We start from the raw sequence: 274,647 nt of genomic DNA on the forward strand, positions 1-274,647 counted from the left end.
TTTCTATCCTGTATATTTTGCAACAAGTGGAGGAGCAGTATGTTCTCATCAGCCCCTGAAAAGAGCCTTTGTCTGGGTCTGAACACCTGGACAGAGTTATCTCAGTGGTTCAGATTCTCCCTCCCTCCCTCCCTCCCTCCCTCCCTCTCTCTCTGTTTCTCTCTCTCTCTCTTTTCTCTATCGTTCTATCTTTTTGATATGATTTGTTCTCTTTTTATACGCTGTCTGTGTGTCCAACAGCAACACTGTGAGTCAAAGCACGGCCAATAGCAGACAGGCATGGGAAAGTGCTGTAAGTCTAAACCAAAAGCAGCATGAGGTAACAAAGATATTTTCACTCAAGTTCAAGTCCTCCAGAGCTGGATCCAAGACCAGGACTAAAGATTCTCTGACAGGTCTAGAAAGAGAGATGACCGGGATCCTCTGTGGGTAATATATTTTCCATTGACAAGAACCTCATACAGCCACACAACTAAATTAACTTTAATTACATTAAATTAATGTGGTTTTTTTAAAACTATCCCTTTAAAGGCTTATCACGGTAACATGCAGCAGACCTTATACCCCTTTTCGACCAAGGCAGTTTCAGGGCTGGTTCAGAGCCGGCCCTCAATTGAGAGCGTGGATATACAACCAGTTTCACGTTGGTTGAAAAGAGATATTAGTGACAACTATTAGTGGTGAAAAATGAAGCCAATACAAAAGTGCATCCAACTGCAGTTTCTCTAATGTCCACTTGAGGCTGTCTCCTAAAGTGAGTCAGTGCCCATAGAGCCCCGTGTTTAAATGTCCAAGAGTAGAAATAAACATATTTACCGTCTGGTAATAAAACATTTTGGCTCTCTATAGCTTATTTCTCTATTCAGGACAACTGTAGATGCTGAATTTATATACAACTCACCTGTTTACATTACATTATGACTTGTGTTTAAGACTTTGAGTGACAGGTGGATACAACTGGCTCTCTGCTAGATACCTCTAAACCAGTTCAATCACTGAACTTAACCTCTGGGCCACTAGGTTTGTGAGGTTTATGCCACTAACTAGACATCCAGACGAAACCAGGAGTCTGTTGTTGTGGACAGTAGTGACAAGAAGAGCATTTTATTTAAGTTGCACAGTACATCAGTCATTCAATGTTCTTTCATCTGAAACTTGAAACCTGGATGAGCTGGCACTCTTTGGGAAACTTAATTTCAACTCTTTACCTTTTATTGTTTTCTTTAAACACATGTTTTATTGCTATAAGTGTGCATTGCATTGTGTTTTATATCTATGTCCCATAGTTTGTCAGTATTGTTATGCCCTGCATGCAAAAGCTGCTGAACGTATCCTTTGTTGCATGATGTCATAGCAACGCAACTCAGTGTGTACCAGGTCAACGTGATTTCATGCAACGTGACACAATAAAGGCACCTTTTTTTTAATGAAGCAGCGTGAAAAGGGTGCATGGTTAGTGAAAGGGGCAATGACCATTTTGTTGGAGAGATCATTGTTTCTTTGTTTTCACCCATGAAGTCGCTTCATGACATTTAATTAGTTTGAAGTGTTTAAAGGACCCTTGTTTCATTTGGGTCAGAGTTTCTTAAATAAGCTTGTGTAAGGCTGACCTTGCCTGCAGAGGTTGATAGTGGAGCTTCTGTTCTGTTGATTCAATATCTACACCTGTGCTCACCTGCTCCTACCCAGCCAACACTCTACTTCTAAAAAACTTTTAAAAATACATTGGCCAAATTTGAAACCAGCTCCAAAGTGAACATTTTTCACCAACTATTTGAAGAAGATTAAACATCTCTGTGTAGATCATACTTCAAGATTCATCACACATCCACACACATTTTAACTCAGAATTTCAGATTGAGTCTCATAAATAAATGCTGGCAAACACATTGATCATCCCAGCCGCTTCCCACTCAGCTGCAAACCACCCCAATACCTGCTGCAGGTCCCTGCCTGAAGAAGCCAACAGAACCACATCATCTGCAAAAGCAGAGATGGACCTATGAGGTCCCCAAACTGTAAACCCTCCTCCCGCCCTCAGCATCTTGAGGTCCTGTCCATAGGATAACAAACAGAATCAGTGACAAGGAGCAACCCTAAGTCATTTTTCAGCTATATGAAATCCTGTCTATGCAAAGATAGAATTAAACACAGCAGAAGAACAAAGAGGACTCAGGCTCCTGAGCTGGGTCTACCTGCAGGCAGAAAGAGCTGAGTAATATGTAACATCATTGCTTCCTTATGTCACTGTGGCTGATAGTGATGGGTGCTGGACTAGTTTTTGGCCATGGCGTGTTTGATTCAAGATTGTGAAGACATGTTTTTCAATGGTGAGTGGGAAGCCCTGCTCACCTTAAGAATCATTTAGCTGTCATGTGAGATAGAGATTTAAAATCTAAGTTAATATGTTTGTGGATATGTAATTATTATTGTATCAGAGGCTAATAAACATTTGATCATCCTCTACAAAGATGTCACTTTTGAACCATTTTAACACCTTTTAAACAGAGCTCATAGACGTTTTGTAAATGTTGCAATAGAAGAATGCTCACTGGGGATGGATAAATGACTATAAGAGATCAGTGGCACACACTGGTTGGGAAACCAGGAGGCATGGGTGAAAGTCAGGCTACTAAATGTAACCTTTTCAGCTAAAGTAAGTGAATGTGTGATGAATCTTGTGGCAGAAAAAGAGTTGTCAAAGAAAAAAGCTTTAAGCTTCAAACCAGTCTTGAACAAGGTCTTTTTTTTTAACTAAGTCAAGTCAAGTCAACTTTATTTATAAAGCACTTTTAAAACAACCAGTGTTGGCCAAAGTGCTTTACAAAGTAAAAAAATTCAAGAAGACAACAATAAACAATACATTTAAATAAAAATGCAAAAACAAGTCAAATCTGTCAGGATGTTAATGTTCTCATCTCGAGGAGAAGGCCAAAGAGAAGAGATGGGTCTTCAATAAGGAGTTAGGACATTCAGTAGTGGGGACTGATCATATCTAAAGTAGTAAGCTATTCCAGAGATTATGTCCATTCAATGGAAAAATGCCTGAAATGAGAGGTCTCTGTTCCATCTGCTCAGGTGCAACCTTACATACATAAAAGGCCAGGGCTGCCTGCTGTCAGAGCCCGGCTGATAACCATCACACTCCAGCTCAGTGACACTGTCAGTCAAATGACTGGCTGTCCACTCAATATCTTTGACTCTGAGTTGAAACCGGCAAATTGTCTTCTTATCCATCACGAGGATTTAAAGCGATGAGTGGACATCTAATCCCACTTACACTGTTCTCTCCACTTCATAATACAAATGCACCCTGCTTTCTGCATCTGCAATAAGCAGCAACCTCAGGTCTAAAAATATGAGTCCAATGCAGAAGTGTTAGAAACTGCAGTTCATCGAGGATCCACTTGAGGCTGGTTCTGGAAGTACCGGAAGTCACATACACATGAATGGGAAAAAGCTGATCTTTACAGCAGAAATAAACATGTTTACAGCCTGGTTCAAAAGATGAGTGTAGTCTGGATAGCTCATTTGTCTACACTGTAGGGCGAGTAAAAAAAAATTCTAACGTGGTACTTTTGAAGATATTGAGATTACAAGACTTCCAATGAGAGGCACAGCTGACTTGATTGACAGGTGAGAACACTGTAGCTGTTGGCGAGGAGGCTCAAAGCCCGCCTCTTTACGTCACACTCGCTCGACAGCAGCAATATGGTTCCTGCAGCCGATTGGTCTCAAAACAGCTCTTCAGAAACAAAAGGGTGACATCATGGATCCTACGTCCATATTCTATACAGTCTATGGTCTCCAAGTGTGAGCCCAACTGGTGAAATCTGCTGGTTCTCACCTTCAGACGCCTTAAGCCCTGCCAGACACTGAGTGGAGTGTCTGCTGTTGGACTGATGTTGGGGTTGAAAATATGAATTTGACTCAGAGGGATACAGGCAACAGGGGAGTTTCTTTTTTAAATATCCTAAACCACATCAGAGCCTGAAACCAGCTTCATCCAAGCAAACCTGTGAACTGTAAGGTGTCAGCAGCGTGTGGAGCTGTGTGAGGAGATGTTTAGTCTCCCTGTTGTATTTTTAATGCTAACCTCACTAGTGTCAGCTCCTGCCCTTGCATATCTTCTTCAGCTTCATTCATTTCATTTTCAGTTTCACTCAGCTGCTCATGAGTTTGGTATCAGTGAATCCAGATTACTCACTTCCTTCCTCCTTCTCCTCTTGACTGGCTCTCTTCTACTTTGTGTTTTCATAACTCTGCATCATCATTCCTGGTGTGGTTGCTCATATTTTGAGCCTCATTTCATCCAATAGTTTCTTCATTTTGTTCAATCAGACCAGATACTTCTTTTTAAAAGACCACCTGTTTTCTCTCTTAAAGTCTTTCCTTCTCATTTGGTGAAACTGCAGAGCCTCTGTTTGGTACTCAGACAAAGGACGGATAGCTTGTCCTTCCAAAAGAATATTTACTGAGGCCACGTTGATTTCTTATTTTCAGTTAATCCCACAAACTGTTTCAGCAATCAACTCATCTCCTCTAGAGCAGGCTCCTGCTTATTTGCATGGGTCTGGGCCCATGCTTTGCATTTCATATTATTTCCCCTGACTTATCCTGCCAAGGCCGAGCTACCACCCAACACTCCCACTCCCCCCTCCTTTCGGTCAATCCCTTTGAGTCTCTCTCTCACTCATTATGAAGTGTTAGAAAGTTGCTGAAGTGAGAAATGAGCCTGCAAAAGCTCGTTGTCCTAATTAAACTTTGACATAAAGAGTGACAAGAAGCGATGAAGGGGAAACAATAGCAGACTGTGCAAGAGTGCAAGTCCGGAGAAAGCAAGCAGCTTTGTCCCCAAGAACAAAAGGATTTGTTTGCATGTGTTCAACTCCATTCAACTTCACCAGGCCCAGGTGCAAAAACCAACTTTGGGAGGAACATCACAACTCATCACACCTTTGCATGGTTGATGAGCAGTCTGCAGTCGCTCTAAATAGGCAGACAGAAACAGATCAAAGCGGCAGTGTTGGGATGTAAATATTGTGCAACAGAATTAATTCAGTCTCATTACTTTCACTGCGCAGACTCAAAGACAGGCAGAGTATTCATTTGTAAAGTTTTACTCTCTCCACACACACACACACACACACACTCTCTCTCTCTCTGCTGCTCTCACACAAAGCTCTGTGAAGAATGCTCACCATCATTTCAACTCTTACAATAAAAATAAAAATGCACTGCTGTGTTTAACCCTGTGATGACTGCTGATAATGGTAACTGCCTCACAGTCCTGCTTGCTATCACAAAAGAAGGTAACAGAGACTGTCCCTTTGCCAGAGTCTCTCACATTGTCTCCAGGCATTCTTAATAAATGTAGCAGGTTGTTTTTAAAGTGCAGGAAGAACAAGACTCCTCTCAGATACGGGCCCTTGTTGACTGGGGCGGAGTTGGGCTCTCCTCTATGGTGAGTGGAGTGGAGGGAGGAACTCCACATTCTTATAAAAAGCCGGTGGCAGAGCTGACAGCGCGGAGAGCAGACGGAAAGGACGGACTGGACCTCTTTATTTAACCCAGAATGGCACAGAACGGAACAACAGAGAATGGAGTGGCCGACGACATGCCTTTCCCCCAGCCCGTCAAAGTCCAGGACATCAGACACACCAAGGTGAGGTGCACGTGGAGAGCTTTGTGAATGAGTGTGCCTTTACTTTCAGTGTGTTTTTAACACTGGTGACAGCACAGAACATCATGTTTCACCCTCCACAGATTTTCATAGACAATGAATGGCACACATCCAGCAGAGGAAAGACGTTTCCAACCTTCAACCCAGCGACAGGTGTCAAAATCTGTGATGTGGAAGAGGCAGACAAGGTAAGAGTGCTGCTGGCCTCAGTGGACTTCATTTAGAAGATACAAACTAAACAAACTGTACTACTAATGAAAACATTTTATACAATTAGTTTGGGCTTTCAGGCCTCTCTGAGACAACAAATTACGCAAATAAAAAAACAACATTTTAGACACACTGAGTCTAAAGATCTGTTCATATAATGCCAACAGACAGTTTTGATGAATAGAGGGAGGCCTGGGTTTAGAGCACAATATATTTGAAAGGCTAAGGTCTGTCTCATTAGACTGTGACTCACTGTGGTACACTGTGTTATCAGGCTGTAGTGTTCAAATGCTTTTAAGGGAGACCTGTGTCCTGACATTATTCCCTCTGCGTCATGTGTCGGCGCAGGAAGACGTGGATCAGGCGGTGAAAGCAGCGAAGTTGGCCGGGAAGAGAGGCTCTCCGTGGCGGAGGATGGACGCGTCGAGCCGGGGGAGACTGTTGCACAAACTGGCCGACCTGATGGAGAGGGACCGGCTCTTACTCGCGGTGGGTTTATTCCTTTGTACTGTGTGATGTTACACTAACTATCTTTAACTCTAAAAAGTCAAATATTATCCAGGGCCCTTGTCTTAAATTTTGTCCTTAGACTTTGTATAGTCCAAGTTCACGAGGATAGTCTACATATATAAATTATTTCAAGATAGGAAGCACAAAAAACATGCCAGAAGTACCTGGAACAAGCAGAAATATTTCAAATTGCAGAAGAAAAATTGAACGTCTCTCTTAAGAATGATTCAAGAGTCTCAGAATAATAATTACATTTTGATCACTGCACTGGTGGATATTTTTACTCAATCCAAGCAACCCAGGAATTATTTTAGCCCGTAAGATATTAAAATAAGAATAAGAATATCTGGACAAGTCAGGTACATTTCACTAATAACAAGTCCAATAAGATAATTGTGACTTGAATTAAGAAAAAACTGTAAAATCTGAGTTTTCTGCAGTGATGATCTCTGCAAGCAAGCTATATGATCAATGTGGTAAAATACACTTCATTTAAATAATTGTTTTAAGCCCACATGTTGTTCAATACCTCAGACCAGCACACTGAAAGATGAGATACAGTATACATTTTGCCTTGGAAGAATAATGATAACACACAGCTTATTAACAGCTTAACTGATGATTTTCAAAATAAGAGTGTAAGTGCAATCACAGGGCTTAAATCATGAGACCGATGTGACCATTATATTTATGTCAGACAAAGTGTCTACTATTCTAAAACTTTGAACAGAGTAGCGATATGACATGTTAAATGATTTAGGATCATTTGATTCGGTTAGTGTGATAACATTACTGCTGAGCAACACCATAATCTGCAGATTCAATGTTGAGGTCACCAGAGCAGAAGGCTGAGGGGGTCATAACGTATTAAGAAACAGAGCAACAGCCAACTTAATCACAAGTAATAGTATTGTATTAATATTTAGGTTAAGCTGAATAACAAGACACATGTATGTGTTTTATGTTCAGTGTAGGATGTGGATCAAATCTCTGGGATTATTGAGTGAAAGTAAAAGGTGACAATCCAGAGCAGTCTTTGAAAGTTGGTGTTTATGTACCTGCAGTACTTCAGTGAATGCTCTTAGTCACTTCAGATTCAGACCAGCACTGTGCTGATAGTTTCTCTAGGCTCGTTGGTGGTTCAGATTTTATTCAGAACATCCAAACAAACTTGCAGGATTTTCTGCAGCTGAAACACGTCCATGTGCTGTCATGATACAGACTTATTCATATCAGGGATTGGCCCGTATTGTTGCCTGACATCATGTCGCTGTGACTCCACCCCGGCCTCTCTTTGTCTCTGCAGTGATTGCTGGATGTTACGTTCAGACTTTTCTTGGACTGAACCCTCTGTTTGTGCTCTGTTTAGCTGCCAGCTCGCATTAAGACTTCGATCCGTAAATGAGCCCTCGCAGATGTGAGTAATGGAGGCAGATTGCATGTGACTGCTAATTGCAAACATGCTGTGGAGTGGTAGTGTGCCGGGTATGGCTAATCACCCCAAACTCCCAGCTATGTTTGGGTAAATAAGGACCAGATTCAGAGCACTTAAATGTACAGTGAAGCTGTGTGGTGGTTTTAGTGTCTGCTCGAGCTGTGGAGCCTCACTTTGGCTTATTTTTCCTTCGATAAGTGACTCCAGTACACATGCTTGAGATGTTGAGAACGGGTAGTGTGTGCAGTACAGTGTGGCCACATGCTGGGCTCAGTGTCTCGTATTAATCTGCACACTGTATATAACAGTGGACCACTGTGGCTGCTCCACCCTTGGCTCCACATAGAAACTACCTTGCCAGCTGTATTAGCCTCATATAACTCACTGCCTTTGTTAGGCCCCAGATTAATTCAGCATCATTACAGTAATTGTTGTTATTATATCTGGAACCAATAAGTAGGACATCACATTAAAATCTTGGTACGTTGAACAACACAGGAATAAAGCAGTTAAGAGATGGCCAGTGGTTACTTTTTGTGCAAGAAGAGGGAGATTACTCTGCAGTCTGCAGCCTGTACTTTAAAACAACTGATACTAACACTGATCTAATGCTAACGCTACAGGTGACGAATAATCCCAGGTGTATATTTCTAGCCCTGTTTCATTGATCAGAGTCATGTGATCTGGCCTGGGTAGAAGCTTTTATAAAACATGAACAAATAAGAAAGTAAACGAATCACGTCAGCAGATTTATTTCATAGCTCATGTTATGTTATATCCCCAGCTCGCCCTGTGCTGCAGTGTTTTTAACATTTCATGATAAATAACCTGAAATCTAAGGATGCACAAATTGACAAAAACTGTGCCAACGCTGATTTTAATAACTGATCCTGATACTATGTCTTTTCTTTTCATTGTTGCTTATTTTGTTTTTACCCGTCTGATCCAGGGGCCCAGATTCATCATCACCATAAAAACATGAGAGAGGATTGTTTAAGTCATTCAGGCCTTTGTTGTGGTACCCTCAAATTCACTGAACAACCTTTAATTGCATCTTTTTTCACTTGACAATTTTATTTCTTTTGAGAAAAAAAAATGCCATCAAAGCCTCTTCCTCTGCTTTTTACAACGGGGGATTAAGGTCATATCAAGGACGGTCAAAAAAAGGAGATTTCAGGAATAAATTCTTAGTATTACAAGAATAAGGTCAGGTCATAAGTTTAGTTTAGTTTAGAAAACTTTAATTTCCTCCAAGAGGCAATTTGTGGTACAGCACAGCTTTAAAAAACACAACAACATGAAAGGTACATCAGACACACACAACAAAATGATCCAAACAACCCATAGTAGCTGTTTCACGGTCAGTGCTGGCCCAATGTGAACAACAATCACACTTTAAATACAAATAATAAAATAACATTGGTGTACTTGTAGACAACCTTAATTAGATCACTTGTGTGTAAAGTCCTAATGTTACCAGAATCAAGATGTCATTTCATGAGAAAAAAGTCATGATTACAGTCGATGGTTTTCTGTATGAAAGCTGAACTATCATATAGGATGACATCAGAAGAACAGCCAGCCTCCTGCACTGAAATCAGGAGTGTAGATCATCTTATAAAGTTGAAATTAACACTTGAGGACAAACAGCAGTTGCAGAGACAACACAAGCTGCCTGTTGGCTCGCCTATCTTAACAACAGACTCAGTTTGTTGTATGATGGATTCAGAATCCTGATACTTTGACACTGTGGTGCCGTGTGCTGCTCTTTTGATCTGTCCCTTTAATTAGCTTAAAGGCTAACCATAGCTTAAAATGATGACTTCTTTCTCATCTAATTTATGACTTTATTCTTGTCATGTTACAACTTTAATCTCAAAATCTTGATTTTATTTTCCTTACTGTGGCCCTGATCCTCTGTTGTAGCTTTACGACTATTCAAACTTAGTGCGAGTACATTTTCAGTTTACACACAGACCAACAAGGTTAAAGCTATATGAACAAGTCATTAGAGAGGCAGTGAAATAAAGACAATGTGAAATATGAATACTGAGTAATCATCAGACATAAACAGGACTATCTTTCAGCTTTGGTGTTTTTACATACTGATATGTTGCTGGTTTCCATAAAGGCTTTCAGTAGAGCGATGGGTCTTAAGAGCTTTTCATCACTGATATGATGCAGCATGACAGATATTTTTCAGCTACTGGAATCAGTCGATGACATGTTCTATGCTGATATCTGTCAACAGAGCTGAGTATATCAAAGATAGTCAGCAGATATGTTGGTCAGGGTTCCCACGCGTCCTGGAAAAACTGGAAAACCTGGAAAACAGTTGACCAGTTTTCCAGCACTGGAAAACACCTGGAAAATGGGAGAAAAAGTAAAATGTCCTGGAAAATCACAGATTGTCCTGGAAAATTATTCCAACATGACTGTGTGTGATCTAACAAGGTTAAAAAAAACACATCCCTATTCAACATTTGTGGCCATTTTTGTCATTCAGTTCTATTTAGGTCAACTTATGCACTGATCCTCTGATTATTATTATTATTATTTATTTCAGTAAGGCAGCTTCCAGAGTCCTTTGCTGGCTCTTTTGTTTTTTACTTAGCTCATTTTGTATTTTTTGAGAAAAGAGAAAGCTGAGATGAGAATTGCCCACCATTGTTACTTGGTTGCACTAATATAGTGCTGTACATCTGTGGTTGAATTGTTCTATAATCAATTTGCCATAATTTTTCAGCGTGTAAGAGATGATTTCATGGATAGCCATAGACTGCATATCTTTCAATGTAGACTTCCACTGAGAGGAACATATTAGACTATTTAGGAACTAAATTTAGACGGTCATACCAGCTTGATCATCATTGAAAATGTCCTTGAAATGTCCTGGAAAATGATCTCTGGAAAAGAGTGGGAACCCTGGTTGGTGCACTGCTGGAGTTTACGGGAGCATATATCATTCACTTAAAAAATAAAATCTGCTCCACTTACATGTTTTTGTTTTGTTCATATGTAAGTCACATTTCCTGGCAACAAATCTCATCCTGTTCTCCTTTATCAATCAATCAATCAATCAATCAATCAATCAATCAATCAATCAATCAATCAATCAATCAATCAATCAATCAGACTTTATCTATAAAGTGCTTTTCATACAATGACATTGTAACACAAAGTGCTGTACATAAAAAAAACTTCAAATAGAATAAATTAAGAAAAAGATCCCACCCCCAAGCCCGACCCAAAACCCACCCCACATTCCTGAGGTTAAGAACACAATATATGCAACAATAGTAATAAAAACAATACAAATAAGATAAATAAATAAATAAAATAAAAAAGAAGTTGCTGAACAAACTGAGGAAACGCTTTCATGATATCTTAATGAGGAAAGGCTGGAGGAAACATAAGATGTTAGAACTCAACACAGAAAATTAAACTCACCAAAATAAAATAAATAAATAAGATAATAAAACACTAAAATGTTAAACCATTAAAAGAAAATAAGATGCTTTACTTAAAAACTAAAATAAATAAATACATAAATAAATAAAATAGAACAAAAGTGACTAAAATTTGAACTAGATAATAAATAAATAAATAAATAAATAAATAAATAAATGAATAAATAAATAAATAAATAAATAAATAAATAAATAAATAAATAAATAAATAAATAAAACTGTTATAAGAATGGAACTCAGTTAAAAGTGAGAATAAAAAAGGTTGGTCATGAGTTTGCTTTTAAAGATGTTGATGCTCTGTGCAGCCCTCAGATCTCAGATTATTAATGAAATTCATCACTCACTGTTAATATCTGCTGGGGGAAAATGAAAAGACTGTTTCTGTCAGTCACTGGCTCTGACACCTTCCCCCTTACAGCGGCTACAGGCATTCAAAATGACAGTATAAAAATAGTACAGCCAATTGTTGATAGTTCTGTTTACTTTTATAGGTAATAAAGTCACATCCCTGTTAATATCACTGTCTTTCATAACCACACAAAAACTATAAAGATCTTTGATATTTTTCTAGACTCTGGAGAGTCTGGACACAGGGAAGCCCTTCCTGCAGTCCTTCTTCATCGACCTGGACGGCAGCATCAAAACCCTTCGATACTACGCAGGCTGGACCGACAAGATCCACGGGAAGAGTCTACCTGTAGGTCAGTGTGTGTGCCATCTTCTTACAACTGTCAAGAGTTAAAGACAAATACACACCATGGTGACAAAGATTGATATAAACAACATTGAGGCTTCTGTTATTCAGGGGGTGATGGAAACATGAGTCCAGAGTCTGATTAAAAAGTTGCTTCATCGGTGTCTGGCTCCTCAGCACTCGGTTACAGATCAACTTCTGTCATGCCTTTTCTTTTTCTTATGTTACATCCAGTTTATATTCAACTTGTGTTCAAAATTATTTTAAGGATGATACTGTGTGTGTGTGTGTGTGTGTGTGTGTGTGTGTGTGTGTGTGTGTGTGTGTGTGTGTGTGTGTGTGTGTGTGTGTGTGTGTGTTTTACATGCATGTTGGTATATCTGTATATTGTAAATATGTCTGATTTTCAGACTCAAGTAAAGCCATTATGTAGCAAGGTCAGTAGTGTGGTTCATGTTTCTACAGTCAGGGTTGTTTTTTATGTTTATGGCAGAATTCAGTACACATGACTTCTTAAAAAAGGAACATGAGAAAAAGACATCACTAGAAGCAAACATACCACCACAGATACCCACAGACCATTTGAAATGGGTCGTCACATACAGTTAACAACATCAAATAAGCTTTCAAATTGAAAAATAAGGTATAACCACCAGCTGACTTAATATTACCCTGCTTATTACCTGGCTACCAACCAAAGACAGAGAAGAGCTGACAAAAAATAAAGAGGATTTTAGTGATTCAAAAATAATTTATTTATACAGATGAAAAATCCAGCCCCCTCTGATTGCTGGCTGGTATCACTTCCATTGCAGCAGATTCTTCTCAGCTTCCTTGTGAGATGAATTTACATCAAAATGAACATTTAAGTTCACAGTAAAGTTCAAACCTGATTCTGCTAACTTGTAGTAATTCACATTAAAGTGAACATTTCCATTGAAAGTAACGTTCTGAATTCGATCCCAGTAACACATGTCAAAACATATGGGACAGGAGCATGTTTACCATTTTGTTTCATCAACTAGATATACATCTATACATCTATACTTCTATGTAACCTTGGTTACATTAGACAAGGTGAACAGGAACCAGATGATGCTACACTTTTCAAGAGCAACCTCAGACAGACACTAACGTTTTAGGCAGAGGGGGAATGTGAAGCACTACTTTCTGTGGATTGGTTTGATATGTGTGATCAGGTTGTTCCTGGCGTTGCTTTCGCAGTTGAGTTTTAATCATGGCTGTTGAGGAGTTTTGACCAATCAGAATATTGAGCACAGCCAGGTAGTTAGTTAGAAAGGAAGAAAGGGTAATAACAGTCTATATTTGTCATTGTTACAAATTATGTTCAGCAGCAGATCATATTAAATGTTAAATGATGGGAAACCTTGAAATACTACTAAATATATGTTCTGACTTTAGGTGTACAAAAACATCTGCTTTGAAATCATAATCGATTTAGCTACTTCAGTTGATAGGTTGTGCCCACATTTGAATAGTTTGCGCCATTTTGAATTTTTTCCAGTGCAAATCAGAAACACTGGCTAACTTTTGTTGCATATGTCCCTTCAGTGCAGTTAATTACCAGAGCACCAGTGACTCGGCCTGTCTCAGGATTGTCTTAGACCTGGGTGGTATCTCATCCAGCTCTGAATACTTCCCCCTCTTGTCAGATCCTACTTTGTGTCTCCTAGGCCTCTGCAAGACAGCAGATAGACAAAACACGGCTGCCTTTTTCCTCTCGATTAGATCCCAAAAGAGTGCTGATGGAGGAAAGCAGCGCCGGACAAAGGGAAGAGGAAAAGGCTGAGATAGTAATCAGTGAGGTGCAACAGTCTGAGAGGATTAACCCGTCAGTGTTGGCTCATTGCCCCACCAAGCAGACAGCCTCTCCACCTGTGATCCTCACTTATACGCAGACACAGGCCCGCTACCAGCATGTGTCGACTTATTCACTTCCAGTAGTGCATTTTCAAAGTTAACATTAGGATGACACAGCTCTGCTACATGTCCACAGTGTGTAGAAATTGGAATTGTAAGGATATCTGGCAGTCAGACTATAGATTGAAACGCTCCCTTGCTCACCCCTCCTGGCACTCCGGGACAAGAAGCTGCTGTGATGCATCATAAATATGACCCTCCATGTTAAGTTTTATCCATCGACTGTATAAAACATGGATGTAGTCTCTGTGACGTCCACTATTTGTTTCTGAAACAGAGTTTTGAAGCCTATTGACGACTGTTGCCATGTTGGAAATACTGACTCAAGCTAACTTTCAGTCGATCTAAGAGGTGGAGTTACAGCAGGCCTTTAGCCCTTTCACGAACAGTTACTGTTCGCCTGCCTGTCGGTCAAGTCAGCCACACCCCTAATTATGCAAAGCCTTAATAAATAAGAAGTTATAAAAAAGTTCACCACATACAGTGTGTTAATGTTAGAGAAATTAGCTATTCAGACCAAAAGTGCTTTTTTGAACCGAGCTGTAAACATGTTTATTTCTGCTGTTATGATCAGCTTTTTAGAATTGCTGTGTATGTGGTGTCCAGTGCTTTCGGAGCCAGCCTCAAGTGGACACTTGAGGAACTGCAGTTTTTAGCATTGTCTTCATAAGGTGCATTTCGACCAAGAGCTCCGGGGTCTATTAGCCCCCAGAACTACTTTCCCAGTAACTAAAAGGTTCCTGTGCCCCCATTGTTGTCTGCGTTTCGACCGCGGGCTGAAGTCCCGGGTAGATTGTGTAAATCAGGCCAGTGACGTATGGAGAAATAAAAAGTAAATGCACGACACCAACAGACCAGTAGAGGGCAGTAAAACAAAGAGGAATGCCATTCATCACAGATGACACCATAGAAGCAGATGGACAGGCAGGTATTATTATGAGCAACACAACAGTTAGCCTGTTAGCATGAAGAGACTCAGCTGGCTCTGTTTTAGATGGTGCTATATTTCATCACAGATGGATTCACTGAATCAACACGTGAGAGGAGATAAGCGCGAGTAGCAAAGACGTTTCAACACACCTTTAAAATCCTTTTGAACTCAAAAAGCCGTGACAGAGATCGGACAGTGTTTTGGTTTAAACAGCGACCCTGTTAACTGGAGACTCTCAGCCGGATGCATCCCTCATAAACGTCTTTAGACGATCATTAAATATCTGATGAGGATATTTAGAAATCTTAATAAAAACTAAACTAGTTTGCATTCCCAGGAACTCCCTCTGTGTTTCAACAGCTGTGTGAACTCCACAAACACTGACACGTTCAGCTGAAGGTCTCCAGTTTACAGGGTCACTTTTAAAACCTTAACACCGGGAGAGACGCATTCACGGTGGGCTGAGAGAAGACTACTGTTACAAGCTGCTAAATCAAGAGAATCACAGCTTCTTCTTTTGAAAAGTACACACACATACAAAAAAGATAGAACAAATAAAAACTAATGAAAGAAAGAGAAATCAAGTGAATCACAGATGTGTGTGATGTTATTGTGGACGAAGGGAGGAATAAAAACTACCAATCAGACAAGTTCAGCATTACAGGCCCTGCCCCCCAAAAGTCCCAGGACCTTTGAAAAGTACTACCCCCCTAGCAGGGGCTTTTTAGGGGGGAGATTATCTACCCCTGAACTAAATTTAGACCCTGGGTCCACCGGTCTAAACGCACGTAGTTCCGTGGTAAAGTTCCTCTGGTTGAAAAACGCCTATATATCAAGACCAGAGGTCTGACATACAAAGACCGTTTCCTCAAACATTACCAATTAGCTCTCTCTACAACCTACCAAACATGAAACACCAAAACTAGTTCTCTGCCTTGTTGTACAGCATCTGTGACACAAGACTGCCCTCTTTGTTTTATAAATGGAACTAACTGTGCAAAAAATAATTGAGTGTTAAAGAATGTCATTATGATCTGGGATGAAGATTCAAATAAAAAGAACTGCATCGACAATATTAAATCTCTCAGGATGAAAGCTGATTGTACTTCCTCTGTTTGTTTTTTCCAGATGACACCTTTGTGTGTTTAACCAAACACGAGCCCGTAGGAGTCTGTGGAGCCATCATCCCAGTAAGTCCTGAGGGTTCTGTTGTTAATCTGTAAGCAATGATGTATTTCATGGACTTTCTACTGCTCATATTACTTTGGCTTGGTGTGAAAAAGACTGCTGCAAAAGTTAAACATGGTAAACAGTGAGGCATTTCAGAACAACAAAGAAAAGAGGGTCTGATCAGTAGGTAATGGCATCATCTGCATCCAAATGGAACCCAACATTTGATCTCTATCAGTTGAAGTAGACGCAATGCGCTCATGGAGATAGCCCACATGACGTGTGGTAGGCTATGTCCCTTCAGCTTATCTTGATGTTGTGTTGTAGGAAGAAAGGGAGGGGCTGGAGTAACCAGGTGAACAATGTTATTTATGGATCCTGCAACAGAACAAACTGTTGTGTTTTGCATTATTGGAGTAAGCTTGGAGAGAACCAGGAGGGGTTCATACAGGAAGCAAAGAAAACCCCCAAAAACAGACACAGACCAAAGAAACTGCAACCCGTGACTGTCATAAGCAACACCACAGAAGAACCTGTGCTACCCTAAAGTAGCTTGAATAAGCAGACTTGGCAACACTGTCCGTTAAATTAACATCACTTTTGAAAGGAAGAGTGTACGTACATACACCCCTTATGAACAGCTGAGATGTTAGCTGACAGAACCAACTCAAGCTCAACTCGGTCAAGGCAGATGTGTGTCTAACATGAGTCTGGTTCTGCTCGAGGTTTCTGCCTGTTAAAGGAAGCTTGTCCTCGCCGCTGTAACTAACTAAATACAGCGAGGTGCAATGCTCATGGTGGATTAAGATAAGATCAGATCTGATCCTGTCTTGGTGTTGGGTCTCTGTTCATAATTTGACATAGAGTGGTCTAGACCTGCTCTGTTTGTAAAAGCGTCTTGAGATAACGTTTGTTGTGATTTGGCGCTATACAAATAAAGATTGATTGATTGATTGATTGATTGATTGATTGATTGATTGATTGATTGATTGATTGATTGAAGGCAGGTCCAGATACTATGACATTTTCTTCTAGCACCACACTCTGACTCTGTTATATTTACATCAAACTCAGAGAAATAATTTTCCTTGCCTTGGTTAACTGTTTGAAACATTCGATCAGAACAGACTTTGTCTGAAATGGTTTTGGTCCCTCAAAGTTCAACAGAGGATAACAGGCGAAGTCTGCACTGCCACTGTTGGCCTGTGGGAAAAATGGCAGTTACAGTTTTTACCAACTGAAAGTGATCCATTCCCCCGCTGACACTCGCCGACTCACCCACCTCCACTGGTCACATTGAATCAGAGATATCTCCCTACGAGGTTTATTTTTCAGACTGTATATCACTGTTATCTCCCTATGTACAGTTTTGACATCATGAGGGATAGAAGCTGCACAGGTATGAGAAAGTCCCAGTGAATGTGAATGAGATTTTATATTTACTGAGGACACAAACATGGAAGTGACATCATTCAACTGTCTGACTTTGCATGAGCACATTCATGCTCCCCCCCAGGAAGTTGTTTCTTTTATTCTTTTGTCTGCAGTGAGGCCTGAAGAACCAAATTACGCTTACTTTTCATATAAGCACTGATTATGAACGTCAAGCTGCACTGACTTAAAAGCTGTGTGTAGTTATGGGGGTTGAAATGAAACCTCAGTAAGTGTAACCTTATCTTGTTCTTTCCTCTCTCTCTAAACAAAACCTCCTCTCTGCAAATCCCTCTGGGGGTTTTCTTTCAAGAATACATGCCTCCAGTCCTGTTCTGTTTGGATTTACTTCCACACATTAGAATATATGTAGTTTTCCTTTGATGGTACATTTATCAGTGTGAGGGTGGGGCAGTGAAAGGTGTATTGCTGTATTGTATTGCACACAGTCAGATCCTGACAGACACATGAGTATTGTTCAGAGATCCTGTCAGAATACACACATTCAGGTTTCATCTTTTTGAGCAGGAGTCTGTAACCTCTAATGTTGCTTTGGCAACAAAGGAACAAAACGCCTGTTGTTTGACACGAGAGATTATATCATAAAGTGAAATTTATACTGAAGGACGTTGTGTAATTACTGAAAGCACTGCTGGCGCTCAAACAGTATGAGTCATTGTCAGAGGAAAACAGAAACCTTTCTCCAGACTTGTGATCCCGAGATCCCTGAGTGTTTCCAAAGTGTTGTAAAAGTTAACAAGGCCTGAACAATAAACGGGCACCACTCACATGTATTGCTGTCTAATTTGGGTTTGAGTGCCTAATTATTAGTCTACCAGCTTCCAACACAGGGAGAACAGAGAACTTTGTTTACTCATATTCAGTCCTGATGATTTAGATCTCCTTTACAGTCGTCTCCAGATCAAGAGATAGACAGATGAAGTGGTTTTCTATCTGGGTAAACTGTGGTGTGATGATGATGTGTGTGTTGTTTTGATTAACAGCCCCAGTGCAACGCAGCTTTGATCATTTACTGTGGAGACAGCTCCAATAATAGAAGTGAGTCATCAGTAATCTGCTGTTTACATCAGTTCAATGTGTAAAGCCATAAGACAGTTCTTTGTAGACCCCTGTGAGCTCTCTATGAGCAAACAGAAAGATGTTAATCTCTTACAGTCAGACCACAAGAACAGCTGAAGATCGGCCTGCTCATTGATCTGGTTTGCAGCAAAGGTTGGATTACAAACCAAAGTGGGCACATTTTCAGCTGCCATCTCTGTGCCCTCTGCAGAGACTGTAGTTTACATAAAACAGTGGAAATTAATAAGAAAAAAAAATAGAGCATGACTTACATAAGGTGATTTTAGGTATATGACAAAGAGCTAACACAATCAATTCTGCACAGTTTTTGTAATCACACAATTATGTCACCTTCTCAAACTCCTCATAGATAATATTAAAACGACAGGAAATTATTTCAGAGTCTAAAGCCACATGTCTCTTGTGCTTCTACATCCAGATGAGTTTTAAATATATATCCTTTCTATGTTTTTTCAGGAAATTACAAACAAGTTAAATGTTTGTATTTTCTTTTCTTTTGGCACATTTTCAACATTGACAGCAAAAGCCATTTAATTCATGGTGTTCAGATTTTAGAGGTTTTACACATTAGACGATATCCAACAAAAGTTAAAACTAGAAACAAACCTGTGTATGCTGGATTACATGTATACAGTGGATATCAAAAGTCTCCACCCCCCTGTTAAAATGCAGGTTTTGTGATGTAAAAAAATTAGACCAAGATAAATCATGTCAGAACTTTTTCCACCTTCAATGTGTCCTATAACATGAACAATTCAACTGAAAATTAAAAAAAATCTTTTATGGGGAAGAAAAAAATAATACTAATAATGTGGTTTCATAAGTGTACACACCCTTTAACTGATAATTGTTTGAAGCACCTTTTGATTTTATCACAGCACACGTTTTTTTTGTAGGAGTCTATTAGCATGACACATCTTGACGTGGTGATATTTGCCCATTCTTCTTTATAAAAAAGCTCCAAATCCATCAGATAGTGAGGACATCTCCTGTGCACAGTCCTCTTCAGATCCCCCCACAGATATTCAACTGGATTCAGGTCTGGACTCTGGCTGGGCCATTCCAAAACTTGAATCTTCTTCTGGTGAAGCCATGCTGTTGTTGATTTGGATGTATGCTTTGGTTTGTTGTCGTGTTGAAAGGTGAAATTCCTCTTCATCTTCATCTTTCTAATGGAGGTCTGGAGGTTTTGTGTTAAACTGACTGGTGTTTGTAACTGTTCATACTTCCCTCCACCTTGACTAAGGCCCTGGTTCCAGCTGAAGAAAAACAGGCCCAAAGCATGATGCTGCCCCCACCATGCTTCTCTGTGGGTCTGGTGTTCTTTATGTGATGTGCAGTGTTGTTTTTATGACAAACATACCTTTTGGAATTATGGCCAAAAAGTTCAGCCTTGGTTTCATCAGACCATAAAACATTTGATGCTTTTGGGAGACTTCATGTGTGTTTTTGAAACATGTTGCCGGGCTTGGATGTTTTTCTTCATAAGAAAAGTCTTGCCACCCTACCCATAGCTGAAACATATGAAGAATAGGAGAGATGTTGTCACATGTAGTAAACATATGAAGAATAGGAGAGATGTTGTCACATGTAGTACACATATGAAGAATAGGAGAGATGTTGTCACATGTAGTACACAGACAGTACTAGTCAGAAATCCCTGCAGCTCCTTTAATGTTGCTGAAGGCCTCATGGAAGCCTCCCTGAACAGTTTTCTTCTGGTCTTTTCATCAGTTTTGGAGGGATGTTCAGTTCTTGGTAATGTCACTGTTGTTCCATATTTTCTCCACTTGATGATGACGGTCTTCACTGTGGTCCATGGTATATCTAATGCCTTGGAACATGTTTGTTCCCTTCTCCTGACTGATACCTTTCAACAATGAGATCCCTCTGCTGCTTTGGAAGCTCTCTGTGGACCATGGCTTTTGCTGTAAGATGAACTGAGGACATGTGATGAAAATCCTCCTAGAACAGCTGATCTTTATTTGGATTAATCAAAGTCACTTTAAATTATGACAGGTGTATACTGACTACTACTTAACACGAGTTTGAATGTGATTGGTTAATTCTGAACACAGCCACATCCCCAGTTATAAGAGGGTGTGTACACTTATGCAACCACATTATTATTATGATTATTATTAGGGCCCGAGCACTGCTGGTGGCGAAGGCCCTATTGTAACCCTAAGGGTTTCATATTATAGGAGTTTGCAGTTTTGGACCCCTGAACGTTAATGAAAGTGCGAGTATTTTTGCACACTCATCGGGCCTGGTGAAAATTGCAAGTTATTATAGGTCTCGTAAAAAAAATGTCTGTAGCGCCCCCTAGAGGTAAAAATAACACCCTACGCATCAAGTTTTTTGAGCTACATGCATGAAAAATCTTACACATATTTATGGCATCAGGACGCACAAAAAAGTCAGTGGCACCCATATTCAAAACTCAACAGGAAGAGCGCCACCTAGCTTTGAACATGAAAAAATGGGCCAAAATGGGTCTGTGCAAGGGTGCATACTTTTGCTAATTTCTCCTAGAGCTTTTCTCCGATTCAGTCCAAACTCGGCACATTCTATAGTAAACCCATTGACGATTAATACAAAGTAAAGGCATTCCGTTCAGACGAAAGATGTGGGCGTGTCGGACTTTGGGGCGGGGCATAAAAAAAAAACGACGGAAAATTGATTTTTGTGACTTTAAAATGCACGTAGTCTCACCTCATCCAACACACTCGTCAGTCCTGGGAAAAATTGCGACATTTTATGGGTTTCGCAAAAAAGGCGAAAAAATGTGCTCACCAGCGCCCCCTAGAGTTTTCAAAAACCCCTCCCCATAGGGGTTATTTTGAGCTACATGCTTGAAAAATTGTACGCATATTCATGGCATCAGGACGCACATAAAAGCCTCTTGCACTCATATCCCAAACTCAACAGGAAGAGCGCCACCTAGCTTTGAACATGAAAAACTGGGTCACAAAATAAGGGTGCATACTTTCGTTATCTTCTCCAAAGGCATTTCTCCGATCCATTCCAAACCAAGGGCAACCTATAGTAGACACCTTGACGAGAAAAAAATTATCAGAAAAAAATTTGATCAGACAAAAATTGTGGGCGTGGCATGTGTTGAGGCGGGGCATCAAACGCACATACAGCTTTGAATGTGAAGAATGACGCCTAAATAAGGGTGCATACTTTTGAGAGCTCCTCCTAGAGTTTTTCTCCAATTCAGTCCAAACAAGACACATTCTATAACCGACATATTGACGATTAAATTAGTGCTAAAGGAATTCTGTTCTGACCAAAATTGTGGGCGTGGCATGTGTTGAGGCGGGGCATCAAATGCACATACAGCTTTTAATGTGAATAATGTACATGTGCATGTACATTGTGGTTCATTGTTCCCCCACACACTGAAACACTTTTGAATCAACCTTCAGAGCCTGGTTCTGAAATTACTCTTAACAAAAAAAAGACCTAATGGTAGTGTTATGCTTTATTCATGTAGGTTAAGGATTTTAAATTCATACCTATCTGACAACAGTATAATAATTAACTTGACTGTATGAAGACTCATGACACACATTTGTAAATTAGGAAAAACTTATACTTTTTCTCTGTAATAAAAGAGATACTTTAAAAATCCACATTTGTTTGTTTAGTTGTTGTTTTTTATTTAATTGTTTGTTGTATTTGTTTGATTAGTGGGGGAAACCGGAGTTACCCGGGGGAAACCCACTAAGACAGAAAAGGGTGAAGAGGGTGAAGATGGGGGTGAGGAAATGGGGGAGGAAGGTTAGTTAGGGGTCAGAGGGATGGGGCTGAGGAGTTATTGTAGGCTCTTTCTTCTTCTTCTTCTTCCAGGACTTTGGCTTCCTCAATCCAATAAAATGTCGAAACCTTTTCCAGGATGAAGGTTTGACTTGAGGCGCTATCTCAGTGACTCCAGTCAAATCTTGGGGCTCTTCCTGGGGGGTGAGGGTTGTTGCACTTGATTCAGAAGTCTCAGCACTGGTGATCTCTGAGTCCTCAGGCCCCTCCTGGAGTTGGAAAGCTGGTCCCTCAGTGATAGATGACTCCTGCTTGGGGATCTGCTCCTCTGAGTCCTCAGCCTCCTCTTGGACTTTGACAGCTTCAGTAATCTCTCTATCTTCTTCCTCCTTCTCACTCATACTCTTAATCAGGTCTTCCTTCTCAGCTGTCAGGTTCATCTGGTCTTGTTGGTCGTCCATTGCCTTGTGGCTCTTGTGTTCTTTTTGGAGAAGCATATATTTCTGTTTTTCTAGCTGAAGCTCAGCGTCAAACTTCTCCTTTGTGGTTTTTTGTTCCTCTTTCAGCTCCTCATGTTCTTTCAGAAGTTGTTTGTGAGAGTTGAGCTGAATTCTCAACTCCTCTATCTCTCTCATGTGATCTTTCTCCTTGTCCAGGGTGTTTTGCAGGGAGATGTTGGTTTCTGCCATTTTTCTATGGTGGGCGTTCAGTTCCACTTGTAAGTTCTTGATGAATTGCTGGTCTCCCACCATCCTGTCTGCATTTGCCTGGACTTCCCTCTCCAGCTCACTATTAAGTATCTCAGCCTGATGTCTGAAAGTGGCGACCTCTGTTTGATACCTCTCACTGAACTCTTGGTTTGAGACTCTAAGGGTGCCCTGAACCTCTTGGATGAGCTTGTTTTTGAACTCCTCCTGGATGTTTTCGAGTGTGTTCTTCAGCACCGGGTTCTCTTGGGAAGGACATTCCTGGGGGCTGAGTTTCTGTTTCAGCTCATCCACCTCCTCCAAGAGTTTCTCCTGCTTCTTGATGGCCTCTCCCTTCTGGATGTTGATCTCTTTCATTTTCTTTTTGAGGGTATCCCGTTCAGCCGTTAGGTTGACAATAACTTGCTGGCCTTGGATATCAGCGTCAAAAGCTTCCAGCTTCCCCTTGGTGATGATATAGTCCTTCATCAGCTCCAGATACTCCTCTTGAAGTAGCTTTTTTGGCATTCTCTTGATGGACTCAATCAACTCAGCGTCTAGGACAGGAGTTTCATCACCAGTGGAATTACACGGCTCCTCTTGGTCCCCTTGGTCCTGTGGATTTCGTGCAGTGAACTCCTTTTCATTCTTCAACTCTTCCGTGAGTATGGGTCTCTTGTTCTTCTTTTTGGGAGAGATTTCCCGCTCTGCATTCAAGACTTCATCATGTTTTTTTAAGTCCAGATGAAGTGTTGAAACATCGATGGGTTCCTCCTGATGTCTTGGTTTGCGTTTAGCAGCCTTGGTGGTTTTCTGCGATTGTTTCGGCATTTTGATCGTTTGGTTGAGTGTGGACGTCTCACTAATCTCACCTACAACAGATTCAAAATGATCAGACTGAGGAAAAGCTGCTGGTTTACATAGTGCCCTTTGTGACATCAGAGTACATCATTTTCTTTACAATGCGTACTCATTCCATTCCGTTTGCCTCTGACTCACTTCAAGAATTACATGTTTTTTTTTGTGTTTTTTTAAAAATGTTATAGAACAAAAAAAAAAGCAAAATATGCCAAATTCAAACAATAACAACATAACACATGAGAACTGTATAAAATGTGGTATCAAACCTCACACATATAATATGCAAAGTGCATAGAGTGCAAGAGTGAGAATCAAGGACTGAGAGGGAAAAATGAATGAAGTCAAATAAAGTTAACTTCATTATAAAACACATTTTAAAAACAGCAACAGCTGACCAAGGTGCTGGCTCAGTGGATTCAAACCTGAGGATGTGGCGCCCCCTTATGGTTAGTTGTTACTCATCGGGCCTGGTGAAAATTGCAAGTTATTATAGGTCTTGTAAAAAAAAATGTCTGTAGCGCCCCCTAGAGGTAAAAATAACACCCTATGCATCGAGTTTTTTGAGCTACATGCTTGAAAAATTGTACGCATATTCATGGCATCAGGACGCACATAAAAGCCTCTTGCACCCATATCCCAAACTCAACAGGAAGAGCGCCACCTAGCTTTGAACAGGAAAAACGGGGTCACAAAATAAGGGTGCATACTTTCGTTATCTTCTCCAAAGGCATTTCTCCGATCCTTTCCAAACCAAGGGCAACCTATAGTAGACACCTTGACGAGAAAAAAATTATCAGAACAAATTTTGATCAGACAAAAATTGTGGGCGTGGCATGTGTTAAGGCGGGGCATCAAACGCACATACAGCTTTGAATGTGAAGAATGACGCCTAAATAAGGGTGCATACTTTTGAGAGCTCCTCCTAGAGTTTTTCTCCGATTCAGTCCAAACAAGACACATTCTATAGCAGACATATTGACGATTAAATTAGTGTTAAAGGAATTCTGTTCTGACCAAAATTGTGGGCGTGGCATGTGTTGAGGCGGGGCATCAAATGCACATACAGCTTTTAATGTGAATAATATGTATTTTACATTCTATTGACCAGGACAGTAAAAACAAACTTCCAAACACTAACATCAAACCGCCGAAACACTTCTCCAAATAACTTTGCATTCAAATTAAAGCAAAAGTCTCTGCATAAACCAAAGAAATGTTTTTTTAAGACTTTCAAATGCCAAATTCTCCAAAAAGCATCAGGCAGTGGCCAGAACAGGCGATGCTGACTATCAGGCAGTGCATCAAAATACATACAGATTTCAATGTGAAAATGTAAAAATGATAAAAGCAATTCTGTTCAGACTAAAATTGTGGGCGTGGCACACTGTCAAGTTTTGAGATTTTCTTGGCAATCTGCCAAAAACTTGGAACATTTGCATCACCTAAGGCTGCATATGCTCTCAGATCTTGCTTTCGCATCATGTGATGGCAAATATCAGGCAGCGGTTTACATGTGGCGGCGGCTCGCGTAGGCGGTGGCTGCAGGTGTGCGAGGGCCCGTTCATCGCAGCTTGCGGCTTTAATTATTATTTGTATTCTTCCCCCTAAAAGATTTCATTTTGTTTCAGTTGAATTGTTCATGTTATAGGTCACATTAAAGGTGTAAAAAGTTCTGACATGATTTATCTTGGTCTCATTGTTTTATATAAAAAAACCTGGCATTTTAACAGGGGGGTGTAGGCTTTTGATAGCCACTGTATGCATTGCAGGGGATTGGTTGAATTATTTACCTTGCAGAGAGTTTGATGGATTATATGCATTGCAGGACGTATGCTGGATTATTTATTTTGAAGAGAGTATGCTGGATTATTTATTTTGAAGAGAGTATGCTGGATTATTTCTCTTGCAGAGAGTTTGCTGGATAATTTCTTATGTTCTTGTGAATATTTTGTGGTCCAGTTTTGTCCAATCCGAGTTTTGTTTTCCTTTAAGACTTGTGGTTGTTACGCTCAGAGCGTGGATAGTCAGCCTCTAACTATCTGGTGATATCATAGGACCTGTGGGCACTGGATCACAATGCTCCATGTCAGCCTGACTGTCCTAAAGCAAACCTTTTTCAAGGTTTGATTATTTGGGCTTAGTCTCTCCAATTGAGCCTCAGCTGTGTCAGTGGATGTGTTCAGGAGCTACAGAGGAGCTTTCAGGGTAATAGACAGGTGAGCCTGATCTCAGGGTAAAAATATTTAATACCATGAACACAGCTCATATGTCATGATCTTTATAGTCAAATATCACAGGGATTTGTAAAACACATCCTGTTATCCCTGTGGTCATTTCAAAGTCTATCACAGATCTATCTTGTAGGTTGATCTTGTGTAAGTGGTTGTTTAAGAGTAATACAGGTCACACCCAGTCCAAACATTAAAGCATAGAGGCTTAATGTAGACAGGCTTTGAGCAGGTGAACCTGTGTAATGTGTATACATGTGTTTTGTGCCATATCAGACCAATGACAGTCCTCCTATCACCCTGATAGAAAGGATAAACCAAGTTTAAGTGCATGGCTGTGATTGAGGTTGTTTCTTTGTGACAGTTTGCTTTAACATGATGAAACATTCAGCTAACATCTGCTCTTGTCTCTGCTAGTGGAACTTCCCTCTGCTGATGTTCATGTGGAAGATAGCTCCGGCCCTGAGCTGTGGGAACACTGTGGTCATAAAGCCAGCGGAGCAGACCCCCCTCACCGCACTGCACGTCGGATCGCTTATCAAAGAGGTCTGAGGTTTGACATGTTGATATGAAGCGATCCAAGCCCAGGGCTGAGGATCACAATGTCTCTGACTGTCCTCTTAATCCTGAGATGAACCAGCTCTGATTTCATTCTGTTTTTACCTGACCGTCCTCAGACACACAGATCTTTATCCTTCACTAAAACATAACCTCACTTTCACTAATGTTTGTATCAGACTGCCAGGGCCACGCTCACTGTGATATACTTCTTTATATGGCACAGAAAAAACAAACATTTAGTCTGAGGAGATTCTCCTTTGCTTTACAGCCTCATTCATTTGACACAATGAAACCAAATGCAGCTTTAAACAACAAGGAATTTATTATAAGTCAGAACTGATATTAACTCCAGGATATCAAAAGTGATTTATTCAACACTTCACACCGTGTATATCATTATCTGCATGAAATAAAAGAGTAGAAAGTAAAGATCTACCAGAACAAATCACAACTCCCCCCAAAGATTTTCAAGTATTTGAGACAGAATAAAGATTATATGATGATTAGAAAGTTACTTATCTGCCTCATCCAGTCACTGCTTACACTATCATCTTGAACATAATAGACTATCATCTAGTCTATTATGTTTTTATGACAAAAAGGTGAAGTAATTCTGTCATCCTGGAGGAAAATGTGCTTTTATTTAACATCCAGTGTCACGGTGGGGGAAAGACTGAAGGAGGACCAAAGTGCAGATTTAAAATAAAAAGGTTTTAATAAACAGAAGAACAAAAAGGTACAAACAAAACTACTGAAAAGTCAAAAAAACTAAATCCAAAATAACAGAGAACACAAGGAAGACTGACACAGAGAGAACACAGGAAAGACATACAAGGATCCAACACAGGACAAGAGAAACAAAGCAACTAAACACACAGAGTAATTAACACAGGTGTGAACACAATCAATCAATCAATAAATAAATCAATCAATCAATAAATAAATCAAGTTTTATTTATATAGAACCTTTCGTACAAGTCAAATGCAACCCAAAGTGCTTTACAGCGATTGAAAAACAAGAAAGAAGCAGAAATAAAATAATGGCAAGACATATTTTTTAAAAAAAGGATTTTAAATAGAGACTAATGCACACCAAGAACAATAAAATATGCGTAATTAAAATAAGTTAAAGCGTCAAATTAATATTAAGAATATAAATAGTTGAAATAAATAACTTTAAAAAGGGTAAGTACAACAGTTGAAAATAAAATTAAGGTTAAAAATACCAATAAAACTGAGTAGATTAATAAAAATAAATAAATGAATGAATAAATAAATACAAATTTAATTATATAAAGTTAAAATTAGTAAAATAATAAAGCAACATTTAAATCAACAGTAAAAAGTAAGTAATAAAATTGTTAAACCATACATAAAAGCCAGACTGAATAAATACGTTTCTAGTTTATTTTTAAAAGTCTGAATATCTCCATCAGCTCCTCTCAGATCCTCCAGCAGGCTGTTCCATAGTTTAGGAGCGTGGTGGCTGAGAGCAGCGTCACCAAATGTTTCTGTTCTCCTCTGAGGAACAGCTGAAAGAGAGGAGCCGGAGGATCTGAGAGGCCTTCCTGGTTTATACACTAAAAGCAGGACACAGGTGAAACTAATCAGGTTAATCAAAAAGGAGGGAGTCACACAAGGACAGGAAGTAACACTAACCTGGAAAAAGGGATTCAGAACTACTAAATAAAACAGGAAACAAGACTAAACTAAGAAACACAAGAAAATACACAAAGGACTACCACACAAGACATGGAGCACTAAACACAAGGAAGACAGAGGATAACAACAGAATAAACAAGGGGAGGAACCAAGGCATGAAACACAAGGACAAATCAAAACTAAACATCAACTCATGACATCCAGCAAAACCATCATTTAGTCAAATAAACGTACCTGTGATCTAAATATATGATTCTATTTCTGAGTGCCTTGAGGTTATTGAAAAGTCAGAGCTGTGATGGGTTTGTCTGATTGACACATAAACAGTGCCTGATCATCTTCTCTTCTTTACATGTGAAGAGACAAAGAAATACAATCTTTGATAAGATAAGTTTAATACTCGATGATGATCAAAACTTTATAGTTCTATTACTTTAATGTTCAAGTATTGAGAAGCACCAACCCTGCCTCGGTGAAACCTTATAACGTGATAAAGATGTTTGAGGACAAAAAGATTGAAACAGATACATCAACACGAGAACTGCCCGATGAGATGAAGCATCGACCTAATGTTGCCTTTCTAAAGATGTTTAGTTTACTCAGATTTTCACAGTTTACAGTAAACACTGTATATGCTGTTTGAAAGCATGAACACTAATGTCATGGCTTTATTATCTTTTAGAGGTTGTAAAATTAGAATAACTTAAGTCTGAATTTAGCAGACGTCCTTACTCCTACAGGAGAAATTTAGCAAAAGAAATAACTATCTGCAAAATGACTGAGATACAAGAACTGTGAACATATGCCAGATACTGATTATATACAGAGATGATCAGAGAAATATTGAGTTTAACCCAGACCCACCCTGAACTAGTAAAAAATACAGGATCCCATTATGATTTGGGCTTAAAGGTGACATATCACGCTTTTTTCATCAATATATATTGGTCTGAGAGGTCCCCAAAACATGTCTTTAAAGTTTATGCTCAAAAAAACACTTTGAAATCAGATTTTGGCATGCCTGAAAAGTCCTTTTCTTCAGCCCTCCTCAGAACAGTCTGTTTTCTCTCTGACCACGCCCCCTCAGGAAGTGGATGTGCCTCGGCTCTCCAGCACGTTGATCTAATGTTTACATGTTGGCTGAATATACACGGCTGCTCACAGACCCGCGTTACTTCAACCCTCTGAATCTGATCCTGACGGAGAGGCGCCTGTAGCAGGACCTTTCTGAACGATTGATCACAGATTTAATGTTTCTTGTTGTTTTATTTATCAGTATGTAGACGTGTGTCTTGGTACACAGCTACGAACATGTAGCTATGTGGCTATGCTAACTAGCGCTAGCACTTATCCATGATAAATAAAAATCATCCACTAGATCTTCAAATCTGCAGACGTGGGGAGTAAAACCGACCTTTGTGTTTATTAAGACAGCCTACAACTAGCATGCCTCCCTCCTAAGCTCCTTGTTAGCACACATTTGTGCAGGTAATGAAAAACGGAGGAGGGATTCGGTATTATTTCCTACAGTCTATGGGCTGAACAAGCTCCGAGCTCTGACTTCGTGACAGACCGGATATTGTTGTTACGTAACAAAAACACTGAAGTCTGAAACGGCTGGTTTCACACACATTTACAGAAAGGTGGAGAAATCAGAACAGGGGCAGAATGGATTTTTTTCATTCTCGGGGGGTTTGTAGACATGCCAGGGAAACATATTTCAGGTAGAGAACCATTAAAAAGTCCATTTTGCATGATATGTCACCTTTAAGTGTTTCACTCTCTCTCTCTCCACTCTGCCTCTCAGGCTGGGTTTCCTCCTGGAGTTGTGAACATTGTGCCGGGGTTCGGTCCTACAGCAGGAGCAGCGATCGCCGATCACATGGATGTGGATAAATTGGCGTTTACCGGCTCTACAGAGGTGTGTGAGCAGAAGCTTTAACACAGAGCTTAAAACCAGTCATTTAAAACAGTTTTACTGTGAACGTGGTGAAAACAGCAGAAAGAGAATGTTTGAATACATCTGTTTATTGCTCCTTTCAATAGATTGTCTTCAGTTTCATTGTATGTGAATGAGCTCTATCTGTCAGCATTACCCACAATGCACTGTGATATGCCTCTTCATATGTGTATGCTGTTACCTGTGCAGGTGGGTCAGCTGATCAAAGAAGCGGCCGCCAAAAGTAACCTGAAGAGAGTGACTCTGGAGCTCGGGGGGAAGAACCCGTGCATCGTGTTTGCAGATTGTGACTGTGAGTGAAGCTGCACTGAGCTCAGACCCTGTGACTGTAATGTTAAACTCCTTAAATGACCTGTCTTCAGACCTGTGTATGACTGCTCAGAGTCAGAGGTGAGAAACATACATAATGTTTCTGTTCAGCATCAGAGAGGACATAACTTGCTCTGTTCATAATTTGATATAGAGTGGTCTAGACCTGCTCTGTTTGTAAAAGAGTCTTGAGATAACGTTTGTTGGGATTTGGTGCTATACAAATAAAGATTGATTGATTGATTGATTGATTGATTGATTGATTGATTGATTGATTGATTGATTGATTGATTGATTGATTGATTGATTGATTGATTGATTGATTGATTGTAATGTTGGGTGTGTGTTTGAGTCTCTCTGTGTGTGTTTCTCCACAGTGCAGCTAGCTGTGGAGGAGACCCAAAAGGGAGCTTTTTATAACCAGGGTCAGTGCTGCACGGCTGCATCTCGTGTGTTTGTGGAGGAGAGTATCTATGAAGAGTTTGTACGTCGCAGCGTAGAAAAAACCAAAAAGATTGTCATCGGAGACCCGCTGGACCCCCGAACATCACATGGGCCTCAGGTAGGTTCAGAGTTATTATTCAGGGCTCAGATAAGCAGCACAAACAGGCTGTGGTGGGTGTAACATAATCATTCAAGGGATCATCTGAAGATGTTAGACGTTTCTATTTAGACCAGTGGTGTCCAAACTTTTTTCAAAGAGGGCCACATATGATGTTGTCAGAATACCTCAGGGCCAGTGGCTCCTACTGAGACTTTGGAATCCTAAAAGCTATATATGAAATCTATATTTAATAATACTTATTTTAATTTTTTTTTTACAATAAAACAGTAACTAGGAAGTCCTCAGTTCTCCACAAACCATGTAAACATTAGCAAACGTTATCTTCTTCTAGCAGACAACATTTTAAGAACAAAATAATTATTTTCCTGGCTTTTGAAAATTTTTTAGGCACCAAATTTTGCCTTTTCTGTACAATTTCATAATTTTGATCTTGTCTTGTGTCCTCTTTTGTGTCCTCTGACCTTTTGTGTTCATCAAGAACATTTTCACATCATGATGAAAACATTAATTTGAAAACCTGTCAGCTTTAAGAGTTCTTGTGTTTCTTCTTTATTGCCGTCTTGAAGAATTCCCAGAGTACCATATGAAGCTTTTTGAGACGTTTCTGGATTGACTTTAGTTTTGTTTTTGCGCTTGAAAGAAACTGCAAATGTACAGATGATTTAGATGAATTATTCACTGATTAATTTCTTTGCTATGAATAACACAATTTAAGATGGAAGCTTGGGGCCATAAATAAATGGCCTCCGGGCCGTACTTTGGACATGCCTGATTTAGACCATATTTCACACGAAGATGTATACCACACATTCACAAACATTATCAGGGAAGTCCCATCTCATATATTACAGTGCATCACATTCACCAATGAAAACAATTTAAAGGCCAGAGCTGAACTCAATCTCACCACCTCAGGGGCAGCTGTAGCTCGGTGGCAGAGAGGTTGTCTCTTAATCAGAAGGTTGGGGGTATCGATCCCAGCTTCTGCAGTCACTGAACCTCAAATTGCTCTTTGTAGCACAGCCTGAGGTGTGTACATGTGTGAGTGGGATTACTTAATACTGCAGCACCCTCTGCTGTCAGTGTGTGAATGTTTGTTTGAACACTAGGCTGATATGACATGATTTATTATTTACCAGAGGCCCACTGATCCCCAATGTGAGCCTCAAGTGTTTCCAGTGTTATAGTTTGGTCAGGTGTTCATCAGAATCCAGGAGTCTCTCTGCTGTCATAGTCAGAGCTGCACAGCTGAGAGCCTGCACATGCTTTGTCCTCGTGTGACCTTAAACTGCTTCCTCTATGATGTCTCTGAGCCTTGTTAGCATCACAACACATAACGTGTCTTGCTGTATTTGTAATTTTGGCATGAAAAAAAACATGGCGACATTAAACCTGTGCTGGACAGAATTTAACTAGAGCTGGAAAACTACTGCAACAACCTGAGCCTGTCAGGGGACTACGGATGGCACACTGTGGGTCTAAGCATTTTGCCCCTTTACAGCCTGATGAGAAGATACACATTGTTCCCGATATCTGGGATTGCTGTCACATTTTTTCAGTGTCCTTTCCTTCATGCCTGTCTCTGATTGCTTCCTCAGATTGACCGTCAGCAGTTTGACAAGATCATGGATCTGATCGCAAGCGGGAAGAAGGAGGGAGCCAGGCTGGAGCACGGAGGAGCAGCCGTGGACGAGAAGGGCATCTTCATTCAACCCACCATTTTCTCAGGGGTTAGAGACCACATGCGCATCGCCCAAGAAGAGGTTTGTTTCCCTTCTTTCATGAATGAGTGTGGGGATGTGAAAGTAAAGCCTGACACCCTGTGGAACAAAGATGTCAGCGCAGGCAGTGCTGAGAAAAACACAGATGAGGGGTCAGACAAAAAACATGGGTACAGTTTTTTCTTATTGTGCTGAATTGTATTATATGGCTTTACACAGAAAATGATTCCAGTTTAATCAGTTTTAAATAATACAAGATGCCCTGATCAGCTCTGGTACCATGCTCAAGCTCAGGTACTCACCCTTTGGATGCTGTGATAAGGAGATAGCACCATCAGCTGGTGTAGATTCAAACATATTATCAAAACCAGACTGTATAAGTGAACTCAAGACCTACCTTTTTAGTCTAACTGAATTTCATTCTTATAACAGTTTTATTTATTTATTTATTTATTTATTTATTTATTTATTTATTTATTTATTTATTTATTATCTAGTTCAAGTTTGAGTCACTATTATTTATTTATTTATTTATTTATGTATTTATTTATTTTATTTTGTAAGTAAAGCATCTTATTTTCATTTAATGGTTTCATATTTTAGTGTTTTATTATCTTATTAATATATTTTATTTTGGTGAGTTGAATTTCCTGTGCTGAGTTTTAACATCTTATGTTTCCTCCAGCCTTTCCTCATTAAGATATCATGAGAGTGTTTCCTCAGTTCATTCAGCAACTTCTTTTTTATTTTATTGATGTATTATATTTGTATTGTTTTTATTACTATTGTTGCATATATTGTGTTCTTAACTTTAGTATTGTGGGGTGTGTTTGGAGTCGGGGCTGGGGGTGGGATCATTTCTTAATTTATTCTATTTGAAGTTGTTTTTCTGTACAGCACTTTGTGTTACAATGTCATAGTTTGAAAAGTGCTTTATAGATAAAGTCTGATTGATTGATTGATAGTACAGAAATGAGATGATCTCCGTGAGTGATAATGTACACTGAATGGGTTAGGAGGACCCTTGGACTTCCTCGGTGGATGTGGTTGCCTTGGACTTGTTCCGTTCCTTATTCTCTGAGGAAAGAAAGTATGTGTAGAATACTGTGCCCACAGAATGCAAATCAATGGGCTGAGATTATGAATCTGTCACTCTATAATCTGGCACTGATCATGAACTGTGCGCCTGGATTGTAAACTGAGAGTAAAGACTTATACACAGCTCTTCTTTTATCAGCTGACACCAGGGTAGCTTTGATTACAGTGTCACCATCTTTACCTTGACGTCACATCACTGTGTGTCATTATTGTCATTATGCATTGCCTTCACTAACAGAGCTGTATCTTTCTGTCCTAAATGTGGTATTAATGTTATATCTGTGTCCTCCTGTCAGATCTTTGGTCCTGTTCAGTGTATATTCAGCTTTAAGAGCCAGCAGGAGGTCATAGAGAGAGCAAACAGCTCAAAGTATGGCCTGGTGTCCGCAGTCTTCACAACCAGCATGGACAGAGCTCTGTCTGTGTCTGCAGCCCTGGAGACTGGCACTGTCTGGTGAGTCCCTGACACAGCACTGACAGCAGACAGAGGGGGAGAAACGGGCACACATGTGTTTTCTGTTTTCATTATTCCTTAAAAAAGATGGATAGGTTTTTTTTCTAACAACATTATTGAACAAACGCAAAGGATAATACTCTATCCCTGATGCTAATCCAGCCAACTCCTGGGATTTTCTGCTGAGTTTAAACCTAATTGGACTTGGAATGAAAAAACTCCAGTAGTTCTTGCTGATGTGTTTGGGTCATGTCTATTTTCTCAGATCACCTCAAAGAATACAGAATACAGAATTTAATCACCAAAGTTACAAAACAGAACAAACAAAACAATCGAGGCAGCTGCTAACAACATTCTTTTAACAAAGTCTGAGGGCTTAGTTTGCAGAGAGTGATTTCATGTATGTTTATGGATTTAAAAAAATCCTCTCTGTCTCTGTGGAAGCCAATCTCCACTGGTCAAGGAAAAAAAGTGTTTTTTTTTAATTTTTTTTTATATAATTTATTTTATTGAGTGAGCAGGTCCAAATACATCAGTACATCCTGTGATTCAAATAATTAATCATCTTGATTCCAAATAATTAAAAATAAAATAAAAATAAAACCACAACAAACAAGCAAAAGACAAAAATAAAACAAAGAAACCAAATTTCATTTAATAGATTCTGTGTTGTTCATTCACATTACAGTTATGTTAATTTGATCTCACAGGTAGTGGGTATACCTTACACCCACTCTGACATGTTTACACTTGTCCACCATACACCTTCACCAACATATAGACTCACACCAACACCAACACCAACACCAACACCAATACCCACCCCACACACACACACACACACACACACACACACTTGCGCTAATACAACAAGTTTGAGGGGGGTTCCTTAATGTTTATAATACTCAGGTGACTTTGTGGCTTTTCTCGTCTACAGAGATTCATAAATCTTGCTCCACATACTGTCAAATAGTTTTCCTTTATTTCTGTCCTCCGATATGGTCCTTTCAATACTCAAATAATATTTCATCAGTGTTTTCCACTGGTCAAGAAAAAAAGTGACAACTAAATCTGTATGGAAAAAAAACAAGCAAACAAACAAACAAACAAACAAATATATAAAGTCCAGTTGATATCTTGAGAATTCAGAACCATGTGATAAAAAAGAAACAATAATGAGATTAAAATTTAACTATCAGATAAAAATAAAAAGGATGGAATAAAAAAGTCAACATTCTGTACAAAAAGTAACAAATATAAAAAAAAATTTTTTAAAGTTGAGACTTGTAATTATGACATAATAAAAGTACAAATATGAGATGAGAGTCATCATAATATCATGATATCGTATATATATATATATGTGTATGTATATATATATATATATATATATATATATAAGTTGATTAAAAGTTATAATGTTGAGACAAAATGAAATAAAAAGTCTAAAAAGTCATACCAATGAGTGATGAGATAGTACCTCAAAATTAAAGGCAAAAAGTTATTACATTGAAGTCCTCATTACTATCATAAAAAAGTCATAGTTATAGGATATCATTTAAATGATTAGAATAAAAAGTCATAATTATGTGATAGTGAGCCATAGTTATGAAATAACAATTTGAATTGATAAGTGATAAGTCATTTTTGTCTTTATTTTTTGACTTCTTATCTCATCATTTCAACCTCTTTATTTTATTTCCTCTTGTTTCTATTCAGTATCTCACATTTATGGCTTCCTGTCTTATCATTATGACTTGCAACTTCATGGCTTTGATTTTTATCTTAAATATATATATTTTGTCTTTTCTTATTTTTATATTAGTAATCATAATGATCTCATAATTGTGACTTATCTCACAAATATGACCACTTTTATTGGATTTGCCTTTTTTGTCTCATATTTATGACTTAATATCTTGTGGTTTTGGTTTTATAATTATGACTCAAAGTATCATTTCATAGTTTTGAGTTTTACTCTCATGAATATTTTTCATATTCATATTTTTTATTTTTTTATTTAAGCTGAGCCTTTTATGATTGATCTCTTTTTCCTGGTGTAAATTCAGCAGGGCTCCTTTCTGTGATGTTGTCAGATGTTTAGAATAAAGACTTGATGAATAAAAAGTTGTCCATCTGTGGCAAAGAGGAAAACTACAAGTCAATCGGCTCTGATCCAGCGTGATAGCATATGCTTTAAGTTGTAGTTGATTGAAAAACTCCTGATGCGTTACAAAAAAGTTCAGAAACTATGACTCATTTAGACCCCAGCTATATTTAAAACATCCTGCATGTTTGAAAGTATCAGAGTTATTCCTCTAACAGATAACTGATCTGATAATCAATGAACCCACACACTGATCCCCGTTTGTGTCTCCCTCTCTGTGCAGGATAAACTGCTACAACGCTCTTCATGCTCAGACTCCTTTTGGAGGATATAAGATGTCAGGAAACGGACGTGAGCTGTAAGAACCTTCACTCTCTCTTCAGATATGATATTCTGCTGTGTTTCCTGCTGGCTGTGTATCCCCTGACCCTCCTCCTGTGCTGTCTCTTTGCTTTTAGGGGGGAGTACGCTCTGGCCGAGTACTCGGAGGTGAAAGCAGTGACCATCAAACTCAGTGAAACTCTGTGAGACAGTCCAGTGAAACAAAAGGACAACACACATCTTCACCCCTCACACACTGTCCTCTGTCCTCAGTCCTGCTCATGTTGTCCAGATCAGCGTGAGGACGATCTTTAGAGTGTAGACCACGTGAGACGATCACTCACTTGTGACAAAGGTGTCATTACATAGTGTCTTATATTTGCTGTCTTTGGTTGAAGGTTGTAACCCTGTCTCTGTATAAAGATGTACTCTCTTGTAGATGTAAACGTCCTCTTCTTCTGGTGTTCAGTGACCTTTGACCTCTGCCAGGTGATGCTGGGAACAGTATTGGTCAGTCTCTTATCCGAGGCTCACTGTCTGCTGGGTTGTGCCCTATGTTCTGTCATTTGTCTTGTTCTGAAGTGTTAAAATCAGATCCTTGAACCTGTTTTTAACTCCCCTTTTTGATCTCCTTACTTGTTTGTGTTTCCTGTATAGTGTGTTTTTTTTTCATTTTGCTCTAAGTCACATGGCTGACAAGAGCAAACGCAAGCATAGGGAGCAAACTCAGAAATGATGACGATTCAAAAGTGCATGCAAAAAAGTCTGACGCGACTTCTGCAGCTCCTTGTCCCTCGGGGCTTCACCTAAAAAAACCCTGCTCAGGTCTCTGTGTCAGAGCATAGGTCATGTTTGCTGCATATCTCCTGGGGACTGCAGTTTTAACGTTATCCCCTGTGGTCATGTAAGCAACAGGTTCCCTGCCTCGTCCTTGTCACTGTGCAGTCGATCTTAACACAGCTTTTACTAAGGTTTGTTATTTGCAGTCTTTTCTTGTTGCATTTTTTTGTACTTTTGCATGTTATATTTTTTGATTTGCATCATTTCTGAATTTGTGGTCTGTTTCTCTTTGTGGGAACTGTCTTGCCGAGAGTCCCTGTTGGCCTGTAAGTGACTAAAATAAATGTTCTTCACACAGACATGTTTAAACCTCCTCTCCAATACAAGCACCTACGACAACCGCACCATCTCCAAAATGATTGAAGAAACGTTCTACACAAAGACAGAAATTAGAGTTCAAGTGATTACATTTTGAGAGTGAAGTTCTAAAACTTCAGCAGTGTCATGTTTGTAAAACTGGAAGTAATGCTGAAAGTTTCAGTTTCATTTTAACATTTTCCTCTCGGATTCAACTTTTGACATTTTCACTTTTTTTTTAAATTCAACTTTGATACCAATATTTAAACTTGCTGATTTTATTTTTGACTTTAACATTTTTTTTTCATTTTCTCAAGTTTTTAAGAGGTTGGAAATTTGGCCTCATTATAGATGTAATGACATTTTAACAACACTCATATTTCTAATATTTTCACATTTCCCGAAGAATTTCAACATTTCAGCCTTAAAATCAACATTTTTACATTTCACCTTTATCCTCATCATTTGGACTTTTTTTTTTTTCTTGACATTTTTATTATATTCATGACATTTGGACTTTTCAAATGCTCAAAAGTATGAATAAACTCCTACCAGTTCTCATACAGGTCTAACATTTTTCCTGAAGGTCACCTTCTTTTATTGTGCTTTAATGATGACTGAACTACTGTATCTTTTCTTTCTACCAGAAAGTCTGTCAGATTAACCTCAGAGACCAGGGTCTAAATATTTTTTACTAAACAGGACTAGCAGGTGAAGAAGAAGTTGTTTTTCTGTCACGTGGATGATCCATGGTGTCCCTCAGCATGAGAGCATTCATTAGAGTAATAGGCTTAAAACATGCTAATTAATCAGCACTGATAGGATTTAACATGTGAGGGTTAGACTGTCACTTTCTTGATAAATTCAGATACACTTAATTTAACCTTTCAACATACTGACAGGACCTGTGTCTACTGTCTCTGATGAGGTAACATTCACCTGGATGTTAGCATTTTAGTGCTGGACCAGCAGCAGTGGTGCAATGTTGCATGGATAAGATAAGATATTACTTTATTTTATATAGAGTCAACGTGATCTTTTTTGTTATCACTGTCATTTTTTACCAATTTGTTTTGGTGTTTTTTATCATCACACATGGACAAAAGATCTGTCTGCTTTTTCTCACATTAGTTTGTATTTAAACAGAAACTCTGAATAAAAATATTAAAGTCACTTAGTCTGCGTGTCTCTCTCTCTCTCTGTGTGTGTGTGTGTGTGTGTGTGTGTGTGTGTGTGTGTGTGTGTGATATCTCTGTGCATGGTGAACAGGGATTCGTCTTTTTCACCACAAAGTTTCTCAGTGAGTGTTTCCAGCACACTGACAGCTGAAGTGTTGGGGGAGAGGTGGAACACAATGAGATAGATAGTGTACATAGTGTAGACCACTGCTAATCCAGGTGAGTTTTCACATTTAGAGCTAAAAGCATCAAATTAAAGAAAAATGTTAAATTGTAAGAGTGTTTTTTTCTGCGATTCAAGTTTTTCCTCACGTTTGTACTGTTGGATAAAGATTTGAAATGACAATGCAATAATATTTTTTTCTCATTTCATAGATAATGTTGGCACTCAGTGATGTCATTAAAGCTCCTATAAGGAACTTGTGGCTTGGTTTCATTTTGCAATCCTGTGGACAAAGCAGCACCTATCTTTTCCTGAATCTGTTCTGGACGTGTAATTAAGCAAACAATCTCTTCATGGTTTATATAAAAAGTCACATGTATTGAACAATGAGAATCTTTATCATGGAAAATGCAGAAAAGGCTGTTTTTCAAGGGTGCAGTAGATCATGTCATCTGACTCTTACCCTGCAGCGATTGTTTCAGGAATAAACAATGACAATGTAGTAACTGTCGGTCTTGTTGCTGATAGCCTCTTCTGCTTTATAAAGAGACATCAGTATTAATTTCAGTTGGTTTCATGACCAGATAAAAACTCCTCACAGGAGCTTTAACATGATTATTATCATAATGAATGAAAACAGTGGTGCAGGGGTTAGGGCTGTGGACTTACAGCAGGCTCCTTTTTTGGGTTTCAGCTGTGGCCTCCTTGTGGTACCCACAGTCCAAAAAACATGCTCCTCTAAATTACCCAGGGTCTGAATTTGATGGATGTTTCTCTCTGTCTCAACTCTGTGATTGGCTGGTGACCAAGGTAAGCAAAAGCTGCAGTTTAGCAGAGAAATGAAGTTTGAAACAAAGACTAATGTCAACATGGGCTGTGATCCTCTTACAAACAATTCATCTGGGACTTCATCAGACAGTCCAATTTTTATCATAAAAATCTAGTTTCCTCTGTCTTGTTTCTCTAAAATTGCCCCATTTTTAAACAATCTGTCATCTCACAAAAGACTAATGGACTAAGGGCAAAAAAGAAGAGGGATTGGTTCCAGATGTACAAGGAGTTTAAAAACTGATGAAAAAAACAATAACTCAAACTCTTTTTTGGACATGTTGACTTTATTCTAAAATGCTAACATATTTATTCAGATGGTTCTCAAAAAGAGAACTTATTCTCAATTCAACTTAATTTATGAAGCACCGTTCATACATACAAGCATGCAGCCAAAAGTGCTTCACCGAGAATGAAAACAACAGAAATTGTAAAATAATAAAAGACATGATCATAAATAAAATACTTAAAAATAATGTAAAATCAAATACAGTAAAATTAATAAAATGGGTAAGAGTGGAAAGAAAAGGTTTAGAATAAGTTAGAGTTAAAAAGATCAGACAAGTACAAAAAATAAATAGATATATAAATAATTAAGATAAATACTGAAGCGTATTGCATTCACATGAGAAAAAAAAATCTGCTCTGTTTTTCTGAATTAACGAGTTAATTATCTCAGAATTATGAGAAAGTGTTCTGTTTTTCTGAATAAAAAAAAAATCTGCTCTGTTTTCTCAGAACGGGCCTTATGTCTAAACAGCCGCAGTCCTCAGGTGCCTGTGCAACATTGTCAAGGTAATCACAATACCATCTATGTTACTTAGAGACACTACTATCTCCCAATGTCTTAAACACAGAGCAAAATAAAACTGCATTAAACTGAACAACCAGGGCATGTTTACTTCCTTGTGTGGCCTTGACGTGCTGTTGGGATTTTACTATAGAGGTATGTCGTTAATTCAGAAAAACAGAGCAGATATTTTTTTTATTTACAAAAACTTTTCTCATAATTCCAAGATAATTAACTCACTAATTCCAAGCGGCAACCTCCGGTCTATAAATATGAGTCCTATGAGGAAGTGCTAAAAACTGCAGTTCATCAAGGATCCACTTGAGACTGGCTCCGGAAGTACAGGAAACCACATACACACCAATTCAAAAAAGACGATCTTTACAGCAGAAATAAACATGTTTACAGCCTGGTTCAAAAATCAAGTGTAGACTGGATAGCTTATTTCTCCATTGGCACACACTGTATGGGGGTGAATTTAGATCACAAGTCTTCCAATGAGAGGCACAGCTGACTTGATTGACAGGCGGGAACACTGTAGCTGTTGGCTAGGAGGCTCAAAGCCCGCCTCTTTACGTCACAATCGCTCGACAACAGCAATATGGCTGCCGCCGCCGATTGGCCTCAAAACAGCTCTTCAGAAACAGATGGGTGACGTCACGGATACTACGTCCATATTTTATACTGTCTATGGTTAATTCAGAAAAACAGAGGAATTTTTTTTAATTCATAAAAACAGAACAGATTTTTTTTTTTCTCATGTGAACGCTACACGCTTCAGTAGATAAACAAATGTATGGAGAGAATATTGTGTCTTTAATATGCAATCAAAAATAATGGATTTGAGAACAAAAAACAATTTTGTAAACAAAATTATGATTTGAAAAATATGAAATAATGCTATGAATAAAGGAAATATATTTGTGATTAAAAATGTATCTTTATAAATCCACTCTTTTTTTGTTACAAACAAAATTATTATTCTCACGAACCACAGATTCGTTTGCGTTTCCAGTTTTTGCATTTGCGTTTCTACATAACTGTCATGGGCGGGACCTCCGCCAATCAGGAGGCTTCTTGCATCTCTCAGGGGAGGTCCCGCCCATGACAGTTATGTAGAAACGCAAATGCAAAAACTGGAAACGCAAACGCAAAAACTGGAAACGCAAACGAATCTGTGGTTCGTGAGAATAATAATTTTGTTTGTAACAAAAAAAGAGTGGATTTATAAAGATACATTTTTAATCACAAATATATTTCCTTTATTCATAGCATTATTTCATATTTTTCAAATCATAATTTTGTTTGCAAAATTGTTTTTTGTTCTCAAATCCATTATTTTTGATTGCATATTAAAGACACAATATTCTCTCCATACAAATGTAGCTAAAACAATGATTATAATAATGCAGCCCAAATTAAAGCCAGATTTAAAAAGTTTAAAGTTAACTTTTAATAAAGTATCTTCCTTGATTGTACAGCTTTAGATCTCTTTAGAGTTGTGTTGTATCCTCCCCAAACAGTGATTTTTTGATTGTATCTACCTCTTCAGTCTTGATTTGATTTCCTCGTCTCTCAGTTGTGTTGTTGTTGTTGTTGAAAGGTCTTCCTCATTTTGTACTGCTACATTTTATTTTGAAATCCGTATCTTTGGTATTGAGGAGGCGTTGAAGACTTAACTCTATTTTGAAAGTTTGTACCGGAAGTACACCTGCTGCCCACTCTTAACTTGACGTCGCGTGCGGCTGGTGCGTCCTGAATTGGAAAGTTTTTGTCTCGTGGAATCAGGAAGTCCTCCAGTGAAACGTTAGACCGTGTCCTGTGTCTACTTCTGTGGAGGATTTAAAGCCGTGAAACGTGTCGTGAGGCCCTCAGGACTCCTCGAGCAATGTGGTGAGCTGGACAAACAATCCCTGTGCTGTGATAATGTTTCTATAGTCTGCTGTTTGGACCCGAACCAAGAGCGCAACAAGCGTCCTTACGCGGCACAGAGCAGATCTGCTGCGTGGACGCTGTCAGCAGAGGAAAACAAACCGATCCCTCTGCATCCACTGAGCACATCCAGCTTATTCCTCTGAAACAGGCGTGAACTGTGAAGAAGTCAGTGTTTTCACTTTGCCCTGGTGAACCTCATTCCGCTGCTGTTCTCTCCAGACAGAGGCACTGATTTTTCAAAACAAGTCTGTGCGCTGCAGCCCGCTCACTGCTGTCTGCCGTTTCTGCAGCCAGAATAACTTTCAGTGAGTCACTGCTTTACTGTATTGCCATTTGTCATACCATCTTCTGATGTTGGTACAGACACACACACACACACACACACACACACACACACACACACACACACATACACACACACACACACACATACATGAATCTGTGTGCCAGGATAAAAAAACAAACAGATAACGCAGCAGTGTGTTCAGAAAGAAAACAAACAGGTTGAACTCGCTCTGAAAAAGAGAACACTTCTGTTTTCATGGACTATTTATTTGCACTTGAACTCTGTTGCGTACAGTTTTCTTCCATCCTCAGTGCCCTCAGTGTGATGTTGCACTCACTGCATGACCTTTCAGAGAGGTAGTGATGAATCATCATCATCAGCTAAATGCTCAACTTTCCACTTTCACCACAGTCTGGCTCATGTAATTCAAACCTGCACAGCTTCCATTGTAACGCATGACAATGATTGTCCAGCTGTGATGGAGGGTTGGCTTGCACACCCACTGTTTGTGATAGTGTTTTATTGTGTTATCTGATTTCAAAACTAGGGCACATGATAACAATTACAATACACGTTCTATATATGAATATTAGGGATGGAAGGATACACTCAACCCACGATTCGATTCGTTTTGAATCCTGATTTTTGGTTCACGATACGATTCACTCACGATTCTCTAACGATTTTCAAGAAAACTGGATTGAACTCAAAATTTAAATAACTTATTTTATTTTAATTCTCAGATATGGACAGTTGGGATATATATTTGTTCTTTTATATTTCTTTGTAAACAAAGTCATCCTTTTTCATTTTGAAGGTGTGTTGTATCTCAAATAAAACCACTGCACACTTTTTTTCAGCACCTTGAAAATAAAAATAAAATCACCGTTCAAAAATACCTTGTTGGAAAATTTCAGAACAATTATAGAGAAATGGAAAGTGAACAATTCCCAAATTAAAGTATTAAATATTAAAACAAATAAGGTCAATCTCTTTAAATTAGGGATGTGAATCTCAAGTATTTTCAGTGATCGATCTTTGGAAATGTTAACGATCAATTATCGTTTAATCATTAAAAAAAAAAAAAATGTTTTTCATGTCAAAAATAATGACAAATATGTTTTTTCCCCTAAATCAAATGTTCCTTCCTGACACAGTGAATATTACTGACAGTATTAAACAGCTACGATTATATTGAGGTGTTCAAAATGTTAACACACTGAACATCAACGTGAGGAGCAGCTTATAAATAATCTCTGTGGACTCATGGTCATAGAGTGAAGACTCAGACTACAACATGTGGATTTACTGCAACAGGACAACTGAACAGGATCAGATTTTGGACTCAGTGTCCAGTTTTCTCCTTCTTATTGAGAAAAAGAAGCATGTGAACGCGGTCAGGTGTCAGCCGGGAGCGCCACTGGGTCAGAATCAGTCCGGCGTTGGAGACAAAAAGCGCTCGTGGAGACCTGTCACTCAGCTGCAGCCCCCAGCTGAGCGTCTCCACTGTGATCAACACCTTCAGTCAGCTGATTCTGAAACATGCTTTAAAGTTGCAACACCTCCACTCAGCGAGTGACGAGAGAGCAGCAAGAGACTTCATGATGTTGAACAAGCCGAGTATAATACAGAAAGCGCCCTCTACTGTTTAAAAATAATATCCAGATACAAATGTTGTTGAATGGATTTTAATCCACCCTTATTTGTATCATTTTTGACCTTCTTGTGATATATCCTTACATCCCTAATGAATATGCACCTTTTATTACAAAGATTATTTTGGGCTTGCAGTGCCTTTATTGAGGGGATAGTAGTGGGTGGAGTGGGAAACGTGGAAAGCGTTTTTTTGGAGAGAGCGAGTTCCAGAGAGTTGGACAGTGATGTCAAAGGTTCTGTCCCCCAAGGTGCCGGGCTTGGTCTTGGTGATGTGGGTCAGGAAGTTGGCATCCAATGATCTGAGGCGGCGAGATGGAGAGTGGCGTTTGAGGAGGTTGGTCAGGTATGAGGGGGCGAGGTCATTAAGGGCTTTGTAGGTGAGGAGCAGGATTTTGAAGTAGCTTTGGGGATTTGGTGGAGGTGCTGAAGGATGGGTGTGATGTGGGCTCTAGAGCAGGGATGGGTGAGTAGCTGGGCAGCTGAGCATATGGTCATTTTTGGAGGTCAGTACAGTAGAGGGAAGGCTGTAAAGGATGCTGTTGCAGTAGTCCAGTTTGGAGGTTATGAAGGCGTGGATGAGTCAAGTGATGTTACGGAGGCGGAAGGATGTTTTGGATATGTTTTTGATGTGCAGTTTGAAGGAGAGAGTGGGGTCGAGGATGATGCTGAGGTTACAGACTACTGGGGAGGGTGTGACTGTGTGACTATCTATGCTCAGTGAGAAGTTCTGGGTGGAGGGGAGGAAAGTTTTGGGGCCAATGAGGATGATTTCAGATTTATTGCAGTTAAGTTTGAGGAAGTTGCTGTTTGCAGTATTTTATGTCAGTAAGGCAGAATGTGAGGGTGGAAAGAATGACAGGAGTGGTGGTTTTTGTGGAGATGTAGAGCTGGGTATCATCGGCATAGATGGGCAGTACATGGGGAGTGTGCGATGAGGGATATTTGAGACTGCCACCCATTTGCAGGGGTCAAAATTATTACTGTGAGTTTAGTACTAAGAGTAAAAATTGACCTTTAGAAAGCAACTAAACAAACACTATGCAGAGGCACTCAGAGAACAGACAGTGCTGAAAGGATTGTGAAATGTTCTGTTAGAGTGCCCTCTGCTGGTTTTCATGATCATGCCTTCCTCATCATCACAACCATTGTTTCCTACATTAGATGTGATGATATTTTCCATAGGTAAACATAGTTATCAATACTGATCTACCTGTATTGGAGACAGAGCTCCTCCTCTGTAACTCAGAGTATACATATGATTTTTTCTGAATGGTAGAACGTATTTATGTGCTGCTCCAGTGAGCCATGACAGTCAGTTGACTGATGCTTGCTCTCTGTGCAGGATGACTGCAGAGTCCACGCCTCCTCTTTGTGCTGGATCTCTGCTCTGACTGCCTTTCACCAGTGACTCCAGGAGGAATGTCCTCCTGGTTTGTAGGCCTTCCTCAGAACTCTGGAGACACTAACAGCAACATGGAGCAGCAAAAAGGTGAGTCATCTCCCCAATTCTCATCTTACTCTCCTTTTCACTTTTCAACCCCTGACATATTCTTGATCAATAGGTCCTGATAGTTTTGAGGAATTGCTTGTAAAGCATGCACATCACAGCAGAGATGATAGAATACTCTAGTTTAGGTAGGATTTGTGTGTATATGAATGGTGGTGCTAGGGGTTGTTGGACTTAGTAGAGCAATCAGGAGGAGTAGTCAGTACTGGTGGTGGTTTTAACTTCACTTCAGTATGCTTAACAGGATCTTCTTAACAGGTTTAAACTAAAAATTCATTCATGTGTGGGGTGACTGCAGCGCTGCCCAAATTTAGCATAAAGAGAAGTGAAACCATGATTGTTTGAGAACCACAAAGCTCATCTGCTGTTGTCCACTGTCTGTATGAAACAGACTGAGCTCGCTCCACACAGGAAGAAAGTTTTGTTTCATATAACACTCACAACTCACCCCTCACACTTCTGTCTTTGCAGAATAATGTTGTAGCACAGTTGTATCAAACATAATGAAATAGTTTAAAGGAGGATCAAGACTGTGGTAGAGTTTGTTAGACTAAGTCAGAACAGGTCGACCTGTTTTAGCTGCCTTTCTCTGACTGTGTGTCTATAAGAAGTGCACACTTTCATGTTCTGCTTCTGGTGCCTGTCTTTTAATATGTGTTTAAACAGGGATTACAGTGTGCCATTATAAGTTTAATAATAATAATAATAATAATAATAATAATAATAATAATAATACATTTTATTTATAGGTGTCTTTCTGGACACTCAAGGTTAGTGCTGGGCGATAATTCGATAACAATAATTATCACGATATAGTTATTCTCAATATAAATATGACAAACGTTCAATACAAATTTGATATAAATAAACCTGTAATTACACCCCCCAGCCACTGGAAGGGGGGCGCTAATGATCCTTAAACATTAGTTGCCACCTAACATTAGACAGAAGAAGAAGACAGCATTGAACAGCCAATCATGTTGCGGGATGAGAGGTAGGCGGGGCTTAAAGACGTTTGGAGCAGAATGTAAACACAGCTGAAACGAGCAACAGCAACACTGAAGAAAACTCAAAACCTAGCAGCTCAAAGCAGAGTCGTTAGTCTGACACTGAGTCAACTCTGAGTTAACTATTAACTTCATACACTTCATTAAATCTACTTCCAGGATGTGGGTAAAGGAAGAGCACAGAGACAACTTCTGCTGTGAACACGTTTAATGTCCAACACGACCGTAGGATAATAAACGTGATGCATTCACTACACTGTGGGAAACATCACTCTGTAACCCTTAGTAATCTTAAAGGGGAGAGCACAACTCAAAACAATACTCTATAAACTGATACACAGGAGACAATTTGATATATATTTGTTGTAAATTTAAATCAAATTATGGAAATAAGCTTAATTTGAGAAAAATAAGAATCTACAAACTGAAACTTCACAAAAATCTCATCTGACATTAAAGACCTGCTTCCTGTTAACACCGTCAGAAATGATGGATTCAAGAAGTTCATCAGAAACTAAATCCAGATACAAACTAACAAACTGTCTTCTTCAACTTTCACTCAGGAGCAAAAATCTGACTTTACATTTAAAGGGGACATATCACACTTTTCTCATCAATATATATTGGTCTAAGAGGTCCCAAAACATCTTTTAAAGTTTATGCTTCAAAAAACACTTTGAAATCAGATTTTGGTCTGCCTGAAAAACCCTCTTCTTCAGCCCTGCTCAGAACACTCTGTTTTCTCTCTGACCACGCCCCCTCAGGAAGTGGATGTGGCCTCGGCTGTCCAGCACGTTGATCTAATGTTTACATGTTGGCTGAATATACACGGCTGCTCACAGACTCGCATTACTTCAACCCTCTGAATCTGATCCAGAATCTGATCCGCCCGCAGCAGGACCTTTCTGAAGGATTGGTCACAGATTTAGTGTTTCTTGTTGTTTTATTTGTCAGTATGTAGACGTGTGTCTTGGTACACAGCTACGAACATGTAGCTATGTGGCTATGCAAACTAGCGCTAGCACTTATCCATGATAAATAAAAATCATCCACTAGATCTTCAAATCTGCAGACGTGGGGAGTAAAACCGACCTTTGTGTTTATTAAGACAGCCTACAACTAGCATGCCTCCCTCCTAAGCTCCTTGTTAGCACACATGTGTGCAGGGAATGAAAAACAGAGGAGGGGTTGAGTTGTATTTTATACAGTCTATGGGCTGAACAAGCTCCGAGCTCTGACTCCGTGACAGACGGATATTGTTGTTACGTATGAAAAACAGTAAAAACTGAAACGGCTGGTTTCAGCACACATTTACAGAAAGGTGGAGAAATCAGAACAGGGGCAGAATGGATTTTTTTTCATTCTCGGGGGGTTTGTTACAGAGCCCTAAAGTGACATGTGCAGACATTTTTTTTTGGAAAGTATCTCGTGCGCACCAGATACTTTCTCGTGAGCACCAGATACTTTCTCGTGAGCACCAGATACTTTCTTGTGAGCACCAGATACTTTCTCGTGAGCACCAGATACTTTATCGTGAGCACCAGATACTTTTTCGTGCGCACGAGAAAGTATCAGCCAATCATAGTGTAGATTCTAGGGTATGTGGTTGTGAAGCGATCCCTTTAGCCATGCCCGAGACCAGAGCGCACCGGGACCAGAACGCACCGAGACCAGAGCGCACCGAGACCAAGACTAGTCGATATCATCCCGCATTTAGGCAGTTATTTAATGAGGACTATGTTTGGTCCTTTGTTACAATGGGTAGCCTATCTGCAAACGTTTTATCCTCACCCTGTTACTGTATTATTGATCAGTCTGACGTTCGTTTACCTGCATATGAAAAGTGCTTTAATTCCTTTAACCCATTATGTTAACACCATGATGATGTTTTATGCTTGGTCCAGATTTGCTGAAGTCCGTTTTACACTGCTGGTATATCAAAGCTAATAGAACACTGATTAGGAAATCGCTCAATGTATTTGTAAAGCACTGGAGTGCGCAGGTGTCTTCTTGCTGTGGAGAATAAGCAAAGCTTGAGTCAGTCTCTACTCTTTAGACTTTGACATATTTATTGAGGCCGTACAGGAGGTTTCATCATTAATATCCTGGCATAAAACATATTCTCCTGCTCTCCTCTTCATTAACATAACAGGGCGCAAATACTGTGTGATGACGTACCATCTGCACGCACAGTGTAACCTTTGACAGAACAGTACAATACAAAGAGCAAGGGCGCCATCTAGTGACAACATTTAACAGTATTATTACCACAGATAATATCTGATCAATAAAAATAAGTTCACTTTGATTTGCCAAAGAGAAGACTACCAAAGACTACCAAAGCTACCAAAGCTAAATCAGTTCTTGAGTATAATGTTCAAATTAAAGGAATTAAAGCACTTTTCATATGCAGGTAAACGAACGTCAGACTGATCAATAATACAGTAACAGGCTGAGGATAAAACGTTTGCAGATAGGCTACCCATTGTAACAAAGGATCAAACATAGTCCTCATTAAATAACTGCCTAAATGCGGGATGATATCGACTAGTCTTGGTCTCGGTGCGCTCTGGTCTCGGTACGCTCTGGTCTCGGTGCGCTCTGGTCTCGGTGCGCTCTGGTCTCGGTGCGTTCTGGTCTCGGTGCGCTCTGGTCTCGGTGCGCTCTGGTCTCAGTGCGCTCTGGTCTCGGGCATGGCTGAAGGGATCGCTTCACAACCACATACCCTGGAATCTACACTATGATTGGCTGCATAGGAGTGAGACATCTGATTGGTTACAGACATTGCCCTGCAGTCTCAAAAATTCCATTCACAAATGCAGTGAGGTTCACAAATTACAAACAGTTCATAAATGCAGACTGAACAGTCCGTATATAAATGTAACAAGATACAAGGCAGCCCAAGGTTGAAATAAAGCTCAACTAACTGCTGTACTGTCATTTTTAGATCCAAACTGGTTGATCTCCAGTGCTAACTTGGTATCTCGTGCGCACGTGAAACTTTCTCATGCTCACGTGAAACTTTCTCGTGCTCACGTGAAAGCATCTGGTGCTCATGAGAAAGTATCTGGTGCTCATGAGAAAGTATCTGGTGCTCATGAGAAAGTATCTGGTGCGCACGAGAAAGTATCTGGTGCTCATGAGAAAGTATCTGGTGCTCATGAGAAAGTATCTGGTGCGCACGAGAAAGTATCTGGTGCTCATGAGAAAGTATCTGGTGCGCACGAGAAAGTATCTGGTGCTCATGAGAAAGTATCTGGTGCGCACGAGAAAGTATCTGGTGCTCATGAGAAAGTATCTGGTGCTCACGAGAAAGTATCTGGTGCTCATGAGAAAGTATCTGGTGCTCATGAGAAAGTATCTGGTGCTCATGAGAAAGTATCTGGTGCTCATGAGAAAGTATCTGGTGCTCATGAGAAAGTATCTGGTGCGCACGAGAAAGTATCTGGTGCTCATGAGAAAGTATCTGGTGCTCACGAGAAAGTATCTGGTGCTCATGAGAAAGTATCTGGTGCTCATGAGAAAGTATCTGGTGCTCATGAGAAAGTATCTGGTGCTCATGAGAAAGTATCTGGTGCTCATGAGAAAGTATCTGGTGCTCACGAGAAAGTATCTGGTGCTCATGAGAAAGTATCTGGTGCTCATGAGAAAGTATCTGGTGCTCATGAGAAAGTATCTGGTGCTCATGAGAAAGTATCTGGTGCTCATGAGAAAGTATCTGGTGCTCATGAGAAAGTATCTGGTGCTCACGAGATACTTTCCAAAAAAAAAATTCTGCACATGTCACTTTAGGGGCTCCGTAGTTTGTAGACATGCCAGGGACACATATTTCAGGTAGAGAACCATTAAAAAGTCGATTTTGCATGATATGTCACCTTTAAATGAAATAATGATTTGATATTTATTGTGATAATTATCGATAGACTTATATGAAATATTTTATCGTGATATCATCATTTTCAATATCGCCCAGCACTACTCAAGGTGACCTTATAATTAACCAGATAGTAAAAACAACACTCAACAATAAACAAATACAACAGAATAACAATACAATACTAATACAATGAAAGAGGAGGGGAAGTCATTCCAGTCCCATGAAGACAGATTAAAGTGAGTACGTTTAAAGCTTTGTGGGGAGAGCACACCTCCCCTCTCTTTCATGTCCATATATGAAAAGCCAAGGCAGGGAGAGCAGCAGCACAGACAGGTGAAATCAGACACAGCAGAAAAGGAGGAGCTGGGATGGTCCTGATAGGTGCTGGTGTTAAGAGCAGCTGATGTTCTCTGGGCAGAGCTTGACTTCGTGGCCTGCCTGAACTAACGCTATGCTCACTTTTCTCATCAGGTTTAAATCATTTGAACACTTTTTAATCTTCATCACTCTCCAATTGATACTAAACTTGATTTGTCTTTATTCCAATATGTTAAAAAACAAAATCAAACATCAGTTAGAAAAAGAGCAAAAAGCAAAAAACAAATCAATCTAAAATACTTAACATATTTAACCCTATCCCTTTGTTTTGTAGTTATTTATTGTCAATAATTTGAAAGCATTCATAACATTACACTGTAATAAAAAATTTTTTAAAAATGGCAAATGACTGGCAGCTATGGCTGCCAAACAAAAACCGGAAAATTAAAGTAAAATATCCTAATTCAAATGAAGTGCAAATACATTATTTTTACAGAAATTTTCATTTAGAGTTCTGCAGAAAAGTACCATTATTTTACTGATTTTTCCCAAATTGTTACGATCAAGCACCTTCAATAAACTGACAATGCAAAGAGTTCTACAGAAAAATGTCTTTATTTTACAGATGTATTAACTGAATTGTTACGATCAAACACCTTCAATAAACTTTAAATACTACTGTTACGAGTCTGCAAGCCGCATGACATGAAGGTCAGAGGTCATGGACAGGGACACTAACAAAAAGGAACTTAAAACCCTCAAATACAAACAGATGTAAGGCCTTTGGGGTCTAAAAGGTGGAGTGGAGGTGTAAAGCTCCACAGCCACCCACTAAAACTACAAAGCGTAGACAAACTAAGGAACAGGCCTAAACCAACTGTAATCTGAAAAGAACTCTCCTGAGAGATCAATCCTCTTTTTAATTATCCTTGTGCCACCCTCATTCCCTCCAAAATACATCCACAAACATACACACTTTCTCACAACACACTCTTCAAACAAAACCCAGAGAAAACAACTGAAGGTGTTATGTACTCTGTTGGACACACCTAACTGAGGGAAAGGAGCTCCTTTTATTGAGCAGCCAGGCTGATGAGCTCAAGCTGTTTGCAATGAGGGCAGGTGCTCTCAATGATGGGCTCGTTAGGAGCCCTGGAGGTCACAGACTACCTCCATCTGTAACAACCACCTTTTAAAAAAATGGTCAAATGACTGGCAGCAAAGGCTGCCAAACAAAAACTGTAGTAATAAAGTAAAATATCCTAAATTAAACTGAAAACATACACAAGAAATTCTGGATAGATACATCTAAATATTTTCACTGTTTCAATTAAACTGGGGTGGGAAACTTAATTAAAAATACAATGAACACCACTATTAATTCTAAAATTCTTATTTATTGTATTCAGGTGTAAATTTACAATATCAAATATTTATTCAAAAACAGTTCTTCAGGGGTACCAGATGTCAATCTTGTCTGTTGTGGTGCGTTCACACCAAATGCGAACGATTGCGCTATTTGCGCGAATATGGATGTGAGAATGTTTTGTGTTTACGTGCTCTATTCACGCAAATAGAGCGATGCAAGATTTTCTGACTTTTCTAGTTTTACATTTATCAGATTCTTTAGCATGTATGTTCTACTCAATGTGACATCACTGATTGGCTGGCCAGAGGTGAAATGCCTGAAAGTTTCAACCTCAAGAGCATAGCAGATTTGGGTATACACTCTTTATTTTAATTTTTAAATTGCGTCATGTTTGATGTAATGAAAAAAGTTTACTAAATTTGTTTACAGAATTAGTTTGAATGTAAAAGCACACATAAATAGATTTAGTTTGAATGTTAAGGCACACATAGATAGATTTAGTTTGAATGTAAAAGTACACATAGATAGATTTAGTTTGAATGTAAAAGCACACATAGATAGAATTAGTTTGAATGTAAAAGCACACATAGTTAGAATTAGTTTGAATGTAAAAGCACACATAAATAGATTTAGAATGTAAAAGGACACATAGATAGATTTAGTTTGAATGTTAAAGCACACATAAATAGATTAGTTTGAATGTAAAAGTACATATAGTTAGAATTAGTTTGAATGTAAAAGTACATATAGATAGATTTAGTTTGAATGTAAAAGTACACATAGATAGATTTAGTTTGAATGTAAAAGCACACATAAATATAAAACTAATGAGATTAACCTTCAAATTACAGAGAAAAATGTTGTAAACCTTTATATAATGAGCTACATATTTAGTTACAGATAATTATTGTCTTTTTACATAAATTTGACTTTAATTTAAGAGAGCAGAAAAGATCATGTATAAAAATACAGTAATATTTCTATAAAGAAACGAGAAATAAACAGTTTGCATTATTGGCATAATACTTAAAAAAAAAAAAAAAGGTTGTTAATTTACAGATAATGTCTTTAATTTTACAGTTTTGTATACTATATTCTAACAACAGAAAAACTACTGTAAAATGTTGGGGTTATTAACCGTAAAATTAGGATTCTTTTTTACAGTATACGTTTGTTCCTCTAAGCACCCCCTGGCTTGGAGCACCCCCTGGCTTGGAGCACATCTGTTGCCATGCCTTGATTTGCAGCATTTTTCCTTAGTATGTGTTCGTTGTGCATTTCTGGATTTGTGTAATTTGTATATCTGCAGTGAGTTTGTTGCAGCTTGTTTAAATTGCAGCATGTTTCATTGCACTTTTTTTTTTTTTTTTTTACTTTTGCTGGGGTTTAGTAATATGCATAATTTCTCAATCATTCTATTGCAGATCAGCTGAACAGTCAAATGCTGATTTGTAAAAATGTTTGTAAAATAATCACACTGTATCAGGTTTATCTGCACTACAAAACACATACATTTTAGATGCTTCTTTTCAGTGACCTTACGACGTTAGGACAAACTCGACCCTGATAAGCTGTCAGAACATCGCATCATGTAAATTTGAGAAAAAGAAAATCAAGCAAAGGATGAGCATTTGTCTATTCTTGTTGTTGCTTTGACTTTAAGTTATGCTGCTGTGCAAACACAAAAAATCCTTGGTCTGAACAAACCTTTAGTCAGAGATATGATGTCAGTCTCCCCACGCCAGGCCCTCGCTTTAGGGTGTAGTGTTTATTATGGTCTGTGGTAATGATGACTCAGCGCCACAGTGGCTCTGTAGAGATGTCCAGCCATGTGTGAGTGCCACTAAATGTTCCTCTGCTCTGTTTTTAGGGTGTTTTAGTTACGTTAGCATGGAAAGATTTACATGAAATCATACATAAATATTGGTTAGTAGAAGAAGGTAGTTGTGCACTGACAGGGGTACAGGTACCACTGCTTGGAATGAACCCCAGGTGATGAACAAGATTTTTGCTTCTGTGTAACCTCAGCATGTCCTGGGCTGGAGAGGAAAGACTGAATTACCTGGTTGTTACATTTCTGGATTAACTGACAGAGCCAACATTTGTTTTATTCATTCATGGGACCACTCCTCCAATGTCTCTGCCTCTCCTGCTTGCATCAGAGTTAACTGATGCTCTCTGACTCTGTGACTGGACACAACAAGACATTGGATGGCAAACAGTGTCGGATATTTTTCTCCAGAAACCGAAAGATCGATCTAATCCAGTTTCTGGATTACAGCAGATTACAGCTGAGACGGTGTGAGGGGGAGAGAGAGGCAGGAAGCTGTGAAACAAAAGAGCATCACTCCCCGCCACGTCTCCCTGCTCCCCCCTCCTCCTGTTCCCCTACCTCTCCCCGGTCTCCCCTCCTCCCCCTCCCTGCCTCCCATCCTCCCTCCCCCCTTAGTCTGGGTGAAAGAGGACGCAGATCAGATAACACATCCAGGATGAGTGAGGATGCTGTGCAGACACCACACGACGGCTGAGGGGAAGCTTTAGATGTGATGATGTGATGGAGGCAGGAGGAGGAAGAGGAGGATTCTCTGCTTCAGTATGAGCAGGTTAGTAGTAGAGAGGAAGGAGACGTAGTGTAGCTGAGGGTTGTTTATATGCTGCACATGTAGACTGACCGAAGCTTACTGCTGCTGTACTGAGCTCTGAGTGAGCAGCTTACTGACATCTGATCAGTGCTGTGTGCACTTCCATGTGATGGATCTGATCACACATCTGCAGCAGTGGATGTTCAGGACGTTCCACTAACCTGAGTCTGATGTCACATGCTAAAAATACTTCACTCAAGAATGCACGGACGTCTCAGACTATGTTTGAATTGATTGTTTCTGTAGGACAATGTTCTTAAAGTTGCAGCTTTGGGGATAACTTTCATGTTTTAGAGAGAGGTGATGACGCTTGTCCTGTTTACCACATCTGCAGGTTTTTATTTCAAGGACATAGTTATGCAGAATGGTTTGTTTTTACCCTCTTGCATGGCTGGATAGTTTCTTTGCTTCAGGGATGAATTACAACAAAGCACAATTTCACATCCGTTAGTTTAGTTTCTGTCACTATGGTTGCCAACTGTCCCGTATTAGCCGGGACATCCCGTATGTTGGGCGAAATTGGTTTGTTTCATACGGGACCTCAATTGTCCCGTATATTGAGTATTAACTCTTGTAAATACAGCAGACTGCACTCTACAGATCCTACATCAGATAAAACGGCAGTGGCAGATCATGTGCCAATCACACCGCCTTTCATCCAATCACAGGCCCCCTCACGCGCATCAGTTGTATACAGCTTAAATGCACCAAGTCCTGCAAAAAAGTGTGGAGAGGATTTGTCAGAGAAATCATCTGTGCATGTGATTGAGGAATAGCACAGATATTCAACTGCACTTGCATGGAATCTGCTTGTTTTAGTCAGGATTATGCTAAAATATATTTTCCACAACTTAAGCTCTCTGGTTTATTCTCGTTTATTCCCATGGAAAGTTTCCAACTTTGAAAATTCCCGGAATTTTGCAACCCTATACGGTATAAATAATGGACAGAAGTTCTGGGTGTGCAAAACGTTTCCTTTCTTGCTACAATCAAGATTTGATCCCAGTGACAGCCTCTATCCCCCCTTTGCTACCAACCGCCCTCTGAAACCTCACCATGTACCTGAATGGAGCCAGTTTTGTCCCACAGGATGTAACAGATCAATATTCTCTTCTCATGTCTTGACACAGGACTTACATCAATGCCTTGCTGTTAAAATTCAACCCTGGGTTAATTTCTTAAAGCATTTCATACCCCTCAACATTGAACGACCTCAGACAGAATGTTTTGTGAGGATATAAATCTTTATAATTGAATGTTGTGATTTAATCCAAACCTAGTTATTAACCCTACATAGATCCTTGCATGTTGTTTAATTCTGCAGTGCTGAAGTATCTCTGGACCAGAGGTTTGTACATTCATTAAAACTATGTGAACAGGTGCCATAAGCACATTGAAAGTGGACTGAAGCCAAGACCATCATGCCACATGACCTTGAACTATCAAGAAAAAATATCACTGAAATATGTGTGTGCGTGTGTAGTGTATATGTTGTCTGATGCAAATCACATGACTGAAACATGCACGACACATTCATTAAACATTACATATTCATTTAATATTACATATTCAGAGACTTGCATGCAGAAAGTTAAAACTTTTCTAGTTTTTGACATATTTTTATGCAGAGAGAGAAAGAGAGCTTCAATCAAAATCTGTTTCAATTATCAAATCAATCAATCAATCTTTATTTGTACAGCGCCCAATCACAACAAACGTTATCTCAAGATGCTTTTAAAAACATAGGGGGTCTAGACCACTCTGTCAAATTATGAACAGAGACCCAACACCAAGACAGGATAAGACTCAGTCTGACCCCACCTTAATCCATCATGAGCATTGCACCTCACAGTATTTAGCTAGTTACAGTGGAGAGGAAAAACTTCCCTTAACAGGCAGAAACCTCGAGCAGGACCAGACTCATGTTAGACACACATCTGCCCTGACCCAGTTGGGTCTGGAAAGAGGGATAGAGGAGAATAAGAGAGAGAGGGAGCGGTGATAGTGATGAGACGTGTAGTAGTAGCTGTTGCCGCTGGAGTCCAGTACGTCCGTATCAGCTGGAGTCTGGAACGTCCACAACAGGAGGACGTCTACGGCAGCTCAGAGGAACCTACGAGACAAGGGAGCTCAGGGACTCCAGAAAGGTCTATGGTTAGTAACTTTAATGGGACAGGGAGAGATAAAGTAAGTGATGAGGGGGTTGAGGGGAAGGGGGTGAGATAGGATCCCAGTGTGTCAGTGCGCCAGTTCCCCCGGCAGTCTAAGCCTATAGCAGCATAACTAAAGCCCAAGATCCACAGGATGCGTCGCGTTACGTTACGGCTGCGCCGCGCACGTCGCAGCAAATAGGTTCCCATTCAAGTCAATGCTCTAGAGTCCACAGGGCGCGCTGCGGCGCGTCTCAGCTCCGTCTCTGGAGCGTTCCGCCGCGCCGCTCTGCCAGAGATACGCGGGGAGTCTATTTTCGCCGCTCCTCCCGTGCCCAGCACGCGTCAATCGACACAGAAATGATCGAACTATCCCGGAAGTCAGGCACGAGGATCGTATGCAACATCCGCTCACTTTCAAAATAAACACCATGTGCAAACACAAGATCGTAAATTTCACCACTTCTTCAACATTACGTCATAACCTGTGGCATCGGGCCAGACGTCAGTCTCAAAAGATATCCGACACCATGGACGAGGAAAAGTTTATACTGTGTTGTTCTCGCGCGTTTTGGAGTTCTCGAGGGATCTTGAGTTTCCTGCTCCGGAGTGCGAGCTGCTCCAAACACGCATCCTATGGACCAGGGCGAAAGCCCCGGGACGGAGCAGAGCCGTGTCGCAGCCGTAACGCGGCGCACACGCATCCTGTGGACTCCCCGAGTAAGCCTATAGCAGCATAACTAAGGGCTGGTCCGAGCCTGATCCAGCTCTAACTATAAGCTCCAATTATGAGATCAACCAATCAGCTTGACTAACCTGCAATAGTGCAGGTCAGCCTTTTTGAGAGCCTTGTCTTGAAATCTTTCAGCGTGTGTAAACAAATATCCTCTTTTTACAGAAGTTGTTTTCCCGTGAACTGCAGGCTCTCAGAAACAGGAAGCCTGTGGTGAGGCTGTCTGTGTGCCGTCAGGATCACTGGGTCACCGAGCACCAATAGAAACCTATAAAAGAGACACAAAGCAATCAGCATTAAAATGTTTTGTGTTTACATGTTCAGCTTCATTAAATTTGATCAGATATCGGCTGTAAATTCTCTCGTATACCTGGTTTATTGTGTTTTCTGGACTCAAGTCCTCAAAAGTGCAAAAGTGCATAGCCTGCATGGCGTGAGTACGGTTGTGTGTTAGATCGGTACAGATGGGCAGCCTAGCACATAGCAGCCTCTGCCATTAGTGTGTCAATGTGTGTGTACATGTGCAGTCCATTTACCTTTTCCTTTAGGTGTTAATTGAAAACAGCAGCCTTGTAGTACAGCCTCTGAACATTGTTGTAGTGGCTTTAATAAGATATCTGTAGCGCCTGAACGATTGGTCGTCCATTGATTGTGACAGTGGATGTAGTTTGGTTTGTGCCGCACTAAGTTTTCACAGATTGTGCCTGTGATAATTGAATCCTGATCACAGAGGTTATGTGAGGTCGCTTCCTTGTGGTCCAAACACTGCCAGAGGGAAAGTGAAACAGTCTGAGGATGAAGGTGGAAATTCCCCTGAGAGCCCCACACTGACACTGACCTGCACTCCATGAACCCCTGCTCAGATGTGGTGTGTGTTTTAACACTCCCAACCTGACAAAGTATGGAAAATAATAGAAATGCACCTGGATCTGCAAATAGGAGGATGAAATCTGAGTATCTGAGTACAGTTAAAACACAAACAGCATGGCATGAAACTAAGACTGTCCAAACAAATGATAGTCATCATTCGTATATGTGTTGATCATGACATTCAGAGCAGAGCCTAAGTCTCCTCTACTGGGTGGATTTGACAGTTAAAGGAGCAGAAGGCTCAGTTTGATCACTTCATATGTAGGAAGTGTCTCTGCAGAGACCAATGTGACCTGGATCAAAGATATCAGACCCCATGGACAAAAACTATAGTTGAAGTCAGGAAGAATGAATAGTGAGCGGCTGGTCATGCAAATTAAAATCCAGACAAGGTGATCAAGATCCCATCCGTAAGAGGAGGTTGGCTACCAAATGAAGACATCAACAAGTTGACCCAAAATATTAATTTCAAGATGATTTTATTGATTTAAAATGATGTATTCATAGTTAAAGTCGTCCTTCAGACACCATAGTCTGTTAGGCTTCCATTGAAGCAGATTCTTCTCGGTCCAATCAAGCGGCAACCTCCAGTCTAAAAATATGAGTCCAATGCGGAAGTGTTAAAAACTGCAGTTCATCGAGGATCCTCTTGAGTCTGGCTCTGGAAGTACCTGAAACCACATCCACACTAATTCAAAGAAGCTGATCTTTACAGCAGAAATAAACATGTTTACAGCCTGGTTCAAAAGACCAATGTAGTCTGGATAGCTCATTTCTTGATCAGCACACACTGTATGGGGGGTGAATTTTTTTCTAATGCGGCAATTTTAAAGATATTGAGAAAATGAGTCTTCCAATTAGAGGCACAGCTGACTTGATTGACAGGCGGGAACACTAGCTGTTGGCTAGGAGGCTCAAAGCCCGCCTCTCTACGTCACACTCGCTCCACAGCAGCAGTATGGCTGCCGCCAACGATTGGCCTCAAAACAGCTCTTCAGAAACTGATGGGTGATGTCACGGATACTACGTCCATATTTTATACAGTCTATGGTCAAACCTGATCCTGCTTATCTATTATAATTCACATAGAAGTGAACATTTCGATTGAAGGTAACGTTAGACATGACTTCTGTCATGTCTGTCCTCATTCAGCTCTCCTTCCTCTGATAGCTGTGTTGATGACAAACCTGTATGTGTGAGGCAAATGTCACAGTTTAGAGCACTGCTGCTATCACTTCCTCTTATGGTTTAAGTGACTTTTTAAAGATGAGCAGCATAGATATGCTCTCACCAGCTCTGGATTACAGGACAGGATGTTGCTCCACTTTTCCCTATCAGAGATGGTTGGGGTCCAGTAGCTTCTCACGCTGCTCTCACATCTATGCCTACTAACTGTTATTATGTCCACACTCTCAAGACCAGCCTGAGACAGATAACGTTTTTACCACAGTGTCAACAAGCAGAGGGGGAATGTGCTGGACTACTGTCTGTGGAGTGATCGGCTCAATCTGATGTGAGTCTCTGCTGATCTGAAGCAGACTCTCCTGGTTATGGAAAGTCCAATGGCTCTTATGTCAGTGTTTGTTACGTGTCCTGTCCCTGTTCTTCCTCTACTCTGATAATCCAGTGCACACAGCACTGTAGGAGCCTCATTGGTCAACAGAGCTGTCAATCACTGATCATTTTACAGCATCAAATATCTAATTCAGACTAAACGTGTCAGAGAAATGAACACTGTGACACAAATCAGAATGATAAGAACTGATAGTGACAGAAACGTTTATTTGACCTGTATTTGGATTTTGGAGTTTGACCCATGTTCCATCTGTTAACATGTAGGAGGCGGTCGTGGAGAACTATACCAAGCAGCTCTAAATCTTTTTGCTTCACATTTGGTGAGCTGTTGTATCGTCCATCTTTTATACAGTCCAAGCTGAGGGTTAAGATGACAGGCTGCAGCGCTGTGCACTTGGGTTGTGTATGAAGCAGGATTGTGCTTTTCCTTTGATTCCTGGGATGGGTAACTGGAGGGAGGGAATTCAGTGATGGAGGAGGTATCTAATATCATTCCTGCTCTCTCCTGTAAGCCGTCTCTGATAGGTCATTTTAGGCTGTGACGAGGGAGTATTGATGGTGGAGGGGAGGCACATGTGGGTCTAATGGTTACACTCCCTCAGGCTTTCTCAGCAGGCTCAGCAGGCATGCAGTCAGACTCTCTGTGTCTTAATTATTCATAGAGTAGCCTCAGTGGGCAGCTGCACATGCAGCTCAGACGCAGCAGAAAGAGGAAACAAGTGTTTACTGGTGAAACGACAAACAGGAGACTATTAACAGCCCTCTTCTTTCTGATGTAGCAGTATGAGGGCAGGTTTCATTACATGTTCAGATTTGTCTGCTTGAGTTACCAGCAGAAGCTTCTGGCCTCACTCCTGAGGATTTATATTACCTGAACTTTAGGCTCTTATCAGTTTTTCTGCACTGTTTGTAGCTCACAGTGTGTCAGAGGGTAAAGTTAGTGAAAGGGTTGTGAGGGAAGACTGTTGTCTGATTCAGGCCCTGACATGTTGGAGTGCAATCTGTGAAAAATGTCAGTCCCTTATCCAGGGGTGTTCAGACTTTTTGACTCGGGTTGCCCAACTAGGACACTGACTAAATCCTGCTTATACTTGTGTTGACTCTACAGCTACATAGCGTGAGCACCACACACTTGTGCTTAGGAGTGTCCATGTTGCTCAGCAGTACTCCCCCTAAACGCTTGATGGCAGTGCATTTTCTTTGATAGACATATTTCCAGTAGTTAGAGCTGATAAATGTTGAACAGCAGCAGATCATACTGCAACTATTGGAAAGGAGAAAAGAGAGGAGATGGAATGAATGGTCACTGAATCAGTTAAGGCAGTGGACGATGGTGGCAGTAGCTCAGTCCATAGGGACTTGGCTTGGGAACCGAAGGGTTGCTGGTTCGAGTCCCAGTATGGACGAAGTTTGGCAAGTGGACTGGTGGCTGGAGAGGTGCTGGTTCACTTGCCTGGGCACTGCCGACGTGCCCTCGAGCAAGGCACCGAACCCCCAACTGCTCGGGGTGCGCTGGTTGACGGCAGTATCCTCACTCTGACATCTCTCCCTAAGCATGTTCACTGTATGTGTGTGCATTTGTATGTATATACCAAAAAACTGTATGTGTAGCATGTCCAAAATAGCATGAGTGAAAAAATTGAATTTCCCCCCTGGGGATCAATAAAGTACCTTTCTTCTTCTTCTTCTTCTTCTTCTTCTTCTTCTTCTTCAATACCAGAAAGGTTGTAAAAGCAGGAATACGATTACGCTACCCAGCAACGTGTAGTTACATTTTTGGGGAGGTGCATGACTATGTGCGTATATGCTTCTGTGGGGGTACAGGCTACATGAACCAACAGTGTATGTTATGCAGAAGTGTAAACCGGGCTACATGGAAATCAAATCGAATCTGCTCTGATTCCTCTAATTGAAGTATCATAACCGTGTCCTCTATGATTTCCCTAAACTTGAAAGACACACAGCAGAATCCAACAGTAAAAATCTCCAGCTTCATTCTGTCCTGACTCCAAAAGAAGATGTCACAGTTTTTAAGTATCCTTCATTAAGAGCTGTAAACACACTGTCTCTACTAGCAGCTGGTTGCAATGCAGTCCAAACTGTTGATTTGAGCATTGTAAAACTGCAGTTGGTAGCACCAGCTTGTATTTCGTTTGAGCTGCCTTTATTTTGGACAGGCGTCAATAGGAGGCAGTCTCTCATTATTTTTGAACCAAACTTTTGCCCGTCTCAGACGGACTTGTCTTTGTTATTTCAGCCTTTTCTCCATCTTAAAAGCCAACACAAGCAGTAAGGTCCTCCCTGTCCCTCCTGTCACTCATAGCCATGGGATATGAATTTCTTCAGCCTTCTTCCTGGTAAACTCGTGGAAGTCTGTTACACTAATTGAGGATGTGCTAGTGCAATGTGGATTCCCTTCTATTGTTGACCTCCCGCAGCCCGTGTTGGGTTTCAGTAAAAGTAAAATCCAATGTGGCTCTTCATTGCACAGACTTCGAGATGAGACCAGCCTTTATTTGTCAAAACTTGCAGCCACACCCTGCTACTAAAAGGGACCCTACCTTTGATTGGGACAGGCTTCTATTGGGAGCTTTACGGTAAATCTGACATGGACAACAGCCAATCATATATTTTGTGGTGGACATCAATCAGATTTCAAGGGGAACCAGTGTCATTCCTGGCCGACCCACTAGACACGCCTCTTCCCTTATCAAGAAGGACTTTCCAAAGTGGTAAGATCAACTCCTCACCACTGTTCACTGTTTTTATAGTTTAGGTTTCAGCTTCGTCATTATGCAAAATAGTGAGAACACGTTGAAGCATTATAAGTGTCATTGTGTTCAGTCTGAGGTGACCTTTTTATCAGCAAACAGAGCTGATAATCTTATCTGAGTTGTATTAATAGATGCAGCCGTTGAGAGGAGAAAATCTCAAGCTTTTCAGATCAACAACTTCTGCTGGGCTCAGACTGATGAGTTTAAAACCCTGATAGATTAAACACTCAGGCTGCTTCACAAACCCCAGGCACTCTGCTATCCTCTTTGAGCTTAATGCACACACCCAAAGTCAAAACAACAGAGCATTAGACACTACTAGCACACCTCCTCATGTAGTGAGGCTCGGGTTGGCAACTGAGCAGCAGTCAAACAAACAAACAAACAAACAAACAAACAAACAAACAAACAAACAAACAAACAAACAAACAAACAAACAAACAAACAAACAAACAAACAGGAAGAAGGCTCAAAGAAGGTCTGGATAAACATGTACAGGCAACTTTGGTCGACACAGGATATCTAGTGTACAGCAAAAACTGAGACATTTGTTTAGGTCAAGCCGTCAGGACATTAATGTGTACATAGGATGTTTTTATAGAACTGTATTTTATTATATTTTATTGTATTTTATATTTAAATTTTAGATATTCAAAAGCTGGAAGAGAGAAACAGCATCTGGTTTTTCCTGTATGTCTCGTATATACAGTGAAAATTGACAATAAAAACTTTTGAATCTTGAATCTTTGAATCTTAATTTAAAAAGCTCATCTCAGTATTTAGATGGACTTGTTTTGCCAAGAAAGCAGAGTGACATGTCTTTAATAAAGGATAGTTGGAAGATCTGTTTGATGGGAACATCTTTACCCCTTTGACACCTGCTGTCTGAAGACAAAGCACCAATCCCCAAACTATGACGGGGTTAAACTCACATGGGAAAAGAACTATGAACATCTTTTCATAGAGAGGTGTGGGGAAAAGTGGTACAGTCATGGTACTCTCCTTCAGAAATATCACAGCTGGGGCTCAGGAAGGATGGTAGTGTAGAACTGGACAGGTTGATACATATGCTGTATGAATGTAAAATAGTGCAGGACCTTTGTTGAGTGTAGTAACAACAGACAGAAAACAGAGTTCACCAGGAGTTTCCAGCTGTATGCATGTTGGGTTTCTTACCAGTGAAGCTGACTAAAGCCTGGTTTATGCTTCTGCGTTGACCCTAAGCAGCAGTAGCAGACACAGACGTGAGAACTACATACTTATGCAGCGATGTGCCGTGTAGCTCTGCAGTACTACGCCGAAATGCTTGAGGGCAGTGTGGTCTCTATGATAGCCAGGTCGCCTGTTTCCTGTCCCACTACGATTTCTACTTACTTTTTCACAGCAATTCAGAACGTATTATGTTAATTTATTATATATTTTTTTATACTTTATTGTGTCAATATTAGGGATGTACATTTTTAAGTATTTTCCGGGATCGATTTTTTAAAATGTTAACGATCAATTATCAATTAATCAATTAAAAAAACATTATTATTCTCATGTCAAAGACACATAACTTTACATTTGTTCATATCCTGTCCTTGCATTGAAAGACACCCATCTTTTTCTAGAAGTTATTTTTTCCATCAAGTAAAAGTTCTCTACTGTTCCTAACCACTTGTATACATTTGGAGATTCCTTTTTTCCCAGTTTCTTGTGATTTGCTTGAGTGCTGTTATTTTCAATACACAGAAGAGGCATAACTCACTTTTTAGTCCTTTAGGACGTGCTCCCAGGAGTATATATTTTGTTTTCTGACGTTGCTCTTTTTGCCTAGCATCTGTTCGATTTCACCACTGTCAGTACACCTGACCAGTAACTTTGAATTTTTCTGCATGTCAAAAATATGTGTTTGTGGTCTGCATTATTTCCCCCACATTCTCTCCAGCAACTGCCACTATTTTGTGCATATCTTGATATGATAGATGGTGCTCTAAAATACCTTACATTTATTTTCCATGCATATTCCTGCTAATAGGGTGAGCGATAAATGTCCTCAAAACTCTGGTTCCACTCTTCTTCAGGTACAATGCTGTCCAGCTCCTTTTCCCATTTCTCTTTAATATTGTTTAAGTTTTCAAAGCTACTTTCCTGGAGAATTTTGTAAACTTGTCTGACTACATTTTTGTAGCTGTGGCTTTGGTGTGTCTTTACCATGTATACCAGAAGGGGATGTAGATCTCCCAGAGTTCTAATTTGAACTTTGTCTCTTAAATAGCTCCTCACTTGCAGGTATCAATATTAATAGTTGCTGGTCAATCCAAATTGTATTGTGATGTTTTCAAAAGTTTTAAGTCCTTCTTCATTATACATTTGGTAAAATGTCTTTTAGAGTCCCATATCTTGAAAGCATTGTCTAAAGCAGGCGTGTCCAAAGTACGGCCCGGGGGCCAATCGCGGCCCAAGGTCCATTTATTTGTGGCCCCAAGCATCTTAAAATGTGTTATTTATAGCACAGATATTGATCACATGCTTTTGGGGTACTAGCATCAAACCCCTGTTGACTAAAACATTTCAATATTTGTCATCACAAGGCAAACTGTCTGCTCACAGCTTTCACAGTGACAACCACAGACTGACCAGTCTGCTGGTCAGGAGCTCAGGGACCCCCAGAAAGGTCTAGTTTGTAACTTTAATGGGACAGGAAGACTTAAAGCAGGCATGTCCAAAGTACGGCCCGGGGGGCAATTGCGGCCCAAGGTCCATTTATTTATGGCCCAAAACTTCCATCTTGAATTGTGTTATTTATAGCACAGAAATTAATCACATTCTGAATCATCTGTACATTTGCATTTTCTTTCAAATGCACAAACAAAACTAAAGTCAATCCAGAAACATCTCAAAAAGCTTCATATGGACTAACTGTCTAAAGCCAAAGCTCTGGGAATTCTGCAAGATGGCAATAAAGAAGAAACACAAGAACTCTTAAAGCTGACAGGTTTTCAATTCAATGTTTTCATCATGATGTGAAAATGTTCTTGATGAACACTAAAAGTTCAGAAGACACAAAAGAGGACATAAGACAAGATCAAAATTATGAAATTGTGCAGAAAAGGCAAAATTTGGTGAATAAAAAATGTTCAGAATGCAACAATAATTATTTTGTTCTAAAACTGTTGTCTGCTGGTCAGAAAAGTCTCAAAAACAACATGAAAAAGAAGTGTGATGACATCCAGATCGTGATCCTGCCATAGAAAAACAATGATACAATATTTTTCCCACATGACCCGAACCCTTTTCCTCCAGAAGAAGATAAAGTTTGCTCATGTATACGTGGCTTGTGGAGAACTGAGGAATATCTAGTTACAGATTTATTGAGAAAAAAAGTAAAATAATTGTTATTAAATAGAAATTTCATATATAACTTTTATGATTCCTAAGTCTCAGTAGGAGCCACTGGCCCTGAGGTATTCAGACAACAGCAAATGTGAACCCTCTTTGAAAAAAGTTTGGACACCACTGGTCTAAAGTGTTTGGGGTAAAGTCTGGGTCCCACGCTATTTCTCTTAGGCAGGTCATCTGTTGTTCACTGACCTGTAGTGTTTTACATAGTTTTCTCCAGATTTTGAATTCTTTATATTATTTATAGAGTAATTATATCATTTTAGCTGGATTTTTTTTAATCTGAGAAAACTAATGTACTAAGTGGAATCGCCTGTTCAGTCTCAATGAGTTTCCATTTAGGGTTTAGGTCTTTATCCATCCACACCAGGATTGATTTTATTTGTGCTGCATAGTAATAATGAGTTAAGCTAGGTAATGCAAGTCCCCTTTTTGCTTTCTTTTGCTGTAGTATTTTGAGTTTTACTCTTGGTTTCTTTTCATCCCATATGAATTTTCTCTGTAGCCCCTCCTATACATTGAAACATGTGTGGCAGGTTCTGAAATAGAAAGAGGAAACAAGGTAAAATATTCATTTTAATAACATACATTTTTCTAGTAGAGTAAGTGGTAATATTTTCCACCTACTCAGATCTTTCACCACTGAACTTTCTAATTTTCCATAATTGCAATGATGTAAGTTATTCAAATAGTTAGGTGTATTAACCCCTAGGTATCTCACTTTATTTTGGTCCCATTTGAAATCATTACTTTTTTAAAGTCTTCTTTCAAATAGCTCCCAACTTCCATAGCTTCAGTTTTGTTTATAGCCAGATCGAGCGCCATCATTTTTAATTTCTTCTTATAGAGCTGGTAAAGATTTAGGCAAGGCAAGGCAAGGCAGCTTTATTTGTATAGCGCATTTCATACACGAGGGCAACTCAATGTGCTTTACATTAACACATTAAAAGCATTGTAGACATTCAGACAAGCATAAAAGAACATAATTAAAATGACAAATATGATAAAACAGAAAAGAAAAGGAAAATTAGAAATATATTAAAAATTACATTAAAATTTTAATTTAAAGTGGGTTAAAATAATCTAAGATAGGAAGGCAGAGGTAAATAAAAAAGTCTTAATCTTTGATTTAAAAGAGGTGAGAGTTTGAGCAGACCTACAGCTTTCAGGGAGCTTGTTCCAGATATGTGGTGCATAATGACTAAACGCTGCTTCACCATGTTTCGTTCTGACTCTAGGAACTGAAAGCAGACCAGTACCTGATGACCTCAGAGGTCGAGGTGGTTCATAAAGTAGTAGCAGATCAGCAATGTATTTTGGGCCTAAACCATTCAGTGCTTTATAAACCATCAGCAGGATTTTAAAGTCTATTCTCTGACAGACAGGAAGCCAGTGTAGAGATCTAAGAACTGGAGTAATGTGGTCTAATTTTTTGGTCCTTGTTAGGACTCGAGCAGCAGCATTCTGTATGAGCTGCAGCCGTCTGATGGACTTTTTAGGGAGTCCTGTAAAGACCCCGTTACAGTAGTCTAGTCTGCTAAAGATAAATGCATGGAGGAGTTTTTCTGCATCCTGCTGAGACATGAGTCCTTTAATCCTTGATATATTCTTAAGGTGATAGTAGGCTGACTTTGTAATTGTCTTAATGTGGCTGCTGAAATTAAGGTCTGAGTCTATGACTACACCAAGGTTTCTGGCTTGGTTTGAACATTTCATCATTGCAGATTGGAGCTGAGCAGTAACCTTTAACCTTTCTTCCTCCAAAAACAATCATTTCAGTTTTTTCTTTGTTTAACTGAAGAAAGTTCTGGCTCATCCAGTCATTGATTTGTTCAATGCATTTACTCAGTGTTTGTATGGGACTATAATCCCCTGGTGATATGGTGATGTAAATGTGTGTGTCATCTGCATAGCTATGGTATTTTATTTGGTTGTTTCTTATTATCTGACCTAAGGGGAGCATGTAGATGTTGAATAGTAGAGGCCCCAGAATGGATCCTTGAGGTACTCCACATACGATTTTCATCCGCTCAGATGTGTATTTACCTATAGACACAAAATAGTCCCGGTCATTTAAATAGGACTTAAGCCAATTTAGTACTGCACCAGAGATTCCCACCCAGTTTTCAAGTCTGTCCAGTAGTATCTTGTGGTCAACTGTGTCAAAAGCAGCACTGAGATCAAGTGATACCAAAACTGAAATTTTGCCGTTGTCTGTGTTTAAATGAATATCATTGAGGACCTTGACTAGAGCGGTCTCTGTGCTGTGATGTGATCGGAATCCTGATTGGAAGACATCAAAACAGTCATTTATCATTAGATAATTGTTCAGTTGTTGAAAAACAGCTTTTTCAATAATTTTACTTAAAAAAGGGAGGTTTGATATCGGCCTATAGTTGTTCATTTCTGATGCATCTAAATTGTTCTTCTTCAGGAGGGGTTTAATTACTGCTGTTTTCATGGCCTGGGGGAAGACACCTGTAAGAAGAGACATGTTGACAATTTGAAGCAGATCCGAGGTCATGCAGTCTGAAACCTTTTTGAAAAATGGTGATGGTAGAATGTCAAGGCAGCAGGATGAGGATTTCAAATGCTGTATTATATCTTGTAGATTTTTGTAATTTATTGGATTAAATTGTGTCATAGTGATTGAGTTGTTTTTTGGTGGACACACAGATAACACATTCCCAGTACCTCGTACAGTAGTGCTGACTGCTTGTCTGATTTTCTGAATTTTGGCAGTGAAGAAGAATGCAAATTCATTGCAGGCCTTGGTAGATAAATGTTCAGAGGCCACTGGCACAGGGGGGTTTGTTAGCCTGTCGACTGTAGCAAACAGGGCGCGTGCATTATCTTTGTTTTTGGAGATAATGTCTGAGAAGAAGGTCTGCCTTGACTTTTTCAGTTCTAGATTAAACATGTGAAGTCTTTCTTTATAAATGTCATAATGAACCTGAAGCTTTGTTTTACGCCACCTGCGCTCAGCTTTTCGACATTCCTTTTTTTCATGTTTGACCTGCATGGTATTCCTCCAAGGCGATTTTTTCTTATTGGAGACCACTTTTAATTTAGCTGGTGCAATGGAATCAATAATGTTTGTAATTTTTAAAGTGAAATCTTCTACAAGTTAATTTGCAGAGAACCTAGAGAGGGGGGTTATGGAAGAGAAAGCCTGAATAAATATATCACTGGTACTTTCAGTAATGTAACGTTTTGAGATAACCTCAGTTTGAACATTAGTGTTCACAGATAAATCACTTTCAAAGAAAACACAGCAGTGATCAGAGAGAGCAACATCAGATACCAGAACCTTGGAAATGTTTAGACCCTTGGAGATAACCAAGTCTAGGATGTGGCCCCTGTTGTGTGTGGGCTGCGTCACATGCTGAGTGAGTCCAAAGTTGTCAAGGACATAACACAGTTCTTCAGTCACTCTGTCCTCAGGTTTGTCAACATGGATGTTAAAATCACCAACAATTAAAACAGAATCAAAGTCAGTGCAGATAAGAGACAGTAGTTCAACAAGGTTATCAAAGAAATCAGTACAGTATTTAGGTGGTCTGTAAATATTAAGAAATATAGACCGAGAGGATGTATTTAACTGAAGAGCCACATATTCAAAAGAAGTGAAATTTCCATAAAACACCAGCTTGCATTTGAATAACTCATTAAAGATTATACTAACACCTCCTCCTTTTTTATGCGTTCTAGTCTCACTCACAAAAGAGAAGTTTGGAGGGCATGATTCAATGTGTACAGCTGCACTGTTATCTTGGTCTAACCAAGTCTCTGTTAAAAACATAAAATTAAGATTGTGTTTAATAATAAAATCATTTATTAAAAAAGATTTGCCTCCCAGAGACCTGATATTTAATAAAGCTAAGTTTAGTGAGTTAAAACCAGTTGTGTTATTTTTTACAGCTGTTTGTGGCTGACGAGGAAGTGGAGCTAAATTTAATAAGTTGGCAGATTTAGTCGAGTATCTTCTGTTTCTTAGCAGATTTACCCTTTTTCTATTTCCTGCCAACAGAGGAATTGAGGAGGCTACCTGAATTCCACAGGGCCCCGGCTTTTCCTGGTTGAAAACATTAATGATATCAGCTTTGAAGCCTGGACCCGGCCCATATCAGTTAGAATTGTTATGATGATGATGATTCTGAGGAGGTGAAGGGGCTTTGTGAAGTTTCTGTGATGGTGGTTTCGGGCACGGTGGTGGGCTGGGGGCTGGGCGATGGGGTAGATTTAGGGGAGAGAATATGGGATTTGGACGGGGTGTAAGCTTGATTCCAACATTGACAAGCTTTTTCATCTCATCCGTAAAATCCAGGAGGGGGGAGGAGGGAGAGAGAGTCAAAAGTGTGGAAACACCTTCTCATTCAAGGGTTTGTATTTATTGTAATGATTGTAAACACTGTAGATTAATACTGAAGCCATCAAAACTATGAAAGAACATATATGGAATTATTGAATTTTAAAAAAGTGTTAAACAAAGCAGAATCTGTTTTATATGTTAGATTCTGTAAAGTAGCCCCCTTTTTCCTTCATGACAGCTTTGCACACTCTTGGTATTCTCTCAGTCTGCTTCATGAAGTGGTCTCCTGGAATGGTTTCTAATTAACATGAGCCTTGTCAAGAGTTCATTTGTAGAATGACTTGCCTTCTTAATGTGTTTGAGACCATCAGTTGTGTTGTTCAGAGGTAGGGTTAGTACACAATGGAGAGCCCTATTTGACTACTGTTGTAATCCAGATTATGGCAAAACCAGATTATTTCATAGTTTTGATGTCTTCAGTATTAATCTACAATGTTTAAAACGAATAAGTGCTTGCAGTCCAAGTCGTTTCAACTTTTTGGAGGAGGTGCACAAGAGGCTAAGCGCATAGGTTGGTGCGTCGAAAAAGAGCTATGCAGACCTACGGCGTGACTACGTTGATTCGACTCAGAAGTATAAACCAGGCTTTACGGGGAGCAGGACCGTGCTGAGGCCCTGGAAGTCAGATCAGCCTCAGGACATGGAGAGATGATGGGATAGCTCTGTTTGAACAGTGGATTTACTGAATAACAAAGCACTGTATAACAGATACAGGTTGGGACCCACATTACAGACACTAACAGGGCAAAGATGAAGATTTGTAAACACTTTTTTAATGTGATTTTAACTTGAAAAGGTTGACAGATGAGAGGGCATTCCCAAAATTCCAAGAGTTGTGTAAGAGTTCTGATTCCTTAGGTTCTTTCTTTGAATCGAGACTGGTTAGTGTCCTGGAGCTAGGCATTTCGTTATGAGGAGAAGTTGCACAGAGATCTGGGCTCAGGGAGGGACAAAGTTCGATTGATGAAAAAGATCAAAAACACTTTGAAAATAGACCTGAGCTGAATACCATGTTTGGCAGAGGGATGATCTGGAAATGAGGGAAAGACTGCAGACAGAGTAGGTGACTTGATTGCATATGAGCAGACTCCAGGTGAAGAGAGATGACAAACAAGACACAGAAAAACACAGGGGAAGGGAAAAGGGGAGGGAAGAAAACTAGGAACCTCTCAAACACCAAGGGGTTAAGATCTCTCCGGGGTCCCTCCTTGGACAAGACTAGAGAAGATGATCAGGATGATTTTGATGGACATCATGAACCAACATGTGCTCAGTATCATGACAAGTAATATCCAGATAGAACAAACTTTGCTGACTCATTAGTTTTGACATTTCATTAAAATGCTGGAGAAAAAAAACAATAAAAAGTTGAATCCCCCAAAATAAAAGGACATGAGTCAGACCAACAGAGGGCGCCAGTATTATCAGTTGTTAGAGTAGGCGTCCCATGTATGAAGTAGGGATGCACCGAAATGGAAATTCTTGTCTGAAACCGAAAATGGAAAACGAGGAAACCAAGCCCGAAAACCGAAACACCGACAGAAATGATTATGCCAATTGTTAGTACCATTGCATTTCTGGCTCTGACTGTGTACTAACCTCACTAAAGTCAAGGATCTGATTGAATATATCAGACAATGAGGGTGCATGCCCCTCATCTGGTTCAGAGAGACCAGTCCTTTTTTCTGCGCTCTGTTCTTCTTCTCCTGCGCTGTGCGCTTCTCCGTCTCCATGATTTGGTGCATGTCACTTGTTGAGTTGGTGTCCACAAAACGTTGTGGGCTTCAGAGATAAGTGGAAGTTGTTTTGGGCCTAGTCTGGTCTGATTAGCAGAGACAGCATACATGCTACTTTGGATGGTGCAGCTGGTTTAACAGGAAATCTGGCTGATTTTATTTAAAACTGAAAACCCAGAGTGGAGACCAGGAAGCAGGGATGCAGTCCCACACGCTCCTCTGTGCTTCCTTTAGAGCTGTGTCCCAAACACTTTTAAATAGAGACTGTCTGTCCCCCAAACCTAGACCCTTTGTCTTAAACAATCCAAATGTTAGAGGATTAAAACCTCTAATGCAGCTTATTCAACTAATATTATAATGAAGTGTGATGATGTCTGAGTCCACAGCAAGCTGAAAACTGTAACTGAGACGAAACTCAGTATGTAAACCTTTTTATAAATTCAATGACTGATGAGTGACATTTATTAACCACACACCATCCCAGAGGAAAATGTTCCTGCTCAAAGCTTTCTCTTCTAAGTCTCCGGAGACCAAATTGAGATTCTCACTTCAGCCTCATTTACGTTTCAAATTGTTCTCATTAGTTTCTCCTAAAATTCACGAGGAGAAATAGTTGAGACCACGACATGAGTCATTTAGAGTATTTGAGACTTAAATGAGAGATCTCATTAATGGCTCATTTTCTTCTCTTTTTTAAAATATGGCCTTTTTGCCTTTATTTGACAGGACAGCTGAAGAGAGACAGGAAATGTGGGGAATAGTGAGGAAATAGTTGACCGGCCAGGAATCGAACCGGCAACCCCTGCGACGAGGACTGTAGCCTCTGTATGTGAGCCACTTAGACCACTAGGCGACCAGCGCTTCTGCCAATCAATCTCTTGAATTGTAACACTCTGGATAAATCTGGTCGGCCCTTTTTGCGGCCCATATTTTAAATAAATGGTCTGTCATACCTGGAGATATGAAATCTCTATCTTTTGCAGTTTCTCTCAAATCCACTAAATCTTTGTGAAGTGGTTTTGTTCCAAACAGACTTGTATGTAAAGGAAGGACCATACTGTGAAGTCAAAGAAGAGATCATCTGACATCTAAATAGCTGATCTTGAAGTGGTTCTAATGTTTTAATGAGAATTGTAACTTTGTGGACAATTACATTGAAATGTTAATTTTGCAGGGCACTATAAATGTTCATGGAAAGATGAGGTCAGGCTCTTTCTTTGCTCCATCTGAGCTCAACTTGAGACTCAAAAAGTCTGACAAAAACAAATGGATGAGGTTAGATTGAGAGAGCTCCCTGATTTCTCCACCTGAGCTCTAAAGGAGTCACAACACTTGAGAAATACCCGAGAATCATTTCAGATTCTGACCAGATCTCCTTTTGAACTGAAAGGGAGACTAAGCTGAGACTTTTTACAACTTTTTTTCTGGAGGCAAGAATGAGAAACAGGAGACATAAGCTATAGTCTCATTCTGCTTTCAAACAGATCTCATTGTTGTCTAGGAGACAGAAATGAAACACTTTAGAGATCTCCTCTCTACATTTATTTTCCTACGGGATAAACTCCATAAGCTACAAATCCTGCAAAAGAACCCTCCGCTGATCTGTGTAAGGTTCAGCTAATGTGAGAGCCTTCAGGGAAATCCTGCTCTCACTAAGGCTCTAAGTTTGGGTCGTGCAGGGTTAAGTGAACAGAAGCACTTTATCTCTTGAGAAGGCTTTTATTGTGAAATATTCGCTGTAATTGTTGTGGAAAATTCAGTGGTTTGCACAGTGACAATCACACTTTACAGGAGTAATCCAGAACAATGAGGTGTTGAAATAATAACACGGTTATGGAGCTGGACTGTGTCGTGTTTTACTACCACACTGGGACCAGCCTTAAACCTTCAGTGACAGTCATACTTGGCTTCACCTGAGACCTAACTTTATCTGACTGCAGGCTGTGATCTGAGAAATCAACAGAGAAGCTGGTTTGCGCAGCATTCCTTAAGAAACACAAACATTCAGTCCCTTTACTTCAGCTCAGAGTGTTTGTATCTGCTCTTAAAAACCATATCAGTGTGATTTGAGTTCATTGTCAGGATTTTATTCCACCTGCCACCAGACGCTGTTTCACGGTTCACACTAATCCACTCAGCTGTACCAGTGAGAGAATTCTTTAATAGGGTGACCTAGTTCTGGGCATATGCTGCTATCAAGACTACAGTAACACAATGTGTTCAACCTGCAGCCTGATCCCGTCTCTCTGCACAAATGCTCTTTTTTTAACTCCTGTTTGACGACGGTTCTCCCCCCTGTGTCCGTCCTCTGTGCTGGCAGGGCCGGGGGAAGAAATGGGGGCCAAGGAATCGCTGATGAAGAGTCCGGTGCACTGCTCTCCGCTGGTTCCTTCTCTCACTCTGGAGAACATCCAAGAAGCATATGAAGAAGGAGAGGAGGAGGCTGCCAGGGAGTTGATCCAACAAGCCTGCTGCGTGGAGTGCAGTGGGGGGGTGCCCCACATCGATGGGGTGAGTAGAGACAAAACATACATGACTGTGGAACTGTTGACTGCTGTGTTCTGCTGCTGTGTCTGCATAGTGCGCACGACACTCGCCATAGAAATGATACAAAGAGAATCAGAAACGGCTGCATGAAGCATGTTGGTGAACTCTGGTGACATGACGTGTCCTAGAAGTCTTGTTGTCAAGTAATCATTCATCCAACATAGATGAGATGATCAAGTTGAATTGTCACATCATTGATGGTAGTTTGTTGAGCTACACAGGTTTTCTCTCACAAAAGTTGTATCTGTTTTTGGAGCAGGCAGAAAATATTACAACATAACCTGTTATGATTTGTATATTCACTAAAAATCCACACTTCATGCTGAGTGTTACAAACAATCAGAGACTGTCCTGAAATGAACTTTTGTATTCATAAGAAGTTCTGATTAGCTGCTGATTTTTACAGCTGTGGAAAGCTGGACAAGTTGCCATAAGACCTGCTTACCTGTTGACCTTGTTGTTGAGAGTTTCCTCTATCTCACACAGTTTCAGTGTTAGGTTTTGAACAGTTTTGGTGTCCGGTGTTGTTCCTCTTTACTCCACTATAGAAAGTAAAAAGCACTGATTTCAGGTCTGCTGATTTTCTTCAGTGTCCTTTTTTGACCAAGAACTGTTTCCATTAGAACCTCAGCTAACTAATGTCGTAGTAGTCGACTTGTAATCGATTACTGAAGCGTTATTCAACTAACGGGATAATGATCTGTGCAATAACTTAATGATTCTTATTCAGTGATCAGCTTTTTAGTTCAGCATTTCTCTCTTGAATTCTTGTGTTAACTGTTAGAAGGTTAAGATTTGAAGTTGAGGGACTAAGAATGTAAAACTCACTCAGTGTGGCTTTAACTTTGGACTGTTGGTCACTGTGCTCTCTCTTCAAACGCTCGCTCATACTGATGTTCTCCCAAGATGGTGCAGCTCTTTTCATTCCGTTGAGGGTGAAATGCTCCCTGACTGTTACTCCCTCCAGTCAAGACACGGACACAAGGCGTTCCTTTTCTTTACGGGCATTTATTTCACACATCTGTGATAAAAAATCATATTATCAGCTTAATAAAGCTGAAACAAATCAACTCAATATACATAGAAACTATATGCTTTTTAACTTATAATCACATCAAAGAAAATAATTTGACCATACAAACAAACTTTAAAGGTGACATATCATGCAAAATGGACTTTTTAATGGTTCTCTACGTGAAATATGTTTCCCTGGCATGTCTACAAACCCCCCGAGAATGAAAAAAATCCATTCTGCCCCTGTTCTGATTTCTCCACCTTTCTGTAAATGTGTGTGAAACGAGCTGTTTCAGACTTCTGTGTTTTTGTTACGTCACAACAATATCCGGTCTGTCACGGAGTCAGAGCTCGGAGCTTGTTCAGCCCATAGACTGTATAAAATAATACTGAATCCCTCCTCTGTTTTTTATTACCTGCACAAATGTGTGCTAACAAGGAGCTTAGGAGGGAGGCATGCTAGTTGTAGGCTGTCTTAATAAACACAAAGGTCGGTTTTACTCCCCACGTCTGCAGATTTGAAGATCTAGTGGATGATTTTTATTTTTCATGGATAAGTGCTAGCGCTAGTTAGCATAGCTACATGTCGTAGCTGTAGCTGTGTACCAAGACACACGTCAACATACTGACAAATAAAACAACAAGAAACACAGAATCTGTGACCAATCCTTCAGAAAAGGTCCTGCTGCCTTTCTGGCAGAGGTCGGTTTTACTCCCCACGTCTGCAGATTTGAAGATCTAGTAGATGATTTTTATTTATCATGGATAAGTGCTAGCACTAATAAACATAGCCACATAGCTACATGTTCATAGCTGTAGCTGTAGCTGTGTACCAAGACACTCGTCAACATACTGACACATAAAACAACAAGAAACACTAAATCTGTGACCAATCCTTCAGAAAAGGTCCCGCTGCCTTTCTGGTAGAGGTCGGTTTTACTCCACATGTCTGCAGATTTGAAGATCTAGTGGATCATTTTCATTTATCATGGATAAGTGCTAGCGCTAGTTAGCATAGCCACATAGCTACATGTTCGTAGCTGTGTACCAAGACACACGTCGACATACTGATAAATAAAACAACAAGAAACACTAAATCTGTGACCAATCGTTCAGAAAGGTCCTGCTGCAGGCACCTCTCCGTCAGGATCAGATTCTGGATCAGATTCAGAGGGTTGAAGTAACGTGATCTCTGAGCAGCCGTGTATATTCAGCCAACATGTAAACATTAGATCAACGTGCTGGAGAGCCGCGGCACATCCACTTCCTGAGGGGGCGTGGTCAGAGAGAAAACAGAGTGTTCTGAGGAGGACTGAAGAAGAGGGTTTTTCAGGCAGACCAAAATCTGATTTCAAAGTGTTTTTTTGAGCATAAACTTTAAAGACATGTTTTGGGGACCTCTTAGACCAATATATGTTGATGAAAAAAGCGTGATATGTCACCTTTAACACATACCTCATTGGCCCTCATGAACTGAAAGGGAGTAAATAATGAATGTCAGGATTCCCATGTCTTTCAATGTGCAGCAGCTTCCTCCTCTCTGCCATCAGCCTTGCTGGATGCAAGGATGAGGTGCATCTTGCTAAGCCCCGCCCCCTTTCTCATGTTCTGGAAGCTTCTCTCTGCTCTGAATACTTTCACTTTCTATTAAGAACAAATTCTTAATGACTTACATACCAAACTGCTAAATATTTTAATCTTAAATTATTCTAGTCTTTAACTTAAATTATTATATGAATTGAAATGAATTCAATTAATAAACTTTAATCACTGGCAGCTACACGGACTGTTGCAACATGATGGTGTTGTGTAGGCCGCTGCCATGTTGCATTGTTTTGATGCGCATGCTGCGTGCTGGTGGCTGTTTCAGATGCACCATTCTCAGTTCAGATCGCATGCATGACGTCTCACTCCTCAAACAATATAACTATAATAATAATGTCAGCGCACAGCATGAAAACGTGATGATGTCACCAAAAGTTCATGGACTATTGATTGTTTGCTATGCACACAGTACTGTTAATGTTACATCAACTACACTTGTAGTATGGTCTGTTTTTGATATATCATTTTGTTCTATTTTGTTCAAATTCTACAAAGATGATCTTAATTGCAATTTAACACAACTGATAATGATAATAACACTGAATATCATTATAGTACTCCTGCTACTACACACGCCACATCTCATGACATTAGTTATAATACATTCAAAACAACCGTATCAGTAAAATATACATTTGGCCTTTCTTCCATTTCTACCTTCAAAAGCTGCAGAGAGGAGCATGCATTTACTTGACCATGTCCTGGCAGTGGATCAGGTGAAGGAGAGTTTGAGGCAGCATCTTGGATAGGAGTTATCTACAGTATATTTGTTTATATCTGTGGTTGCAGCTGTGCTTGTTCTTCCTCTCTGTATGTAATGGTGGGCCCTATACTGCCAGCCCCTGTGTCTGAATGTGTGGGCCTGTTAATAAGTAATAGAGAGCAACTTTGATCTGTTGTTTCTACCTGATAAAGTTTAATTACCAGACTTTAACAGGCTGATAAGCTATCATCTCTGTCCCTAGCTGAACTGATAGAGAAGGGGATTTTTCTCATTTTAAAGCATGAGCTATATTTTCACCTCCCTGTAACGACATTAGAAACATCCAAATCAAAATAACTTCATGAGACGGAGCAGAGAAAACATCCAATGATAGGAAGGGACCACTTAACGTCATGATTCCCCTGATACCTGAGACCAGGCAGTCTTCAGTGCAGACCAGGATGCGTTCAAGTGCGTTCACCAATTAAATAATGTAGCAACCTTTGTCCCAGACCAGCTCTGAATGTGGACCGAGCGCTGGAATCTCAGTGCACCTTGACTATGTTCACACCTGAACTCAGAGCTGACTGCGTATGATCAGATCACTAACACAGTCTGTCAAAACAAGATGCAAACAAGACCTAAAACCCTTGAAAAATGTTGTCTAGGAAAAAAGCTTCATGTGGATTTAGTGATTCTTCTTCCGGTCTTTAACAGTCACTTTCTTGTTGTGTGTGTGTGTGTGTGCATTGTAGGTTAGCCTCCTGTGTGTAGCCACTCAGCATGATGATGTGCAGAGTGTGTGCTACCTCCTAAAAGAGGCCCGAGTCTCTGTGCCTGTACAGCCGACCAACAACAACCCAGCAATCTTGGCAGCATACTACGGCCACACGAGCTTAGTCAAAGAGCTGCTGGACTCCATACCAGGTAAGACAGAGACACACAGCATCACCTGAAACAGAACGTTAGACCAGACAGGCTGACAAACCCGAGGATGTCACATTCAAGCTCTTTACTAGAGAACAGTAATGGTAATCTTTGGGTTTGAAGATGGTGTTTTAACGCATGAACCCAGCATGCAATGGGGAACAGTGCCCTCTCAGAACCTACATCTATCAACACTCATGTCCCTCAGGGTCTAGTCTGCTCCTCTGCACACTGTGTACTGATGAGTGCACCAGAATCTACTCTTAGATAAAGAGATGAGCACACTAATGTGGTACTAACTCTAAGTACTAATGATCCCAGTGGAGTTGATGGCCAGTGGTCATCCACCAGGATGTAAGGATATATCGCAAGACGGTAAAAAATGATACAAATAAGGGTGGATTAAAATCGATTCAACAACATTTGTATCTGGATATTATTTTTAAACAGTAGAGGGCACTATCTGTATTATACTCTGCTTGTTCAACATCATGAAGTCTCTTGCTGCTCTCTCGTCACTCTCTGAGTGGAGGTGTTTTAACTATTAAAGCATGTTTCAGAATCAGCTGACTGAAGGTGTTGCTCACAGTGGAGACGCTCAGCTCGGGGCTGCAGCTGAGTGACAGGTCTCCACGAGCGCTTTTTATCTCCACCGCCGGACTGATTCTGACCCGGTTGAGCCCCCTGCTGACACCTGACCGCATTTAAATGCTTATTTTTCTCAATAAGAAGGAGAAAACTGTCTGAGTTGAGCAAAGTTCTCCCTGATTCTGTCTGAAATCTGATCCTGTTCAGTTGTCCTGTTGCAGTAAATCCACATGTTGTAGTCTGAGTCTTCACTCTATGACCATGAGTCCACAGAGATTATTTATAGACTCAAGAATCGTGAGTGAATCGTATCGTGAACCAAAAATCGGGATTCGAATAGAATCGTGGGTTGAGTGTATCCTTACATCCCTATCATCCACAGTGAATCCATCCCCCAGGTTTGCACCTCAGGGTTCAAACTGACACCACATTCAGCCAGAGGACCCACACTGAGAGTCTCTGCTCTTGACTGCTACAGTGAATGTGTTTTTGTAGAGACTGAGGGTCTCTGGCTTTGAGCAGAAGTTTATGTTATTAATTAACGTTGCTATTTTGGATATGATGTATCATCCTCGTATGGTCACTTGTCTATTCAGCTGAAGTCACAGATAACCCACTTTGTACTGATGGCTATGAAAATCAGGGGATTCATAAAAAAACGTCTGTTCTCAGACAGACACAGGAAATAACGTCTGATCCGACCTACATTCCTCACTCAGAGTTTCAGCTTTCACCCTGAGTGAGAAGATTCAAGGTCCCGCAGAGTGGCTGAATCATACTTCCATTATTTCATCCCAGCATTTCTTTTTTTCTTTTTTGGTCAATGAATTATCAGTGGGTGATAAAGCAATTTTACATCAGCTTTATGATGTCCATGGATTCATTGCAGGAACTGCTCCTGCACATGTTTGAGAAGTAACCATGATGATGTCATTCTGATGCCATCAATATTTTCTCAGCCCTGACCTGAGGACTAAAAATCTGCTTTACTAAATTCTGCTGATTTTACCAGAGAAGGCTTTATTTAGACAGAGGGTGAATTTGAAGATAAGAATGAATGAGCACCCCTAAAGCCCCCCTTTGTTTATTGCATAATTATCTTTGTGGCTGTTTCTAATCTGCTTTCTCGGCTGTAATGGTTGCCAAGCACAGAATCAGGGAGAACTTTGCTCAAGGTGTAGGCACTGACGCAATGTCATTGTTCCCTCAGTCTGAAGGTTGAGCCCTCATAATGTTGGAATATTTTTACCATATTCAAACTAAATGTGAACATAAACACATCATTTCAACAGAGATTAAATGTTCGAGGATTATACAAACTACAGATTGCAACAGTGCTTTTGTTGTTCTTGTTTTGTCTTCCACCTGCAAAAGTAGACCACAATGTTATCAGTATCTTATCTTAGATTGTGCCTCATGCACATACCCTCATAAAAATATTTCTTTCTAGAGTTCCAGTTGTCAAAGGATCTTCATTTATAACAGACATGTAACAGATGTACTCAATGTTTCTGTAGAAAAGCGGCTTCCAAAGAATGCTGATTAATTTTTTAACCTCTTCATCAACACTAAGAAAAACACAATAAGAAAAAAATTTCTCTGACAGATCAGTTTTGAGACACTGATAGCACCAAGGGCTGTGCATCATCTGCTCCAGCTGTCTGCTAAGGTCCAACTCAAACGCATATTGCATTAACAATAATTGGGAGCAAAAAAAAACCCTCAGAGTTTTGTAGCTCTGTGCAGTTTGCTCTTGTTTTGGGTCTGATCATGGAGATAAGCCATCAGCATCTGCACTCTCTGCTACTCTTCTCACCAGTTAATTGTGGAGTCAACACATGAGCAATGTGACACAGCTTTCACCATTTACATCCAGATTTCTTCCTGGAGCAAGCTAGCAAGAGCAGATAAAAACAGAAGAATCCCTCCCTTGACCACAGCACAGCCTGTATGTGAGTGTTTTAGCCACTGACTTCTCTAGACTGATCTGATGACAATAATGTCTAGGGAAAGTTAACAGACTTTATATATTATTACTAGAATTATATTATTTGAGGTCATCCACAGGTGTAATTTTTCTCACCATCACTGAAAAGTTTGAAGTCTTTAAAAAAAACTCAGACTCTGTCACCAGCAAGTGGTATAATGTTCAGTTTTGCTTGGCTATCAGTGCTGGTGTTTGTGAATTTGAATGTTTTTTTTGCAGTGAGGATCATTTGTATTGAGAGGGGCAAATCTTTTCCCATGATTAATATTTTATGTCTTATATGTGCAAGTGACACAGAGCACATTTAGCACTGCAGTACAGTTTGTAGTGCTTTTAACCCTTTGCACTAAACAGAGTTAGGCCCTCAGGTTTTCTTCAGAAGGATTCTTCTGCATTTTTAACCATTTTTTACTTTTTCTTCTTACAAATTTTAGGGTCTAAAGGGCTGGGGTTTAGATGGCTCCTGTTGATGGCTCAGGCTGGGGATCCTTTCTGTAATTTGTCTGTACTCTGAGACTGTCAGAGGCAAAAACAAGAACTGTGCCCTGAAAGGACTAGGTCGCTGCCATCACTGCCTGTATCATGGCTGGAGGCCAAAGCACTTCCATAACTCCATACCTATCTGTCATTTGCATAAATATGTGTATATTTAAAATAGGATTTCACCTCTATGCACAAAAGAAGCAAATGCTTATATTTCTCTGCCAAGAAAAACAACTGCCTGCTTGGTCCGTAGACTGAAGAGGTCTTTAGCTGCCTGGTTGTTGTTTGGAGCTGATTTTCGTGAGTGCCGATTTCATCTCTGGTTCCCTCCTAGGTCCCTGTCTGCGTGCAGACTTATTGAACTGGATGCTGGCCACGTCCTGCCAGCAGGGTCACCTGGATGTGGTCCAGCTGCTGGTCCAAGGCTACGGTGCTGATGCCAGAGACTGTGCTATCCACAGCAATGAGTTTGCTGTCATCACCGGGCTGCCGCTGTATGCTGCTGCACGAGCAGGTAGGGAGACATGCAGAGGAATACTGTCCTTAAATAACCCGTCATCATGTCACACTAGACTATCACACAGGCTTTGTTTACATTTTTTGCATACAATCACAAAGGGTCATAGAAGCAGGGTGAATTTTATCAGACAACATGGTTTCTACAAGATGAAGGTACTGCTGCTTTGTCTCCAGGGGTCACCAAAACCCAAACAAACTGAAGGTTCCTCACAGTCACTTAACCAAACTGGTGTTACAACAATGAGACCATGTTTTGGATTTGCTGCAGTATCTATACAGAGTGTCGCACATCACACATGATCAGCGGCAGCTTTGATTTATAATTCAGTGGATTTTATGACGCCAGTGTAAGCTGCCTTTTGGCAAGTGTGTTTGTCCGCTACTGTCTTTTACTCTCAGTGCCACACAGTGCTGTGTGTGTGTGTGTGTGTGTGTGTGTGTGTGTGTGTGTGTGTGTGTGTGTGTGTGTGTGTGTGTGTGTGTGTGTGTGTGTGTGTGTGTGTGTGTGTGTGTGTGTGTGTGTGTGTGTGTGTGTGTGTGTGTGTGTGTGAGGCTGATTAAATGACTCATGCTTCCCTTTGATCCAAAGGCTTCAGGGTACTTTCACTCTTACATGTTTTTCTTTTAAATTGCATTTAACCCCCATCCATAAGAACACTCAGAAAGCATGAGAACTCCTCTGCACTGGGCGTGTGCATGCAGGTGGAAACATGCTCACATGGAATTGGTTCACTCTTTTAAAACAGCAGCACTTTGTGTGGGGAAAATAATGCTGCTGGACAACTTGATACAGAAACTGCAGAGATTCCAGGAATGAAGCAGACCATCAACCTTATTAGTGTTATGCTATTTGTAAGCAGTGCAGATGAGATGGGAATTAAAAAAAACATATCCTATACTTCATTTCATCCCTACAGAGGGACTTAAGGCAGCAGGACTCATACCATGATAATTATGCTGTCCCTGCTGTTTGCATAGGCATCATGAAATAAAAGTCAAGTCCATAACACCTGACGGTCCACTGTGTCTTCATTGATCACATGCCACAACACCTGGATGCTGCAGAATGGTTGAAATAAAGAAACCATCAGGTGTCAGATTGCAGCAGTATCTGTCCAGCCTGACCGTCTTCACTCTCCTTCCATTACAGTAGTCTTACTAAAAGACAGCGGTCCCTGCTCCTGACTGAGTCCTGTACTGAGTGATGATCATGTATAGTAATGTAGATTCCGTACATCAGCTTTAAGGCATCAAGACGCAGGAGGCTCTTACACATTTAAGTTTGTGGCATGATGTCACGCCTTGTCTGCAATGTGTGATGCTTGGAGGCGGAATGCGGCGTAGATAGTTGCGGTGGGTAGCATCAGAGTCTGCAGGGTGGAACATCGCCATGTGTACTCATCTGAGTGTGTGTGTGTGTGTGTGTGCGGAGCTCTCTTCTACCAAAACTACACCACTCCAGACTTAAACGTCTCAGTACAAAGGCGTGAAGTTGGGGGATGTTGCTGTTGTGGAGCTGCCTCGGGTAACAGCTTGTGTTTCACATCCTCTGATAGTTAAGTGACATCTTCACCAAACACACCCAGAACTCCTAGTCCCAGGAACTATTTGAACATACTAAAGAGTTCCTCTAGGCTGTTGTAATCTTTGTCTGCACCAAAGATCCACAGAGCTGGGGTTGAGCTGATAGGCCTGCTGACATGTCATAAAGAGCATGCTGTTTTCATGCGGTTTCTGTCCTCAGCATGAACGCTTCAGTGCCTTTCCTCTGTTCATCTATCTGCCTGTCTGTCTGTTAAAACTCCACCCATGAGTGCCAGCATGTTAAATTGAAACCAAACACACTGGTTGGTAAAACAGATTCTTTTTTTACAAATGGAGGCTGAAATGAAAATTCAAGAAATATTCGACTTATCTTTGCTGAAAACCTATACCCCAAATATTCCTCAACTTCTAGACAGGACTACCCGACTAGTACAGACTTGTTGCCAGGTGAAATAACATCCCTAGAGCCTAATGTACATCCTGCTCTCTGCAGTGGGAACACGTTTAGTGCTTCCAATGGTTCCTGGTACCAAGCAAAGCCCCTACAGTGAAGAACTCTGCTCCTCACTGAATCCAAAAAGAGCACATTATACACTAACTCTACTTCAAACTTGATGTACTTTAAAGTGTTATGTATACATTGTATTGCTTTGTATAGCATTGTGCTGAGGAATCAGTCAAAGTGTACTAAACTCCTGATGTGAGCGTTCATTCAGCATGCTCTCACTTTGAACAAAGCTTACTGGCATCAGTGTTTAAATCCTCTGATCCTAAAGGAGTTACTGCAGCAGCTTATCAGGAAACCAAACAAGCAGCTTCACAACATCATACAACACATACAGCACATGCGGGATGATCACAGTGTTAACCTCATAAGATGACAGGACAACAACAAAGCACTTTAATGATAAACTCACGTGGAACAATTGTAAGGTAGAAGCACTGCACTGGTACACACAGATTTACACTGTGTATAAGTATCACTGTGAAAGAGTCTGTGCTGGAGAACAGGAGTAAGCTGTGTGTTTTGTGTTGCAGAAAATGAAGAGATCGCTCAGTTCCTGCTGCAGAACGGTGCAGGATTCTCCTCGTACACCCTGATGGACCATCCAGCCTTCAGCAAACATCTCCTCCGACTCCGACTGCAGGAAACCACCAACCCAGAGGGAGAGCTGGTCTGTACCCTGGAAATAGAGGGAGATTTGTAATTTGTAAAGAAATACAAGTCCTTTAGTGCTATTATCTTCAAAGCACTGATTGATGTGATGTATATGCAGAGCTTAGGTGTGTGACATGTTAAATGGGCTGCAGACAGGTGCAGTTTGGATGCTGAGGAGTCAAAGAGATGAACAAAAACCTGATAATGTTAGGGTCAGATACCAGTAAACGAGGTATGCTGGTTTTTATATCCTGACACATTTTAAACCAGTCCAGTGAAACCAGCTGATCTGTTTTTATGTCAATGATGCTTCTGTGTTGGGTAAATAGATCTGTGCTGTTTTTAACCTGGATGTTGAACCTGTGGATATCAGGAAAAAATGACAAACAGGATTTAAAAAAAAAAAGGGGTGTAGACCAATCACAAACGAAAATAAATACGCTTTTGGGGTACTAGCATCAAACCCCTGTTGACTAAAACATTTCAATATTTGTCATCACAAGGCAAACTGTCTGCTCACAGCTTTCACAGTGACAACCACAGACTGACCAGTCTGCTGGTCAGGAGCTCAGGGACTCCCAGAAAGGTCTAGTTTGTAACTTTAATGGGACAGGAAGACTTAAAGCAGGCATGTCCAAAGTACGGCCCGGGGGCCAATCGCGGCCCAAGGTCCATTTATTTATGGCCCAAAACTTCCATCTTGAATTGTGTTATTTATAGCACAGAAATTAATCACATTCTGAATCATCTGTACATTTGCAGTTTCTTTCAAGCGCACAAACAAAACTAAAGTCAATCCAGAAACATCTCAAAAAGCTTCATATGGACTACCTGTCTAAAACCAAAGCTCTGGGAATTCTTCAAGACGGCAATAAAGAAGAAACACAAGAACTCTTAAAGCTGACAGGTTTTCAAAATAATGTTTTTATAATGATTTGAATTTTTTTTTTATGGACACTAAAAGTTCAGAAGACACAAGACAAGATCAAAATTATGAAATGGTACAGAAAAGGCCAAATTTTATGCATAAAAATTGTTCAGAACACAGGAAAGGAATGATTTAGTTCTTAAAATGTTGTCTGCTGGTCAGAACAGTCTTAAAAACAACATGAAAAAGAAGTGTGATGAAATCCAGATCATGATCCTGCCATAGGAAAATAATAATACAATATTTTTTCCACATTGCCCGACCCTAATGGAAAACATTTTCCTCCAGAAGAAGATAAAGTTTTCTAATGTTTAAGTGGTTTGTGGAGAACTGAGGACTACCTAGTTACTGTTTTATTGAGAAAAAATGTAAAATAATTGTCATTAAATAGATATTTCATATATAACTTTTAGGATTCCTAAGTCTCAGTTGGAGCCACTGGCCCTGAGGTAATCTGACACATCAAATGTGGCCCTCTTTGAAAAAAGTTTGGACACCACTGACTTAAAGTAAGTGACAGAGGAGAGAGAGGGAAAGACAGGATCCCATAGTGTCAGCTCCCCTGGCATTCTAAGCCTATAGTAGAATAACTAAGAGCTGGTCCAAGCCTGATCCAGCTCTTACTATAAGCTTTAAAAAAAGGAAAGTTTGAAGCCTACTCTTAAAAGTAGAGAGGGTGTCTGCCTCCCGGACCCTGACTGGTAGATGATTCCAAAGGAGAGGGGCCTGATAACTGAAGGTTCTACCTCCCATACTACTTTTAGAGACTTTAGGTACGACCAATAGGCCTGCATGTTGTGAGCGTAGTGTTCTAGAGGGGTAATAGGGCACTATGAGCTCTTTAAGATACAAATGTGCTTGACCATTAAGAGCTTTGTAGATCAGAAGAAGGATTTTAAATTCTGTTCTAGATTTTACAGGGAGCCAGTGTAGAGAAGCTAACACAGAGATGTGCTCTCTCTTCCTAGTTCTAATCAGTACTCGAGCTGTTATTAGCACTTCCTTAGTTTGGATGTTAAACCAAGCATTGAAAAAGTTCTTCTAGTCCTTGTGGAATCTGTTCTTGTTCTCTTCTCTCATGATACCCCTCCTTCCCTGTGCATGGTTGTCCATGTGTGTGTGCAGGCTGTCAGTGTGTGTTGGAGTGATCTGCAGATGCCCTGGCTGGAGCTGGACTGGTTCATGGATGTCTCCTCCAGTATCACCCACCTGGATCTGTCCTCCAACAGCCTGGCTGCTCTTCCCTCTGTGGTGCCCTGGGGTCTCCTCCACCTCCAGACTCTGGACCTTTCTAACAACCTGCTCAAAGAGCTGCCAGCGGCCCACAGCTCGCAGGAGGTCATCTGCTCCAGGTACACACGGCATGAGGCTCCTGGCTTTAATGCAACATGTATTTCACATCACACCTCCACAGCAGGCTGTCAGTAGGCGTGACCACTTTTTATGCCTGAGGTGGCGCAACGGGGGGTCTGACTCATGTAGGTGTGGCATGAAGTATATGTGCACACAAACAAACCTACTCATATCCACTCTAATCAGCGGTGTGTGAATGTGAACGAATGAGATTAACACTGATGGTCCCTTACTGTAGCAGCCTCTACCATCAGTGAGTGAATGGGTATGAATGGGTGAATGTGACGAGTAGTGTCAAAGTGCTTTGAGTGGTCAGGAAAACGCTATACAAGTACAAGTCCATTTACTATTTACCATGTGATATTTTCTGTTTCTGTTTGTGTGTGCACTAAGTCCTTACTGAACTGTCCTTGAGTTAGTCCTGTCACTCCACTCAAAGAGACCAAAATAACATTGTTCCTCTTCCTCATAGAAGAGGCAAATTGGGGAACAAATGATTTGTCAGATTTCAGTGTTTATACTTCAGAGAGAGAGAGAAGGCTGGCAGAGTCGGTCATCTCTCAGTCGGTAGGTTGGCATCTCAGCTCCAACCATAATGTCCTTGGGCAAGACGGTGACCCCCTGATCCTCCAGTGGCACAGCCAGCAGCGTGTTAATGGGAACAGTTAATACTGATGGGCACATTTAACAGCGCCATCTGCTGTCAGTGTATCAATGTGCTGTGAATGGCTGAATGTGGCGTGTAGTGTTAAGGTACTGTGAGGGCTCAGAGGACTAGTTAAGTGTTTTATACAGCTGTTTCAATCAGCACAGTTCATTGAGGATCTGGATGAATCAGTGAGCCTCTCTCTGTCCTGTTTTAGTTTACGACAGGTCAATCTCTCCCAGAACAAACTCACCGGATTACCACCTGGACTTCTCCATCTGACCCACATCCAGAGTCTTTCTGCTGCCAAGAACCAGCTCACAGTACTATTCGACGTCCCGCCAGGTATCCTCTAAATCATGTTGTATTTATGCATTCTGTATGTGTGCAGAGAGAACATTTGATTAAGAATGAGAACATCCTCATTTTTCATTATTTATTAACCTCAGCTGTAGAGCCAGGCCTTCATCACTTCAGTTTAAAATGTTCAGATTAGTGTGTAGCTAAACTGAAGCATGTATTTCTTAATGAGGCTTTTATTGTGAAACATCAGCTGCAGGAACTTGTTCTGGAACCTCAGGTAAGTTTCTCTGTTCATGCACTGAACTTAAAAAGTAGCTTCTGCCATCTTCTGGCCCGTCTGAGTCTCTACATTATTCCAACCACATTAATCAATTCTCCACTGCTGTTATTAGATCTTTAGGAACCCTGTATGTGTGATCACTGAGGTTAGGATGATGAATCTGAAGACAGATTGTGAAGTGACTTTGATGTGTGCACAGGTCTGATTTGGACTTTAATTGTGTCTTCATTTCCTTCCTGTCAGCTACGAACTGGATCGGTCTTCGTAAGCTGGTGGAGCTGGATGTGTCTGATAATTGTCTGACCGCTCTGCCTGCTGCGGTCATGCACTCCCTGAAGTCTCTGAGCATCCTCAATGTGTGCAAGAACAAACTGAGCAGCTTCCCCGACGCCTGGGCCTGTCCGCTGGTAAGAAACCGTGGCAACCAGAAATTTGATCAAATCCATCTCCTGTAAATCACATATTTGAATCCATGTGGAGCAGACATGTCTAATAACCTGCTTATGGCTGTTTGTGCCTTACTTTATGAATACAGTGTGGCTTGTTAGACTAACTTTTGACTGTTTCTCAGTGATGCATCAGGCTTTGACTGCCGTTTGAGGAGCCTTGTATTCATGACAAAGATCACATTTTAGGGGGGACATTTATTTTTAAGCCTTTTTATCCTGTCACCTGACTTACAGGCATTTGTTTGGTGGTCATTTTGTCGTCCTCTCAGCCTTCTCCAGTGTGATTACTTTACTGTATGACACATTTATTAATAATAATAATATTATTTTTTTTTCCGATATTTGCAGTTGAGGAATTTTGTCAGGAAAGACACCTCAATACTCCAGTGTCAAAACATTTCAAACTGTGAGAGGCAGCTGTTCTTAAAAAACACTAGCTCTACTAGCTCCTTTTATACTATACTTAAAGAAAATGACACTAAAAGTACGTCATATTTAAAAAGCATATGGGAAAGAGAACTCAATGTTAATATCACAGATGATAACTGGAAGGATGCTTGGAAGAATGCAAAAACACTGAGTGTATGTAACAGAGTGAAGGCAGTTCAATTAATGATATTGCACAGAGCTCATATATCTCCTTTCCACCGCCATAAATTTAACCCAAACTCATCTCCACAATGTCAAAAATGTAAGACAGAAACCGGTAGTCTCACACACTGCCTATGGTCATGTAGAAAAATCCAGCGGTTCTGGCAGATCATAGAACAAGAAATGAACAAGATCCTACATATTGATACAGAAGGTGGACCATTGTCATTACTTCTAGGTATACCTAATGTTACTGTTACTGATAAATATAAGAGGAAACTTTATAAGATGTTAACTTTCTGTGCCAGAAAATGTATTCTTTTAAACTGGATCACAGATAGGGTCCCTTCTAAAGTACAATGGCACAGAGTTATACTTGAATATGTCCCGCTGGACTACCTAACATGTAAATTACATTCCAGAGACGATGCTTTCCATAGAACATGGGAACCCGTCCTGATATATATTGGGCTAAATGTTTCCACTATTCTTACAAGAGGCTTTGTGCTATAGACACAACTTTTTAACATCATCACTATTATTATTATTATTTTTTATTCTATTTATTCCCTTATTATTATTATATTTCTTTTTCCTCTATCTTTGCACTTCTGCAATATACATTGTGAACCCTGTTTCTGACGCCTGTATTAACTTAACCTGAATGCTAACCATGATATATATATGTGAGCCAAATGTATATGATTTGTTTGTTTAAAAAATCTAATAAATATATTTATAAAAAAAAATAATAATAATAATAATAATAATAATAATAATAATAATAACTTTATTTATATAGCACTTTTCAAAACAAATTACAAAGCACTTTAAAAACAATTTAAAAAGCAGTAGGCAGTAATTAAGAACATATCATTACCCAGCAGTAGAATTAAAACAAGGATCAAAGCAATGAACCATAAAATCAATAAAAAGCCAGTCTAATATAGTGAGTTTTTAAAGCGACTTAAAAGACAACAGTGTGTTAGCTTCCCTGATATCCTCCAGCAGGTCATTCCACAGCTCAGAGGCCCGGACAGTAAACACTCCATCCCCTTTTGTTTTTTCTGTTTGAGCGTGGAATAGTTAGTAAAGACCTACTGGAGGATCTGAGGTTACATGAAGGCTCGTAGGGAGTCAAGAGGTCAGCAATGTAGTCTGGAGTTGACCCCCTACGAGCTTTTAAAGTCAACATCATCATTTTAGAATCAATTCTAAAATGGACTGGGAGAACAGTGAAGTGATTTTAAAATGGTTGTGGTGTGTTCTCTCCTGCTGGACCTGGTTATGAGTCTGGCCGCGGCGTTCTGGATCAGCTGAAGTTTGTTGAGGTTATTTGTGAGAGACAGGAGTAAAGTGAATCACAGAAGTCTAACCTGGATGAAATAAAAGCACGAGTTACTGTTTCGAGGTTTTTGATTGATAACAATAACCACATTTTTGACAGTTTTCTTAATTGAAAAAAGCACATTGAAGTCATCAGCTTGTAACAATCTTTAAAGCTAAGGATCTTCATTTGCTAAATTACAGTTTTTTAACAACAAGATATCAAAGGATTCAAAGGCCTTGTGAAATGTGTGTCTTCTTTTGTTGCACTGGATTATATTTTTGTTACTGACACAGCTGCTAAAGCTTGTTCCACTCCAAACCTCCACCCTGTGCTGCATGTCCTCTCTCCCACATTTATTGTTTCTCTGGAGGAGGGACAGGAAACTCCTTTACTCTGAAATATTCCAAAACTTAAATCATTACAGCTGTTAACAGCATTGGAACACCAATGTTATTGACATCAGCTTCAATGTACATCATCAATCCTATGGCAGAATAAGCCTAACACATGGTTTTGAATCACACTGGGGACATTTGAACATTACACAGATGTATCTCAGTCCGTCTGTTCTTCAGACTTCATCATCATTCACCCCATGAGTTTTCACTGTGTAGTATTATGGCGGTCATGACGTTCACTTCACACGTTAACACCTATGTCTCTGAGGCATCAGTAGCTCAGTCTGTAGGCACTGTGCTCAGGAACCAGAGGGTTACCAGTTCTGCAGACCAAACATGGGAGCTGGGACTGTTTTCTGGAGAGGCTCAGTAGTGAGGACTAGTTGTTGGGGGTGCTCTTGAGCAAGGCACGACCCCCTGACAGCTTTGGGCTGACTGCACACTCTGACAGCTCTCCATCAGTATATGTCCATAGGATCCTGTTTGTGCACATGTGTGTAATTCCAGCCAATGTGTGTGATGCATGATCAATTAAATAATACATATAATATGATTAATAATAATCATAATTAGTGACATAATAGCTGGTTAATGTAGCTGAATTTGAATCCTAAAGTAAAGTACAGACATGTAAAAGTTTGAATAAATGAGTTTCATTCATAGAGGTTCTGATCTTCTATGAGAGATGAATGACTCAGCAGTGATGGCAGTCCTCTCTCCATGATCTATGTTTTTTAATGATGAGTGCATACGTGGACACAGTTTGATGCTCTCTCTTTCCTCCACCACAGAAACAATGTAAAGCCTTCTCCAACGTGATCAAAAGTCTTCCAGACACCTTCTCCATCTTCTGGAGGACTCAGCTGCAAGAGGTGGACTTCTCTGAGAACAGCCTGACGGAGCTGCCGTCACACATCTTTGAACTGGAGGTAGGAACCATCACATTGATCTGTGAAGTGGTTCAAAGTAGTCAGTGAGTCCCATGTGTGATCTGATAGTAGCCTCCAGATGGCGCTGACGCTCTTCAGAAGGCTCCATCTTTGCAGCCTAGGAGCAGCAGGACAAGGATGGAGAATCAGATTTTAAAGTCATTCACAGAGGGGCAGAAGTTCAACATAAGTGGGTGATGTAAAGGAGTTTTAGGGTTTCGAGACTTACAGGGATGAAAGGTTTTAAAAGGCTGGACAGGCTGCCGGAGACCCTCTGAGGGAAATGTGCCAGATTGATGTGCCTGCACTTAAAATGCTTCTCACTGACCCCCTCTGACATTGCTTCCTTAAAGTCAACACTCTATGGACAGAAACTGTTTCATTTTGGACACATGGGATTTACCTGTCTACTGCTTTGTTTGTACAACACACTCACTTCAGCTGTTTTTTGATCTTGAAGTGTCAAAATAACAGAAAAAATAATCCATTTACAAAATGGTTTCTTAAAACACACCAATACTGAAGTTTTTACCCTGTGTGGTTAGGATGCATTGATTAAAGAGCACTCAACGTCGATGAACTCAAAGCTGATCTAGCTCTCAGCTCCTGCTTTTAGAGGATAAAATGGTTGTTTTTGTGTTTGATTGCTTCTCAAAGAGTTCTGTTGGGATGGCTAACGGCTCACTCACACTGTGCCAAAAGTCCGGTTTGTTTGACTTGTGTGAGTGTTCCATGCTGTGCTCCAGCACTTCCTTGGCCTTGATACAGTTGGAGGAGGTGAGCTTCGGTACGGTTGCTCATGCATGAGTATGAGCACGGATATGCAACGTTGACTTTCTGTGTATTCAATGTGACCGTTCTTCTAAATGTGATTAAACAATGGTAGCTAATCACTGCCATGTACAACAGAGAAATCCAGGAGTGTCAGAAGGCCGTATCTGACCAGTTAACCAGCAACCAGGCCCAGTGTGAGCGCACCCTAAGTGAGAGTTATAAGTCATCTTCCCCTGTAACACAAAGCTCCATCTCTGCAGGATCCTCTCTGTAATGTTTTCAGACACTTAGAGGAACACTCTGAGGCTGTCCGGGACAAAAACAAGAACTTTAAGTCAATAAACTTTGTTTATGCTGCTGGATGAAGGAAGCAACCCACTGGAGGAAGTCCAAAACTTTCAGGAACGACTCGTAATTTAAAAAAAGAAATGTAAAAGAAGGGATTGAAAATATATGATTCAAAGATTTAAGCTCGTATAACTTTGGAGCTGTCTGTTCTCATGGCTGCTCAGTGGCAGAGACAGATCATTGTCTGGATTCCTCGTAGAGTAAATAGTGAGTGTGTGGTTTACAGTATCTCACCCATCCTCCCCCTCACTCCTCCTCCTCCTCCCTCCAGGCGCTGGTCTCTCTGAGGTTATGTGGGAACCATATTGCGACACTCCCAGCCCCCAGTAAATGGAAATGCTCTCAGCTCAGGACCCTCGACTTTTCCAGGAACCAGCTGGGCAAGTAGGTCCACAGAGACACACAGTGTGTGTGTGTGTGTGTGTGTGTGTGTGTGTGTGTGTGTGTGTGTGTGTGTGTGTGTGTGTGTGTGTGTGTGTGTGTGTGTGTGAGTGTGAGTGTGTGAGTGAGTGTGTCAGATGAGGTCAGCTGTTAACATAAAGCTCAGCGTCCACCGTGACCTTAAATAACACAGTGTGAAGAACATAATGCACATCACTGTTTCTGTGTCTGTATCAGCTTTGGAGAGAATCTGTAACAACAAACAGAGTTATGGTTCATCAACTTAAAGTTATGTTAAATAAGCATAGTTAATGATAGCTATATTTTCACATTAAGGACACTGATCCAGCCTGCTAACTCTGCTCACCTCAGATTTCACATACTTCATGTATTACTCACAGAGGATCCCGGTCAGTTTGGCCTCTTTGTTGAGAAACAGGAACAGAAGCTAGACTATTGACCTTGGCAGATGGGGTCAGTGCTACCACCTCATTTTAGGGAAAGTTTTTTACTTGACATGGTCAGAAAGAACTTTTTGTCTGCACTATTCTCTGACATAGACACATCCATGTTCTTCTGCCTGCAGAGCACTAAAGTTTGTTAGAATGATCTAAACGACGTGGTAGTGCTACCCCCGTCCGCAGAACAAAGGGGACCAGGATCACCTGTGGGTTAAACACCTACTACTGACAAAAACCTCATACAACCACACCTCAAACACAATGCACTCTCCCTTAAACTGTGTTCTAATAGGCTTCTCGCAGTGTTCTGTCAGCACAGTTTGGAGGGAGACTGACCGGTAACTGTGTTCAAACTGTTTCTTTAGGACAGAAGAAGGGCCCAAATCCAGGAGGCTGGCCTTCCTGACTACGTGGAACAAGAGGGACCCCGACCCAGGTAGATCTGCTTCACTTTCAGATAACCATAATCCACATGAAGATGTCAGCACTGTGTGCCTGCTGGCTTCTTCTTATATGGACGTTGTAGATTCAGTCAGGGCTGTCGGGTCAGAATAACAAAATGAGTCTGCTTGTTTCACTTCATGAGTTCGTACATTCACCAGCTTACTTATTTTAAAAGTTGCAGTTCTTTCCTGATCAATCAAGGCGTTAAAATATGGACTGCGTGCCTCCACCTGAAGAAATGAAGCCAATATACTACTTCACATGTGTTATCATGTATAATAATAAGAATAATAATACATTTTATTTAGAAGCGCCTTTCAAAGCACTCAAGGTCGCTTTACAGACAGATAAAAACACAATAAATAAAAGAACACGATAAGATAAATAAAAACAACAAGCAAAGTAACACCAAGTTAAAGATGAAGCAGTGGAAATTAAGCAGGGAATGCAGTTTGAAACAGATGGGTTTTGAGTTTTGATTTGAAGAGGGGTAGTGAGTCAGAGATGTATGGTGACATAATGTGAACTCAAGGCATGCGCAGACATGATCATGTCAAACAAGCAGATCATGCGCAGACATGATCTGCTTGTTTGAGCCCTATGACCAGTGTCACACCTTTTCAGCTAAACAAAACACACATCAACCCCGTGGATACAAAGTCATAGCTCCCTCAGGTGGGTCCAGTCAACAGCAGAACAGGTTCCTGTGTGGGTTTGAAGCAGATCCTCTCGGTTATGGAAAGTTCAATTCAATGACTGTTGTGTTAGTGTTTGTTACGCTTCCTCTCACCGTTCCTCCTCTACTCTGATAATCCAGTGTGCACAGTGCTGCATGTTTCAAACAGCCCATTGGTGCAAAAGACTATAACACTTTTTTTGTCATCTAAAAAGTGAGCTGAGTCCTTTGCACGAGTGTGACCAATGTAACTGTACAAAAAGCAGACAGAGGTATTTCATGTGTTACGGTATTTTACCCTGATGATGGCACTCGAAAAAGCAAATGAGTGCTTCAGTTCTCAAAGCATGCTGGACACAGAGCAAGGCGGACCAGTTTTTAACGCTTATCTCCCTCATTAAGTCATAATCATACATTTACAAAAAACATTACACCATTAAGTAAATAAATCCTGTGGGGTTTGAATGGAAATACCTGAAACACCTGACCAGCAGAGGTGGTGGCGTGAGTCCTTTCATACCTCACGACTATCGACTCTACCTTAGGCTGTGCTCGACCAGCGTACAGGTCCATAACAGAGGATTTTTGAAAAAACTACATATCTGCATGGAAACTGCACATTGCTGAAAGCAAAGTAAGTCTACATGCAGTGAAACAGGTAAACCTTTCCCCCTCTTATGTACCAGTGCAACTTATATTTGACCTTTATTTTGACCTCATAGATTGACCCATCCTGTCTGGTTAGATCAAGGAGGTGAGCTTTATCCTCCTGAGACCCAGGGGGGGAAAAGTGTTCACAGTGAAAAGTGTTTCTTTATAAATTAAGTGTTGGGGTGGTAAAGAACACACTTCAAAGATGATTTTTTTTTAACTTTACTTTAAATAACATTTTACAGAATGTGCACTGTAGGGCACAGCCAGACTTCATTGATGTCCAGTCTCCACGGCTCATAGGGTACCATCATCTGCAATTCTGTATTCTTCCAACACAGGCATCAACCTAAGAGAAAGACAAAACACACTTATTTCATCAAATGAATTAATGAACATGTGTTGTTTATTCATTTTAAAAATAGCTTTGATTTAAAACACTATGTGTTGGTTTTGGCCCATAATGGACGACGGCACACTTCAGCAGGCGCTGCATCTTGGTCAAATTCATCTTGCTCCTCATCTGCATCATCCTCTCCTGTATCAGCTACTCTCGCTTCACTCTCATCTTCTGAAAGGTCTATGTCTGAATCTCCCTCAATGATTCTATTAAGAATCCTCTCACACTCTGTCATAGACCTGGCTACTGAATAATGTGAAACAAGCATAGAGTAAGTCCTGATGTGCACGACAGTATACATGAATCAATTAGTTGTTTTTCCACTGAAGATAAATTAAGTCAGCTCTGGAAACTCACTTTAAATGCTCCTTAGATGTTAGCTTACTAAAAACAATCAAAGTATAACATTGAAAAACATTTTAAATATGAATATCATACTTACCTTTTCTTTTACCATAAAATGTGCTTGTTGAGATGGCAGCCATTTTCAAAAGATTAGTAAAGGCTACTTATCATTGCCACACCCCAAACATGATATATCATTGGAAAGCTACGGTTGTCCTCTGTAAGGCACATCAGGACTCAATAGAGTCACATGTAAAGTATCAGAGGAATTAAGCCAAAACTAATGTGTACTACAGTGTATAAAATGATACTATACTACAGCCAGTCAGCAGGGGGAGCTCTAAATGTTTTGGCTTCCCTCTGGGGGAGTATCTTGTGCTGTCCATGTATTATACTGTCTGCAGAGAAGTCTTTCGTGTCTGTAAAGGATGTTCCCCTGTAATGTTTTTTAATCTTTTAATGTGAACATCATTAATGGCAGTTTTAAAATCAAGAGCTGAAAGCTTCTTTGCTTTTGTGTCAGTTTTGAAACCCCACTGGAGGAAAAAGTGACCTCTTATTTATTTGCTGATTTTGTAAGTATTATTTTTGACTCCTACATTCCTTTAAGGGTCAAATGTATCACTGGTGGAAAATATTTGTTGGAAAAAATACAAAAATAAATCAAGGCAGCAATGTGCTGTAAATCCTCCCGCTTGGCACACTCCCCCTGTTTGTCTTTCTCATCTTCTCCCCTAACTCTCATTTTTGCAATAAAAATATAAAGATTTAAGACACAACAAACTCTAAACCTTAATATAATCTGTAACAATTCCTAATTCCCCACAAGAACTGACCTAAAGTAACTTTATGATGTATGAAGGTAGCAAACACAGGAGAGGAGAGGAAGAGCTACCTCTGAGGTTTCATTCAGGCTGAAGTCTCCTTAGCTGCCCCTCATCCTGATGAACTACCTGTCAGCTACCTTACACTGATAATCTTCACTTTCAAGAGATTTCGCTCACCCCATTAGTTCTGGCAACATGTTTCTGTAATGGCTGGGTTTATTTTCATCAGTCTTTTCTGTCGTATCAGTGTGTAAAAATATTTTTGATACTCTGCCAGTAAAATGCTTTCTGCCAAGAATCCACTTCTGTGGAAACCTAGTTCTTCTTCATGTGAGATGTTTGGCTCAGACGTATCAAACACAGGTCAGTCAGTCAGTTACTGTGTTAGTAACTTTGGTTGCCTCTGACAGGAGAGGTCTGTAGTCATAAAAACAAACTCACCTCACAAGTAACATCCTGATAACCTTACATCCTAAATACGTCACTCCCAATGCCACGTCCTCTCCAGAGGCTCAAAGAGACAAAGAGGCTGATTTTAATCAGTAACTTGAAGTATAGGACACATATAAGGTTCCTGATGATGTTCCTAAATCCTTGGGTGCTGTTGTGAATCAGGAGCTCTATTCACACATGAACTCCTGACAGTTTTTGTAGTCATTTCAGGCTATCCAGGGTCTGATGCTGTAACTGTGGCGGGAGAGGTGGCGACGGGTGGAGTTGGGGAGGTTTGGTGTCTAAAGACATCACAGCATTTATCACAGCTGTCAGTAATTGTAGGCCAATTCACTCGCTGTGGATCATCTTATATTTCCTTATGCGTTCACACATGCAGCCCACCTTTACAAACAAATGACAAGTCTGGATAAGGAGGGTTACAATATTCTGCCATTTGCATTCACACATGCAGCCCACCTTGATAACATCAGGACATTTCTGGGGTTTTGTGCATGTGTGAAAGATGCTTGATTGTAAAGATCAATCATCAATCTTTATTTGTATAGCGCCAAATCACAACAAACGTTATCTCAAGATTCTTTTACAAACAGAGCAGGTCTAGACCAATCTATGTTAAATTATGAACAGAGACCCAACACCAAGACAGGATACGGTCCAGTCCCCTCTTACTGACAGGACTGGATCTTATGTCAACCTAATCCACCATGAGCATTGCACCTCGCAGTATTTAGCTAGTTACAGCGGAGAGGACAAACTTCCTTTTAACAGGCAGAAACCTCCAGCAGAACCAGACTCATGTTAGACAGACATCTGCCTCAACCGAGTTGGGTCTGGAAAGAGGGATACAGGAGAATAAGAGAGACAGTTGATAGTACTAAGGTGCATGCTGGGAGCAGGGCAGTGTGAGTACATCAGTAACACAGGACACATTCACAGTCCAACATGAAACCAAGGTCAGCTCTGTCTTTTTATTTTAGTCCACATACTTTTTTCAAAATCAAGAAGTAACCACAATGGATCCTCCTACAGCTGTTCAAACTCTCACAACAGTTTTCACATTTTTTGTTTGTTCTCCTTTTTTTTCTCTGGCACAGTGAACATGAAAATGTCTGTCTGGTGAGGTTCAGACTAAAAACAGAACACACAATAAACTCTGCTCTTCACTGGGCTCTCTGCCTGAAAGTCCTGCATTGTTCGTTGGTCCTTCTGTAATGTGAGGTAATTGCAGGACGGCGAAGCAGTGATGATCTGCGTGTACGAAGATCCTTAGTGAGTTAGAACCCGGGGCATCTGGAGGCAGCTCTGTTATCTACCCTGTGACACGCTGTATGTTGTGGTTGCTGTGTGTGTGTGTGTGTGTGTGTCCATCCTTTAACTCTGTGTGTGTGTGTGTGTGTGTGTGTCCATCCTTTAACTCTCTGCACGGCTCTGTCCCCATAGTGAGTCCCATAGAGTTTCCCATGATTCTGCGAGAGTCCCTGGAAGTGCTTTACTTGAATGACAACCAGCTGGAGTGTGTCCCCCAATCTGTGTGTGGTCTGCACAGCCTCACTGAGCTCTACCTCTCCAAGTGAGTCCCTCCAACTATCTCTCCGTCTGTCTGTCTTTCTCTCCTGCACGTGTTCCTCTCAGTCTTTTGTCCGTCACACTGATGATGTGAAGGATGTGAAGATTTGATCACAGATCTGTGTTTCTTCATCTGTTACTTACTGACAAATGTTTGTTTTGCACACACACATGCACTCAGGGGCGGGGCTGACGCAGACAGACATGTTTCTCACGCTCATATTGATTTGAAGTGGAGCTAATTTGGCTGTGGGCTGTTTGGGTGACAGCCAGTGTGCATGGAAAACCCTTCATTAAGACACAATATGATTTTAAAGACCCATAGAGACACTGTTTGTACATCAACGTATCAGTGCTTTCTGTACGGACCACTTATGTACCTGTACCTATCATGCAGCTTCTCTATACCCGTCCCTTATAATTGTCAGTCTGTGGATGGTTTATGAGGTATGTTGTTACAAGTAATGTGAGTTTGCATGAATACAACAAAATAAATCACACATGATGAACAACACTCACCAGGCCATGAAGTCTGTCCTGCAGGTTAGGAGCTGCCAAAGTTACCCATTGTGTTAAAACCTGAAGAACTGTGAAGACATAAGTAAGCATGAAGTAGGGGTGAAGTAGGGGTGAGTTAGACTTTAGAAAAGATCGAGTAAAGTGAAGATTAATCACACTTCTTTGGCCAGCCTCTGAAATCCTCCATCTCCTGGGATTCTCTGCTTACTATGAGCTCAGCCCTGCTGCACATCTTTGCAGCTGGTTTCTAACAAGCAGTACATCGCTGCACTCTGACATACATCCCAGTGTTACTGGATTAACGGAAGTCATGGATCCACTGTGTCCTGCTGCTGCCAAGAATGACTTAAGATTTATGTCCACCTGACAGTCTGTGAAAAGAGGGTCCACAGGGCCTGACAGGCTCTTTCAATGAGAGCCTGTTAGACTGAAACAGTTTGAGTTACGTGACTTAACAATAACTGTGGTCTTCTTTTAATGTGATGTTGTCTCTCCTGCTCTGGGGTCAGTAATCCTGGGATCCGGGAGCTTCCAGCAGAGCTCGGTCAGCTCTCCAACCTGTGGCAGCTGGACATTGAAGACCTCAACATCACAAATGTGCCCCAGGATGTGAGAAAAGAAGGTACATTCAAAAAAAACAAAAAACACACAACTGACTTTCCAAAAGAAGCAAGTCTTAAAAATGTTACCTGCTTTACCTCAAATTGTAACACTTAAAAGGTTGCTGATGTCTACTTCAGTACATAATACACCAACATGAAGCACTTTCTCCTCTACCACTTCTACACCTAAAGAGAAAATCTGATATATTTAGGCCCTCATGTTTTACACATTTTGAGTTGCACATTACTAAAAGGGACAAAAAGTTTAAACATTCAAATGTTCAAAATTTCAAGTGCAGAAGTCAGATAAGTGTCATTTAAAAGAGTCAAAGTGTGCATTCTCATTATGTGTGCTCGTTGTATTCAGTTAGGGGTTCATTGATGTCAACCTAACATTGACGTTGTCTCTGGTTCTCAGGTCCCGGATCTGTCCTAGCTTTCCTCCGGGCGCAGCTTCGAAAAGCAGAACCTTTCAGACTGCTGAAGATGCTTGTGATTGGCCCGCCCAGGCAAGGGAAGACCACCCTGCTGGAGGCTCTGCAGTTTGGCAGGACCTCCCCCTTCACCCCCGCAGACTGCAGCATCTCTACCTTTACATGGGAGCTGGACAAGCCCAACGGAGGGAAGAGCAGTGTAAGGAAAAGACAGACAGCTCATGCATACACACACACTCACTGTACCATCAGTTGTAGGATGGGTTTTTGTCCAAGAACGCAACAGAAACAAAGAAACCAAAAGTTCTTCTTTGAAGTTTTCCGTCCTGAAGTAAGAAAGGACCGTTGGATTTGATGAGCTGTTTGATTTCTGACTCTTTGATTCCTCGTCTTATGAGCAGCTCCTGAGCAGCTAGGCAGCCAGGGCGGCTGGGTGACTGTCAGAGGGAAGAACAGCCAGAGGCAGAAAGGGCCCGAGGTTTACTAACAACCTGTTCATGATTCCCAGAGATACCCCACCTACCAACCCACCCACTCACTAGCAAACCCCTGAGATCCACTCTCATGATTCATAGCTCCACAGAATGACACACAAAGTTATCAACACTCTAGACTCTAGAGTTGGATGTATTTTTGAATCCAGTCTGAACGCCAACGCCATAGGAACACTTTATCGTTCCTAACAGCACAGTCTAGTTTCCTCTGCACCTCCTCTGCCCCATGATCTTTAGAAAGATCTGCACCCCTAAAGTCGTCCATGGGGCACCACACTTTGTTCCTTTGACCATAGATTGTGTAATACCTGGTCGTCGTCTCTGTGACGTCACCTAATTGTTTCCAAATCTGAGTTTTGAAGCCTTTCGTCAGCTGTTGCCAAACTTAAAATGCTGGCTCAACTTACTTTTGGTGGACCTTACAACAGCTACATTGTGCCTGCATGTCAGCCAAGTTAGCCACACCCCTAATTATGCAAAAGGTGTTTTTTTTTTTTATTTAACCTTTATTTAACCAGATAAGTCCCATTGAGATCAAGACCTCATTTTCAAGGGCGACCTGGCCAAGAGGTCAGCAGCACACGTCAGAATAAATGGCACAACTCAACAACATGGAACATATATGCAGACAGTATGTAGAAGCAAACAATAATAATTTAAAAAGTGCAACTTATTTTCAAGTAAAGTGCAGTTTGTGAATATAAAACAGCATTTTAAAAACACAGGCACTGTTCTGGGGTCTTTCTTTCATTTAAGATAGACTTAAAGGTGTCCAGAGAGATGAGATCCGACAGATTCAAGTCCTTCTGGAGTTTATTCCAAGCAGTAGGAGCAGCAAAACTGAACGCTCTCTTACCGAACTCTGTCCGAACACGGGGAACACACATCCGCAAGGTGTCGCAGGAGCGCAAGGCATAGTGACTTCCTGATCTCTGAAGATAAACACATAAATACATTGGGACCAAGCCAAGTAGACATTTGTAAATTAGGTGAAGCCAATGTGTTTGCCTGCGCACACTCAGGGATGGCCAGTCGGCTCTGACATAAAGCTCACAGTGGTGAGTGAGGCGTTTGCAACCCGTGACAAACCTCAGCGCGCAGTGATATACACTATTTAAAGACAACAAACATTTAGCCGAGGCTCCCAAGTACAAGACATCACCATAATCAATAAGAGGCAAGAATGTTGCAGACACTAAAAGTTTCCTCGCTCTAAGGGAGAAACAGGATTTATTCCTGTACAGGAAACCTAGTTTCACCCTAAGTTTGTGATTTTAATATCTTCAAAACTAATGAGTTATAAAGAAATTCACCATTGGTTTTTACTACACAAACAAATGAATACCCATAACATACTATAAGTATCCCCTCTTATTGTAAAAGTGCTCAGTTTCACCTTCAGCCTCTTAGAAATGTGATAACTTTTTGTGCAGAGTAATAATCCCTGCAGCCTTAAGAGTGTCTACATGTGTCGGTGCTCTGGGCATTATTTCCACAGCAGCCTCTGTAATAACTGTTTCATATTTTTAGTCTCCTCAGGCTGTTTTTTTAATTCCTGATTTTTCCCTTTAGTTTCTTCAGAGTTCACTCAGCTCTGGTTTGACCCCGCAGAAGGACTCGGTGGCGTTTAACGTCTGGGACATCGGAGGTCAGGCCAGCATGTCCACAGTAAACCAGTGTTTCTTCACTGATAAGGCCTTGTACCTGGTGGTCTGGAACCTGGCTTTGGGAGAGGAGGCTGTGGCCAACCTGCAGACATGGCTGCTCAACATAGAGGTGAAGATAACCTCACAGACACACACACACACACACACACACACACATGCCTGCTGAGTGTATGAGTGTGAGAAGCAGAGAGGGGCTGATGGTGTTTGTGTTTCCAGTGAGGAAGGGAGGAGTGTCCTGATTTAAAGGAACATTAATTGCTTTCAGACCACATGAACCAAAAACTGTCCGCTGGATGTGACGAAATTGAAATATATTGCAACAACTTGCGTCCTTTGACATCAGAAACCTTATTACTAACAGACAGCAAATAATTCCCTCAAGCCCTCATTAGTGCTTGGTTAAAACTGCATTATAGGGAAATTCCTGTGATTCAGACTGAGGGCCTTATATTTTAATATTTGTTTTTAAATGTTAAATAGGTACAAAAGCAGCTGGTGGAGCTGTAATAGCTGCATCATAATTCTTGTAGGGAAATGGGCCCATTTAAAGTTCTTGTTTTTGTCCCTGACAGGCTCAGCAGCTTGGTTTCATACTGGTTTTAACAGATGAGATCACATCACCCTGATCTTAGCCTCTCTCCTCTGGCTCCCTGTTAGTTTTAGTATTGATTTTAAGATTTTACTGATCATTTTTAAAGCATGTATGGTTGCATCACGCAGCGTCACGCAGCGTCAGAACCTCCTTCCAAAGTCGAGGCTGACTGTGTTTTTGCCGTCAGGGCCCCTCGACTTCGGAATGACCTGCCTGAGATAAGGCTCCTCAGATTCAGTTACATCTTTTAAATCTCTTCTTAGAAACTTACTTTTATAGACTTGCTTTTTTGTGATGTCGCCTTTTATCCTTTTATCCTCATTTAGTCCATCTGACCTGATTTCTCAATATTCCCTTGGCTGCTTCTCCCCAAAAACCCTCGACCTTTTATTCATTCATTTAATTGCTTTCAGAGCTTTTAATTCATTGCTTTGTTTATTCTTTTTTTCCTCTTCTTCGTCGTCTTCTTTTTCTTGACCCTGCCTTTATTGCTTTTTAATGCTCATATCTGCTTTATTGTTCTTATATCCTTTTGTGCTTCTCTGCCTTTTGTTTATTTTATCATCTTAATTTGTTCTCTTGTGCTTATCTCTTTTTATATCTCTTTTTTTATTGTCTACATGATTTCATGTCTTCGGTCCTCTTGGTCTTGGTTCTTGTTGTCAGGTTCTCATGTTTCTCTGGTTCTGATGCTGTCTTGGTTAATCATGGGGGATTTTCTCGTTGTTTGAGGTCGTATACAGACCTGATCAAACTCTTAAGACCAGTTGAAAAATTGCTAGAATTTGCATTTTGCACATTTGGATCTTAATGAAGTTTTAAGTAGAGCTACAATATGTAAAAGCAAGAAGGGGGAGTGAGACAAAAAGCACTTTGAAAAAGTAATTTATTGAAAACAACAATTAAAGTGAAATAGGCTGTTTATCAGCTGATCAAAAGTTTAAGACCATCGCTCAAAAAATAACAAAAAACTCTCCAAACCAGAACAAAAAATGTTCTCAGTAGGACTCAGTAATGAGGAGCTCCACCGTTCTTGTTAATCACTTCAAAAATTCGTTTGGGCATGCTTGATGCGAGTGTTTCCAGGAGGCTAGTGGGAACATTGCTCCAAGTGGTGAAGATGGCTTCACGAAGGGCATCAACTGTCTGGAACTGATGGCCATTTTTATAAACTTCCCTTGCCATCCATCCCCAAATGTTCTCTATGGGATTTAAATCAGGGGAACATGCAGGATGGTCCAAAAGAGTGATGTTATTCTCCCTGAAGAAGTCCTTCATCAAGCGAGCATTGTGAACTGCAGCGTTGTCCTGTTGAAAAACCCAGCTGTTACAACACAGACGAGGGCCCTCAGTCATGAGGGATGCCCGCTGCAACATCTGCACGTAACCAGCCGCCGTTTGACGACCCTGCACCACCTGAAGCTCCGGTGTTCCACTGAACTGCACCCCAGATCATGATGGATCCCCCTCCACTGTGCCGGGTAGAAAACATCTCAGGTGGGATCTCCTTGTCATGCCAGTAACGTTGGAAGCCATCAGGACCGTCAAGGTTACATTTTTTCTCATCAGAGAATAAAACTTTTGTCCACCTTTCAGTGTCCCATGTTTGATGCTCCCTGGCAAAGTCTAAACGAGCAGTTTTGTGGCGTTGAAGGAGACGAGGTCTTTGAATCAGTTTTTTGTTTTTGAAACCCTTTTCCCACAGATGTCGTCTGATGGTTATTGCGCTGCAGTCGGCACCAGTAAGGGCCTTCATTTGGGTCGAGGACCGCCCTGTGTCTTGACGGACAGCCAATCGGATCCTCCGGCTCAGCGCTGGTGTAATTTTTTGGGGTCTACCACTTGACTTTTTTTGTTCCATAATACTCAGGATCTTTCAAACAATTTAGAATGACTGTCTTACTGCGTCCAACCTCAGCAGCAATGGCACGCTGCGAGAGGCCTTGCTTATGCGGCTCGACAATCCGACCACGTTCAAAAAGAGAAAGCTTCTTAGCTTTAGCCATCAGGAGGGCATGACAGTGTGAATGCCTGACAGAAAATGAAAATTTGGAGCAGATTTTGGCTTTTATAGCCTGTGGTCTTAAACTTTTGATCAGCTGATAAACAGCCTATTTCACTTTAATTGTTGTTTTCAATAAATAACTTTTTCAAAGTGCTTTAAGTGTTTTACATATTGTAGCTCTACTTAAAACCTCATGAAGATCCAAATGTGCAAAATGCAAATTCTAGCAATTTTTCAACTGGTCTTAAGATTTTGATCAGATCTGTACGTGTGATCAACTTCATCTCTTGTTTTTTGTTCAGCTGGCTAATCCATTTTTTATTTGTTTACTTGTTTGTAAAACTCCCTGGCCCATGTTAAAGATATAGTGAGTGTTTCGTTATGCCTTTGGTTATATTTTTGTCTGTAATATAAACTCACATTAGCTGTGTGTTGTGATCCACAGGCACGAGCACCCAACTCTGCCGTGCTGGTAGTGGGAACTCATTTAGACCTCATTGACACCAAGTTTCGCACGGAGAGACTGGCCACGCTGAGGGCGTACATTCTGGCTCTCTGTCGGTCTCCATCAGGGGCGCGGGCCTCAGGCTTCCCTGACATCACCTGGAAACACCTGCAGTAAGAGCACCTGTCACATTTTAGAGTTTGTTTGTATTCATAACTGAACATCTTATGAGCTTCATACCAGATGAGTGTGAATGATGTGTGTCTGTGTGGTCAGTGAAGTGTCCTGTAAGACCCAGGAGGGCTTGAATGGGCTGAAGAAGCTGATCCAGAAGGTGGCTCTGACCATGAAGGACAGCGGCAGCACGGTGGGGGGCAACAGACTGCTGGGCAGACTGGTGAGTGAGGCGGTGTGTTCGCTGAGGTTCATACGGTGTGTCTGTAAAGAGGAAGCTTCACAGTTTGATCCAACAGAGAGAAACTATGTTCTTACTCAATACAAACAGTACGTACAGACATATCTGTTTTCAGTCATGATTAAGTCCTAACTGCACTCCATCATGTCCCCCCCAGATCCCCAGGAGCTACCTGACCCTCCAGGAGGCCGTGATCGCAGAGAAAAAGAGGCGAGAGGGGGAAGGAGAGGTCCAGTACCTGACCGACACCCAGCTGGACTGCATCATTGAACAAAACCCAGGAAGTGACATCCGAGACTACGAGGACTTGAAGACTGGTACTTTGATTTGTTCAGCAGTCAACCCTGTGAAAATGATTCCTGTGATGAAATGATCTGTAAGGTCAAAGTTAGTTGAATTTTCTGAATGCTGAAGAAGCTTTTCTCTTTTCTTCCTGCGTCCACATCCAGCCCTCAGCTTCTTGATAGAAACAGGGACTCTGCTGCACTTCCCGGACACCAGCCATGGCCTGTGCACCCTCTACTTCCTGTGTCCTGTGTGGCTGTCAGAGTGCCTGGAGAGGATCCTGCACCTCAAGTCCTCCCGCTCTGTCGCCAGGAACGGAGTGATCCGAGCTGAAGACCTCAGGGTGAGCCTCAGGAACCAGTTAGTGTGTCTCTGCAGACTCTGAGTCTAGTTTTTGTGATCTCCATAAAGATTTGTATGATTTAAGTAACAAGCTATAGACACACCAGGCTGTGAACATATTTACTTCTATTGTGAGTGAAAACGGACACATGGGCATGGCATGACATGTGGACTAAAGAGCCTTCCTTAGCATTTGCAGACAGCCTCAAGTGGACACTCAGGGTACTGCAGTTTTTTGCACTTCTGCATTGGCTTCATTTTTCAACACCAGAGGTTGCTGCTTGATCTTCAAAGTCTTCTTTATTGTCAAAAAACTGCAGTATGCACCAGACATACTGAGGATTTGATATTACGTTTCACTCTCAGACCCTAGCAATGACAACAACAGATAAACATAGGAAAGCTAGAAAAAGATGAGAAGTAAGCTAATAAAAATAATGAAATACTGTTTAAAACTGTGCAAAAACTTGGCTATAGTGCAATTTAAAATCAATCCAAGTTATTATGCAGGTATCAGTTTTGTGAATATTTAAAAAAACATGTTAACAGTCGTTTACAAATTTATGAAGAATTCAGATAGTGAATATATTTCTTCAACTGTGTGGTTAAAATGATGCTTTTCAAAGTACGTCGGCTGTATTTTTAAATAAATGCAGAATCTGCAGAAATGAGTGTGACAAATTATTATGCAAGTTGGTGATAAGAGCATAGAACTTGTGAAAATTAAAAACTAGGCACCATTTTAAACATTCTATTGACTGGAAATACTAATATTTACTACAACTGTATTCAAACTTCAACAAAAACAACAGTTTTCTTTACATTTGTTACAAAACAAAACTGTTAATGTCTTTGAAACATTTCAAATCTAAAGTGTTTCTCTAATGTCCAATATAACCTCCTTTTCTTTCAGTGAGGGTCAGAGGTCACTGTAAACTGATTTAGTTTCTGATGACTTCTCTGCTGACTCTGTGAGCTGTACCTTGTATGGCTTTCCAAAGATGCTCTTTGAGCTGTATTTCTCACCATCACTGTGAATTATCTTCTTTATTATTGACCACAAGTTCTCAGTCAGTCTGAGATTTTTACACCGTCCTGAACCTCTTGGTCCTTTTTGGGTTCATGAAGATGTAAAAGTTTCCTTCCATGGAGGAAAAGACATTCAGCTACAGTGAAAAAGACGCTGGTGTTCACGTATGACAATGCACCGTCACATGCCTCATGTTATTCCCAGGACAGGACGGCTTCTCAGGGCTTTAAAGAGGATCGCCTCATGAACTGGTCTGCCTGCTCACCTGATTTCAACCCGACTGAGAACTTGTGGTCAATAATAAAGAAGATAATTTACAGTGATGGTGAGAAGTACAGCTCAAAGAGCATCTTTGGAAAGACATAGAAGGTACAGCTCACAGAGTCATCAGAGAAGTCATCAGAAACTAAATCAGTTTACAGTGACCTCTGACCCTCACTGAAAGAAAAGGAGGTTATATTGGACATTTGAGAAACATGTCAGATTTGAAATGTTTCAAAGACATTAACACTTTTATTTTGTAACAAATGTAAAGAAAACTGTTGTTTTTGTTGAAGTTTGAATACAGTTGTAGTAAATATTATTATTTCCAGTCAATAGAATGTTTAAAATGGTGCCTAGTTTTTAATTTTCACAAGTTATATGCTCTTATCACCAACTTGCATAATAATTTGTCACGCTCATTTCTGCAGATTCTGCATTCATTTAAAAATACAGCCGATGTAATTTGAAAAGCATCATTTTAACCACACAGTTGAAGAAATATATTCACTATCTGAATTCTTCATAAATTTGAAAATGACTGTTAACATGTTTTTTTTAAATATTCACAAAACTGCAACTTGCATAATAATTTGGAACACGGTGTAGATGACTGTTAACCACTATGCCAAAGTCAACCCAAACATATAAGAGCACACGAACCAAGAGGCAGGAAATGAACCAAGGAGTATCTCACAATCTGCTGAGTCAGCTCAGAGTCTTATCAAAAACAAGGTTTACCAAACGATAAAGAAATAGTATTCTAACCACGGCACAGGCAGGGAGAAGTGTCTTTGATGGCACAGAGTAAATCTTCTGGCTCTCTGAGTTGTTTCTGTGTGCAGATGTTGATACTGGCTTCCTGTGGTGATGTTCTCTAATACAGATGCTGTTGGTAGGAACAGGCTTCACCCAGCAGACGGAGGAACAGTATTTCCAGTTTCTTGCCAAGTTTGAGATCGCTCTGCCGGTGGCCAACAACAGGTAACGCATGCTTTATGCTTGTTAATAAATTATTTGAAATGCAAAGCCTGTGCCTGCTTATGTTACAAACTGAATGCTACTGGTGCTAGAAACACCAAATCAACCATCCCCAACATGTTAGCAGCAAACTACAAACACTGATGTCATAAACACCGGGCTACCAGCTCACCATGGTCCTGCTAACATCTGCAGCCCGGTTTGGCAGCCGTTAAGCACCCATCTGTAAACGAGAGATTAATCAGCACACCAACAAACAGCCTTTTAACAACCTAACAACACCTTAACAGTTACATGGAAAGCTGTTAGCACCATTAAACATCTGCACCCATCTTGTATCCTCTAATTACTGCAGAGGAAACACTTCGACCTTCTTCTCTTTAAGTAGCAGAGAGTAAAATCTGCCACTAGTGCCAAGCCACAAGCACGCCCTCTGTCCCCTGACACCTTCATCACTTCATCACTGTGTTCCTCTTGCTGTAGTTACCTGCTGCCCCACCTCCTCCCCCCAAAACCAGCCATGGACATCCACAGCTTCCGACAGCAGACCAACAACACCCTGCAGCGCCTCATCAGGATGAGCTTTGTTCCTGCTGGATTTTGGGAGCGCTTCATTGCCAGGATGCTCATGAGCCTCACAGAGATGGACCTGCAGGTACTGGAAACAGCAGCTTATCATCACTTACCTCTTCTACTTTTAGGCTCTTGTGTTCATGACCTGTTATTCTGTGTTTGTGCAGTCATTCGAACCAAAGAGGAACACCAGGTGTAAGAGCAGCAGGAACTCTGTGATCCATAGTTTTGCTGGAAACCAGCAGAGGAACCGCTGCAGCACCTTCAGAGTCCGACGCAGCAAGACCATCTACTGGAAGGAGGGGCTGATGGTCACCTTTGATGGAGGTTACCTCAGGTCAGAGCTGGGGCAGGAATCATATAAGACAAATGATTAAGAGAGGATGTGAAGAGTTTAAGAACAAGGCTTAGATGCCAGAAGAAGCCATTCAGGCCAGACATCTCTTGAGTCAAAGGACCTTCCTGCGGTGGAAGATGCCATATTGGTTGTTTACAAAAAAGGCTGAAGAGACACTCTTGTGATTGGTTGGGTTTATCTGAGATCAGAGAGAAATAATTTAGGATGAAGACAGATCTAGTTCCACCTGAAAATGAGTACGAGTATGAGCTGGCTGAAAACTCAAAATCTTACCAAGTGAAATTGTCTCATTTTTAGTCAAACTTTCTTCTCCCACTTGATTTAAGATACATTTACTTAACAAGTAACATTTGAGCAAGATAGAGGGACTTGTTTTAAGACATCTTAAATATCTTGTTCAGTCAAACAATCTTGAAATGATCTTGTTTTGAGTTGTAATTTAGAAGAAACAAGGTTTATTTAAAATTTCAGACATTTTTCAAGCTGAGATCTTATTTGTAGAAGATGGATAATCTTGATTTAAGACAAACACTTTACTTGATTTAAGTAAATGCATTTTATTGGAGAATCTATCAGAAAACAGCTCCATTGATAAAAGAAAGAAAGAAAGAAAGAAAGAAAGAAAGAAAGAAAGAAAGAAAGAAAGAAAGAAAGAAAGAAAGAAAGAAAAGTAGTTGTTTTTAAGGGTGGGTTTCAGTTTTCAGACACTGTTTCTTTAAATCAGATCAAAATATTCATCCTCAAACTACATGCACACAATGAAACACCTACTTTAGAGCATAGCTGTCTTATCCTAAAAAACAACATGACTGAATATAAGTATATCCAGCTCACTATGAGAAGACATTATATCTCAAAATGAGACAATTAAACTTTGTCATCTTAATTCAAGTACAAGATGGTCTTAAACCTAGAGAAGTACTGCTATAATACAACTCAAATGAAGGTGAATATATCTCAAATGAAGAAGTTGACATGAAATGTATTAGTGCAGAAATCTTTTTTTGAGTGAAAAAAATACTAATTGTTATCATTCCTGTCTTATTCTGAGACACTAAGCTTTAAAATACTGGTACAATATTGATTCAAATAAGTTTTCCCTGCTAATTTTAAGATCACAGTTTCTAAATATTTCGTCTTATTTTAAGAAATCTTACCAAGCACATTTTCACTTCTTCTATTGGCAGATTTTGTTTCTTATTTCAGGTAAAAGTACCTTGTTTTTTTTTTTTTTTGGAGGGGCATTTTTTCCAGTGTGATGACGTCAGGCTAGAATAACTTAAGTATACATAAGTATTTAACAAGTTGCATTATTTTTCAGCCAATGCAAAAAAAAAACAGTGGGACAGTGGTGCTCTTTTAGTTTCATCACAGCACCATCTGCAGTATAATCTACCAGCTAAGCCTGAGCACACTGTTAGACTGAGGTCAGTTTTGAAGGAGTAAGTTAAGTTGTGAAAGGTGATTCAGTGAAATTAGTCAGTGTTTGTGCCCCTGCAGTGTGGATTCTTCAGATGTCAACTGGAAGAGGAAAAAGAGTGGAGGCATAAAGATCGTCTGCCAATCAGAGACCAGAGATTTCTCTGCCATGGCGTTCATCACTGATCACGTCAACTCCCTGATGGAGCAGTGGTTCCCCGGTCAGTCCCCGGCTCTTCATTCATGTGCTTAAAGTGACTGTTGATTTTCAGCTCTGAATGCTTGTTCATATATGTTCAGTTCAAAAGGAAAGCAGGTTTCTCTCCTTGGGGAGAACATATGAGGTCAATGCAAAATCACAAATAGTGTTGTTTGACACTAGGTGGAGGAATCACGCAATGTGACTCACAAATGTGCAAGTTGGCCGCCCTTTGAGTGATTTTCCTGTTTACTGTTGCAGTGTCTTTGTTTCCCTTTAGAACGTTCTGCAGTTCCTCTTAAACTGGATTTATTTACCTAGACTGAAACTTGCCCAACATTGTATTGTCTGTTTAGCATCAGAACGGCTGTCAGCCCTCAGAGTAACAGTCCACGCTTATATTTGCTGTCTTTTTGTCCTCTGTTGTAGCTCTGACAGCCAGCGAGAGTGATGGGAGTCTCCTCATAGAGCAGTACGCAGCCTGTCCCCTCTGTGCCTCACTGGGCCAACAGCAGCAGGGCGAGCAGGGTGAGCGTCCAGTCCGCTGGCCCCATGAAGACAGAGAGAGAGGAGGACATGAAGGAGGAGACAGAGACGGAAGCACAGAGGTTCATTACTTTAACATGGAGGACTGTGTGCTAGCTGCAGTGGACAAGGAGCACATCATCTGTCCTCAGCACCCTGAGCAGCCGGTCCCTCTGCAGGAGCTGGTCCCTGAACTCTTCATGACAGACTTTCCTTCACGGTAGGTCCCCTCTCCTTAAAGTTGGCTACAAGGTGTAAGGGGTGTGCTGAAGACTGAAGGCAGAACGAGGACAGGTGTAGTGGTGAGAGGTGGCGCTCTGTCACAATGATCGTCATCGTGATGAACCAATAACAGTGTCTACGTCTACTGTTACTGTTAGATCAAATGTTTCACCGTAAAGACTTTAAAGTGGGAAGATGAAAAACATTTCAACCTGTGAAGCAAATCTGGAGAATTTGGAGAGACTTCACTTCCAGACTTCAAACTGCAGTGTGCAAACATATACAAACAGACAATACATGAGCAGCTCAGAGAAAGAACATGACATTTGAGATAATAATAATCCATTTTATTTTTAGGCGCCTTTCTTGACACTCAAGATCACCTTACATCATTAAACAAACACAGAGTTTAAGTAAACAACAATAATAAAATACAATGGTTTTAAAAGAATGGACAGTGGAGTTGTGGTCAGTCTAAGTCAGTCTAAACAGATGAGTTTTGAGTTTGGATTTAAAATGTGGGAGTGAGTCAGTATTACGGAGGTCAGGTGGGTTCCAGAGCGGCTGAAGGCTCTGCTCCCCATGGTAACAAGGCGAGCAGGGGGGACAGTGAAGTGGATGGAGGAGGAGGATCTGAGGGTGGGGACGGGTGTGGCAGTATGGAGGAGGTCAGAGAGATATGAAGGGGCGAGGTTGTGTATGGATTTGAAGGTGAGGAGAAGTATTTTGTAGTTGATCCGGTGTGTGATGGGGAGCCAGTGGAGCTGTTGCAGGATGGGTGTGATGTGGTGGATGGAGGCGGCGCGTGTGATGATACGGGCGGCTGAGTTTTGAACCAATTGTAGTTTATGGAAGGTTTTGTGGGGGAGGCCAAACAGAAGGGAGTTGTCCAAACCGAAGGTAATGAGGCTGTGAACAAGAATGGCCGTGGAGTGGGGAGTGAGTGAAGGACGGAGACGGTTAATATTCCGTAGGTGGAAATAGGCGGACAGGGTGACGTGGTTGACATGGGAGGTGAAGGAGAGGGTGCTGTCGAGGATGACACCCAGACTCTTAACCTGAGGGGAGGGGAAGAGGGACGAGTTGTCGATGGGAATAGAGAAATTATGGAGTTTGTTTAATGTAGATTTTGTGCCAATTAAAAGAAGGTCAGTCTTATTGCTGTTTAATTTGAGGAAGTTTGAGGTGAACCAGGATTTTATTTCTAGGAGACAATTAGTTAGGGAAGAAGGTGGAAGTGAGGAGTCAGGTTTGGTGGAGAGGTAGAGCTGGGTGTCATCCACGTAGCAGTGGAAGTGAATATGATGTTTGTGGAAGATGAGACCAAGCCGAAGGAGGTAAATGATGAACAGCAGGGGCCCCAGGACAGAGCCCTGGGACACACCTGTGGTGACGGGGACTGAATGGGAGGTGAATGATTTAAATTGAATGAACTGAGTACGGTCTGAAAGGTATGAATGAAACCAGTTAAGTTAATAAGAGGTACACATCCTCAAATGAATGTCACATGAACATCACTTGCTGCAGAAGATAAAGCACAGCTAAATATTGAATATGACTTATCACAAAGATGACTGTCTTAGTGATATATTTGAGGGTAAGATGTGGTATTTCTAGACTTCCTACACATGATATATTTACAGAAGGCCTGTTTGTAAAGCTTAGCTGATGTTTCAATGCCTTTTCTGCAGTAGCTGCTCTTTCAGGCTGATATCACAGTGATTTACATTTCTTTGAAGCTGATTGATTTATGCTCGATCTGATTCACATGACTAGGGTCCATTTCAGAAAACCAAGAGTTTGTTAACCCTGAATTGAGGGAAACATGGGAAGCAGCCAGCTAGCTTGCTCTGTCTTTGATTAGTCAGAGTCTGTTCAACAGATAACTTGTCCAATTGATCTCTCAGGGGTTTCTACAGGGGAGACTCCAGTCTGATCAGGGCTGGAGAGTTAGTTGTTGAAACCACATGTAGCCACAGTAACAGACCCAATCAAGAACTCTGTGTTTTACGTCAGGGGTGATGCTCTGCTGTCTCTCACACACTGAGCTCCTTACGTCAGTCCTCTCTTCAGACTCATTCCAGAGGAGCTGGGTCATTTATTGCAGCTGCTCCACACTCACACTGTCACAGACCAACAACATGTCCCTGGGCTCTGGCTGCGTAATGAGTTGCAGCTTACTTGTTGCCAGCTGCTGCATCTGTTAATTTACAGTCAGGGCTCACTCCTTCAATGATTGGATAAATATCAGTGTGTCTCTGTGTCCTGCAGGCTGGGTCTGTTGTGAAAGCATATCTCTTTCACACCCACAGGAATGTTTGTTACGACAGTTAAACAGCCCCTCCAAATATTAGCACAATGCAGTTTGATGTTTTGGAGTGGAGCTCCTGAGAAATGGAAGATGGACGTTTAATAGCTGGGTGTACACATTAAAGCTTTATTATTCTATTAGCTGTGACAATATTGATCCACTGTTTGTGTGAGTCGCCCGTGCACTGCTGGGCTGTGTGGCTCAAGCTTGTATGAGCTCACAATTATGTGGTTGAAGCAGCACATAAAAGGCTGTAGGTGGAGAAGTAAGCAATCACAGTCACACAACTGTAAGACAATAAGGTTGAAGATAAGAATGACACAAATATGACACAACACCAAAGACACAATACGAAAGACACAAAATAAAAGACACAAAATAAAAGACACAACACTAAAGACAAGATACAAAAGACACAACACGAAAGACACAATAGGAAAGACACAACACCAGACACGATACGAAAGACACAACACGAAAGACACAATAGGAAGGACACAACACCAAAGACACAACACGAAAGACACAATAGGAAAGACACAACACCAGACAAGATACAAAAGACACAACACGAAAGACACAATAGGAAGGACACAACACCAGACACGATACGAAAGACACAAAATAAGACACAACACGAAAGACCCGATACGAAAGACACAATGCAAAGACACGATACAAAAGACACAATACAAAGACACAACACGAAAGACCCGATACGAAAGACACAATGCAAAGACACGATACAAAAGACACAATACAAAGACACAACACGAAAGACACAACACGAAAGACACAATATGAAAGACAACACGAAAGAACAACGCGAAAGACAGAACACAATACGAAAGACAACACGTAAGAACAACACACAAAAAAACCCACGAAAGAACAATATGAAAGAACAACACGAAAGAACAACACGAAAGAACAACGCGAAAGACACAATACGAAAGAACAACACGAAAGAACAACACGAAAGAACAACACGAAAGACAACACGAAAGACACAATACGAAAGAACAACACGAAAGAACAACACGAAAGAACAACACGAAAGACACAATACGAAAGAACAACACGAAAGAACAACACGAAAGAACAACACGAAAGACACAACACGAAAGACACAATACGAAAGACAACACGAAAGAACAACGCGAAAGACAGAACACAACACGAAAGAACAACACAAAAGAAACAACATGAAAGAAACAACACGAAAGAACAATGCGAAAGACTGAACACAAAAGACACAACACGAAGGACACAAAACGAAAGACAACACAAAAGAACAATTCGAATGACAGAACACGAAAGACAAAACGAAAGTCACAATACAAAAGACACAATAAAAATGACACAACATGAAAGACACAATACGAAAGACACAATATGAACAAAACAATACGAAAGGCACAATACGAAAGACAGTACAAAATACACAATACGAAAGACAGTACGAAATACACATTACGAAAAACAATACGAAACACGACACAATATGATGAGACTACAGCAGGTCAGATTTGAAGCAAGAGGATGATCTACAAACTGTTAACAAACTGTGTGTGTGTGTGTGTATGTGTGTGTGTGTGTGTATGTGCACGTGTGCGTGTTAGGCTCTTTCTGGAGAGGGAAGACCTTGAGTACTGTGAGGAAGAGAACAACATCATCGGTCAAGGAGGCAGCGGGACGGTCATCTACAGAGCTCGATATCGTGATCAGCCCGTGGCCGTCAAACGCTTCCACTTCAAGAAGTGTCGACAGCAGACCATCACCAGTGACACGGGTACACAGTCACATTCATCTTTCTGATTTATCAATCAATGAATACTAGGTCACTGCAGAACAGAAAGCATCTCTATACTTCCCTATCTAAACAGTCACTGGGTAAGTACATTAAGACTCAGATCATGACCTCATGGGGTATGACGTACAGCTTTCCATTACAACAATGAGGAGCCAAAACACCACAACAACAGAGAAGGTTTTACTGAACCGTCACAAACCAACACTAGAGTTTAACCTGGAATTATCATGAAGTCACTTTACTTTAGAGATATGTTAAAACCAGTTTAAGGAAGAGCACTTCCTAAGAAACTATGTTTAGTGTGTCCTGTCCTCTCCTTCCTTCCTTCCTTCCTTCCTTCCTTCCTTCCTTCCTTCCTTCCTTCCTTCCTTCCTTCCTTCCTTCCTTCCTTCCTTCCTCTCCTCAGACACCATGATGAAACACCTGCAGTCTGCTGATACCTGGAGAAGCTTCTCGGAGTTTCGACAGGAGGCCAGCATGTTGCACTCTCTACAGCATCCCTGCATCGTGGCTCTGGTGGGCATCAGCATCCACCCACTGTGCTTCGCCCTGCAGCTCGCCCCTCTGGGAAGCCTCAACACTGTGCTGGAGGAGAAGCAAAAAAGCAAAGGTAGAGAGACAAGAGGAGAACTGACCACCAAGTGCTCCAGACAGGCGTGTGCCTGGGTGTGAGGTCTAATCCCACTCAGAGCTGGAAGTCATGCTGAGGTCCTGTTTGTGCTGCACGCAGGTGTTTGTTTAGAAAATTGGTTTACTGACCAAACATACAGAAAATAATGGCCACATACATGACGGCAACGCGCCTTGTTTACAGGATGATACATGAAATGGCATTGAGAGAGGAGAGAGAGTCATCTTTGGTTGGAACAACCCTCAGGAGTAAACTCAGACATAGGGATGTAAGGACACACTCAACCCACGATTCGATTCGAATCCTGATTTTTGGTTCACGATACGATTCACTCATGAATCTATAACGATTTTCAAGAAAACTGGATTGAACTCAAAATTTAAATAACTATTATTTTATTTCAATTCTCAGATATGGACAGTTACAATATATATTTGTTCTCTTGAATTTCTTTGTAAACAAAGTCATCCTTTTTCATTTTAAGGTGTGTTGTAACTCAAATAAAACCACTGCACACTTTTTTTCAGCACCTTGAAAAAAACTAAAATCACCGTACAAAAATACCTTGTTGGAAAATTTCAGAACAATTATAGAGAAATGGAAAGTGAACAATTCCCAAATGAAAGTATTAAATATTAAAACAAATAAGGTCAATCCCTTTAAATAAGGGATCTAAATTTCAAGTATTTTCCATGATCTTTGGAAATGTTAACGATCAATTATCGTATCATTAAAAAAACATGAATGTTTTCCATGTCAAAAATAATGACAAATGTGTTTTTTCCCACTAAATCAAATGTTCCTTCACGACACAGTGTATATTACTGACAGTATTAAACAGCTACGATCATATTGAGATGTTCAAAATGTTAACACACTGAATATCAACGTGAGGAGCAGGCTTATAACCGGGTCAGAATCAGTCTGGCGGTGGAGATAAAAAGCGCTCGTGGAGACCTGTCACTCAGCTGCAGCCCCCAGCTGAGCGTCTCCGCTGTGATCAACACCTTCAGTCAGCTGATTCTGAAACATGCTTTAAAGTTAAAACACCTCCACTCAGAGAGTGACGAGAGAGCAGCAAGAGACTTCATGATGTTGAACAAGCCGAGTATAATACAGATAGCGCCCTCTACTGTTTAAAAATAATATCCAGATGCAAGTTTTGTTGAATCGATTTTAATCCACCCTTATTTGTATTGATGTTTTACTGTCTTGCTATATATCCTTACATCCCTACTCAGACATTGAGCTGTTTCATTTTGACTTCAGAATGTATCAGACTGAAACACTTCACTGCCTCCTTACAGGGGGCTTACAGCTCTAAGTTTAATGTTAAGGTCCAAATCCTCTCGCTCAACACTCCTAAAACTGGAAGCTTCTTAGTAAAACTAAACATGCAGCGTCATTTAAACTTTAAAGATATAATGATGGATTTAGCTGTTAATAGGAGCAGCATAGGGTTAGATTTTCAGAGTAAAGCTGTTAAAGGTGAAATATCATGCAAAATGGACTTTTTAATGGTTCTTTACCTGAAATATGTGCCCCTGGCATGTCTAAAAAACCCCCCGAGAATGAAAAAAATCCATTCTGCCCCTGTTCTGATTTCTCCACCTTTCTGTAAATGTGTGTGAAACGAGCCGTTTCAGACTTCAGACTTTTTGTTACGTCACAACAATATCCGGTCTGTCACGGAGTCAGAGCTCGGAGCTTGTTCAGCCCATAGACTGTATAAAATAATACTGAATCCCTCCTCTGTTTTTCATTACCTGCACACATGTGTGCTAACAAGGAGCTTAGGAGGGAGGCATGCTAGTTGTAGGCTGTCTTAATAAACACAAAGGTCGGTTTTACTCCCCACGTCTGCAGATTTGAAGATCTAGTGGATGATTTTTATTTATCATGGATAAGTGCTAGCACTAGTTAGCATAGCTACATAGCTAAATGTTCATAGCTGTAGCTGTGTACCAAGACACACGTCTACATACTGACAAATAAAACAACAAGAAACACAGAATCTGGAAGGTCCTGCTGCCTTTCTGGCAGAGGTCGGTTTTACTCCCCACGTCTGCAGATTTGAAGATCTAGCGGATGATTTTTATTTATCATGGATAAGTGCTAGCGCTAATTGGCATAGCCACAGAGCTACATGTTCATAGCTGTAGCTGTAGCTGTAGCTGTGTACCAAGACACACGTCGACATACTGACAAATAAAACAACAAGAAACACTAAATCTGTGACCAATCCTTCAGAAAGGTCCCGCTGCCTTTCTGGCAGAGGTCGGTTTTACTCCCCACGTCTGCAGATTTGAAGATCTAGTGGATGATTTTTATTTATCATGGATAAGTGCTAGCGCTAGTTAGCATAGCCACATAGCTACATGTTCGTAGCTGTGTACCAAGACACACGTCGACATACTGATAAATAAAACAACAAGAAACACTAAATCTGTGACCAATGGTTCAGAAAGGTCCTGCTGCAGGCGCCTCTCCGTCAGGATCAGATTCTGGATCAGATTCAGAGGGTTGAAGTAACGCGATCTCTGAGCAGCCGTGTATATTCAGCCAACATGTAAACATTAGATCAACGTGCTGGAGAGCCGAGGCACATCCACTTCCTGAGGGGGCGTGGTCAGAGGGAAAACAGAGTGTTCTGAGGAGGACTGAAGAAGAGGGTTTTTCAGGCAGACCAAAATCTGATTTCAAAGTGTTTTTTTGAGCATAAACTTTAAAGACATGTTTTGGAGACCTCTTAGACCAATATATATTGATGAAAAAAGCGTGATATGTCCCCTTTAAGGTAGTGGTTATAAAAAGGCTAAGTCTTGTCAGACTTTTAAAATAAAGCTTTTTTATAAAAACAGGTGTTGAAGGATTTATTTCAGCAACAAACAAGACTTGGTCGAGGTTGTGATGCAATCGAGTTTAGGTGAGGTTCAGGCAACAGAAGTCAGGTTCAGAAAATAGATGTTTGTATATAGGTTATTTATCTGAGGTAAGTGGATTACATGTATTTAAAAAAGGAACCCTTTACCCACACCAGTTCTGTGATCCAAAAAACTGTTTTCCTAAGGTTTTGGGGAAGAATGTGAAAGATAATTAAAGTGTCACTTTTTTATCACTGGTTTTGTAGTCTTTCAATAGTTCTGTTCGTAGTACATCACCTGACTTTGACAAACCATCAGACAAAAAGATGTCGCATGGTGCCAAACATGCCACCATGGGAGGACTTTTCACTGTCCAAGCTGTGAGACCAGGCTGACGTGTTGTGTCTTGTCTTTGTAGGCTCCAGGTACATGCCTCTTGGTCACATGCTAACCTTCAGAGTAGCCTATCAGATCGCAGCAGGACTGGCGTACCTTCACAGGAAGAGGATCATCTTCTGTGACCTTAAATCTGACAACATCCTGGTGTGGTCGCTGGAGGTCTGTACGAGGATCACTTATTTTAGTTTAATTCAGTTTTCATATATGTTCATTTTTAATCCCTGGTTTATGTGTCTTCTTCCAGGTGAGGGATCAGATCAACATCAAACTGTCTGACTACGGCATTTCTCGACAGTCCTTCCATGAGGGGGCGCTGGGGGTCGAGGGCACACCGGGGTACCAGGCTCCTGAGATCAGACCCGGCATTGTGTATGACGCCAAGGTAACTAAAACCACCTCTAACCCAGACTGCATCACGTGAGGTATTCATCTGGTGTCTCTGTGAGGCTCAAACTGCAGCACTTTTTTATGCACAAAACAGTGACATGTTTGAGAGGGCTTTCCAGATATTAATGACATACTTGATGTTTAAAGTGGAACTGTTACAGCAGCAGATCTGCAGAGATAAAGACACACTCTGGAGAAGAGCTCTCTCAGAGGCGGTCGTTACAAAAATACCAGGACCATGTTTGAGCTCAAGCTCACAGTGCTCAGGAGCACAGCAGAGACTAAAGGTGATAACGTGTCCTGTACAACAAGGTGCTGGAAAGATAGTTAAGTGTATAAAGAGGGGCGCCGGTTTGGCCTTGTAGATTGTAGTCCTCAAGTGGGCAGCCTGAGTTCAAGTCCAACCCCTCTCTTGCTGTCAGTCCCTGCTCTCTCTCCTAGTTTCCTGCTCTCTCCTTTGTTCTATCCTCTTAAAACAAAAATACAACTTAAAAAACTTGATGTATAAATGCAAATCTTTTGAAGATTACATTCACGGTCAGTGCAAAGTGGGAGTTTGTAGCCGGCGACTCTAATCAGGGGTATCACATGATGTTTGTATGCATCATATGGTTATTGGTGGTTATAGAATTTTTTCCATGTGTGCAAGAAATTCATGTGACACAGTTAAACTGAAGCCTGTCAGCCGTGATGTGCTGCTCATATCCTGAGGATGCATCAGAAACAATCTTTCTGAGCTCCATGCAGAGAGGAAACATGACGTTTGTGTGGTCGTGGAGACTGACCTGAAACAGCAAGACTTATTGTGTCTGCAAAAATTGACATTGCATTAATTTTTTTGTACTTAAAAGTGTACATTAGTACTTTATTGAGGATCCCTTTGGCCCATTTAGTGATTAAAATCACTGCATTACTGTTTATGTTGGGCTCACTCTACTTTAGCCAGGGTGCAGCAAGCAGGCGTCTTCACGCAGATCTGTTTATCCTCCTTCTATTCGAGCTCCTGCCTCTGAATTTATTCTACCTGACACCCCAGAGTATTTTCAGTGAGCAGGCTGGTTGTTTTGACTGGCTGCTTCCTCTCTGCAGCATGTTTGGAGGAGCGTGTGCTTGTTTTACACACAGGAAAAACAAAGATGCTCTTCTTGCAGCTTTTATCACTGTTGTGCAGCAGGTTACCTCTGCATCCACATCACATCTGACTACTGTCCACGATGTATTTTTTATCTTTTTAAAGCTGGGGTTGGTAATCAGATCTAGATCCACTTTTTGTTATACTGGTTAAAATTATCTTTCTGTCCCGATGGTAATCAATACATAATGTGTTCTTAAAAAAGAGGTAAAAAAAAGCTGCTATCTACAGCCGGAGTAAACCTGGGAAAACACCAACCAATCCCTGCCATCAGGAGCCAAATCATGAAACCTGTCCCCTCTGACCCGATGAGGTGCTTTGTTCAGGACTGTATTCCAGATCAGAGTCTAAGAAGCTCTCACCACGGGGGCTCTGACAAGCATTTAGTAAGTCCTACAGAAAATATAGATGTATTATATTATAGCTTTTCTCCTGATACCGTGTCACCGGTACAACTGGATTATGCTAGCATGACAGTTGTGAGTGCTAACAGCAGCCATGTTTGTTTGTGTTTTTAACTTTCACTATGAGAATGTTTTGGTGTTTTCTTACCGCTGAGTGAGACATGAGTTGATGTAGTGCAAAACACAAACAATGTGCTGAGGACCGGTTTTGAATCAGTCACCATCATATGGTCGCAAATCAGAGGCACTCGTGCATGTGAGCGGGGGCGTGGTTTTAGAGGAGCTATGAGGGGAGGGGGGGAGGGATTAGAAGGAGTCCTGAGGAAATGCTACATTCAAATTCGTGCTAGTTTTCCCTGTTACCAACCCTAGCTTTAATAATAACGTCATCACTACTAATAGGAAAACTTTTCCAGTACCCTACTGTGAGAGTTTGAAAGATGTTCTACAAACCTTTGTTTCACTGAACACTGAAGACAAGCTGTCTAAACACAAGAATGAAATACAACATTAATACGTGAACAGAACATGTTTACTCTACATCCACTTTCCAGTCCTTTTTTTTAAAATCTATTCTTTGCGGTCTTTGTTGATAGGACAGCTGCAGAGAGACAGGAAAATATAGGGAGTAGAGAGCAGGGGAAGACATGCAGCAAAGAGTTGTGGCTGGGAGTGGAACCAGCAACCACTGCAACAAGGGCTACAGCCTCTGTTCATGGGGCTTAAACCTCCAGGCCAAGCTGCATCCCTGTGTCCAGTCATTGTCACTAAAATAACTGAGTTCAGATATCTAACCCTGTGTGGATAAAAGCTCAGATGTGGGAAAGTTTGTTTAAAAAACAGAGTTAACTGCCGGCCAGATCCCAACTTATCAGCATGAGGTCAGAGTCGATCCGCACCACCACTAAAGAAATGTCAACACAGTTCTCTGCAGGGAGCATCACGTAGGAACCAGTTCAGCATAAAAACATATTACAATAAAGATCAGCTGGGATTCTAGGAATTGTAGTTCTGTGTGATGTTGGAGTGCTGAAATCCCTGACATGTCTGAATGTGAGGAGCGTCTCAGCGCTGTTCCATAGGCAGCTCGGCTGTTACATCTTTAGTTATTCACTTTTGAAACTGCAGCTTGGTTGGTTTTTCCTTATTTGGCGATGCTGTGATTGCTGACTATTGAAGAGTGAAATATTTCACACGCTCTTGGTCTTAAAAAAACATGAGCACAGGTAGAATAGTGAATTAAAGTAGCCACATTAGCATGCGAGCTTGACTCAGTGATGATGATGATGATGATGATGATGATGATGATGATGATGATGATGATGATGATGATGATGTGGACTGTCTTGGGCTAGAACCAGAGTATGTTTTAGTAAACGTGTTCATGTTCTCTCTGCTGACTTGCAGAAGGTGTGGTGGTCTGTTTACAGCTCCTCCTCTCCTCAGGGAGTCTGGCTTCTTGTGGGCGCCCTCTTTTACAGGCGCCCGCCTCTGTAAGCTGTAACAGAAGCCCCCCCACTAACCCTCCACCACAGAGTGTGCTGACCTCAGCCAACCAAACACCTCTTCTCCTCTGCAGGGCGCTATCGTCCTGTTCTGATGTGGTTTCTCTGTTTAATGAGATGCAGACTGGGCTGGATGGAGGAATTAAAGTGTATGAATTTAAGCTTCCAGGTGTGCATGCTGTGGATATTATGCACATATGAGCTTTTTGTCGATAGTATAATATCTGCACCTTTAAGTTAGGATTCCCAATCATGAACTGTTTTGTAGACTAAGAGTATGAATAAATGAATGAATGAATGAATGAATGAGAAGTGTTGTGAAGAACAGCTGTGACTCAGATTTGTCAGCTGATAGTTCTTTCTCTGCAGCTTCATTCATTCGGGGCATGAAATTCTGCACCGCAGTCTTTAAATCTGCTTTAAGTGCTTCATGCTGACAGGATGTCACAGAGATTCAGTGTGTCGACCCCCTGACAGCACAGGGTTTTGATTTTTAATCCATCTTAATTACAAACTGTAACGCCCAAAGCTTTTATTTCTTTCTGCATCAGAGAGCTACAACTGTGTCTTCTCCTCCTTTACGCCAAACTCTCAGCAGGACGTCATCACATTAAGTTACGCCTGTTTTGAAACATGAGGCAGAAGGGGAGGACAACATTCAGACCCAGGAGCTGATTGTTTGTGAAATCATGTTTAAAGTTATTTAAAATAGAAACAGAACAACTCAGACATGATTTCTAAAACATGTGGAAATACAAATTCTAGCTACTTGATGCATTTTAGGACACTTCAAAATGACATGACAGGAATCAAAGAGACCAAAGGCAATAGTTAAAACAGATAGTTGATGAATCTGATAAGTTTCACCTGTGTCCACCCCTGTGTTGATTACCCTGTGTATTTAGTTCCTCTGTTTCCCCTGCAGTGTTGGATCATTGTACGTCTTTCTTGTGTTCACTGTGTGTTGCTTTATCTCAGTGTTTCCTTATGTTTACCGTGTTTTCTTTTGGATCTAGTTCTTGGACATTTTGGTAAAAAATGTTTATACCTTTAGTTCTTTTATAATTGAAATATTAAATTATTATTCTAACTTTATTTTTTCTGGGTTGTCCTCCATTATTCCCCATCGTGACAGAATGGCTGTTTTCAAAACCGCCTGCTACATACTACCTACAAATGCAGTATACAGTATGTAGTGCATGCCACAAACTCCGTTTGAAGGTAGTATGTCTGTTCTGTTGGATCTGATCTGCAGTACGCTGGGCCAGGCGTTGCTTGATTTCCGGTTTTGGAAAGCAGAAGTAAAAAATGGCCAAGCTGATAGAGAAACTGCTTCTGCCCACATAGCAAAATTGGTCTGACCTGGTTCTGGCCCACAATACACTTAGACTTGGCCAACATACCGCAAAGAATGATGGCCTTTAAGTGTCCCAGATATAGTTTGCCAGAGACGGCCCACACATGGGTCGGTCGAGGCATGATGTCTGTCTAACATGAGTCTGGTTCTGCTCGAGGTTTCTGCCTGTTAAAAGGAAGTTTGTCCTCTCCACTGTAACTAGCTAAATACTGCGATGTGCAATGCTCATGATGGATTAAGGTGGGGTCAGACTGAGTCTTGCCCTGTCTTGAAGTTGGGTCTCTGTTCATAATTTGACATAGAGTGGTCTAGACCTGCTCTGTTTGTAAAAGCGTCTTGAGATAACGTTTGTTGTGATTTGGCGCTATACAAATAAAGATTGATTGATTGATTGATTGACATGGGCCAGCTTAATCACAAGCTCAACCAGATGCGGCATGGACAGATCTGAGCCCCATAAACCAAGCCACAATCGGGCCAGATGTGGCATGCCATCATATACAATGCCATCATTGCCAGACCTGGCCCACATCACTTATGACATACCACTTGCCATGCCAGCAGTCAGCCAGCAGTGCCGGTTTGACGCCAGATCTGACCCAGACCTATCTGCTATGTAGCACTGTGCTTTGTGGATTTTGCTCTTGTTCACATACTACATACTGAGATCCAACACAGGACAGGGGAAACAGAATGACACATGAGACTAGACTAAGGAACACAAGAAAATACACTCAAAGGAGTACAACATAAGTCATGGATCCCTAATAACACAATGATAACTAATGTAGAAAATAGACAGGGAGGAAACAAGGCATGAAACACAACTATAGATCAACTCATGACAGTAACAGCTAGTAATGTCACTTAGTGTTGTAATGTTGTCAGACATAATAATACGAAGAGTTGAGTCTATGAGCGACTGAAACAAGGACTTTTATGGGAGTGCATTTATCTCAACCATTCTGTTGCAGCAGCTACAGCCTGCTGAGAGCTCTTCCAGGGTCATTCTAAAACTTTATGTACCTTGTCGTCGTTTAGATCCTAACTTTGTAAAATAGGTCCCAGTTTTCCTCTTTAATAGAAACTCTTCTGTCTCTTAAGCCGCCTGACAGCTTTACTCTCCACTTGAATTTCAGATGATGGTGATAGTCTCTCTGGTAAAAAGGAGGTTTAAGAGGACTACTTTGTCTAGATATGTCACAGTTGTCCACACCTGTGTGATACGACGCCACAACATACCACAGATCTTATGCATATTAGGAAGTGACATCACCAACACAGTGGTAGTCGAGTGCTTTTGGCGTTGCACCATTGTTTGTCTCTGCAGTTATTCTGGGAAGTCTCCCCACAGTCCTCCAGTCTTTATCAGTGACCACTCCAGGACAGGAATCCACTTTGCTATTTTGGACCTATGATATGGTTTTCAAGGATGAGATTACAGAGTAAGAATCCAAATTAAGTGCAGTGTTTTTTTAACCACACTTAATGGACAAAGGTGCTCTGTGGAGCGGACGGTTGGGCTGAGGACGCTCTGGATCATGAGCTCTTATCAGGATGAAATCATCCGGTCTGTTCTCATTCAGCTGCCTCTTTGACCACAGGCTGATCACAGATGTCTTGATCCTGGATGAAGTCTCCATTAGACTTGTTTTTTGATCCTACAGCAACATCTTTTAATACTCCCTGAACTCATAACTTCACATAAGGGGTTGGATCCTGTGGGCAAAATGTTAGAAGTCTAAGGATGGATGTTAGCACAGCTGAGAGGTAGCTGTTCTGTTTTCATGATTCTACAGAGGGATGATTTGTTTTAATGCATATGTTTAGAGCTTCCATCAGCTTGCCATGATGTTTCCCACAGTGTGTGTCACTGATGTCCTGATGTCCCTCCTCTCTTCATGCTGCCTTCAGGTGGACATGTTCTCCTATGGCATGGTGCTGTACGAGCTGCTGTCTGGTCAGAGGCCAGCTCTGGGACACCACCAGCTCCAGATCGCTAAAAAACTCTCCAAAGGCATCCGTCCTGTGCTGGGCAGTCCAGAGGAGGTTCAGTTCTACTGCCTGCAGAGCATGCTGACTGAATGCTGGGACACCAAGCCTGAGAAGGTGGGCCTCACATGTTTACATACTTGATCTTGGCCGTTGAAAAACACACACGTTTCTATGTTTGTTCAGATTAACAGCTTGTAGGACACAGACTGAGTAGCTGTGCTGCTAACCACAAAGACCCGCGCCTGTATGATCCTCTGAGAAACAGAGAGCACTGCACTGGATTGGGTTTCAGGAAAAAACAGGGGTTGGGCTAAATTATGAATACAGTGTCTACAGCTCACCTGAGACATGACCAGCAGTCTCCTGAGTGACTGTCCTGTGTTAAAATATAATTATGTGTATTGGGTATGAACTAGGTGTGCACGATATGGTCTATAAGCAGCAGATTAAAGTTCTCCTCTGTGTGTTTCTGTGTGTGTGTTTCTGTGTGTGTGCGTGCAGAGGCCAGTGGCAGCACAGTGTCTGAGGCAGATGCAGGAGCCCAGCTTTCCGTGCCTCCGGTTTATTCTGTCCTGTGACAGCCACGCACAGCTCTTCCTGTCCCAGCTGCAGGGATACAGCGCTGTGTTCTGGAGCGGAGACAAGGACGAGCGGTTTGTTCAACTCTTTGCTCTACTACACACTCCTTTGACTGAAGCATCAAATCTTCTTTCTCTTTTCTTATATGTTTTGACCATAGACGAGCAGAAGAGACCAGAAAAAGCATCCAGCAAATCAATGACTGTTTGTGGTATTGAAATAAATAATCTTAATTCTGTCCCTGTCTGTGGAAATGTCAGACACTAAGACATCTCTGAACAACCTAAACCTGTTGGACACTTTCAGTGGAGGCATTCTGAGACTCATAATCCTTAAGGGCCTAAACAAAAGCTCCAGGCTACCCTTTAACAAATGAGTTTGTTTTAGTTCAAATTTTGAACGTAGTATAAATCTTATAGCGCTCTGTAATCAAAGTCAAAAACCTGGCTGAGAGGAGTGTGTGTGTTTGATGAAACAGATGCATTGTGCTGTCTGTGTGGCAACAGGACTGCTCAGTGATCTCCGTTCAATAAAAGCAGCTTTGATCCCGTCGTACAGGTGGTGTTAATGACGGCTGTCCATGTTTCCTGTCGTTAACTCCTGCCCTGTGTCAGGACCCCGTTACCTTCGCTCACCTGGCCTGAAACAATGTCCATTCTGCTCTTACTTTAACCCCAACTTTCAACGCAGTACCAAATCATGGGAACTGAGAGAAGGGGGACAGGAGAGAAACAACCACACATCAGTCATGATGCTGAAGCTCTCCACGTGTCACAGTTATCTGCATCAATGTAGACTAGGCCTACAGGTGTGTTTGTAATCAGGACTAGTATGTAACTTGAGAAATAGTAAGTACAGTATAAAGGCAAGGCAAGGTTATTTATAGAAGACACTTTGACTACAAGGCGATTCAGAGTGCTTCCCAGAAGACCTAAAAAGAATCATTGCATCTGGACTGGACTGATGTGATCCCCTTTCTTGGTCTTAGTGAGGACTAGAGCAGCAGCGTTCTGGATCAGCAGCATGTGTTTGACTGATTTTCTGGGAGACCTGTAAAGACTCAGTTACAGTAATCAAGTCAGCTGAGGATAAATGCATGGACCCGTTTTTTCCAGGTCCTGCTGGGACATACAGTGGTGGTCAAAATGATTAGAACACCTGACAGATCTGAATAACTTGACCTTTTTTTGCCTCTAAAACATGATTTAATTTCATAATGTTCATGAGACATGCAGATGGTTGCTCTGAGCACAACATGTATCAGATGAAGTGAGTCCTAGTGTTTTTATCCACTATTAGTTTTAATATATGGTATGTCCACCTTTTGCAGCAAATACAGCAGCACATGTCTCTGGCATATTTCCTGAGAACTTCAACACTAATGTTATCTCATGCCTTCTGCAACTCACGCCAATGGCTTTCCTTTAAAAAAAAGGGCCTTTATTCCAACCTGTTGCTCACTCGTTAGCTTCTTCTTCACCTTAGCCATGTTCAATGAGCAACATGTATTCAAGACTTCTTCTAGAAGCTTTGAATTTATACCAATTGATGGTGTGGCTTCAGTGACAAACCCTGATGTTACCAAGCACTTAATAGTAGTAGTAATAGTAATAGTAAACTTTATTTAGTATAGGACCTTTCACAGAGCATAGCCAAAAAGTGCTTCACAGAGTTTCAATATCAACAAGACAAATACAATGTGCAATAAATAAGACAACAATGCAAGCAGACAAAATAACAACACATTACATAAGATGGTCAGACGCCATGAAGGTCTCAGTGGAGACAGCACAGCGCACTTGGGGCAGAAGATTGTTCCACAGAGTCAGAGCCACATGCTCAAAGGCACGGTCACCTTTAGTCTTCAGTCTCACATGAGGCACAGCAAGCAGACCCTGGTCTGAGGATCTGAGGGGTCTACTGGGGATGTAAGGGTGAAGCAGGTCGGAGATATATGCGGGTGCTTGATGATGGATTGCTTTATATGTTAACATGAGGGTCTTACACTGTACTCTGAATTTGATTGGTAGTCAGTGTAAAGAGAATAGGATGGGGTGATGTGGGATGCTTTACTGGACCTGGTTAACAGTCTTGCAGCAGCGTTTTGGATTAATTGTAGTCGGTGAAGAGAGGATTTATTGAGGCTGGTGAAAAGAGAATTGCAATAGTCGAGCCGTGAGGAAAGCATGAACCAGCATTTCTAACTCTGTGTGACACCAGGGATTTAATTTTAGCGATGTTTCTTAGGTGGAAGAAGCATGACCGGGTTATTGATTTAATGTGTTGTCCGAAAAGCAATCCATGATCAAAGGTAACACTGAGATTTCTGAGAGATTTTTTTACAGAGGTAGAAAGAGAGCCCAAGTAATCGCTAACCCAAATGAGCAGGATAGGCCTTGGACTTTAAAAAGAATCACACAGCTGTGTCCTAAGACTCTTACATCCCTTTCAAAGAAATTTGGCTTCTTCTGTGAGGGAACATGATTGTGTGACAGTGACAGTGAAATAGGCCTAGCTTGTTTTTTGTAAGGAAAATAACCTAAATCTCCTTATGTTGGATCTGTTGTATGGTTAATAGAGCATGACTTTTAGATATTTCATTTGTTTTATGGGTATCTTAATTGCCAATTTAACAAAAACTACTGAAACCTTTTGATATGCCAAGTGTTCTAATCATTTTGGCCACCACTGTAAATCCTTCACCATCTTGATGTGGTTTTTAAAACTCAGGTCTGAGCCCATGACTTCTCCCAGGTCTCTGGGTTGGTCGGTGGTTTTCACCTGTAACATTTGAAGCTGCTCACTGACTTTAATCTCTCCTCTTTGTTTTGTTATTGTTTACTGAAGGAAATTAAAACACATCCCCTCATTGATTTGTCCAAGGCACTTCCTTTGAGCTTTCAATCTCAACACAGCCGAGAAAATAATGAGATGAGATTTGACTGTGCAGCCATTTATGATTGGATTTTATCAAAGCAGCTGGAGTCAAGCGAGTGTGTGTGTGTGTGTGTGTGTGTGTGTGTGTGTGTGTGTGTGTGTATATGTGTGTGTGTGTGGTGCAGGAACTACAGTGTGGTGAACATTGAAAAGGGCCAGGTGGAGGTGAAGAGGATGTCGTGTCAAGGCAGCAAGATCAGCTGTCAGATGAAGATGGGGAACACTCTGTGGATGGCCACTGAGGTACACACCACCCACGCAACACCACCTGAACACACACACACACACACGCACACACACATGTACACACACACACATGCACACATGCACACACAGACACATGCACACATGCACACACACATACACACACATATAGGCATGCACGAACACGCACACACACACACACACATGCACACACACACACACACACACATGCGCACACACACACATATGCACACACACGCATGCACACACACACACACACACAGGCATGCACGAACGCACGCACACACACATGCACACATGCACAAACACGCATGCACACACACACACACAGAAATGCACGAACGCACAAACACACATATACACACATGCACACGCACACACGCATGCACACACACACACATATACACACACGCATGCACACACGCACACACGCATGCACACACACACACACACACATACACACACAGGCATGCACGAACGCACGCACACACACATGCACACACACACACACGCACACATGCACACACACGCATGCACACACACATTCATACACACAGGCATGCACGAACACACACACACACACACATATGCACACATGCACACACACGCATGCACACACAAGCATGCACGAACACAAGCACGCACACACACACACACACACACACACACACACACACACACACAAACACACACCAGACAGCCAGAATAATCACCACACAGGAGCGTTTGCCAAACCTTGAAAATCAACAATCTTCATTTCAGCCTCCAAGAACAACAGAATTCAAACAGTTGAAGAGAAGAAGAAAATGAATTTCTGACAGTCTGTCAGTATGATACTGATGAACTGTTTAATGAGCTGTGAAAAAGTCAGAATAGTGTATTACCCACGGGATCCCGCTCAGCTTGACCCGTTAGTTTAGAAACCTGAGAACACGAGTGTTCCATTAATGCGTGACATTGTTTGATACAATTTAAAATTTTGCACAGACTGCACTGTTCAAAGTCTAAATTGCACAGAATATTCCCAGAAATGTCACCACACTGGGATAAATGCAATTCAACAGAATCAAATTTAACACACAGTTATGTCCTGTGTCCCAGCTTGCAGAACTTCTGGATTGGAATCTTTAATTTTCTTTCACAAGTTCTAGGGGTTGAGATTAAACCTGATCCCATATTGATCATCTTCGGGGTGTTGGAGAGGCTCAGGAACCTCCAAGTCTCTGAACCCTGTCTTTTATCTTATGGGTTGCTTACTGCTAAGAAACTGATCCTCCTATTTTGGAAGAAGAAAGACGCACCTACTCTCAAATTATGGTTAACGGAGATTACAGACACATTTCACTTGGAGAGAATTAGATTTGGCGCCCACTGATCTCCTTTTTGCAGAACTGAAATTATCAACTTTGTGTACACTGTCAGGTAGCACTCCTTGGGAGGGTTGAGGGAGGGGGAGGGTGGGATAGTTATAGTTATAGTTCTACTGTCTACTCTATGAGGAAGACAGCTTTGCCTGATAATAAGGAATGAATAATCTGAATTAGTGATGATGTAATGTCTGTAAGACCAGGCCTTTGATTTACACTGTTACATGAAAATCGAATGTCGATGTGGATGCTTTGTGGAGATCCTGTTTTTCATTAATAAACATATTGAAACAAAAAAAAAAAGAAAGGTGAGAACAGATATTAGACTCTCTCAACCTCAGCAGACGAGGTCAGCTCCACCACGTCATTTCAATCATTTTAACAAACTCCAACCAAATACACTCACATACTTGTTCTTCTGCTAGCAGCACACAGATCAGCTTATCAGGTCTATGATGTACGAGTTGACTTGACTTTTGCTTGGTGCACTGATAGATTGTGAATATTTTTATTTATGCATCTCAGCAAGAAAAATGAGCTGAACATTTCCCAACTGGCACATTGAAGTCTGTAGAGTTTGTGATTTGCAGCAGGTTAATAAGTTGGTGGGGATATATTTCACTGTGAACAAAGACAGTTCTACTGCTTCCCTCTATCTGTTGTCTTTATGCTAAGCTAAGCTAAGCTCTCCACCTTCGGACTACAGTTCCATTCATGACACAAAAACTTCAGATTGAGGACAGATCTGTGACCCTGAGAGAAGCTAAAAACAGGATCACTCCCTGACATGTTGTGTGCTCTGGACTTTTACACCAGGTGTTCATACTGACTCAGTTTACATGTGTCTGTGTGATAGGAGCAGGATGTCTTCATCTACAGCCTGAAGGACATGTGTCCTCTCAGTCAACCCCAGAGACAGCTCTCCTGTCCAGCCATCATCACCTGCCTGTTCCCGGTTCCAGCCAGAGAGCAGGTGAGTTTGCCAACAGAGAGATACTCTGTGTCGACGGTCCTCCCAGTTACTCGGAGCTCAGCAGCTGCTTGGATACGTGCTGTCTTTATTTACTGCACAAGTCATTATTTACAACTTCAAATATCATTGCTGCTTCTGCTGAGTACAACTTTTGACTTTCACAATGATTGCACATCATCAAAGAGCCTCCATCAGTAACTATACATGCAACACCTACTCACCCTGTCAGGACCAACTTCACATTAACACCCACTCACCATACATTATCCTGCTCATTACACTGTGTACTGTATGACTTAAGAGTGACACCCGGTCAACAACAGAGTTCAGGCCGAGTGGTGTCAGAAGTATATTTACGTGTTGGTAAAACATCCAGCTTCTTTTACAAGCTGCAGCCGTTTCTCATCCAGAACAATGAACTCAAGAACCTCTTCTGTCATCTTTCCCACTTTCAAACCATCACTGGGAAGTTTCTCACATCTTAACACTACAGCTGAAGAAATTAACTGTTTCACTTTTTGTTCCTTTATAGTGGTTTTGATGTTCTTCAGAGGTCTGATTATATTGGTTGTGTTATATGTTGCTGTTGCGGCTCACTTCTCTCCTTTGCACTTGTTGCCTGTATAAAGTCTACACCCTCTTTTTCTCTTCTTTCTTGTACTTCATTTTTATTTATTTTCATTTTAGAAAACAGTTATAGAACAGTGCATGCACATACATGAACATTTTCAGGGGCATTTTTAGTATGTGTGTCCTCCCTCTTAGTAACTTCAAGACAGTTCAGTTACTTGTTGTTCTCACTTTCTGTGTATGTGGTCCATTTCCTCCAGTTCTTGTCGTGGGCATGTCCTCTGAGCTTTAGTTGGTATGTCAGCTTTTCCATGTTATAGATATCCTGAATGATTGCAAACCAGTGCTCTTTCCTCGGGGGTTCCACTTTGTACCAGTTTCTGGTGATAGCTTTTTTTACTGGCTATGAGTACAATTTGAATCAGATACCTGTCTTTTCCTTGAACAGTCTCTTCAATGTTTCCCAAGTACATGACGACACAACTGTTGGAATCTCATAACCTGTAATGTCCTTTATAGTCCTATTTACAACATCCCAGAAGGGTTTTATCTTAGAGCAGTTCCAGAAAACGTGTGTGTGGTTGGCCTCTTGGGGTGTTTGTAGCTGCCTACGCTTCATCTGGGGGGTTATAAAAAACCTAGTGACGTTTTTCCAGCCAAACTCTCTCCATACCTGTGAGCTAGTGGTGGTGCATTGTGTCATACACATTCTATACCAATCATCCTCTGAGATTACAATATCCAACTCTGATTCCATTTGTGCTTTATGTAAAGTGTTGAGTTGACCCTGTTTACCTCCAAAGCTTAATAAAAGGCTGAGATGACTTGAGATTTACCCTGGTGTTAAGCCTCTATTATAAATTTAATTATGCCATTAACTCGGTTTTAGGGTCAATTTTAACATTTTTTTGTAATGTAATCTTAAAAAATCCTGCTTCTCTAGTCCAAATGTTTCCTTTACTTCTTAAAAACCCATTCACTTCCCTTCCTTAAGGATGGTACAGAGTGCAGTAATGTCAAAAATTGTTTTCCTTTGAGGTCGAGAAACTTGGTCAGAGTCTGTTCCCCGTCTGTTATCAGACCAGCACCTGTCTTCTTAGTCTCAGTGTTAATTTGCACAAATAAAGTCCTTTTATACAGCATGTCAGCCAACAAGACTTCAAACAAGTGAACTCACAGTCTCTGGTCTGTGTTTGATTCTTTGACCCTAGTCTTCATAAAGAGAAGGCCCCAGGACTCAAACAGGCAGGCTGTTCGTGGTTTTAATAGTGAGTGCTAATAGCTTACCTGCCTGTTGTAATAGCCCTCTAACATCTAACTGGTTGTAATACTTCTGTGAGAGACAAGCTCCAAACAATAACACTGTGGGAAAAGTCGTTTTATGGCCTGTAGTGCTGCTGCCCCCTGACCTCAGACCTGCTGCCCTGGTACAACTCCTCACATTAGAGCTGCAGCGCTGTAGGGGAGGTTGGTGAGATCCAGGTGCTAGCAGGGTACAATCTCTTCAAACAGAGAGGGGGTGTAATCAATGGTCAGACCTAATCCACCCACAATGCTGCTCCTGCACACACTCACTTCATCATGAATTGACACTCTGCAGTTGGATTTCTTGTTGGTTTTGCCTCCTGGTGCCAAATCACATCCAATGATAATTCAAGACGCTTTTCTAACAGAGCAGGTCTAGACCGTACTCTGTTATATTATTGTATTATTAACAAAGATCCAACATCAAGACAGGATAAGCATATCATCTTAATCCACCATGAGCAGAGCACTTTGCAGCATTTAGCAAGTTACAGTGGCAAGGACAAACTTCCTTTTCAAATCTCTGAACTTGTGTTTTCCTAGCACTGTTCTGGTTTTGGAGCAGCTGCATTGTGGGTCCTAAACATCAGAGAGACTGAAATGATAGTCAGCTGACTGTGATAGAGGATAGAGATGGAAACAGAGCAGCATTCTTTAGGCCTCTCTGACTTCTCATTCACAGCAGCTGTACAGGGAAGATGCCTCGCTGTGTTGGGATTATGAAACTGATAATAAGGAGCACACACACTTTAACAGTCTCAGAGTGTGTGTAGAAATCTGATGTTCCACAACAGAGATGATGGATGATGACTGAAAAGGAGCTGCATGGAGAATGAAGCTGCTGAAGCTGTGAGAGCTGATCAGGATTGATGTAATGTTGTGTTTTTTATGAGGCTGTTGGTGAAACCTATTTTATATACAAATAAAACCCAGAGCATTAACATGCAGCCTCAGCCCACCTGACGCCGGTAGCTTCTCATGTGATGCATGAATAGTGTCCAGCCACACTGGGCTCTGATTGTATTCAATAATGTTGCAAAAGTACAAACAGTAGCACTGTTCATCCCAGAGCTGATCAGGACTCTAGTACACACCAGTCATGAACTGGTACAAGCTAAGTAGCAGCCAAAAATGGACTCCAGGGTAAATAAAGGGATTATTCTCTCTCTTCTCCACCCATGCAGAGCCTGGCCCAAGTGTTTGCGGGGATGTCGGATGGTCTTGTGGCTGTGTACAGCTTAGTGGAGGACCTTCCTCTGGATGGGGAGACGTACCTGTGTTCACACACCCTCAACAAGACTGTGTTTGGTCTGAATGACTCAGATCCCCGGCAGAGACTCTACCCGGTCAGGAGCATGGCTCTGGTGGGCAGCGGCTCCCAGGTGAGCATACAATCAGTCAGAAATGACTTTGGTACACACCTGTGTTTGATAACTTGCTAAGAGGGCTCCCAAAGAAAAATAAAGTGTTGATGCATGGTTAACATTTCATTAAAGATAGTTTATAAACCCAGATCCTTTTGATTGTCAGGGTCAAAATGTCCTAAAGGGGCAAAGATGTTTGGAGCTGTTCCATTAGGCTGCTGCAGTCTGCTGCCTTTTAACAGGCTGTAATGTTTCCAGCTTATTATTCAGACAACATTTTAGAAAATATCCCTCCTTTTTGTTGAACTAAGATCCTTCTTTAAACCAAAAGCAGAACTTGTTTCAAAAACAAGAACTGAAGTGGTCCCAGAGCCACGTCTTCACTGAAAGTCTTCCAGGTGGTGAGAGCGTCTCTCATCCCCCGTCTGAAGCAATCTCAAGGAGCATTTCAAACAATGTTGGACTTCTACGCTCTCAGGTTGAAACTATTAGAGTTAGCCCTCAACATTTTCCCTGCTTTTTCTCCGTCCTGGGCTCATCAGATATGGTTCTCCAACGGTCCGGGTGTGCTGGTCATTGACTGTCAGAGTCTTCAGGCAGTTCAAAGAGTGGAGACCTACGGCCCCTTGTCCTCCATTGTATCCATGACCACCAGCTTCAGCCTGTGGGGGGAGGAGGCGGTCTGGACTCTGGATGACCACACCAACACCCTGCTGCTGTACCACGCCGCATCCTACCAGCTTTGTGCCAAGTACTGGTGAGTGGATCTGGACTCATAATGAATGTCTCAGAATGCCCACACATCAGTCTATGACAAAAGTATAAAGCCGTGGTATTGCACTAATCATATGTTTGAACAACTCTAATCCTGAAAGTAGTGAGCTTCGTCAACCTTCTGTTTGTCTATTTACCCACAATCACCCTGATACAGCTCTTTCAAAGACTAGATATAACTTCTAAGGCGGGGATGGATTTATTTTTGTTCCAGTTGTGGAGACAGCCATCCTCTTCGGGACATCTTCAGTGTGACGCGTCCAACAGCGGTGTCAACCCCTGACCTGGAGACCACAGAGCAAAAGGAGCAGCAGGACTGGACTAACGGAGAGGTTACTCTGATCTACAGCGAGGAGGCGGGCACTCAGATCATCCAGCATCAGGACTCGCTCACAGACTACTGTTCCATTTCATCCAGCTGCTCCACGGAGCTGCCGAGGTCGGACAGTACGAGCTCAGCAGGCCTGGGTTGGGTCGCCAGCAGTGTTTTGCAACCGCTTACAGACCAGGAGGAGCCAAGCAGGGACCAGGACCAGGACCAGGACCAGCAGGCATCCACCTGTCCTGTGTGGGACTCTGTAGAAACCTTGACCCCCACACCACCAAACCTTCAGGCGTTCACTGTGCTGTCAGTGAACGGTACTCTGTGGATCCCAAGGTACACAATGCTCCATGCACAGACACAAGCTGGGGGAAAGAGTCAGTGAGGGATCACAAATATGACATAGACTGATCAACAACAGAAGAAAGAATTTTACCCAACATATCGAACATACAGCAGCTATCCAGAGGAACCTACGAGACAAGGGAGCTCAGGGACTACCAGAAAGATCTATGGTTAGTAACTTTAATGGGACAGGAAGACAGAGAAGAAAGGGAAAGACAGGATCCCAGTGTGTCACTTTCCCCCTGTGGATTAGGCCTATAGCAGCATAACTAAGAGCTGGTCCAAGCCTGAGCTAGTTCCAAGGTAATGGGTCAGAAAATGTAAATGTTAAAGGAAGTTTTTCCTCGCCGCTGTAACTAGCTAAGGTTGATTGATTAAAAATGTTAACCTGAGTCATACAGTCTGATTTCCAAAACAGAACCAGTTACATTGAAACCACATTTGAGCTGTCAAACCAGCATCAGAACACACCTCACTCACAATCAATGAAAAGAGAAAACCATTGTTATTACATGCTCACTCTGTGTGTGTGTGTGTGTGTGTGTGTGTGTGTGTGTGTGCGTGTGCGTGCGTGTGTGTGTTGTTTTGCAGGCGTGGAGGAGATGTCATGGTCATTGAGATGCAGACACACGCTGGTCAGCTGAAGGGGCGTGTTGTTGCCGTCCTTAGTCCTCCTGGATGCCAGTCTTTAGGGTGAGCTGAACACCTATTTTTTAAAGCGCTTTTATTTATGACATTCAATATTTTCATATTTTATTGATAAAAAAAAGTCTCACATTGTACTCCACCCAAAAAGTCAATCTCCTCCGCTTTGCACAGTGCAGATCATTCAGATTTGGGGGCAGCAGTAGCTCAATCCCTGGGGACTTGGCCCTCAACGGACTATGTCTGTAACCTGAGCTGGTAGCTGGAGAGGTGCCAGTTCACTTCCTGAGTAATACCAAGGCGCCCCTGAGCAAGGCACCAAACCCTTTACTACACTTGTTCATGTGCATTCCCCTCACTCTGACATCTCCCCATCAGTGCATGTCTAAAGGATCCTGTTTGTTCATGTGTTCGTTTTCTAAGTGAGACTCCTCTAATGAATTGATGAAGTATGTTCCTCCTCCTCCTTCCTCTTCCTCTCCTCCGTCCAGACCATTATAGGTTGTACAGTAAATCCAGCCATGGTTTAAACTTAAGTGATTCTAATATGACCAGATAGATTAAGAATTCTTTTTTTGTCATCTGCATTTTGAAGCTTTGACGTGGCCTTGTCTAATGTTAGTAATTAAATGATGCAGCTTGTTGGTTTTTCTACCACTGAATGGTTTTAGTGTGGTTTCTTCCTCATCTCATGCATGGAGCTTTTTTCAGCTGTGCTTGAAACCTTTTAGAACTGGAGCAGAGAAGCAGAAAAGAAGTGGACATTAATGCAGCAATGCAGCCTCACTAAAGCTTAGCAGGATCCTTCATCATGTTCTTATGGTGCTTCGCTGAGTCCATAATTATTTCTTGAAAGGAACCAGCAGCTGGTCTTTTGCAGAAAAAGCTTCTGTGTGAACCTCTGCTCAGGGGCCTGGCCTGTTAGCAGCAGGCAATAAAAGGGCCACCCAAAGCAGGGTCCTTAATAAGCAGCTATTACATGGAGCACCTGTAACATAGGCAGCACATGGGGAGGTCACGGCTCAGGTCAGGCCTGTAGGGCTCTGTAGCTACTGCTTTCTGTAGCTGCCTGCTTCACCTGCTTCGCCTGCTTCACTGGGTGGACAATGTTTCCCTATCACTCATGACCCTGAGTGAGTGCTGGGAATCTGACATTTCTCAACCGTTGGAAGTGTTTTGATATATTTTACTCAGAATGACAGAAAGGTACAGAAAGTGTAGCATTATTGCAGTAGACTTTTAACTTCTAACCAGCAGATGGGACACGATTGATTGACTGCGTTAGATCGTTAACTAAAGGAGCTGGAGATGGACATTTTAGTTCAAATCTCTGCAAGTCTCTATAAGCAAAACCAGTAATGTTCCTGCACCTACTCCAACTCCAGTGTCTGGCAGAGATGTTTATTAGGGCTATCAAATTATAGATTTTTCAAATGTTAAATTAACCTCTGAATTTCAGTAGTTACCCTTAATTAATTGCATTTTTAATCAAGTTTAAAATTCCATTGTTTTGTATTTCAACACAGTTTTTAAAGCTGTGGTTGGTAGTCAGATTTAGATCCACTTTTTGTTATACTGGTTAAAATGATCTTTAATAAGCTGCTATCTACAGCCGGAGTAAACCTGGGAAAACACCAACCAATCCCTGCCATCAGGAGCCAAATCATGAAACCAATCAAATCCTGTCCTGTCGTTCTGCCCGCCTCCTGCAGAGCGTACATTTCATGTTTGTTTGTGTTTTTAACTTTCACTATGAGAATGTTTTGGTGTTTTCTTACCGCTGAGTGAGACATGAGTTGACGTAGTTCAAAAGACAAACCATGTGCTGAGGACCGGTTTGAATCAGTCACCATCATATGGTCGTGAATCAGCCGCGCTCGTTCATGTGAGCGGGGGCGTCACTTTGGAGGAGCTCCAAGGGGAGGGGGGAGGGGTTAGACGCAGTCTTGAGGAAATGCTACATTCAAATTCACACTAGTTTTCCGTGGCTACCAACCCTAGCTTTGAGTCCATAAGTTTAAGTCCATTGGTGTAGTTCCATCCTCATGTCTGTAATGATTCTCTCTCCTAGATAGAGTCTGTCACTTTTGTGATGCGGTTGCTGACATCAATCTGATCAGCTGCACCTGTATGCTTAGCTCATAGGTGGTAGCTCAAACTCAAAGTCCTTTTTTAAAACTTTGTTTGACTCAGAGTGTGTATTACTTTTGACTTTTTAACTGAGCCGTCTGGGTGTTTTTTGTGTACGGTTGCTCACAAGGGCAGAGGATGTGCAATGGCCTGAATGATCCTGTTAAAGAGAAACCTGCTGCAAATACTCTGACAATGGAAATTCAAAAACATATGCAAATTCCAAAGCAAACGCAACGGTGGAAAACAACTGCATCCCAACGACACGCTGCTAATTTAAAATCCTCTGCTATGTCAGCCATCATAGTGGATGGGGTAAAGGTGCTATGGAGTTGTTGTTCTTAATCACAGTGGTAACAGGAAGAGGCTGCAGCAGCTGAGCTTTGGTGTGCCCAAAGGGTTAAATAGCACAAGGTTTTTTTGAATAATGCATTGATTTTAAACCCAAATCACATTAGGATTGGTGACAAGGGGCCAACATATCCTGTTTTCTGCAAAGTAAGATGTCTTTATGTTTTCATTGAGTCCCTGCAGAGAGCAATGTAACTGTTCCTGGAGAATAAAGCACCCTCTTCCTTAAATAGAAGGTCTCTAGATTGCAGACATCGTGGTCTGTTTGAAACAATGTGATGTGGTTATTCCACAACTTTTTGTAACTTCAGCTCATTTGAACCAAAAATACTCTCCAGGTTTTAAAAATGTGTCCTGCAGCTCATTTGTGCCTCCTCAGAGCACAGCCTCACCTGTTCCTGCAGTCATGCGGCTGTAGATCATCAAACAGGATAATGACACACCTCAGAAAGATGAAACAACAATAAGAAGAAGATAATTCAGGGTTGTTCAGTGTGATACATGGGTGCTGGGTCACCAAAAGCCCTCCTTCCTCCCAGAATGCTTTGGGTCACAGCCTCCATAAATTACAGTCAGCTTTAAAGGAGATTGTATTCTTGAATATTGTTATTTTCAGAGGAGCGTCTGAGGGCAGATATGGAGCTTTGGTTCACTTTACCAGCATATGGACAAACAGTTACTTCTGTGTTATGGTACATGCAGAATCCTCAGTTGCTGCTTCCTAGAACTGCGCACTAACTTCTAAGAAGAGCTAATTACAGTGCTCAGAGATGCCACCAACTTTAGCTCCTCCCCCGCACTGCATCCTCACAGATCGCTCTTGCTCTTTCTCACTTTTTCTCTCTCTCTCTCTCTCTCTCTCTCTCTCTCTCTCTATCTCTCCTTCTCTCAGGATCCTGGAGGAGGCAGCACTAGTAGCAAAGGACACAGTTGTGTGTGGCTTTCATAAGGAAAACATGGAGTGGTGCCTGTGTGTCTGGAGGGGCTGGGGCAACCACGAGCTGGAAGTCTTCTTCCAGTCCTACGAGGAGCTGGGCCGCTTGGAGACCAGCATGAGGAAAAGAAGGTAGCTGTTGTGCTGCAGCTTCTGACTGCAGAATCACAGCTCTGTATGGAGGGCGAGCGAAGGGAACACGCAGCCACAGACTGCCAGTGTTCAGAGCGGGGGGGACGGCCCAGCGCTGACATCAGGTCAACGTAAGAGGAGGGGGAGGCCTGAGCCTCCAGCTGTGCACAGCTGTTTGTCCCTCACCACATACTTCAGTAACAAACAGAATTGAACACACATATAAAGAGAGGAGAAGCCTGAATGTTGAGTCACAGCTGGAAGAGTCCTGAAGTAAACTATCTACTTCTGCTGAGAGGTTTTTAAAGATGTCTGATGTTTGATCATTTTGGTGCTGTATGCATTATCTGGTCCCTGTCAGAGGTTGGTTATGACGGGGATTCACATGCTCCAGATGTAGGAGACTATTTGTGTCTGACTCCAGCTGCTGCCTCTCACAGTTTATTCTTTGTCTCTTCTGTTTCCCTTTATTTGACTCTTGAGCTCTGCAGCTCTCTGGACGGAGACATTCTTGAGGGACGAGTAATGACTGTTTTTAAATGGACTGGACTGAAGCTGGTAATGCAAGGGAAACAGCTGAGATTGGCACATGGCAGTGTCAGCGACTCTTTCACACACTCCATCTCTTTTCCTGTATATTTTTGAATCTGCATGCAGGCTGCTGCTCCCTCTGTTTCCAGAGAAGCCTGGAAGCACCAAACCAACATCTGTGTCCTGTGAAACATTACACAACAGATCTTTCTGTAACCCAATCCTGCTGCTTTTGGCAGATAAAAGCCACCAAACCTGCTCCTGGAGGTAAAAAATCTCTGTTGATTAGTAAAGTCGTTTTCATGGTCACTGCTCAGGCCTCCCCTTCACAGGGTTCATGCTGCTTTCACATGCACGGTGGACCTGCAGGAAAGAAGCAGCCAGCTTTGCACAGACCCAGGAGCTGAAACATGAGGGACCACATGGTTGGACAGTGGTTCATTAGTCCTCTTCATTAAAACAACATGTGCTCAGCTGCTTCCTGTTAGGTTGTCTGCTCAGGGAGTGTTCACAGCCCACACTGGTTGAACGTTATTTAAAACTGAACTCCGGGAATTGTATTATTTAAGAGGGATCAGGCTCTCTGCAAGAAAGGGAAGCAAACAGATTTTAAAAAGAGGACACATGAACACGAGGAATGAGATGCTGAATCACGTGACCAGTGCTCATACTCACTCGTCTCCCATTCCCCTTGGTTTTACATCGTTCAATCATTTTATCTTTACTCATTGTTTTTTTTAATAAGTCTGCACTTTTGCACTCCTACAGGTGCCAGTAATGAACTGTATATTGTCAATAAAGACTTGTGGTTGTGCAGAGGTTATTTATTTAAGAGAATGTATAATGATTGTGTTGTTGTGTACATAAACACTGTACGATATGATACTGAATAAAGTTCTTATTATAAGTCTGTTTCCCCATGTGTTAATCACTGACACAGATGAAATTGTCAGCTGTGCTCTCAAAATATCTGTCCTGTATTCATACACAGCAAACCATTAGAGAGAGGGAGAGGAACCCTCTTCTGATGAAGTGATGATGACAGATAGAAGAAGGAAGCTCATAACAAGGCTCCTGTTTGGTATGAGGAACTGAGGAGGCTGCCTCTGAAGCTTTGTGGTGGCTGCTCTGACATGTTCCTGACTGCACTGGTACGGCTCACAGAATCATGTGTTCATTTTACAACAGTAAATCTGACAGCAGCAGTTTACTGAATCAAGAATACATTTTAAAGTCAATGGTTTAGGATTCAGGTCCAAAGAAAGGTAGAGGGGTTTGTCAGCCCCAATTCTTTTATTGGCAGCTCAAGAATGAACACCGGTGAATTTGTTCAGGTCTCAGAAAACATTTATTGTGGTCACAGGTAAAGAAGTACAGCGCTGGTCTCAAAATGACAGAGCTCCCGCAGGAATTCAGCAAAATGAGCCCAGAGTCCAGGATATGATAATCTTATATACAGTATCATCTTGAGAGGCATTCAGTGGGGGGGTCACTATGCAGCCGTCTCCTATTGGCCCTAATTTCTAACGCGTATGTACCAAATGATACACGTCTTCAGACAAACCACCTATTGTTCACTAGTGTTCATTAGAAATATGATGTGTGTGTATGTCGCTTCTCAGCACTCAGCTGTCCTTGAAGCAGAGCTGATAATAAGTTTCTTCCTCTTATCATCTGACTGTAACAGTCCTCTCAGCTGACCTACTTACAGTACACTTTGAGGTGACATTATACAATGAAGCCTTTACTGGCCATAATATCTCTATAAAGTACTGTTAAAAACATAAAGGGAACACTTAAAAATTACAATGTAACTCCAAATCAATCACACGGCTGAGAGCAGGTTCACACTGAGCACATGTGACAGACGTGACAGATGTGACAGACGTGACAGAGTCTGGAGACGCCGTGGAGAATGTTCTACTGCCTGCAACATCCTCCAGCATGACCGGTTTGGCGGTGGGTCAGTGATGGTTTGGGGAGGCATATCCTTGGATGGCCGCACAGACCTCCATGTGCTAGCCAGAGGTACCCTGACTGCCATTAAGTACCGGGATGAGATCCTCAGACCCATTGTAAGACCATATGCTGGTGCAGTGGGTCCTGGGTTCCTTCTGATGCATGACAATGCCCGACCTCATGTGGCTGGAGTGTGTCAGCAGTTCCTGCATGATGAAGGCATTGATGTTATGGACTGGCCTGCCCATTCTCCAGACCTGAATCCAATAGAGCACCTCTGGACATCATGTCTCGTTCCATCCACCGATGCCACGTCGCACCACAGACTGTCCAGAAGTTGATTGATGCCCTGATCCAGGTCTGGGAGGAGATCCCTCAGGAGAACATCCGTTGTCTCATCAGGAGCATGCCCAGACATTGTAGGGAGTGTATACAGGCACGTGGAGGCCACACACACTACTGAGCCTCATTTTGAATTGTCTTGAGGAATTTCCACAGAAGTTGGATCAGCCTGTGATCTGATTTTCCACTTTGATTTTGAGTTTGATTCTGAATCCAGACCTCCATGAGTTAATGATTTTGATTTCCATTGAACCTTTTTATGTTATTTGATTCTCAACACATTCCACTTTGTAATGAATAAAGATTTTCAACTGGAATATTCATTAATCAAGATCTAGGATGGGTTGTTTAAGTGTTCCCTTTATTTTCTTGAGCAGTGTATATAACTATCTCTATAGGCTATAAGATATTAACAAATTGGTCAAATGAAGTCAAATTGTCACAGGTTTGAAGAGACACAAGGCTGGACCTCAGCAACACGACAGATGTTAGTGTCCGAAAAAACCCTCCCTGTTCGCAACTAGTCTTCCCAACTGAAATACATAAAGTGCTAAACAATAACTTCCTTGATGACTAGGCATTACATCAAATAACCAATCTATGTCTACCTATCAGCTCAGCAGGACGTAAATTGACACCAACCCCTATCAGTTGACAGTTTGGCTGTTTCTTTGACATAAATCAGTCTATGAACTCTGCTGTATCCAGTGGCATTCCTATGTGTGAAATATTGGTGGGGCAGCACCCTCTTATATTGATATGCTACATACCAGATAAACTACAGTACTCTCGCTACTGAGGGTTTTTCCTTGTCAGGGGGTCACTCATGTCTCCAGATTACACTGCAGAGCAGCTTGCTTTAACACATCTTGTGCTGCACACACTCAAGCACGTGCAAGCACACACAAACACACGCGCAAACACAGTTACTTCTTCTGCTACATGCCAATGTTATTATTCCAATATTCCATCCTTATGAACCAACAAACACAACTAAGATGCAAACAAATAAAGCCATGATGGCATCACAACAGCCAACAGCAAAATAAATCCACACTACTGACCACAAAGAAGCACCCAGACCTCTTTAAGGGGTCCAGATCCTTTTTATGACACAGTCAACACAAGCAGACTCTGGTCCCATTCTACTGTATGTCAATCAGTCCAGCAAGCTGTCCAGTTCTAGTTTAATTAACTGATTAGTTTCCTCTGGCTTCATTGATAAGCATAACTGAAGTATTTCCTCATGAAGTTACACAGACTCCCCCTCTCATCTAAATGAGTGTTCACCAGTTCTTGCATGAAGTGTATGGATGGAACACCTTGGTAACAGGTTAAAAGATGGTGGTGAATATGGTTTGAAGGGTTAGTTTCTGCAACAAGTGGACTTTGTAATGATAAACTATTACGCTGGATTTTATGATGTCTATACTGGTTGGAGAAACAGTATCTGTGAATATATTCAAATGTTAAACGCACATCCATGCCTCGGCAATAAGAAGGCTAAGCTAACGTGTTTTTGCATGGCAACAGAGACTGTAGCACTGTTAAAAGTTCTAACCAGCTGCAGGTCAACTGTGCAGGTTAGCCTGAATCCTGAGTTTAATCCCTAATCATATTTGTTTTTAATACAAAACATAGACTGTATAAAATATGGACGTAGTATCCGTGACGTCACCCATCTGTTTCTGAAGAGCTGTTTTGAGGCCAATCGTCGGCAGCAGCCATATTGCTGCTGTGGAGCGATTGTGACGTAAAGAGGCGGGCTTTGAGCCTCCTAGCCAACAGCTACAGTGTTCCCGCTAATCAAGTCAATCTGTGCCTCTCATTGGAAGACTAGTAATCTTAATATATCTGTTATTGCAGTGTTAGAAAATAATTCACCCTCGCACAGTGTGTGCCGATAGAGAAATGAGCTATCCAGACTACACTCATTCTTTGAACCAGGCTGTAAACATGTTTATTTCTGCTGTAAAGATCAGCTTCTTTGAATTGGTGTGTATGTGGTTTCTGGTACTTCCGGAGCCAGACTCAAGAGGATCCTTGATGAACTGCAGTTTTTAACACTTCTGCATTGGACTCATATTTTTAGACCGGAGGTTGCCGCTTGATACAAACACAATATTTGTGAGCATGTTTTATTGTAAGTAAACAATGTCTGATTAGAGAATTCATGTTTGAGGTGTGACTGTGACTCAGGATACATGTAACCCCAAATGATCCTGAGAAGACAAGAAGCTACAGAGATTTTCTTGGAAGTACCTGCGGCCTTCAGTAAACACGATGACAGTTGGTGCCAGGAGTTTACTCAGAGGCCAGCGTGGTGGCACTGCACATATCATGAATGATGCTCTTGTCATTCAGGAAGACTTGGCCTTCTGTTGCACTGATATGAATAAATCAAGCAGTCCCCAGGTGCTCCGGTTTAACCTCTGCAGGTTGGTGCTAGGCTCTAGCAGACGCTTGCTCTGAAGCAGCTCAGCTCATTAGCACAGACAGGAATCACAAATGTATCTGTTGTGAGCTAAACCGCTGTCAAAGCTTGTAATGTAGATTGATGGCCTTTATCATCCTTAAACCTTGGGGGCAGTAGAGGGCAGTAGAGAGAGGACTGGATGATTCATCTGTTCTGAGCTACTGCAGGTTTCTATCATATCGCCTCTTCTTATTCTGTTTTGGCAAACTTCTTGTTCAGGATATGATGTCAGCGTGATCGATGAAATAAACTCATGGTTGTCTTTTGTCGAGTCTTTATTGTCAACACTCTTTGCAAAGAGGGAGAAAACAGTGATCTCTCATTCGAGGTCAGGCTTCTTCCGCCAAAGTGCACGAAAACAGAGTATATGAACCAGTGAAAACACGTGTGATATATGACAGGAAGCTCTTCCAAAAAAGGTCAAATCCTCTAGTCTAACAGATCATTGGATGAGAAAAATACAGGATGTGTGAAAAAGCAAGGATGGGAATACAGGAAACCTTACTTCTTATCAAACAAAAGGCTTCTGTCTGCAACCTTGGAGAAACTGCACCTGCAACAGTTTGTATCACAGTTTTACACAAGCATGAAGAACTCAGTCATTTTCCACCACAATTCACTCACCACTTTTAAACTTCACACGTTGATAAAGCTTTTATCAGCAGTGCTGCTTTGAACCCATACTTTGGAGAGGTTTCCCATGATGCACTGAGCTCCTGTCCCCTCTTCATCTGTACATGTTTTTTTCCCTCTATGATCATAACTACACACCTTTGCCCTCAGGTAGTTCATCTCTCCTTCTTCTCTTCTTCTTTGTGTGTAACATGTGAAACTTGTTAATGAACTATATTTTTGGTTCAGGGTTGTTCTAATGAAATGCCTCTCTGTCGTCCTGTCATTTGTTGAATTATTATTCCTAACATGCGTATCCTGCCTGTGAAGCAGACAGATCCGGTCAATGACAGTTTGATGTTTGTGCTTCTCTTTTTTTCTAGATTTCAAGAACATATAATTAGAAACTTTGTGAGTTCAGACTGTTTCTGATTTCCACCCAGCCCACTTTTATTTTCATTCATTCAGTGTGTTCAGGATTTAAAGATAGAAACCTCAGTGAAGAGGAGGAACCACGAGTCTGAGACACATCCTCACTGAACGTTTCTCATTCCTTTATGACAGACTTGCTGTCTTCTTATTTTTATAGAAACAATTAAATTTTATTTGTTTGTTTGTCAAATGTGCATAAAGTTGAGTTGTAATTAGAGTTGGTTTTTGAAGATTCACTCACCAAACTGCTTGTTTTATGTTAGGGATAATGTATGGTTAGCATAGCTGGTAGTTATGGGAAATAGAATCCCGAGACAAGGGTGAGACAAGACCAGTTACCTAAAGTTTCACTCACCTGCTCTGCTGCCGTTGCTAATATTGATGGACAGGATCCAATACGAAAATGTCCCTACACAGCTGATTTAGCATGCTAACCCAAACTGACGTTTTAGCCACATTGTTTTGATGCGAAAGGAAACTAACGGTTAAGATAAGATAAGATACAAGAATCCTTTACTCGTCCCACACGGGGAAATTCAAGTGTCACAGTAACAGAGGAGACAAAGGGCAAAAGAAATATATAAAGCAAACAAGAGCCTATAAATGAACAATTATTAAAAAGTTATTAGCAATTAAAATTAAAATCAAAATTAAAGAGGTAAAAGATAAGCATATCTTAAAATCACACACACACACACACACACACACACACACACACACACACACACATATATATATAGTATTGGTTATAGAGTCTGACCACTGCAGGAAGAAAAGACCTGTGGTATCTCTCTGTGAGACACCGCGGCTGAAGAAGTCTGTCACTGAACGAGCTCCTTAGTGTTGTTATGGTCTCCTGGAGGGGGGGTGACGTGTTGTCCATCAGAGAAGATAGTTTTGCTATCATCCTCCTGTCAGCCACCACCTCCACAGGGTCCAGTGGGCAGCCCAGGACAGAGCTGGCCTTCTTCACCAGTCTGTTCAGCTTCTTCCTGTCAGCAGCAGAGATGCTACTTCCCCAGCAGACCACTCCAAAGAAGATGGCTGATGCCACCACAGAGTCAGAGAAGGACTTCAGAAGAGCCCCCTCCACACCAAAAGACCTGAGTCTCCTGAGGAGAAAGAGTCTGCTTTGTCCCTTCTTGTACAGCGCATTTGAGTTGTCTGACCAGTCCAGTTTATTGTTCAGGTGAACACCCAGGTACTTGTAAGGTTTCACAATCTCAGTGTCCGTTCCCTGGATGTTCACTGGTGTGGGAGGAGGGGGCTTGCGTCTTCTGAAATCCACCACCAGCTGGTCTTTCCTGCGTTGAGCTGGAGGTGGTTTCTCTGGCACCAGACTGCAAAATCCTGCGTCAGTTCTCTGTACTCCCTGCCGTCCCCATTGGTGATTAGGCCAACAATGGCGGAGTCGTCAGAGAACTTTTGCAGGTAGCAGCTCGCTGTGTTGTGGGTGAAGTCTGCAGTGTAGAGGGTGAACAGGAACAGAGCCAGAACTGTTCCCTGGGGGGCCCCTGTGCTGCAGACGATGGTCTCGGACTGACACCTCTGGGCCCTCACATACTGCGGACAATTGGTGAGGTAGTCCAGAATCCAGGCCGTGAGGAGGTGATCCCCTCCAGAGTGCTCCAACTTGTCCCTCAGAAGCAACGGCTGAATGGTGTTGAAGGCACTGGAGAAATAAAAAAACATGACCCTCACAGTGGCCCCAGCCGTGTCCAGGTGAGAGAGGGCTCTCTGAAGGAGGTAGATGACAGCGTCATCCACCCCGGTGCCAGGTTGGTAGGCAAACTGCAGCGGGTCCATCAATGGTTTTACCAGGGTTCTTAGGTGACCAAGGACCAGTCTCTCCAGGGTCTTCATCAGCTGTGATGTCAGCGCCACCGGCCTGTAGCTGTTGAAGTCTTTTGGGTGAGGGGTCTTTGGCACCGGTACCAAGCAGGATGTCTTCCACAGCTCTGGTACCTTCCCTAGTTTCAGGCTCAAGTTGAAAATGTGCCCCACAATCCCACACAGTTTGTCACAGCCACAGTAGGCAATGGGTGTTGCAGCAGTGGGATCTGGGCAGGAGGAGGGGTGGGTGACTGATCAAATCACCCACTTTAGATCCCCCTCAGTCTGGGTGTCAGGTTCCTTGTACCCAGAGGTTTTACCTCATCTTACGGTCTATGGCAGGGGCGTCAAACTCCTTTCAGTTCAGGGGCCACATACATCTCAAGTGGGCCAGACCAGTAAAATTATAACATAATGACCTATAAATAACCACAACTCTAAATGTTCCTCTTTGTTTTAGTGCAAAAAAGTAGATTCTGAAAATGTTCACATTTAATGAACTATCTTTCTACAAAAACAGCTGGTGTATTTTTCACCATGATGAGTCTCATAGTGGGGCCGAATATTTTATGAACACACCGAGCACACAGGTTTCCCATTCACCTGACACACAGAGTGTAATGTTTACAACAAAAGAACAGGTAGATTAAGAGCATACCGCATCAAGTGAGGACATTGAGATATGCTGTATGAGTGAAACCACAGTTCATAAATGCATATAAAATATGTATTATATATAATATGTAATGAATATATATGTAATGAATATAATATGTAATGAGTATATATGTAATGAATATATATGTAATGAATATATATGTAATGAATATATATGTAATGAATATAATATGTAATGAATATAATATGTAATGAATATATATGTAATGAATATATATGTAATATATATAATATGTAATGAATATAATATGTAATGAGTATATATGTAATGAATATATATGAAATGAATATATATGTAATGAATATATATGTAATGAATATAATATGTAATGAATATATATGAAACGAATATATATGTAAAGAATATAATATGTAATGAATATATATGTAATGAATATATATGTAATGAATATCTATATGTAATGAATATAATATGTAATGAATATATATGTAATGAATATAATATGTAATGAATATATATGTAATGAATATATATGTAATGAATATAATATGTAATGAATATATATGTAATGAATATAATATGTAATGAATATATATGAAATGAATATATATGTAATATAGATAATATGTAATGAATATATATGTAATATAGATAATATGTAATGAATATATATGTAATGAATATATATGTAATGAATATATATGAAATGAATATATATGTAATATAGATAATATGTAATTAATATATATGTAATGAATATATATATGTAATGAATATATATGTAATGAATATAATATGTAATGAATATATATGTAATGAATATAATATGTAATGAATATATATGTAATGAATATAATATGTAATGAATATATATGTAATGAATATATATGTAATGAATATATATGTAATGAATATATATGTAATGAATATATATGTAATGAATATATATGTAATGAATATATATGTAATGAATATATATGTAGTGAATATATATGTAATGAATATATATGTAATGAATATATATGTAATGAATATATATGTAATGAATATCTATATGTAATGAATATAATATGTAATGAATATATATGTAATGAATATATATGAAATGAATATATATGTAATATAGATAATATGTAATGAATATATATGTAATGAATATATATATGTAATGAATATATATGTAATGAATATCTATATGTAATGAATATAATATGTAATGAATATATATGTAATGAATATAATATGTAATGAATATATATGTAATGAATATATATGTAATGAATATAATATGTAATGAATATATATGTAATGAATATAATATGTAATGAATATATATGAAATGAATATATATGTAATATAGATAATATGTAATGAATATATATGTAATATAGATAATATGTAATGAATATATATGTAATGAATATATATGTAATGAATATATATGAAATGAATATATATGTAATATAGATAATATGTAATTAATATATATGTAATGAATATATATATGTAATGAATATATATGTAATGAATATCTATATGTAATGAATATAATATGTAATGAATATATATGTAATGAATATAATATGTAATGAATATATATGTAATGAATATAATATGTAATGAATATATATGTAATGAATATAATATGTAATGAATATATATGTAATGAATATAATATGTAATGAATATATATGTAATGAATATATATGTAATGAATATATATGAAATGAATATATATGTAATATAGATAATATGTAATGAATATATATGTAATGAATATATATATGTAATGAATATATATGTAATGAATATCTATATGTAATGAATATAATATGTAATGAATATATATGTAATGAATATATATGAAATGAATATATATGTAATATAGATAATATGTAATGAATATATATGTAATGAATATATATATGTAATGAATATAATATGTAATGAATATATATGTAATGAATATAATATGTAATGAATATATATGTAATGAATATATATGTAATGAATATAATATGTAATGAATATATATGTAATGAATATAATATGTAATGAATATATATGAAATGAATATATATGTAATATAGATAATATGTAATGAATATATATGTAATATAGATAATATGTAATGAATATATATGTAATGAATATATATGTAATGAATATATATGAAATGAATATATATGTAATATAGATAATATGTAATTAATATATATGTAATGAATATATATATGTAATGAATATATATGTAATGAATATCTATATGTAATGAATATAATATGTAATGAATATATATGTAATGAATATAATATGTAATGAATATATATGTAATGAATATCTATATGTAATGAATATAATATGTAATGAATATATATGTAATGAATATAATATGTAATTAATATATATGTAATGTATATATATGTAATGAATATATATGTAATGAATATATATGTAATGAATATAATATGTAATGAATATATATGTAATGAATATATATGTAATGAATATATATGAAATGAATATATATGTAATATAGATAATATGTAATGAATATATATGTAATATAGATAATATGTAATGAATATATATGTAATATAGATAATATGTAATGAATATATATGTAATGAATATATATGTAATGAATATATATGAAATGAATATATATGTAATATAGATAATATGTAATGAATATATATGTAATGAATATATATGAAATGAATATATATGTAATATAGATAATATGTAATGAATATATATGTAATTAATATAATATATAATGAATATATATGTAATATATATAATATGTAATGAATATATATGTAATGAATATATATGTAATGAATCTATATGTAATGATTATAATATATAATGAATATATATGTAATGTATGTGTATGAATCTTATGTGCTTTAGCAACAACATGTGTTTTTTCATGCCAATAAAGCAAATTGAATTAAAAATGTATTACAATAATGATAAGGTAAGGTTGACTATTGTGGACCCCTCCAGCATGAACAGTGTGCTTGCTGGACAGTGTTGTATTAAGGGCTGTAGTGCTAATGTTAATAGTGATGGAGCGCTTTTGTAAAGCACCCACATGTATTGTAAGCACATGCACGATATGAGGCTCCTTCTGAAAATAGTACATCCACCGCTTCTACATATTCCTTAACCTTTAGTGTTGATTGGATCTTGAAGTGTTCTAAAAAGTCTATGAAATTCAACCAGATTATGCAAACTGCAAATATTCTTTTTCCTCACTTTGAGAAAAAAAGTCCTGGAGCGCCGTTCAGGTGCACTCCTGTCAGCCATTTGATTGAATGCTCCCCCCAGAGGACAAATTTGAGTTAGTAATTACTTTTATTGAAGTAAATGTCTTCTCATCCTACACAACCGGAAGATCAGTAAGAGAGCCGGGTAATAAAAATAAACAACGATTCAGTCGAGTTATATATCTCTCCATGTGTGTCGACGGTCTTTGGTTTACTGAATAAGGAAGCCTGAAGTTACCACATTATTCCTAGTTTCATCCTCAAATTGAAGAATACAGGTTAATTTAATATATAGAACTGGATCAGCTTAGTATCGCCCTGGTATGAGTATCAGGACTCGTGATGGCATCCTCTGTGGTTCTGTTGCTTCTCTGACTCTTTAAGTGCAACATCAGGATGTGTGAGAGAGGCACATTTATTAAAGAGGGTTGAAAATTTGCGATCAAAGTTTCAGAGTGTGACAACAGAGAATAAGAGAGAGGAGAGAGGGAGAGAAGGGGTGAGGGAGAGAAGGGGTGAGGGAGGCCAGCTGGTTGATTTATGAAATAAATGCCCCCCCTCTCCCAGAAAAGCAGGACAATGCCTCTGTTGTTTTCCTCTGAGGTTCAATGTCTCAAGAAGGAGATTACACTTACACAACACTGATCACTTCCACACCTTTGTGTGTGTGTGTGTGTGTGTGTGTGTGTGTGTGTGTGTGTATGTGTGTGTGTGTGTGTGTGTGTGTGTGTGTGTGTGTGAACTTGTGACTTTGTATTTTGTTTAAAAGAGGAGATCTCTCTGTATGCTGAAAATCAAGTTTCATCTTCTGTGTTTAATGACTCAGACATTCTTTAAAAAAACAAACCTGTTTCCTTGTTTCCTTCAGGAAAGTGTGTGAGGACAGAATCATGTGTACAGACCAGTGTGTGCTGATCAATCCAGCACTGAGTATTGTGTAACCTCAGACAAAGTAATTTGAGCCTCATGCTGCTCAGATGAAAAAGTCATTTCACATCATCAAACTGATCTGGATTATCTAAGGGTTTGAAGTTAATGCACAATAAAACTCTTGCTGCAGTGTTTAATATGCACATTTTGAACACATGAAACTTCTGAAAGAGACACTGCATCCCTTTTTTTGTGTTGTAGTGAAAGTGTTTGTGTTTTAAAGAGTTAGTATGGATCAAACACAGCAGAAGAATACACCTACAGTCATCATCAATCGACAACAGCTGTAGACCAGCAGCTGTTGTCTCATCCAGAAAGACACCCGCAGACACACAGAGCATCCTAATGTTTTTCACACCTGGCTCTGACAGATAAAGATAAAGTATATAAGAGCTCATTAGTCGTTCAAATAACGTCATTAGCTGTAAACAAAAGAAAAGAGACGGCCGTCATTATCAGTCTGCAGCGGCTTAACAGGAGGGGGGCATCACTGTGTGTCTGAGCACTTCCACATCCTGCTGTGTTCCCATCATGATAAATCACAGTGGATGTGGAGGCTCCTCACTTCTTCAGAGATCTGTTCAAATCTCTTGGGATTCATTTGTGATAGGAATGTCTGCTGGTCAGGTCTGTGGTCAGAAGTGCATGCTGTTGTGACAGAGATCTTTTCTCCCCTCATCTTCTTCTGTTTGCATTTCCGCCAGTAAGGCTCAGAGGAAAACAACCTCCCCACCTGTTAGTGTCTAAAGAATGATACCTCTTTAGGGGAAGGAGAGAGCCAGCATGCTCCCTGTAAGAGTCCTGGCTTCAGCAGTAGCTGGACACACTAAACCTTAAGAGAGAAGCTGGTTACCCATACTGCTGAAATATCTCCAGGATATTTATGCCGATGTTAAGCCTGTACTGTACTGCACAGAGATGATTGGGTGAAGTTGTTCTGTTGATGATCTGCCATCAGAGATTGTAACAGAGACTACTCTGTGTGTCAGTATGTTGGGCTACCACTGTGTTTACACCATTCCTTAATGTCCCTAAAATTATTGGAAATAATTGAGGATTAGGAATGTTAAGATTCACCAATTTGAATTAGTTATCAGCCATAGGCAAGGCAAGGCAGCTTTATTTGTATAGCGCATTTCATTCACGAGGGCAACTCATGTGGAACTCAATGTACTTTACATTAAAATATTAAAAGCATTGGAAACATTCAGACAAGCATAAAAGAACATAATTAAAATGACAAATATAATAAAACATAGAAAGAAAAGGAGAATTAGAAATATATTAAAGTCAATTTAAAATTTAAAGTGAGTTCAAATAAGCTAAGATATTGTAAGGCAGCTCACTATAGTTATGGTGATGCTCTGTAATGTTGTTATATGTTGTTATATGTTGTTATATGTTGTGTGTGTGCGTACTGCTGAGTGTGGCGAGTGATTGGTTGTTGCGTGTCACGTGGGCGTGTGTGAGGATGTGGCGAGATTCTCTGGTTTTGATGTTCAGTTTGTGTTATGGTTTCTGATGGTGCTCACGGCTCACTGCATGGACACGCTATCTCGCTGTCTGTGCCCGAGCCAGAGACCACAACCAGACAGAAAAGTAGCCAATGTTCTCCCTCTGTATTTGCTGAAGTGACATCAGTAAAAGCTAAAACGAAGATCCCTTGATGTGTGAAGTAATTCCCACCCACGCATGAAAGAGTATAATCAAAGTACCAGCACAACAATAGGAAGGCAGTGGTAAATAAAAAAGTCTTAGTCTTTGATTTAAAAGAGGTGAGAGTTGGAGCAGACCTGCAGCTTTCAGGGAGTGTGTTCCAGATATGTGGTGCATAATGACTAAACGCTGCTTCACCATGTTTCATTCTGACTCTTGGGACTGAAACCAGACCAGTACCTGATGACCTCAGAGGTTCAGATGGTTCATAAAGTAGCAGCAGATCAGCAATGTATTTTGGGCCTAAACCATTCAGTGCTTTATAAACCATCAGCAGGATTTTAAAGTCTATTCTCTGACAGACAGGAAGCCAGTGTAGGGATCTAAGAACTGGAGTGATGTGGTCTACTTTTTTATGTCATAATGTCAAAGATCTGAGTGCTTAGGTCCACAGCATTCAGAATCAATTAAAAATTGACCCAGCTTCAAATTTCTGATGCAGCTGACAGAGGTTTTGCTGTTTTGTTGTCAGGATGCAGGGGGGTGGGACAAAATTGCCGACTGGGAGGGTAGGGGAGTTCTGAAAGTTATCCCAAAGAAATGACAGCTGATATCCCAAGCAATGAAAATGGACAGGGGAAAAAGACAATAATAATGAAACAACCAAAATAAAGCTGGGGCAAACTAAACCACCGCTGCTGAGCAGCTGACCAGAGACAAACTCTGAGGGAGACCCTGGAAAAACTCCTCAGGAAACTCAAAGGTGGCCCAAGGGAGCTTTAGAGGGTGAACAGAAAATGCTTGAGAGAAAAATAGGCACAGAGGAAACACTTTTATCATTGATACACACAGAGGTAACCTCTCACTATTTCTGAAGGTGAGACAATGAGTCAGCACAGAGCACCCACACCTGGTCTTCATCAGGACCAATCAGCCACACACACACCTGACTGCTCTAGGATGATTCGCCCACGAAACTCAAAAAGTAACAAGAGTGAGCGCCCCTCAGTTATATCTTCAAACTGTGCTCAGTAACTTCAGACACGCACGACTCCTTTGACCTTTCACAAGAGTAAGGTTAGCTTAGACGGTCGGTCAGGTAGAGCTAGTTTGCTCACGGGGTGATTGGCGACAAAATTTAAAGCCTCCACCTCAAAAATCAAGTCATGTGGACTACCATACATGAAGGGTGGAAACATTTTCAAAGGTCTTCATAGAGAAGACATGATGTACATTATATGCCAGACTAATTAAACCTGACGAGATCACATGATGGAACCAGGGGTGCAGCTCGCTCGGCTGGAGGTGAAGCTTCCACCAAAGCGTCTGCCCCCTGGTGGCTGGCTGCAGTATAGGTCAAAAACTCTGTCTCCCCCATTCATTTGAATGGGGCTGCAGTCACACTTTAAAAGATAAAAGTTTCTTTTTCGTTAGTTAGTTAAATAGTTAAACTTGTTACCGTACAACGGGAAAAGGCGGAGCCACGCTGTCCATTTTATAAACAGTCTATGGATGGAACCTGTGCTACAATGCTAACATTAACAAGCAGCAGACACTAATATTACAATGTAGTCTGTGTTTATCACGGCCTCTACAACCTGTTTATCACTACGGTTAACGACCTCACTGACGTTTGGAGTGACGGCTCTGAGGGTTAAATCAGAGTTACAATATACTGAGCAGACGGCATCAAACTAAAGCTAATAACAACAGTGCTCAAATGATATCATCAGTTATATGTGACCATCAGAGAAATGATAATGATACCTTGATTTATTTTCATCATCACTGTTTAAACACAACAGCACTGCTTCTCTGTCAAACTTGATACAATGAAGTGTTTCTGTTTGAAGTGCTAGCAGGGCTTTGGGAAGTCCAGGAAGAAAGAAATACAGAGAAGCCAAGACACAGGTGTTAGTTTGTACAAATGTTCATATTTCTCACCTGTCAGTGAGAGAGCGGGGCATGGAATGTGTAATAAAGACTTAAGTTTATTCATCATTATTTCAGATTGTAGAGTAGGCCTGGGGCCTCGTGTTCAAAGGATGCGTACGCACAAAAACGTGGCGTACGCTCTTTTTCACGGCAAAGTTCAGGTGTATCAAGAGTGAAATGACCGTGGAAATGTGCGGTGCCCAAGTGGCAACCTCCGGTCTCAAACTATGAAGCCAATGTGGAAGTGATATAAACTGCAATACATGGAGAATCCGCTTGAGGCTGGCTGCAGAAACACCAGAAACCACATAGACATGAATCTTTACAGCATTAATAAACATGTTTACAGCCTGGTTCAAAAAACAGCTTGGCCCTACGATGCTAATCTCTCTATCGGCACACACTGTACGGGGGTGAATTTTTTTCTAACGTGACGGTTCAGAAGATATTAAGATTATGAGTTTTGCCCAAATAAGGACATGACTGACGTGACTCCCGGTCGGAAACACATAGCTGTTGGCTAGGAGACTCACACTACGTCACACTCTGCCTGGTTGAGTTCCACATTTCCAATATGGCTGCCGCCGTCGATTTGCTTCAAAACAGCTCTCAGGAACAGATGGGTGACGTCACGGATACTACGTCCATATTTTATACAGTCTATGGTGGTGCCTCACGCCAACTTCATGGCTGGCATACACACGTTTCTACAGCTGTTGATCCTTGCGCATACGAATCTGTGCGCAAGGATCGACAGCTGTAGAAACGCGCGGACGCCAGCCATGAAGTTGGCGTGAGGCAGCGCAGATTCCCACGGTCATTTCACTCTAAGATACATCTGAACTCTTCAGTGAAAAAGAGCATACGCCACGTTTTTGTGCGTACGCAGACCAGGGGCCTCATGTACAAAACATGAGGCCCCTGGTCTTTAGTCTCTTGAAGAAGAGAAAACATGAGGATGTTATTCCAAAAGACACATCTCTGTCATTTTTTTACTCAGCTATATTGAGTTAAAATTAACTTGGGATTCAGTTGTGGCTTGAATCTGACCTATTCGAATAGAATCCAATCATTCTTTAGTGTGACAAATTTTTCTTGAATTGAAACGTAGCCATCAATAATCCAAACCAAGCCAAACCAATCAAACTGAAGGGAAGCAAATCGACTCAAACCTAACTGAAATGAACCACACATCGAATCGAATTGAACAAACCGAACAGATCAAATCAAACCTAACCTAACCAAACTGAATTGAATCAGATCGAAACAGATCAAATCTAATCATCATTGTTAGGGAGAGGTTCACACCCCCCGTGTGGATCATGTTCATAAAATGTTAAAAGCTGTCTGACATCTCTTTGAAGAGCATTAGTCAGAAAATGAAGACCTTGAAGGCTTGTGTTTAAGCTTTCAGTCCAGTTCATGATGTAATACATGTGTTGAAGTGTTTCATTGTCTGAGGACAATCAACAAAGATCCAAATGAATTCATCCCACATTAATCCAAAAAAGGATTATTGGAATGGATACAGCTGATCTAATCTGATGCAGTCCATCATTTAATCCTGAGCTCTCTGTTACAGTGACACCTTCTGCTTTCTGCAAATATCAGACCAGTCTGCTTGTTCTTGGATAAATGTTGAACCGCAGACATGTTCTGTGAAATGTGTTTCTGCAGAGGCTCCTGTACACACACCAGGAACACACACACACACACACACACACACACACACACACACACACACACACACACACACACACACACACACACACACACACACACACACACACAAACACAGAGACTGCAGTAAAGTGGGGCCCCCTCGTCTCTCCGGCTTCACACTCAGCGTGTGTCGTACAGGAGGTGAAAAGTCACGGAGGCCCCGCTGTCTCCATGTGTGTCTTTAAAAACAACTCTGAGGCATGTCCATCAAACTGGGCTGCTTCCTCTATGTGCACCTCATAAAGAGAAGCTGCTCACGTCTTTTCTGAACTCTGAGCTCTGTGCTGCTTGTGATGCTTGTGTTTGTCTCACAGGCGGACGTTGCTCCATCGGGTGTTTACAGACACACACTGATGTCATTTCTCTGTCTCCACAATTAAAGGTCAGAATGGTTATTAAAAGAGCACAAGCTGAGGTGACTGCTGTGTGAAGGCAAGCACATACTTTGAAATGATTCAAGAATGAACTGATAATTAAACTGAATACAATTTCACATTTTCAAGCAGTCTGAAATGTGAAAACTGATAGTTACTCCAGCTGAGAGGTACACACAAACATATGAGGATACCTTTGCTGCTGTGATGACACACTGGTCACAGGTGTATGAGCCATCATGTCTAATGTGTTTGTGCAGAGACAAACACGGGCTCATCACAATCCACTTTTAGAGTGGACCAGTTCTTACTCTGTGCAGACTGCCCCCCCTGGCCCTGTTTGCTTTACAGCCTCACAGCAGACACAAAGCAGAGTGTTGACTTATCTCAGTGGTGATTTATTGTCCCTGCAGGGCTTCCGTCTCAAACACTGGCGGGGTTACACACACAGACCACTGAAGCATCAATGGGCTTTAACTCTGCTGCTTCACACTGTCCTGCAGGATTTACTCACCACTGTTGAGTAGGGAGATTTATTTCATATATATGATGTGTTTATTGTTTTAATTAAATGCACAATCTGGGTCGCTGCAGTTAGAGACTGTTCCTAACGCTGGTCCTGAATGCCAGCACAGGAATGTGGATTACCGAGGAGGCACAGAGGGGAACTGCTCCGGGCCACACGGCCTCAGGGTGTCACCTCTGGGGATGATCTACAAATTAGAGTGGTACCGTGCACGGCTTTGGCTGAGACACAGTTTTTGAAAAAAAGATGGGAGACGATAAGAAATAAAGGATCCAACAGAACTGCTGTGACCATCAATAATATTTTCACAGAGAAGTTACAGAACCTAAGCAGGTATCAGATATTCACTGTGCACCACTCCAATTTGATCTAAAGAACTTAGACATGGCTCCCCATAAAATCTAGAATAGAATTTAAAATCCTTCTTCTGACCTCCAAAGCTCTTAATGGTCAGACACCTTCATATCTTCATACCTCTGCTCGAGGTTTCTATCTGTTAAAGGAAGTTTGTCCTCTCCACTGTAACTAGCTAAATACTGTGAGGTGCAATGCTCATGATGGATTAAGGTGGGGTCAGACTGAGTCTTACCCTGTCTTGGTGTTGAGTCTCTGTTCATAATTTCACATAGAGTGGTCTAGACCTGCTCTGTTTGTAAAAGCGTCTTGAGATAACGTTTGTTGTGATTTGGCGCTATACAAATAAAGATTGATTGATCAACAACAACAGCTGGTCATGATCAAGTTAAATGACCTGGAGTAAAGGGCAGTCTGAGGTTGTTTCACACCAAAATTTGGACGCTTATTGTGAAAGCAGCACTTGGTGCATGGAAGGCAGATTTCAAACTTGTGTCAAATATTCAGTGTCACACACACGCACTCCTAAAATGAACAGTGTGATGTTTCACCTGTTGGATAGTTTGGGGGCGTAGGTCTAGGGAGGCATGAGATGACATAAAAAGGATTGTGTTATAGTCCCTTGTGATGTTCATAACATTTCCAAGATGATGGATGTAGCACAGTGCAACACTATGATGACAGTTCTTGCTTTTCTATGCTGCACGTGCTTGGATGGATACACGGCTCGCCCACGGTATATTTTCCTGACCTTTACCTGCAGCACTGACTTTAACCGAGACTTACCAAAATATGTCGACATCAAATGTTGTCATTTAAATCTTATTTAGATTGTCGGATTACAGATTCTTTGCATATTAAGAATGTTTCATCAGGAAGAAGAGGAGGAGGAAGAGAGAGGCTCAGACCCAGTTTCCACACTCATGTACTTGTGAACTGTGTTCCTGCTGAGTGTGTGAGGCCTCAGTGCTGCCCCTCGCTCCGATCATCACATACACAAGGGCGCTGAGGAAGACTTTTTTTAATGCCGATCTCCTCCTGTAGTCCACATATCTGCAGACCGTCCTTCAAAACCTGCTCAGGGTTCATCGTGAAAATGGTTCAGAGTCCTGCCCCCCAAAGAAATATAAATGCAGCAAGTATTGAAAGGATGAGGGCGACAATCACTCTCCCTTCATAGCTTTACTGATGTTATTATTTTTTTTAAGTTATATTTTGGGTCTTTTTTTGCCTTTATTTGACAGGACAGCTGAAGAGAGACAGGAAATGTGGGGAGTAGAGAGTGCATGCAGGAGATGAACAGCCAGTCGGGAATTGAGCAGGTGACCCCTGCAACAAGGACTGTGGCCTCTGTATGTGGGGCACTTAGATCCGTTAGGCCACCAGCGCCCCAGGCTTTTCTGATTTTTTTGGCTTCCTCAAAATGCAAATCCTGTGATTAGAGCTGGGTATCACCAATGTTTGCCTGAATCAATTCAAACAAGATTCACAGGGTCTTCATTCCATCCAATTTGAATAAAGTAATTTAAAATCCGGACAGTGGATGGAGCAGGAAGCCGGGAGAGAGTGTGGGGAGTGACATGCGGGAAAGAGGTGGCAGAGTGGAATTGAGCCCAGGCCGCCTACACGTAGACTATTGCCTCTGTACACAGGGCACGTGACTTAACCACCAGGCCAAACTGATGCCCTGCATTACATCAATGAGTACGTTTACATATAGTATTGACCCTGAAGTTACATACATGCTCTTTGTTTCTCACGTCATGACCAACTCACTACAGAAGCCACAGTTAGTCTAAGTTTTCAAAGTCTTTAAAACTGTGAACTCTTATTCATTAAGGCTGCTTTAGACTGCATGTGATGTCTGCCATAACACACAATACTAAATACGATGCTGGACTTCTGGATGTGCACATGCAGTCCTACATTCACTGTACAGCGGCTGCATGTACAGTAATATCTAGGGTGTAAATAATAATCATTAAAGTGCTTTATGTCACTGGCTCAAAGGATTAACGGATCATTTAACAATGATTCATTTAACAATGATTCATAATGCACTGTCAGAACAAGCCTTGGGCTTTGTAATTGAGACAGTTTCACCTCTGCATACAGTTAAGAATGGCAACTTCACTCAAATGTTAACATGTTGTAACACGTAGCTTAGTATGAGTAAATCTAATTGATTTCAATCAAAGCTGTACGTCCTTGCATGTGAAGTTGTGACAACCTCAGTAACTCATAAGGCATTCGTAGAACTGGATGGTCATTTAAAAGTGAAGGTCTTCTCCAGAGTCTTTTTCAGGTTTATGTTTTTACAGATGGTCTGGCTGAGTGATGCCCGTTAAATGACGGCCATCAGAATAATACATAATGTTGATTTCCATGAACACACACATTAATTGTTCGTCAACTCCAAAACCTTGAAGTTATTTGACCTTGTGGATTTTAAAACTGCACAAAGTGTATAAGGAAAGGAATGAACTGCTGCTCGGACATATCAAAAGAATGTTGGGGGTTATAACTTAAGAGGTACATTTAAAGAGTAAGAGTATTCAGACCACAAGGAGAAGTTTTTGTATTTCAATCTGTGGAGTAAAACTGTGGAACAGACTCAACCTGGAGCTACAGCAGCACCAAAACATAATCCAGTTCAAGAAGAAGTGTAATAAGTGACAAAGGTTTGTTCTATGAGAATGTATTCATGCAATGCCAGAAAACAGTGAATAAAAGAGGAGGATTAGATAAGTTGTAACTTCTTCCTACTCCTTTTTGTAAATGTTTCTTTGGTTCCTGATGGAACAGATCGATTTTGCTCTTTTTTTATTTCTTCTTTCACCTGTGTTTGTTCTATTGTATTTTTACATGCTCAAAATAAAGACATCAAATCAAATGATTTCATAGGTTTGTTGCATTTCATGCTCCTCTCTGTTTTTAAGGTTTGTACTTTGAGGTTTGCCTTCAGGGCAGCAGCTCTGCATCCCGCCAAGTTCGTGTTGGAGCACCACAAGCCTCTCACTAGGCTAGATGTCGTTGGGCAAACGTTTTGTGAGACAACATGCCAAAAACAATCTCCAATTTTATGAATCCACATCTTACTCTAACAATTGCCCCAGCCCTACCTGTAACAACACATTACAGATACAAACTGGGGGTGTGGCTGTCTCTTTTTGATGACATTATGATGCTTTTTTAAAAACGCAATATGTAAGTGAGAGTAGTGTTCCCATGTTTGAAACCACCTGAGTCCTCATGGCCTCACACATTCACACTCGCCTGATGTCAGTTGGGCCTGGGAGGGTTTAGTTCTCAGGTTCAAGGGAGACTAGGGTTGAGCTGAAAAAGAGGAAAGAAAAAAACGAAAAAGAACACAAGGCAGTTAAAGACGAAGCAGGGGAAATTCCAAAAGGAGAAATGCAAAAGCAGGAAAAGCAACATGAGCAAAGAAAGATTCAACAGATTAAGGAGAGGACGATGACGAAACAAGAAGAAGTTAAAGAGAGAAGAAAAAGCGTAGGAAGATGATTGAAAAGAAGAATGAATGAGAAAGGCCCTGAGGTGTCTCCTGACTTTGACCTGTTGTTCCTGTTGTGACAGGATGGCAGGTGAGGAGTGAGATCAGGACGGACTGATAAAAAGATCACAAAAGCAGACACACGTTTATTCTCCCCCCACTTTATTTCTTTTAAATAGAAAACCGTGTCCAGGTGGACAGAGTTTAAAGAACAAAAAAAAGGTCAAAGGAAACAAAAACAAACACTATGATGACAGCGCAGTCATTCATCCTGCTCCATCAGTCTCAAACTTCAGTCATTCATGTTGTAAAGCTGGGAGAGAAGCAGTGACCCAGTGGGGCGTGAAAACGTACAGTACCTGCCCACGGACAACATGAGCAGGGGAGGACAGTGTCCGTAACACGGATCATCACAGCTCAGCAGAGACCGGGACCAGCCACAACGCTTTTTATTTTCAAAACCAAAGTCATTAACGAAGAGAGACGCTGATGAGCCGGCCAAGCAGAGCGCCTCTCCCATCCCAACCCACCAGAGGAAAGACGGGTTCCTGCTTCACTCGGTAGAGACGCCCGCCGTTCACAGAGCTTTTGTGTTGGTCTCCATTACACAGCCAGTTTCATGTCTGTGCCTGCTGAACGCCGGCCAACACACACACACACACACACACACACACACACACACACACATTCACATTCACGCACGCAGACACGCACAGGCAACATGATACCTAAAGCCGACTGTGCGAACTCTTTGGTGATAACGAGTTTAAGAAGAAAAGAAACATTAAAAAAAAACTACCCCACATCTGGTTATACAATCTTTCCCATATACATATTTCAACAGACAGAGTAGAAAAATGGAGCCTGCAAATTCAATAAATTAGACAGCAAAAGATGATTTCAGAATATAAAATCCAGCAGTTGGGTTCACAGAAATTAATAATAAAGAACAAACATTGTAAAACTTCAGGAGAGACAGTAACAGTGTTGTGTCGTGAGACCAGAACTATAAAAGCGAAAGGATAAGAAAACCTCGGTGAATCAAGGACATGGATTGCTCTTCGTAATGATCGGGTGTGATTGCAGTTTTCAGTCTTTTGTAAACAGTCACAATCAAGGTTTGTATCACGTTTGGAGCGCTGCTGCTCAGAGAGGTGGCACCTCTGTTTTTTCGGCAAACCAGACGAATGGAATAGTTGAGGACCATGATGGTGTACTTCACTGAGGTACAGATTACAGAGAATTTCTATCATTTTTATCACAGGCTCTATTTCTAGTTTAAGGGTCTAAATGACTAACAGGTAAAAAAAGAAGCTTGGAGTATCTGCAGATTGCTTCAGAGACAGGCTGTGCAGGGTGTAAGGTTATCTTCCAGGGCAAATGGGCTCTGTGGTATTCCCCTTTAAACTTGGGGGTAGACCAGCAACTCCCCTGTTCTGAAGGTAAAAATGCTGATTGTGTCCACAGAGTCCAGCAGCTTTAAGATCTTCCTTTAATCAGAAATCTCTCTGTAGGTTTTTATTAATGTTAGATGAACTTACACCAGTGATCTAAGCCTGCCAGGGACAACAGCAGGAACTTTTTAGGTGGGCCCATTTGCCTGCAAGAATTATGTTGCAGAACTACAAAGCATTTTTTTCCACAACATTTTGTACCTTTTAGTCAATTAGATCAATACTTATGTAAAAATAGTGCCCAGATTTAAAAATACTGAAATTCTCCTTTTAAACAAGGCGTGCCTCCCTCCCCGCTGTCCTGACGGATGACATGTAACAGCCTGCATGAGCCTCAGGCTCTGTGTAATCAGGCTAACACAAGAATACTGGTCAGTATTCCTTATATCAGTTTGTAAGCACTCACATACGAGAGCCCAGATTGTGTCCATGAATTGTTCGTCATGGCATATCTGTATATCTTATAAAAAACGAGACATATTTTCAAAATATATCCATGTCAAGTCTTTCATTTCAGTAAAAAATAAATTAGGTAGTGAAAACACCACTAAGAGGAAGAAGTGAGCACCGACCGGGCTCAGGTTCAGTTCGTGACAGCCCGGCGTGCTCACGCTGTCCTTTCTGAGCCGTTATTGCTGGCCAGTCTCCTGAAGCCGTGGTCGTTCTTCTCCAGCCAGAGCTCGGCCAGCTGCTGGGTGGAGCCGTGCGACGAGGCTTTGGAGCCCAGGCACATCTTATATTGCTTTGCCTCAAGGTTGGGGTCACAAATGACAGGGTGATGGACGTGCACTATCCCCGTGTCTGTGCTTCTGAACAACTTAATCCCTGATTGGACAAATTTATTAAAGAGGTCCACGTCTTCCAATCCCCACCCCTGTATGGAGGTGTCAAAGCCTCCCGCTCGGACCAAGTCTCCCTTGAAGACACAGACGATCCCAAAGCCATAGTTCCTCCACAGGCCGGTCTTGGAGGTGAAGACGTAGTGGTTGTTGCTAGGTACCTTCCCGGCGTACACCACTTTGGGATCATACTGGCTGAAGATGATGGGGAAATAGGTCTGCTCCCCCTGGGCGGTGTTGGTCCGACATCGCTTTAGGAATTCGCTGGTGAAGAGTAGATCTACGTCACAGTAGAAGAGCAATGAATCATTAGTGAAGTGCAAGGAACCCACTTCCAAAGCCAGAGCCCTTGAGAAGGAGCCATCCACAGTCTTGATCTCCATCTCGGCCCGTGGATACTTCATGTGGTACTCCCTCATCAGCTCCACTTGCTTGACTCGCTCCGTGTTGTTGTCCGTGCTGAAGAGCAGGATCAGCAGCTTGACGTTCTGGTTGGGGACCAGACACACTCGTTCAAAGTTGGCCATGAAGCGCACAAAGATGTCATAGCGTCCTGAGAGAGGTACCAGGATGTTGACTTTCTTCTCTTTGGGTTCCCTCTGGTCCTGGCCGGAGGTGGCCAGCTTGAAGGGCACCAGCATCTTGAGGGAGTTAGACAGAAACGAGAGGGAGTCGGACTCCTTGTTGATGTGGCTAGCGAGAGCTCTGGCATCCATCTCCTCCTCCTCTCTGAACTGAATCTGGCTGAAGGTCTGCTGCAGGTAGGCGTGCCTCCTCACAGGAACTGTCATGGTCTTTCCTTTGTGCTTCTTGTACAGCAGCAGCAGATCCAGAACATACTCTGCTCCGTATAAGGGGTTGACTCTCCGGTAGCCGTACTGGATTTCTTTGAAATCAATAACCCGGCCTCGGGTCTTGGCATTGGCGTTGATCATCTCCATCACTTGCATGATGATGTCATCCAGGGCCTGCCGCTGGGAGGAATCCATCCCTCTGCGGGGTGGCTGACCGTCAGATGACGAGAACAGGTACTTCCCTGTCAGAAACTCCCACTCCAGCACCTCCTCTCTCTGCCGTGGGTGGAAGCGCATAAAGGAGGGAGGCATGCCGAGTTGGAGGTCCTCCCGGCTGGGTTCGGCCGCTCCGTAGCGCCCCATCTGAACGATCTCTCGGTGCAGCTGGATGGTTCGGTGGCGCAGGTCAGCGATCTTGCGGCTGAGCATGTAGCTGTGCAGGCGGTACTGATAGGGAGGGTTCTTGTTCGGGTGGAGAGTGATGGCTCTGTGGATCTTGCTGTTGTGGAGATCTCGTATGTAGCCTTTCTTGTTTGGTTCATAGTTTTCATAGAAGAGCTGCTGCATCTGTGGACACAAGAGATGGACAGGTGTCAGTTCCACTGAAGCCACGTAACGAATGTTTGTTATTATACCCTCATAATCACATACATCATCAGTCGTTTTATCAGTCACTAGTCTGCAGGGCTGAGCAAGAAACAGCCTGTTAAGTTTTCACACACGTTTTTCTCTGGATGAGCCCTTGAGAAAGTACCAGCAGTGTGTGCATGCATCAAACACATCTTCAATCAGATCAATCTCTGAACCTTTTGGTTATCATCTGATGGTTCATAATTCTAGTTTTCCAGTGTATCAGTCAAACATCCTTAGAACTGACGTCATATATTTAGGAGAACACTTCTTCCACCAAGCGCCAAAACATTTCCAAAATCCAAACTTGTCCCTTACCCTGAAGTTTTTTCCCTCATATGGAAATTTCTGTTTAAAAAGTGTCAAATTATCATGACTTATTATTTGTTTATCACACATTATGATCCCTCTAACAACAACACCACCTTATGAAACATGAACATTCCTAAATATGTCACAAGAGACAAACTCTGCAGTGTATTTTGTTGATTCAGACTCTAAATAAAGGGCCTTAAGGTGTGTGCAGCAGCACCCAGTGCAGAGTCCAGAGCTGAGTGTTTGCAGGCCTCTCAGAGCTTTACAAACCTGCAGTTTCACAAATCACAAGAGGTTTAACGTGTAAACATTGAGACGGCTGCTTTGGAGCTGAGTGCTGGATCTGAATGGTGGAACTAGAAGGCAGGTTTTGTGTTTCCCCTGAATGCAGGGGGCATCAGAACGCTGCAGAGACTCATTTCAGGGTACTGCTCTGAGAAGCAGGACTTCAGGGCCCTCAGAAAAGGCCATACAGGGAATGAGACAGGACAGGACTTAAAGCCTTGGACATCGATACATGAAGTTAAATACGAACACGGTGACTGCCGGAGCAGGTCTGCTTTTCCAAGGAAATATAACAAGCCCTCTCTAATGCATTCCTGAGCACCAGAGAGGGCAGCCAGCCAATCAAAACACACTGTAACTGTGTCATTAATGGGAGTCCCGAGCGCGCCGTGCCTTCAGAGGTGAGGAGTCAGTCTTCACCTGAAATCTGGCCCCTGCATATGTAGCATCTTAGGTGTAGAACACTTCCAGCAGTTTCAACTGATCCTGTTTGAGAGGAAACCTTTAACGCAAAACCTGTTTCTCTTTGAGTCACAGAGGACTTCAACATGAATGTACCTCACTGCTCAATTCAGACAGGGAAGGAGTTTGACTGTATCTACAGAGCCTTAGCCTCACTTAGCAGGTCATGTATAATCCATTTACTCTCCTCTCACAGGCTGATTGAGACTGCTGCCTTGGAATCTTAAGCTTGTACTGAAGTCATTTTATGTGCATGAAGCTAATGACTGCAATGCAGTCCTTGTGCCTGATCAAAATACACCCAAGGAGAGTTCTTGTTTTTGAAACCGACAGGCTTAAGTTGTTCCTTTAAGTGTCTGATAACCTTACAGAGATGCTGATGGATGTTGAGTTGTAGTTGATCATACTGCAGTTATTCCAAAGGAGAAAGAGAGGTGAGGTTGGAGGGGATAGAATAGATGCTGCTGTATCATTTTAGGCGGCCAGTGCCAAGCAGACCAATCCTGGGGCTTGTGTTCTGAATTGTTTCAATGCTTAGCTACATTTTTGAGGAGGTGCACATCAGGCTACATACTTATGCTACAGGTTTGGTGTAGGTAGGTACATGGCTATGCAGACTTTGGGCATATGCTGTGGCGTAGATTTAACACATGAATTAGTATCACCACTGGTCCCATCATTTTTAATGATCAGTATCAGCTGTTTCTGACTGACATTGGTCCTTCGGGTGAGTTGATGGTGGGTTCCAACAGAGTGAGAAGTCGGTCATGTACGGGTCATTGTTAATTTGAAGATTAAAGAAAAGCTTCTTGACAGGGCCGTGTGGCTTGGTCTGTGTTTGTTTTATCAGCAGGTCAAAGGTCAGAGTTTTTTTCAGGGTTGTTCAGTTGAAAGTGATGCTGGAGGAGAGCTCAGACTGTATCCAGCAGAGTAATACCAGTGGTCATCAGCTGACAGCTAATTGGCCAGGATGTTTGTGTCTCTCTCCTGCAGCTTCACCATCATTAGCACCCTTCCCCATTCCACGGCCTGCACTTTTGTGCTCACCTTTGAAACTTATGACTCATTAGAGCAATTTCTTCACAGTCATTGACCTCACATCTCTCCCCCAACCTGTAACGGCTCTCCAACAAAGTTAAGACAGAAGCATGTCCCAGGTCACTGCTTCCTTTAAAACTTAGGAAGCTGTTGACTGGTGGGATGGCCACTCTGAATCTCAGCCTCCATTCTGAACTAATTTACCCAGGCTATGCAACAGTCAGGCACGTCCTTCCTCAAAACATCCTGAAGAAAAAATACCCATTACCTTCAGGTTGAATTATCATCATTTTGAGTCTGCTTTCATAAGTCTCCAAAGATTCTTCAGCTGGTCCCAAAGTACCGACTAGAACTAGGAAGAAAGAAAACGCCTCTCCCGTGTTAGCTTCTCTACACTGGCTGCCCATATAATCTAGAATAGAATTTAAAATCCTTCTTCTGACCTGCAGAGCCTGAGGTTATCTTAAAGAGCTCATATACCCCTTTTCGACTGAGGCAGTTTCAGGGCCGGTTCGGAGCCGGCGCTCAATTGAGAACCATTTTTTTGAAAAACAAACGGGTGCTGTGCTGGTACGCACCAACCCTATACCAGCCTCGCGTTGGTCGAAAAGAGGTTAGAGTTGCCCTCTAGAACACTACGCACCCAGCATGCAGGCCTGCTCATCGTCCCTAAGGTCTCTAAAAGTAGTATGGGAGGTAGAACCTTCAGTTAGCAGGCCCCTCCTCTCCTTTGGAATCATCTACCAGTCAGGATCTGGGAGGCAGACACCCTCTCTACTTTTAAGAGTAGGCTTCAAACTTTTTAGTAAAGCTTATAGTTAGGTTTGGCTCAGGCTTGGACCAGCTCTCCACCGCCCCTCCCCTCTCTCTGTATGTGCTCATGTCACATTAATACCAACACAGTCATTAACAGCGGTTGATAACTCCCTTTTCAGCAAAGGTCTCTCTTTACTTAAGATAAGGACTAATCTAAAGTAAAGAGAGGTGTCACAGCACTGTGACCATGAGCAGAGTATGTGCTGTGATTATTTCAGTGGAATGATTCCTGCATACAAGGCCCTAAACAAACACACAACCATACCCAATAAGACCTACATTCCCTAACACTGAGCCTCCCTGCCTGGCAACCCTCGAGACTCACTAATGAAACGCTGTTTAAGGAAATGTAATGAAAGTCTTTATCAACCACACGAGAACACAAACACTACAGACCAAGCCAGTTTACTATTTAACACATACTTAGACACACTCAACTGAAAACTCATATGTCACAGACTAGTTCAAAGATCTGAGCAAATTCCCAAGACGTCACCAGGATTATTTAGGTGTGACTGAGACCCTTTCAGATGCATTGGACCTAAAAGCTTGACGTAAACACTTCTCTAAACCAAATATCCCAAACAGAAACTGGTCCTGGTCCTGGTCCTGGCTTACAGGGTAATTTCCTGAGGAGGTGACAAACTACACCACAGGGTGACTTACATTGAAGGAAAAAGTTGTAGTGTGGGCTTTGCGTGTGAAAGGTTCGTGTCCAGCTCTGTCTCTTTTATGAAATGAATGTTACCAATGAGAGTTGAAGGATGTCTCAGTACTGGTACCCTGAACATTCAACAATCAAACTTTACATCATTATCAGATTGCATTATTGATGAGGACACAACAATCCTTTGAAGGTTGTAGCTATACAAGTCTGAACCTTCCAGATCACATCAGAGCTGGTACAAGGTGGTGATGATGTCACTTTTCCACCTCATAAAGAAGCCAAGTATGACCACTTTGTTTCAAGAAGACTTTATCAGTGTGTCCTTTTTATTCATTTTCAACCAGAAGAGGAGAGAGCAGGTAGTCTACTTTGACATCTCTGCACTGAGTCCCTTTGACATTTAGAATTGATTTCTGAGTCCTCCTCCACGTCTGCAAAGACCAACTCATCCAACACTTCCCTGTTTTGTTAACTCTCTTGTTTACTATTCCCTTCCAAGAACAATTGGATCACCTGCTGCTTGCTTGTTGGAGACATCCAATAACAGCAGAAAGAGGATTCAGTCGTTATCATTTAGGACTCAGATTATGGAACAAACCGCCTTTATCCAACAGGTAAATAACTCAAAGAGGCAGCTGAAAACTTCACTCTGCAGTCAGCCTTTGGTGCATCAGACTTGTGTCTGGATGGTACCGCATGGGGAGTAGAAGCAGGCAGTGGAAGGGCGGCCTGAGGCTCTGCGGCTGGATTTAATCTGTAGGACAAAGGCAGAGTCCGCCTCCGAGCCAGCCATGCCAATCTAATTGGAGACGGCATTATGCTGTGCTAATTGGCTCTTTTGTAAACAAGGGTGCTCTGTCCAAACTAATTTCTCAACTTGGGGAAAAGCTTCTCACACCTATGACAGCTCCACAGTGGGTCTGCTATTGATGTTTGTGATGGGAGGGGGGTCACAGCACCAGATGACTTCATCAATATTAGCTTTCTAACCTGTGGTCTATGTGAGACTGCAGAGACTGCAGAGTGCAGAAAGTCCAACACTGACCAAGAGGGAGGCAAGCTCAGATCCATCTGAGATGAACGCCAGTGAAAAACAGAGATGCATCACTCCAGCAAGTGTAGCGGCCTGCTCAGTTCAACCACAGAGCCATGGGAGGAAGAGTTTATTCAAGGGTGAGATATAAAGAGAGGTTTCATAGAAATAATGCTGAATCAGCAAAAGTAGGCTTAGCCTGAACTCTTTTGATGAGGCAACAAACAAAAACAAGATGCAGCTTAAACAGACCATGGTCAGGATATTAGAAAAGACAGCAGGCAGGATATGAGAGGAGAACAGACTCAGTGCCGCCAAAAGGGGGGTCAGGGGAGGTCACTTAATCCTGAGCCCTCTGCTGGGAAATTAAGCTAAACTGGTCAAATAACAAATGTTGTTTTATAACAGTCAGTGGGTGAAAAGCATTACATCCACTTTTTTTTATGACACTTTTCTTTGTTAATGTCCCAGTTCTAACACAACAGTATGAACACCAGCATGGCTCACATTGGCAGCTCCAGGTATGACTTTTAAACCCCTGAAACATCTCGCCCTTCCATGTATATGTCCCAGAGGTGTGATGGTGGGACAAAGTGGTCCTGCAGAAGCATCACTGGGGCACTGTAAAGAGCAGAGCCTGTCACTTGAAGTAGCTACAGTGTTCTCGCCTGTCAATCAAGTCAGCTGTGCTTCTCATAATGGGAAACTTGTAATCTTAATATCTTCGAAACTGCAGTGTTGTGAAAAAATTCACCCCCCGCACAGTGTGTGCCGATCGAGAAATGAGCTATCCAGACTACACTTGTTTTTTGAACCAGGCTGTAAACATGTTTATTTCTGCTGTAAAGATCTGCTTTTTGAATTGGTGTGTATGTGATTTCCGGTACTTCCAGAGCCAGCCTCTAGTGGACACTCGAGGACACTTCCTCATTGGCTTCAATTCTCCCAGCCGGAGGTTGTCGCTTGTTTATGACACTCATCACTAGGGATGCAAATTTCAAGTATTTTCCGTGATTGATCTTTGGAAATGTTAACGATCGATAATCTCATCATTAGAAGAAAAAAATGAGAACATTTTCCATGTCATAAACAATGCCAATACGTTTTTCCCCCTGAATCAGATTTTCCTTCACGACATAATGTATATAACTGACAGTATTGAATAGCCATGGATCGTATTGAGGCGTACAAAACGTAAAACACCTCCCTGGTAGCTGAACCAAATATGAGACCACATGTTTGTTACAAGTGATATAAAATCGAAACAAAAAAATGTGTTCCATTAAGTTCTTAACAATCAATGAATCCATAGTCGATTAATTGTTGACATCCCTACTCATCACTGCTGTCGCTCCTTCTTGGTCACGTAATGCCGAATCACGTAGTAAAACCACTCACCGTGACACGAAGGACAACCCCAGTCTACGTTTTTCAGCTGAATGTCTACATGTTTGTCTTCTCACCCCTTAAAGGTGACATATCACGCTTTTTTCATCAATATATATTGGTCTAAGAGGTCCCCAAAACATGTCTTTAAAGTTTATGCTCAAAAAAACACTTTGAAATCAGATTCTGGTCTGCCTGAAAATCCCTCTTCTTCAGCCCTGCTCAGAACGGTCTGTTTTCTCTCTGACCACGCCCCCTCAGGAAGTGGATGTGCCCTCGGCTCTCCAGCACGTTGATCTAATGTTTACATGTTGGCTGAATATACACGGCTGCTCACAGACCCGCGTTACTTCAACCCTCTGAATCTGATCCAGAATCTGAACCTGAAGGAGAGGCGCCTGCAGCAGGACCTTTCTGAAGGATTGGTCACAGATTTAGTGTTTCTTGTTGTTTTATTTATCAGTATGTAGACGTGTGTCTTGGTACACAGCTACGAACATGTAGCTATGTGGCTATGCTAACTAGCGCTAGCACTTATCCATGATAAATAAAAATCATCCACTAGATCTTCAAATCTGCAGACGTGGGGAGTAAAACCGACCTTTGTGTTTATTAAGACAGCCTACAACTAGCATGCCTCCCTCCTAAGCTCCTTGTTAGCACACATGTGTGCAGGGAATGAAAAACGGAGGAGGGGTTGAGTTGTATTTTATACAGTCTATGGGCTGATCAAGCTCTGAGCTCTGACTTTAGTTACAGACCGGATATTGTTGTGACGTATGAAAAACACTGAAAACTGAAACGGCTGGTTTCACACACATTTACAGAAAGGTGGAGAAATCAGAACAGGGGCAGAATGGATTCTTTTCATTCTTGGGGGTTTGTAGACATGCCAGGGAAACATATTTCAGGTAGTGAACCATTAAAAAGTCGATTTTGCATGATATGTCACCTTTAAAAAAGAGTGTCTTTATGATGTTCTCCAATGCTGAGCCAGCTTCAATATCTGAACCCCCTGCATGTTACAGAAAGCAGTGGTCTTGCAGGTATAATATGAGGCATGTGGGCTGAATTAGCAGTTTGGCGTGGGGCTGAACTGAAACACTGAGAGGCCAAATTTGCTTTGACCTACAAAAGTCCAGCACAGCTCCGGATATCAGTGGAGCAGATCAACAGATAGAGTAAAACTGAAGTTACAGGGAAACACATGTTCCCACATTAAATCAAGCATGATGATGGATGTTTCTTAAGAACTCAGCCGTGGTCTGTGTTGCTCCTCTGCAGAAACACCCACAGGGACAAAATACAAGCAGCAACAAGTTTTTGAAAACACAGCACACACGATTTTCTGACTTCTTTGGATCAGAAACACTTCATCTAACATTACTACACTGTAATCCTTCACCACAGCCTTCTGCTGATCCATTTTCCATCCTGATTTATCTGAGGCAGAGGAAAAATGATGGGGAAGCAGCACAAGCACCAAAAGGAAAACATTTATTAGCTGATGTCAGTTTGTGAAATACTGGGCTGTTAAGTTTCTCCTCTGCACAGTCATGTTCCAGTTAGGTCACTTCTAGTCTGGATGAGTCAGCACACTGGCAGAGTCCCTAGATTACAAAGAAATCCAGAGAAGGAAGCTGACCGAGAAACCTGATCCCCTCCTTCAGATCCTACTCCCCTCTGTTTCCATGACAGCAAACCTCTGAAATCAAGCAGCTTGATAAATGTGTGCTCAATCTTTAGCTTCTCTGCAACTGTGTTACAACCTGTAACTGCTACACACTAGAGAGGGAGTGTGAAGGGCAACACACAGACAAGGGGAAAATACAAATCAGCAGAGTCAGCATCACGGAAACGTTTCATCGCTTACAGAGTTTAAGAAAATCACCTGCCAGGTTTGCTTGATCAGATGTGACTCTGGCTTCTGTACCTGGAGGGGGGTTAAGTCTGACTGAAGTCTGCATAAGAGTGGCGGTAGATTCACATCAGCTCCTTCAATAGATGTCTGTATAAGATCAGGTAGGTCCTGTTGAGCTGAAATGTATGTATGTCTCTCTCTCTGCTGAGCTCTGCATGTCTCTACCTCGCAATGACTGACGTGACGCCAAAATGACCTGAACTCTATTTTTGGAAACTCCTCCGCATCATGCCTTTAGTCAGTGCTCACAGTTTCAGGCGAGTTGATGTGTTCAGAGACTCTGTGTCTACCAGCACTGTGTGCAGGCTGCTGATTCAAAACAGGAAGTCCCCACTTTAGGTGCTTATGACTTTTACTACTATCATGTTGAGTTTCTAAAGTTCAGTGTTGCGACAACACTTTATTCTACTAAGTTGGAATTCACATTTTCAACTGAACAGCTTGGACTCAGCTACACAGCAGGTTGTTATTTCAGCTCCACTTTAAAATGTTTAGTAACTAGAGTAGAGTTTTAAAGTAGGGATGCTCTGAGGTGGCTAATTTCAAAGTCCTTTGAACTAAAATTGTAAGTCTAAAGTCCATAAAGGTAAGAATACGCCAGAGATACACTTTGAGTATTATTTTCGAAGGAGCCCGCTCCCAGCAACTGAACAACAACCTGGACAGGAAGTCAGGCACGAGGATCACATGCAACATCTGCCAATTTCAAAATAAACACCATATACAGACTCCCGACCGTTTAAAGATCGTATAGATCAGAAATACTCATCGATCATGTAGGTAAGCTACAAACAGCCACATATATGTGATCCATGTCGACTACAACAGGACTTTAAGATGATCACTGTGTCAGAAGGTAACAGGACTTTAAGATGATCACTGTGTCAGAAGGTAACAGGACTTTAAGATGATCACTGTGTCTGAAGGTAACAGGACTTTAAGATGATCACTGTGTCAGAAGGTAACAGGACTTTAAGATGATCACTGTGTCAGAAGGTAACAGGACTTTAAGATGATCACTGTGTCAGAAGGTAACAGGACTTTAAGATGATCACTGTGTCAGAAGGTAACAGGACTTTAAGATGATCACTGTGTCAGAAGGTAACAGGACTTTAAGATGATCACTGTGTCTGAAGGTAACAGGACTTTAAGATGATCACTGTGTCAGAAGGTAACAGGACTTTAAGATGATCACTGTGTCAGAAGGTAACAGGACTTTAAGATGATCACTGTGTCAGAAGGTAACAGGACTTTAAGATGATCACTGTGTCAGAAGGTAACAGTTCTGCATCATACTCAGTGATGATTAAAGCACAAAGTAACAGACTACTATCCAAATGATTCAACCACAGAAAGGCTCTGTAACCTGTTGTTTGTATGTAGTTCTCTCTATGCTGGACCCAGCTGATCCTGCCTGCTCTGAGCTGGTGCTATGCTCTCAACATGCGTCCTGTGTAGCAGGGCGCAAGCCCTCCGACAGAGCAAAGCCGCGTCACAGCCGCTATGCAGAGCACACGCATCCTGTGGTCTTTTGGGGTCAGCCGTTCTCCTAACTCTGCTGATGCGTGTCAGTCATTTACAACCAATAAAAACATTAGTGCTCTCACTGGATGAGCCGTGACTCCTTATATCGAATTGATTTGATATGACTTGTGTGATAAGGATGGTACTTGCATCGCCTTTGCTATTCAGCGTTAATAACTGTTGTTACCTAGTTTCGACCAATCAGAATCAAGTATTTCACACAGCCAGGTGATTAGTGAGAGTGTAGGGTAATAATTGAAGGTTTGCTCTCACTTACATCGTTTTACTTTCAGTTCAGCTTGGACAGGATTGTTCACAATATGATCTAGTTGTATGTGCAGGGGTACCACATTATGAACCACACAGAACAGTGGTTCATTGAGCAATGACATCAAAAATGTGACACATGTGACACCTCTTCATTTTTACAGGAATTTGACTGATGCCAATGAACCCTCTAGAGGACTGATATGATATACTTATGTGTACGACCTCTCAATAAGCCATCGATCATCTCAGTGAACAGCATTCTGACTCCAAGCTCTTATCACAGCAGCCTGGTGAAAGCTTTAATAAGGGAGGAATGTGAACAGGCCCTGTGGTTGGTGTGTGTCCACTGAGGATTGGACAGGACTGGGTGTAAGGGAGCAGAAAAGGCCCTTTGTTGCCTCCAGCCGGTCCCTCCATCCAGATGTCTTCCTCAGCTCAGGCTCCCAGGGAGAGATGGGAGATATGCACTATTACAGCTCTATTACAGCACAGTGAGAGCCACATGGAAAAAAAAGATCCTGTGGAAAAAATAGAAACTGTACCACAGAGGCCAACTCTGAAACAGTTATGACAGGAGGAGTCTCCAATTTATATTTCTCTACCATTCAGGCTTAAATCTGAGTTTTGACTTCCTCTCAGTTTGGACTTTAGAGATAATGACCCTCACAACAAAGTCAAACCCGATGAACCAAACCCAGTGAGACCGCCTTTCCTATGATTCACCGGGGGAGAGGCATGGAACATCCTCAGCAGACGGACAAGACGTCAGCACACATACTGAAGGTGTGATAGAGAGGAAGCAAGGTGCTTACTGGAAGCGAAAGGCCTCCCTATGGTAACGTCTATACAACACCACGTCAGTTCCACCGTATAGAGAACATACATCCTTCCACAGAAAAGGTTACTCTGATAAAAAGGTCTAATCTGTAGTGTGACAGTTTGCTGAGCAGCACTCACAGCACAGAGCCGTGCATGCTGAGTGTGTATGATGTTCACATGTTGGTTTTTTATCAGCTCTAGAAGAGCAAACGTACAGGAAAACCACGAGAGACGACTCATGACCACAATGATCCGACACAGAGCGAAAGAGGAACCCCACACTTGCTTCACTTCCGTCTCGACGAAGCTGCACAGACACTTAGTGCTTAGTAATCCTGATGCTGCGTATTTCTCCAGCTCAATATTAACCAACGCTGAGAGTCAACCAGATGCAGAGAGGGAGGGCAGGTTTAAAACCTATTGAGAGCACCAGTTCATAAAACAGTGGCAACAGCTACTACTACTACTACTACTACTACTACTACTACTACTACTACTACTACTACTACTACTACTACTACTTGTCTCATCACTATCATCGCTCTCTCTCATTCTCCTCTATCCCTCTTTCCAACCCCAACCCCAACTTGATCGAGCCAGATGGCTGTCTAACATGACATGAGTCTGGTTCTGCTCGAGGTTTCTACCTGTTAAAGGAAGTTTGTCCTTGCCACTGTAACTAGCTAAATACTGAGAGGTGCTCTGCTCATGGTGGATTAAGGTGGGGTCAGACTGAGTCCTGTCAGTAAGAGGGGACTGGATCGTATCCTGTCTTGATGTTGAGTCTCTGTTCATAATTTGACAGAGTATAGTCTAGACCTGCTCTGTTTGGAAAAACGTCTTGAGATAACGTTTGTTATGATTTGGCGCTATACAAATAAAGATTGATTGATTGATTGATTAAAGTCTAGAGGAAGTACAATCAGCTCCCACTACTTAAAACTCCTACAACCACTGCAGAGTCTGGTTCTGCTCAGGTTTCTGCCTGTTCAAAGGACTTTTCTCTGTTTCAGTGTTACTTGCTTTAAGGACCCCAAACAGAATGTAATGGCTTGCAAATCCTTTAAAGTCTATATTTAATCATTTTTTCATAATCCATTTTACAGTTTAAACATTTGATATGTTGTTTAATTGCACAATTTAAAAAAAGGCTTTAACCATTTAAAATCATCAAAATCTGTTTAAATCAACATATCACACAGCGTCTTGATTAAAGGTTGACTACTAATAATGTTGTTACTTTATTCTGAAGCAGGAAAAAGCTGACACAGAACAGAGATATATGTCCCTGGATGACCGGCTGCACAGCCATCAGTGACTAATGAAGCCAAAGCTCCGATAAATTGGCCGCCCTCTAATCCAGATTGTCTAAATCACTTTGCTTGGAGGTCAAACTGAACGTGAGCACACCTGAGATGTTGCCTGGCGTCTGCTCAAGAAAACTGTGAGGAAGAAGAGTGAGGGGTTTTAAAGGAGGCTATGGTGCATGTTGTTGAGCAGCAGATTATTAAACCAGAATGCAACCACAAACAACACCCAGGTATGATGACAACCTTAGGAGGCAGCAGCTCTATTCTGCACAGCTACTAAGACAGGTTGACAAGGTGTGATCTGGAGGAGGCAGTCCTGACAAGCTGTGTCCCCGGCACTCACTCTGTATGTGAAGAAGAGGGAAAGAGCAGACAGCTGCAGTTCACGACTGCCTGCCCGCCTGCAGACGAACTGAGCATGGGCGGATCCACGGCATGACATCAAGGCGGGAGCCTAAATTAAAAGCTTCCATCAAAGTGAAGGGAAAACTACCCAATATTGGTCAAAATTTTCTGTTTTTTTATTGCTGTAGGTAATTATAGCTGTGCTGTGGGCAGTAACATACTTGTGGAGCACTGGTGGTCCATGGAGCTAGCATTTAGTGAGTGCCGCCCAAGGTAGCTGGAGGGAGAGCAGGAACTGGGACGTGGGTGTAGGAAAGCTGTGAGACAAGTGTTTCTACACACTCACACACACACTCACAAAGATGCACACACTCACTCAACAAAAGAAAGTGAATTGTGCAAGCCTATAATCTTTACCCAAGTCCCTGCCCTAAACAATCTCTCCATTCTGAAAGCAAATCTCCCTTTGAAGTACGATTTCACTCTGCTGCGTTAAGAGCTCTTATCACGGTGTTTAAAGGAGGGAGGGAGGAAGGGCACTTCCTCTGGAGGGTGACGGACGACGTAGACAAAGAAAGATATAGGCATGGAATCTATTCAAGGGTTATCCTCTCCACTTCCAGAAAACCTAAAGTACAGAGGCAGAGCAAGATATCATTGTTCAATTACTGACAGACTGACAGTTAGCAAACCCTAAACCTAAGAGTGATCACACACGGAGGTCCAACTAGTCGCAAGTCTCAAACTTTCAGAACAAAAGCAGAGAAGATTCACAAAGTGGGAGTCAGACTGTGCTATCACTTGTGTTCCTTCCTGTTGGAAAAACCCAACCTGTGAACTTTCAGATACACAATCATGACTATATTCAAGCTGTCCCCTACTCGAGGCTTACCAGAGCCCAGTTTAGCTAAATTCAGAACAGGATTTCTGGTAGTCTGCGGTCTGTTTCAGCTGTGGAGCATCTGTCCAAATGTCTCTACTGAGTCTCAGTTTCACTGTATCTAACAAGATACCAAAATAAACAGACACTACTGTGATTTCATGAAAATAAATTGTAAAAAGTCTAAATGTATTATTATGTTTCGGTGCTGTAAACAAAATAAGACAAACTTTCATCCTTTAAAAGCCTTTTAGAATAGAGTTTGGATGTACCATATATATAACAGATTATTGAATAACAGTATTGTGCTAAATTCTCACTCAAATTAAAAGAGTTGATCATCTGCATAAAACATAAACTTTTGGGATTCCTGTTACCTGTTAATGGATTTGGTAACTTTAGGCGTTTTTCGACCAAAGGGACTTTACCCTGGAAATATGTGTGTTTCAACCGGTGGACCCAGGGTCTAAATTTAGTTCAGGGGTAGATAATCTCACCCCTAAAAAGCCTCTGCAAGGGGGGTAGTACTTATCAAAGGTCCCGGGGCTTTTGGGGGGCAGTGAATCCATCTGTGATGAAATATAGCACCATCTAAAACAGCACCAGCTGAGTCTCTTCATGCCAACAGGCTAACTGTTGTGTTGCTCATAATGATACCTGCCTGTCCGTCTGCTTCTATGGTGTCATCTGTGATGAATGGCATTTGTCTTTGTTTTACTGCACTCTACTGGTCTGGTGGTGTAGTGCATTCACTTTTTATTTCTCCATACGTCACTGGCCTGATTTACACAATCTACCCGGGACTTCAGCCTGCGATTGAAACTCAGACAACAATGGCGGCACAGGAACCTTTTAGTTCAGGGGAAAGTAGTTCTGGGTGCTAAAAGACCCTGGAACTCTTGGTCGAAATGCACCTTTTGCATTGTATCTGATTCGGATGATTCATCATTCCAGAAAGTCTCACGGAGGAAAGCTGTGCATCCTACACACCCTATGATTCTCCATCTCCACTACACCTAATGCACCTGATTAAAGAATGTCGCCCATTCACAGCTTAGGTTAGCCAGAGCACTGGTGTCAAACGACAGTCCAACCCAACACTGCTGCCAACAAAGGAGGAGTAAATGTCTGCAAGCATTTCAGTATTGTTTTGGAATCCAGTGGTGGAGCTAGAACATGTCCCTCCCTTAGCCCAGCGGCCTGGCCGGGGGGCGATAGTGGGAGCTGGTTACTAATTATAACCCTGTCCCTGTTTGATCCCACCGGCTGCATTGCTGTCCGACCCTCAGGTAAGTGGTGCAACAGCTGTAAGCTGATGGTTACAGTTCATGGTCCAGATGGCAGCACTGACACATGGAGGAGGCCTGGGAAGATCTCTGAGACCTCTTCAGATTCCTTCACCCACAACCCCCACCTGTAAAGACAGTGAGGGGGAACAGCACGGCCACTTTGAAAACTTCATCGAGGGATGAGTTAGTGGTGTTGATCTCGAGTCCATCTTTTTCAATAAATCAGGTGACATACTATAAATGACCCTTTAGGGTTTGAATGCAGGGGAGGTTTACAGATATTGAAGGTCACTTTCAGCTAATAAAAAAACACTTTGATGTGAAGAACTGCAATGAATATATAAATCCAGATGAAGAACTGTTTTTCTCAAGGTAAAATGTATGTTTTTGTCTCTGATTCTGGCTTCAAGCAGAGTGATGTAGTGGCTATTTATAGCTACACTTAAAACACAAATCTGAGCCTGTCAGGGACAAAAACAAGAACTTATAGTGAGCGCACTTAGACTGTGTGCACTTACTCCCCAATGATTACATTCCTGCCACAACAGCCTGTGTCACTGCTGAACTAATGCCGGTGTAACAGATACCGGTCATTAAGACCCTTAAATGTTTGAAATGCTATGCTAGAAGAAGCTGTAACATGTCCATCATGCTCAGACACTCAGAGCTCAGAGTTCTTGCAGTGTACTGTACTATATATTGGATCTTAATGTATAGAGCGTCTTAGACTGACTTAGCGCTGGTTAACATGCTTGTTTTCCTGACCCATTAACTGACTCCCACCCACATGTGTGAAGAATTTAACAACAACAAAGTTATTTTCTACAAACTGGAGGAGACTCAGCCTGATCCCACTAAAGCCGATCAAGCCAGATCCACTTTGGTCGTATAAAGAAATGAAAATTCTGCAGGGGACAATAAGCTCTCTCTGTAACAACTCCTGAAGTTACACCTTCACAGACTGGCACCCAACTCCAGACATGTGCTCTGAGGGCCCCAGTGTGACGCCCTTTGTAATGAGCTGGTCGCTGCACGTCTGACGGGTAAGCCGGAAACAGGGATGTGCTGACAGTGACAGAGAGGGGAGACCCAGGGGAGCAGGGTGACAGCGTCACTTCAGAGAATGGGTTCATCGTGGCACGTTTCCTGGCAGAGCTGGAGGATAGCTGTGGGGGATGTTGCTGCCACTAAGTGGATTTACAGAGCTTTGACTGTCTGATTGTGGCATCCAGGAAAACAACCCATTCACACACTCCAAACACACATGCACACGGGAGTATCACAGTGATGAACGCTTGGTACCTGGTCTGACTCTCTCTCCTACACCTAAATGTCTGTCACTTCTAACTCCCCCCTGCTGTGAAACCACTGCTGGTGATGTTAACTGGGGGAGAAGGAACACGACAGTGACACGGTGACAGGGATATCTTACTAGAATCACTCACAGCACCCAGAGGAGATATAAGATGCTGAAATGGTCAGCGTGAATTCAAACTTCCCTTTACACTGCAAATAATTTGTCACTTGCCAAGATTTTCTTAGACTGAGACATGTTGGATGAATTACCTTGTTGTGATTTGGCGCTATACAAATAAAGGTTGATTGATTGATTGATTGATTGATTGATTGATTGATTGATTGATTGATTGATTGATTTATTGATTAATTGTTTTTAGAGTTCTTTACTTTAATCTTTGCATGTATGGTTGAATCTTAAATTGATTATGAACATGTCTTTTTGTCTCAGTTAGTCTGTGAATCTTAAATTGAGTGTTACAATGTTACAATGTCATTTAGCAGAGGCTTTTATCCAAAGCGACGTACATACGAGAACAAGAACAACACAAGCAAAGATCTAGACAAGAGGAAACAAGATCAGTAAGACTAACAAAGTGCTTCAAGTCAATTTGGGTGCAGGTACTGCCAAGCAGTGTAAAGGCAATGCACAAAAATAAGTAAGGATTTTTTTTTTTTTTTTTTTTCCCGAAATAAGGAACATCTACAATGAAGCAACCAACCAATTTAAGACCTTCCATTATCATCATCAACAATTAACATCACCACAATAATGACCAAAGTACCAAGTGCTGGGACCCTCAAGAGCTGAACACAGATTCCCAGAGTAGATCAGGACAGTGTGAGTCAACTGTAGCTGGAAGACATGATCTGCCACTGGGGACAACAGTGGAGAACAGTCTAGCTAAGTGCATAGTGCTTCCTAAAGAGCTGGGTCTTTAGCTGTCTTTTGAAAGTAGAGAGGGACTCTGCAGATTGAATTGAGTTGGCCAATTCATTCCACCGGACAGTGTGAGTCAACTGTAGCTGGAAGACATGATCTGCCACTGGGGACAACAGAAGAGAAGAGTCCAGCTAGTGATTTTGATTTTGATTTTGAGGCCTTGTGTGCTGGAAGCACTAGGCGCTTTTCAGAGGCTGAGCTGAGTGAATGACTGTTAAAATAAGCTACATTGGTTGTCTCACCTAAAGTCTCATCAAAATAAAACTTGTCTCAAGATTGAGTAACAACTTCAAGTTGATTTAAGAATAACACATGAGGCATCTCTTCAAGGCACAGTTCAGCTTGTATCTTATTGACTGCTCAGAGTTCTGCTGTATGGTGATATACTTGTTTTGGTTTGGCTCTAAAGACTCTTTTGAATGTCTTGAAGTATGCATCAACCCTGAGCCACTATTAAAGTGTTCTTGATGTTATATGTTGTTAATCCTGACATGTATTAAGTGTGTCCAGTAATCCAGCTTGCTGTTGTGGTTTCTGTAGAAACATTTCAGAGGTATATTCTAAGAATAAGACCTGGTTTAAAGATTTTAGTTTCAGTTTAAAGATGGATTAGGGTTTATTTTAAGATGAGCCAGTTTATATCAAGAAACAGAGTAATCACAGTTTTCTAATAGTGAGTCATTTTTTATTTAAATTGGTGTTTTTCTTCCCCAGGCCTTAATTTGCTCAAATGAAGTATACAAAATAAATCAATGAGATTGTCTTTGCTTATATTCAGTATATTTCACTTCTAACTGTGCTGTAGGAAGTTTGTTTTCAAGTAGTTTGAGCTAAAAATCATCATATTCTACTTATTTTAACCCTTTTTTATTTTTATTCTTATTTAGATTTAACTATCACATTTTAAGATTTCTTATCAAGTAAAATTCACTCGCTGCATGGACAAATCATTTCACTAGTTTTAAGAAATCTTCACCTTGAATTCAGTTTTTTTGCTGTATATTTAAGCTACCCTTTTTTGCAGTGTAAACAGTGAGGAAATCTGTAATCAGGTTGCATCATGCCAAGTCATACACGTGTTACTGCTGGTTTAATGAAGCAGTTACCTGTATGTGTAGCTCTTATTGGAGAGAAGACCTGGAGTGATTCTTTATCGGTCAGGTGTTAGTGCTGAGTGGTTCCAGATAGGTTGTTGACTTGCAGCTAGAATTGTGAGGATGTCTTGCACCCTTGAGTCCTGCTAGTACAGAACATGGTTCTACTCACTGTTTGCACAGCAGGGTGTGACAACAACCAAAGCTCAGAAAAATCATGACCCACTCCCTCTTCAAAGAGTCACAGTGCTTTTATTGTCACAGCGTGCGCCTCTGTGTTTCTCTGGTTTCAAAGAGTCATGCATGTGGTTAAAAAAAGTGTCTCCACATTGACCTACATACTAACAGCAGCACTGTTTGTCCGGGAGCTTTCCAACATCTCGCTCCTCACCTGTCAGTTCTGTATTTGTTACCCACAGTGCAGGGAGGTGTTGTCCTGATGCATTTATCAGCTTCATGTCACAGTCTGCTGGCACATTTCCTTTACAGGGCAGCACAGAGGGGAAAAAGGGAAGGAGTTAATGTGTCGGTTTGAGGATTTGCCTCGTCATAACCTGTGGATTTGGTGAGACAAGTATTTCCTCTGAGGAAAGCTGTGAGGCAAAGAGCAGCTTGAGAAGATGGAAAAAATGAGCGTGGTTCTAGACAGTCTGTAGCTCAGCGAGAGAAAGAAGGAGGGAGCTGAGGAAGTGGTGAACAGGTTAATTTAAGGAGTGAGGACACAGGTGATGACAGATGTCATTATAGAGTTTTGAGGAAAGAACACATCTACAGCTCAGCAGATATTCCCCTCTCTCTCCCTCTCTCTTTCCCTCTCTCTCTCTGCAGCGGAGCAACAGTCCGTCTGCTCACAGCTCTGCGCTGCACTCGCTGCACTCTGTCATTAAACTGCATTATTAAATAGCAGCTCATACGCACATGTCATCAACTGGAGATGTTTGATGTGGATAAGCTCTAGAGCTGCTGAAGCTGTGAGGAAACTCAAGCCTTTACTTAATGTCACTCTCCAGGCTCCAGTCTAACTCCTGAGACAGTCCTGAAAACTACTGAAGCGTTCCTTAGTGCTCCGGAAATCCTCATTTACTGTCTATAGTTTACTACAACACAGCAGCTTAATACTCTGTTGAAACAAGGCTTTAAATATCAAAATAAAGCAGCAGAGGTCAGGACATCAATGTGTATGTATAACATACTTGATCTTAATAAACATCTCCAAAAAAAAAAACACAAACCCTCGTAAAATAGCTTCTGTAGTGTAGCTACTTGATTCATGTTTTATTCTATATTTCACATTGTGTTATTTCCTGGCTGTGTTCAATACTTGATTCTGATTGGTCAAAACTTTGTAACAGCAGTGATTAATTCTCAACTGCAAAAGTGACAGCATGGACGACCTGATCAAACCATAGACTGTATACATATAATGGACAGCGTCGCTCCGCCTCTTCCCAATGTACGGGTTTGAAGCCATAATATTCCGTTCCAGAACGCTGACATCTTGTAAGTTTTCTGCAGCCAGAGTCAGCGCAGATGGGAATTTGTGTGTTTCCACGGTAACAAGCATCGCCCTACAGCGTACCGTCCCGAGGTCCTACGGAGTTTCTCTCTACGGCAGCTGTCAATCAAAGTAAACCCGGATGTAAAACCCAGTTTTTTAACCTCTTATAACTAACCAAAAAGAAACTTTCAGAAAAAAAAGGCCTTGAACACAAAACAGTCAAATAATAACTACATATCACCACAGCATACGGATGAGAGAAACATTCCTACCACGTGTATTTATTTTTTAAAGTTTGACTGCAGCCCCATTCAAATGAATGGAGGAAACAGAGTTTTTGACCTATACTGCAGCCAGCCATCAGGGGGAGCAGTTTTTGTGGCAGCCTCACTTCGAGCCGAGCGAGATGACGTCTATTTTATATACAGTCTATGGGTCAAACACGTTATATCAAATCACTCCAAAGGAAATGAGTCTTTCACATTCCCCTTCTGCCTGTTGACACTGTGTCATTTATGTTTCAAAGTGTGTCAGTGTCAAAACTCTAACTCTAAATTCTGGGCACATGGATTACTTAAATGTGCATTACAGGTGACACATAACACCTGTTAATAGACCTTTCTGGAGTCCCTGAGCTCCCTTGTCTCATAGGTTCCTCTGAGCCACTGCAGTAGTCGTCCTACTGCTGTGGACTTTCCAGACTCCAGCTGCAACAACGACCTCTACTACTGCTACTATCCTGCTCTTCTCTTTCTCTCTTTTCAACCCCAACCCCAACTCGGTCGAGTCAGATGTGTGTCTGACATGAGTCTGGTCCTGCTGGAGGTTTCTGCCTGTTAAAGGAAGTTTGTCCATCAGTCGCAGGGCGTGGGTGGGGGGCGTGGCTCGGGAGAGTGGTCGGGCCGTCTGGGGGGGGGGGGGCGGGGGGGGATTGGCCCTGCCGCCTCCGCCCTCCCCCCGCTCCGGCGCGCCGGTTGGCGGGCTCTGGTCCTGGTCCTGCCCGTCTGCTCCTGGTGCCGGGCCCCCTCGGCCCTGGTGGCTCCTTTGGCTCCGTCTTGGGGGGCTGTGGGGGCGGTGTTGTGGGGGTGTCCCTTGGGGGGGCTGCGGGATCTCGCCCCCCTCGCCCCCCTTTCCTCCTACTGGGTGACCTGGGGGTCGCCCTGGGTGCTCCGGCGGTACCTGTTTGCTTCCGGTCTGGGTCCTTGGCTTGTCCCCAGCCTGGGTCTCCTGTGGCGGGTTGGGTCCTTCGGTCTGACTGCTCTCGCGGCCCGGGTGCTGGGCCGAAACACTCGGCTGATCTGACCCAAGTGGTTTCATCTGCACCAGTGGTGGTCTTGTTACACAAATAGAACACAGCACGGCGGCAACCCTCTGCGACCCAAGCTTCAGTAATGATTGTGGACACTAAGGGTTGCTTAATCATTAGTATCACCCCACAGAGTTTTTTTGGCGTCATGGTGAGATGGTCCCTCTCCATCTAAGTGTGTTAGGTCTCTCTCTCCTTCTCTCTCCCTGTCCCTTTGTATATCCTTATGTAATCTTTCTTTCACTTTCTCTTATTTTTTTATTTTTTATTTTTTGGCCCACCTCGGTGTGCACGCCCTCTTTTACAGAACATGATATTAGCTGCCAATAAAAGATAGGCCAGAGTTCTAAGAGGGATGGTGATGGTTGCATGCACACAGTCACAAGCACAGAAGAAAAAGGTTTTCTTTCTTTTCTTTTGCTGCAAGAATAAATTGCATGAATATTTGACAGTTTGTGACAAACATGACACAAACCAGAAATATATATATGCAGACAAGAGGAAAAAAAAAAAAAAAAAAGGAAGTTTGTCCTCGCTGCAACAACGACCTCTACTACTGCTACTATCCTGCTCTTCTCTATCTCTCTTTTAAACCCCAACCCCAACTCGGTCTCAGCAGATGTGTGTCTGACATGAGTCTGGTCCTGCTGGAGGTTTCTGCCTGTTAAAGGAAGTTTGTCCTCACCACTGAAACTAGCTAAATACTGCGAGGTGCAATGTTCATGGTGGATTAAGATGCAATAAGATCAAGTCTTGTCCGTAAGAGGGGTGTGGATCTTATCCTGTCTTGGTGTTGGGTCTCTGTTCATAATTTGACATAGAGTGGTCTAGACCTGCTCTGTTTGCAAAAGCATCTTGAGATAACATTTATTGTGATTTGACGCTATACAAATAAAGATTGATTGATTGATTGAAGATGACTCATGTACTGTTTTAGAAATAGTAATAAACGCAGGCACACACACACACACACACACACACACACACACACACACACACACACACACACACACACACACACACACACACACACACACACACACACACACACACACACACACACACACACACACACACACACACACACACACACACACTCACACACAGCTTTCAAACTTCCTCAATTTTTAATATTACATGACATTGTTCCTGCCAGTCACTGTTTTGTCTGCAAAGTGTTCACTTGTTGACTTGTCTTTCACTCTGTTTTGTATATTGTGTATTGTATTGTCATGTCTCTCACCCGTCTTGTATCGTTATGCAACACTTAAATAAAAAAAGAAATAAGGCTCTCTGAGCCAGCACGACACAAACCACGTCCAGCTGACAGAAGTCTGAGCAGCAGCGTGGTTTCTTCTGACTGCAGCTCGCTCAGCTCTGCACTGAGACGAGAGCGACAGGGACAGAATCCAGTCAGCACAGACTCAGCCGTGTGCTCCACAGGCCTGATGACTTTCTCTCCGCTTTCTCTTCCTGTCTGACTGCCTGCAGGGCTGTCGGCTCAGCAGACCTCGCACTTCAGAGATTCACCGTCTAAGAATGCAATCAATCTGAGAAATGCTGCTCATGAACACATACCCCAATACACATCGTCCTTTCACATCTCAAGGCCGGTGCGGCAGAGAGATTACCACTCATGTCCCCATACTGAAAAAATAACTGCTGATTCTATTCAAACGTGTCTAAATAAAAACCAATGAGCCCTTTATGAGGGCTCCTTCCTATCCCATGATGAGGACACAGCACCGCGGGGGAGAACTGGTGCTTTCTGGGACTAAACTTTTCTCTCTGTGGGAGCAGAGCGGGTGGAGGGCGTGGTGATGCCGATCGGCATACTGCGATCTCTGTGCCAAGAAGGAGTGAGTGTGGTGCGGTCTGCTGCTCGCCTGCTCAGCACACTCATGTTCTTTAATGTTTCTGTCATCTGAGGACACACCCAACACACAAACCCCCTCATTCATGTTTTCACTGCCCTCTTTACGCCATTCTGTTACACCAGCTGACTGTCACACACACACACACACACGCACACGCACACGCACACACACACACACACACACATACACCATACACACACGCACACACACAAAAAATACTGTTACAATTTTAAAAAGTTGGCATTTAACTATTCAATCAATATTTTTTACATGCAGCAACTTGTCAGAGCAGAAGTCTTGATTCTGGCAGTGCGAGGGTGTGCACGTTGAGGCGACTACAGGTTTAAACATCCTCACTCTTGCTAGTCATCAGTTAGTTGAACAAGTTATTCCTTTTATTCAAGTCTGATCTTTGATCTAGCTGTATTAAAGCTGGGGTTGGTGATCAGATTTAGATCCACTTTTTGTTATACTGGTTAAAATGATCTAAAAATGATGTAATCAATACATAATGTGTTCTTAAAAAAGAGGTAAAAAAAGCTGCTATCTACAGCCGGACCTGGGAAAACAGACGGAGTCCTGAGGAAATGCTACATTCAAATTCATGCTAGTTTTCCGTGGCTACCAACCCCAGCTTTAAATAAGTTGTCCTCAACTTTGGTTGTTTTTTCTTTTTTTTTAATCTTTAGATGAGTCAGCTAGTTGGAAATAAAATCTCAGTTTAAATGACCAGGACATAAGTCACTTCAGAACATTCCTAGCTTGTATTCGTTGATGTCTCTTATTCTCCTCTATCCCTCTTTCCAACCCCAACTCGGTGGAAGCAGATGGCAGTCTTACATGAGTCTGGTTCTGCTCGAGGTTTCTGCCTGTTAAACAGCGTAGTCTTCATCTTTATGTCAGTGTTTCTGTGACACAGCGTGGCATGTGTGTTACATTTTACAGCCATGCTCAGTCTCTGAAATACATGTGGAGTAGTGTGAGATTCAGAAACGGAGAAAATCGCTGTGAATGTCGCCAATGTTTTCTTCTTCTTTGCTATTTAATGCAGTTAGCATTCTTCTTCTGTCAGCTTTAAGACGCTCTGTGGCCACCGTCTGGCGGGAATACTGGATTACATCCAGGCACCGGTAAAAACAATGAAATTGAACTTTTAAAATGAGAAAATATGCGAAGTAACTCTTCACAAAGTGAACAAATATTTGAATATTTGAAAGTCATTGCCCATCCCTTCCTGTTAAAGGAAGTTTGTCCTCTCTGCTGTAACTTGCTAAAGACTGCGAGGTGCAATGCTCATGGTGGATTAAGATGAGATAAGAGTCCTGTCAGTAAGAGGGGACTGGATCTTATCTTGTCTTAGTGTTGGGTCTCTGTTGATGATTTAACAGAGTGGTCTAGACCTGCTGTTTGTAACGTCTTGAGATAACATTGGTTGTGATTTGGCGCTTTACAAATAAAGATTGATTGATTGATTATAAGTGTGATTCAATCTTTAATACATATTGAAGGTAGTATACATTTTCAATAACCCACTTGTTTGGTAAGAGGAAGAAGTGTCATCGCTTCAATCTCTTAATATTTCTAATAAACAGTGCAGTAAAAAGTCTTCCCATCAGGAACGAGACGAGAAGAGAGGCGAAGAAGCTCACTTTCTGCAAAGCTCTCTCACATGGATTCATGCAGACTGTAGAGGGAATAACCATAATTAAGTTGTGAGAGCAGGAAGGCCAAATGAGGTCAGCAGAGGATCCAGTACAGTAGCATGATGTAAAAAAAGTCAGTCCTCACGGCTCCTCTGATGCTACGTAGCAATCTGCTGTAATCTCTATCGTGATGTCCTCAGTCAGCCATCTCAACAACTGCTCAAGCTCAACTTTACTTCCTCCTTTCACATGATCACTTATATCTGACTACCTATCCCATCCTCTCATTAAGTGAAAAAGTTTAATTCAGATAAAATGCTTGATGCATGTGCCGGGACATCTTCATCAGATCACTTCCTTTAATGCCTGATTTAGAATGATTAATCAGACTGATCACTAACATTGAGGCAACACTTCACATGTTGATGTAGCGAGTAGTGTGCAAACTGATCTGTGGCCTCCTGATGTGGAAATAACACTCGTAGCATCTTCATGTCATGCCTGGGGACAATCGTCCTCCTGTCCGTGAGCGCTGATCCCTTTCTCTCAGTGAGACGTGCTCTCTTCTCTCATCCTGTCATCTCTGGAGCAGCAACCTGAGCCCTGAGACCCGCTCCAACCTAACAAAGACAGCTTTCTGATCGCACAGCCACACACAGCTCTCTGAACGAGGGGCGACAAATTCCTCCCCTCCCCTGTGCATATGCATACATCAGATTTAGTCCTTTTCAGATGCACACAAGGCAAATTAAGTTCTGCATAAGACCAGCTCCATTCCTGAGTCTTCTTATGTCGCCCTTCCGTGATTACCTGTCCCCTCAACACTCACACACACCAGCAGCAGACCAGGAAGAAAGAGAGACAACACACCCACATGTCACAGCATGTTAGAATTCGTTCATAATATAAGAATTTAAAGGGGCCCTGTCGCTTTTCTGACAGCGGTCACCAATTTTGACAAATCATGTTCTCCTGAAAACGGAAATAAGGCTCAACAAACATGTCAGTCCCTGTCCAAGCCGACCACATCAGTACAGTTTGCCTGGAATGTTGCAGGAATTTGAGGAATGTCTGCATTTTTATTTTCCACCCGACTTAAACGACACATTTTTCCTCTGCAGGGAGCCACTCCAGACAAATGTATCTGCTCAGTCTGCAGCACCGCATTAAAATACTCATCAATGAATCTTAAGATTAAAAAAAAAAAAAGTATTATTTATTTAAAACAAAAATGTTACTGTATTGAAATAACCAAAACTAAGTGTCAACCTCTGGTTTTCAGAAATTAACCTGGTGTTGAAGTGCTAAAAGCTGCAATTCATCAGGTGTCCACTTGAGGTTGGCTCTAGGAGCTCCAGAAACCACATACACACTAATTCAAAAAAGCAGATCTCGACAGCAGAAATAAACCAAGCAGCAACCTCCGATCTCAAAACATGAAGCCCATGCAGAAGTGTCATAAACTGCAATACCTCGAAAATCCGCTTGAGGCTGGCTGCAGAAACACCGGAAACCACATACACACTCATTCAAAGAAGACGATCTTTACAGCAGCTGACTCAATTCTTGTCACTGAGGGAGCAGTATTTGTAATCTTGTATCTCTGCCTAGTAAACCCCAACTGGTGTAACTTGGTACAGCTACAAAGCCTCCATGTCAACCTCCAAACCCAGGACTGGATGCAGGACCCCAGAGACAACAGATGAATGGGAGGGGTTCACAGTTATGAGCCAGTTCCAACACTAGATCCATTGGATCTTAAAGGAGCTCATCAAAGTCACAAGCTGTATTTGTGATCAATCAATCAATCAATCAATCTTTATTTGTATAGCGCCAAATCACAACGAATGTTATCTCAAGACGCTTTTACAAACATAGGAGGTCTAGACCACTCTATGTCAATATATATCTAATCTATCAGAATATCTTAAAAAGAAATGTTCATCAAAGATGACAGATTGGCCATAATCCTCCTGTAAGCCACCACCTCCACAGGGTCCTGCAGAAACCATGCAGCTGCAAGAAGAATGGTCTGAAGCGACAGGCAGTGCATGCAAGGACCCTTTCCATGATGATGTAGAGTCTGTAGAAGATGAAGACCCTTGAGATATTTAACTGTGTCGTTTTTTGACAGTATTGTTTTGTAACTAGTATTTGAGATATTAAAATAAACAGTGTTTGTGTAACAGTGGGCGTGGCCGTTTTTCCACCAAGGAGTGTTTTTGTGCAAAATAAATGTTTGCAATGAATTCAGAATCCCAAATAACCCCTAGTTTGACCAACACAAGCTGCTGAAGGCATGATTTAACATTTTCAGTGTTTCACCAATAATGTTCCAGGTACCCAAACTTTAAACAGCTGTCGTGGATTTTTCAACAGGAGTTGAGATTACATCTTTTAATATGTGTTAATAGAGACCTTTATGAACACATTGGTGAAGACATTTTTTGGTAAGGATTTTATTCCCAGATTGGCCGAATATGGGCTAATTTTCCCTGACTGTTGTGGGGAAATCCCAAAAGGAAGTTCAGAAATCCAAGTTGAACGCCTGATTTGGGCAGTTTACAGTTTGTAAATGACGATAGCAGTAGTGTTAACGTGTCTGTATGTTAAATTGGTTAGCCGGGTCATAAGTAAGATAATGGATGGTTACTAGGAGGTTATGGGAAATAAAATCCCAACAGAGTGAGACAAGACCTCTTTGCAAACCATACATTATCCCTTACTTAGCACATCAAATGCTCTGGTTCTTCTCTAAGACCAGTCCCCTTAATCATATGGGAATGGATCTTTTGTTCCAAAGCCTATTTCAAGGTAGGGAAGATGAAACTTTTCACAAACACACCCTTCAGTTAACAAAGTCATGTTCTTAAAGGTGACATATCATGCAAAATTGACTTTTTAATGGTTCTTTACCTGAAATATGTGTCCCTGGCATGTCTACAAACCCCCCGAGAATGAAAAAACTCCATTCTGCCCCTGTTCTGATTTCTCCACCTTTCTGTAAATGTGTGTGAAACGAGCCGTTTCAGACTTCAGTGTTTTTGTTACGTAACAACAATATCCGGTCTGTCACGGAGTCAGAGCTCAGAGCTTGTTCAGCCCATAGACTGTATAAAATAATACTGAATCCCTCCTCCGTTTTTCATTACCTGCACAAATGTGTGCTAACAAGGAGCTTAGGAGGGAGGCATGCTAGTTGTAGGCTGTAATAAACACAAAGTTCAGTTTTACTCCCCACGTCTGCAGATTTGAAGATATAGTGGATGATTTTTATTTGTCATGGATAAGTGCTAGCGCTAATTAGCATAGCCACATAGCTATATGTTCATAGCTGTAGCTGTAGCTGTAGCTGTAGCTGTGTACCAAGACACACGTCGACATACTGACAAATAAAACAACAAGAAACACTAAATCTGTGACCAATCCTTCAGAAAGGTCCTGCTGACTTTCTGGCAGAGGTCGGTTTTACTCCCCACGTCTGCAGATTTGAAGATCTAGTGGATGATTTTTATTTATCATGGATAAGTGCTAGCGCTAGTTAGCATAGCCACATAGCTACATGTTCGTAGCTGTGTACCAAGACACACGTCTACATACTGATAAATAAAACAACAAGAAACACTAAATCTATGACCAATCGTTCAGAAAGGTCCTGCTACAGGCGCCTCTCCATCAGGATCAGATTCAGAGGGTTGAAGTAACGTGATCTCTGAGCAGCCGTGTATATTCAGCCAACATGTAAACATTAGATCAACGTGCTGGAGAGCTGAGGCACATCCACTTCCGGAGGGGGCGTGGTCAGAGGGAAAACAGAGTGTTCTGAAGAGGAATGCAGAAGAGGGTTTTTCAGGCAGACCAAAATCTGATTTCAAAGTGTTTTTTTGAGCATAAACTTTAAAGACATGTTTTGGGGACCTCTTAGACCAATATATATTGATGAAAAAAGTGTGATATGTCCCCTTTAAATAAGTCATAAATAATCAAAAGTGGAAATGATAGAAAATGAAAACATTTAACATTTTTGTGATTTTTAAAGCATCTTAATACCTATCAAAAATATTAAAAACAAGTCTAGTGAAATTTCAAAAACAAGCAAATAGTTAGTGGGCCTCCATTTTAATCCTGGTTCTGGTCATGTTCAGATTGCTCTATCCTCCACTTTAATCCTGGTTCTGGTCATGTTCAGATTGCTCTATCCTCCATTTTAATCCTGGTTCTGGTCATGTTCAGATTGCTCTATCCTCCACTTTAATCCTGGTTCTGGTCATGTTCAGATTGCTCTATCCTCCACTTTAATCCTGGTTCTGGTCATGTTCAGATTGCTCTATCCTCCGCTTTAATCCTGGTTCTGGTCATGGTCAGATTGCTCTATCCTCCACTTTAATCCTGGTTCTGGTCATGTTCAGATTGCTCTATCCTCCATTTTAATCATAGAATACGATTTGAATGTAAACAAGCAGAGTGTCACAGTGTCACAGTGTCACATGGACGGAACCTTCAGCTGAGAATGTGTCATTGTGAGTCAAAGATCAAAGGACAGGTCTTTTCTATATATGAAGCCAACCGTCCAGACAACTGGATCATTTCAAACCTTTCCAAGAGAGACTGAGAGAGAAAACTGACAGAGCCGTACAACATGCATGTGAAAACGCACGCAAGAAACCTCAACGGGAACAATAGGTCCTTTAGAGGAGGAGCTGCGCAGTGCAACATGATGAAGGCCAACAACCAGCACTGGAGGCCTTTTAGAGGTCCAAGAGGAAGAGCTGTGCAGGAAAGAACGATGGAGATGGACAAACTCCAAGAAGATGTGCACCAGCTCAACCAGATGCTGTGTAGAGAGAAGGAACAATGCTTCAGAGAGAAGAAGGAGAGGATGCTCCAGGTTAAAGACTTGGATATCACCAAGAAACAACTGGATAAAGAGAGACACCTCAAAGAAACCTTCATGAACAGGTGCAAATATCTGGAGGGACTCCTGGGCGACAACACAGGAGAGAACTCTCTCATGCACTTGGGGAGCACCAACAAAACAAAGAAGACATCTAATGGCTTTGAAGCAATGCAAGTAGACCCCTTGACCAGCAACAAGGTCTCAGCAGATCTCCAGGCAGAGGTGAACAAGAACAAACTACTGCAAGAAGAACTGGACAAGGTCAAAGCTGCACACCATGAGATGGGTGTCAGGTACGAAAATGACATGGCCAGTGCCAAGCAGATGGTGGACACCCTCCAATGTGAACTTCAGAAACAGAAGCAGGTTCACACGGACAAAGTGTCTCATGACAAAGATGCCCTTGCAGCTTTAACAGTGGAACACAAAGCACTCGGTCAGAAAATGGCAGAGGTAAACCAGAGCTACCAAAATGACATGATCAGAGCCAGGCAGATGGTGGAGACCTTCCAATGTGAACTTCAGAAACAGAAGCAGGTTCACACGGACAAAGTGTCTCATGACAAAGATGCCCTCGCAACTTTAACAGTGGAACACAAAGCACTCGGTCAGAAAATGGCAGAGGTGAACCAGAGCTACCAAAATGACATGGCCAGTGCCAAGCAGATGGTGGAGACCCTCCAATGTGAACTTCAGAAACAGAAGCAGGTTCACACGGACAAAGTGTCTCATGACAAAGATGCCCTCGCAGCTTTAACCGTGGAACACAGAGCACTCGGTCAGAAAATGGCAGAGGTGAACCAGAGCTACCAAAATGACATGATCAGAGCCAGGCAAATGGTGGAAGCCCTTCAGCTTGAGCTTCAAAAACAAAGGCAGACTCAATCTGACAACGTGTCTCATGACAAAGATGCCCTTGCAGCTTTAACAGTGGAATACCAAGCTCTTGGTCAGAAAATGGCAGAGGTGAACCAAAGCTACCAAAGTGACATGATCAGAGCCAGGCAAATGGTGGAAGCCCTTCAGCTTGAGCTTCAAAAACAAAGGCAGGCTCAAGCTGACATAGTGTCCCCAGACCAATCTGCCATCATGACCTTAAAGGCTGAACACCATGCCACATGTCAGAAGATGGCACAGGAGATGGCTGACCTGCAGAAGAGTGCCCTCCAAAAAGAGCAGATGATGGTGAAAGAGCTGGAGAGAGTCAACGCTCAGCTCGATGCCCAGAAAGACTACAAGGAGCTCAAAGAGCTGAAGACCACGGGCGTGGGGGTTTTCAGAGCAGCTATTCTGGAGGAGAGGAATAAAGTCAGCAAACTCCTAGAATACCTGGAGGAGTACAAAGCGACACACCAAGAGCTCAATAACAAATACACATCTGAAGTACTTAGTGTCCGACAACAGGCTGAGAACCAGAAGCATCAGTCTGAAATAGAGATCAAGTCTTACTCTGACAAGCTGACACAAAGCCAACAGCACATCTCCCACCTGAGGGCCGAACAGGACGCTCTACGCCAGCACTGCCAACAGATGGAGAGCTTCTATCTGGGGAAGCTGAATGAGTTGGGCTGTCAGCTCTCTGAAGCTCCAACTTAAAACTGAGCCATGACTTTGGTTTTACTCCGGGACTCTCCGGTTTCCTCCCTAACATTGCAACAATAAAAATATAAACATAAAGTTATACTCTGTCGTGAAAATCCATACAGTAAAATATGTCAAATATAAATCTGTGCCACAACATTTATAAAAACTACACTAGACCTGAAGTCAGTAGTAATGATCTATTTATTTGTGGTATGTCCTGGTTTTGTAGGCTTCAGGTGCTTTTGGTGTTCATTGCAACTCAGATGAGTCAGGCCGAGTTATGAACCCACAGATAAAAAGAATCTTGCTTGATTTCCAAACAAATCTAGACAACACATAAATAGCAATTAATTAACCACCAACTATTAAGAAAAATATAGGTGAGGCGAGAGGCAGGGTAATAAAGAGTGGAAGATTAATACGAGTAAGAGTATTGAAGTAGGAAGACACAAGACTAAAGTTACTTTCTATATTTGATTTGTAATGCAAGAACTTAGCCAGTAACTTAGTTACTATTTGATCAGTTAGTTACATCACATGTTGGTGAGTCTTTATTCTTGTTGGAATTAATAAGCACAGGCTGCACTGTACTTTTTAATGTATGTGTAGCGGTGGGCGTTTTTGTGCAAAATAAGTGTTTGTGATGAATTCAGAATCCCAAATAACCCCTAGTTTGACCAACACAAGCTGCTGAAGGCATGATTTAACATTTTCAGTGTTTCACCAATAAGGTTCCAGGTACCCAAACTTTAAACAGCTGCTATGGATTTTTCTACAGGAGTTGAGATTAAATCTTTTATATGTGTTACTAGAGACCTTTATGAACACATTGGTGAGGACACTTTTTGGTAAGGATTTTATTCCCAGATTGGCCAAATATGGGCTAATTTTCCCTGACTAACTATGCAGCACTTTGCTAAACTTGATTTTTTTTAAATGTGCTATATAAATAAAGTGGATTGGATTGAAACCAGCTTACCCACTCAAGCTCAACTGATAACAGACTGGTGTGGCGTGGGAACCTCCGCCCCTCTCGCAAAAAATGTGCGTCTTTGGCGCTCAAGTTCATACAATTTTGACACGCAAATTGAATGAGTCATTCACACGAATTAAGCGAGTAAACACAAAAGATTCTCATGTTTGTCATCATGCAAATAGCGCGATTGTTCGTGTCTGGTGTGACCGCAACATTAGGGATGAAGGCACGACTCACACATTGTTTTCTATTGATTAAGTAACAAAGCAAAGTGAGTGTGTCACAGGTACGTCCTGCTGAAAACTGTCTCACTAAAGCTTTATGAACCCCAGATAAACAAAAATAAAACCTAAACTGTCTAGAAGCAGAGACAACATTGCTCAAGAGGATTATAGGCTCTTTTTTTTTTTAAAGCTAATCTCACCTGCATCTAAACCTGCATGCTTTTGGGCAGTAAAAGGAGACATAAACTAGCAGAGCTAACAAACAAACAGGCCCCACACAAAGCCAGAATCCACTGCAGCAGAAGAAGAGACAGACAAACAGCATCACTGTTTATATGCAGACATACTTGTGCTATCACAAGAAACCAATGGTGTTGATCTTGCAAATACTCATCTCCAACCAACGATGAAACTGATATGACGTGCTGTGTTTACGACACAGATCGTATCTGGGTGAGCAAGGAATATTCTTCTTTTTTTTTCTTTCATATAAGACTCCCACTCACTATGAAGACCATCACCTGCAGTGCCTGACACATGCTCTGCAGGTGATCAGAGGAGAGAGAGGTCCCTCAGTTCGTCCCTCTTATTAAAGCTGGGGTTGGTAGTCAGATTTAGATACACTTTAAGTTAAACTGGTTAAAATGATATGTTACAGCCGGAGTAAACCTGGGAAAACACCAAGCGGCAACCTATAGTCTGAAAATTTGAGTCCACTGTGGAAGTGTTAGAAACTGCAGTTCATCGAGGATCCACTTGAGGCTGGCTCCGGAAGTACTGGAAACCACATACACATGAATGGGAAAAAGCTGATCTTTACAGCATTAATAAACATGTTTACAGTCTGGTTCAAAAGATGAGTGTAGTCTGGATAGCTCATTTCTCTATGTCCTCTCACTGTGAGGGGGGTGAATTTTTTCTAACGCTGCAATTTCAAAGATATTTAGATTACGATTCTTCCAATGAGAGGAACAGCTGACCGCAGGAACACTGTAGCTGTTGGCTAGGAGGCTCAAACTCCGCCTCTTTACGTCACAATCGCTCGACAGAAGCAACATGGCTGCCGCCGACAATTGGCCTCAAAACAGCTCTTCAGAAACAGATGGGTGGCGTCACGGATACTACGTCTATATTTTATACAGTCTATGGAAAACACCAACCAATCCCTGCCATCAGGAGCCAAATGATGAAACCAATCAAATCCCGTCCTGCCGTTCTGCCCGCCTCCTGCAGAGCGTACATTTCATGTTTGTTTGTGTTTTTAACTTTCACTATGAGAATGTTTTGTTGTTTTCTTACCGCTGAGTGAGACATGAGTTGACGTAGTGTAAAACACAAACCATGTGCTGAGGACCGGTTTTAACTCAGTCACCATCATATGGTCGTGAATCAGCGCCGGGGCGTTGTTTTGGAGGAGCTCTCAGGGTAGGGGGTTAGACGGAGTCCTGAGGAAATGCTACCAACCCTAGCTTTAACGCAGTAATTAAAGTACGACGTCTCATGTTAAATATGAACCCTCTCATAGCGCTGTTTTAAAGTTACATCTAGCTGGTTGCTGCTGATGTCATTCTGCACCATCTTAGTTTTGGATTCTTGTCAAGCGATACGTCATTAACAAGACTCGTCCACAGATCGCCTGTTGTGATGACGAAATATCAAGGGGACTTATCCCAAAATGTACGTTGTGTTATTTGGGCATGTTAATAAAACTTGCTCCTGATGGATGTGGACAAGGATCAGACATAGAGAGGAAAGAGAAACTGTAGGGTGGAGGAACACTTTCTCAGAGACTTCTCTGAGAATTGCAGCACCCAGTGGAGTTCTCATTGTAAGGAAGTCTCTGAGAAAGTGTTCCTTCTCCTCCATTGATTTATTCCCTCCTTCTTTCATACGACATGATGCTCATTTTGTAGATCATCATCCCATTCAGATTAAAACACCTGATGATATCCTCCAAGGCGCGGCTCCCACAGCAGCCTGAACAAGTCTTGTTCAGAGTTGGGTTTAAAAGACACAGTGAGTGGATGGTTGATTATTTTTGCAGTGAGTACTTTTAGTCTGAAGCCTGTTTTCTGTTAGCCATAATTAGCATCTCAATCAATATCACGGTGGTCCAGCTCTGGTCCAAGTCTGGCTCTTTCTGCCTCCACACAACTAAGAGGAAGACGGCTGAAATGCCAGGCTTGACACTTCAAAAGCGAACACACAGAGTCTCGGTGGCCACATTCACTTCAGTCTTCATTTTCAGTCACTGATTCAACGAGAAGAGGGGCAACACATTCCTTCAAATCAACAGATACAGTGAAGCCCTGTCAGCCAGCACAGGATCATGTGATTCCAGTTTAACATCTAAGAAACACTGCTGACATGAAGGACTATGCCTCCATGTTCCTTTCCAATATCACAGCCTATCAAGAATTCAGGATAACTGATCGAATTGTTCCACTTGTTATGTTAGAGGTCAGTGTTGGTGCGCTGACCTTTTATCCCTCCCTCCTGTTACAAACCATTCATTAGGTTGAAACAGCTGAAGACACCTGAACTCAGCAGGTGGAAGGCAAACATTGTGGTGCAACATTGGTGTGAAATCCTCTGTACACAACAACATACGGCTTCCAGGTAGAAGGCCGAGGTGATGTGAACATGGTGGTGTCAGTGCCGGCCCCTCTGTGATCCATGTATGGGGAGGAAACACATGGTGGGACGTGGATGCTCATTGTAAGACTCTTAGAAGATAATCTCTTCTAATTGGATGCTGGAGGCTTAACAACACCGCTGTGATTGACTGTGATGGCTGTTTCGGCGATTTGAGCAGAGTGAATGGGCCAGTCTCATGGCTGCAGATCTGCCAGCACCGGCTGCCCGCTCCCCGCCTGCTTCTTTGTCTGAGCACCGGTCCAACAGTGAGCCCTTATTTTAATGTCAGGATGAAAAATCAGCTGAAGGAGGGGATACACATTTGGGTTGTTATTTGTGTCAAACATACACAGAAACTACCGCCAACACAACCCTAGCAACCCTAGAACTTTCACCTTACAATAGGATTAGTCTTCGTTACACATAGTTTAACCTTGGATTCCCCTCATCTCTGACAGGAGGTCCCAACAGCAGAGACTGACCAGCCTGCAATGGTCAATTCACACACAATCCAGTCTATTCACATGGTACAGGTCAGTTAGTTCATGATGTTTTAAGCTCTACACCTCACCCTCTTTGTTATGTTATTTCACAGAAATCGCTCCCTTGTCTCATAGGTTCCTCTGAGTCGCTGTCGTAGACGGCCTGCGACTGTGGACGTGCTAGACTCCAGTGGCAACAGCTACTACTCCTACTACTATCTGTTTCATCACTATCATCGCTCTCTCTTTCTCCTCTATCCCTCTTTCCAGACCCAACACGGTCGAGGCAGATGTCTGTCTAACATGAGTCTGGTTCTGCTCGAGGTTTCTGCCTGTTAAAGGAAGTTTGTCCTTGCCGCTGTAACTAGTTAAATACTGGGAGGTGTAATGCTCATGGTGGATTAAGATGAGATCAGATCCAGTCCTGTCAGTAAGAGGGGACTGGATTGTATCCTGGTGTTGGTTCTCTGTTCATAATTTAACATAGAGTGGTCTAGAACTGCTCTGTTTGTAAAATCGTCTTGAATAAACCATTTACTAGTTACAATCCTGACTGGGCGACACTGTCAGAGTTTGAATAAACCATATACTAGTTACAATCCTGACTGGGAGACACTGTCAGAGTTTGAATAAACCATATACTAGTTACAATCCTGACTGGGAGACACTGTCAGAGTGTGAATAAACCATATACTAGTTACAATCCTGACTGGGAGACACTGTCAGAGTTTGAATAAACCATATACTAGTTACAATCCCGACTGGGTGACACTGTCAGAGTTTGAATAAACCATATACTAGTTACAATCCTGACTGGGAGACACTGTCAGAGTTTGAATAAACTATATACTAGTTACAATCCTGACTGGGTGACACTGTCAGAGTTTGAATAAACCATATACTAGTTACAATCCTGACTGGGAGACACTGTCAGAGTTTGAATAAACCCTTTTACTAGTTACAATCCTGACTGGGTGACACTGTCAGAGTGTGAATAAACCATATACTAGTTACAATCCTGACTGGACGACACTGTCAGAGTTTGAATAAACCATATACTAGTTACAATCCTGACTGGGAGACACTGTCAGAGTGTGAATAAACCATATACTAGTTACAATCCTGACTGGGTGACACTGTCAGAGTGTGAATAAACCATATACTAGTTACAATCCTGACTGGACGACACTGTCAGAGTTTGAATAAACCATATACTAGTTACAATCCTGACTGGGTGACACTGTCAGAGTGTGAATAAACCATATACTAGTTACAATCCTGACAGGACGACACTGTCAGAGTGTGAATAAACCATATACTAGTTACAATCCTGACTGGGTGACACTGTCAGAGTTTGAATGGGTATGGTTGACCCAGGGAGACTATTTTCCGCCACATGCATTTTCTGTCCGGTGAAAATCTCTGTAAAATATGAAGGGAAAAACTCATTGGAAATCCACGCAAAAACAAAGAAGCATCAAGCTGTGGAATCAAACAAACAAAAACAGGCAGCCATTGAAACTTTTATGACCAAAAAGGTTCACCAGAAGAAGACAAGATTGCAGCGGCAGAGCTTCCCAGTGTCCTGTGTCTGAATTTGATGTTCATTTGGTTCAATAGTGGCCGAGCCCTCCGCCCCAAACAATTGGTCGAATGGCCCTTTTTTTCACAAAACCAAGTCGGCAACCCTAACTAACATACTTATGTTTACTTATATGGGGGATCAGATCTCTCTGACATGTATTCAGGGCTTTGATCCTGAGTCATCAGCAGAAATTCAAAAATGAAGCAGGGTAGTAAAACAAAAAACTCAACAAAGAAGAAAGTAAAAAAGACAAAGCTATGGTTTCGTACGTACCAAAGGTACAGAGCTTTAAAGTAGTCCATGTCTCCACTGTTTGACATACAATCAGTTATCCTCTTGTCAGCTTGTTTGTCAAGCATTTCTGTATGTGACATGACAGGTCTACAGGATGAAGGTCCAATGGTAACTGTCTGAAAGGGGGTCGGACATGCTTTTTTCAATGATTTAATTCTTGCCCACTGCTTGTATCCTGGGATGAAGACAGTAGTCCAGTTCACCTGCCTCATGGAGCTGTAACGATGGCTCCACTTAGTGCATGTAAACACACTGACTGATATCACTTCCCCTGATCTGAAGTCATAAATATGAAACATGGTCACTATTTTTAACTTCAGATATCCTGTTATGTGGGGAGGGACCCCGAGGACAGCCGAGCACGTGCTCTGTGGTTTGTTATGTGGAGCAGAACAACAGCCAATCAGGAAGCAAGCCGGCTGAAGGAGAAAGCACAACAAACACAGCCATGGAGACAAGAGTAAATATGAGCTATGACATCAGATGGACGTCTGGGACGGAGAACCAACTTATTGGTTTGAGTTTACACAATGGGTCCTGAAAACATCCCACAGTCACACTGACAAGGAGAGGCGCTGCACAGAAACCGCTACAACAATGGATTCACCAGTTAGCTAAGCAGCTAGCAACGTTTAGCTTGATGACCGTGAGCTCAGTCTGCTCACGTTTGACTGTGAGAGATGTTGGTTTTACAGTGAATGGATCTGTTCATTTGTTGTAAGAACAAAACTGTTAAATCTGTCATTATATGTCCCCATGAATGAGCTCTCTCACATTTTCAGCACCTGTTCAGATTTTGAGAATCTTTCAGTTAGGGCCAGGCTTTACCAGGAACCACGATTAGAATATATAAACCTGTACACTAATCTGAGAGTCTAAAAATGACTACCTGCATGTTAAATCCTGCCTGTCGTTGAACCTGACTCGGAGTCACTCCTCTAATAAACATGTAGTCAGTTTAAAGGCTGTTCATCACATCTTCTCTCTGACTGAAGGAACAGAGAGAGACCAGAGGAGAGCAGAGGCTGCTGTGTGTGATCAAGAGACTGACTCATCATACATAAAGGACAATAAATAATGAAGAATAAATAATAAAGATGGAGATTGTATTTTTTGCAGGATTCTGATCAAACTGTCAGTGATTCCAATTAGGGGAGAGTTCGCCTCACCTGCCTGCTGGTGGAAAAATCAAGCTCTCAGTCACAAAACAAACAGAACATGGATGTGATGAACTCACTGACTAATTATTCATGATCAAATAATAAATCATTGTGCACCACTGCACAATCTTTAGCACAAGTCAAACATCTCGAGGCAGCTCATACATCAGCTCCCACTGTCTCTATTCCAGCAAAGTGCATCACTCCCTGAAACCATGGTGCCTCACTGGGCCATGATGTGAGCTCTTGTAGGCTCTGTATTTGCAGAGTACAGACGTTTGACATGAGAAGGTGCTCTTCCTGATAATGTCTCAGGTCATCCCGGCGCTGATGTTTCCAGGAGCTTGCTGCTCAGAAGAGTATAAAGCAGAGAGCCTCAGTCCAGCACCAACAACATCATCACCCTGCCTACATGCTAGGGCTGGGCGATAATTCGATAATTATCGTGATAAAGTTATTTCAATACAAATATATCAAATGTTCAATAAAATGTTGATATCTTTAATTACAGCACCCAACCACTGGAAAGGGGGGCGCTAGTGAGCCTTAAATGCTAGTTGCCACCCAACATTAGACAGAAGAAGACGGCATTGAACAGACAATCATGTTGCAGGGATAGAGGAAGGCGGGGCTTAAAGATGTCTGGAATGTAAACACAGTTGAAACGAGCGACAGCGACACAGAAGAAAACTTAACTTGCTTCCTGTTAGCACCGTCAGAAATGATGGATTCAAGAGGCTCATCAGAAAACTAAATCCAGATACAAACTAACTTTAAAATCTGACTTTCAATGAAATAATGATTTGATATTTATTGTTATAATTATCAATATCGACTGATATGAAATGTTTGATCGTGATAACATAATTGTTTAATATCGCCAGCTCTACTACATGCTCACTGTGAAGTGACCTAATGTGTTAACACATAGACTGACTTTGACTTCTACTTCTCAAAGGTTATTTGCATTCACACAGACAGCAACATCCAGAAATATTCAGGATTGATGTGCGTGTCTGAAAGCAGATCAACTAGCATTGAGACAGAATTGCTGTAGACTGTCCACAGTCTGTAAACGTCTTTAAATTTACTTTATGGAGCCACATTCTCAAAGATTATCCTGCATTTCCCAACAGCTAGTGCTCTCCCTGTGGTTCAATTCATGTCAGGGCTTCCTCAGCGTTAAAGGACAGAAAAAGAGAAAGAAAAGGAGTAGGAGGAGGCGGGAGCGGGGAGCATGACTGAGGCCTTCAGTGGCAGAGCTTCAGAGTGCCAGTAAATGCCAGCAGCTCTGGCAAGGCCGACAGGAAGGAGGAGAGGGCAAGGAGACAAAAGAGGAGGAGAAAGCAGACGGTCGAGCTGAGAGAGATCAGGCAGTGAGTTTAAATTCGGCTGCAGAGACGGATGAGTCTTGTGTTTTATTCCACAGCTGCTCAAACTTTCAGTTATCACTGAGTTTCTCTTTGGAGGAGGTTGTTTCAAACATAACAGAGGCTCCATTCAGGCTTATCAGATATGATTTAACATGCATTCTTTCAAAATTAGCCACATTTACAGAGTCTCTCAGTGAAAACCTTGAAGCCATGCCTCTCGGATGTCCCTCTGTGTCTGCAGGGATGTCTCTGTCGATTCTCGGTTTACTCTTTGCTTTATTTGGAAGTGGACGGCTATCTGATCATCACAGCACGCACGCACACTCAATGAACTCCAAACAGGATACACAGTAGCAACACAATCCAGCTCTCTGTTCTAATAAAAGTGAAGACTGTGGTTCTGTACATGAGGAAGAAAAGAGGAGGAAAACGCCAGAAACAGAGCTGTCGGGGAAAACATACAATTAGAGAGGTAGAAGGAGGTGGTGTAAAGAAGGAAAGCAGGAGCTGGCACACTGAACTGCTGGGCAGCAGAAAGGCTTTTCAAGAAGGACCAGACCCAGAGAGAGCCTTCACCCCGTACGGCTCGGCTTTCTTAGAGCGAGCTTTCAAAGTCTTCCAGCCTCAGGAAAACCACGTGCATGTGCTCTCTCTATATTTCATCATTAGCATAATCAATGAGCATGGACTAGAAGACAAAGAATAAAACTTTGAGTCCTTAGACTCATCATTTCTTCTTAGTGTCTGGCTGCTCAGGATAAAGCACTGACTGCATCCTGACACTTCAGCGTGACCTCAGGTATCTCTAGTTTTTATGATTCACTGTTTAATTAAGGAGTGTTTACTGCACTGTGGATAAAACAGATTGAAATGTGTGCCAGACAACTTCAGCAGATTTTAATAAACCAAACAGTCTGACCGTCTGGTTTCTTCAGTGTGTTTGGGGTGCAGCACTCCAGCTCCACAATGTGTTTCATCATGCTCTGTGTTATGATCCTCATGCATTAACTCCCCGCAGGGGAACCAGCACACCTGTCAGAACCAGAGGCTGTTCAGGCCGACAACCAAAACGCTAATGAAGCTTCCTGAAATCAGGCAGGTTTGAACTCCAGCTGCTGGTACAGCATTATGCCTGGACGGTCAGTATGAATGATTTCATTCAGCGCTCTCTTCATGCCAAACAACACCCAAACATCTGAAAACATCAATCAGGCTAACCAAGTGTCTGAAAGAAGTCACCACAGGCATTCATGAAAACCAGCACACAACCATATCAACCAATAAAAGACAGGAAATGAAGGTGGTTCAATGAAACTCACATTCAAGGAGAGCTGTGGACTTCTTGGGTTTGATACCTCACTTTCTAACACAATTAAACATATTATTTCAAACAAAGCTGCATATTCAGGTACATAGCTTCAAACACTTTAAAAGGCAAGGTACTGACTTAAGAGCCTGTGTCCATGGAGGGCTTGATGATGACGATGCTGGCGCCAAATTTCAGCTTATTATTGTCGATCATGAAAGTCATTTCACAGCACTTTTGCATCCCTTGGAGGTGACCTAGGTCTGCTTTAAGTTGCTCTTTAATGCTGAGTCTATTTGATAGGGGTGTAAGGATTCTTTCTAACAACAAGTCGATTCGTATCATGATTCATGGTTGCCGATACGATTAAAGGGATATTTGAAGTGTCTTTTTGAAGTGGGGTCGTATGAGTTACAGTACACTATTGCTCCTGTTAGCCACAAAGAGTGCCGGTGAGCTCTACCCCTTTAATGAGAAAATTCCCAGAGGACCGGCAGGTAAGCTAGGCTACAATTCTCTGCGGGCGGGGCCTCCTATTTCACGTAATTTCGCTAAAGTTGAGAAAATACGGTCCAGGCCTTTTTTTTTACTGGTGCATGCATTTGCACCATAGACTGTATAAAATATGGACGTAGTATCCGTGACGTCACCCATCTGTTCCTGAGAGCTGTTTTGAAGCAAATCGACGGCGGCAGCCATATTGGAAATGCTGAACTCAACCAGGCAGAGTGTGACGTAGTGTGAGTCTCTTAGCCAATGGCTGTGTGTTCCCGACCGGGAGTCACGTCAGTCATGTCCTTATTTGGGCAAAACTCATAATCTTAATATCTTCTTAATAGTCACGTTAGAAAAAAATTCACTCCCCGTACAGTGTGCCGATAGAGAGATTAGCGTTGTAGGGCCAAGACGTTTTTTGAACCAGGCTGTAAACATGTTTATTAATGCTGCAAAGATCGTCTTTTTCCCATTCATGTCTATGTGGTTTCTGGTGTTTCTGCAGCCAGCCTCAAGCGGATTTTCGATGTATTGCAGTTTATATCACTTCCGCATTGGCTTCATCGTTTCAGACCGGAGTTTGCCGCTTGATTTGCACCAGTAAAAAAAAAATGAAACTATTCAGTTTGCCGTCAGAAACCCTCTTTGTTTTGGTACTATTTTCAGACGCACCTCACAGACCGGTGTTCTTCCACTGCATGAGCAAGGATACACGCCGATCAGCTGTTTGGATCAACAAGCACGTAGCATTTTTAGCAGACACTTTTAGGAACAAAAACTACAAACTGCAGAAATGAGTGATTCTGACTATGACATGCCGTTTACTGTGGACACATGAGGATTTCTCTATGAACAAGAGTTTACAGAGGAAGAATTCTAGATGCAGACCCAACGTACTGAATAGCTCCAATTTTTTTTACTGGCGCATGCATTTGCACCGTGATGAGTGCCTGGACCGTATTTTCTCAACTTTGGCGAAATTACGTGAAATAGGAGGCCCCGTCTCCAGAGAAAATAGCCTAGCTTACCTGCCGGTCCTCTGGGAATTTTCTCATTAAATGGGAAGAGCTCACTGGCACGCATTGTGGCTACCAGGAGCAATAATGTGCTGTAACTCATACGACCCCACTTCAAAAAAAACTGAAATATCCCTTTAAAGGACGATATTGGTTCATTTAGAACGATACGATCGGAAACGATTCAGTGACTTGAGATCGATTCAGTAACTTTTTAGTTAAAAATCCAACCAGTGTGAGTGTGAGATAAATATCTTGATACTGGACAGTCCTAGAGTCCTGTTGTTTCTTGTAAGGGAATCAGGTGTAAATTAATTATGGATATAAACAAACAAATAAACAACAATTAATGAGCCGACTTTTGTCCTAGTCTGTTTCCGAAATCGCCTACTATACTAGCAGTATGTGCTGATTTGTCCAACATTCAGTATGTAGTAAGTAGTATGTGAACAAGAGCAAAATCTGCAGTAAGCCAAAACTCCCCGGATGTCTACTGATTCGGGAAAATATCTCAGCATGCATCGGACCAGTCTGCCTCACGTACTGTTTCCCATAATGCACAGCACTCATTCTGCTTTTTCTTTTTCCTCATTTTTTGACGGGATGAAATCCGTTTTGGGGTGCTGTGAAAGTTATCAAATTACATATAAACCACTTCCTTACTTTTTAAATCATAAATGGATGCTAAATAAGCATTTTATTTATCGGCTTCGCCGTTGTTTACTTCCGCTTTCCGAAACCGGAAATCCAGCGAAGTCTGGCTCAGCATGCTGCATGACAGATCGGACAGAACAGTCATGTTACATACTAAATTCAAATGCAGTATGTAGTAGGCAATACCTACTGCCTACTACATTAGTAAGTAGTATGTAGCAGGCCGTTTCGGAAATAACCCTAGTCTCTGACTAAACATGCTGGTGAGGCCTGAGGCTTCTGCAGAGCTGATGTTACCTTGATGAACTCTGCAAGAGGTGCCTGGACGGTCGGCGTTGTGTGAAATCCCATGGCGCCTTAGTAGGTGGTTGGATAGATTTGTGGTGTTGCCGTGGTAACTTTACTTGACCTTTACATATCCTACAAACAGCGAGCGACTTATTTAGAACATCTCCGTCTCTGCAAAAGCCAAAGTGTTTCCACACACTGGACCGCAATGGTGGCTTGATCATTTCTGGCTCGCCAGCTTCTCCTCTGCCGTCCACCATGCTATCTTTTGTTGTCTGCTGGAGCGTGGCGATGACGTCACAGACAGTCAGCCTGAATTGAGTAATGTTTAACATCTTTATCATTAAAAGTGTAAAAAAAACACATCCATATGAAGTCTGCCGTGCTTAAATCCAATGTGTTATTTCCTAGTATGGATACAATCGATTTATTACCTTTTAAAACGATGTTAGATCCATATATGTCGTCTGGAAGGACAACTTGCCGAGCACAGATCCATGTAGTCGGATCATAGGAATATAAATCCATACATCGATGTAGTAGATGAATCATTACACCCCTACTATTTAATGACATTGTGAAGAAATTGCAAAAACAAAAGAAAGGAATCATGTCCTGGGGTCGCCATTGTTAGTGATAAAATTGATGTCCCCCTCTTTCTTGATTTTGACTGGTCAGCAGGCCTCCTAAAGCTGAGCCACAGCAACAAAAAAAAAACAGTGAAGATTAAGGATGCCTTTGCTTTTATGACACCGAGCACTGCATTGAAATCATCAGTGATGAAATCATCCACACAACTCCTCTCAAAACCCATCATACATATTCAGGGGCTCTAATCAGGAACATCAGGAGTACCTGAAGTAGAGGAATACGTCTGACTCTGTGCCTATAAAATACCTGTGCAATCTTCAATCAATGAGGCTCAACTCTAAGGCTAGGATTTTCAAGTCATAACCATATTGGAAAGCAGTGATGTTGGATAAAAACACTTTGAGCTGCTTGTGTTCAGTGTAATCTAAAGGAAACCTGCAAACATATTCACTAACGTCATGGTTGAGAAAGGAAAGTGTATCTGAGCAGAAATGGGAGCTAAATGCTAAAGGTACAGTGCATCCAGTGTGCAACACTTTGCTGCCTGCAACCCATAAACAAGAATACTGTTATCACACTGGACAGAATGACCACAAACCTAAAACTATCTATTTAAGAGCAGTAACCTCAAGCTGCAGACTCTGATCTGATTGGCTGAGAGGTTGTGTTCATGGAGAATTGGTTCGCCTGCAGGGACAACCCAGCTGCAGAAAGCTAACACGCTCCTCCAGCTCGTCAACACTTGCTTGTAGACTTTTGTAGTCAAATAATAAATACATCTGCGTCTTTGCTAACAGCAGTACCAGATGGGCACGGAGAACAGAAAGTCAAGCAGCACCTGCTCCTGTCAGCCTGGTCCATCACTGTGGATGTGACACCCTGGGGTCGCTCTGTTTACCTGCAGGGCTAATCTCTGGAGACACGCTTACAGCTAGGATCTGTCTCTGCAGGGTGGCACCACAGCTGTGTGAGACATCAAACTTCACCTTGTTGTTGAGTCAATTCAGATTATGATGTCTCAGCAGGTACACATGCTCCATCGGTGTAAATCTTAAAATATTACAGAATCTTTCAGACTGTTGGCCTTGCAGCTTCATTTCTTCAATTCTCATAAGCTATTCTGCAAAACAGGAGCTCAGCGGGGACATTAGACATTGTTTGGATATTTCAGTATCTATCTTTGCAAAGTGGCTCTTACCGGTTCAGTGGCATTTCCACGTTTCAGTTCAGTCTGAGCGGGTCTGCCTTCTACAGTAATTCTTCTCATATTCAATGATTATAAATTACATGTATTAGTTGGGATATAAAAATGAAATTACTGGCATGCTTTGTGTTTTATTTACAAGCTTCTGTAAACCAGGAAACACTACTTCTTCAAAGGTGATGGGTCTGTATGTTTCACTGGAAGCACAGATTGGGCAGAACTTTTTCATTCCTCTCCAGCTCCGCCCCTTTTCTATATATGGTCACGTCCACGGTCCACCTCTAAAGGCGATAGCACAGCCGTCAAGTCCACCTCTCACAGCCCATGCATACTATTAAAGTATAACATGACAGTGGTGGGGCTCCATCGGCCTAGTGGTTTAAGCGTGTACCCCATGTAGAGAGGCTGTAGTCCTCGTTGTGGTGGTCGCTGGCTCAGCTCCCGGACACAACCCTTTGCTGCATGTCTTCCCCACTTTGTCTGTCTTTATTCAGCTGTTCTATCAATAGAATCAAAAATGCAGGACGTACAGCAGGACGTTTAGAGTAGTTTAAGTAGTTTAGATGTTTGCATGTTTCAGTGGTTGCTAACTTTACCTATAAAAGCCTCCGTCTCATTAACTCAGCCCGTCTCCAAACATTTCAGAGTCCAGCAGCCACACGCAGCCAGCACGTCAAACCTCAAGAGCTGAAACTCCTGCTCTTTGGGCACTCTGGCATTCAGCGTCTGTTTATTTTTATAATCATGCATGTAAACATTTATTTGCTCTCTGGGCAGCGCTTGCAGGCACTACTTTTAGCACGCTGTGAAGGCACTGCTGAGGAGAAGCACACAGCCAAGCAGCCACAGGATGTCTGAAAATACACGAGGCTCACCGCACACTGGGCCGTCTCTTCACACTCACACACAACGAGGGGAGGACAGACAAACACACACACACACACACACACACACACAGACACAGACACACACACACACACACACACACACACACACACACAGACACACACACACACACACACACACACACACACACACACACACACACACACACACACACACACACACATAGAACAGTTCAGATCAGATTTCAGATTCAAGACTCCTTTTATTGTCATTCCACAGAACATCAGACATGCAGGCAGAACGCAATTACGAGCAGGGCTCATTTAAAAAGCACAGATAATAAGTAAGTGTGAATAAATGGCTGATTGCAACCTGCAGCCCTTTGCCACATGACCTCCCCCCCAGCTCTCTCTCCTTATCTCTCACTCCGTCCTATCCTCTCTAATGAAGGCAGAAAACACTAAAATAAACTTGATCGGCCAGGTGTGTTCACGGCACACCGTAGACTATGAATGGAAGTAATCTCTGTGACATTACCCATTTGTTTCTGAAGCAGGGTTTTGAAGCCTACCTATGGCAGTCACTATATTGAAATTCCGCTGACTCAACCTAACTTTGGTTGACCTAGCAAGAAGCAAAGAGGAGGAGGTCCTTAAGCCTCCTCGCTAACACCTACAGTGAGCCCGTCTGTCAATCAAGTCTGCCATGACTTTAATTATGGAAAACGTATCGTTTAAAGCTGGGGTTGGTAGTCTCGGAAAACTTGCATGAATTTGAATGTAGCATTTCCTCATGACTCCGTCTAACCCCTCCCCTCCTCCCTCAGAGCTCCTTCAAAACAGGGATTGGTTGGTGTTTTCCCAGGTTTACTCCGGCTGTAGATAGCAGCTTTTTTTACCTCTTTTTTAAGAACACATTATGTATTGATTAGGGATGACCACAATTAATCGATTATCGATTAATTGATTGTTAAGAAATTACTCGAAACACACATTTTTGTTATCAATTTTCCGGCACATGGAACAAACATCATGTGGTCTCATATTACACTCATCTATCAGGGAGGTGTTTGAAGTTTAAAGCATGTTTGGATGTGAATCAGCTCTTAAAGGTGTTGCGCACAGCGAAGACGCTCAGCTGGCGGCTGCGGCTGTGCTTCAGTTCTCCACATGCACTTTTTAAAAGAGGATCAATACAAAACTGCTGCCAACAACAACACGGACACAAAGGTTGACAGCTTTAAACAGGATATTTCCCACCTTTGGATACAAAGGCAAAAGACAGGTGGGAAATTCTGGTACGCTACGTTTACAGAGCAGCAACACCAGATCCGTCTGAGCTTTACTGCAGCTGGACTGATAGTGACCAGGTTGTGCTCCCGGCTGACACCTGACCGAATACACATGTTTATTTTTCTCAATAAGAACGAGTAGACAGAAAACTGGACTCTGTGAGTCTGAAGTACTTTTCTGTTAGTAGTCTCAGTCTTCACTTTATAAGAGTATGTCCGCTGAGAATATTTTAATGAGCCTGATCGTTGATATTCTGCGTGTCAAACGTGTGCCCGTATTCAATCCCGTCAGTTATTTGCATTTTGTTGCTGTAGAAAATACAATTTAGGGGGAAAACAACATATTTGGCATTGTTTTTGACGTAAGAATAATAATGTTTTTTTGTATCAATTAATCGATAATTGATCGTTAACATTTCCAAAAATCGATCACGGAAAATAATCAAAATGTACATCCCTAGTATTGATGCCATCAGGACAGAAAGATCATTTTAACCAGTATAACAAAAAGTGGATCTAGATCTGATCACCAACCCCAGCTTTAATATCTAAAAAAAAAAAAAAAAAAGGGTTCTAAAATTTCTGCTCAAATCGTCATTTTTGAATGGGTGTGTATGTGTATGTGGTTTTCAGTGCTTCTGTTGCCAGCCTCAAGTGGAAACTCAAGGAACTGCAGTTTATAACACTTTGGCTTCTGCATACAGTTTGTTTAGATTTTTTGCTGTTTGTCTGAACCAAGCGGCAAACTCCGGTCTCAAACGATGAAGCCAATGTGGAAGTGTTATAAACTGCAATACATCGAAAATCCGCTTGAGGCTGGCTGCAGAAACACCAGAAACCACATAGACATGAATGGGAAAAAGACGATCTTTGCAGCATTAATAAACATGTTTACAGCCTGGTTCAAAAAACGGCTTGGCCCTACAACGCTAATCTCTCTAATGGCATACACTGTACGGAGGGTGAATTTTTTTCTAACGTGACGGTTAAGAAGATATTAAGATTATGAGTTTTGCCCAAATAAGGACATGACTGACGTGACTCCCGGTCGGAAACACACAGCCATTGGCTAAGAGACTCACACTACGTCACACTCTGCCTGGTTGAGTTCCGCATTACCAATATGGCTGCTGCCGTCGATTTGCTTCAAAACAGCTCTCAGGAACAGACGGGTGACGTCACGGATACTACGTCCATATTTTATACAGTCTATGGTCTGAACACTTAAATCTATACGTGATAAACACTGAATGTGAATCTCTGCATTGTACGGTGGAAGTGGCTTCACTAAGTGTTCTGAAGGACATTAAAAACTAAACATATTTGATTCGCTAGACGTGAACGCGCAAAACCAAGGGCTAAGGGGTAAAACAAGGTTTAAGGGGGAGAATTGGGATTGGCCCTTAGTGTCTCAACTGTTGTGTTGTTTTGGGGTATGTAGTGCAATATTCAGGGTTTGTACACTTTTTTCATGGTCAAATTCAAGTACTTTTCAAAGACTTAGAAGGTCAATTTTAAAGCTTTTGAAGACGTACAGTAAGAGAGGCATGAAGATTTGCACTCTGTGGGCCAGATTATATCAGCTGTAGTCATTTACAGACAGGGCACATCATCCTGATGCTTTTCATTTGTTCATCTCTTTTCTTCTCTTAATATTGATATTGTTGTTGATCCTGTTTCTAATATGCCTTTAATGTTCAGACACAAGCAGCGGCTGCACGCTGTCACTTGTGAGGTGTTTGTAGCTCGGGGCCAGTCAGCGCATGACCGTGGTCTGACTGTGACGGGTCTCCATGAGAAACACCGTGTCGTGCCTTCGTATCCAGCGGGACCCATCTGTTTCTGAAGAGCTGTTTTGAGACCAATCGTCAGCAGCAGCCATGTTGCTTCTGTCGAGCCAGTGTGAGGTAAAGAGGCAGCTTTGAGCCTCCTAGCCAACAGCTGCAGTGTTCCCACAGGCAGCTGTGCCTCTCATTGGAAGACTAGTAATCTCAACATCTTTGAAATTGACGAATTAGATAAAAATTCACCCCCCTCACAGTGAGAGGACATCGAGAAATGAGATATTCAGACTACACTCATCTTTTGTACCAGACTGTAAACATGTTTATTAATGCTGCAAAGATCAGCTTTTTCCCATTCATGTGTATGTGACTTCTGGTACTTCCGGAGCCAGCCTCAAGCGGGTCCTCGATGAACTGCAGCTTTTAACACTTCCGCATTGACTCATATTTTTAGACCGGAGGTTGCCGCTTGGGCACGACACGGTATTCTTAGACGACACTTGTCGCCGACCGACCGCAGTCATGTGATAACCTGCCCCGAGCCACAAACACCCTGCAGGTGACAGCGGTATGGCTGCTGGGAATCATCACACCACCTCCACGTTATATGCACAGTGTTTCTACATCACACATGCCTAGCATGTAGCACAAACAGAAGGTTAGCATCAACAAATAATAGGCTCATTAACGTGTAGGGCTAACGTAGTGACGCTCTGTCCTCTAGGGGGCGATGTAACGTCACACATGACAACAGACCAGCATGTCACACACGTGAGCCCATCAGGGGGATTTGGCTGTTTTATTTCTCTCCATTGAATCGATCTGTTGAGTCAGATTGCTGTTCATTGTGAAATATATATGATTAAAATTTCAAGCATTTACAAGCACTTAGACTGAAATACAAGCATTTTTCAAACCTTGAAAACACAACATTAAAGTGCAAGCATTTTCAAGGTTTTCAAGCACCCGTACGAACCCTGAATATTAAATCAGGAGAGGGCTCTTACTGAACTTTATGAATATCAGGTCTGATGGTGATGGAGTGACTGTATTTATGTATCAAAAGGTGTTTTATGACTGTAAACACTGGGAAAAGGAAGCTTCAGAGGGACAGGACTACATCAGTGCCACACGTTCAAATGAAGCCAGAGAGATGAGAGCATGTGTGGAGGGAGGCATGGTTAGCCTGACAGATGAAATGTTTAGCCTCTGAGAGCTAACTCACTGATCTGCCCTGTGACTCCTCTCCAGAGCCGTCATGATTACAGAGATTACTCAATCCACATGAATCATTAATCTATGACGTGTGGCGTTAAGGAAGAGTGATTGCAAAAGACAGAAGGAATTTCACTTTTTATTTCACAGTCAAACCGGGGGCAGGGATGCTGCTCCGGTCTGAGTCTGGTTAGTTGTAACGTGTACAACGGCAATGCTCGACCCTCCACAGCGACATGCTTAGTGAGCTCTACCAGATGAATGTAGATCTGTTCACGTGAGGAGGATCGTTCTCTCTTCATCAAACCTGTGCAGCTCTGTGTCGCCTGGATCCCATCCAAAAGACTGACTCATGTGAGCATCAGACATATAAGCTGCAGGTCGGGACATGTAAACCATCTCAAAGGTAAACTTTAGTCAGAGGGCTCTACACATGGTGTCATGTTCCCCACATATAGTGTCTGTCTGTTTGTTTCTCTGAGATAAATCTGAAGTGTTCTACACTCAACGCTGACATGTAACCCATTTCCTCTTTCTCTCTGACAGATGAGCTGCAGGTCGAGCACATGACCCAGACGTTTTGGTTCCCCCACAGATCCGCTCTCTGTGGTCTCGTACAGTCACATCTTTAAACTGTGAGAACTGCATTAGCTTCACATGGCTTTGCTTCATGCGAACAGCAGGTCATATGAGCAGCAGGTCTGTGGCACAGCCGTGTCCAGACATGTCAGGGAGCAGGCAGGCTGGAGTGAGCTCACGGAAACACTTCTCTGCTAACTCTGTCCCTACATGGGGCCGCTGCCACGGTGGACTCTCCATGTTAACGGCGTTGTGTTAATAACTTTTCTCATGGCCAAATGCTGACAACACTCACACAAGTCTCAACAATGACTGGATGCCACACAATCCAGCAGGCACAGTGCAACCAGTTGAGCTGCCTGCTGCATAACAGAGCCCAGCACTCACAGCTCAGAGTGAGGGAGAAGGACATTCACTTTCCTATTTACTCCTTGAACAGCCTTTGCTTTGTTATTCCACTCAAAAGACACAGCTACAGGGTCACCTTAAACCGGAGCATTTTATAAGCCTGGTGGATTATAAAACCAGGATTAGGGATGGTCTGACCAGTGTTTACATGTTTTACTGCTGAACACTGCTAGTTATCTGACTGATGTAATGGTTTCACGTTATCCTCTGTTGGTGGTCTTCTTTCTATGAAACTTTTTAAAGCTGCAGGACTCCTTTTGAAAAAGAGATTGGAAGTATTCCTGATAAAATAAAAGGTGACATGAAAATTAAAAAGAGATAAAGATGAAGCCTGATTTATACCTCTGCATCAATCGGCATCGTACCCTACGCCGGAGGTCTGCGTAGCTCCTGTACCTATGCAGAGGCCTACGTACGTAGCCGACACACACCTCCTCCAAAAAGTAACTACGTGTCGAATCGACACACACTGCAAGCTCTGTGATTGGTCCGCTCGGCGGCATTGTGTTTCCCGTATTTACATCACTTCTGGGATCCCCGCTCATCGGCCGTGTATTTCATCTCCTCCTCTCTATTCTTCATGTAATCATGTCTGTATGATAAACAGCAACATGTATCAGCTGTAGATTAACAGAACACGCTCTGAATGTTTGTGGGAAAGTATACAGAGATCGTAGCGGGGCCGGAAGCAGGTGACTGACTATCAGAGAGACCACACTGACCTCAAGGGAGAATTGCCGCGTGACACGGGTACATTGGCTGTTTTCAAAACCGCCTACTATACTAGCAGTACGTACTGATTTGGTCTAAATTCAGTATGTAGTGTGTGAGAAAGAGCAAAATCTGCAGTATACCAAAACTGATGTCTACTGATTCGGGAAGATTTCTCAGTATTTATCAGACCAGTCTGCCTCGTGTGCTGTTTCCCACAATGCAAAGCACTAATCAGTCCCTCCAGGATTTCGCGGGATTTTTTTGTGATTGTTGCGTCCCAAAAAGCCTGATTTTGCGACAGCTTTTTGAAAAAATTGCGGTGAAAGTTGTGATTTTTTTTTTGCTTTTGTCCTCCAATAACATCTCAGGGGCAAGTAAATACACTAAATTACAGTTGTTTTTAGAAAGCATTCTTGATGTGGCCACTGACTGTATTTTGATTCTCTTGATTCACAGAAAAATGCCATGAAAGCACTGTATTGCACATTTACGACGGTCCCTGAATGCACCTCGCAGTGACAGAGGCACTTGACAGTCAGTTCACGGCACTCTGAAATGAATCTGCATCTTTGATGACAAGGAGTTAATCCAAACTTACTAAATGTGTCTGATGTTTCACCAAACTGGATTAAATCAAGCTGTAGACGCAGAGCTTTTTACAGTAGTGGCGGCAACAACGTCAAACATCAAATATTAAACAAACGTCCTCTGGTTGTGTCTTTGTCACTAACACACACCGGGGGTAAAAATCATCAATGAAGATGAGACAGATGTATGGAGGTGAGGAGAGCTGGTTCATAAAGCACACCTGCTGCAGGTAGAGACCAAGCTAACACTGAGTCCCTCAATCTATAAATAACAACGTTGTCATGGTCACTTGTCCTGCCTGCTGTCCCCTCTCTTCACCCGTTCTCTGTGCGTGTTTTACTGTTGAAAAGTGCAGATCATGTGAGGACTCACGTTTATGTTCCAAGGAAGTCAAATTGATGATGAAACCGATGACGTACAGGAGCTGAGATTGAGGTAATTGGTCAAATTTGCAGGAAAGTTGTGGTGATTGTATAAAATTGCAAAGCCGCAAAAAAATCCCACTGATTGGTTGAATTTGCGTTGATAGTTGCGATCGCAAAATCGCAACTTCCTGGAGGGACTGACTAAAGTCATGCTTCTGTTTTAAGGTGCTGTAAAAATCATTAAATTCCATATAAACCACTTCTTAACTTTTGAAATCATAAGTGATGATGAAGAAGCAGTTCATCTATCAGCTTGGCCGTGGTTGACTTCTGCTTTCTGAAACCAGAAATTCAGTGACGTCTGGCTCAGCATGACCAGATCCAACAGAACAGTCAGACTACAGACTAAATTCAAACTAAGTACTGAATGTAGTAGGCAGTACCTACTGTCGACTACATTCGTAGGTAGCAGGCCGTTTCGAAAACAGCCATTGACAAGGAAGTATGTGGTGTGTCGACCACGGCCGTGCAAGGTCTACAAACCAGCCTAAAGATATTAGGGTTGTATTATATCATCTGCATGACATCTGTATCTGCAAATAAAACTTGGAAAGTTAACTATCGTAACGACAGATATGAACATTTTTGTCGATATTGAATGATGACTACCTACATGTGCAACAACAAGCTGAATCCATACGGCTCTATGGGAATATTCTGAAGTGTCGGAAACAGACAGCATAGATATGTCAGTGGAGAACAGGTGATGGAAGGAGGAGCAAAATAACTCTCCTTTAACTCTACCAACTTCACTGTGCATTTAAAGAGCCGTCATCCTGAAGCATCAAGAGTATCTGAACAGGTCGTACAAACGTCACCGCCTGTGAAAACCTGTCAGCAGCCTTTACTTGAGTCATTCTGCTAATACTGTAGCAGTGACCACCCAAGGGTAAAGGAGCCTAATGAAAGAATATGTGGATTCATTTCTCTTGATAACCAGCCTCTGTAGTGAGATGGAAGATGAGGGTTTCTGCAGCAAGTGAGGTACTTGGGTTGGTATCGTATCCACCTAATTGAGTTGCAAAACTCCAGTATTGTACATTTCTAACGTCATCAATGCCAGTGGGGTCACTCAGCTTTGACTATTTAGGGCTTGGAAATATTTTGGGGTCTAATAACTTTCTACAGAGTGAGTTCAGTCATACAGAACTCAAAATAAGTAAATACACAGAGACCAGGATTTAAAAAGCCAGACTCCTCTGTAAGCATCTTTAAATCTGCAACACAGAATCACACTGTGACAGGAAACTGCCAGTTATCAGGGGGCCTTCTCCTCAACATATACGGCTTGAGATCAACCAAGAGACTGATATTATCATCTGCAACTCAATAATAAAAAGTCAGGAAGGATAAACAATCTAGAATATCCTTGTACCAAAGATGAAGATCCAGCACTGCGTCCTCCTGTGCAGTGAAGGTTTCAAAGTCAAACACTGTGGGCGACTGCAAAACTCCAGCATCCAGAGATGTGTGTGTCTCTAAAGTGAATCAACTATACAAACATAAAGTGAAGCATCTTACCTCGTAGGACCAGACACACTGGACCCCGGCGAACCTCCTGACACAGCGGCCCACCTCCACATCCTCGTGGGTGGTGTACATCTCCTGTAAACACTCTCGTATGTGGGGCACCATTCTCTTGAGGACCTCGCGGCTCATGATGACCCCTGGCCCCCCCATGCAGAAGTTCTCCCCGGGCTCCAGGGCCAGCTTTCCAAGTTCATCCCGGGCCCCCATGCCCGTTTGGCCCAGGAAGACGGCCTCGCTGCTGTTGAGGCTGCGCAGGAAGCTCTCCAGCTTCTCCCCCTTGATGTAGACATCGTCGTCAGCCCTCATGAACCACTCGTACTGGTCCAGGTAATGGTCGTGCATGTACTTGAGCATCATGAAGGACTTCTTCTGGGGAGGGTATGAGTCATCCACGTTTCTCAGTGCCACTATTGGAATGGGGATGGAAGTGTCGGAGCCTTCACTGGAGAAAAACTCCACCCGGCCTGGAATTGTTTGTGCCCATGTCCTGTGAACACACAGGGTTGGGTGAATTACAAACAAAGTGGATTATCTGGATTATTAACAAACTACAACAGAAAGCAAATAAACTGTCAAAGCATAAAATAAGCAGATGCAGATGTGGGTGAGAAGCACTAATCTGGCCTCACAAACACTGTGTTGGTCGGCCTTTCTTTCAAACTGGGTCAGTAATTATCGTGGCCGTATACTTCAATCCTAAAGTTTTTGGATATCCAGAAAGCCTCACAATCTTGGCTTGAAACGGTAACAATGCAGTCGTGATATTAAAGTTGAGTCTTTAAATAGGAGTAAAAATCTATGATAATAGCTGACAGCTGTTATCACCATTTTACATTGTAGACTGTAAAAAATGTGCTCCCCAAAAAGTGAACCCAAATCAGTCAGAGCAGTTTATGTCTTAAAGCCTGCCTCCTCCATGTTAACAGGTGGAACATGGGATAGAGAAAACATTAAAAGACACTGTCATTATAGTTACTTCTTATCATTGTGATTTATGCCATTGTGTTTATTGTTCTCAAAGTTGAGTAAAAAGGGGATGGGATAATGTGATTGACAGCTCTATTGACCAATGAGGCCCCTGCTGCACTCTCTACAGTTTTAGCAGAGTAGAGGAGGAATAGTGAGAGGAAAGGTGACAAACACTAACACCAGAATTATTGAACTTTCCAATAACTGTGCTTTATATCACTGCTATCTCTCTCAGGAGACGACGCTGTCAGGACCGTCCTGGAGTTCTGAAGAAGTTCACAGAGGCCAGGTCACCTCTCTCTCTCTCTCTCTCTCTCTCCCTCTCTCTCCCTCTCTCTCCCTCTCTCTCCCTCTCTCCCTCTCCCTCTCTCTCTCTCTCTCTCTCTCTCTCTCTCAATTCAATTCAATTCAATTCAATTCAATTCAATTCAAATTTGCTTTATTGGCATGAACAACGAGATATTATTGCCAAAGCACATAAATTCATACAGTACATTATATATATTCACAACACATTACACTCACCATATATACATTAATCACACACCATATTCATTACATATTATATTCATCACATACATATCAACCATATATTACATATTTTATATGCATTATGAACGATGGTGTCACCTATACAGCATAACTCAATGTCCTCACCTGATTCGGCGCGCTCACAAAACCTCCACCCAAAATCAAACCCCATGGGATGGTGCGTCCCTCAGGCTGTGACAGGCAGACACATATTTAGCAGCCAGAGGAGCTGCTGACCCTTCCCCCAGGAGAACTGACAGTTTCTCTTCTGGGGTTAATGTTGGGAAGTTTGGTACCATGTTAGTAATGTCCCTGTAGTGGGAATCTCTTAGAGAAGAGAACTTGCTGCAGTGGAGGAGGAAGTGCATCTCTGTCTCTATGTCCCCTGTAGAGCAGTGAGCACATAGACGCTCCTCTCTGGGCAGCCATGTCTGCCTGTATCTCCCTGTCTCTATAGCCAGCTGGTGGTCACTCAGCCTGTATTTGGTCAGGATACATCTTTGTTTTGTATCTCTGACACTGTACAGATATTCAGATAATTTATAATCACGGTTTAGGGTCAAATAACAATTAATTCTACTTTGGGTCTTTGTTTGGTTTCTCCAGTGATCTAAATACAGATCTTTGGAGTGCTTCATGATGAGTTTCATTTGGTTGTGTTTTGGATCAGTGCTGACTGGAGTCTGGCTGATTAGCTTCCTCACCAGCTGACTAAGGGGACAGTTTTCAGGGTTCAGCTCTTGGGTTTTTAGTGCTTTATATTGAAGTGAGTCTTTTGGGCTTAAATTTAGATGGGTCCAAAATTTGATTGCCCTTTTCTGAATCTCTGATCTGAATGAATATCTGAATTTTCTCTCTCTCTCTCTCATTCTCCTCTATCCCTCTCTCCAACTCGGTCGAGGCAGATGTGTGTCTAACATGAGTCTGGTCTTGCTGGAGGTTTCTGCCTGTTAAAGGAAGTTTGTCCTTGCCACTGTAACTTACTAAATGCTGCAAAGTGCTCTGCTCATGGTGGATTAAGATGAGATCAGACTGAGTCCTGTCAGTAAGAGGGGACTGGATCATATCCTGTCTTGATGATGGGTCTTTGTGAATAATTTGACAGAGTACAGTCTAGACCTGCTCTGTTTGTAAAAGTGTCTTGAGATAACTCTGTTGTGATTTGGCGCTATACAAATAAAGGTTGATTGATTGATTGATTGATTGATTGATTGATTGATTGATTGATTGATTGATTGATTGATTGATTGATTGATTGATTGATTGATTGATAGATATCAGCTCAACATTATATAGTTTGAAAGTTTGGATGTCATTTTCAGCATCTGATCAAAAAGTTGACGTACAGCCCGACTGTACCGCTGTGATACTAAAATCTTGATCCACAGACTCAAGCTTCAAACATGAGTCTGAGGAAAAGAAAGAAAGAAAAACCGTCTCCCGGTCATAGTTACACGAGTGAGGTGAGCTGTCACACAGCTGCTGCAGAGCTGCACTGATTAAAGAGCAAGAGAAGCCATAAAATCCATGCAGATGTGGACATAAAGTGTGTTCCTGCTTAAAAGGATTGTTTGTACATGTTTCCATCAGATGTATGTGAGACATATGACTTATAATCACAAACAAGATGAGCAGGGTGTTCAATGCAACCCTCTCTCAATTATTTACATGACACACAAGAGCTGCTGTTAGTACACTCACATCACAAGTTTCCAATGAGGGGAGGTTCACAACAGTCAGCATGTTTCTGTTGACTTCACTACATCAGCATCATTCAAAGAGAGTCCAATAAAGTCATCACTGTAATTTATGCATTTGGTGGTTATCTTATTATTCAATGCATTCACAAACACCACAGTGACTGTAAGCATGTCAGCCTCCATGATTGCTTTAAAGGGGAACTCGTCTCTATCTTTTACCAGCTTTAAAATCACCAATAAAAACAAAATAGTGCAAGAATGTTTGGAAATGTTACACTGCTTCTGTAGAGGAACAGGTGACATGGTGTTGTAATGTAGTCTTACAGCAAATGCTCCTGATCTACATGTGTGCACTCAAAGTTGTAGAGATGGTGTTCACGTAACAGAGAGGATCAGACCTTTCTGTCAAAGTAAGATCCCTTCTCTTTCCTCTGAACAGCTCTCTTTGAAGCCTACACACTCCCTTGACTAATTCTACCTCACAGGACAATGAGTACAACACCAGTACTTTGTATTCAGGTGTGACTTTAGTGTCTTCAATAATCCAGGCTAACCCAACACAAAACACCATTACTGCTCATAACAGCAAGAAATCAATGTTCAGTAGATTGGGGGACCATCACCTTTGTGCAGTCCCTCTAGGAAGTTGCGATATCGCGATTGCAACTATCAATGCAAATTCAACCAATCAGAGCGATTTCTGTGCGGCCTCGCAATTTCATACAATCACCGCAGCTTTCCTGCAAACTTGACCAATCCCCTTAACCTCAGCCCCTGTACGTCATTGGTTCATTATCACTTTCACTTCTTGTTAGCGGTTGACAAGATGAAGACATGCCTGATGCCAAAAAAGCTGATTTACCAACTAATATTTCCTCCAAAGTTTGTGCATATCAGTTTCCAGATGTTTGACATGAAAGAGGGGGTAAACTGTTTTCCCCGGCGTGCAACATGGTGGTGGAACATAAACATAAGTCCTCACTTGATCTGCACTTTTCAACAGGAGAACACACAAAGACAAGTGGAAAGACAAGTGACAATGACAACGTGGTTATTTATAGATACTCAAATACTCAAATACCCTTTTACTATTGAGAAGCTATAGTTGTATTTATTTACAATGTATTTGTTTCTAGTACAACAGTGTTTACAAAGTAGGAGGGAAATATGAATACAAACACTGAACAAACATTATAAAACAGCACATATACAACACAGTGTCTGTTGAAAACACAATCTTTTCTTTGTTTCAGGAACAATATTTGCCCAATTTGAACGATTTGAATTCAATGCCATTAATTCATTCATTCAAATTTGTGAAAGGGTCTATCTACTACTCAGTTTGAAGTTACATAATATGGTTTTTAATTGTTTAACTATATGCAGTGCATTATTTAAGTCTGGCAGATTAAGATGGAGACTCTCTGTGATGTTACCTGTGTGCAAATAAAGTAGATTTTGTTCAAATAGTTGAAATCTCAAGCATTTTTTAGTAAGGCGACCAACAACACTAAAAACAACTGCCAATCATTTAGCATATTTGTCCCTGAGATGTTATTGGGGAAAAAAAGGTTAAAGAAGAATCACAACTTTCACTGCAATTTTTTCAAAAAGCTGTCACAAAATCAGGCTTTTTGGGACGCAACAATCACAAAAAAACCTCCTGCAAAATCCTGGAGGGACTGATTCTGGATCACGCTGCCATCTTTGTACTTTCATATTGATCTGCCTCTGTTGGTCATTGGAAAGGACCTGCAGCAAAGTAATTTAGCCTTAAAACATGGTAACCAGCAGCTCAGCTTGCAGCCCCCACTGACATCTGTCCACCACAGAGTGTCAGAATACTATTTCTAGTATCAAAATAGGTTATTAAATATTCAAACAGTCAATCAAAGGCATGTTTGAACCTTATTTAATAATCAGTTTAATCATTTGTCAGGCCTGACACGTCTGAATGTCTCCACTGACTACATCTGTAAGCAGCTCATCAAACACATCAAGACATGCCAAGCAGTCACCTTACGCACTGTGACACTTCTATTAAACTGAGTTATAAACATTCAGTGTCTGTTGGCTTTACTATTTTATTCATTAATTGTTGAGTTTTATTTTCTATCCTTATGCATCCTATAGACTGTTCTGTTGTTACTTCTTTCTACTTTTGTCAAGGAAACCCTGGATTTGTCATTTTAGGAGCCCAATCAGAATGACGTGTTATAAAAATAAACTTTACCGTGCTATATTATTATTACCATTATGATGAATTGAAGACTGAATGGTTGGTTGGTTAGTTTGAGTTGCAATAGGACTCTTGATGAAGTCCTATCCTGAAAGTTTCCAATCAGACGAGCGTCTGAAATGCTGCCGCTAATGAGAACATTTCCACCTTGAACAGAGGCGTGTCCTGATTGGGGTGGCTCAACTAGGACTCAGGCTCATGCAGGGCTGACATAAAGTATGTGTGCACACTATCTTTTTCATACTGTATCATACTGATGTATAATAACTGTGTGCAACTTTTATTTTACTTTAACGAGTGACACAGCAGAGAGACAACATGTAAATCTGCAACAATTACTTCTTCAAGAACTCTAAACTGTCACATTCACTCTGATTACACCTCTTCACTGCTCTGTATTTGATCCTGTTCATTTTATTTGTATTTATCAATTACACTGTATCATGCCTTGTTGACTTTTTCTGCCAAAGTTTTATATTGTTCTTTTTTTTAACTGCCCTGTACGGTGACCGAGTGCTAAGAAAGGTGCCTTTAAATAAAATGCATTATTATTATTATTATTATTAGTATTATTAAACGATGTTGGTCAAATGTCAAATTTTAAATCACAAACAAACTCAGTCAAAATATATTGGCAACAAATCAGCAACATGATCTGATAAAACTCTACCAGAACTTTTAAAGGGCTGATTTCTTATGAACTACATGCCTTTGGTGTTTCTTTGATTTTTACAATTTGAAGTACTAACAAAAGAAAATGTGCTGCTTTTAATATGTCAGACAAAGAGAAAAACTACAGGCAGTCTGTTACCAAACCATCCAAATAGTTGATTCTCACATAAGTCCTCAGACAGTCATGGTACAGGATTTAAGGGTACCACCTGTGGTGCACCGTCTGATTTGATTGGGGGGCCTGAGCCGCCCCTGGCAGCCCCTCTCGACACGTCCCTGTTCATGCAGCTATTTCCCTTTATAATAAAACCCCTGTGTTAACAGTCAGTGTGGATGAATGACAGCAGGGTAAAATACCAGCTGCTAGCTACCAAAGAACTGTGCAGTGACCTGCCTGCACACAGTGAGATGTCTCTGTGTGAGGAACCTTTTTATTTACAGTCTATGGTGAGGACAGACAGCTGAGTGTGAGGTTACCTGTGTGCTGCCACGGCTCGGTTGTTCAGGTACTTCTGTGCAGTCATAACACCAACGAACATGAAATTCTCGGACCTGGAGCTGGGTTTGTCGGTGGCCGGTGAACCGTTATCCTGCGGGGACCATAATCCCCCTCCGTACTCCTTCCTGAGAGCCCGGGTAGACCCACAGCCGGCCGGGCTCGCTTTCCGCTTCTGCCCCGCTTTCTTCAGCTCGGTCGCTTTGGGTAGAATGAGTCTGGACGCCAGAGTGAACCCGACCACCAGTCCGAGCAGAACACTGAACCATGCTCTTCTGCTTCGCCCTGCCATCCCCCAAAACTTTACCAGCCCGCTGTGTGTCCTCACAGGTCCGACAACCACGAAGATCCACAAACCAATAAAAACAAGAATTATAAAAACTGTTTAAAAACCGAACCGGTCCCTTCGTGCCCACAGCCCGGACTCACACACTCACACACACATACACACACTCTCTCTCACACACACTCTCTCATAGTAGAAAAGCCCTTTTCTTCCAGTTGCCTACGTAGCATCACAGCAGTCTCCTTGAAGACGCAGGCTGATCCGTTCTGTGCAGCCCTCCCTCCGGTCACCGAGCTGTCATCCTCTACCGATCAAACTTCAACACACACCGACTGAATGTCTCCGTTTGGTTCTTTCCGTTAAAAGGTTCCTTTCTCTTCATAATCTCTCCATCGGGAGAACCTCAGACTGTGGAGAACGCTGATCGCGAAGGATTAACGGTGGTTTGACCTAACGGTGTTTCCGTAGAGCGCTCTGACGAGCTGGTGGGAGGGGCCTGAGGGGGCGGGGCCAACCTTTTTCCCCTGTTCTTCTTTACAAAACTTTATTTAAAAAGAGAGCACAATTCTATCTTTACAGAATAAAGGTTTAATTGAACTTACCAATGAATGATGAACCCTCCTGTTACCATCAAATTTACTAATATATTTTATCCATGGCAATTTAAGGTTTATGTGTCAGGTACTTTATGTTTCTTTGTTGACTACCTAAAAAGCCTTTAAATAAAATATATTTCAAGCATAAACACAATTTAAAACATTTAGAAGGACTTTATTTATAAAACAGAACATCAAACTGCTGCGAGTTTTTCATGCTCTTGTCGGCCCTGCCTTGTTTCTATGTTATTAAATCGTATGACACAGGACTCATCATTGAATGTCTTTAGAGACATGGTGGCTGGAAATATTATATCTCAATCTGAAGGTTGACAGTTCAATCCCAGCTCCTGCAGTCACATACAGGAGTGTCCTTGGTTATAGTGACCTCAATATCATCCAAAACAACCAAAAAAAAAGGTGTGTAAAATGTTGATATTTCTTATGCTATATACAGCTAAAACAGCCTGGGGTCAATTTGACCCCAAGGAACATAGATGCGTAATTTTTGTTGACAGGAACATATCATGATTTTAATTTTATATTTTCCCAGTTGTCCCCATTAAATTAGGAGAAGTCATGAAATATTAAACCAAAAAAATTATGTAACTCATTACTTTAGAGACGTTAAACATTGAATGGGGTCCAAGTGACCCCAAGGATAATAGGAGGGTTAAAATGGGCAAAAACAGTCATAAAAATCCAACCTACATATTACATAACATATCTGTTCAAAACCGCTTACTCCGTCTGACTCCAATTGCACTGTCATTTTGTTATTGTTTCTATTTTTTTCTTACCCCTTGTTAGTTTATATTGTTTTCATTTTTGACTCTGATTTTGTTTCCTTTAATGTAAATTCGTGTATGTATATATTTATATCTGTGCGGTGTCCTTGAGTGCCGGGAAAGGCGCCTTTAAATAAAATGTATTATTATTATTATTATTATTATAACAGAATGCAGGTATAAAAGAAGTTATCATTTTGATTAAAAGGCCTTTAAGGTCTGCTGGAATCGATGACATATTTAAATTTTGCAATGATACATTTGCAGTTGTGTAACTTCATTGGTTAGTTTTCAACAGTAAAAAAGTATTTTTAAAATAATGAAAGTCTAGTTAAAGTATTTTAATGTGATTCACAGTGTGAGTGTAATGAAATGACTATGTGAGGGTGAATTGCCTCTAAAACCATTAGGGGCTTGAGGAGTGGCACTGTCAAGGCAGACTATAAAAAAAAGCGTATTGAAAATATTCATATTTAATACACAACAGCATTTTTTTAAAGTAGCTGGGATATATTAAACATGACAGATTGGCACAGTACCTGAAAGCAAGGAATCTTCAGCATGTGCATCCAAACAACACAAAGCCCTGCTTTCAAGGCCTTAGAGGCAAATATAATGCATAGATGTTATAATTCAAAATCATCTCTAACTTTATTTACACGAGACTTTAAAACAACCAATGAGGAAAAATGTACTCTGCAAGCTTAAAAACCCAATATCAGATAAAATAAGAACAATGCGTATAATAAACAATGAATAATGAAACAAACAAACTGAAACAACACTATAGGAACATTCGTTTTCAGATACAAAACTTTAATCATGACTTACAAAGCAGTCACCAAAACTGCTCCAGTTTACCTGGAACCCCTCATCCAGGTCTACTGCCCTTCTCGCCCGCTACGCTCAGCCTCTGTGAAGCGCCTAGTGCTTCCAGCACACAAGGCCTCAAAATCAAAATCACTAGCTGGACTCTTCTCTTCTGTTGTCCCTAAATGGTGGAATGAATTGGTCAACTCCATTCGATCTGCAGAGTTCCTCTCTACTTTCAAAAGACAGCTAAAGACCCAGCTCTTTAGGAAGCACTATGCACTTAGCTAGACTGTTCTCCACTGTTGTCCCCAGTGGCAGATCATGTCTTCCAGCTACAGTTGACTCACACTGTCCTGCTCTACTCTGGGAATCTGTGTTCAGGTCTGGAGTGACCCAGCACTTGGTACTTTGGTCATTATTGTGGTGATGTTAATTGTTGATGATGATAATGGAAGGTCTTAAATGGTTTGGTTGCTTCATTGTAGATGTTCCTTATTTTATTTAAAGAAAAAAAAAATCAAAAATCCTGCTGACTTTATTCAAACTGATGTCATTCCAACAGTGAGATATCCAGCGTCGGCATGGTATGAACTGAGCGGTAGAATGACTCTCGCCCCAATGCATGCTGGGAGACGTAGTTTTTTCTTCTTCTTGCACAGTTGTTGGAACTCTGTGGTTTTTAATACACATTGGTTACATTTTGTTTTATTGTAGCTTTGACAAAAAACAACAACACCGATACAAAAATCAGTAATAGATTAGATTTCAATAATAGGCCAATATGCTATAATTCCTGTAAGGAAGTGGCCACATTAGAGATCAAGGTTTCTTGTTATATCAAAATATCATAAAGGCAAACCATAGACTAAAATTAGGATTTTTCTTTTATCTTAAATTTAAGACTCTCATCTCATTATCTTGTTAGCTTAAATTTCTAACTTTATTCTTGAAATCTCTTTTTTTATGACGTGCTCTTATAGCTACTCCGTTGTGAATATTATACACTACGCTTATAACGTTTCATCATAAACTTATTGAGTGTATTTGAGTAGAATTATTTTCTTTGAACACTTTTGTACCTAAATTTAGGCATGAATACCTGATCAGGTAGAGTGATCCTGAACGCAGCATGTCCCTGAGACAGCCGGCTAGTCTTTAGCTCCCCCGTGTGGTCATAGTTGCTCACAGCAGCTGTTTCTGGTCTGGACTCTGCCTTGATGTGTTCATGGGTTAGTCTACATGTGATGTGCATTTAGGCACAAAGCCTGGGATTGGGCTGCATCAGTAGTCCTACAGAGAAACCCCTGTATTATGTTACATGTGTATGAAACATCAGTTTAAACTCACCTTGTTAACAATGTCAGATTGTTTCTAAACTCACCCCCAGGAGGAAGAAGGAAAGGAACCTTCTTGTCATGTTGTTTATGCTTGATGTAAACCGTGTTCCAAATTATTATGTAAGTTGCATTTTTGTGAATATTTAAAAAACTATGTTAACAGTCATTTTCAAATTTGTTAAGAAGTCAGATAGTGAATATATTTCTTCAACTGTGTGGTTAAAATGATGCTTTTCAGAGTAAGTTGGCTGTATTTTCAAATAAATGCAGGATCTGCAGAAATGAGTGATAGATATACAGTATATATATCCTATCCAGATAGGACCAAGAGGTTCAGGGATGATGTAAAAGTTTTCTTCCATGGAGGAAAAGACATTCAGCTACAGTGAAAAAGACACTGGTGTTCATGTATGACAATGCACCATCACATGCCTCATGTTATTCCCAGGACAGGACGGCTTCTCAGGGCTTTAAAGAGGATCTCCTCATGAACTGGCCTGCCTGCTCACCTGATCTCAACCCGTCTGAGAACTTGTGTTCAATAATAAAGAAGATAATTTACAGTGATGGTGAGAAGTACAGCTCAAGGAGCCTCTTTGGAAAGACATACAAGGTGCAGCTCACAGAGTCCGCAGAGAAGTCATCAGAAACTAAATCAGTGTACAGTGACCTCTGACCCTCACTGAAAGAACAGGAGTTAAAATTGAACATTTGAGAAACAATTTAGGAAAAAAAAAATAATAATACAAAAAATAATAATAATAATAATAAAATTAAATAAAATTAAAAAAAAAAAAAAGAAAAAAAAAGAGAAACACTTTAAATTTGAAATGTTTCAAAGACATTAACACTTTTATTTTGTAACAAATGTAAAGAAAACTGTTGTTTTTGTTGAAGTGTGAATACAGTTGTAGTAAATATTATTATTTCCAATCAATAGAATGTTTAAAATGGTGCCATTTTTTATTTTTCACAAGTTATATGCTCTTATCACCAACTTGCATAATAATTTGTCACACTCATTTCTGCAGATTCTGCATTTATTTAAAAATACAGCCGACGTAATTTGAAAAGCATAATTTTAACCACACAGTTGAAGAAATATATTCACTATATGAATTCTTAATACATTTAAAAACAACTGTTAACATATTTTTTTAAATATTCACAAAACTGCAACTTGCATAATAATTTGGAACACAGTGTAATACGCTTTCATCCTCTTCATATCTTTGTGGAAGAACATATTTTTGTAACAGCTGATGACCATTTCTCCAAATATTAGGGGGTTACCTGTGGGGTATCACTAAGATCAATTTTAGGGCCGTTCCTTTTTGACTTGCACCTGCTTCCCCTGGTCAGTATCATCAGGAGGCACAGCATCTCTATCCACAGCTATATTTATGACCCTCAGCTCTATGTGATGTGCCTCTTGAAGACACAGGGCCGATTGGATCACTTTTGAACCCTCTTTCAGAAATGAAAGCCTGGATGTCCCAAAACTTTTTACAGCTCAACAAGGTGAAACAGTTGTACTTATCATCAGACAGAGAAATGGACCTCTAAGCTGAATGCACTTAAACTAAACCCAAGCCAAGAAGCAAGAAATCTTCTGTTTTATTTGACTCAAATTTCAGTTTCACGCCACATATGCTTCATCACAGAAACAACAACTTAACATCTAAAGAACATTGACTGCTGTGATGCTCTCCTCTCTAGTCTACCAGAGAAAACGATTAACAAGCTGCAGATCATGCAGAATTGGTTGCCTGATAGTTTTTGTATTGATTTTAAATTTCTGTTATGAGTTTAAATGGCACTGAATGGCCTCGCATCAGACTTCATCTCAACTCCTCTCTTTTGGCCTTTTCCTCGGGGTAGAACAAAAGCCACTATGCTCCAAGATGCTAAACATCCACGACCTTTCAGTTCAGTCTTTTATGTCAGGTTTATTGTTGCAGTTTTGTCCATTGTTGCTTCTTTTGACTCACATTTTTATCTGTCACTATTTTAGTTTTTAGTAACCCTTAACTGTCTTTGATTCATGTTTCCTAATTATTTTAATGTTTTGTCTTTATTTTTCAGTCTCTTACATTTTTAGTAACATTTTATTGCTGTTGGTGTGCATCTGAGTCTCTACTTGTAAATCTATTTCTTTTTTAACCTAGAACACCATCGCCGGGTGATTTTCACCCGAGCAAACACATTTACATGATTTTCATTATGCTGCGTTTGTTTGAGTGTCATGGGTCCCTGGGTAGCTTCAGCATAGTCTTTGACCTCTTTGAAGGCGTGGGTGTTTCCCTACTCCAAAACACGCTTTTTCCTACAGGTACGTGTTCGGGTGATTTTAACCCGGCAATAGTGATTTTTTGTTTCTCTCTCCTGCAGCTGTTTGTGTGTCGAGGAGGCTGTGCCTTCACCAGGGAAGTCTCAAACGTGTGGGTGGACGGAACACCAAATTTCCAGTTTCATCAGTTTTTTTTAAAAGGAATTTTTGGTCCCAAATTCCATATTTTTCAGTCATTTTGGAGCATTTTTAGAGGTTCCCCCCATGATACATTTTTTTTCATTTTGTTAGACATGGCACAATTGAAAATAAAAGAACACACTCTAATGTGTCATGAATTGTCATATTTTGATGACAAGTACTTTTTATTGGGTATATCATCCATCCATCCATCCATCTTCTTCCGCTTATCCGGGTCCGGGTCGCGGGGGCAGCAGTCTCAGCAGAGAAGCCCAGACACTCCTCTCCCCGGCCACTTCCACCAGCTCTTCTGGGAGGATACCGAGGCGCTCCCAGGCCAGCTGAGAGACATAGTCTCGCCAGCGTGTCCTGGGCCTTCCCCGTGGCCTCCTCCCAGTCGGACATGCCAGAAACACCTCCCCAGGGAGACGCCCGGGAGGCATCCTAACCAGATGCCCGAACCACCTCATTTGGCTCCTCTCGATCCGGAGGAGCAGCGGCTCTACTTTGAGCCTCTCCCGGATGTCTGAGCTCCTGACCCTATCTCTAAGGCTGAGCCCAGCCACCCTGCGGAGAAAGCTCATTTCGGCCGCTTGTATCTGCGATCTTGTTCTTTCGGTCACTACCCACAGCTCGTGACCATAGGTGAGGGTCGGAACGTAGATTGACCGGTAAATTGAGAGCTTTGCCTTCTGGCTCAGCTCTCTCTTCACCACGACAGACCGGTACAGCGCCCGCATCACTGCAGACGCCGCCCCGATCCGTCTGTCAATCTCCCGCTCCCTTTTCCCCTCACTCGTGAGCAAGACCCCGAGATACTTGAACTCCTCCGCCTGGGGCAAAGACTCCCCTCCGACCCGGAGAGGGCAGGCCACCCTTTTCCGACTCAGCACCATGGCCTCAGACTTGGAGGTGCTGATCCCCATCCCCGCTGCTTCACACTCAGCTGCAAACCGTCCCAGCGCGAGCTGGAGGTCACCGTTCGATGGAGCCAGTAGGACCCCCCGCCACTTGGCTGCGCCTAGAAATTCTGTCCATAAAAGTTAGGAACAGAACCGGTGACAAAGGGCAGCCCTGGCGGAGTCCAACCCCCACCGGGAACGAATTCGACTTACTGCCGGCAATGCGAACCAAACTCTGGCTCTGACAATACAGAGACTGAATGGCCCGTAGCAACAGGCCATCCACCCCATATTCCCGGAGCACCTCCCAAAGGATACCTCGGGGGACACGGTCGTAAGCCTTCTCCAGGTCCACAAAGCACATGTGGACTGGTTGGGCAAACTCCCATGCCCCCTCCAGCACCCTCCCGAGGGTGTAGAGCTGGTCCAGTGTTCCACGGCCAGGACGAAAACCGCATTGTTCCTCCTGTATCCGAGGTTCAACCAACAGCCGGACTCTCCTCTCCAGCACCCTAGAGTAGACTTTCCCAGGGAGGCTGAGGAGTGTGATCCCCCTATAGTTGGAACACACCCTCTGATCCCCCTTCTTGAAAAGGGGGACCACCACACCCGTCTGCCACTCCAGAGGCACCGTCCCCGATGTCCATGCAATGTTGCAGAGGCGTGTCAACCAGGACAGCCCTACAACATCCAGAGCCTTGAGGAACTCGGGGTATATTATATGGGGTAAAAAACACCTGGTGTTAGTGATGGTGTTAGTAATTTTAGCGAGTGTTCTAGGGTTAATATGGACCATGCTTTTTTTTTTCCAGTTTAAGAAACACTTTGGATTTCACACTGATTTCTACAAAAAGTGTTATATAAATAAAGCTTGGATAAATGATATATTGGTTAAGTTAAAATGTTACTTTCCTCACAAAACCCCCAAACATCAGTCTTTTTGACAACTTGTAAAGAGGTCTGGTCAGTCAAGGATTGGTTAAACTGGATCTGTTATAAGTTTAAAAGTAAACTCTTAATAAGCATCTCTATCAGTGAATAAAAAACACACACAAAGCATGCTGAAACTTTGATGCACACTGCAGATATCAGATTTATTTTTATTGCATACAAATGTGTGAAACAGTAAAGGCATACCCGTGTTACATGTTCATTGATCCAAATGTTTATGACTGTGGATTTTAAATGAACCACTTTGAAATTAACTGCGTGTCCCGGGCGACAGCTGCTGTCTCAACATCAACTCTAGTTAAGACTAAGATGGTACACTCTGATAAAACATATATGTAAAATCAAATAAATCAAATAAAACAAAAACACTGACTGTGAACTGTATCAGCCAAACCTACTGGTTACACACCGTTTACAGGAATGGCTTCATTTCAAGCTTCCAGTTGTAAAAATTTGACCCAGCCCAGCTCATAATCACATTTATATGTTTGATCGAAGCTGCAGCACAGAGAGAGTATATGGTGATGGAACCAAGGGCAAAGACCCATCAGACGTTTGAAGCAAATGAAAGAAAATCTGGAGAAAGTTTGGGCATGGAGATACCGTCAGCTTGGTTCAGTCAGTCAGCGTTTATAACAGGACGTCAGAGATCAAAGGTCACACAGACCATGTCTCTGACGCTCTTTAACCTCATCCGCCAGCTGATGGTCCCCTCCGACCCGGCCTCCAGGAGCAGGAGCCTCCTGCCCCTCCACTCAGGGGGTTGTAGTCTGAAAAAAGAACCAAGCTTTAAAAATCAGTGGAACTCCCCTTTAAGGAACTTTAACACTATAAAGTGTGTTTCAGGTACTCAGTGCACACTTTCTGTTGAATACACAGTGACAGAATGACTGTGGAGGTGTGACTATTTGAAAGTATTAAGTCTTTATGTTTACGCCAGAACAGTCAGCACATCCACACACTCTGAGGCAGTTTCTAAGTTACATCTGTTGTGTATGCATAGCTGCAACATTAATTGTGTGAGTGAGCAGCACACCACAATCACTACTGAAAACATTTAATATGCATGCTGAATTTAAACCCCCACAAAGACTGCATTCAAGTCTGATCTACAGTGGATATTAAAAGTCCCCCCCCCCCTGTTAAAATGCCAGGTTTGTGATGTAAAAAAATGAAACCAAAATAAATCATGTCAGAAACTTTTCCACCTTTAAAGGGGACATAGCACGCTTTTTTCATCAACATATATTGGTCTAAGAGGTCCCCAAAACATGTCTTTAAAGTTTATGCTCAAAAAAACACTTTGAAATCAGATTTTGGTCTGCCTGAAAAACACTCTTCTTCAGTCCTCCTCAGAACACTCTGTTTTCTCTCTGACCACGCCCCCTCAGGAAGTGGATGTGCCTCGGCTCTCCAGCACGTTGATCTAATGTTTACATGTTGGCTGAATATACACGGCTGCTCAGAGATCACGTTACTTCAACACTCTGAATCTGATCCAGATGGAGAGGCGCCTGCAGCAGGACCTTTCTGAAGGATTGGTCACAGATTTAGTGTTTCTTGTTGTTTTATTTATCAGTATGTAGACGTGTGTCTTGGTACACAGCTACGAACATGTAGCTATGTGGCTATGCTAACTAGCGCTAGCACTTATCCATGATAAATAAAAATCATCCTCTAGATCTTCAAATCTGCAGACGTGGGGAGTAAAACCGACCTCTGCCAGAAAGGCAGCAGGACCTTTCTGAAGGATTGGTCACAGATTTAGTGTTTCTTGTTGTTTTATTTGTCAGTATGTCGACGTGTGTCTTGGTACACAGCTACAGCTACAGCTACAGCTACAGCTACAGCTACAGCTACAGCTACAGCTACAGCTACAGCTACAGCTACAGCTACGAACATATAGCTATGTGGCTATGCTAATTAGCGCTAGCACTTATCCATGACAAATAAAAATCATCCACTAGATCTTCAAATCTGCAGACGTGGGGAGTAAAACGGACCTTTGTGTTTATTAAAGGTGACATATCATGCAAAATTGACTTTTTAATGGTTCTTTACCTGAAATATGTGTCCCTGGCATGTCTACAAACCCCCCAAGAATGAAAAAAATCCATTCTGCCCCTGTTTTGATTTCTACACCTTTCTGTAAATGTGTGTGAAACGAGCCGTTTCAGACTTCAGTGTTTTTGTTACGTAACAACAATATCCGGTCTGTCACGGAGTCAGAGCTCGGAGCTTGTTCAGCCCATAGACTGTATAAAATAATACTGAATCCCTCCTCCGTTTTTCATTACCTGCACACATGTGTGCTAACAAGGAGCTTAGGAGGGAGGCATGCTAGTTGTAGGCTGTCTTAATAAACACAACGGTCGGTTTTACTCCCCACGTCTGCAGATTTGAAGATATAGTGGATGATTTTTATTTATCATGGATAAGTGCTAGCGCTAGTTAGCATAGCTACATGCCCTAGCTGTAGCTGTGTACCAAGACACACGTCGACATACTGACAAATAAAACAACAAGAAACGCAGAATCTGTGACCAATCCTTCAGAAAGGTCCTGCTGCAGGCGCCTCTCCATCAGGATCAGATTCAGAGGGTTGAAGTAACGCGATCTCTGAGCAGCCGTGTATATTCAGCCAACATGTAAACATTAGATCAACGTGCTGGAGAGCCGAGGCACATCCACTTCTTGAGGGGGCGTGGTCAGAGAGAAAACAGACTGTTCTGATGAGGAATGAAGAAGAGGACTTTTCAGGCATGCCAAAATCTGATTTCAAAGTGTTTTTTTGAGCATTAACTTTAAAGACATGTTTTGGGGACCTCTTAGACCAATATATATTGATGAAAAAAGCGTGATATGTCACCTTTAACTAATACTTGTTTGAAGCACCTTTTGATTTTATTACAGCACTCAGGTGTTAGACTTTTAATATCAACTGTATATCAGCCACTGTGGTCTCTTGTGAAACAAACATCCATTAGATGTGAGTCCACTGCATCTCTGCGCAGATGCATTTGAACTACTGCCAGAAAATGTACTTTAAAGAAATACCCTCACAATAATAATTCCCTTTCTACTTCCACTCTATAACATAAAATATATACATCACAATCAAAGGACAAAAAGAGATTTTCTGTTGTAGCCAATTGAACTTCCATCTTGGATTTGGAAACCCAACCTCACCCTGTTTTTAATGTAAACACTGAGATCCTGGTTGGTGCTCACAGGGTGTCAGATATTTTGACGTACCTGCACCGCGGAGATTCTTCTTGTCCGTCTTTGGTTTCAGCCCAGTAGCTGACGAGCTGTCCTCTTCAGCTGTCTGCAGTGAGACAGACAAATCAGATCATTATGGGATAGCTCTCATGAACAGAATTGTTGATCAAATTAAAGCACCATCATTTGTTGTTGTTGTTAACAGAGACAACAGTTGTGTCCTAACATGAAGAGTGAGCTGAGTTTTGCAGCACTGAGGTCCCTTGTTGTCTTCGAGTGCACTGTGTTTATTCTAACTGCTGCCAAGTTTAATCATGCTGTGTTACTAATTCAATATAACTGCAAAGAAAGACTTTTAGAATTGTCTGCTCATTTCTGAGGAAACAGTTCCATCATTCATGACAGAGTTCAGTTCTTTCTTGTATCCACATCAGCACAACCATGTTAAAGATCAGTGTTTCAGCAGTGCTGTTCAGGAGACATGGTGATGTTCACAGTCATCTTTAAGTGTTTCATGTTATCAGTGACGTTTTACAAAACACAATAAGTTATCTAAACAATCATTAAAAAAACAGATTATTTTCTTCCCCAGCCAAATGTCTTCTGATGCTGAAACATGTGGAAATGTTGAAGTTTGATACGATGAGGACTGCACTGAAATCTGTTCTCTTCATGGTGTGCAGGCTGAGCATGTTTGGAGCATCAGCCTCCTTTAGAGTACACTTTTTTCACCGAAACAACCCGGCCGAAACAGAAGGTTGTGATGAAGCAAGCAAAAAACACGTCTGGCTTGCTTTGTGTAAAAGTGAGTCTTGGCTGCATACAGCGCAGATCACGTGTTCCCAGCAACATTCACTTCACACCAGTGGGTCTTAAAGATGACATATCATGCAAAATGAACTTTTTAATGGTTCTCTACCTGAAATATGTGTCCCTGGCATGTCTACAAACCCCCCGAGAATGAAAAGAATCCATCCTGCCCCTGTTCTGATTTCTCCACCTTTCTGTAAATGTGTGTGAAACCAGCCGTTTCAGACTTCAGTGTTTTTGTTACGTCACAACAATATCCGGTCTGTAACTGAGTCAGAGCTGGGAGCTTGTTCAGCCCATAGACTGTATAAAATACAACTCAACCCCTCCTCTGTTTTTCATTCCCTGCACACATGTGTGCTAACAAGGAGCTTAGGAGGGAGGCATGCTAGTTGTAGGCTGTCTTAATAAACACAAAGGTCGGTTTTACTCCCCACGTCTGCAGATTTGAAGATCTAGTGGATGATTTTTATTTATCATGGGTAAGTGCTAGCGCTAGTTAGCATAGCCACATAGCTACATGTTCGTAGCTGTGTACCAAGACACACGTCTACATACTGATAAATAAAACAACAAGAAACACTAAATCTGTGACCAATCGTTCAGAAAGGTCCTGCTGCAGGCGCCTCTCTGTCAGGATCAGATTCTGGATCAGATTCAGAGGGTTGAAGTAACGCGGGTTTGTGAGCAGCCGTGTATATTCAGCCAACATGTAAACATTAGATCAACGTGCTGGAGAGCCGAGGCCACATCCACTTCCTGAGGGGGCGTGGTCAGAGAGAAAACAGAGTGTTCTGAGGAGGACTGAAGAAGAGGGTTTTTCAGGCAGACCAAAATCTGATTTCAAAGTGTTTTTTTGAGCATAAACTTTAAAGACATGCTTTGGGGACCTCTTAGACCAATATATATTGATGAAAAAAGCGTGATATGTCACCTTTAATAGAGAACATTCCCTCTCTTCTTGCCCCCTTTGAGCAGCTAACTCAAGAGATCAGCTCCTCTGATGCATCTGTAGCAGACGTTCTTCCTTTAATGCAGCACTAAAGCGTCTTCTAAGCAAAGAGGTTGAGACGGACCACGGAGTGAAAACAATGAAAAGTACACTCTCAGAGTCTGTCAGCACTGAGATCTATTCAGATCCTCTGCACTTCATCGTGACTGTACTTGATCCATGTTATAAAGATCATAACTTGGATGTGTGAATAAAGCAGCGTGCACGAGAAGTGATCCAGGCCACGATGGATGCAGAGAACCTGCTTGGAGACGGAGAAGCGCACAGCGCAGGAGAAGAAGAACAGAGTGCAGAAAAAAGGACTGGTCTCTCTGAACCAGATGTCTTTGTCTGATATATTCAATCAGATCCTTGTTTTGATACACTATAATGTTGGAGGCCTACAGAGAAAATATTGTTCTATATTTCAGCAGTTGCACTTGTTCTGAATGCACTTTGTTGTAGTCCTCCTACAGATACATTTTTAAAATGTACTTGACTTAAATGTCAGTGCTAAATAAATATTTTCAAAGATTTGTAAATGATTTATTCTTTGAAGCATTAATATTAATTTATGCAATTGCAATGCCTTGATTTGAATGAAGTTAGTACAGAGTCATAGCCATAAATAAAATGGTACTAATAATTGGCATAATAATTTATTTCAGTGTTTCGGTTTTCAGCTTTGGTTTCTTCAGTCAGAACCATCTGGAGCTGAACCCGCTCAAGACTGTGGAGATGACAGTGGACTTTAGGAGAAGACCCCCTCCACTCCCCCCCCTCACCATCCTGAACAGAACTGTGTTTACTGTGGACTCTTTGGCTGTTTCCGAAATGGCCTGCTACATACTACTTACTAATGTAGTAGGCAGTAGATACTGCCTACTACATACTGCGTTTGAATTTAGTCTGTAGTATGACTGTTCTGTCCGATCTGTCATGCAGCATGCTGAGCCAGACTTCGCTGAATTTCCGGTTTCGGAAAGCGGAAGTAAATAACGGCGAAGACGATAAATAAAAAGCTTATTTAGCATCCATTTATGATTTAAAAAGTTAGGAAGTGGTTTATATGTAATTTGATAACTTTCACAGCACCCAAAAACGGATTTCCTCCCGTCAAAAAATAAGGAAAAAGAAAAAGCAGAACGAGCGCTGTGCATTATGGGAAACAGTACGCGAGGCAGACTGGTCCGATGCATACTGAGATATTTTCCCGAATCAGTAGACATCCGGGGAGTTTTGGCATACTGCAAATTTTGCTCTTGTTCACATACTACATACTACATACTGAACGTTGGACAAATCAGTACGTACTGCTAGTATAGTAGGCGATTTCGGAAACAGCCTTTCAGGTTCCTGGGATCCACTATCTCCCGGGACCTGAGGTGGACCTCCCACATAGACACAATCAGAAAAAAGGCCCAGCAGAGGATGTACTTCCTGCGTCAGCTCAGGAAGTTCAACCTGCCCCAGGAGCTGCTGATCATGTTCTACACCTCCATCATCCAGTCTGTTCTGTGCACCTCAATCACTGTCTGGTTTGGATCTGCAACCAAACTAGACAAACACAGACTGCAACGGACTATAAGGACTGCAGGAAAAATCATCGGTGTCGACCTGCCCCCCATCCAGGACTTGTACCAGTCCCGGGCCAGGAAACGGGCAGGTAGCATCACCGCTGACCCCTCACACCCTGGACACAAATTCTTCAAACTCCTCCCCTCCGGCAGGCGCTACAGATCACTGTGCGCCAAAACAACCCGCCATAAGAACAGTTTCTTCCCCCAGGCTGTCACTCTGATGAACACTAAACCATAACAGTGTCATACCTGTCAGATCAATACTCTCTGTAAATATACATGTAGATACACAATGCAACAATTCTCCAAGCAGAATTCCATATTTCTATTTATTTTATTATTTAACTACTATTTTTATAATGTAAAAACTACCTCTGCAACTCACCACTGCACTTTATCATATTATTTTAGCCTGTACATATTAGTCATGCCTATTTGTTGTTCTTTTGTATTTAGAGCTGATGTTATTGTTATTATATTTTTATTTTATTTGTATGTCTTATTCTTATGCCTTGTACAAAGAGAGCACAGTTTCCCTAAGTCAAATTCCTTGTGTGTTCAAGCATACCTGGCCAATAAAGCTGATTCTGATTCTGATTCTGATTCATTTTCGGTTTTGGGTTTCGGCCAAGAATTTTCATTTGGGTGCGTCCCTACATTTAACCAAACGTCTGCATCAACGTTTTTCCGTCTAAAAAATGGTCACAAAGGAGGAGTTTCAGTGTTCTGTGTCATGTGGAATCTTACATTCCAACCCCTCTTGCACTAGTGATGTGGAGTCAGAATAAAGTGAATCTAAACATGCTTTAAACTTGAAACTCACTTCAGAAACATGACTTCCTTTGTAGCTCTTCCCTTGCTGCATAGTCTCCCATATCTCGATCTTCTGCCTCCTCTTCTCCTCTTCTTGCTGTTAACAGAACATATTACAACATGAGTTCAGGTTTGACATCATTAACACGCTTTCAACTCTTTCACTTCACTACTGCTGCACCTGTTTCTGCTTCTCTTTGAAAACCACTGCTTTGGCATCAAGCTCCTCCTGCATCCGTCTCCGAGCTGCTTCCATGGCCTCTTGATTTCTCACAACTGATGAAACATCTGCATGAGAAAAAGGTTTCAATCATGACAAGAAAAAGGACATTTTTTTAGTGCAAGACATTGAGTAGGAAAGTATTGTATAGCAATCTAGTTTGATTTCCTCAGTGTCAGTATTTAGACTGGTGGAGGGAAAGAGCTTGATGTTTCAGGTGACACACATTTTTCACTTTTACACACTTTCCCATTGGTGCACCTTCAAATGAAAACATGCACTACCTGCGATGCTCCAATCACAGATGTTTAACCTCACAACACTTCATATTACTTTCACACAGCAGTCATAAGAATCAGCACACATGTTGTCAAATGACAGAGTCACCTATTAGAGACTACAATCTTTTTTTTTTTTTTTCAATGGTCTTTTTATTGAACAACACTCATGACAAAACACAAAAGCACATGACAATTGACATACAGAAAGAAATAGCCACAGAATAGTTACAAACGATAAGGTAATGATCAGTTAGTCAAATAGACCAGCAAAAAAAACAAACCCAAAAAAACCAAACAAACAAAAAAAAAAACAACAGGACACAAACAATCAGTTGTACAATTCAGTTTTCATTAAAAAGAAAAAAGGCCAGGCTGCATTTAGCACGCCATCACAATTGAACAGTGATTAATGTATAGTAGTTGTCAAGTCAAACTGTAAAAATAGAATTAAAAACTGTAGAAAATGAACTAATCATAATTAACTAGGCTCTAATATATTAAGAGATATATATTTATATTTATATATTTATATTATATATTTATGATATTAGAAATAAAATCTACTCTATCCTAGGTGAGTTTACAAAAATAAGTATCTATATAGTATGACTAAAACGTATGCTGCTATGCAGAGCAAATAAATAAATAAATAAATAAACAGATCAATGGATCAATAAACAAAAGAGATGTTACGATAATGACTAGATAAATATACTAAATAAACGAGTAATCAGCTGTGAACAGCGTCTACCCGGAAGGGCATGAGGTGTCTCATCAGGCGCACCTGGTGCAGGTCAGAGCGCGCACTGGAGAGCAGCGGGCAGAAGCGCTGCACTTTAAAACAGACTGCTGTATGGAGTAGATCGGTGGTGCAGAGGACAATCTAAAGAAACCGAAGAGGCAGCCGGTAGGAGCTGGTTTTTGAATGTGTGTTTGTCAGCTGATGATCGCTGCTGCTGCGGTGCCGGCTCGGGCACGCGCTTCATCTGCGCGCTGCTGAAATGTTTGTTTAGTTAAAGTTTGTATTAAAAGATTATAAATACTGGGACTGTTAAAACACACATGATACATGATTAATGAATAAATAACTGACTTATTTCATATGAGATGATAAAATATATTTATTTGAATAACTTCATTTTGGCAGGTCTCCTGAAAGTTGAATTAATTTATTCATTATATTAATTGTGATAAAAAGCAATGAGGCAGTTGTTTAAGTTACATTGAATCAGATGCTGCTTTTTGGTTTCTTGCTCTGTGATTATGTTGCATTTGCATGTGTTTTGATGCAGGTATTTCTTTTGTCTTTTTTATTCCTTTATTTAAAGGTTTTTCACCTAATTATTGGGAACTGTGTCTAAAAAACTCTGGGATGAAAGAAATCAAATAAAAGGAGGAAACAAGATACACGTTGACTAATTTGAGTGGAGTCCAGTCACTTTTGGTCTGATTGTCTGTCTGTCCTTTCAAGTTGCACGAAAATTAAAGAACTTGACAGTAGTTACCCTCCCCTCCCATCAAATAAACAAAGCTGACGAAAAAACAATTGGAAGGCAGAGAATGCACTGATTTAAATAAATAAAATTAATAATAATAATAATAATATATTAAATTCAATTTTAAAAAAAACAACAGTACTGGAGGCTACTCAGAAACAGCTGTTGTGGGTTTCTCAAAGTATATCAGGAAAGGGCGCCAAACTCTGTAAAATGTATTTTCTGTTCCTTGTGTGGTGAAATGGATTTTCTCCAGATTTAAACAACTCATCATATCTCTGATCCAGTGTGAAAGAGAGGGAGGAGTGGAATCTCTCCATCTAAGTAAAATTACCCGGTGAGCCAGCAAAGAAGAAAAGGCCAAAACTTCAAGTTTTGTTTTTGGTAAGTCATCGTCTGGTGATATACCAAAGATAGCAGTCAAAGGGTTTGGAACCAAATGGTAGTTAAGGATTTCTGAGATGGTTTGAAAACAAGATGTCCAAAATGTAGTCAAGGTGGGACATGACCAGTACATGTGCAAAAGTGAGCCAGGGGCGACTTTACATTTATCACAAGTGGGGTCAACATCAGGGTAAGTAAAAGCTAATTTGGTTTTAGAAATATGAATTCGATGAACTACTTTAAATTGTAAAAGAGCATGTCTGGCACATATAGAAGAGGAGTGTATGCGTTTCAGAGCTGACTCCCATGTCTTGTCTGTAAAAGTGAAATTTAGATCCTGCTCCCAAGCAGCTCTAATAACAGCCACAGGGGGGCTGTTCAACTTAGAAATGAGGTTATAGATCTTGGACATAATACCTTTAGATGTTGGATTGCTAGAGAGAAGTTCATCAATTGGGTTAGTAGAGACTACAATCTTGTCTTGTACTTTTCTTTGTCCTCCTCCTTCTCCTGCATGCTCCACCCAAATGCTTCTGCCTCCCCTCCACCTAAACCTGACACGATTCCAGGGAGTGTGTTTGCACAGGAGGTGCAGTGCATGGCTAATGTTAACACAGTGTGAAAGGTGGAGCGGTGTGATTGGTCGAGTTCACTTCAACACACGAACAAAAGAAAGTGAACATGCAATCTCCTCAGATTCGGTATGAAACCTGACCTGAAGCAGTGTCCTGTCAGTCTGAATACTTCTCCATGAAGACTTTGGTGTTTGGTTTTATAAGACACAAAGTATCAACACAGCTCCTCTCTCAGGTGTGCTTATTCACAGGGTGAAAACAGGGAGCACAGCAGATAAAGATCAGAGAAGAGCTATGAAAAGAGCACTTTTAATCTGAAATCTTTCATTTCTGTAGACTACATTTGTGGCTTTGAATCAATGGGATTTGCAATCAATGAGCAGAAGCAGAATTGTATTTATTTTACCATTATTTTACCAGGCAGGTCAATTGAAAACCAATTCTCATTTACAGAATGTAACAAAGGTGGAAGAAGATTTTGCTTGTTCTAAGGGATTTTACAAATGATTATTTTCACTTCTTAAATCATGTATAATGGTCACCTAGCTGAAATAAATTAAGAAATAAATAATATTTTAACATAGATTCATTTACCTACAATGGTTTCTCTGAAGATCACTTCTCTACAGATTATTTGTGATTTTAGTCTGTCCTCTACTTTAACTCTTCCTGTCCCATTAAAGTTACTAACCACAGACCTTCCTGGAGTCCCTGAGCTCCCTTGTCTAGTAGGTTCCTCTGGATCTCTGCTGCTGTGGATATGCCAGACTCCAATTGCTACAACTACTACTATCCGTCTCCCCACTATCATCTCTCTCTCTCTTCATCTCCCTCTATCCCTCTCTCCAACACGGTCTCAGCAGATGTGTGTCTAACATGAGTCTGGTCCTACTGGAGGTTTCTGCCTGTTAAAGGAAGTTTGTCCTTGCCACTGTAACTTGCTAAATGCTGCAAAGTGCTCTGCTCATGGTGGATTAAGATGAGATCAGACTGAGTCCTGTCTGTAAGATGGGACTGGATCTGATCCTGTCTTGATGTTGGGTCTCTGTTAACAATATAACAGAGTACGGTCTAGACCTGCTCTGTTTGGAAAGAGTCTGAGGAGAACAGTCTTTGTGAATTGGTGCTGTTTGAATAAAGATTGACTGATTTTATTGAAAGTGGCCTCCTTTTGTGCTCACGTGACCTTAAGTTTCCCACAGAGATAAGATGAGATGAGATAAGATAGCTTAAATTGATCCCACCAGTAGAGGGCAAAGGTAAACAAGTCAAAGAATGATATAGACTACATATGAGATCCCCAGTGAGATCAGGTGAAGCAGCTCACCTTGCTGTGTTTGTGGTGCTGGGCTGGGACGGCTCTGGCTGAACCTCTTCATCAGATACTGGATCAGCAGGTAGACCAGCACGGTCACAACCAGCAGGTGCCATCCGTACAGGGACAGGAGCTCACTTGCTGAGAGACACAGGACCACAGAGATGATTTTCAAGCTTCATTCTCCATACATGTGATATAAATACAAAATGAAGTCACGTTACACGTTGAGAAATGAAACTGATGATACTTCAGTAAACAAAGTAACACCACTAGCATGCTAATGTGTCAGCATCACGGACACCTTTCTGGTGTTTGTGTGTTATCATGTGAAGTTACCAGCTCCGCTCAGAGAACCCAGGTCCTGGTTTTTGAGGTGAGGTCTCTCCTCCTGATAAGGCATGCCAGCTTCATCCACATCTGTGATCTCCACATCATCATCCATTACAGAGACTGATGCTACCTGTAAAACACACGACCACGTTATCTCCGTGCCAGACAGCAGAAGGTTTAAAGCTCTTGAATCACTCCGGAGGGTTCAGGTGATTGTTCTAAAGCATCTTTAGTGACTTGTTGTTGTAGTGGATCTGTTATTAGTCTACACTCTTAGCGTCAAACCATCAAAACGCTAGGACTAGCTTAACCCAGGGAAGCATTTCTGATGACGTGTTTTTATTCGTGGTGCGTTCAAGAACCATGGGAAACAGTGCTTCTTATTCTTCTTCTTGGGTTTTTATTGGCGGTTGGCAAACAACTTCTAGGTGCATTACCGCCTACTGGTGTGGAGTGTGGATCAAGAACTATTTACTCTCTTCTCTAAGAAATAATAACAATGATAATAATACAAATAAATAAATAAATAACAAGAATAATAATATTCAAAATTAAAGTAATGCTATCTAAACTAAATCCTTTTTTTCTTATTTCCTTTCACTCCTGTATGAGCAGACACCCACAGAAATATTGTTGTCAGTCCTATCATTTGATTTCTGTAAACTGATTGTTGGATTTCTACTGAAACATCCGGTCTGCTTTCTGAGATGTTATGTTTTTTATTGTTATTTTGATTTTATTACATCCTTTATTTGCTACTGCTTTGTGTTACTTTTGAACAGCTCTAATGTGTTATGTGTTCCTACCTGCCTATCTGATGTAATATGTTAATTGAATATTGTTAAAGTTTAAAAAATATTGGATACCACAATATCTCGATTTCAGCATTGTGGAGAAACACATGCTCCAATAAAAGCAATTTAAATTCTTTCTTTTAAATGAGGCTTCTAACAAAAGAAAATGTGCAACATTTAAATACAAAGAAAGCCACGGCCAGTCTCTTACAAAACAATCCTAACAGTTGATTTAATCTAGGTAAATACACAGTAAAGTTGGGGAGGCCAATCAGAGGGGCATGTCACTTGAAAAATAAAAGTGAAGGCTTCTTTTCTCAAAAATGTAGAACTTTATCTTGTAATTTGGCTTTACTTTTATCAATTTACAAGTTTTTCTCCTAAAAGTATTTTAAGCTCAATTTTCTCTCTTTATGACAGTCCTTAATCTATGTAGTAGTTTGACAACAGTTCTTTTATCACAAAATATTGAACAGTACTGTATTTTAATGCAGTACATCTCAAGAGATAGAATCATTTATTACAGCAGTGTTCGTGGACTTTTACTCCTCACATATTTTGATAAAATAGAAATATCAGCAAAGTCTTGTTGCGTTTTTGAGGGGGTAACTAAAGATATGGATTATTTTTTACAAGCAGATGTCAGTTTGAAGTTACAGTACTTTAAATCTTTATCTTTTCATGTCTAGAAAAATCATTATTTATTATTTTTTAACAAAATGTGGTTGTATGTGTCATTTTTTTGTTTTGAAGACAACCACATAGGATTTATACTGTATGAACTCTGATATTTACAGTGTCTCCCGTTCCTCATGTTTCCACCATTTAAAGCTCTCACAGAATGACCCCTGGTTTCTGCAGTCTCTGGGGGTTTAGTGTTTACGCCTCAGGGTGGAGATTGGGTTCTGGCCACAGATGGTGCAGGCCTCTTCTGTGAGTTGTAACCCAGGTTGTCAAGCAGGAAAACACAAATACTACTCCTCAAATCTGACTTCAAATACCAAGACCTCTGGACTTTTTCACAATGCTGACACGTCCCGGTCCAGTATGTCTCTAATATTTGGTAATAGTCTTGAGGCGTGAAGTTTTCAGTCGGATTATCTCAGGACTGACTTGAAGACTTAACATTTTCTAAAGGAAGTCTTTACGTCAGGACCAGGACAGTTTCACTCACTTCTATAAACTGTTCAGCCAGACTTCAGTTTGTTAGGAAAGTTATCTGAATGCTTGAAAAAAGCAGACGAAGAGGTGTAAGAAATCAGTTTAATGTAAGTCAATATACAAGTCAAAACAAAGGCCCTGGGTTCATGTATGTCCAACAAAAACAGACTCTACAACACAGAAATAAAATACCAACAAAAATGCTTCCAGGGTTCTCAGGAGCCGTTAACATGTGGCTCCACATCCATGTCTTCATCATCCTCCTCCTCCTCCCCCTCCTCCTCTTCCTCCTCTTCCTCCTCCTGCTCATGATCTCCCTCATTACTCTCCTCTCCTCCACCCGAATGTTCCTCTGTTTGTGCAGGCTCGGTTTCTCCTCGTTGTTCTTGCTCCTCCTCCTCGTCTTCCTCCTCCTCCTCCTCCACCGTGCCGGCTGTACCTGATTTCAAAAGTGAAGAAATGAATCCATCCAATCAGAAAACAGTACTGTGATTGAATACATTCATTAACACAAAATGTGTTGTAATGCATAATACATCATGGCTCAGGGTTAGTGTGGGTGTAGCACTGACCTTCTCTGAGCTCCTGACCTGGGATCTGACCGGCCTGCAGCATCCCCTTTAACCTCTCCACCTCTGCCAGTGACGAAGCGTTAGCAATAGCATTCTGAAAGACAAACACAATCACGTTAAGCTCCCTGCTGCCTCAAAAAAGCTCTATACTCAGGGATCACTTCACATGTACAGAGTGGAAATGAACATCAGTGTTGCTAATAGACTATAAAAAATGGACGTAGTCTCAGTGATGTCACCCATCTGTTCCTGAGAGCTGTTTTAAAGCCAATCGTCAACGGGTGCCATATTGGAAATGCTGAACAGAACAGAACTTTATCTGAGCTAGTGTGAGGTAAAGAGGGGGGCCTTCAGCCTTAACGCTATCAGCTACAGGCTGCCTGCCTGTCTATCAAATCAGCCATGTCCTTATTTGGGCAAAACTCCTACGTTTAATATCTTCAAAAATACAGTTATAACGAAATTCATCCCTGTACAGTGTGCTGATAGAAAACGTAGCTACTCAGACCTGAACAGGCTGAACCAGGCTGCAAACATGTTAATTATTCCCACAAAGATCGTCTCTTTTGAATGGGTGTGTATGTGGTTTCTGGTGTTTCTGCAGCCCGCCTCAAGCAGACGCTGGATGAACTGCGGTTTTTACTTCTGCATGGGCTTCATATTTAAAGACCGGAGGTTGCTGCTTGGTGGTGACACATTGCCGAGCATATCTATGTCAAAAGATGAGGTTTAAAAAAAAAATGCAAATACAAAATAGTAGAGGTGACCCTAAATAGTGGAATATTCCACGATTTGTTCTAACGAGTCTTAGTCGACTGCCAATCTCATAGTGGAATATTTGCATATGAAACGTGGATCATTCCATTCAAACCATGGGGGTGCTCAATGTCTAATTTTACACTATTTTACATTATTTTCCTGTTTCCTGTAAAAATAGTGTCATATATCCTGTTTTGATATAAATATAGACTTATTTAATGTAATTCTGAGAACAGCTCTTGAAGTGTTAAATCTCCTTAAAGTGGTAATTAAATCTCCCCTGGTAATTAAAGGTGGACTCTCCCATTTAGCGGGACCTGTGGAGCAGACGTACCTCAGCTGGTCTTTAAATCTTTCTACGTTCATGGTAGCTCAAAATGTCAGAAATAAAACTTCAGGAGATCCTAAAAACTAGTGATGAAGATGAGGAGCAGCTTCATGAAGAGGGCTGTGAGATCAAGGATTACCGGACCACACAAAAACTGTACGGGGCCAAAAGAACGAGGAGGGATACCCAAAGCTGTCCGAAGCCTCAAAAACAATCCACAACATCCCATCCACCTCCACACCATCAGAGAGGATATTCTCAAAGACAGGATTTACAGTCAACAAAGCAAGGAGCGCACTTCTGCCCGTACACACGATGGTTTTCCTCACGTACAGTTTGAAAAGACTCAAGCGGACAAAGATGAGATGAAAGACTGTTTTAAAAGGTTCTGTTAAGAGATTTAAAAACCCTTTAGCTGGTTCAGGTTTGATTTTGAACATTATACAAATGTTTAGTCTTAAGTTGGACAAACTACCCTCCTCAGTGCTGCTCTCCTCTGTGTGAACACTGTTTAAATATCTCCTGATTCCTTATTCTATAGTGGAGCATTGTTCCATGTTTAACAGATGGTGGTCTTATTTGAGTTTTCTCTCCTTCATCACCTCGTTGTTTTTGTAATATAGATTTAAAAAATCTAAGTTTTATGATTATAATATTCTGTTGACCCTTTTACTTTAAGCTATGAGTCTCTTAATTGTAAAGGGTTATGTGTAATATTGTCATGCGGTCACCATCATGCAGACTTTGGGTCAATAAGGAAAAACAACAAACATTCCACTATTCATCCACTATGGGCAAAATCTGATGAATCAGATTCCACTAAGCAAATCCTTAGTCGTCTGGTCACCCCTATAAAACAGACATTTTTTGGAACGGAGCCGTTGTGTGTATGTGTGAGGTGATAAACACTCATTTCTATGAAAGTTCCCAGCATACAGAGGGGTATCACAATCACTTGAGGAAAAAAAGTGTTCTCTGCTTTTCTGAATCAGAGATAATCAACTCAGAATTATGAGAAAAGTTCAGTGGCCCCTCATCCGTCAACACCCACCAGCTGCTTTTTCAGAACGCAGCAGGACCACCAGACAGCTGGTGATTACTGAATCAAAGGTTTTCTACTTCCATGATGAGTGTATCCTCGTTCATGTCTTTATTGGACTCTGAAATCCTCCAACCGCTCTGATCTGCTCTGTGCCGATTGATGCGTTGTGCTCAAGCATCCGGCAAAAAAATAGAATTCTTACGTATCAGCTCGAGAGGGCTCCGAATGGCTGGAATTGCAAAAGCACTAATGTATTATTATTATAAGTTTGTATTGGCATTTATGGTTTTCAAATCAGGTTTTAACTGCATTATATCCACAAAAACATCTACAGACTGCTGTGTGTAAGTCAGAGTCAACTGTGGTGGCTTCTTAAACTCTACTGATATCTGGTGGATTAAAGGACACCCATGCACCCAGTTCACATTTTAGATGTCAGCACTGGGTTTGCACCAGCTGTGCCTAAACTCAAACATAGGCTAGTATAAATGTAATCTCTTATTCAGGTTGGAGTTTAGACTCTACTAACGTTTTGGGCGTTTCACCAGCTGAGATAGTTCTAACCTAGGCGTAAGTTACATCTTACATTTGACACCTCGCTCTGAGTTGATGTAAAGTCACACTGGTGCACTGTTTTCAAAGATGAGATCATTTGAAGGATGAGGAGAAGCAGAGAGTTTAACCAGCTGTGAGGTAGATAACAAGCTCTCCATGTTAGATTAAATGAATAATAGACATACGATGACTCTGATCTGAACTCGCACTCCTGTTTCTTATGAGTGAGATCATTTCTGCACATCTGCACAACATCAGAGTGTCTTTATATTAATGCAGAGTATACTGTAGTTGATGATTTCACCACTCGATGTCACTGTCTTTATTTTAGACTAAAGATCAATTATCAACATGATTTGTAATATTTTACCTTTATGTTGCTGTTAGCTTGTTTAGAGGCAATGAGGCTAACAGGAGTTAGCACTTAAACAAACACCCCATCAAGAATTAAAGCTGTTCACTGATTGGACAAAGTGAAACGTCATATCTGTGACAGTATTTTGATCAGTTTGGACGTTACGGTCTACGAGTTAAGATGAAACTCACGTCTCCATGGTGAAACCAAACAATGACACAACTTAACTTACAAACTAACTAGTCTCAGCGTCTGGTTTAGGATGGACTTTACACCCTAACTTAGGACTCAACTTATTCAGAGTGGTGCTTTTCAACTGAGGCCGCTTTAGGCTGGGTCGGAGCCGGCGCTCAATTGAGAACCAGTTTTTCGTGTTTCAACTGAGTGAACCGGCTCCTGGACGGGAAAACCAATGGATTCCATGGCAAAGCAGAGGTCGGCCGAGGAGACAAGCTGCTGCTGTTGTTGTGAGGGAAAGTTCGCGCTAGTGCTGCTGGGAAAAGCGGTCCCATGAATCTGACGTCATGACGTGCCTCTTCCACGGGCTCGAATGGGTGGAAAAACAAACGGGTGCCGTGTTGGTTCACAAGTTCAACCAGCTCTGAACCAGCGCGAGCACCAGCCCGGAAATACAACCTGGTTCACGTTGGTTTGAAAGGAGGTACGGGGTTGAAGCTACAGCTCTAGAGATGTTAAGATCCTCATAAACACCTTGATGGCTTCCACATCAGCTTGAGACGGCCCTGTCCGCTTCTTCTCCTGCTGTGCTGCCACTCCGGGAGTGAATCTGAAATGAACACATCGTTTAGACAACAAGTAAAACCAACATGCTCCTCTGTCTGACCTCTGAACCAGTGTAGTATCTTTTCTTGAGTCAAATGAGCTGATACGTCGTCCGCAGACAGCAGTCCTGAGCAACACTGTGGCTTCAGGTTTTAGGGTTTCTGATTGATAGTTTTATCACCTTCACTAGAGGAAGGTTTGTTTATGGACACGTGTTTAGAAGAGGATCAAGTGTGCTTGAGGTGGGGGTAGATTAAGTAACCCGTTAATCAGCCGGGATCCAGTGATTCTGAGGAGCTGCTGTCTATCACGGACTTTCCTCTTACGTTTTTGTTCGCCGGGCAATATCCTTTGCAAGTTGAGCACCACGTTTTCCTTTGAACATTTTCTCTGCCTCCTGGCGTTCCTATGACGATATCACACAGTTAAAGTGAAAATGCTCATTATTCACAGACAGTGCATTCTCCTGCCTGCTCTTCAACTCCCTGGATGAAACGATACTTTGTTGACAGAGATTTAGCTTCATTGATAAAGGTTAATTCTGGTATTTTTTCACACTGACCATATTTAAACAGTTTGTGGAAGATGATTATTTTGATAAGTGACGCTTGGATTACTGTAACTCTTTGTTGGTCTTGAACAGTCAGCATTGCGGCGTCTACAAGTCGTCCAAAATGCAGCGGCCCGCCTGCTGACTGGAAAGAAACGGCAGGATCACATCAGTCCTGTCCTTGAGTCTTTGCACTGATTGCCTGTTAACTTTAGGATCCAGTTCAAGGTGTCATTAATTGTTTCTAAGTGTTTAAATGGTCTGGCACTGTCTTATTTATCAGACCTTGTACAGCCTCACAGTACTTCCAGAGTACTTAGGTCATCAAACCAGCTGCTCCTGGCAGTACCTCGGTCCAGACTCTCTACTCGTGGGGACAGAGCCTTCTCAAAGCGGCCCCAAAGCTGTGGAACAGCCTACCTTTCCAGGTTAGAGCTGCACAGTCTGTGGATCACTTTAAAACACTCCTAAAAACCTCTCTTTTCTCCTTGGCGTTCAGTCCCAACTAAACAAGAATCCTTGGCTTTTTACTTTTTTACTCTTTTATTTCCTAAATTGAGCTCTTACTATTCTTTTATTGGTTTTATTTATTGTTATATTGTGTATGATTATATTGTATTTTAATATCTGTACAGCACTTTGGTCAACTGAGGTTGTTTTAAATGTGCTCTATAAATAAAGTTTGACTTGACTTGATAATTAGAAACAGTTGTTACATAACTGTCTCCAGACAAGTGCTTTCCTCCAAAACACCAGAACCCCTGGTCTAAAGCAGGCTCAATCAACTAATTCAACCAGAACTGTTGCATCTGTTAGTCAGGTGAACTAAAGACTATGTACAAATAGGGTCAGGTGAAAAATTCCAGAATCTCCCTTTAATAACCTTTAAGATGCTGTTAGGTTCACACCTCTGTCTAAGCTCTAATGCAGGTGACTCAAACCTCATGCCAGGCCATGATCACACAAACAGGCTGACTGAATATCATACAACAGTCCATCATCTCTCATTAGTTCAGATTTGAACCAGGCGCTTGGTACTTACCTTTAGTTTTACCTTCTGGAAGTCCAGCACGCGGATCTGTGGGATTTTGCTGATGACATAGAGTCTGTAGTGCTTCTTGTTCGTCACTGGGTTCCTCAACAAGCTGAAATTTAGCGGTTACATTCATGTTGAAGTCCCCAATCACAAAACAATCACCAGTTCATTTGTGGGTATTGATTGTTCATACCTGAGAAGGGACAATGTCTTCACTGTGGCCAGAGGGTCCAAGTCACCCTGCATACAACAGAACAAGACATGAAGCCTGTAAGACCACACCAATCAAACTTTTCTGCATGAATAGAGACACATGGCTGGTCTTCATTTTTGTGTCTGCACTTTTTGAAGGGAGGAGTGTCAGTAAACGTAACACACTAAGGAAGGAAAAATGTCTTAGTTCTTAGATCTTAATGTGAATAAGACCAAGGAGCTTATTATTGACTTCCCAAAAGACTGCCCCAAACCCAAAGCCAGCATAATCAATGGATAATACCGACACACTGTGGACTCATACAAATACCTTGGCACAGACTCCAAATTAAAATTCACAGAAAACACAGAGCTGATTTTAAAACTTGGACAACAGAGGATACATCTGATGCACAATCTGAATTCTTCTAGAGTCCCAGAGAACATTTGATCCAGTTTTTATCACTCTTTAATTGAAAGTCTTTTAACATTTTCTTTTATCTGCTGGTTCCATGGTCTCTCTTTGAAAGACCAGAACAGTCTGAACTGTACTGTTAAAGTCTGCTCCAAAATTATTGGTGTACAGCAGCAGGATCTGGGTTCCCTTTGAAGGAACCGCATCACTAATACAGCCAGAGGGATAATAGGCCAACCTGGACACATCCTGGCCAAGGAGTTCTCTGTAATGCCCTCAGGGTGGCGCTCTCAGATAGGAAAACAGATACTCAAATTCTTTTCTTCCTTCTGCCATCAGACTTCTGAATGCTGATAGCAGTTTGTAATAGATCATCCTTGTGAAATTGTGAAGTTGTGTATTCATAAGGTGTTTTTTAGTATTTATTCCTCACTACTGTGTTTAAAGAAGAAGTTAGTTTAGTCTATTTTAACATTACTTTACTCTTTATGACAAGCCCCATCTTGCACTGCTGTTGTCACTGACATGTTGACTGTTGAGTGTTTGTCTGTTTGTTGGTGTTTGTGTTGTTTAGGGGTGAGCCCGACTAAGGATTTGCTTAGTGGAATCTGATTGATCAGATTTTGCCCATAGTGGATGAATAGTGGAATGTTTGTTGTTTTTCCTTATTGACCCAAAGTGTGCATGATGGTGACCACATGACAATATTACACATAACCCTTTACAATTAAGAGACTCATAGCTTAAAGTAAAAGGGACAACAGAATATTATAAGTATAAAACTTAGATTTTTTAAATCTATATTGCAAAAACAACGAGGTGATGAAGGAGAGAAAACTCAAATAAGACCACCATCCGTTAAACATGGAACAACGCTCCACTATAGAATAAGGAATCAGGAGATATTTAAACAGTGTTCACACAGAGGAGAGCAGCACTGTGGAGGGTAGTTTGTCCAACTTAAGACTAAACATTTGTATAATGTTCAAAATCAAACCTGAACCAGCTAAAGGGTTTTTAAATCTCTTATCAGAACCTTTTAAAACAGTCTTTCATCTCGTCTTTGTCCGCTTGAGTCTTTTCAAATTGTACGTGAGGAAAACCATCGTGTGTACGGGCAGAAGAGCGCTCCTGTCTTTGTTGACTGTAAATCCTGTCTTTGAGAATATCCTCTCTGATGGTGTGGAGGTGGATGGGATGCTGTGGATTGTTTTTGAGGCTTCAGACAGCTTTGGGTATCCCTCCTCGTTCTTTTGGCCCTGTATAGTTTTTGTGTGGTCCGGTAATCCTTGATCTCACAGCCCTCTTCATGAAGCTGCTCCTCATCTTCATCACTAGTTTTTAGGATCAACTGAAGTTTTATTTCCTGACATTTTGAGCTGCTATGAACGTAGAAAGATTTAAAGACCAGCTGAGGTACGTCTGCTCCACAGGTCCCTGCTAAATGGGAGAGTCCACCTTTAATTACCAGGGGAGATTTAATTACCACTTTAAGGAGATTTAACATTTCAAGAGCTGTTCTCAGAATTACATTAAATAAGTCTATATTTATATAAAATAGGATATATGAGACACTATTTTTACGGGAAACAGGAAAATAATGTAAAATTAGACATTGAGCACCCCCATGGTTTGAATGGAATGATCCATGTTTCATATGCAAATATTCCACTATGAGATTGGCAGTCGACTAAGGCTCGTTAGAACGAATCGTCCAATATTCGACTATTTGGGGTCACCCCTAGTGTTGTTTATCGACAAGCTGGTACACTGCAAACCAAATTGCCCTCTGGGATGAATAAAGTTCTCTGAATCTGATCTGAGATGTAGAGAGGCATGTAGGTTCAAATAAAAGTCTGAATCCTCACAGAGTCTGAGTCTTACTTTAGCCTGTCATTTTATTTTCGTACCAGCCCAAAATAGAGAAACATAGCTCCGAAATATGAGAAAAGCGTGATCAAGAGATCAAAAAGATATTTTATAAAAAAGAAAGAATAATGTTACCCATCAGAAAGTGGAGGAATTTAATTTTCCTGGCGTTATCAATCCTTAAACAGGGATCTATCAACAGTTCTGTTGCACACTGGGTGCTGCGGACATCTACTCACCAGCTCCTGAATGTTGTTGTTGGTCAGGACCAGTTCTTTCAAACTCGGAAGGGAATGCTCCAGACCTTCTCCTATACGACTGCAGAGACAGTTCACAAAGTTACTCCCAGCATTCAGCCCAAACATCAATAAACAATTTCCCACCACAACCTTTTCTATTTGTGGGGTGGAGCAAGACTTCACCCGAGTACCTGGGCACCCTGCTATGTTTGCTGACCAATTTGATCCTTTTCTTTTAAAAAAGCAATGATTGTCCACTGAAAAGGGGTGATAAGGTGTGTGGTAGTGATGGAGATTATTCAAATAATCCTTGAATAGGTCCCTGTGTCTATCATGAGAGCACAATGGTAATGTACAAACCTTTGACGAGACAGTTAAACATCACATGAGACATCCAGGCCAAAGTCAGTGATTTTTATCTGGTTCACATTTTCAGTCCCTTAACTCAAACCTATCCCCACAAACACTCTTTTCTTCCTCCTCTGACTGTACAAACTCTCACCATGTTCCCACAGTGACAATGCTACACATGAACTCATTCATATATCTTATATCAACAGCCTTCTAATGGAAGGTTTTGAATCCAAAGGAGTAAAGTCAAATTCAAAGCAGACAGCTAAATAAGACACCATCATGTAGTTCATCATCAATAGATGACTGATGACTCGTTGACTATGAAATCAGACGTTTGCTGCAGCTCTATTAAAGCTGGAGTGCAGAAAAAAAAGACAGCCAAACAGGATTCACATGAATGAGTGTTTCACTGTTGCACTATCCAGCAAGATAATGCAAACCCTGTCTGCTGCCTGACATGACTCTGCTCTTTCACTTCACTCCTGTTCTCACCTTTTATTTTGACGCAGTCAGGAGGAGTCCGCTTCGGGGAAACAATCGATTTAGGAGCTACTTTTGACGGGACTCTTGATGAACAAAATTCTGCTTTCTGGTTTTCTGTTTGACTGCAGCTAGCAGAGAAAGCCTTCAACATTGTGAACTTACAATTTAATGTTTAGGCCTTCAATAAATATCATCTCCTCAAGCTGACATCTTGTTGCAGGAAGCTGCAGCGTGTTTAATTCAGCAGGCCTTACCCCCTCCTTTCTTTACATTCAATATGTTAACCTACAAAAACTAAATATCAGTATGTCTCACTGCACACTCATCGGACTCTCTCTCTCTCTCTCTCTCTCTCTCTCTCTCTCTCTCTCTCTCTCTCTCTCTCTCTCTCTCTCTCTCTCTCTCTCTCTCTCTCTCTCTCTCTCTCTCTCTCTCTCTCTCTCTCTCTCTCTCTCTCTCTCTCTCTCTCTCTCTCTCTCTCTCTCTCTCTCTCTCTCTCTCATTCAATTTTGCTTTATTGGCATGAACAAAGAGATGTTATTGCCAAATTCACACCATATTCATTACATATTATATTCATCACATACATATCAACCATATATTACATTTTCTATATGCATTAATGAACGATGGTGTCACCTATACAGCATATCTCAATGTCCTCACCCGATGCGGCACACTCACAAAACCCCCACCCAAAATCAAACCCCATGGGATGGTGCGTCCCTCAGGCTGTGACAGGCAGACACATATTTAGCAGCCAGAGGAGAACTGACAGTTTCTCTTCTGGGGTTAATGTTGGGAATTTAATGCTCTCTTATTCTCCTCTATCCAACTTTCCAACCCCAACTGAGTCGAGGCAGATGTGTGTCTAACATGAGTCTGGTTCTGCCACCAAGTGTAATGCTCATGGTGGATTAAGAGGAGATCAGATCGAGTCCTGTCAGTAAGAGGCGACTGGATCTGATCCTGTCTTGGTGTTGGGTCTTTGTTCATAATTTGACATAGAGTGGTCTAGACCTGCTCTGTTTGTAAAAGAGTCTTGAGATGACGTTTGTTGTGATTTGGCGATATATATTGCTCCCTAAAACAGAACCAGAGTGGACGTCATAAGAAAACATTCTTCATCGTCTGCTTCAGACTTGGGGCAAACAAGGTCTAGCTGAAAACCAGTACTTTTTCTAAAAAGGACGTATAAAATAAATAATTATAGATCAAACACAACCGGTCGTATAGAGCATTTCATGTATGTTTGTTATCCCATGTTTCTCATAGTTTGTCATATTTGAAGGCGTGACAGCTGAAACTCACCAAATCCTGTTGTTGTTCATCAACAGTGTCTTCAGTCTTTTGAGTAGAGGGAAGCCATCAAGCTTTCTGACTTCGTTATCCGAGAAGTCCACTGTGTCAAACTGGTCCAGAGTGGCTCCCAGGTTTTCCAGCACTGGGATTTTGTAACCTGTGGGACAGATATTGTTGGTGAACATTGAGGAGGACTTTTCCTTACAACTGAAACAGGGTTGAGTTTCTTTTTTTTTTTACATGATCAGACAAAAAGAGGATGACGTGGATGGAGAGATTCCAAGAGATCAGTGAGGGGTGAGCTACAGTTAAATCAAAGCCTGATCAAAGAATTTCATAGCAGAGCCTGTGTCCTCTTCTTCCAGGCTGTGGTTTGTTGGTTTGTTGTTGTGATGGACCTTTTTGTCAGGCTAAGATCTTTTTTTTGCCACCAGACTCCATTGACAACAGGAATTTTACTGTTTATCCACACTACAGCTGCTGTTGCACAACTGCTTTGCGAGACTGTATGTTTCAAGGGTAAAATCCACGACTAAAAACAACCTGAAACACCAAAACAAATCTAACCAGAAACTATCTTGTTCTGTCACTCTTCATCAGGATGCCCATCAAGAGCATCCAGAAGCTCCAGTACATCAGAATAGCTCAGACAGGATCCTGATGAGTGTGCGTTAGGGATGTGTAATTTCTTAATCAATCAATTGATTATCGATTAATTGACGCTGGACTGATGATGACCCTGTTGCTCTCCCGGCTGACCCTGATCGAATACAAGTTTCTTTTTCTCAATAAGAACGAGTAGAAAGAAAACTGGACTCTGCGAGTCTGAAGAACTTTTCTGTTAGTATTATGAGCCTTCACTTTATAAGAGTATGTCTGCAGAGAATATTTGTATGAGCCTGATCATTTATAATCAGTGTTAAACATGTTGTACCCGTATTCAATCCCATCAGTTCTATGCATTTTGTTGCTGTAGGAAATATAATTTAGGGGGGGGAATGTATTTGGCCTTGTTTGTGACATAAGAATAATAAAGTTTTTTATTGATTAATCAATAATTGATCGTTAACATTTCCAAAAATCGATCACAGTAAATATTTAAAATGTACATCCCTAGTGTGCATAAATATGAACACATAACACCCATCCTAAAATCACTCCACTGGCTTCACATCTCACTCAGGATGAATACAAAACATCCCTGCTCATGGAAACGCCCCCACTACTTACAGAACTGCTAACCACACAGACCACCAGAATAAGCCTCATATCAGCCGCCTCCACCCCCCTAGGATAACAGTCCTCCCTATGGGGGACCAGGCCTTATATTAGGCCAGTGTATTAATGATACTGAATAGTGTGTACAGACTTCAGGTCACCCTACATGTTGGTGCCTCAGCTCGCCCAAGTCTGGTCCCGCCCCTGCTCTCTGGCCTCAGTGCGCCATGCTGACTAGCTATGCTAACACTGGCCTGTTTAGCAGCCCCATGTCTCCTCCTGTCCATTGAACCCACAGACTGTATAACATATACAACAGGAATACAGGAATATAAGACTCTCCAACCTTTAGTGTTTCCAGTTTATAAAGACGAGCTGGAGCAGCTCTAACGTGGAGACAACGCGCGGCTAACGCTCTCCCTGCAGAGCTGCAGGTTATATTTACAGGTGACTCAATAAGCTGCTTTCAGATGTTACCTTATTGGTACGTGATAAGATCAACGTGGTGTAATTCATTCTGAAATAAATGCCTGTTTGTTGTTAATCTGCTTACTCTCTATGTAATGAATGAAGTTGGACTAAAGGCCTGTGTGGAGCCTCAGTGAGCTAACCATGCTAACAAACAGATTACTGTGTTAGTGTTACTAACCCCTCAGGTCCAGCTCCCGGTCTCTCACTGGGTTAGTATACTGAGCAGCCTGCTCGATCAGCTCTGCTGTGAGTTTCACCATGTCGAAGCCAACAGGAGGAAACGATTCAATGAAAAGAATCTGTAAAACGTGGAGCACCAAGGACCCGCTAACACAGGCTGAAACACGTCGAGCTTCTTCTTCCTTCTTCCTATTGTTTTATTGGCGGTTTGCACATCGGGGTAAGAGGCGCAACGTCGCCACCTACCGGACTGGATTAAAATGGCAGTCAAGACAAATGAATGGGGCGCCGGTGGCCTGGCGGTCTGGGTGCCCCACATGCAGAGGCTGCGGTCCTCATCACAGGGGTCGCCGGCTCGATTCCCGGCCGGTTGAATATTTCCAGCTTGTCTTCCCCTACTCTCTACTCCCCACGTTTCCTGTCTCTCTTCAGCTGTCCTTTCACAAAAAAGCAAAAATATAATTAAAAAAAAAGACAAATTAATGATTTTAATTTTTGCATTTTAATCAGCTTATTTTAAATTACACAACACTGTATGAAAAACTCCTTGATTTTTAATAGCTTTGCTCATTTATCCTCCAGTTTGTTTTTACTGCTTACCCTAATTAATTCATTGTAATAAAATCATGGATGGCAGACAACTTCCTTCTACTCAATAACAATAAATCAGAAAGCATTCTAATTGGCCCAGCAGCACAAAGAACCCTCATCATGCCCAACCTAGATCATTTAGCTATCTCTGTAATAATATCAGCTAGGAATCTTGGAATCATTTTTGACCAGGACTTGAACTTTGAACCACAAATTAAGAAAGTTGTCCAGTCCTGTTTTTATCAGCTCAGAAATATTTAGAAGGTCAAGTCCATTATTTCATCCAAAAAAGTAGAAAAACTCATTCACGCTTTTATTTCCACCCGCCTTGACTAACTCACTATACTCCTGTCTCAACCAAAAATCAATCCACCAACTTCAGACAGTACAAAACGCAGCAGCTCAGCTTTTAACTAAAACACGTCCCACATCAGCCTGATTTTAGCATCCCTACACCGGCTCCTGTTGTTTTTAGGATCGATTTTAAGATACTTTTAATCACGTTTAAAGCACAACATGGACTCGCCCCTCAATACATCTCTGAGCTCTTATCCCCCCATAAACCAGGATGCAGTCTGAGATCCTCTGGCAGTGCTCTGCTTGCTGTCCCACGGTCTAGACTAAAAACTAAAGGGGACAGGGCCTTTGCTGTCAAAGCCCCCCAACAGTGGAACAGCCTGCCAGAGGAAATCAGACTGGCAGAGTCAGTCTCTCATTTTATCACACTTTTATAGTAAAGCTTTTATTTTGTGAATTTATTTTAATCTTTAACGTTTTAACTCTCTGCTTTTACTGTCAGTTTGCTTTTATGGTGTTTTTATTGTTTTTGTGAAGCACTTTGTTACTTGTATCAAAAAGTGCTATACAAATAAAGGTATTATTATCTTTATTATTATCACTGCAAAAACAAGACTGAACTTCAGTCTAGTTATTCCTTACATTTTTAAATAGAAACAAAGAAAACATGCTTAATAAAAAAAGGAAGTGTGGCCTCATATAGAGGGCCTGAAGGTCTCTCTGCGGCTCTTGTCATTTCCACCATATCCAAAAACTGTCTTGAAGCATCAACAATCATTTCTACTAGCTGCACAGCTAATCATCATATCCAAATAGGCACTGAATCCTGCTCTTATACTCTTCATGCTTCCACCTTTATTCTTCCCTTTCTGGTGATACCTCTGTCTTTTTGTCTTCTTTCTGATCTCATCCTGATGCTTCCTAACTTTTTCCTCCTACTCTGGTTGTCTGCCCCCCGTACCTCTTGACCTCTCCAAGGCATATGCAGGGTTCTTAGACTGGGGCTTCTGCAGGTGTAGCATTAACACCTAAACAAGCACATACGAATCATATCATCACATCCACTTTAAACACTAACATAACAGTATTATGGATGTTATACCCCCTTGCATATTTTTATACTGTTAAAGTAACACAAAAGAATGTCAATATTTAAATCTCCTGAACTTCACTGTTTAAATACTCAACAACAAGATAGTTCTTCAAAGTACAAACAAAAGAAAATGTTATACATTGAAAATGCAAAGAAGCTGCCAGCAGCCTGTAAAAACACAGGCTGAATAATCAATTGCAATATAAATACTGCCTCTCTCAAGGTAAATAGCCAATCATGGTTTAGGATTTTAGGGTGGTCTCTAAGGTGATCAATCAAATTTCAGGGGCCGCCACTGAGCTGTTATCCTGTAACTTCAGTTTGGCCAATATCTTTGTCAAACCTCTTTACTCTTCTTAAATTATTTACCTGGATACCATATGTTTATCTCTGGAGAAATATTACTTGAGTTGAATGTTATGTTTAAGCTACATCCAAAGCAGATTTAAACAACTTTGTGCCAACTTAAGATTTAATATCATCATGGCCTTAATGATTGCATTGCTCTTTGTAGAATAAGGATTTGTTGGATGTCAGTGTTATAACTGGTGTGTTGGGTTTGGATGCTATCTTTGCAAAGTTCAATGCAAGTTGATGTTTACAATGTAACTTTAGCTGTATGACAGATACACAAATAAAACAACACAATCATAGCATAAGGCCTTGCTCAACTTATTTGTATAACTGTGAGCTGTTACACATTGAGATCAGGACTGCAGCAACATCAGAAAAGGGTTCATCAGACATCAATGAGACAGACAGAGATCAGCTTGTGTCCCAGGCTGGCAAGTTTTCTTTGAAGGGAAGGTTGGAGGCTCAGCTACACCAATGAAATCAAAGAGATGAAAAAAGAAATGCATCAAAAAGACGACACACAGTGGGGCATGTTTAATATTGTATGCTTTACAGAGGAAGTACTCAACACTTCACATGAAGAGCAGGTCGAGATCTTTCTTTCTGAATAAACCATGAACAAGCAACAGTGACAAGAAATAACTTCATTTAATAGGCAGACACCTCAAGCAGAACCAGACTCATGGTGAACAGCCATCTGCCTCGACTGTATGGGCTGAGAAAAAACAACAGCATGTATTTGGGGGGGGAAACACTGACCAATGACATTTTGCCTGTTTTAACTAAGTGGCCTCTTTAAGTGTTAAGAAACTGAGCCAATTGAGGGAGAGATAAAACTCAAATTCCCTGAGTGTCCACTTGTGGATGACTGCTATCTACAGCCTGGTTGGGAAAACACTTATAGTCTGAATCACTCATTTCTTTATTCGTACACACTGTACAGGGGAAGTATTTTCATGACTTGTTTGTTTTGATAATATCACAGCTAAGAGTTCTGCAAACATTTGCATAGTTGGGAGTGTGACAAGTTGAGGGACAGGTGTGTGCATTACAGCTGTTTGCAATGAGGCTGAAAGCCCAGCTCAGCTCCACCTCTTTGCCTGTGGTTTAATTGATTTAAAGCACATTTGAGTCAGCATATCCATCCGTCCAGTCCAGTCAAGCCCAGCCCAGCCCAGCTCAGTCCAATCCAATTCAATATATCCCAATCCAATCCAGGTGACCTCTGAAGGTTTTTAATGCAGTTGTTGCATCAAAAAGAGACGTGTCAAGTCTGACAGTTTAGAAAGTTACAGAGATACACAGTATTACTGGCACATGTAAGAGGACAGGAGAATAATTACAAAATAAAGTGATTCAGTGCAAAGAGACACATCTAATCTATCTCTAGCTCATACAAATTAATAATGTTTTTAAAGTAATTAGCTTATTTGATAAATGCAAGTCTTTAAAACAGACTTTAACACATTGTGTAGCAACTATGAAGTTTCACAAAATCAGTCGAGAATTAAAAAACCTACGCCCACTGAAGTACTCATACAGGACCCATCAGGTTCATTTTTGTTTTATGTCAACAAAAATTATTCAACATGAAGGCTGTTTGACAATGCAGTTATTTATTGAAGCAGTACAGAACAATAGTATTTATATTTAATGCAGTACATTTGAACAAATAAATACAGTTTATCATAACCCACAGGGTTCTTGGACCTGTTCCTCTACTTAAACATCATGGAGGTTTTCAGCCCATCTTTAAGGGAGCAGCAGTACATTTAACAGCCATTAGGTGTCTCTGTCTCTCACCCACACATACAAAAATATTATCACTACCTTATCACATTGTTACATCTGGACTTTATCTGGACTTACTTTTTTTCCTTGATCCTTGCAGAACAGATGATTTTATGCAGACTCTGCTCTAAGACTTTTTCTGCACCAATCACGGCAGCTTGTTAAAGAGTCTTGAAAGCTTTGTTCTTTGTGTTAAAACATGTTTAACCTTAGCTGTTTCACATTAAAACTTAGTGTTGTTGTTGTTGTTTTGTCACTTTTTCAAATGCATGTTAACTGCTCTGAATTATTGTCCTTTGATAGGATGAAGGATGTTTTGCAGTCCCTTAACTTCCTAAACTCCCCAACAGCTCACCTTGAGGTTTTCATTGGATTAATGAGAACAGTTCTGTTGCCGGACCACAGCATTTCAGCTTTTTTAACCTTAATTTCCACAATCGGCTTTACAGAAAACAGAGGAATGTCGTATCTTAACAGCCCGTGATGTGTAGATGTAGAATGAACTTCGTGACACTGGCCATCTTGGATAGTAATCAGATTTATTACAATCAAACAGCATCAGCATCAGTAACAAGCATCGCGACTGCTTGGAGGACGACCGGGCCAGATGAAGTCGCCTCCCTTCTATCTCCACATTCTGGCTTAAATACTATGAAGGTGCACTCAAATTAGAAAGAGGGTGTCCTTCAAACATACACAAATATGGACTCTTCAACACAAGTTTCAAGTTAGCTGCTATTTGACTCCTTTTTATGAACTCCTTGTTCTGAGTATTTACAAGGACATCAGCTGTTTACTGTCAATCATATATTTGCCTATGTCAAAGGTGATCTTTTTTAAGGCCCTTCCTAGAGACTTCTGGAGCCTACTATTGTAACTCATTCTTGTGGGTCCCTGGATTTATTTTAAACAACACAGACTAGCAACATATACTTAATCTAATGTTGTAATATCAGATACTTCAGGAACTCAGAGGTATTTCTTCTTCCAGGACTGGCTTATTGATGTCAAAGGTGAGTAACTGGAAACTACGACTTTCTCTAAGAAAGGTGCAATCAAATTAAATTTGACGGTCTATTTTGGCCAAGAACTACACAGCTCACTGTAAAAATAGGGTGTAGCCTGTCATTCTTAATGGCAGAACAATCAGGCAATGGCATACTCAGGCTGTTTAAGGGGAAGGGGGGGTCAGTTTGGGGTGCAATTAAATGTATTGCTGCTGTGGTAACAAGAGGGAGGTTTGGGGGTCCTCCCCAAGAACATTTTGAGAATCTAACACTTAACTCCTTGCGTTGTGGTAAATATTTTTGTGACCAATTTTGGTGGACTGAAAACAAAAATGTATTGATATATTTATATAGCCTATAATTAATTATATAACAAAATATACAATTGTTATGTAACATAACATAAGTAACTACAAGGGCAACCAGAGGGCCCTTTCTTTTTACTTTAAATTCACCATAGAGGCATCCAAAGGGCTCTTTTCTCTATTCAATCCAACAAAGAGGAACCCAGAAGGCTCTTTTCTTAAAACAATTGATTAACTGTAAGGGTATCCAGAGGGGAATTTAAAGGTAATGTTAAAAGTGTTTAAAATGTGAAGTATCTTGAAAGGGCCATTTGTTTTATTTCTTGTGATTAAAACACTTTTCATTTTATAGAATTTCTCTAAGAAGTAAGACAGAAATAACATTACAGTTTTACATGGTTTCTGGATGGATTTATTATTTTAAAGGTGTGAAGACCCATGAGCAATACAGTGTGATATTTGTGTAAAAGGATTAGGACACTTAATTATTTGCAGGTTAATAATTTGATTATACTCATAAAGTAAAATGTTATTACACTCCATCCATCCATCCATCCATTATATTGACTGCTTATCCCGTTAGGTGTCACGGGGGGCTGGAGCCAATCCCAGCTGACTTCGGGCGGAAGGCAGGGTACACCTTAGATAGGTCGCCAACCTATCACAGGGCCTGATTAATTATTTATGCCTGAGTATTTATGCTTCTTCAAAATGTTCCTCTACTATTCAATTGTCTTCTGAGTAACGGAGAGATCAGAAAGTAGAATAATGCCCTTTGAGCCTTTGTTGTTCTTGTGGTTGTTTGATGTGTAATGCTGTACACGGTACTGATTTGACATGATGTCTCGATGTCACTGACTTTGGGCCCTATTCAAACAATGTAAAATGCACAGTTCAAAGTACAAGAGGCAAAGTAAAGGAGGGCGTCTCTCATCACATATTGCTAAGCGCACACTATCTGGGTGCTTAGTGAGGTGCAGCTCACAAAGTGGTCAGATTAAGTCCCTCGATTATTCAAAGTGTGTTTTATGCTTAACGTAAATCAAACCAATCAGTGTGTCTGCTCTAAATCCCACTAAAAGCAGAGTGATTGTGCAGGCAGGCGTGTTACTATTTACACGAGGGACTTCAACCATTCCACTTTTAATATTGCCTATTACTTCTGTCCTTTCATCGGGCCCTCACGAACACACAAGTTTGTGATGCATGGATTGATGTTAGATCGACTGAAACAATCACACTGAACAGCTGTAAATCTTTATTGACTTAATTTTGCTGCTGGATCACATGGCTGTTTTCTCTACTGAGTGAGTAATAGACACCGTTCAGTCTTTATTAGTAGAGTCATGCTGTTGTAATTCATTCATTTTAAATGAACTGTTGAAGTGGACAGTAAATTAGCATGCAACTTCAATCATAATATTTTTATATACAGTACATATTAAACAATTAAAGGTGAATTTATTGTATTAAACATTTTGTTGTCTGGGCCCGCACATGAAAAAGCACTGGGCTTGGGCAACGTTGGCACATAGAAATCCAATTCTCTGCCAGGTACTTTCCTCTGGTGCTGGAATTGATATGCAGTACATCGATAGATCCTGAAAAATCCATAAGATTGAATGAGTGTTCCCCTTGCCGTCCTTTTTTTCATTAATTCCTCCAACAAAGCGTATACAATAAGTCACTTATTTTCAAGTTTGTTCTCTTCTACTTTGCCTTCTTCTTCTTGGCAGAGTGGGGACACCATGGCACAATACCGCCACATACATCACACATCAATGTTCTAAAATTATTTCCTGGATGGGGGGCAGGTCGACACCGATGACTTTTTCTGCAGTCCTTATAGTCCGTTGCAGTCTGTGTTTGTCTAGTTTGGTTGCAGATCCAAACCAGACAGTGATGGAGGTGCACAGAACAGACTGGATGATGGAGGTGTAGAACATGATCAGCAGCTCCTGGGGCAGGTTGAACTTCCTGAGCTGATGCAGGAAGTACATCCTCTGCTGGGCCTTTTTCCTGATTGTGTCTATGTGGGAGGTCCACCTCAGGTCCCGGGAGATAGTGGATCCCAGTAGACACAGTGTTGTTCAGAATGGTGAGGGGGGGGCTTCTCCTGAAGTCCACTGTCATCTCTACCGTCTTGAGCGGGTTCAGCTCCAGATGGTTCTGACTACATCAGAGAGCCAGCTGTTCCACCTCCTGTCTGTAAGCAGACTCATCTCGGTGGTGTCGTCTGCGAACTTCAGGAGTCATTGGTGTAGAGGGAGAAGAGCAGTGGGGAGAGAACACATCCCTGTGGGGCGCCAGTGCTGATGGTCCGGGTGCTGGATGTGGTGCTCCCCAGCCTCACCTGCTGTCTCCTGTCCGTCAGGAAGTTGGTGATCCACTGACAGATGGGAGCCAGCACTGTGAGCTGGGTGAGTTTCTGGTGCAGGATGTCAGGGATGGTGGTGGTGTTGAACGCTGAGCTGAAGTCCACATGATCCTAGCGTAGGTCCTGGCGGAGTCCAGATGATGCAGGATGTAGTTCAGACCCATGTTGACTGCATCCTCCACCGACCTGTTTGCCCAGTAGGCAAACTGCAGGGGGTCCAGCAGGGGGCCTGTGATGTCCCTCAGGTGGCTCAACACCAGTCTCTTGAAGGATGACCAGGTAGATCCGGGTGTTCGGGTGTGGGGTGTGAAAACCTGTAGTAGAAGCTGTTCAGGTCGTCAGCCTGTCTTTTGTTACCTTCAGGGTGGGGGGAGGGTCTCCTGTAGCTTGTAACTTCACGCAGGCCTCTCCAAACTTCTGAGGGGTCGTTGGCAGAGAAGCTCTGTTTTAACTTCTCAGTGTAGCTCCTCTTAGCTACCTTGATTTCCCTCATCAGTTTGTTTCTGGCCTGCTTGAACAG

General features: G+C 41.4%; 7 protein-coding genes and 1 long non-coding RNA gene across 10 annotated transcripts; 3 read left to right on the plus strand and 5 right to left on the minus strand.

The window, feature by feature from the left end:
- The first annotated feature begins 324 nt into the window (after positions 1-324).
- On the plus strand, positions 325-39,184 carry aldh1a3 (aldehyde dehydrogenase 1 family, member A3). Its single transcript, XM_034680571.1, has 13 exons — positions 325-5,665; positions 5,767-5,871; positions 6,242-6,382; positions 11,880-12,009; positions 16,003-16,064; positions 26,534-26,662; positions 30,147-30,260; positions 30,489-30,591; positions 30,986-31,170; positions 32,772-32,936; positions 34,289-34,446; positions 36,837-36,911; positions 37,012-39,184. Exons 1-13 carry the CDS (start codon positions 5,576-5,578, stop codon positions 37,079-37,081), a joined length of 1,527 nt encoding a protein of 508 aa, XP_034536462.1. The 5' UTR covers positions 325-5,575; the 3' UTR covers positions 37,082-39,184.
- On the minus strand, positions 22,220-23,937 carry LOC117810647 (golgin subfamily A member 6-like protein 7). Its single transcript, XM_034680572.1, has 2 exons — positions 22,695-23,937; positions 22,220-22,616 (listed from the first exon to the last, which is right to left on the minus strand). Exons 1-2 carry the CDS (start codon positions 23,856-23,858, stop codon positions 22,371-22,373), a joined length of 1,410 nt encoding a protein of 469 aa, XP_034536463.1. The 5' UTR covers positions 23,859-23,937; the 3' UTR covers positions 22,220-22,370.
- A 3,512-nt stretch (positions 39,185-42,696) lies between the features above and the next one.
- lrrk1 (leucine-rich repeat kinase 1) lies at positions 42,697-145,331 on the plus strand. Of its 2 annotated transcripts, none has more exons than XM_034680522.1 (38): positions 42,697-42,863; positions 46,190-46,336; positions 75,482-75,672; positions 79,786-79,957; positions 83,350-83,529; positions 86,118-86,254; positions 88,292-88,518; positions 89,383-89,510; positions 89,992-90,155; positions 93,308-93,445; positions 94,839-94,951; positions 95,775-95,845; positions 100,649-100,778; positions 101,803-101,915; positions 102,314-102,528; positions 104,435-104,599; positions 107,533-107,705; positions 107,809-107,929; positions 108,105-108,264; positions 108,397-108,575; positions 110,752-110,849; positions 111,330-111,501; positions 111,587-111,756; positions 113,278-113,417; positions 113,825-114,140; positions 118,076-118,245; positions 118,673-118,876; positions 122,180-122,319; positions 122,405-122,542; positions 128,860-129,054; positions 129,442-129,593; positions 132,582-132,699; positions 134,905-135,021; positions 138,081-138,278; positions 138,803-139,017; positions 139,249-139,692; positions 140,293-140,394; positions 143,720-145,331. In XM_034680522.1, the coding sequence occupies exons 2-38, from the start codon at positions 46,267-46,269 to the stop codon at positions 143,895-143,897; spliced, it is 6,114 nt and encodes a 2,037-aa protein (XP_034536413.1). In that variant the 5' UTR covers positions 42,697-42,863; positions 46,190-46,266; the 3' UTR covers positions 143,898-145,331. The 2 variants fall into 2 exon arrangements, with proteins under 2 accessions (XP_034536413.1, XP_034536412.1); XM_034680521.1 differs by having other exon boundaries at positions 42,725-42,863; positions 104,396-104,599.
- On the minus strand, positions 74,902-76,614 carry LOC117810608. The gene is made up of 3 exons (XR_004630809.1): positions 76,537-76,614; positions 76,154-76,250; positions 74,902-75,952 (listed from the first exon to the last, which is right to left on the minus strand). It is a non-coding gene; the product is annotated as an uncharacterized LOC117810608 (long non-coding RNA).
- A 21,818-nt stretch (positions 145,332-167,149) lies between the features above and the next one.
- chsy1 (chondroitin sulfate synthase 1) lies at positions 167,150-232,236 on the minus strand. Its single transcript, XM_034680349.1, has 3 exons — positions 231,473-232,236; positions 224,876-225,371; positions 167,150-170,658 (listed from the first exon to the last, which is right to left on the minus strand). The coding sequence occupies exons 1-3, from the start codon at positions 231,781-231,783 to the stop codon at positions 169,066-169,068; spliced, it is 2,400 nt and encodes a 799-aa protein (XP_034536240.1). The 5' UTR covers positions 231,784-232,236; the 3' UTR covers positions 167,150-169,065.
- Positions 199,261-201,312, plus strand: LOC117810491 (golgin subfamily A member 3-like). Of its 2 annotated transcripts, none has more exons than XM_034680350.1 (2): positions 199,261-200,510; positions 200,682-201,312. In XM_034680350.1, exons 1-2 carry the CDS (start codon positions 199,378-199,380, stop codon positions 201,229-201,231), a joined length of 1,683 nt encoding a protein of 560 aa, XP_034536241.1. In that variant the 5' UTR covers positions 199,261-199,377; the 3' UTR covers positions 201,232-201,312. The 2 variants fall into 2 exon arrangements, with proteins under 2 accessions (XP_034536241.1, XP_034536242.1); XM_034680351.1 differs by having other exon boundaries at positions 199,264-199,941; positions 200,284-201,312.
- A 7,509-nt stretch (positions 232,237-239,745) lies between the features above and the next one.
- selenos (selenoprotein S) lies at positions 239,746-252,022 on the minus strand. Its single transcript, XM_034680788.1, has 6 exons — positions 251,661-252,022; positions 251,334-251,462; positions 247,232-247,338; positions 247,061-247,147; positions 242,890-242,962; positions 239,746-240,404 (listed from the first exon to the last, which is right to left on the minus strand). The coding sequence occupies exons 1-6, from the start codon at positions 251,764-251,766 to the stop codon at positions 240,325-240,327; spliced, it is 582 nt and encodes a 193-aa protein (XP_034536679.1). The 5' UTR covers positions 251,767-252,022; the 3' UTR covers positions 239,746-240,324.
- A 1,675-nt stretch (positions 252,023-253,697) lies between these two features.
- On the minus strand, positions 253,698-266,517 carry snrpa1 (small nuclear ribonucleoprotein polypeptide A'). The gene is made up of 9 exons (XM_034680850.1): positions 266,311-266,517; positions 264,453-264,600; positions 262,305-262,383; positions 259,783-259,829; positions 259,596-259,698; positions 258,330-258,409; positions 257,932-258,007; positions 254,182-254,275; positions 253,698-254,048 (listed from the first exon to the last, which is right to left on the minus strand). The coding sequence occupies exons 1-9, from the start codon at positions 266,390-266,392 to the stop codon at positions 253,825-253,827; spliced, it is 933 nt and encodes a 310-aa protein (XP_034536741.1). The 5' UTR covers positions 266,393-266,517; the 3' UTR covers positions 253,698-253,824.
- Positions 266,518-274,647: the final 8,130 nt, after the last annotated feature.

The sequence above is a fragment of the Notolabrus celidotus genome, chromosome 3 (genome assembly GCF_009762535.1).
Source record: "Notolabrus celidotus isolate fNotCel1 chromosome 3, fNotCel1.pri, whole genome shotgun sequence".
Taxonomy (NCBI): domain Eukaryota; kingdom Metazoa; phylum Chordata; class Actinopteri; order Labriformes; family Labridae; genus Notolabrus; species Notolabrus celidotus.

Excerpts from the sequence above, each read along its gene's own strand:
- snrpa1 (XM_034680850.1), bottom strand. The coding sequence starts at position 266,392 with ATGGTGAAACTCACAGCAGAGCTGATCGAGCAGGCTGCTCAGTATACT. Across the intron at positions 262,384-264,452 it reads ATGAACAACAACAGGATTTG|TCGTATAGGAGAAGGTCTGG; the intron begins GTGAGTTTCAGC and ends CTGTCTCTGCAG. Across the intron at positions 259,830-262,304 it reads ACAACAACATTCAGGAGCTG|GGTGACTTGGACCCTCTGGC; the intron begins GTGAGTAGATGT and ends TGTTGTATGCAG.
- chsy1 (XM_034680349.1), bottom strand. The coding sequence starts at position 231,783 with ATGGCAGGGCGAAGCAGAAGAGCATGGTTCAGTGTTCTGCTCGGACTG. Across the intron at positions 225,372-231,472 it reads CGAGCCGTGGCAGCACACAG|GACATGGGCACAAACAATTC; the intron begins GTAACCTCACAC and ends GTGTGTTCACAG. Across the intron at positions 170,659-224,875 it reads AGTGTGTCTGGTCCTACGAG|ATGCAGCAGCTCTTCTATGA; the intron begins GTAAGATGCTTC and ends TTGTGTCCACAG.
- LOC117810647 (XM_034680572.1), bottom strand. The coding sequence starts at position 23,858 with ATGCCGAAACAATCGCAGAAAACCACCAAGGCTGCTAAACGCAAACCA. Across the intron at positions 22,617-22,694 it reads AGATTACTGAAGCTGTCAAA|CTCCAGGAGGGGCCTGAGGA; the intron begins GTCCAAGAGGAG and ends CCAGCTTTCCAA.
- selenos (XM_034680788.1), bottom strand. The coding sequence starts at position 251,766 with ATGGATGATGATGTGGAGATCACAGATGTGGATGAAGCTGGCATGCCT. Across the intron at positions 247,339-251,333 it reads AGCACCACAAACACAGCAAG|ATGTTTCATCAGTTGTGAGA; the intron begins GTGAGCTGCTTC and ends TTTCTCATGCAG. Across the intron at positions 247,148-247,231 it reads TCAAAGAGAAGCAGAAACAG|CAAGAAGAGGAGAAGAGGAG; the intron begins GTGCAGCAGTAG and ends TTCTGTTAACAG.
- lrrk1 (XM_034680521.1), top strand. The coding sequence starts at position 46,267 with ATGTCCTCCTGGTTTGTAGGCCTTCCTCAGAACTCTGGAGACACTAAC. Across the intron at positions 94,952-95,774 it reads TCCAGGAACCAGCTGGGCAA|GACAGAAGAAGGGCCCAAAT; the intron begins GTAGGTCCACAG and ends CTGTTTCTTTAG. Across the intron at positions 114,141-118,075 it reads ATGACAGACTTTCCTTCACG|GCTCTTTCTGGAGAGGGAAG; the intron begins GTAGGTCCCCTC and ends TGTGCGTGTTAG.
- aldh1a3 (XM_034680571.1), top strand. The coding sequence starts at position 5,576 with ATGGCACAGAACGGAACAACAGAGAATGGAGTGGCCGACGACATGCCT. Across the intron at positions 26,663-30,146 it reads TCGGATCGCTTATCAAAGAG|GCTGGGTTTCCTCCTGGAGT; the intron begins GTCTGAGGTTTG and ends TCTGCCTCTCAG. Across the intron at positions 30,592-30,985 it reads CGTGTTTGCAGATTGTGACT|TGCAGCTAGCTGTGGAGGAG; the intron begins GTGAGTGAAGCT and ends GTTTCTCCACAG.
- LOC117810491 (XM_034680350.1), top strand. The coding sequence starts at position 199,378 with ATGCATGTGAAAACGCACGCAAGAAACCTCAACGGGAACAATAGGTCC. Across the intron at positions 200,511-200,681 it reads CTTGAGCTTCAAAAACAAAG|GCAGGCTCAAGCTGACATAG; the intron begins GCAGACTCAATC and ends TCAAAAACAAAG.